The sequence below is a fragment of the Salvelinus alpinus genome, chromosome 18 (genome assembly GCF_045679555.1).
Source record: "Salvelinus alpinus chromosome 18, SLU_Salpinus.1, whole genome shotgun sequence".
In the NCBI taxonomy this organism is placed as follows: Eukaryota; Metazoa; Chordata; class Actinopteri; order Salmoniformes; family Salmonidae; genus Salvelinus; species Salvelinus alpinus.
In genome coordinates, this window is record NC_092103.1 from 11,057,735 (window position 1) to 11,346,092 (window position 288,358).

The window sequence follows — 288,358 nt, forward strand, 5'->3', positions numbered from 1 at the left end:
CGGGCCTCTGGCAGTCTCTATGGGGGTGCCACAGGGTTCAATTCTTGGACCGACTCTCTTCTCTGTTTACATCAATGATGTCGCTCTTGCTGCTGGTGATTCTCTGATCCACCTCTACGCAGACGACACTATTCTGTATACTTCTGGCCCTTCTTTTGACACTGTGTTAACAACCCTCCAGGTGAGCTTCAATGCCATACAACTCTCCTTCCGTGGCCTCCAACTGCTCTTAAATACAAGTAAAACCAAATGCATGCTCTTCAACCGATCACTGCCTGCTCCTGCCCGCCTGTCCAACATCACTACTTTGGACGGCTCTGACTTAGAATATGTGGACACCTACAAATACCTAGGTGTCTGGTTAGACTGTAAACTCTCCTTCCAGACTCACATCAAACATCTCCAATCCAAAGTCAAATCTAGAATTGGCTTCCTATTCCGCAACAAAGCATCCTTTACTCATGCTGCCAAACATACCCTTGTAAAACTGACCATCCTACCAATCCTCGACTTCGGTGATGTCATTTACAAAATAGCCTCCAAAACCCTACTCAATAAATTGGATGCAGTCTATCACAGTGCCATCCGTTTTGTCACCAAAGCCCCATATACTACCCACCACTGCGACCTGTACACTCTCGTTGGCTGGCCCTCGCTTCATACTCGTCGCCAAACCCACTGGTTCCAGGTCATCTACAAGACCCTGCTAGGTAAAGTCCCCCCTTATCTCAGCTCGCTGGTCACCATAGCAGCACCTACCTGTAGCACGCGCTCCAGCAGGTATATCTCTCTAGTCACCCCCAAAACCAATTCTTCCTTTGGACGCCTCTCCTTCCAGTTCTCTGCTGCCAATGACTGGAACGAACTACAAAAATCTCTGAAACTGGAAACACCTATCTCCCTCACTAGCTTTAAGCACCAGCTGTCAGAGCAGCTCATAGATTACTGCACCTGTACATAACCCATCTACAATTTAGCCCAAACAACTACCTCTTTACCTACTGTATTTATTTATTAATTTATTTTGCTCCTTTGCACCCCATTATTTCTGTCTCTACTTTGCACTTTCTTCCACTGCAAACCAACCATTCCATTGTTTTTTTTTAGTTTTTATTTTACTTGCTGTGTTGTACTCACTTCGCCTCCATGGCCTTTTATATTTTTATTTATTTATACATATATTTGTTTGCCTTCACCTCCCTTATCTCACCTCACTTGCTCACATTGTATATAGACTTATTATTATTTATTTTTTTCACTGTATTATTGACTATATGTTTGTTTTACTCCATGTGTAACTATGTGTTGTTGTATGTGTCGAACTGCTTTGCTTTATCTTGGCCAGGTCGCAATTGTAAATGAGAACGTGTTCTCAATTTGCCTACCTGGTTAAATAAAGGTTAAATAAAAAAAATAAAAAAAATTTGCCCCCCCCCAAAGTTTTTTGGTCAAAAAGACACAAATCACCAGAAAAAAAAGACTAAAATCACCAGGAATTCAACTAAAAATGTATTTATTTTGGGAAATCTTTTCACCAAGTATTCCCATGAATAGAATATATATGTGATTGTGTCTCAATGTAATCAAGGTAGGAAACAACTGTTATTTTCAAATATAATACATTTTTGGGCTTAGTTGTAGTCAATTTGCAGCTTACAAATTAAATGATGTATGTTCCGGCCCCCGACCATCCGCTCCAACAAAAATCGTCCTGATCTCCTTTATCTGAAATTCATTTGAGTCAATTGGAGGTCATGGCTTTAGAAGCTTCTGATAGGCTAATTGACATCATTTGAGTCAATTGGAGGTGTACCTGTGGATGTATTTCAAGGCCAACCTTCAAACTCAGCGCCTCTTTGCTTGACATTATGGGAAAATCAAAAGAAATCAGCCAAGACCTCAGAATTTATTTGTAGAACTCCACAAGTCTGGTTCATCCTTGGGATCAATTTCAAAACACCTGAAGGTACCACGTTCATCTGTACAAACAAGAGTACGCAAGTATAAACACCATGGGACCACGCAGCTGTCATTCTGCTCAGGAAGGAGACGCGTTCTGTCTCCTAGAGATGAACGTACTTTGGTGCGAAAAGTGCAAATCAATCCCAGAACAACAGCAAAGGATCTTGTGAAGAGGCTGGAGGAAACAGGTACAAAAGTATCTATATCCACAGTAAATCGAGTCCTATATCGACATAACCTGAAAGGCCACTCAGCAAGGAAGAATCGACTGCTCCATTAACAAAGCAAGACTACGGTTTGCAACTGCACATGGGGACAAAGATCGTACTTTTTGGAGAAATGTCCTCTGGTCTGATGAAACAAAAATAGAACTGTTTGGCCATAATGACCATCGTTATGTTTGGAGGAAAAAGGGGGAGGCTTGCAAGCCGAAGAACACCATCCCAACCGTGAAGCATGGGAGTGGCAGCATCATGTTGTGGGTGTGCTTTGCTGCAGGAGGGACTGGTGCACTTCACAAAATAGATGGCATCATAAGGGAGGAAAATTATGTGGATATATTGAAGCAATATCTCAAGACATCAGTCAGGAAGTTAAAGCTTGGTCGCAAATGGGTCTTCCAAATGGACATTGACCCCAAGCATACTTCCAAAGTTGTGGCAATATGGCTTAAGGACAACAAAGTCAAGGTATTGGAGTGGCCATCACAAAGCCCTGACCTCAAACCTATAGAACATTTGTGGTTAGAACTGAAAAAGTGTGTGCGAGCAAGGAGGCCTAGAAACCTGACTCAGTTACACCAGCTCTGTCAGGAGGAATGGGCCAAAATTCACCCAACTTGTTGTGGGAAGCTTGTGGAAGGCTACCCTAAATGTTTGACCCAAGTTAAACAATTTAATGGCAATGCTACCAAATACTAATTGAGTGTATGTAAACTTCTGACCCACTGGGAATGTGATGAACTAAAAGCTGAAATAAATCATTCTCTTTACTATTATTCTGACACTGACACATTCTTATAATAAAGTGGTGATCCTAACTGACCTAAGACAGGGAATTTTTACTTGGATTAAATGTCAGGAATTGTGAAAACTGAGTTTAAATGTATTTGGCTAAGGTGTATGTAAACTTCCGACTTCAACTGTAGATTGTGTATAGGCTTGTCTCCCACATGAATCTTCTCTTTGTGCCAGATTGGGTTCAAATGCCTTCTGTTTCTTTTTTTCTGTATTTATTTATCTGTATATGTTTATGTATGTATGTATGTATGTATGTATGTATGTATGTATGTATGTATGTATGTATGTATGTATGTATGCATGTATGCATGTATGCATGTATGCATGTATGTATGTATGTATGTATGTATGTATGTATGTATGTATGTATGTATGTATGCATGTATGCATGTATGTATGTATGCATGTATGTATGTATGTATGTATGTATGTATGTATGTGTATATATACAGTGGGTATGTATGTATGTATGTATGTATGTATGTATGTATGTATGTATGTATGTATGTATGTATGTATGTATGTATGTATGTATGTATGTATGTATGTATGTATGTATGTATGTATGTATATTATTTTACTGCTCTAGGGATATAATTATTGTTTGGATAACCTTATTTACTATTATGTATAGATTTTTACCTTACATTTTTTCACTCTTCATGCAATTCGCACTGCAGAGAACACCGGAATAAGAATTATCATGTCTATTATGTGTCAATTAATCCCATAAGGGATGGGTTGCCAATTGGCGATTTGACACAAACATTTTTTTTAAATTATGAATTCATTAATTTCATACACACACACACACACACACACACACACACACACACACACACACACACACACACACACACACACACACACACACACACACACACTATCACATGCATGTACTCATTCACACATGCTATGTAGACCAAAAGTCACAATTCCTGATCAGGTGTGAGATGTGATTTATTTTTTCTCTCTCCTGTTCTCCCTCTTCTTTCTCCTCCTCTCTTATTCTAACATATAAATAGCCTTTATTTATTACAGTAATATGTATGGCTCATTCTGAGTGAGCTGGGGTAGCACACAGTGATATATTCAGCACCGTGATATACACACACGGTGACACTGTGCACACAGAGATATACAGAGCCACTGTCACACTGACTGGTGTAAATTCACTCTAATCCTTGTGACCTCTTTACCGTGTCCTTTAGAATAGATCAATCCCTGACTTTCTCTTTGTGGCTGTCTCTCTCTTTCTCTCTCTCGTTCTCTCACTTTCTCTCTCTTTCTCTTTCTTTATCTCTGTCTCACTCACTCACTCATTCACTCACACAGACACACACAACCTAAGGCTTAATGTCTCAGCTTTTACTTTTCATTCTGCAAAACAAGCTCTCTGCTCTCTTCTTTATCCTCTCCTCCCTTTCTTTCCTCGCTTCCTCTCCTCCGCTATTCAAAGTCACTGAGCCACCTCCAGCCAAGTCATTATAATATACTATACACACATTTACCAAAGATTGCTTTTATCTCAGCTGAAAATGGCTTCTGCGAGACAGAGGAATGTGTGTGTGTGTGAGTGTGTGTGTACAGCGGCCACAGCTCGACAACGCCATCCCACAGAATCCAATTTGTGAAGTCAATGAGGGGTGTGACACATAATGTATACTAATTCAGCGCCAGGCAAGGCACTGTAGGGTTCAGGCATCCGTCATGTACATATCATGCATATGTTAATGTCTCCTGCATACCAGACAACAGGAATGAACCAAACATGCATGTAGCTACTGTATGAGGTTCACTCTCGCTAATGATCTCTTGTACATGCATGTTCTCACAGCTTGAATATGAATGGGTCGTTCTTGAGTGCGTCCCTTGCCTTTGCAACCAACACTTTTTAAAATGACAAATGGCTACACGTCATATATGTTTTTCTTTATATTGAACTGTTTATCAATGATTAAAAATAATTCAAATAATTTATACTGCAACACTTTATGTTTATGCATGGTTTAAAGTACGTAGGGTATGCACATTGGCTTGTCCCAGTAGTGATGTGTAGAGTTGTAGTGACATGTTTTGGGGATTTCTTTGAATGCTAGAAAGTGAACAAATGTATTTAAAATATTGTATGGATCAATAAAAACAAAGAAGGATATTAAAATACCTATTTTTTAATAATGAATCCTATCACTTTAGTAAATTATTTTAAAGGATTGATGACCTTTCGCATTTGTGGCACCAATTTCAGAAAAATCCTAATTTACCTAAAATGTCTCATTGGTCTTACCATAATTGGTGTTACTAGTCCTACTGGTGGCAAAATGTTATCATATTGGTAAAACATGTTTAAAGTCATTAAGCTACCATATTAGTTGATTTGGAATGGAAAGATGTACCAGATACATTTATTATTATTTTTATCTACAAAAATGAAGGTCATTGTTTTTCAAAAGGCCCAAATGCCACCAGAATTCAAGAACGAACCAAATATCTGTTTCTCGCCCTCTTATACACGTAAACGTTGGCTCGTGCTTCATGCACACGCACACACACAAGGATGAAGGGTGGAGAGAGAGGAACAGATTGAGAGAGAGGGAGAGGGAGAGAAGTAGTGACCGAGGGAAAAGACAGTGAAAACGAGAGAGAGTGAGAAGTTCTACAGTATAAAGAAAGAGAGAGTGATCGTTTAAGACCATTGTGTACTGTACAGGTCCAGATGGGGAATAAAACATGCATGAGTCACCTGCAGCCAGAAATAATTACACTCATTTAGCAGAGGCATTTATAGGCTGCATCTGACCCAGTCACCAGCCAACAACCACACACACAAACGCACACTTTGCATGCCAATGAACTCACAAGACTGACACAATGACCCACCGGCAAACCTTGAGTAAAGCCAAAGTGTCTATGTACCCTGATGACTCAACACTATACACGTCAGCTACTACAGCGAGTGAAATCCCTGCAACGCTTAACAAAGAGCTGCAGTCAGTTTTAGAATGGGTGGCTAGAAATAAGCTAGTCCTAAATATATATAAAAAAAACTGTAAGCATTGTATTTGGAACAAATCATTCGCCAAACCCTGAATCTCATCTAAAACTTGAAATTAATATTGTGGCAATTGAGGAAGTTGAGGAGACTGAACTGCTTGGTGTAACCCTGGATTGTAAACTGAAATGGTCAAGACATATTGATGCAACGGTAGCTAAGATGGAGAGAGGTCTGTCAGTGATAAAGCGCCACTCTGCTTTCTTGACACACAATCAACCGAACAAGTCCTCCAGGTTTTATTACACCTGGACTACTGCCCAGTTATATGGTCAAGTGCCATAAAGAAGGACATAGGCAAATTACAGTTGGCCCAGAACAGAGCAGCACGGCTGGCCCTTAAGTCCCATCTCTCCTGGCTGAAAGTAGCAAAGAGATTGACTGCGTCACTACTTGTCTTTGTGAGAGGGATTAAACGGGTTGAAAGCGCCGAACTGTCTGTTCCAACAGCTAATATACAGGTCGGACGCCTGTACATACCCCACTAGACATGACACCACTGTGTGTTTTTCCAGAACATACTCTGGGAAACACACAGTGCTACATAGAGCCATGACTACATGAAACTCGTTTCCACATCAAGTAACTCAAGCGAGCAGTAAAATCAGATCTCAGAAACAGGTAAAGCAACACCTCAAGGCACAACGCGGACTGTGAAGAGACACGCACACACACTGTAACACACACACTCTACACACACACACACACACACACACACATTGTAATATTATAATATTATATATGTAAATAATAATGTAATAATGTCTTGTATGGTGTATTGTTTTATTTATGATGTAGGCTGCTGTTTTATTGGGTTGTAATAGTTTTATTCCTGTTTGAACCCCAGGAAGAGTAGCGGCTGTCTTAGCAGAAGGATCCTTAAAAATACTCTACTTAACAAAAATATAAACACAGCATGTAAAGTGCTGGTTCCATGTTTTATGAGCTGAAATAAAAGAGCCTCGAAATGTTCGTTAAAATTTTGTGCACGAATTTCTTCACATCCCTGTTGGTGAGCATTTCTCCTTTTCCAAGATAATCCATCCGCATCCACAGTTGTGGCATATCAAGTAGCTGATTAAACAGCATGATCATTACACAGGTGCACCTTGTGCTGGGGACAATTAAAGGCCACTCTAAAATGTGTAGTTTTGTCACACAACACAACGCCATAGATGTCTCAAGTTTTGAGGGAGCGTGCAAATGGCATGCTGACTGCAGGAATGTCCACCAGAGTTGTTGCCAGATAATTGAATGTTTATTTCTCTACCATAAGTTGCCTCTAACGTCGTTTTAGAAAATTTGCCAGTACCGCAGACCACGTGTAACCATGCCAGACCAGGACCTCCACATCCGGCTTCTTCACCTGCGGGATTGTCTGAGACCAGCCACCTGGGCAGCTGATGAAACAGGAGTATTTCTGTCTGTAATAAAGCCTTTTGTGGGGAAAAACGAATTATGTTTAGCTGGGCCAGGTTTCTCAGTGTGTGGGCCTGGCTCCCAAGTGGGTGGGCCTATGCCCTTCCAGGCCAACCCATTACCTCGCCCCTGCCAGTCATGTGAAATCCATAGATTAGGGCCTAATTAATTTATTTCAATTGACTGATTTCCTTATATGAACTGTAACTCAGTAAAATCATTGCAATTGTTACATGTGGCATTTATAGTTTTGTTCAGTTTAAATACTAAAGGCCCTAAAACGCCCCTCTTGCTGCCTGCTTATTAAATCTGCCTGCCTAGGCAACTCTTACCCTGTACCACATAGAGAGGGAAGGAGAGAGAGAGAGAGAGAGAGCGAGAGAGGCAGCGATGCAGAGATAGGCGCTGTAGCATTGTGACTAATAAAAGCTTTTTCAAAATCTCTCTCTCGTTCTCTCTCCCACTCACTCCCTCCGTCCCTCTAACAAAATCTCTCTCTCGTTCTCTCTCCCACTCACTCCCTCCGTCCCTCTAACAAAATCTCTGGGTGTTGATGGATGTGTTCTGTAAGAGTCCATTTCTTCACAGCCATAACTGACTTCTACTTGCTGCCATCTTGATGTAATACATGTATCACTAGCCACTTTAAACAATGCCACTTTTATATGTTTACATACCCTACATTACTCATCTCATATGTATATACTGTACTCTATACCATCTACTGCATCTTGCCTATGCCGTTCTGTACCATCACTCATTCATGTATCTTTATGTACATATTCTTCATTCCTTTACACTTGTGTGTATACATTCCTTTACACTTGTGTGTTGTTGTGAAATTGTTAGGTTAGATTACTCGTTGGTTATTGCTGCATTGTCGGAACTAGAAGCACAAGCATTTCGCTACACTCGCATTAACATCTGCTAACCATGTGTATGTGACAAATAACATTTGATTTGATTTGATTTGGCCCAGCCAATTAAAGGAAAACTCCACCCAAAAACTATGTTTTGGTAATTGTTTCATTAGTCCCAAAAGGTTTCGCTTGTCAGCAATCCCGTTTTTATATATTGCAAAATGCATCAAAGGGGGACGATTGCTGTATTTTGAAAGTTACATATCTTGAAAACTTGATTGCTGAAAAGCAAAACCTTTTGGGAGTAAGAACCAGGGAGAGACAGAAACCAGCAGGACTGCAGAACTAAAGGGTCTGAGTAGAGTGCCCCCCCCCCCCCCCCCCCCCCCCCGGTCTATAACTCTTCTTCATACGAATATCCGCCGGTCGAGAGGAACAAAATGTATTGATGACATCCATCATGAGAATAGAACAATCCCAGAAGAACAGATGTAGTATTGACTAAATGATAAGTCTCCATTTTGGCCCTGTCACTGCCTTTGTAGGCCTACTGGATGTTCGTTTCCTATAAAGCACTGGTGTTGTAACCTGGGTCCGTGTGGGATTTAGATTACTCCTCTGATTATTATTGCCTTTGACAATATGCAGAGAGTCATCTGTAGATCGTCCGTCCCTCGCTAACCTTTAGAAGCAGCTTTAGAAACCCACGTAAATATCACTATAGGACTTCCTAACATCAACATCGAGTGTGAACCATAAGGACACAACAACATGAACAGGATTGTGTACGTACGATTCTGCCAGTCCGCCATTTCCTCTCAAATGTCATTGTGTGGGTGGGGAATGAGAAAAGGTGAACACACTCACACACACTCAGTGTTAAAAATGTATGGGGTTACTCCTGTGCTGGCTGTACGTGTCTGTGTGGTCTTCCTCAGAGACGTGGCAGTAAACACACGCACCACCCCACACACGCGCACGCACACACACGCACACGCACACGCACACACACACACACACACACACACACACACACACACACACACACACACACACACACACACACACACACACACACACACACACACACACACACACACACACACACACACACACACACACACACACACACACACACACACACACACACACACACACACACACACACACACACAGACACAGACACAGACACACACAGACACACACACAGACACAGACACACACAGACACACACACACACACACACACACACACACACACACACACACACACACACACACACACACACACACACACACACACACACACACACACACACACACACACACACACACACACACACACACAGCGTCCTCAGAGAGGTGGCATTGACAAACCTCCAGACGGTAATTGGGTCATTATGAGTCCCTGGGATGGTATTGATCGTGTGTTTTAGGCCCTAGACACCACGGTTCATACTGTAGCCATGGCCAGTATGTTGTGTGTGTGGACACTCTTGATGCTGTTTTTGTAATTGAGGTGTGTTGTTTGGTGCATCTCAGCCTATTTCAAGACAAGACCCCTCTTTGTCCTCATTTAGCACCACTTCACCACTTAGAGCAGCCGCATTGCCAAAAATATGGGGGAAAGACCGGAGAAAAGAGAGGAGAGGAAGCTAATCACAACCTTGGCTTCAATCCAAATCAAAGATGGCGGATGGGTGCTGGGTTTCCATGACAACCGCGCTGCCTGCCCCAGCCAGCGATTACATTTCGGGGGGTTAGCTGAGCTGAGCCTGGGCCCGAACGGGACCAGAATAGATGAACACAGAGTGAACAGCACGTCAGACACCTTTTCACCTACAGAGTGGATCCCTCGGGAGTCTGAAGACTGAGAGGTTGTGCTGTGGCAACACATACAGTACATATGGAAGACAATAGCACATTGATTTTCTCTAAGATCATCGGTATCCACATGAAGTAGCATATTGTGGCAATTTCTCCAACAGGATTTATATGAACGTCTACAATATACCTGGTAACATACTGTTGCTTTTGTCACCAGAAAACTCTCCATGGTACATACCTCCGGTAGCCTTTCTGTATTCAAAAAAAAAAGTTGAATCATTTAAAAACACTGGCAGTTAGCAATATCTTAAAGCTGTCCTCTCACAACCCTTCCCTCGCCAAGCTGTCATTTAGAATAAAAGCCAGAACATTCTCTGTGTCCTGTAAACTTAACTTTAACAGGTCTCTTCCTTCCACTTAAAAGTATAAATCATTTAGAAGGGGAAACGTTCATGCCAACTGTGGAGTCTATCTGGTTCAAAGACATTTGTTCAGTCAGAGAGGAGTTGGAAAATGGCTGCTGCACCACACGAAGGGGATATTCCTTATATTTTCTCAATCGAGATCCTCAGTAGAATAAAATCCATCTCTCCTCCCTATCTGTAATATCCATATTGGGTAGTGGTGTCAGGGTGGATCACAGATGTTAATTCCTACTAGCACACTGCCCTTGGCTCTTTTCACTGTGTCAGTCTTTTGCCATCTTATCAACCGTGGATCTCCGTGTATGGTGAATTCGGAATAAGTGGGACACTTTTTGCATTTTTCGTCTTCTGTAACCTCTTTCAACATCTATCCAACATATTAGCTCAACACATGATACATTTCTGAAAACCTTAAATATGTTTCCTAATCCCCAAAAATTATAAAAAATGTATCATATTCATAGGAGGCATGACACATCCATTTCTGTACACTGAGTCAAAACCATATTTTCAGTTTGAATTTGGTAGACTGGGACAGCAGGTTAGATAAACAGGGACAGCATTATTACAGTCCTAATTGTACCCAGTGACAATTCAATTCAAAGTTGTGGGATTAGGAAACATCTGAGGATTTCAGAAATGTATCACCTGCCGGGCTAATATGTTGGATAGATGTCTGAAGAGGTTACAGAAGACGGAAATGCAAAAAGTGTCCCACTTTTTCTGAATTCACTCAAATAACAGTACTAATAACAGTCCTACAATAAATAATGAACACAAGAACCAGAGACCTGTATAACCTAAGTACAGGATGTCTTTCCTCCATTGGAAAATCCTATAGGACTGTCCCAATATAGCTACTCCATGCCGTCCTACTTTAGCTAGCTATGGTTGGTAAAGCGAGACAACAACAAAAAATGACTGAATTTCAACATTTCAATATTTTGATGCACCGGCACATAGTATGCACATTTACATCAGAATTTGTCACAGTGAATTATTTTTGAGAGTTTTATAACCTTATACGCTTTGCGAGGTGAGCTTCCTGTCTGAAGCTTGCTCTGCCCCCCTCTATGATGTTACACCAATGAATTGTTGTGATTTTGTGGTTTCTCTGCAAGAGCTTTGTAACAATAGTTTTGATTTTCTCTTGTCAGAACAAGATATAAACGTGTCAGGATTAAGCTGTCCCAGTTTATATTACGTCCCACTCTTTTCCGAATTTACCCTACATGTAAAATCAAATCAAATTTGATTTGTCACAAGCGCCAAATACATCAGGTGTAGACCTTACAGTGAAATGCTTACTTACAAGCCCTTAACCAACAATGCTTTAAGAAGCTTTAAGAAAAAAAAGTGTTAAGTAAAAAATTGAAAATAAAAAGTAACAAATAATTAAACAGCAGCACTAAAATAACAATAGCGAGGCTATATACAAGGGGTATCAGTAGAGCGTCAATGTGCGGGGGCACCGGTTAGCCGAGGTAATTGAGGTAATACAGTATGTACATGTAGGTAGAGTTAAAGTGACTATGCATAGATAATAAACAGAGAGTAGCAGCAGCGTAAAAGAGGGGTCTGGGTAGCCCTTTAATTAGCTGTTCAGGAGTCTTATGGCTTGGGGGTAGAAGCTGTTGAGAAGCCTTTTGGACCTAGACTTTGCGCTCCGGTACCGCTTGCCGTGCGGTAGCAGAGAGAACAGTCTATGACTAGGGTGGCTGAAGTCTTTGACAATTTTCAGGGCCTTCCTCTGACACCGCCTGGTATAGAGGTCCTGGATGTCAGGAAGCTTGGCCCCAGTGATGTACTGGGCCGTACGCACTACACTCTGTAGTGCCTTGCGGTCGGAGGCCGAGCAGTTGCCATATCAGGCAGTGCAGCTGTAGAACCTTTTGAGGATCTAAGGACCCATGCCAAATCTTTTCAGTCTCCTGAGGGGGAATAGGCTTTGTCGTGCCCTCTTCATGACTGTCTTAGTGTGTTTGGACCATGATAGTTTGTTGGTGATGTGGACACCGAGGAACTTGAAGCTCTCAACCTGCTCCACTGCAGCCCCGTCGATGAGAATGGGGGCGTGCTCGGCCCTCCTTTTCCTGTAGTCCACAATCATCTCCTTTGTCTTGATTACGTTGAGGGAGAGGTTGTTGTCCTGGAACCACACAGCCAGGTCTCTGACCTCCTCCCTATAGGCTGTCTTGTCGTTGTTGGTGATCAGGCCTACCACTGTTGTGTCATCGGCAAACTTGATGATGGTGTTGGAGTCGTGCCTGGCCATGCAGTCATTAGTGAACAGGGAGTACAGGAGGGGATTGAGCACACACCCTTGTGGGGCCCCTGTGTTAAGGGTCAGCATGGCGGAGGTGATGTTGCCTACCCTTACCACCTGAGGTCAGCCCGTCAGGAAGTCCAGAATCCAGTTGCAGAGTGAGGTGTTTAGTCCCAGGGTCCTTAGCTTATTGATGAGCTTTGAGGGCACTATGGTGTTGAACACTGAGCTGTAGTCAATGAATAGCATTCTCACATAGGTGTTCCTTTTGTCCAGGTGGGAAAGGGCAGTGTTGAGTGCAATAGAGATTGCGTCATCTGTGGATCTGTTGGGGAGGTATGCAATTTGGAGTGGGTCTAGGGTTTCTGGGATAATGGTGTTGATGTGAGCCATGACCAGCCTTTCAAAGCACTTCATGGCTACAGACGTGAGTGCTACTGGTCAGTAGTCATTTTGGGCAGGTTACGTTAGTGTTCTTGGGCACAGGGACTATGGTGGTCTGCTTGAAACATGCTGGTATTACATATGGGCGAGATTCCCTGAATTTCCATACAAACAGCGCATAATTAGAATTCTATTTCTCTGGATTCTATACAGCTGGGAAGAGATGGGTGGATTCATAGAATTAGGGTGGTCAGGGTAGATTGGTATTCTGTTCTCTTTCCTCTGCTGAGGAGATGAATGGGGGGACGGCTGTATGACAGGAGATAGATGGATCTCATTTAATATCTGTGCAAATTCACAGCGGACTGGGCAAGAGTTAGACAGATGGGGTAGGCAGAGAAGGCAGAAGGGAGGGAATACGGGAGAGAGAGAGACAGAGAGACACTGAAAATAAACTTTAGTTAAAATAGCTTGTCTATAGCCTACCTGAGGAAAGGAGGGTTTTCTGTTGTGCAACCGTATCTAGTCTAGCGTTGTCTGGAATTGAACATTTCAGTGCCAACTGACAAACCATTGGCAGCAGATTGAAAACCCTGATCACTTGGCGCACAATTAAATTCAACTGTTTTCTCACCATATGGTGATGCGTATACATCTGTGGTCAGCACTTTTTCAGTTGGCATAAAGGCCCCTCTCTAGTGTAGAAAACCTTTGAGGAGCTATGTGCATGTCTGTGTGCATGTCTGTATGTGTGCGTGAGTGTGTGCATGGGGGGAATGAGTGCATCAGTGTTGTTCAGTCAGTGTGGCTAGGAGCATCCTCTATAGGTCATGCACTGCAACTGCAGGAAGCCAGTAGCACCCTATGGTTGAGTGGCCTTCTTCAATTCCTGGTCCTGCTGAGAGGAGAGGAGCTGGTTGGTTATTAATTACAGTAGGCAGGCATCTTTAATCTGGGTATAGGTGATTCATGGGTGACTCTTTTCTGACTCCGAGGACAAGGCCCTGAGAAGCCCATCAGCCATAAATAAATCCACACACCTCAAAGAAAGAGACAGACAGGACAAGGGTTAAAGGCTCTCTGTGTCTGGTCATACTTTGAAGATCATCTTTTAACATGAAGTGCAGGCGTATCATTTTTTCCATCAACACATTGGTCTCTATAACTCTGTTGCGTAACTGCTAACCTCCCATAGACCTCATTTGAATGTGCTGTTGTCTCTCTTTTCCCATATCATTATTTAATTCATGTATTTTCCTACCCGGTGCAATAGTTTGTAGTTCAGTGTGTTTTTTTAAAATCATGACTTGTCTTAGTAGTGTAACTTTGTTTGAGTCCTGATTCTTATACTGCCCACAGAGCTGTGGGACGTGTGCGACGTTGTTTATGCGAGGCTTCTCCCAGTGTTGTGTAGGTTTGTGGCGACCAACAGCACTTGAAAAGAGAATTAATTATTCCTCTGTGACGATCTGCGCTTTGATTTCTTCTTAATCGGTCTGACGTTTGCTGTGCTGAAGTTTCCTAACACAACAACACATACATTTTTCATAAAGGCAGATCATGCGAATGCTGTTTGGAGTAAGATGGTGGTGACATGTATTTTTGCGCTGAATACACCATGCATATTTCATCAAGAAATCAAGTCTTCTCCCCAGCAGCTTTGTCGACGCATGTTCTCAGAGGATCCAGGAGAGATCAAGAAATGTTCTCCCACTGTAAGATGTGAGAATGTGAGCTTGCTCATCTGAGGGGACCATTTGCTACAGCACAGTATACCTTGGCCTATTTGTTATGTAGGCCTACTGCGTCGCAAGAAAGAGAGGAAAGTAGTGTTTCACATGAGAGAAGTATCCTTTAGTTTAACAGTCCCTAGACCACTAGGCCAGCGATGTCAAAAGGTCAAATCTGAAACCTGGTTGGAAACCCTTCATAGGCTGACTGAACACAATATAATTTCTTCATCCTACTTATACTTTCATAAGCTGTTTGTGGTGGTATAGAATGATTTTTTTATAATTACTTTAATAAATGTTCCTGTATCTATTAAATGTTGATTCATGTGGCAATATCTCTGAATTAAAAAGCATATCTAATAATAATAGCATTCACACTACTGACCCGCATCGTTTCATTCCTCCTCTTTTCCCTGTCATCCACAGCAGGTTGTCCCCATCACACCATTGATTTCTATTGTGACAGCTCTGTGCTCCACTGACAGAGAATCAGATGGATTCTGAGCGCGGCCCCACGTGACAATCTGAATGGCACCCCCGTTTGGTGAAATATACATTTTCAAATAAAATTGACAAAGAAATGTAATCTGGGTTCAGGGGACGTCTCACGCTCGTCAGAGGAGAAAATGAATTGCTACCCTCATGTTGACGGTGTGTGACAGATCTTGAAGAGTTCAGATAATTATCATGAAACCATGAAGCGGCCATACTGAAATAAATGACAAGAAGCAGCTTGGCAGACCGAGCGTGATGAACACAGGAGCACACTGGATGAAAGATAAAGGATGTTTGCGAAAGTATTCACCCCCCTTTGCATTTGTCCTATTTTGTTGCCTTACAACCTGGAATTAAAAAATATTTTTAGGGGGTTTGTATCATTTGATTTACACAACATGCCTACCACTTTGAAGATGCCAAATATTTTTTGTGAATTGTGAAACAAACAAGAAATAACACAAAAAACTGAAATTTTGAGCGTGCATAACTATTCACCCCCCAAAGTCAATACTTTGTAGAGCCACCTTTTGCACCAATTACAGCTGCAAGTCTCTTGGGGTATGTCTCTATAAGCTTGGCACATCTAGCCACTGGGATTTTTGCCCATTCTTCAAGGCAAAACTGCTCCAGCTCCTTCAAGTTGGATGGGTTCCGCTTGTGTACAGCAACCTTTAAGTCATACTACAGATTCTCAATTGGATTGAGGTCTGGGATTTGACTAGGCCATTCCAAGACATTTAAATGTTTCCCCTTAAACTTGAGTGTTGCTTTAGCAGACCACCATAGTCACTGTGCCCAGACCACAAAGGCAAACTGCCTACCAGACGAGCTAAATCACTTCTATGCTCGCTTCGAGGCAAGCAACACTGAGGCATGCATGAGAGCATCAGCTGTTCCAGACGACTGTGTGATCACGCTCTCCGTAGCTGACGTGAGTAAGACCTTTAAACAGGTCAATATACACAAGGCTGCGGGTCCAGACGGATTACCAGGACGTGTGCTCCATGCATGAGCTGACCAACTGGCAGGTGTCTTCACTGACATTTTCAACATGTCCCTGATTGAGTCTGTAATACCAACATGCTTCAAGCAGACCACCATAGTCCCTGTGCCCAAGAACACAAAGACAACCTGCCTAAATGACTACAGACCCGTAGCACTCACGTCCGTAGCCATGAAGTGCTTTGAAAGGCTGGTCATGGCTCACATCAACACCATCATCCCAGAAACCCTAGACCCACTCCAATTTGCATACCGCCCAAACAGATCCACAGATGATGCAATCTCTATTGCACTCCACACTGCCATTTCCCACCTGGACAAAAGGAACACCTATGTGAGAATGCTATTCATTGACTACAGCTCAGCGTTCAACACCATAGCACCCTCAAAGCTCATCACTAAGCTAAGGAACCTGGGACTAAACACCTCCCTCTGCAACTGGATCCTGGACTTCCTGACTTGCCGCCCCCAGGTGGTGAGGGTAGGTAGCAACACATCTGCCACGCTGATCCTCAACACTGGAGCTCCCCAGGGGTGCGTGCTCAGTCCCCTCCTGTACTCCCTGTTCACCCACGACTGCATGGCCAGGCATGACTCCAACACCATCATTAAGTTTGCAGACGACACAACAGTGGTAGGCCTGATCTGGTAGGCCTGATCATCGACAACTACGAGACAGCCTATAGGGAGGAGGTCAGAGACCTGGCCGGGTGGTGCCAGAATAACAACCTATCCCTCAACGTAACCAAGACTAAGGAGATGATTGTGGACTACAGGAAAAGGAGCACCGAGCACGTCCCCATTCTCATCGACGGGGCTGTAGTGGAGCAGGTTGAGAGCTTCAAATTCCTTGGTGTCCACATCAACAACAAACTAGAATTGTCCAAACACACCAAGACAGTCGTGAAGAGGGCACGACAAAGCCTATTCCCCCTCAAGAAACTAAAAAGATTTGGCATGGGTCCTGAGATCCTCAAAAGGTTCTACAGCTGCAACATCGAGAGCATCCTGACCGGTTGCATCACTGCCTGGTACGGCAATTGCTCGGCCTCCGACTGCAAGGCACTTCAGAGGGTAGTGCCTATGGCCCAGTACATCACTGGGGCAAAGCTGCCTGCCATCCAGGACCTCTACACCAGGCGGTGTCAGAGGAAGGCCCTAAAAATTGTCAAAGACCCCAGCCACCCCAGTCATAGACTGTTCTCTCTACTACCGCATGGCAAGCGGTACCGGAGTGCCAAGTCTAGGACAAAAAGGCTTCTCAACAGTTTTTACCCCCAAGCCATAAGACCAGATGGATACTCAGACTATTTGTATTGTGTTCCCCCCCCCAACCCCTCTTTTACGCTACTGCTACTCTCTGTTCATCATATATGCATAGTCACTTTAACCATACCTGCATGTACATACTACTTCAATCAGCCTGACTAACCGGTGTCTGTATATAGCGTTGCTACTCTTATTTTCAAATGTCTTTTTACTGTTGTTTTATTTCTTTACTTATCTTCACACACACACACGCACACACACACACACATACCTTTTTCGCACTATTGGTTAGAGCCTGTAAGTAAGCATGTTGTATTCGGCGCAGGTGACAAATAAACTTTGATTTGATGATGCTGTCGAGTTCCAGCTAGCTCCGCGTGCGTACCCACCCTTCCACCAGGATAATGTCTCCACAGCCCCCTCCACCTCCGACTGTTCCTGACGATCTTGGAACAGAGGAGCCAGCCCAGGTTAGCCTAGAATCCTACCAGGTTTCATGTCCAAAAACGGTATTTTAATAGCAACTAGTTCATAGAAAGAGAGTGGCTGGAATACTCTGTTATTGTAGATGCAGTATTTTGTTTCTCATGTCAAAAGTTCTGTGTTGGGTCCAATGTTAACGCAGACAAGGCTTTCACTCAAGCTGGGTATAGTGTGATATAAGCAGAATTCAATATACAGTGCATTCGAAAAGTATTCAGAACCCTTGACTTTTTCCACATTTTGTTACGTTACAGCCTTTTTCTAAAATGTAGGAAATAAATATGTTTCTTCATCAATCTACACACATTACCCCATAATGACAAAGCAAAAACAGGTTTTAAGAAATTTTTTGAAAATGTATTAAAAATAAAAGAAACATAAATACCTTCTTTACATACAGTATCAGTCAAAAGAGTGGACACACCTACTCATTCCAGGGTTTTTCTTTGTTTTTACTATTTTCTGCATTGTAGAATAATAATGAAGACAAAAAAAAAGAACTATGAATTAACAGATATGGAATCATGTAGTCACCAGAAAAGTGTTAAACAAATCTAAATATATGTTATATTTGAGATTCTTCAAAGTAGCCACCCTTTGCCATGATGACAGCTTTGCACACTCTTGGCATTCTCTCAACCCACTTTATGAGGTAGTCACCTGGAATGAATTTCAATTTGATTTGTAATGCTGTGCCTTGTTAAAAGTTCATTTATGGAATTTCTTTCCTTCTTAATTCTTAATTTGAACCAATCAGTTGTGTTGTGACAAGGTAGGTGTGGTATACAGAAGATAGTCCTATTTGGTAAAAGACCAAGTCCATATTATGGCAAGAACAGCACAAATAAGCAAAGAGAAACGACAGTCCATCTTTACTTTAAGACATGTAGGTCAGTCAATATGGAACATTTCAAGAACTTTGAAAGTTTCTTCAAGTGCAGTCGCAAAATGCGTCAAGCTCTATGATGAAACTGGCTCTCATGAGGACCGCCACAGGAAAGGAAGACCCAGAGTTACCTCTGCTGCAGAGGATAAGTTCATTAGAGTTAATTGCACCTCAGAAATTGCAGTCAAAATAAATGTTTCACAGAGTTCAAGTAACAGACACATCTTAACATCAACCATTCAGAGGAGACTGTGCGAATCAGGCCTTCATGGTCGAATTGCTGCAAAGAAACCACTACTAAAGGATGCCAATAAGAAGAAGAGACTTGCTTGGGCTAAGAAACACGAGCAATGGACATTAGACCAGTGGAAATCTGTCCTTTAGTCTGATGAGTCCAAATTTGAGATTTTTGGTTCCAACCGCTGTGTCTTTTAACTTCTCTAGGGTAGGGGGCAGCATTCGGAATTTTGGATGAAAAGCATGCCCAAATTAAACTGCCTGCTTCTCGGGCCCAGAAGATATGATATGCGTATAACTGGTAGATTTGGATAGAAAACACTCTAAAGTTTCCAAAACTGTTAAAATAGTGTCTGTGAGTATAACAGAACTGATTTGGCAGGCAAAAACCTGAGACAAATCTATTTGGGAAGTAGTTTTTTTTGTTGGTGTTGTAGTTTTCTATTCAATGCCATTACAGTATCCATTGACTTAGTACTCAACTTGCAGTTCCTATGCCTTCCACTAGATGTCAACAGTCTTTAGAAATTGTTTCAGGCTTGTATTCTGAAAAATTAGGACGTAAGAGCAGTCTGAATGAGTGGACCCTGGAGTGTCACAGAGCTTTTCATGCGCGCGACTGAGAGAGTGCCTTTCTTGTTTACCTTTTATATTGACTACGTTATTGTCCGGTTGAAATATTATCGATTATTTAGGCTAAAAACAACCTGAGGATTGAATATAAACATCGTTTGACATGTTTCTATGAACTTTACGGATACAATTTGGATTTTTTGTCTGCCTGTTTTGACTGCGTTTGAGCCTGTGGATTACTGAAGAAAACGCGCGTTTTTGGATATAAAGAGACTTTATCGAACAAAAGGAACATTTATTGAGTAAATGAATGTCTGCTGAGTGCAACCATATGAAGATCATCAAAGGTAAGGGATTCATTGTATCTCTATTTCTGACTTGTGGAACTCTTCCGCATTGGCTGGTTACTGTTTGTAATGATTTGTCTGCTGGGCTATGTTCTCAAATAATCGTAAGGTATGCTTTCGCCGTAAAGCATTTTTTAGATCTGACACCGTGGGCGGATTCACAAGAAGTTCATCTTTAAACCTATGTAAAATATGTTTTGTTTTCTGAATTTTTATAATGAGTATTTCTGTATTTGAATTTGGTGCCCAGCAGTTTCACTGGCTGTTGAAGAGGTGGGACGCTAACGTCTCACGTACCCAAGAGAGGTTTTAACCAGCATTGCTACCACAGAATTCTGCAGCGATACGCCATCCCATCTGGTTTGCGCTTAGTGGGACTATCATTTATTTTTCAACAGGACAATGACCCAACACACCTCTAGGCTCTGTAAGGGCTATTTGAACAAGAAGGAGAGTGATGGAGTGCTGCATCAGATGACCTGGCCTCCACAATCACCCGACCTCAACCCAATTGAGATGGTTTGGGATGAGTTGGTCGCAGAGTGAAGGAAAAGCAGCCAACAAGTGCTCAGCATATGTGGGAACTCCTTCAAGACTGTTGGAAATGGCATTCCAGGTGAAGTTGGTTGAGAGAATGCCAAGAGTATGCAAAGCTGTCATCAAGGCAAAGGGTGGCTACTTTGAAGAATCTAAAATCAGAAATATATTTGGATTAATTTGACACTTGTTTGGTTACTAGATGATTCCATATGTGTTATTTCATAGCTTTGATGTCTTCACTATTATTCCACAATGTAGAACCCTTGAATGAGTAGGTGTGTCCAAACTTTTGACTGGTACTGTAAGTATGCAGACCCTTTGCTAGGAGACTCGAAATTGAGCTCAGGTGCATCCTGTTTCCACAGCCTTATTCTTGAAACCAAGATTGAACTCTTTGGCCAGAATGCTAAGCGTCACATCTGGAGAAAACCTGGCACCATCCCTACGGTTAAGCATGGTGGTAGCAGCATAATGCTGTGGGGATGTTTTTCAGCGGCAGGGACTGGGAGACTAGTCAGCATCGAGGGAAAGATGAATGGCGCAAATTACAGAGGGACCCTTGATGAAAACCTGCTCCAGAGCGCTTAGGACCTCAGACTGGTGTGAAGATTCACCTTCCAATAAGACAACGACCCTAAGCCCACAGGCAAGACAATGCAGGAGTGGCTTCGGGACAAGTCTCTGAATGTCCTTGAGATGGCCCAGCCAGAGCCTGGACTTGAACCCGATCGAACATCTCTGGCCTGAAAATAGCTGTGCAGCGACGCTCCCCATCCAACCTGACAGAGCTTGAGAGGATCTGCAGAGAAGAATGGGAGAAACTCCCCAAATAAAGGTGTGCCAAGCTTGTAGCATCATACCCAAGAGGACTCGAGGCTGTAATCGCTGCCAAAGGTGCTTCAACAAAGTACTGAGTAAAGGGTCTGAATACTTATGTAAATGTTTAACAATTTAATCAATTTTAGAATAAGGCTGTAACGTAACAAAATGTGGAAAAAGTCAAGGGGTCTGACTAATATCCGAATGTAATTCCAATGCACAAACCCAAATGATGTATTGCTACATATCGGTATGTTTCATCATAGAAACATCGCTTTGTGCATGTCATGTAGAAACGGGAAAGGGCCATCCCCAAACTGTTGCCACAAAGTTGGAAGCTCAGAATCATCTAGAATGTCATTGTATGCTGTTACGTTAATATTTCCTTTCACTAGAACTAATGGGCCTAGCCCGAACCATGAAAAACATCCCCAGACCATTATTTATCCTCCACCAAACTTTACAGTTGACATTATGCATTGGGCCAGGTAGCGTTCTCCAGGCATCCGCTAAACTCAGATTCGTCCGTCGGACTGCCAGATGGTGAAGTGTGATTCATCACTCCAGAGAATGCATTTCCACTGCTCCAGAGTCCAATGGCGGCGAGCTTTACACCACTCCAGCCGAAGCTTGGCATTGCGCATGGTGATCTTAGGCTTGTGTGTTTCTGGTCGGCCATGTTAACCCATTTCATGAAGCTCCCGACAAACAATTATTGTGCTGACATTACTACTGAGTTCCAAACTGCCTCTGGAAGCGAGTGTTGCAACCGAGGACCGACTAAATATCCCAGAAATGGTCCATGTGCAAAAAAGCTTATCCCTCTCAAATGTTGTGCACACATTTGTTTACATCCCTGTTAGTGACCATTTCTCCTTTGCCAAGAGAATCCATCCACCTAACAGGTGGAATATCAAGAAGCTGATTAAACAGCATGATCATTACACAGGTGCACCTTATGCTGGGGACAATAAAAGGCCACTCTAAAATGAGCGGTTTTGTCACACAACACAATGCCACAGATGTCTCAAGTTTTGAGGGATTGTGCAATTGGCATGCTGACTGCAGGAATGTCCATCAGAGCTGTTGCCGTAGAATTAAATGTTAATTTCTTTACCAAAAGCTGCCTCCAACGTTGTTTTAGAGAATTTGTCAGTACGTCCAACCGGCCTCACAACCGCATACGTGTATGCAGGTAGCCTAGTGGTTAGAGCATTGGACTAGTAACCGCTCGAATCCCCGAGCTGACAAGGTAAAAATCTGTTGTTCTGCCCCTGAACAAGGCAGTTAACCCACTGTTCTAAGGCCGTCATTGAAAATAAGAATTTGTTCTTAACTGACTTGCCTAGTTAAATAAAGGTACAATTTAAAATGCACGGCCCAATTTATCAAGGATCTGTACACAATTCCTGGAAGCTCAAAATGTCCTAGTCCTTCCATGGCCTGCATACTCACCAGACATGTCACCCGTTGAGCACGTTTGGGATGCTCTGGATCGATGTGTACAACAGTGTGTTCCAGGTCCCACCAATATCCAGCAACTTCGCACAGCCATTGAAGAGGAGTGGGACAACATTTCACAGGCCACAATCAACAGCCTGATCGTCTCTATGCGAAGGAAATGTGTCGCGCTGCATAAGGCAAATGGTGGTCACACCAGATACTGACTGGTTTTCTGATCCACGCCCCTACCTTTTTTTTTTAGGTATCTGTGACCAAGAGATGCATATCTGTATTCCCAGTCATGTGAAATCCATAGATTAGGGCCTAATGAATTTATTTCAATTGGCTGATTTCCTCATATGAACTGTAACTCAGTAAGATCTTTGAAATTGTCACATGTTGCGTTCATATTTTTGTTCAGTGTAGATTGTGTCATGCCTTTATCGATCTGATATTTTGTTTACGTGGCTTACCTGGTAGCGCTGTTTTGTTCTGTTCACATTCATTTGTTTGCATTCACAGTTGTGTCAGTATTCTAAGTCATATTGCTATTAAGTATTTTTTTCCCCATGCATGAATAACTAGGCTACTACTTTCAGCATTCAGTTTGCATTATTTTGGTAAGACAGCTGTTTGTACAGATGCATTCACATAGGCTGTTTGTAATAGGTGAATTATCCTATCTATCTTGTAGCCTATATTCATTACCAAAACGGTCTTGCTTTAGTGTGTAGGCCACTGTCCATTCTGCTGATACAGCATAACAGAGACAGGCTACAGATTTCATGCCAACCTGTCACTTCAAAAGCACTCAATCAGTGGTCTCAGAATCTCGACATTTGACCGTTATGTTTATTGTGGTATAGCGTGATATAAGCATAATTCAATATAATTCCAATGCAAGAACCCCCCCCAGAATTGTACCCCCTCACCGATTTCAACAGCCCCCTTAGTCACTTTATCCTGGCGCCGGGGTCTGTCTGGCTATATTGGATTTCTGTTCCATTCCTGTCTTGAGAGCTAGTTTAGATAATGTAGCTTCTGTTTGAGGTCATGTATTGGATCATTATAGAGCTCAAGGAGATCATCTAAAATGTAGTTGACGTCAGGCATGCCGATCCCGAGCTAACTTGAATGATTCTCATTTCTCTACTGACTATGTTCAAAATAAGGAGAGCACCATAACCATAGACAGGCTCTCTGGCTGACACGACTAGGCCTCATAGTCATTATGAGGCAAAGGAGCATCTGCTTATTGTCATTATAAAGAGTTAAAATTGCATTTGCCGTAAATTTGAGGAAAATGTAACGAGCGTCTTCTCGTCTTCACAACCGTAAACAGTCCCTCGGACTGACACAACTAGGCCTCACGCGGTCGTTAGGAAGCCAAGGATCATCTGCTTATTATCGTTGTAAAGAGTTTGACTTAAAATATGTCTTCATTGCCATTAACATGACGAAATCATGACGAGCGTGAAAATAATTCAAGAAATAGGGAAGTGTCGTCTGCCAAACCCAATTTATAGACATATGTTTGGATGGACAGGGAGAAGAAGCATACATCAATCTCAGGCTATAAGGTCATTCATGGATTGAATAGGCAATATGTTATTGTCCTTAATGACTAGTAAACGTAGTCAAGAGTATCAGTATAACGACAATATCAAACCATGTTAAAGACTGGATTTGATAATGATAGCTCCAATCTGAAAAATACTGTAGAAAATAAAATGTATTTCTGCCACTCCTATAGTATCCCCTTTAGATTGGATTCTCCTGGACCTTTAGATTTCACACAGGCCTCAGGAAGGACAGCCTATGAAAACATAATGAGAAAACATCATAGTGGTGGGAGAAGCTATCTTAGAATGCACTTCAAAGTCATGCACCCTGTCCCGAGAGGTCTCCTCACCCGTTTCCCCTTTCATCCGCCTCCTCCTTTTCTCCTCCCCTCCTCCTCCCTCTCACATTTCACCCTTATTCCTCCTTTTTCCATCCTCTTTATGCCTTGGGGAGCGTTCTAATAGACTCCTAACCCTAAACTTAGCTTCATGTCCACACCCCAGCTCAACCCTAACCCTTGCCAAAACCCTAGCCCTAGCTTCATGTCAACACCCCAACACAACCCTAGCAAAAACCCTTACCCTAAACTTTGCCCAAGGCAAGACATGAATACTGAAAACATACAGTACCACTCAAAAGTTTGGGCACACATACTCATTCAAGGGTTTTTCTTTATTTTTACTATTTTCTACATTGTAGTGTAGTCATCAATAGTGAAGTCATCAAAACTATGAAATAACACATATGGAATCATGTAGTAACCAAATAATTGTTAAATAAATCCAAATAAATGTTATGTTTCAGATTCTCTCTTGGCATTCGCTCATCCAGCTTCATGAGGAAGGCTTTTCCAACAGTCTCGAAATTTTTCCCACATATGCTGAGCACTTGTTGGCTGCTTTTCTTTCACTCTGCGGTCCAACTCATCTCAAACTATTTTAATTGGGTTGAGGTCGGGTGATTTTGGAGGCATCATCTGATGCAGCACTCCATCACTCTCCTTAGTAAAATATCCCTTACACAGCCTGAAGGTGTGTTTTGGGTCATTGTCCTGTTGAAAGATAATCCGTTCACCTACTCTGCGTCTCACAAAGACACAGCGGTTGGAACCAAAAATCTCAAATTTGGACTCATCAGACCAAAAGGCAGATTTCCACCGGTCTAATGTCTATTGCTTGTGTTTCTTGACCCAAGCAAGTCTCTTCTTCTTATTGGTGTCATTTAGTAGTGGTTTCTTTGCAGCAATTCGACCACGAAGGCCTGATTCACGCAGTCTCCTCTGAATGGTTGATGTTGAGATGTGTCTGTTACTTGAACTCTGTGAAACATTTATTTGGCTGCAATTTCTGAGGTGCAGTTAACTCTAATGAACTTATCCTCTGCAGCAGAGGTAATTCTGGGTCTTCCTTTCCTGTGGCGGTCCTCATTACAGTTTCATCATAGCACTTGATGGTTTTTGTGACTGCACTTGAAAAACTCTAAAAGTTGTTGACATTTTCTGTATTGACTGACCTACATGTCTTAAAGTAATGATGGACTGTCATTTCTCTTTGCTTATTTGTGCTGTTCTTGCCATAATACGGACTTGGTCTTTTACCAAATAGGGCTATCTTCTGTATACCACCCCTACCTTGTCACAACACAACTGATTGGCTCAAACACATTAAGCAAAGAAATTCCGCAAATTAACTTTTAACAAGGCACACCTGTTAATTGAAATGCATTCCAGATGACTACCTCATGAAGCTGATTGAGAGAATGTCAAGAGTGTGCAAAGCTGTCATCAAGGCAAAGGGTGGCTACTTTGAAGAATCTAAAATAAATATTTTGATTTGTTTACCACTTTTTTTGGTTACTACATGATTCTATATGTGTTATTTCATAGTTTTGATATCTTCACTATTATTCTACAATGTAGAAAATAGCAAAAATAAAGAAAAACCCTGGAATTAGTAGGTGTGTCCAAACTTTTTACTGGTACTGTATATATACCAATTTAGAACCTCAGATTACTAACCATTATCGACCATCTATCCTGAAAATGTGACTCTACACAGTGTAAATTGTTTGGTTGAAAATACATTTCCTATTAAAAAGATGGATGCGTATAGGATGTGTGGGGATATAGAGGATATGTAGCCTAGATTTAAGAGTACATGAGATAACGACATGCATAAAAAAATATCTTTAATGACATGTATAACAAAGGGAGGAGAGGAGGGATAGAGTGATATAAAATAGAGGAGAGATGGCTCTAACAGCCAGTGTATCCCTAGGGGGGATGTTGCAGCTCCAGTGAACAGGACTAAGGGCCCATCTCTGCCAGAAACCATTAGACACAGAATCTGTTCCCCTGCCTCTGCTCCCCACATATAACTACAATTACCAAAATGGACATTCCCATTGTAATCAAGGTTATGTGGTGTGTACGTACATACATTCTAGTTATTCTATTTCTATGGCTCCCACTGTCCACTAAGAAAAAACAGAACACTGGTCGAAATGCTCCTCCCTCCTGACTTTTCTATCCAGCTCAGATCTTTATTTTTATTTTTTATTTCACCTTTATTTAACCAGGTAGGCTAGTTGAGAACAAGTTGTCATTTGCAACTGCGACCTGGCCAAGATAAAGCATAGCAATTCGAAACATACAACAACACAGAGTTACACATGGAATAAATGAAACATAGTCAATAATACAGTAGAACAAAAGAAAACAAAAAGTATAAACACTGGAATGGTAGATGTGCAGAAGATGAATGTGCAAGTAGAGATACTGGGGTGTAAAGGAGCAAGATAAATAAATAAATACTGTATGGGGATGAGGTAGGTAGATAGATGGGCTGTTTACAGATGGGCTATGTACAGGTGCAGTGATCTGTGAGCTGCTCTGACAGCTGGTGGTTAAAGCTAGTGAGGGAGATATGAGTCTCCAGCTTCAGAGATTTTTGCAGTTCGTTCAGTCATTGGCAGCAGAGAACTGGAAGGAAAGACGACCAAAGGAGGAATTGGCTTTGGGGGTGACCAGGGAGATATACCTGCTGGAGCGCGTGCTACGAGTGGGTGCTGCTATGGTGACCAGGGAGCTGAGATAAGGCGGGGCTTTACCTAGCAGAGACTTGTAGATAACCTGTAGCCAGTGGGTTTTGGCGACGAGTATGAAGCGAGGGCCAACCAACGAGAGCGTACAGGTCGCAATGGTGGGTAGTGTATGGGGCTTTGGTGACAAAACGGATGGCACTGTGATAGACTGCATCCAGTTTGTTGAGTAGAGTGTTGGAGGCTATTTTATAGATGACATCACCGAAGTCGAGGATCGGTAGGATGGTCAGTTTTACGAGGGTATGTTTGGCAGCATGAGTGAAGGATGCTATGTTGCGATATAGGAAGCCAATTCTAGATTTAATTTTGGATTGGAGATGCTTAATGTGAGTCTGGAAGGAGAGTTTACAGTCTAACCAGACACCTAGGTATTTGTAGTTGTCCACGTACTCTAAGTCAGAGCCGTCCAGAGTAGTGATGCTGGAGGGGCGAGCAGGTGCGGGCAGTGATCGGTTGAATAGCATGCATTTAGTTTTACTTGCGTTTAAGAGCAGTTGGAGGCCAAGGAAGGAGAGTTGTATGGCATTGAAGCTCGTCTGGAAGTTAAATAACACAGTGTCCAAAGAGGGGCCAGAAGTATACAGAATGGTGTCGTCTGCGTAGAGGTGTACCAGAGAATCACCAGCAGCAAGAGCAACATCATTGATGTATACAGAGAAGAGAGTCGGCCCGAGGATTGAACCCTGTGGTACCCCCATAGAGACATAGATCTACAGTGACATGGATGTCTGGCATGTCACAGCACACACACAGAGAATGAGGAAGCCATTCTCGGGTCATCTTGGTGCTAGTTAGCTGTATGTCCAGACAGTGGAATGGTACGTATGCCAGGCCTCTCTACAGTAGCAACCAGGTTGAAAAGCAGGCTCTAAGGAAACTAACAATGAGGTATCATTAGTGCTACGCAGGCCTGATATGCCTTAATTTAGATGGGCATTCTGGGAGAGAAAGCATTGCTGACACTTGTGAGAGAGAGTACACACTCATTCCTGGCTGCACAGTGGAAATGGCTATTGTCACTTGTGTACATTTCATATACATGCCAGAGTTATTGACCATACATTTACATCATTTAGCAGATGCTCTTATTCAGAGCAATTTACAGTAGTGAATGCATACATTTTTTGTACAGGTCCCCCATGGGAATCAAACCCACAATGTTGCTGTCAGAAGCACCATGCTCTACCAACAGAGCCACTTGGGACCTGACTTAGACTAAGACATGACTGCAGCCCTGGATGGAGCCTGAGAGCAAGGCAGTTAACCCACTGTTCCTAGGCCGTCATTGAAAATAAAAATGTGTTCTTTAACTGACCTGCCTAGTTAAATAAAGGTACAATAAAAAAAGAAAGAGCGAGGCTATTACAGCCTGAGAGTGAGGCTTGTGCTATTCGAGTAGAGAGGAGGCTGGTTGAGGGGGAATTGAGCAATCCCCAAATCCTTCTCAGACCCCCTTCAAGGGATCTCCATATGCACTGTCTGCTTGCATCACGAATGATCCATGACTGCAAAATAGAGACTTCCAGCGATCCCTCCCTGCAGTACATGAAATATTGGTATGTAAAATAATGTGAATGATCTCCAAATTACCTATGCATGGCAGGTTGCTGTGGGCTGATGGGTTTACAGCTTACAGATGGGCTTACAGTCCGACTGACGAATCAGCTTGGGGAACAGTGATGATAATGTAATGAATATGACTTGGTGCCAATGGTGTATTTGTTAAGTACTTCCTTTGATCATAAGGAAATTCATGTCCATTTATGATATTGTACACCCACACTCTTTCTCCCCACACACACACACACACATCCCTCCTATAAACACACAAAGAACAATCATCAAACACCATTAAGCTGTACTATGTCCTCATTAATCCTATGGGATCCAAAGCAAACAGACAGAAAGTAGTCCCTCACTGCTGACAGCGAGGGACGTGGTTGCTGGGGAAACAGATAGGCCAGACAACGTTCGCCGACACCTTGGGGAATGGACGGGCCCTCTGGACTGATGGGCAGAGGGAGTGAGAGAGGCAGGGTTTGTGTGTGTGTGTATTTAAGAGAGAGAGAGAGTGAGAGACAGAGAGAGGGAGGCAGCTTAATTCATCTTTTGGAAAGGATGGTGGTTCTGTCCGTGTAGAAGTGACAGCTGCCGCTCAGGGCTGGTTATAGGAGGGACTGTGTTACTGCTGCTAGCTTCCCTAACAGATGTCTTATTTATATACACTGCTCAAAAAAATAAAGGGAACACTTAAACAACACAATGTAACTCCAAGTCAATCACACTTCTGTGAAATCAAACTGTCCACTTAGGAAGCAACACTGATTGACAATAAATTTCACATGCTGTTGTGCAAATGGAATAGACAAAAGGTGGAAATTATAGGCAATTAGCAAGACACCCCCAAAAAAGGAGTGATTCTGCAGGTGGTGACCACAGACCACTTCTCAGTTCCTATGCTTCCTGGCTGATGTTTTGGTCACTTTTGAATGCTGGCGGTGCTCTCACTCTAGTGGTAGCATGAGACGGAGTCTACAACCCACACAAGTGGCTCAGGTAGTGCAGTTCATCCAGGATGGCACATCAATGCGAGCTGTGGCAAAAAGGTTTGCTGTGTCTGTCAGCGTAGTGTCCAGAGCATGGAGGCGCTACCAGGAGACAGGCCAGTACATCAGGAGACGTGGAGGAGGCCGTAGGAGGGCAACAACCCAGCAGCAGGACCGCTACCTCCGCCTTTGAGCAGGAGGAGCACTGCAAAATGACCTCCAGCAGGCCACAAATGTGCATGTGTCTGCTCAAACGGTCAGAAACAGACTCCATGAGGGTGGTATGAGGGCCCGACGTCCACAGGTGGGGGTTGTGCTTACAGCCCAGCACCGTGCATGACGTTTGGCATTTGCCAGAGAACACCAAGATTGGCAAATTTGCCACTGGCGCCCTGTGCTCTTCACAGATGAAAGCAGGTTCACACTGAGCACATGTGACAGAGTCTGGAGACGCCGTGGAGAACGTTCTGCTGCCTGCAACATCCTCCAGCATGACCGGTTTGGCGGTGGGTCAGTCATGGTGTGGGGTGGCATTTCTTTGTGGGGCCGCACAGCCCTCCATGTGCTCGCCAGAGGTAGCCTGACTGCCATTAGGTACCGAGATGAGATCCTCAGACCCCTTGTGAGACCATATGCTGACACATGCACATTTGTGGCCTGCTGGAGGTCATTTTGCAGGGCTCTGGCAGTGCACCTCCTTGCACAAAGGCGGAGGTAGCGGTCCTGCTGCTGGGTTGTTGCCCTCCTACGGCCTCCTCCACGTCTCCTGATGTACTGGCCTGTCTCCTGGTAGCGCCTCCATGCTCTGGACACTACGCTGACAGACACAGCAAACCTTTTTGCCACAGCTCGCATTGATGTGCCATCCTGGATGAACTGCACTACCTGAGCCACTTGTGTGGGTTGTAGACTCCGTCTCATGCTACCACTAGAGTGAGAGCACCGCCAGCATTCAAAAGTGACCAAAACATCAGCCAGGAAGCATAGGAACTGAGAAGTTGTCTGTGGTCACCACCTGCAGAATCACTCCTTTTTTGGGGGTGTCTTGCTAATTGCCTATAATTTCCACCTTTTGTCTATTCCATTTGCACAACAGCATGTGAAATTTATTGTCAATCAGTGTTGCTTCCTAAGTGGACAGTTTGATTTCATAGAAGTGTGATTGACTTGGAGTTACATTGTGTTGTTTAAGTGTTCCCTTTATTTTTTTGAGCAGTGTATATAAAATATATTGTCACATACACCAGATAAATGCGTTTTTTACAGGGTCAGGAGCAAATTAGGGTTAAGTGCCTTGCTCAAGCGTACATACTGTAGACAGATGTTTCATCTTGTTGGCTCAGGTATTTAAACCAGACCCATTCAGTTACTGTCCCAACACTCTAACCGCTAGGCTACATGCCACCGGGAGTCACTGTAAATGCACCATCATCATCCACAGAGTGACTAACAGTGTGTTGGGTTGTGACTGTTTGACCTACATTAATGAGTGGTATTAGATTTACAACAGCACAAAACTAACCAGAAACTCACCAAACTATAGTTTTCTTCAGGAACAACATGTGAAATACAAGTAATGGACCTGTTTATATACTTTCAAAATGCATCCCTCTGTTCTCACTTTCTGGGCAGAATCTCCCAATCAGATACAATGTGAGAATAGGATGTATTTGTAAAGTATTGAAACATGGCCCGGAGAGAGATGGCCCCTAGATGGCCCTCTGCTGCTGTGATGTGGTCCAACGTGGGAATGACATGATCTGACTGCACCTGCTCACAAAACCCTGCACATACTTTATAGTGGCCACATTCAACTTTCTAATTTTGTTGATCTTAACTTGATGAAAATAAGTAGAGGTAATTATCCATTCCAATAGTCAATGTGAAAAGAGTTTAACTTTCTGTAGAAAACAACTTGATCTAGAAAAAAATAGCTGTTTTTACGAAAATGTTGACTAGCCTGCGGAGCCGCTAGAGGCCGCTATGGATCTCCACTATCGTCAGGGCTTAAATTGCCCTGCCGGTAACATTCTCATGTCCCCCGACGACCGGTTCGTAATAAAACATCCTCCATTCAGGCTGCAAAGGCATCAGTTTCCTCCTTAACTAGCTTTATGGCGTGCCGTCTGAAAAAAACGGGGGAAATATGCATACTGTAAAACAATTTTCCACTACCATGTTAGAGTGGCTAATGCTATTTCCTAATGCCACTTCCTGACGTTGCGCTCCATGTTTAGCCAGGGGTAAACAACCGGCTGCTGTAACCTGATTGGCTGGAAGCGGTGTGCAACATCCGGAAGTTGTCTGAAAATCCGAGAATGTCGGTGGAAAATTGTTTTATTAAAACAGTACGCATATATTCCCTGTTTTATTTTCGGCGGCACGCCATTAAAGCTAGATATGGAGGACACCGATGTCTTTGCAGCCTGAATGGAGGATGTGTTTGTACAGACCGGTCGAATGTATTACCAGCTGGGCACATTATGCCCAGATGATAGTGGAGATTCATTGCGCCCACTATAGCGGCCGACCAGGCTACTTAATGACATAGTTGTGGTAGTTTTTTTGCTTACGCTACAATGTGATTCTTTGTAGCCCCTCATACGGAGAAACAATGGTGCATTCTGAGACCATGTGTGTAATGATGACTGCATCACTGATTGAGATGCAGACACATTGTTCCTTCCATGCAGCTATTGCGAGGCACACAATATGGATCTAAAATACATATTTTCCAGACATTGACGTTAGATTAATTGTAGGTTCTGAATGAAAGGTGAAAAGACATAATTTACAGATGGTGAAAATACGTCTTGTTTTGGTAATTGATTCTATGGCCAAATTTCAACTGCACATACATTCTCAATGAACTAAGCATTATGTCACACTAATATTTTTTTTATACATTTAATATAGGAAAGAGGAGTCAAGTAAGATTGCAAAATATAATATTTATTATTGCTGTTATCTGTCACATACACTTATGTTAGCTTTTTCAAAAGCTTCAAAACTGGCAGCGATGATGTTCAAAGTAGTCCAACCTACAGAATAAACCAACAGACCACGTCAACAACAATAATGTTCTCAGTAATGGTTACAGAAATGTCACAAGTTTGAACAGCAAAGTACGTTACAGTTCAGTACAGTAGAGCACAGTAAAGTACGGTACAGGACAGTAGAGTTTTATTCACTAGAGTAGAGTACAGTAGTGTACATTACTGTAAAGTTTAATTCAGTAGAGTACAGTAGAGTTTAATTCAGTACAGTACAGTATAGTTTAATTCAGTAGAGTACAGTTTAGTTCAGTAGAGTACATTATACTGTACTGAACTATACTTTTCTTTACTGTACTCTACTGCATTGTGCTGTACTATACTCTATTTTTCTTTACTGGACTGTAATGTACTCTGCTGTGCTCTACTGTACTGTGATGACTAGCCTGGGCAGCCGGCTAGCCTGTACTGTGTTGTCCAAACTTGTGAAACATAGATGTCTATGATTGGTTCCGGTCTGGACCAAGAATCAACATCCATGGATGTTGAAATCAAGGCCGGTCCGGACCGCACCAAAAAAAGACGTTGTGTCGGTCCGTGCTTAGTGGGTCTTCTGGATTTGGTTTTCAGAACAATAAAGTGCAGGTGAACACAAGAGGAGATTAAAGGCCGAGTGCAGTAAAAATTATGTTTCCTGTGTTTTATATCATATTGTACAACAGCTGATGAAACGAACACTGTAACAGTGTGAACATGTTTTATCAATGCCCTTTCCTGATAGTTGCTGGTTGAAAATACAATCTACAATCTTGATGGTTAAAAATACAATTTTCTAATCAGCAGGTTTGCATGGGCGGGAGTTTCGGCTTTCTATGGTGACATCACCAGGTGTTAAATTGGTTAATAGACCAATACAAAGATAGTTCTAAACCTCTCTGCCAATAACAGTTAGTTGTCAGTTTTCCCCTCCCAACTCAGACTACACCCAGCCAGTCTTAGCAAAATCCTTGCTTAGAAATAGTTTTTTGCTAAAAAGCAATTTTTGCCCATTTTAATGGAAATCTATTACAGTAAGGTACTTAATTATTACCTAGAAATAATTTGATATAAATTTTTTTTTTTAACGGCTGCATTGGGCCTTTAACATTTAAATCAAAACAGAGCATTTAACCATGTGTTAACCTTTTTTTTATTTACTTAAAATGTATGAATTATCATATTTATGAATGCATATAATAATTATTCGAATTATAAACATTTATAATAAAACATGTTATACTTATCGACTATTACTCAATCATTGGTTATAAATCGTGAATTAAACGCATTTATAGAATTAGTCCCGATAAGCCTCTTATTTTGCAATGAACACATTTAAGCGTGCTGCTTTTTCACCCAAATAAAGGCACATCAACAGAAAATCCCATAAATATAGCAATTGTAGCTAGTTAGACAACTCGCCTCTTGGATGCGTCTCCACTCAGATGGAGCAGGGTAGTCTTTGCGCATGCGCACTGCTTCCCTCTATCCTCCTGACCTCCTCCCGGTTTCTCTTTTCTGCGGCGCGACTTGGTCCCCCTCCAATTAAACAAATACACACCCCATACTACAGACATACACACACATACTACACACATGAGGGATGGCCGTCGCTGTCTTCGGAAAGATCCTCATCGGCATTTACGTGGAAATCAAACGGAGTGATGGTAAGACAGAGAGATATCTCTCTCTCCTCGTCCGCTAGCTAGCTAGATAAAGATGCATTTTTCATTGAGGCGCTGTCGTGTTAGCTACATCATCTTTGTTGCTTCAAGGCAGCGCCTAGCCAGTCAGGCAGGGTGCTGAGTTGGATACCTAGCCTAGCAATGGCATAGAGATCTGTGCTCGGTACTAGACCCATTCTCATCCTACTGTCATGGTCCCTGTCTGACATAGCGGCGGTCAATCAAATCGGTTTTTATTACCTTGAATGACGTAGCTATAGCCAGCTAGTTGTAGCCTTTACTCAATTACTGGGTGAAGCTACCCGGCGGCTAACAGTGATTGATGATTTATATTGGCAGGGATGCATCCACCTGTGCGGTTATAGGCCGTGCTGGCTGCCTGGTAATGATACTGGATTCAGCCGTATATATCGTTTAGGGAACTGTCTTAATGGGAATAGTCACAGAAGACCGGTCAGCTCTGAACCAGAATCTGGGTTTACAGGAGACGTTGAATATGGCGATTCTCCTTTAAGCCTAGCCCTTGATCATAGCTCTGAGTTACATTATGTTACACGTACTACAGTGCCTTCAGAAAGTATTCATACTCCTTAATTCTTCCACATTTTGAAGCGTTACAAAGTGGGATTAAAATTGATTTAATTAAGATTTTTTTGTCAACAATCTACACAGAATACTCTGTAATGTCAAAGTGTAATAAAAATTCGAACATATGAAAACAATTAAACACTAATATATCTTGATTAGATAAGTATTCAACCCCCTGAGTCAATCAATATATGTTAGAATCACAATTACAGCTGTGAGTCTTTCTGGGTAAATCCACACCTGGATTGTGCAACATTTGCCCATTATTCTTTTCAAAATTCTTCAAGCTCTGTCTAATTGGTTGTTGATCATTGCTAGACAACCATTTTCAGTTCTTAGATTTTCAGGCCATAGATTTTTAAGCTGATTTAAGTGAAGACTAACTCTGCCACTCAGGAACATTCACTGTCTTCATGGTAAGAATCTCCCAGTGTCTGGTGGAAAGCAGACAACCAGGTTTTCCTCTAGGATTTTCCCTGTGCTTAGCTCCATTCTGTTTCTTTTTTATCCTGAAAAACTCAGTCCTTAACAATTTCAAGCTTACCCATAACATGATGCAGCCACCACTATGCTTGAAAATATGGAGAGTGGTACTCAGTAATGTGTTGTATTGGATTTGCCCAAAGTATAACACTTTGTCTTCAGGACAAATAGTGTATTGCTTTGCCACATTTCCTGCAGTATTACTTTGGTGCTTTGTTGCAAACAGGATGCATGTTTTGGAATATTTTTATTCTGTACAGGGTTCCTTCTTTTCGCTCTGTCAATTAGGTTATTATTGTTGAGTAACTACAATGTTGTTCATCCGTTATCAGTTTTCCCCTATTTCCTGTCATGTGTAATTGCGGGCTATTCTTTGGGTGCTGAAATCCATAGTTTTTGATAAAAACGTCATTTTATGTGACATCGGAAGGCCAGTCCTCCCGCACTAGTCGCCGCTCAACCCCATCGTAAATCGCTGAGTTTTAGTCAGCTAGCCACTGACTGACAATAGCCTAATAGCTACTTCTTTACATAGTAGTCCTTGCTAGTCTAAAGTGAATAGTGTTCAGTTGCTATTTTTTACATTCTCGTCTGCTCTACCTACAGGGAAGGACTAGCAAAAGACACACGCTTAGTGATTCTGCAGCAATGAACCTGTCTTGTTTGATTTAATTAAATGATCTGCTCAACCAACTGTTTGACTGTATTTTTGTTATGTTTGTACTAATTTGGGCTCACCCATAAAAGAAGGGCTATAGCTATTTAGAATGACACATGACACATGACACTAGAAACATTATGGAAACAAACCATTTTGCACGTACAGTAACATAACGAAAGGCCTTGAAGCAGTCAAATGTTGCCATGCATGTGAAGCTTTTTTAAATGTCAACCAATCAGATCCAGGGTTATTGGCACATCTGTTACTGAAGGCCTCTGCCCATACTGGCCGATTTTGGCTGGTCTCGTCGCCATCCTCTTTGGTCAGTGTGATCTAGTGTGTCGTGGTCATTGGCTGAATTTCCAATAGCCAGAGTGTATGACTGTATGAGTCTACAACTGTTTTCTCCCATCTATGGCAGCCAGGACAAATCCATCATGTCACGTGGTCACAAATCCATCATGTCATGGTTCTCTAACCTGTAGGAGTCTACACTGAAGCTGGTATATGTTTATAACATGTTTCTTGCAGGTCGAATCCACCAGGCAATGGTCACATCACTGAATGAAGACAACGAGAGTGTCACGGTGGAATGGATAGAGAATGGAGATACGAAAGGGAAAGAGGTACTATGTGTGTGTGTGTGTGTGTGTTATGTGTGTTAATCAGTCATGTCTGACCCCATATCAGCTTGTACCAGATGGAGCGTTGAAAGTTTTAGGACACCAAGCAAATCCGCTTGACTACGGATGCCTTTAAGTAGTTTGTGTGTGTGTTTGTTTGTTTGTGCGTGCCCCGCTTTCGGATTACACGTTTTATCATGGTAGCCTATTTCACTTCTTAAATGTCACTGGTAAATTGTTAATCAATCTCACTGCACATGTGTGCCATTCTTGTCTTTTCCTGAGTTAAGAGATTACTTTATTATTCCATACGAGACGTTCATTTGTCTTGTTTTTTTTCACCCAACCCCTCCGATATACACTGAGTGGACAAAACATTAGGAACACCTGCACTTTTTTTTTTACATAAACTGACCAGGTGTCACCTGTTAAATCCACTTCAATCAGTGTAGATGAAGGGGAGGAGACAGGTCAAATAAGTATTTTTAAGCCTTGAGACAATTGAGACATGGGTTGTGTATGTGTGCCATTCAGAGGGTGAATGACACACCTTTGAACGGGGTATGGTAGAAGGTGCCAGGCGCATTGTTTGAGTGTGGGAAGAACTGCAACGCTGCTGGGTTTTTCACATTCAACAGTTTCCTGTGTGTATCAAGAATGGTCCACCACCCAAATGACACCCAGCCAAATTGACAGAACTGTGGGAAGCATTGGAGTCAACAACACCTTGTAGAGTCCATGCCCCGACGAATTGAGGCTGTTCTGAGGGCAAAAGGGGATGTAACTCAATATTAGGAAGGTGTTCTTCATGTTTTGTACACTCAGTGTGTATATACATACACACATTAGGTTGGAGAGGCTGGAACAGAGTTTTAACATGTACGTTGCACCCTCTTTCCATGCAGATTGACCTGGAGAGCATATTTGCTCTGAACCCAGATGTGGCCCCTGAAGAGGAGGCAGTACAGAGTCCTGAGACCCCCCCTCCTGCCACCTCTATTGCCTCTGCTGCCAAACAAATCAAGCCACCCAAGGTCATTCTCTTATAGTGTACTGTGCTGTGGCCAAAAGCCATACGTCTGTACAGTATACTTTAATCATGGGAAAGTGTTAGCTATTTTCATGTGTCCCATTTGTTTCTTTACGTTCATATGGTATTACTTTGTCTCTTGTAGAACCGACGGACAATAGCACCCCCCAAGACTGAAACCCCAGCAAGAGAAAACAGAGGCAAGACAGCTTCAACAGAACTTTGATCTCCAAGTCTCCTCACGTTCCTGAGCAAAGACGAGACTTTTGAAGTCTGTCAACGCGAGACTACGTCGGTGTCCCAAATGGCACCCTATTCCCTTTATGGTGCACTGCATTTCAACAGGGCCCATAGGGCTCTGGTCAACTGCAGTGCACTATACAGGGAATAGGGTGCCATTTTGGGTGTACACTTGGTTTAACCAGGCTGCTACATAACATCCTACTGACCCACTGTACCATGAGAGTAATAGATCTCTATTTCTGTTTCAATAGACGCAACAGGTGTGCCATCTGTGAATATGTGGTGAAAATACCCGTCAGGCACTGTGATATCTGGAGGGAGAGAGACAGAGAGATCAATAGAGAGATAAAGAGAGACGAGAGAGGAAGTGCGAGACCTTGGTATCTGTAGCAACCGTCTAAATGATATCTGTAGCAACAGTCTAAAATAGATAAATACACAGATGGACAGGAGAGAGAGGGTCTGGGGAGAGATAGCATATTAATGTCAAGATCATTTACTGACAATCACCTGAGGATGACAGATATGGGACTGTCATTACTCCTATTCTGAATTTAAAAAGCCATCAATAAGAAGATGAGATGCCCAAAGACAATATGTCATGTACTAAATGTAAATGTACTAAGCAAAATGTACATGCATGACTAAAATGTCCTGTATGTTGTGTCTTTCCAGCTGCAGCAGTGGGGACTACGCGGGCCAGACCCAGTCAGATACAGCACCAGCAGAGCCAACCAGAACCACCCCCACCTGCAGCACTCACAGCCCTACAGACACAGCAAATGACACTACAACAGCAGCAGAACGGTAATACACACAAACACACTGCAGCTTTGTATCGCTAAATAGTCCTGGTTATTGTTAAATACATTTGCCAACTAGTCGTTTTTTGTTTTTTGTGTAAATCTCCGATTGGAGCTGTGATGAGATGTGATGTTGAGTCTGGTGGGTTATGATGATGGGACACATGACCAGTGATCTAATGCTCCCAGGCAGACAGACACAGATAGGCCTATTAGTCCAGCTGTACTGCTGAGAGAATACAGAGGCAGCCAGAGAATAGCTCTTTCACTGAGCTGAGCTGCGCTCTATTCCGGCTGGGGGGGGGTTTATTATGAGCTTATTGAATGTGTTGCTTAGCGCTCATGGTTTTATCCTTTTGTTGCCTTGTGTATTTGCCTCTGAAGAGCTTTGAAGTATATTGAAAAAGGGACAGTAGAAATGAAAATGGACCACTATTATACAGTTATGCTGGATTCTTTTTGATAATTGTGTTTTCCTACCCTGTACGGGTTCAGCGCGGCGGAAATCCAACTGTGTGAAGGAGGTGGAGAAACTGCAGGAGAAACGAGAGAGAAGGCGGCTGCAACAACAGGAGCTGAGAGAGAAGAAGGCACAGGTAGGGTCACAGTTTGCTCACCCACAACCGCCCGACTACTGAATATGTGATATAGTATAAATCTGATGCCTACACCCAACCCTAACCCGCTAATATAGAAAATGCCTATAGGCTACAGTCAGCAGAGACGGTGGAACAATCTTTTGACATGGGGCGAAGGATTTTCTTTTGCCTGATTTACAGTGCCTTGCAAAAGTATTCATCCCCTTTGGCATTTTTCCTATTTTGTTGCATTACAAACTGTAATTTAAATGGATTTTTATTTGGATTTCATGTAATTGACATACAAAAAATGGTCCAAATTGGTGAAGTGAAATTAAACAATTATACAAAAGAAAAACGGAAAAGTGGTGCGTGCATATGTATTCACCCCCTTTGCTATGAAGCCCCTAAATAAGATCTGGTGCAACCAATTACCTTCAAAAGTCACATAATTAGTTAAATAAAGTCCACCTGTGTGCAATCTAAGTGTCATATGATCTGTCACATGATCTCAGTATATATACGCCTGTTCTGAAAGGCCCCAGAGTCTGCAACACCACCAAGCAAGCGGCACCACCAAGCAAGCGGCACCATGAAGACCAAGGAGCTCTCCAAACAGGTCAGGGACAAAGTTGTGGAGAAGTACAGATCAGGGTTGGGTTATAAAAAAGATCAGAAACTTTGAACATCCCACGGAGCACCATTAAATCCATTATTCAAAAATGGAAAGAATATGGCACCACAACAAACCTGCCAAGGGAGGGCCGCCCACCAAAACTCACGGACCAGGCAAGGAGGGTATTAATCAGAGAGGCAACAAAGAGACCAAAGATAACCCCGAAGGAGCTGCAAAGCTCCACAGCGGAGATTGGAGTATCTGTCCATAGGACCACTTTAAGCCGTACACTCCACAGAGCTGGGCATTACGGAAGAGTGGCCAGAAAAAAGCCATTGCTTAAAGAGAAAAATAAGTAAACGCATTTGGTGTTCTCCAAAAGGCACGAGGGAGACTCCCGAAACACATGGAAGAAGGTACTCTGGTCAGATGAGACTAAAATTGAGCTTTTTGACCATCAAGGAAAACGCAATGTCTAGCACAAACCCAACACCTCTCATCACCCCGAGAGCACCATCCCCACAGTGAAGCATGGTGGTGGCAGCATCATGCTGTGGGGATGTTTTTCATTGGCAGGGACTGGGAAACTGGTCAGAATTGAAGGACCGATGGATGGCGCTAAATACAGGGAAATTCTTGAGGGAAACCTGTTTCAGTCTTCCAAAGATTTGAGACTGGTGATGGAGGTTCACCTTCCAGCAGGACAATGACCCTAAGCATACGGCTAAAGCAACACTCGAGTGGATTAAGGGGAAACATTTGAATGGCCTAGTCAAATCCCAGACCTCAATCCAATTGAGAATCTGTGGTATGACTTAAAGATTGCTGTACACCAGCGGAACCCATCCAACTTGAAGGAGCTGGAGCAGTTTTGCCTTGAAGAATGGGCAAAAATCCCAGTGGCTAGATGTGCCAAGCTTATAGAGACGTACCCCAAGAGACTTGCAGCAGTAATTGCTGCAAAAAATGGCTCTACAAAGTATTGCTTTTGAGGGGTTGAGTAGTTATGCATGCTGAAGTTTTCAGTTTTTTTGTGTTATTTCTTGTTTGTTTCACAATAAAAAATATTTTGCATCTTCAAAACGGTAGGCATGTTGTGTAAATCAAATGATCAACCTCCCCAACAACCTCTATTTTAATTCCAGGTTGTAAGGCAACAAAATAGGAAAAATGCCAAGGGGGGTGAATACTTTTGCAAGCCACTGTAGGTACACTACATGACCAAAGGTATGTGGACATCTGGTCGTCGAACATCTCATTCCAGAATCATGGGCATTCATATGGAGTTGGACCCCCTTTGCTGCTATGACAGCCTCCACTCTTCTTGGAAGGCTTTCCACTAGATATTGGAACATTGCTGCTGCAACTTACTGAGTTCGGGCACTGATTTTGGGCGATTAGGCCTGGCTCGCAGTCGGCATTCCAATTAATCCCATAGGTTGTTGATGTCAGGGTTCTGTGCAGGCCAGTCAAGTTCTTCCACACCGACAAACCATTTCTGTATGGATCTCGCTTCGTGCACGGGGGCTGAGGAAAGGGCCTTCCCCAAACTGTTGCCACAAAGTTGGAAGCACAGAATCGTCTAGAACGTCATTGTATGCTATAGCGTTAAGATTTTCCTTCACTGGAACTAAGGGGGCCTAGCCCAAACCATGAAAAACAGCCCCAGACCATTATTCCTCATCCACCAAACTTTACAGTTGGCACTATGCATTGGGGCAGGTAGCGTTCTCCTGCCATCCGACAAACCCAGATCCATCCGTCGGACTGCCAGATGGTGAAGCGTGATTCATCACTCCAGAGAACACGTTTCCACTGTGGCAAGCTTTACACCACTCCAGCCGATGCTTGCCATTGCGGATGGTGATCTTAGGCTTGTGTGCGGCCATGGAAACCATTTCATGAACCTCCCGACGAACAGTTCTTGTGCTGACGTTGCTTCCAGAGGCAGTTTGGAACTCAGTAGTGAGTGTTGCAACCGAGGACAGACAATTTTTACGCGCTTCAGCACTTGTCGGTCCCGTTCTGTGAGCTTGTGTGGCCTTCCAATTTGCGGCTCAGTCGTTGTTGCTCCTGGACATTTCCACTTCACAATAACAGCACTCACAGTTGACCAGGGCAGAGATTTGACGAACTGACTTGTTAGATAGCTGTCATCCTATGACGGTGCCACGTTGAAAGTCTCTGAGCTTTTCAGGAAGGCCATTCTACTGCCAATGTTTGTCTATGGAGATTGCATGGCTGTGTGCTCGATTTTATACACCTGTCAGCAACAGGTGTGGCTGAAATAGCCGAATCCACTCATTTGAAGGGGTTTTGTAAATAGTGTGTATGTTTCTGCTTATAATTTCCTACATTTTGGTAGACTATTTGTTAGTTAACTTGTCTATAATTAGATACATGCAGATTCTCTTCTGTCCTTATATGTTGCCCTAGAAGACTAAATAAACCCTTGCTCACCAGAATAAGATCATACATCGATAGAATGAATGCTTCAATCTAGTTGACATCGGTAACATTTTCTCTGTCGTTTCGGCTTCTTTCGTGGAGCAAAGACGTTTAGGTCATTTCCAAATGACTTCATGTTTCTGATAAGATTTCAGTTTGGCTCGGATGCATATTTTATGCGGTTGAAATACAATCGGCTTATGTTATGCTAATAAAGATAGCACCTCTACAGACGGTATCTAACTGCACATTTGCATTCTCTCACGATGCTGAAAGAAATAAATCACGTAAATAAATCAGAAATAAATCATCTTCTGTTCCCGAGTCAGAATGTGGCCTACATTTGGTGTATCCTTTTACTGCAAGAAATGCTTGATTCTGAAGGAGTTCATATTAAGGCTATGTGAGAGGTTATAGACCTACAGTCAGTGTCCAGATTTCACTTTCCATTTAACCCATCTGAACAGAAGGCTAAGTTCCCTTGACGTGCCATAGGCCCATTTTGAACTCCCCGTCTTGTGACTACGGCGCCTCACAATCATCACTGCTATCATCCTCTTTTACCACATCACCAAATCTTTCCCAAACATGACTTTTCTGGCCCTCCCTTCTCTTTATTTTCAACTCTCCATTTCGTAGCTTTTCTCTTATTGAATTAAAGTCCTACAGTGTCCTTTCTCCTCCGTAGATGACGTTATCTTTTTCTGTGTGTTCCCAAAAGCATTTGGCTTTTGGAGTGTAGGCTATTTGGCGCGTGTACAGTTAGGCCCTAAAGCTTAGGCTTACTCGCTAATACCAGATAGCTTAAAATAATGAAAGAAAATCCTCAATGTAGCTTATAGGTATAAATTGCACCATTTATGGATTTTTTTATTCATTGTTTTTTCTTTATTCAACCCGCCTTTCCTCCACACAATATATCCGCGGGGACTGCGGTAACCCACGCATCATTAACACACACACACACACACACACACTGTTGACTGTGCCGTTCTCTCCCAGGAGGTAGATGTCACTGTGCCTAACTATGAGATCATGTGTATGATCAGAGACTTCAGAGCCAGTCTGGACTACAGGCCTCTAACCACCGCTGATCTGGTACGTTTATATCTATATCTGTCTGCTAAACTGGTTAGGCGCAGGTCTATTTTCATAGAGTGGTGACACGTCTTCATTGGCCACTAACGAAATCCCGTCTTGTATGACATTGTTTCAACTTTCAGATCGATGAGGAGCACAGGATATGTGTGTGCGTACGAGCACGGCCCCTCAATAAAAAAGGTACAAATTTCATAAATCGAACGCAGGCACACCAACTTTCGGGTTACAATGGTATTTTACATGCAGAGGTTTAGCAGCAGCATAAGCATCGCACTCCTCACACATTCGCATGGACACATGGTTTATGTTTCAAAATGTTGCAGTGGGTTATTCAGAACTCTCCCCCCCCCCCCCCCCCTCCAGAGTTGACTATGAAGGACCTGGATGTGATTACCATCCCCAGTAAAGACGTGGTGATGGTCCATGAACCCAAGCAGAAGGTGGACCTGACCAGGTACCTGGAGAACCAGACCTTCCGCTTCGATTATGCCTTTGACGACGGCGCCGACAATGACATGGTCTACCGGTAAGTTTCCCTTCTCAACTCCCAAGCGGTAATAGCGTCTGGTGCGGAGGTACGTTTTTTCAAGAACACAAATGATCACGTGTACTGGGACGAATTCTAACTGGAGATGTGTGTCTGTGTGTCAAAACTCCCGTTGACATAACACGGGTTTTATTTGAAAGTGTGAGTTCAACGTATAATATTGTCATTTAGAGTATCTTTACTGTGATTTGGGTGAACTATCTTTTCAAGTCAACCGTTCATTCCCCCCTGTACCCAGGTTCACCGCCCGACCACTGGTGGAGACCATCTTTGAGAGGGGAATGGCCACCTGCTTCGCCTACGGACAGACCGGAAGTGGGAAAACGCATGTGAGTGGCACCGATGATGATCACTTCCCGCGCGTGTCGGCTAACACTTGAACGCTAACTTGATAATGCTGTATGCTAGCAAGCGCTTTCTAGGCTTTCTTTTTTTGGGGGGCACATTGCCTTCGTTTTGGGAGATAAGCTCACTTCTTTCCCTTTCAGACTATGGGAGGAGACTTCTCTGGGAAGAACCAGGACTGTTCTAAAGGGATCTACGCACTGGCTGGTACGAACACTACACAATGTCTCTCTCTTTAGTTTAAAACGTGCTCTTTCTGCGTATTTGCGTGAAGCTGTGTCTCTTCAGTGAAGCCCTTTCTCTCTTTGCAGCGAGAGACGTGTTTCTCATGCTGAAGAAGCCAAACTACAAGAAGTTGGACCTCAATGTCTATGCCACCTTCTTTGAGATCTACAGTGGGAAGGCAAGTGGAGTCACCACAATACATGCATCTTCAAACCCCCTATATTGAACCGTAAAGCCTGGAGGGTGGCTGTGTCAACTGTGTTTTATATGATCGTGTTTGTGGTTGTGGTTCTGTACGTGTTTGACCTGCTGAACCGTAAAGCCAAACTGCGTGTGCTGAAGGACGGTTGTGGTTGTGTTAACCTGGCCGTATGGTTGTGTTGCGCTTCTCTAGGTGTTTGACCTGCTGAACCGGAAAGCCAAGCTGAGGGTTCTGGAGGATGGGAAGCAGCAGGTGCAGGTGGTGGGGCTGCAGGAGAGAGACGTCAAATGTACTGAAGACGTCCTCAAACTCATAGAGGTTGGAAACAGCTGCAGGTAAAACCACAGAGGGCGAGTAGGAGGGGTGGAGTGGGATGGTTTAATTGACTGGCGTTAACTTATTGTAAAGATCTGATATTCCTGCCAGTCATTTCCTGCTGCTTACTCTCCCTCCCTCCCCCTCTCTATCATCTCTCGCTCCTCCTCCTCTTCCACCCTCCATCTCTCCCTCTCTCCCAGGACGTCAGGTCAGACCTCGGCCAACGCCCACTCGTCTCGTAGCCACGCTGTGTTCCAGATCATTCTGAGGCGGCGAGGGAAGATGCACGGCAAGTTCTCGCTGATCGACCTGGCGGGGAACGAGAGGGGGGCCGACACGTCCAGCGCTGACCGCCAGACTCGCCTGGAGGGGGCCGAGATCAACAAGAGCCTGCTGGCGCTCAAGGAGTGTATCAGAGCCCTGGGTCGGAACAAGCCCCACACCCCGTTCAGAGCCAGCAAGCTGACCCAGGTTCTCAGAGACTCCTTCATCGGGGAGAATTCCAGGACCTGCATGGTGAGATAATACTGTACATACATCTCCTTTAAAGTGACGATCAGCAGTTGAAACAATAACAATGGCGTTTTCACTGCCCCGTTTCCTAAAAAGCTGAGGGTTGGGGCTGGAGAAATGTAACCACTCTCAAATTCATAGACAGATCTACGGATGCAAGGACTGACCATCCATGATATCAAAATGAGAGTTTTAACCATGTTTTGAGGTTATACAGTGTTTGTTTACATGTACTTTGTTTAGAGTAAAACAAGCTTATATTTTGGGTTCTGATGGGGTACTAAACTCGTGAAGTTATATTATTCATAATTATATATATAATTCATTTATAAGTCCAAAAAATGGATGTAGCTACAGCAGATTGTCCCTTCAACACTTCCTGGTCTTCACAACTGCCTGGTTCGATGTTTATTTATTAAGCACCAACGATTATGATGATTTTCTAACGATGTAGTAACTGTTATTTCCCCCCACAGATTGCCACTATATCTCCTGGAATGGCTTCCTGTGAAAACACTCTAAACACTCTGAGATACGCCAACAGGTGAGACCACGCTAACTGACTGTCTACATCTCACCAACGACTAATTACTAAGACTGTTGGTTGATATGGGAGAAGTTTAATTCAAGTCTCTATCTCGTCTCACTCCCTCTTCTTGATACGAGACAAATCATTTACCCTCTAATGTATGATCAGACCTTATCCTGACTGGATCTTCTCCGTCTATTTTTGTGTGTCTCTCTCCCCCTCTCCAGAGTGAAGGAGTTTGGGATCAGCCCATCAGACATCCCCTTCTCCCAGCAGCAGGGTGGTGGAGGGGGGAGTCGTGCTGAGCTCTCCCCCACTAATACCTACGAGTACGATGACTTTCCCACCTCTCCCACCAGGTCTCTCCTCTCTCCTCTCAATCTCTTACCTACCGTACTTACTTCATCTTCTTCGTTCCTATGTTTGTGATCTCCACTAGCTCACATACAAACCCATCCTCTCATTTGACTCTCGTGAGAGGTTACTCCTAACCGCAGATCTAGGATCAGATGAACTGTAACCTTATAATAACTATAAGGCCTGTCAGGCCATAAAGAAAATATCGCTCTGATCCTGGACCAGTGGTTAGGGGTAACTTTTACCTACTCCTTTATTTTTTACTCCTAAGTACCCCTTTCCATTGACTTAAGTGTTGCTAATGTCTGGTTACCATAAAAGTAAGGGATGGCTACAAACCTGCATGGCCTCGGGTTTTTCAGCTTGTTTCAGTTTTTTATTTTATTTATATAATTTATTTAACCTGCACTGATGTAATTTATTTAAAGGTTCCGAACAGTCATTCTGATTCCCATGTAAAATATCCTTTTGAGTGACTAAACTATCACCCATAATATTTGTTGTGAATAGAAATGCTTCAAATTGTAGAACATGTTATTTTTTTCTCATGGCTAACTACCAGGAAGTTTGAAAAGACAGGCTAAGTGGACGGGGAGCTAATATTCATGAGCTCGCCTTGACTGACAGCTCTTTGAAACACCTGTCAAGCAACTTGGATGCAGTGAGCAGTTTAGCAGTAAAATCATCTCAAGAAAATTTGGTGATACACAAAGCAGCTCAAACAACATTGAATTTGCATCAATTGATTTAAACATTGCATCAATGATTTTTATACATCTCCTGTTCGGCATGTATCTTGTGATATGGTTCACAGCAGCACTGACGGATGTGTTAAAATGACAACTGAGCCAGAGTTTTGAACGACCCCCCTTTTGTTCCATGCTGGCTGAATACCTAGCTAGCCAGTAACTAGCTAATACCAGACATATATAAGTATCTTTGCCATAGATTAATAGGGTAAACTTTTAATTATGTTTGCTGACAACCTACAGATTTTGACACCAGTTGAGTAGCTATCTAGCTATATAAATCACACCCCTCTTAAGATACGCCTTCTCCGATGTTGGTTACAAGGCGGTACTTATTTAAATTAGATAAGAGAATATCGTGTTACCATTGGTGTATTAAAATGAGAGTTAGGGTGATGTCACCCTAAACCCTTATTAATCCCGCCTCCTGAATACAAGTGTTTGACACATGGGAGGGGGCCAGTAACTTTATGATCAAACTTTATCAATGTAGAAGCAACAGTCATTTTTCACAGTTTGATCTGATTTTATTCAAATATCATGCATTTCATGAAAAACATGATTTTGACTGTTCATGACCTTTAACCTTCAGTTTGTCATTGCTGAATTGTCGCATATATGTTTAACTCTTTCATACATTAATTTCAGAAGCAGTTTTTTTGTTTTTCATGTTTTTCTTTCATAGCTTGTCCTTCACACTCCTGCCTAAGAATGTCTCCATTCGTTCCCATTGGTTCATTGACTGTTTTAAACAATCAAAAAGTCAGATCATGTGGTCAGGGAAAACGACTAATGTGTGTGCTTGCGTATGTGTGTGCGTACATGTGTGTTCTTGCGTGCCTGTGTGTCTGTGTGTGGTGTTTGTGTGCATCAACAGGGTGAAGGAGCTGACTGTGGACCCAGGGGTGATGATGGAGGGGCGGGGAGGACACAGCATCACCCAGCTAGAGGTCCTGGAGGCTCAGTGGGGGGTCGGCAGCTCTCCTCAGAGGGATGACCTCAAACTGCTCTGTGAACAAAACGTAAGAAAACACACACATACACACCCACACACCTACTGTCCAGTTACCCCTGTACAGTGCCCTCCACTAATATTGGCACCCTTGGCAAATATGAGCAAAACGGGCTGTGAAAAAAATGTCTTTGCTGTTTATCCTCTTGGTCTTTCATTCAAAATATTCACAAAAATCGAACCTTTAAATATTTTTCTCCGAAACATATGTGCCACAATTATTGGCACCCCTAGAAATTCTTATGAGTAAAATCTAATTTAAGTATATTCCCTTTCAAATTTTACGTTTTTAAATTCACCTGAGTGATTAGGAACACTTAAGTGGTAAGCTATGACTTCCTGTTTCACTGGGGTATAAATATGAGGTGACACACAGGCCAAGTTCCCATAGTCATCCATCACTATGGGAAAGACCCGAGAATACAGTAATGATGTGCGACAAAAGGTTGTTTAGCTGCACAAATCAGGAAATGGCTATAAGAAAATAGCTTAACGGTTGAAACTGCCCATTTCCACTATTATGGCAATAATTAAGATGATTAAAGCAGCTGGAGATGCTAACAATCTGCCTGGAAGAGGACGTGTGTCTATATTTACCTCACGCACGGTGAGGAGGATGGTTTAAGTGGCCAAAAAAAACTCCAAGCATCACAGCTGGAGAATTTTTTGCTCATATTTACCAAGGGTATATTAGTGGAGGGCACTGTATATACTGGCTTATACACTGATTTATTGTCAAATAATACTTCAGAGTATTAGAATGAGTTGATAGTACAATATAACATTTATTTTCTCCGTTCTCTTTTTTCTCTCTATCTCACCCCCCCCTCTCTCTCCCCTCCCTCTGTTGGCGTCTCTCTCTCCCCTCCTCCTCTCCAGGAAGAGGAGGTGTCCCCCCAGCTCTTTACCTTTCATGAGGCTGTGTCTCAGCTGGTGGAGATGGAAGACCAGGTGCTGGAAGACCACCGAGCTGTGTTTCAGGTACACACACATATAGTTCACAGTAGGGCTGCACAATGAATCGAATTGCCATCGAAATCGCAATTTTAACATGTGCAAAATCCATATTGCAAGGGATCCATATTGCATGGAATATTTTGAACCGCCATTCAGCCGCGTAATGTCTGTTTTTATAGTTTATTCCGTTTGTTGTCTCCTTTCTGCTCTTGTGGCTGCTTCCCACATACAACAAGCCTTGCAACATGTCACTCGATCAGCACAGTTCCTTCTCCTCGCTGTTAGATTCACTATACGTTTTCATGCTGTTTTGTTAGGTCAAATGCAGTCAGATTGTTCCAAACAAGAACGATGCTTCTTTACACTTTGCTTCTTAATAAACTCAGCAAAAAAAGAAACGTCCTCTCACTGTCAACTGCGTTTATTTTCAGCTAACTTAACATGTGCAAATATTTGTATGAACATAACAAGATTCAACAACTGAGACATAAACTGAACAAGTTCCACAGACATGTGACTAACAGAAATGGAATAATGTGTCCCTGAACAAAGGTGGGGTCAAAATCAAAAGTAACAGTCAGTATCTGGTGTGGCCACCAGCTGCATTAAGTACTGCAGTGCATATCCTCCTCATGGACTGCACCAGATTTGCCCGTTCTTGCTGTGAGATGTTACCCCACTCTTCCACCAAGGCACCTGCAAGTTCCCGGACATTTCTGGGGGGAATGGCCCAGCCCTCACCCTCCGATCCAACAGGTCCCAGACGTGCTCAATGGGATTGAGATCCGGGCTCTTCGCTGGCCATGGCAGAACACTGACATTCCTGTCTTGCAGGAAATCACGCACAGAACGAGCAGTATGGCTGGTGGCATAGTCATGCTGGAGGGTCATGTCAGGATGAGCCTGCAGGAAGGGTACCACATGAGGGAGGAGGATGTCTTCCCTGTAACGCACAGCGTTGAGATTGCCTGCAATGACAACAAGCTCAGTCTGAAGATGCTGTGACACTCCGCCCCAGACCATGACGGACCCTCCACCTCCAAATCGATCCCGCTCCAGAGTACAGGCCTCTGTGTAACGCTCATTCCTTCGATAAACGCGAATCCGACCATCACCCCTGGTGAGACAAAACCGCGACTCGTCAGTGAAGAGCACTTTTTGCCAGTCCTGTCTGGTCCAGCGACGCTGGGTTTGTGCCCATAGGCGACGTTGTTTCTGGTGAGGACCTGCCTTACAACAGGCCTACAAGCCCTCAGTCCAGCCTCTCTCAGCCTATTGCGGACAGTCTGAGCGCTGATGGAGGGATTGTGCGTTCCTGGTGTAACTCGGGCAGTTGTTGTTGCCATCCTGTACCTGTCCCGCAGGTGTGATGTTCGGATGTGCCGATTCTGTGCAGGTGTTGTTACACGTGGTCTGTCACTGCGAGGAAGATCAGCTGTCCGTCCTGTCTCCCTGTAGCGCTTTCTTAAGCGTCTCACAGTACGGACATTGCAATTTATTGCCCTGGCCACATCTGCAGTCTTCATGCCTCCTTGCAGCATGCCTAAGGCACATTCACGCAGATGAGTAGGGACCCTGGGCATCTTTCTTTTGGTGTTTTTCAGAGTCAGTAGAAATGCCTCTTTAGTGTCCTAAGTTTTCATAACTGTGACCTTAATTGCCATTCGTCTGTAAGCTGTTAGTGTCTTAACGACCGTTCCACAGGTGCATGTTCATTATGGTTCGTTGAACAAGCATGGGAAACAGTGTTTAAACCCTTTACAATGAAGATCTGTGAAGTTATTTGGATTTTCACGAATTATCTTTGAAAGACAGGGTCCTGAAAAGGGGACGTTTCTTTTTTTGATGAGTTTATAAATTAGTTCAGAGTAGGCATTTCATTCTCTGTGTGTGTTCCTGTCTATGTCCGGTGCAGGAGTCTATCCGCTGGCTGGAGGATGAGAAGGTTCTGTTGGAGATGACAGAGGAAGTGGACTACGACGTAGACTCCTACGCTACGCAGCTAGAACAGATCCTGGATCAGAAGATAGACATCCTCATTGAGCTTAGAGGTAATATGGGGTTCTAATAACCGATTCTAGATCAGAACTAAGCAATCATTAAATGAATTGTGATTCATGTCATGTTATTTGGAAGTAAGAAACAAGAAAAACAATTTCATAGCATATGTTACTGATTATATCTAAGCCTCTACCTTCTCTTCTTTTCCATCCTCCCTCCTTTCCTCCTTTCCTCCCCTCTCTCTCCCCCCTCCTTTCCTCCCCTCTCTCCCCCCTCCTTTTCTTCCCTCCTTTCCTCTCCTCCCATCTTTCTTCCCTTCTCTCTTTCCCTCTCCCTTCCTCTCTCAGACAAAGTGAAGGGTTTCCGTTCTACGCTCCAGGATGAGGAGCAGGCGAGCAAACAGATCAACCCCAAGAGGCCTCGCGCTCTTTAGACACACACATTCCAACACACACGTGTACGTACACACGTCACTAATCTCAACACTTAACTGGAACCCTCTGACATTAAGGCTACTTGAGACTGTCATAAGCATGACATAACTGATGTCCTTAGCCATGGTCCCTAAAAGATGGCCGGGGCCCATTGCGGTACTGGGTTGTGGATTGGGTTGTGGATATCTAAATATGGGTTGTGGCCTAAAGCATTGTTTCATTTGTCCAGAGAGGCATATTGACATTTAAAGGCATTAAAGAAATAGGGGTCACAGCACAAAACATTTGGAAACAACTGTTCTACAAGCAAATTATTTAGACATTTGTTTAGACCTAAATAAGATCCATGCTATGATGTATTTTATGATTGAAGGATCATGAGGTGTTGCCCTATTCTCTATGTACAGGCTCTCATTGCTGCTTGTAAATATCCTCCATCCATCCATTTATCCATCTGTTAAACCGAGGGCAGATTCTCTCTTCTTTCCATGTATGTACATAGATACATTACCCATGTGGTGAAACAACTATTGACCGATTTTCATTTAAACAAAGAAAAGGGGGAAGGATTTCTTTTATGCACCTTTTTATAAGACAAACTGTAAGATATGATCGATTTTACCTTCAGCCAATTTTAAGAATCAAAACAACGTATTTATTTAGTAACTTAACTACCGTATTCAATCATGCTCCTGGAGAGTTTTAGTGTGTGCAGGCTTTCTTTCCAGCCCAGCACTAACACACCTGACTCAACAAATCAACAATACCGTGATCAGCTGAATTAGATGTGTTAGTGCTAGGTTGGGGCAAAAGCCTGCACACACTGTATTCAACTCTACAGGGACAAGAGCAGCAAACACTGATTTAGTAGGAAATACATTTCTGACCACCTGTTCTGATCATGTAGCTTATATAGGTTGAGGAAGTGATCATGTGTTGGTCTGGGAGACAACCAGATGCATGCATGCACAAACCAGCTGTGATTGTACTTTATACCATGGAGTTGTTGAATACTCGTTTCTGTTTGGCTTGAAGGGCATTCTAGAGCGTGCATTATTTCCCTATAACACACGGTAGAATTCAATGGCTATAGTTCATTCTTATGTGTTCTATGTTTGAACTGCTTTTGAAAGCAAAAGTCGAATTGAAAACATTATTGGCATTGTTGAATTGGATTTTCATAATAGCAAGCTAGAAATGATGGTTTGGTTAGCTAAACTAGCGAGTTTGTTTGGTTACCAAGGCAACTACTGTAGCTATGTAGTAAACTTGCTAGCTACTTCAGTGGATGTTGAACAAATTTCTAAAAGCAAATTAACACATTTCTATCGGCAAATGTGTTAAATTATAACCATTGTATGAAAGGGATAATTAACTCGGGCTCTAAGCGTTCTCTGGAAAATAATGCAACTCCATGGAAGGTCATAGAACGCATAGCCCCTTGTTGATTATCCCTTACATAAACCAGCTGCACCCTCGTGTGTCTACTGTACATAAATGCACTACTCTTTACGACCTTCTCCAACAGTGTTTTCCCAACCATTTCTTTAGGCAAGGCGTGCCACCCTTCACATCTAAAAAGACTGGTTGAAATGTTCAGTGGCTTCAACCTTCTGATGTTGTTTTTGAGGGACATTGTGCCTCTCCTAAGGATATTGGGGAAACACTGTCTTACAAATGCTTCTAATGACTAGCTTGTATAAAACTGCTGTATGTGTTACTAGCTAGGATAAATATTTATATGTACCAACCTGCCTCTTAACAAGCCCAGTCGCATCTGTCCGTTCTGTTTACAAGGCAATCAATGTGCTATTAACTGAAGAAATACCCTCGTACTATGAATCTTGTAAAAAAGTCTCTCTTTTCTCCCCCCATCCCATTTTAAAGTTGTTTATAAAAGGGAATATGGAGGTACAGATGTATAGTGATGAAAAGGACTGAGTTTGGACCTAGCTGCTGCAGTGTAACTAGAACTTGACTACGGTACCTTATGATAATTGATGTGTGCATCAGATGTAACTGCCTGGCTTAAAGAATAAAGAACCACCTGACTGACCCTTCTGCTGTATGAGTTCTGACAATAATTATTCAGACGTTGACATCCTTACAGACCACAATCTCCAGTCACAACAATTGTATGTATTTTTTGGGGTGGTAGGCTAACTTTATTCTAACATATACAGTGCCTATAGAATGTCTACACCTTGGAACTTTTTTCACATTTTGGTGCTTTACAAAGTGGGATTGAAATATATTTAATTGCATTTTTTTTTGTCATTGATCTACACTCCATAATACTCCATAATGTCAGTGACATTTTTTAAAACAGTTTTACAAATTAAATAACTAAAATATAGTTGTTGCATAAGTATTCACCCCCTTTGTTTAGGCAAGCCTAAATTAGTTCAGAAGTAAAATAACAACTCACATAAGTTATATGGTCTCACTCTGTAAAATAATAGGGGTTGACATGATTTCTGAATGACTACCCCTTCATCTGTCCCCCATACATAAACTCTGCAAAAAAAAGAAACGTCCTCTCACTGTCAACTGCATTTATTTTCAGCAAATTTAACGTGTAAATATTTGTATGAACATAAGATTCAACAACTGAGACAAACTGAACAAGTTCCACAGACATGTTACTAACAGAAACTGAATAATGTGTCCCTGAACAAAGGGACGTTTCTTTTTTTGCTGAGTTTACAATATAAACTCAGAAAAAAAAGAAACGTCCCTTTTTCAGGACCCTGTCTTTCAAAGATAATTCAGAAAAATCCAAATAACTTCACAGATCTTCATTGTAAAGGGTTTAAACACCAAAAGAAAGATGCCCAGGGTCCCTGATCATCTGCGTGAATGTGCCTTAGGCATGCTGCAAGGAGGCATGAAGACTGCAGAATTGGCCAGGGCAATAAATTGCAATGTCCGTACTGTGAGACGCCTAAGAAAGCGCTACAGGGAGACAGGACGGACAGCTGATCGTCCTCGCAGGCCTGTCGTAGGCCTGTTGTAAAGCAAGTCCTCACCAGAAACAATGTCGTCTATGGGCACAAACCCAGCGTTGCTGGACCAGACAGGACTGGCAAAAAGTGCTCTTCACTGACGAGTAGCGGTTTTGTCTCACCAGGGGTGATGGTCGGATTCGCGTTTTTCATCGAAGGAATGAGCGTTACACAGAGGCCTGTACTCTGGAACGGGATCGATTTGGAGGTGGAGGGTCCATCATGGTCTGGGGCAGTGTGTCACAGCATCATCGGACGGAGCGTGTTGTCATTGCAGGCAATCTCAATGATGTGTGTTACAGGGAAGACATCCTCCTCCCTCATGTGGTACCCTTCCTGCAGACTCATCCTGACATGACCCTCCAGCATGACAATGCCACCAGCCATACCGCTCGTTCTGTGTGTGATTTCCTGCAAGACAGGAATGTCAGTGTTCTGCCATGGCCAGCGAAGAGCCCAGATCTCAATCTCATTGAGCACGTCTGGGACCTGTTAGATTGGAGGGTGAGGGCTAGGGCCATTCCCCCCAGAAAAGTACGGGAACTTGCAGGTGCCTTGGTGGAAGAGTGGGGTAACATCTCACAGCAAAAACTGGCAAATCTGGTGCAGTACATGAGGAGGAGATGCACTGCAGTACTTAATGCAGCTGGTGGCCACACCAGATACTGACTGTTACTTTTGATTTTGACCCACCCTATGTTCAGGGACACATTATTCCATTGATTTTAGTCACATGTCTGTGGAACTTGTTCAGTTTATGTCTCAGTTGTTGAATGTTGTTATGTTCATACAAATATTTACACGTTAAGTTTGCTGAAAATAACGCAGTTGACTGTGAGAGAACGTTTCTTTTTTTGCTGTTTGTGTGTCATGACAGTGTTATGCCAAGTTGTCAGCTGTTACGACATACACTGCTCAAAAAAATAAAGGGAACACTTAAACAACACAATGTAACTCCAAGTCAATCACACTTCTATGAAATCAAACTGTCCACTTAGGAAGCAACACTGATTGACAATAAATTTCACATGCTGTTGTGCAAATGGAATAGACAAAAGGTGGAAATTATAGGCAATTAGCAAGACACCCCCAAAAAAGGAGTGATTCTGCAGGTGGTGACCACAGACCACTTCTCAGTTCCTATGCTTCCTGGCTGATGTTTTGGTCACTTTTGAATGCTGGCGGTGCTCTCACTCCAGTGGTAGCATGAGACGGAGTCTACAACCCACACAAGTGGCTCAGGTAGTGCAGTTCATCCAGGATGGCACATCAATGCGAGCTGTGGCAAAAAGGTTTGCTGTGTCTGTCAGCGTAGTGTCCAGAGCATGGAGGCGCTACCAGGAGACAGGCTAGTACATCAGGAGACGTGGAGGAGGCCGTAGGAGGGCAACAACCCAGCAGCAGGACCGCTACCTCCGCCTTTGTGCAAGGAGGTGCACTGCCAGAGCCCTGCAAAATGACCTCTAGCAGGCCACAAATGTGCATGTGTCAGCATATGGTCTCACAAGGGGTCTGAGGATCTCATCTCGGTACCTAATGGCAGTCAGGCTACCTCTGGCGAGCACATGGAGGGCTGTGCGGCCCCACAAAGAAATGCCACCCCACACCATGACTGACCCACCGCCAAACCGGTCATGCTGGAGGATGTTGCAGGCAGCAGAACGTTCTCCACTGCGTCTCCAGACTCTGTCACGTCTGTCACATGTGCTCATGTGCTCAGTGTGAACCTGCTTTCATCTGTGAAGAGCACAGGGCGCCAGTGGCGAATTTGCCAATCTTGGTGTTCTCTGGCAAATGCCAAACGTCCTGCACGGTGCTGGGCTGTAAGCACAACCCCCACCTGTGGACGTCGGGCCCTCATACCACCCTCATGGAGTCTGTTTCTGACCGTTTGAGCAGACACATGCACATTTGTGGCCTGCTGGAGGTCATTTTGCAGGGCTCTGGCAGTGCACCTCCTTGCACAAAGGCGGAGGTAGCGGTCCTGCTGCTGGGTTGTTGCCCTCCTACGGCCTCCTCCACGTCTCCTGATGTACTGGCCTGTCTCCTGGTAGCGCCTCCATGCTCTGGACACTACGCTGACAGACACAGCAAACCTTTTTGCCACAGCTCGCATTGATGTGCCATCCTGGATGAACTGCACTACCTGAGCCACTTGTGTGGGTTGTAGACTCCGTCTCATGCTACCACTAGAGTGAGAGCACCGCCAGCATTCAAAAGTGACCAAAACATCAGCCAGGAAGCATAGGAACTGAGAAGTTGTCTGTGGTCACCACCTGCAGAATCACTCCTTTTTTGGGGGTGTCTTGCTAATTGCCTATAATTTCCACCTTTTGTCTATTCCATTTGCACGACAGCATGTGAAATTTATTGTCAATCAGTGTTGCTTCCTAAGTGGACAGTTTGATTTCTCAGAAGTGTGATTGACTTGGAGTTACATTGTGTTGTTTAAGTGTTCCCTTTATTTTTTTGACCAGTGTATTATGACATGGTTATAACCATGGGTGGGATGCGCCAACATGGTTTAAATTAATCTAGGATTGGAGCTAATCTAGGTTTATAATTAATCAGATGTGTTGCACCACTTAATTTTAAATCTGGATCAGTAAATCTATGATTAACGGTTTAAAACTATGATTAGTGACATGTTACTAATCAATATATGAGGTATTTCGTGAGTTGAAACGAAGTAGCTAGCCTACTTGACAAATGAGGCCACAAAGTTGCTGTTCCTTGATAAAATAATAACAATGTAATGTTAGAACTACTGCAACTCCATCGTGAAAGGTTCTCATGGGTTGGCTGATTTGAAATCAAATCCGTTATTTGCCAGTACTATACTAGACAGAAAACTAATTAGTTAGCTAACGTTAGCTACTGTAGCTACCTAGTTTATAAACTAAGATAGCTCACATACAATATTATGTATTATTGGCATTACTTAAAGTTATTTAGACATGTATTATTTGTCCGCTAGCCACCTGATCATGGCACGTCAAAGAAGTTCGGAGCTGATGGAGGAATTTAGTAACGTACTGGAGGATAAAAAGACAGACAACACCACTGTCAAAAAGAAGGAAGACACCTGTGCCATTTTATGCGACAAATGTAATGGATCGACACGGATTAAAGAGAAGAGGGACCCAAATCGAATAAAAGTGTGCTGGAAAAAACGTACAAGCGAAAGCCAAAAAGGATGCTGCAGATGAGAGGCGGGGGCTATTTCAGACCGGAGCCGGAGGGGGGCCTCCGTCCAAGGGAATTGATCCTACAGTATGACCCATAAAATATGCGAGATGATTCCCCAGCAGTTTGCCCCTATCCATAACCCCTATGATGACGAAGGACAACTTGACTCACCGATATTTAGTAAGCATAAATAACAGGTAAATATCAATGTCTATAATGCAAGTTAAAACGAACGTTAGTGCTACTTCACTACAATGTTACCGTTATCAGGCCCCTTACAGCATGTTGCATAACATTATCATTCGTACCAAGGCTGGGCATATCATAAACCCCAATTCAATTGTTGTACAAAATGGACACGTAAATAGCCTACTAATAATGAGTTAAAACTCAACAGGATTCAACCCGTCTCTAATTATTCTCTGAGGAACTCGTTCTGGTCTCTCCACAGTAGATATGCTACCATTTTATCAGTTAAACCACCTAAAGTGTCCGTTTAGAATTTATCTTTAATCTAAGTTTATATTTTTTAATTCACTGAGTGTCACGTTCTGACCATAGTTCTTGTGTGTTTTGCTTGTTTTAGTGTTGGTCAGGACGTGAGCTGGGTGGGCATTTATGTTGTGTGTCTAGTTTGTCTGTTTCTATGTTTGGTCTAATATGGTTCTCAATCAGAGGCAGGTGTTTTGTGTTGTCTCTGATTGGGAATCATATTTAGGTGGCTTGTTTTGTGTTGGGGTTTGTGGGTGGTTGTTTCCTGTCTTTGTGTTTTCTCTGCACCAGATAGGGCTGTATCGGTTTGCCACATTTGTTATTTTGTATTGTTGTAAGTGTTCACAGTTTCGTTTTATTAAACATGTTGAGCACTGGCTACGCTGCGTGTTGGTCCGATCCCTGCTACACCTTCTCTTCTCGTGAAGAGGAGGAAGGCTGCCGTTACAGAACCTCCCACCAAACTCGGACCAAGCAGCGTAGTAACAGGCAGCAGCGACAGCAGCAGCGAGTTCAGGAATGGACATGGGAGGATGAGCTGGACGGTAAAGGACCCTGGGCAGAGCCAGAGGAATGTCGCCGCCCCAAAGCAGAGCTGGAGGCAGCAAAAGCAGAGAGGCGGCATTATGAGGCGCTAGCAAGGCAGAGCGGCTGGAAGCCCGAGAGGCTCCCCCAAAAAATTCTTGGGGGGGAGGCTAAAGGGGAGTCTAGCTGGGTCAAGTAGGAGACTTGAGCCAACTCCCCCTGCTTACCGTAAGGAGCCAAGGATGGAACCAGAGCCGGTGAGGGCGGTATTGGAGGTGAGCGAAGTAGAGACTGTGAAGGATCTAATGGGGAAATTGGAGGAGAGAGAAATGAGGGATTTGCTGGTTTGGTGCATGAGGCACGACATCCGCCCAACGGAGCGTGTCGGGGATTTGATGTCACCTGAGTCAGCTCTCCATACTCGTCCTGAGGTGCGGGCTAGCCGTCTGGTGAAGACTGTGCCAGCCTCACGCACCAGGCCTCCTGTGCGCCTCCCTAGCCCTCCACGTCCTGTGCCAGCTCAGCGCACCAGCTCTTTAGTGGCAGCCCCATGCACCAGCTCTCCGGTGCCGGCGCCACGTACCAGGCCTCCAGTTCCAGCACCCCGCACTCGCCTTGAGGTGCGTGCCCTCAGCCCAGTACCATCGGTGCCAACACCACGCACCAGGCTTCCAGTGCGTCTCCAGAGCCCTGTTCCTCCTCAACGCACTCTCCTTGTGGTGCGTGTCTCCAGCCCGGTACCTCCAGCTCCGGCACCACGCACCAAACCACCTGTGCGTCTCCAGAGCCCTGTACGCACTGTTCCTTCTCCCCGCACTCGCCCTGAGGTGCGTGCCCTCAGCCCGGTACCACCAGTGCCGGTACCACGCACTAGGCTTATAGTGCGCCTCGAGAGTCCAGTGTGCCCTGTTCCTGCTCCCCGCACTAGCCTTGAGGTGCGTGTCTACAAACCGGTACCACCAGTTCCGGCACCACGCACCAGGCCTACTGTGCGCCTCAGCAGGTCAGAGTCGGCCGCCTGCCCAGCGCCGTCTGAGCCGCCCGCCTGCCCAGCGCCGTCAGAGCCGCCCGCCTGCCCAGCGCCGTCAGAGCCGCCCGTCTGTCCCGAGCCGTCAGGGCCGCCCGTCTGTCCCGAGCCGTCAGGGCCGCCCGTCTGTCCCGAGCCGTCAGGGCCGCCCGTCTGTCCCGAGCCGTCAGGGCCGCCCGTCTGTCCCGAGCCGTCAGGGCCGCCCGTCTGTCCCGAGCCGTCAGGGCCCCCCAGTCATGAGCTGCCCCCTCTGTCCGGAGCTACCTCTCTGTCCGGAGCTACCTCTCTGTCCGGAGCTACCTCTCTGTCCGGAGCTACCTCTCTGTCCTGAGCTACCTCTCTGTCCTGAGCTACCTCTCTGAGCTACCTCTCTGTCCTGAGCTACCTCTCTGTCCTGAGCTACCTCTCTGTCCTGAGCTACCTCTCTGTCCTGAGCTACCTCTCTGTCCTGAGCTACCTCTCGGTTCGGAGCTGTCTCCTCAGTCTGATGGGGCCCTTTGTGAGGGTTCCTAGGCCAAGGTCGGCGGCGAGGGTCGCCACTCAAAGGACGCTAAGGAGGGGGACAAAGACAATGGTGGAGTGGTGTCCTCGTCCAGCGCCGGAGCCGCCACCGCGGACAGATGCCCACCCAGACCCTCCCCTAGAGTTGTAGGGGGTGCGTTCGGAGTCCGCACCTCAGGAGGGGGGGTACTGTCACGTTCTGACCATAGTTCTTGTGTGTTTTGCTTGTTTTAGTGTTGGTCAGGACGTGAGCTGGGTGGGCATTCTGTTGTGCGTCTAGTTTGTCTGTTTCTATGTTTGGCCTAATATGGTTCTCAATCAGAGGCAGGTGTTTTGTGTTGTCTCTGATTCGGAATCATATTTAGGTGGCTTGTTTTGTGTTGGGGTTTGTGGGTGGTTGTTTCCTGTCTTTGTGTTTTCTCTGCACCAGATAGGGCTGTATCGGTTTGCCACATTTGTTATTTTGTATTGTTGTAAGTGTTCACAGTTTCGTTTTATTAAACATGTTGAGCACTGGCTAGCTGCGTGTTGGTCCGATCCCTGCTACACCTTCTCTTCTCGTGAAGAGGAGGAAGGCTGCCGTTACACTGAGCAACAGGCTTAAAATTGTTCTAGGTTTAAAGTGAAACTAAATTTATATTAGAGGAAGGATTTAATTTAACTAGATTTAATTTAAAACTAGGTTTAAAATTTGGTGCAACAAGATGAATAGATACACCTTGATTTAACTTAGTTTAAGAGTTAATGTATGTTGGTGCAACCCAAAGGTACTTAGGTGGCAAGTAAAGTGTTACCCGTTTTTCAAGCTTTGCATCCCATATGCAACAATAATTGTCATTACAGAAATGTTTATGGAAGTACGTCATACTAACACTTTGCAAAATAATGTTTTAAATGTAAAATAAACACAAGTCATATATATATATTGTTTGCATATTGTATTGTTGTAAGTGTTACATTGTAGATAAACAACAAAAACACAGACGTACTGAAAATTGATCAAGGCTTTATTTATTAGAATGTCTTGCTTTGTTTGCTTTCTAACTTTTCAAAAGCTTCTCTTCAGATTTATAGCTCATTCCTACCTACAGTATGTACATATAGACCTATAGATTATGCCAGTAGCTGAAAAAATCTGAAAAAAGTATCATTGTATTTTATTTTCTCAATCCCCTGGGTGGAAATAAGAAATATTGACTTTGTGACTCATAACTTCAACCCAGAAGGTGTCTAAACAATGTATTTATCTTAGGCAGCCGTTTGGCTGCAGATACAAGGCCGGGATTCAATCGAATCAGCGGTAGATCTGCGTTATATCTCGCTTGACATTTAAACGTAATTTCCAATTGAGGTGACATATGCAGCAAAATATGCAGCGATGACCGTGAATGTGTTATACTCTCTATGAGCGCAGGAACATTGCCTTTAATGTGCATAACCAATTAAATGTGATCGGACTGAATATAGGCCTTGAAGATGTAACAGAGACACTGCTAGCTAGTTTAGCCTACTCAAACACCCCGCTCAAACAGAGGGATGCTATGTTAGCTAGCTGGGTATGACTATCCAACACACCACTGGAACTCTTTCAAGTCAAGGTAAGATTTTGATTTTACTCATTTATTGGATGTAACTGCTAAACTGCGTACTGACTGTGCACTGTAACGTTACTGCATGATTGTAGCGGGTTTACTAACACGTTAGTTATATTAGCTATGTTGACTATGACATTACTTTAGCTAATATGGTGACACCGATGTAGGCAGTGTGTAGCGTTTATCATATGGTTTGGCTTGGAAAGGTTCTCGCCTGGTCTTCTACAGCTGATGTGTTGTGCATTGAAGTCCACAAGCGAAGGGAAAAGGTGAGAGGAGGAGAGCGCATAGATGCGAGAAGGAATACAACGTGGCTGCTATGAAAGTGAACTGTGTTTACGCGATTCACCTCTTATCATATTGCTGAGTCTGGAGCCCTGGATGCTTTTTTTGACTGAAGAGAGGCACTCCTCCTCTGCCTTTTTTCTTTGAATAGATAGATTTTTAATAGCCTGGATGTTTTTAAAGCTGTCATAATCTGTCATGGTATTGGGGTGCAGTAGATCCCTGCTGCTACGAATGTATAAACATTCCCCTGCATCATTGTCCTTATTCTTCATATTGGCCTTTTTCTTTCTCATACTTTTGTCCACGTTATTGACACGGTGAATATTTTCTCCACAGTGTCAGTAGTTTTCTGATAATGTCATATTGGGGTTGAGAACCTTTACAAACCTGGGTGTCTTGATACCTTTCTTGGCTGCTTCAATATGTTCTTTCTCAAAATGTCCCTCAATGGCACAAGGCAGATTGTTCACAAAAGTATCTTTGTCCCTGACTCAAACTCCCCAAATTTGCCCATGCCGCGGTAATCCGGGACCCACACCAAAATGTATGGTGCCAGTTGTGCGGCTGTTCATACAGTCTGCCACAAAACGAACAACTTCATCAGTAAACTTTGGAATTTTCTCCTCTTCTGTTCCTTTATCTGTGTTGATAAATGCGTTATAATCAGGGCAGGGCTCTATAAAGTTCAATGCATCGGACTCTGTTACATTCAGGACAAAGTCAGATTTGTAACTGTGAGCATCATGATGTCGGTGAAAAGAGTATGGATTGCATAGCCTGAACTCATTCATTTCTCTTTTGAATGATCAAGTTTGCTTGATGAAACATCATCCCATATTTCAATAGGTGCTGTATTTAAAAAAAGCACCATTAACGTTTTTCTTATGTACAGGATATTTTGACATTCAGGGTCTATCTTAAGCTCTCCCAGAGCCCATTGTTTCACATGATATTTAGTCCAGTCACTGATCCCATCTGGCAGTTCAAGATGACAAGCAGGCATTTCTTCCTCTTCAATCTAAGAAAAAATATTGTCTGGTGTGACTAAATTCAATGTTAGGTGTTAAATTCCTTGGTATTTTCTTTTTCAATTGGGACTGATCTGAAAATAACATGACAGCCTCTGTTGAGGGATACATACCTCTGATGCACTCTATTTGGTCATGTTGAAATTCCTTCACTTCTGATCATTGAGTGTCTTTACCTAGTTGTCAAACTGATGGAAATGAGATGTGCTGAAGAACAGAGATATTGCAGAGTTAGTTTCTTTATAATTCACTTTTTATACAGAGTAGCAGCACAGCTGCAGGAACACTATTGTTTTCATAGGTATTACTTTACATAAATGTTGCTCTTAATAACATTACTATACACTGGATAACAGTATAAACATGTTGTTACATATTAATTATTAATTCAATAATTAATTAAAAGTGTTTGTTATTACATTCTTAGAAAAAAAAGTGCTCTCTGGAACCTAAAAGGGTTCTTCCCCTGTCCATAGGAGAACCCTTTGAAGAACCTTTTTAGTTCCAGGTCAGACCCTTTCCACAGAGGGCTCTATAATGGGACCCAAAAGGGTTCTTTATGGAACCAAAAAGGGTTCTCCATGGAACTAAAAAGGGTTCTCCTATGGGGACAGCCGAAGAACCCTTTTGGAACCCTATTTTCTAAGAGTGTACTGGAACACAGACTGATCTTTACCTTATTCCACATTATGATTTAAAATCAAATGTTATTTGTCACATGCACCGAACACAACATGTGTAGACATTATCGTGAAATGCTTACTTACGAGCCCTTAACCAACAGTGCAGAGTTAAACAAACAAACAAAAAGTTGCTAAATAAACTAAAGGAAAAATAGTAACACAATAAAATAACAATAACGATGCTATATACAAGAGATACCGGTACGGAGTCACTGTGCAGGGGTACGGGTTAGTCGAGGTAATATGTACATGTAGGTAGGGGTAAAGTGACTTATGCATAGATAATAAACAGAGTAGCAGCAGCGTATGTGAAGAGTGTGAAGGAATGTGAATGTACGTGTGTGTGTGTGTCGTAAATATTTGTGTGTGTGTGTATGTGTGTGTTAGACTATCAGTGTAGTATGTGAGAGTGTGTGATTAGAGTCCAGTGAGTGTACATCGAGATTGTGCAAGACTCAGTACAAAACATAAGAATAAATAATAATAAAATAAAGGGGTCAATGTAAATATTCAGGGTAGCAATTTTATTAACTGTTCAGCAGTATTATGACTTGGGGGTAGAAGCTGTTAAGGAGCCTTTTGGTCCCAGACTTGGCGATTCAGTACCGCTTCCATGTGGTAGCAGAGAAAACAGTTTATGACTTGGGTGGCTGGAGTCTTTGACCATTTTTAGGGCCTCCCTCTGACACCTGCTGGTATTGAGGTCCTGGATGGCAGGAAGCTTGACCCCAGTGATGTACTGAGCAGTACGCACTACCCTCTGTAGCGCCTTGCAGCCGGATGCCGAGCAGTTGCTATACCAAGCGGTGATGCTACCAGTCAGGATGCTCTCGATGGTGCAGCAGTAGAACCTTTTGAGGATCTGAGGACATGCCAAATATTTTCAGCCTCCTAAGGGGGACTAGGCTTTGTATAGCCCTCTTCACGACTGTCTTGGTGTGTTTGGTACATGATAAGTCCTTAGTAATGTGGACACCAAGGAACTTGAAGCTCTCGACCCGCTCAACTACAGTCCCGTCGATATGAATGGAGGCATGCTTGGCCCTCCTTTTCCTGTAGTTCACGATCATCTCCTTTGTATTGCCCACGTTGATGGAGAGGTTGTTGTCCTGGCAGTGGTTCTGACCTCCTCCCTATAGGCGGTCTCATCGTAGTCGGTGATCAGGCCTACCACCCATCGTGTCATCTGCAAACAATGATTGTGTTGGAGTTGTGCATGACCACGCAGTCGTGGGTGAACAGGGAGTACTGAAGGGGACTAAACACACGCCCCTGAGGGGACCTGTGTTGAGGATCAGCGTGGCGGATGTGTTGTTGCCTACCTTCACCACCTGGGGGCGACCCATCAGGATGTCCAGGATCCAGTTGCAGTAGATGTTCAGTCCCAGAGTCCTTAGCTAAGTGATGATCTTGGAGGGCACTATGGTGTTGAACGCTGAACTGTAGTTAATGAACAGCATTCTCATGTAGGTGTTCCTTTTGTCCAATGGGAAAGGAATAGTGCAAAAGAGATTGTGTCATTTGTGGATCTGTTGGGGCGGTATGCAAATTGGAGTGGGTCCAGGGTTCCTTGGATGATGGTGTTGATGTGAGCCATGGCCAGCTTTTCAAAGCATTTCATGGCTACAGATGTGATTGCTACGGGGTGGGAGTCATTTAGGCCTCGAAGCGAGCATAGAAGGCATTTAGCTCATCTGGTAAGCTCGTGTCACTGGGCAGCTCGCGGATGGGTTTCCCTTTGTAATCCATAATAGTTTGCAAGCCCCGCCACATCCGACGAGCATCATTGTCATCCTGTATTTTGACGCTTTGCCTGTTTGATGTTTGGAGCTGAGGGCGTAGCAGGATTTCTGTGTCGTTTATTCAAATTTTTAACCTTGATCTTTGAACTTTATTAACCCTTAAATTAAATAAAGGATTATTTCAATGTCATTATCTTTTCAGAGTTTGTACACTTAACATTTTCCAATATTAAATTGAAATAGTAGGTTCAAAGTCAAACTAATAATCTGTCATATAATCTGATGATATAGTATTTATCTCCTTGAATAAAAACACTTACCTATCAAGAAAATATTGCAGACTTTAGTAGCGAGCTTTCACGGTTGCATGAATAATTCACTTGACTGTCATCTAGAAACAATTAAATAGGTATTACCAAACGACTTATATAGGAGAGATGCGGAAGAAAACTTAAGAGACAGATCACAATCGAAGGGCGGTGTCATTTGCGATGATGACCATATTGTTATTTGGAGGACCTATGGAAGGTGTGTGTTTGTTCACATCTAGGCCCCTATTTAATCAAATCCGGTTTATACACTTAATTTTTGTCAAGCATGTTAAACATTGTTGTTCAATGTGAGCAAAGCATTCAACTCTTAACTGCCTAGATGTTACAGGTTATAAAGTGGTTCTACAAAAGGACTACAATAATCCCATTCAATTTTACCCAATTTCATCATATAATCTACTATTGCCATGTAATTTAAAACGTATTGAAAACACAAAGTACAAGTGCAGATATGTTATTGTCCAATTGTATTTATTCCACAGTACAGACAATAATACATTGAGCTCTCACCCAGGAAGGGTAAAATGACCTATGATCCAGAGCGAAAGAGAGAGAGAGATGGAACAGTGAGGGAACTACAGTGCCTTCAGAAAGTATTCACACCCTTTGACTTTTTCCACATTTTGTTGTGTTACAACCTGAATTTAAAATTGATTAAATTGAGATGTTTTGGCGCTGGCCTGCACACAATACCCCATAATATCAAAGTGGAATGATGTTTTTCAAATTTTTTACAAATTCATAAAAAATGTAAAGCTGAAATGTCTTGAGTCAATAAGTATTTAAAACCTTTGTTATGGCAAGCCTAAATAAGTTCAGGAGTAAACATTTGCTTAACAAGTCACCCTGTGTGCAATAATAGTCTTTAACATGATTGTTGAATGACTACCTCATCTCTGTACCTCACACATTCAATTATCTGTAAAGTCAAGCAGTGAATTTCAAACACAGGTTCAACCACAAAGACCAGGGAGGTTTTCCAATGTCTCTCAAAGAAAGGCACCTATTGGTAGATGGGAGAAAAATAAACCGACATTGAACATTCCTTTGAGCATGGTGAAGTTATTAACTATACTTTGGATGGTGTATCAATACACCCAGTCACTACAAAGATACAGGTGTCCTTCCTAACTCAGTTGCCGGAGAGAAAGGAAACCACTCAGGGAGCCAATGGTGACTTTAAAAAAGTTTGAGTTTAACGGCTATGATAGGAGACAACTGAGGATGAATCAACAACATTGTAGTTACTCCACAATACTTACCTAATTGACAGAGTGAAAAGAAGGAAGCCTGTACAGAATAAGGCACTAAAGTAATAATGCAAAAAATGTAGCAAAGCAATTCACTTTTTGTCCTGAATACAAAGTGTTATGTTTAGGGAAAATCCAATACATTACTGAGTACCACTCTCCATATTTTTAAGCATAGTGGTGGCTGCATCATGTTATGGTTATGCTTGTAATCATTAAGGACTGGGGAGTTTTTCAGGATAAAAAATGTATGGAATGGAGCTGAGCACCGGCAAAATCCTAGAGGAAAACCTGGTTCAGTCTGCTTTCCAACAGACACGGGGAAATTAATTCACCTTTCAGTAAGACAATAACCTAAAACACAAGGCCAAATCTACACTCGAGTTGCTTACCAAGAAGACAGTGAATGTTCCTGAGCGGCTGAGTTACAGTTGGACTTAAAGCTACTTGAAAATCTTATGGCAAGACCTGAAAATGGTGGTCGAGCAACGATCAACAACCAATTTGACAGTGCTTAAAGAATAAATGGGCAAATGTTGCACAATCCAGGTGTGTAAATCTCTTAGAGACTTAACCAGCATGACTGTAATCACTGGCAAAGATGATTCAAACATGTATTGACTCAGGGGGTTGAATACTTATGTAATTTAGATATATTAGTGTTTTCTTTCACTTTGACAGAGTATTTTGTGTAGATCGTTGACAAAAAAAATGACATTTAAATCAATTTTAATACCACTTTGTAACACAACAACATTTTGAAAAGGTCAAAAGGAACTGTTCATACATATCTAAACATTGTACCCACTCCTTGTTTTGAAAACTAAACTTGGTATCAAAACTACCCAAAGAAGCAATTCTGATGTTGGTGGTGTTTTGAATAAGAGTGCCACATCAATTACATAAGTATACTTCCTACAGACTTCTTTAATAATGCCTATTTGAAATCCAGACCTGCTACAAAATACAAAGGGAAATGGGTGAGATTGTAAGAGGTACAGAACACTATTTAATTTATGTACATGCCTTCAAATTCAAATATTAATTCTATGATTATGCACTTATGTCAAATAAACTGCATATACTCAAAATGTACTTAAATTATTGCCACCTCGAACAATATATGTTACCATATATATATATATATGGTATATATATACACATACACACACACAGTGCATTTGGAAAGTATTCAGACCCCTTGACTTTTTTCACATTTTGTTACGTTACAGCCAAAAATGGATAGAATTTAATTTAAAAAATCCTCAATCTACACACAATACCCCATAATGAGAAAGCGAAAATAGGTTTTTAGATTTTTTTGCAAATTTATGAAAAAAAACAAACATAAATACCTTTGCTATGAGACTTGAAATTGAGCTCAGGTGCATCCTGTTTCCATTGATCACCCTTGATGTTTCTACAACTTGATTGGAGTCCAACTGTGGTAAATTGAATTGATTGGACATTATTTTGAAAGGCACACACCTGTTTATATAAGGTCCCACAGTTGAAAGTGCATGTCAGAGCAAAAACTAAGGCATGAGGTCAAACTAATTGTCCGAGACAGGATTGGGTCAAAGGGAAGGGTACCAAACAGTTTCTGCAGCATTGAAGGTCCCCAAGAACAAAGAGGCCTCCATCATTCTTAAATGGAAGAAGTTTGGAAGCACCAAGACTCTTCCTTGAGCTGGCTGCCCAGGCAAACTGAGCAATCGGGGGAGAAGGGCCTTGGTCAGGGAGGTGACCAAGAACCCGATGGTCACTCTGACAGAGCTCCAGAGTTCCTCTGTGGAGATGGGAGAACCTTCCAGAAGGACAACCATCTCTGCAGCACTCCACAAATCAGGCCTTTATGGTAGAGTGGCCAGACGGAAGCCACTCCTCAGTAAAAGGCACAAGACAGCCCGCTTGGAATTTGCCAAAAGGCACCTAAAGACTCTCAGACCATGAGAAACAAGATTCTCTGGTCTGATTAAACCAAGAATGAACTCTTTGGCTTGAATGCGGCAGGGTATCCTAGTGGTTAGAGCGTTGGACTAGTAACCGAAAGGTTGCAAGTTCAAATCCCTGAGCTGACAAGGTACAAATCTGTCGTTCTGTCCCTGAACAAGGCAGTTAACCCACTGTTCCTAGGTCGTCATTGAAAATAAGAATTTGTTCTTAACTGACTTGCCTAGTTAAATAAAGGTTAAAAAATAAAATTTAAAAAAGAGACACGTCTGGAGAAAACCAGGCACCGCTCATTACCTGGTCAATACCATCCCTAAGGTTAATTAAGCATGGTGGTGGCAGCATGATGCTGTGGGGATGTTTTTCAGCGGCAGGGACTGGGAGGCTAGTCAGGATCGAGGGAAAGATGAACGTAGCAAAGTACAGAGAGATCTTTGATTAAAACCTACTCCAGAGCGCTCAGTAACACAGCCAAGTCAACGCAGGAGTGGCTTTGGGACAAGTCTCTGATGTCCTTGAGTGGCCCAGACTTGAACCCGATCAAACATCTCTGGAGAGATCTGAAAATAGCTGTGCAGTGACACGCCCCATCCAACCTGACAGAGCTTAAGAGGATCTCCAGAGAAGAATGGGAGAAACTCCCCAAATACAGGTGTGTGAAGCTTCATACCCAATGAAGACTCAAGCTGTTATCGCTCTCAAAAGGTGCTTCAACAAAGTACTGAGTAAAGGGTCTGAATACTTTTGTACATTTTATATTTCCGTTTTTTAAAAATGTTAATACATTTGCAACAATTTCTATTGTGTGTAGATTGATTTTAGATCATTTTTAGAACAAGGCTGTAACGTAACAAAATATGGAAAAAGTACTTCCCGAATGCGCTGTATATGTATATTTACAGTGCTATGATAATCATAACTGCATTGTACTAATACAAAACATTCCCAATCTGTTCATGGAAATAATCAAGTAAAGCTTGTATACATTTTATATTACTAATGCTTGAGTAAATGACATATATTTTATGTATACTGTATGTAGCTAAATATATTGGTCCCACTTTACAGTATATGAACAAAATGTTCAGAAATCTATGTATTTACATGGCAGCTACATAAGCAGGTACAGTGTTAATTACACCGTGGGTACACATTGTCAGCCTGAAATGCATTCTGTTTGTGCAATACACTCGTTGCCACATCCATGAGAAGGAGTGGAGGAGTGGAACGTTAGCACAGAACCGACTGAACACATTGTTATATAGTTCTCGTTATTCCTGTTTATACTCCTAGTCGGTATTAGATAGAACGTCGCGGCCCCGTCCGCCTAGGGGGAAAACAATCCAACCATCACCTTGGTTACGCCATTGGCTCACAGCAAAAACGTAACCTTTTTCAAACACAATTTTGTCTTTGTCTACTTGTTTTAGTCAATTACAAAACTACATTTAAGAAAATTACAGCATGCCTAAAGATTACTTTTCAACATTGAATGCTCCCAAGTATTTTCACAACTTAGAAAAGTGTAATATTGTAGGGCTTCCCTCATGCCCCTTTTCATAACAGCACTAACAGCCAGACGAGTAGTGTGCTAGCTAGCTAGATACCGACTGGAACATTAAGCTAGCCAAGACCAACAACACAAACAAACGGACGATACAGCTATAAGTAGTGAGTGGAGTTACAAACGGACTATACTAAATGTCTTACCTGTGATTAAATGTTTTCCGTTTGTTTATGTTGTTGGTCTTGGCTAGCTTAATGTTCCGGTCGGTAGCTAGCTAGCACTCAGTCATCGCCTCCTAGCACCGTCATGAAAAGGCGCGTGAGGGAAGCCTTACAATATTACGTATTTCTAAGTAGAAAATGCTCGGGAGCAGGCGATGTTGAAAAGCAATCTATAGGCATGTTGTACTTTTCTCAAATGTAGTTTTGTAATTGACTTAAACAAGCAGACAACAAGAATGTAATACTATTTAATACCGACTGGGACTTATCCATGGCGTTGTTGAATACTTGTTTCTGATTGGCTTGAAGGTCATTCTAGAGCATGCATTATTTCCCTATAACACAGGGTATATCAGCACGGTAGAATTCAATGGCTATAGTTAATTCTTACATGCTCTATGTTTGAGCTGCTTTTCAAAGCTAAAGTCGAATTAAAAACATTATTGGCATTGTTGAATTACATTTTCATAATAGCAAGCTAGCACTGATGGTTTGATCTAGGGTTTGGTTAGCTAAACTAGCAAGTCTGTTTGTTTACCAAGGCAACTGTTGTAGCTATCTAGTAAACAAATGAACACATTCTCAGTGGCAAATGTGTTCCAATTATAGCCATGGTATAAAAAGGATAATCAACTCGGGCCTCTATGCGTTCTCTGGAAATATCTTCAATATTTTCCATAGAACGCATAGCCCTTTGTTGATTATTTATCCTTTACATATCTACAAGGCATTGAACTATAATAACTCTTCAGTCACACACGTGGCCCCATAAAGTAGAAAACATGTTCTGTACTGAGTGTAAAACTGGCATCTAATAGTACAGTACATGCAAGACTGCTACTAAAGTGGCAATAATTCTAATATTCTCGAATACATTTACATTTCAAGACATGCTATAAGGGTTAGTGGTTAACATAATTGATATATAACTACTGTATACAATATTGATGGCTAACCCAGTCTGAATTATTTTGAACACCACATATTACAGGTCAAATAAAAGGTTCATTGACATATTCACAATCAAACATTTCTTCATTCTGAAGGGGGAAAAAATCTGCCTTCACAGAAGATAGGAAGCAATACAGTATTTTGTCAAGGCTTTGTAAAATGGTCCGGTTTGAAAAATAGTTTTGTTTTCACTATAAAATAATTTAACCTTTAACAGTTAACCTTTGTAAAGGGACAGCAGAAGTGTGAAGGGGTGGGAGAGTGGATGTTGTTAATGTTGTCTATACTCGTGCATGTTCGATAGATTGTCTCTGTCTGTGCCTTGTTGTGGTTATGCTACCCTGCGACTGAAACAATAATATTGGCAAAGAAAATACACACCTTCCACTGACTGTTGGTTCTCGTCATAAACAAAACGCTACATATTCAGATATTGTTCACCTGAAAGATCCATAATAGAAATTAAACTCATGTTGCGTAAATAAATACCTCTCAACCATTATATTCCTACATATACAGTATCATTTTTACAGTATCTACACAGACAGACAGACAGACAGACATATCCATGGATCATGTACAGTCTGGGCTCTCCAAGCCTGTAGCAGGAGGACATTCAGCTCATCATCACCAGACCACAGGCCAGAGGGGAAACAGTATGGCTGTATCCAATACCTTCCCTAGTGCCTTCCAGATAGTCACCTACAGCTCTAGTCTACATCCTTCATTAAAGTCGTAGTTCACTGAAAGATCAAAGTTTGTACGACTTGGTCAAACCTCAAAAGTGACCTTATGCAGCTGGATCTACACAACCAATGGTGTGGGACAGAGACTTGACGTTACAACCTTTTTTTAATAGGTCTGATCAATGTCTGACAAAAAAAAAATTGATTTTGAAGTGAACTATTGCTTTAACTAACAATCATCACCTATGCTACTGCGCTTGAGTGGTGTCATAACAGGTTGCAATAAATACACGTTGGCAATAGTAGCATGTCCCTAGAATCAAAACAATATGCTAGAGCTTCCAAGCTCTCAAGTTATAAGTAACAACCATAACCACATCCTATACAGCTAGCCATTATGTCCCTTAGATGTGGACAATATATTGGATTCAAAAAGATCTACAAATCAGATGTAATCTGATTGACATTGTTAAAATACAGTATAGAACACGTGCCTTTTCAGCTAAAGCCACGCCGTCATGCTCTCAATGGCAAGCCCCGACTCTTCTCACAATACAAAGAAACGGTGGGATACAGCCTGGTACATTAGCTTCCCACAACCAACAACTGTTTCGTTTTTTGGCACGTTATTTTACATTATTCAGTAATCCTGACATTGAATAAATGTACACGAGTGTGCATACTACTGCAGCACATATACCCTGCAATAATGAATCGTTTTTATGTCATGCACTACAAAAAGGTAACAATATGTAGCGACATGAGACGGTAACACGATTCTCCAACATAAACTAGTGCAAAAAACAACAACGAGGTTGAACAGGTTGAGATACTACAGCCGCTAGAGAGAGAGATTGTTGGCTTTGGGTGATTAGTAATGGGGATATAATTGAATACAATGATAATACCTTAACCACACAGTAGGTGCCAGGTATTAGATAACAGGTAGTATGAGAGTTAGGTGTTCATCTACAATTCTCTGTACAGGTTGCCATAGCTTTAGTGAAAGCATTAGTAACCCTTTATTTTATAGTCCGATACCAGCTGGTATTTGCTAAGGAATAACATTGTATATTCTCTGGTACTTCAGATAATGAATCACAATTGGAAACAACTTGGTATCAGATGGTGGTTATTATTAGGTAAAAAACAGGTAAAAAAGAAAACAGGATAGGGAAACCGTGAAATAAAGTGGAATCAACGCATGTCTTCCTGCCTCTGAGGAGGTCTGGCCATCCTGTCTGCTCTCAGAACGTTACAACCCTTCTTCCTGTGACCTCATCGCCTGTTCTTGTCTGTTTGTTAGGAATCAGGAAAAGTCCCGCTTCTGTCCTTTGAATAGTGAGGGTTCGCTGAAAAGCTTAAATCACTGTGAAAAGCCTAGATCACTTTCAGTATTCCAGACCGAAATGTAGTAATGTCCAATGAATAGCATTCATCACATCCCTCAAGGAGGAAAGAGCTCTGAGCATCATAGGGAAGTCCACTGGAGTGTCACTGAATGGTGTGTAATGACAGAGGTTGATAGCTAAGAGGCGCCGCAGGATGAACTGAATGAATACCAACAGCATCATGCTTTTGGAAAACAGAGAAAGACACTGCTCCCCCACTGGTGTCTCAGAGGTATTGCAAGCAGATGGTCTGGTAAAGGGATTGCTGCTGTGTTCTGTTTGTTCAGCGTTTAAAAAGTGTCACTAATGTCTACTGTTATGACAAGCCTTGTCTAGCTCAGTCCTGGGATCCTTCAGAGTCTGACTTTATAAATGTGTCATTGGGGTTTAAGGCCTGGGATGGCCCACAGGCCATACTGAAAGACGTGGTACAGTACAGTAGCTACTCTGTTACGGAGTGAAAAGGACTGGAGCTGAGCTAAGGTCAACGGTAGAAATCACTGTGTAGTACCACACTGATAAAAGTAGAGAAATGGCCCAGGAATAGACTAGAGGAAATTGTCCATCTCATCCATAACCTTTCCCCTCCCTCCCTTTTGTCTTGCATCTCTCTCTGTATCCACCCTCTTTCCTTCCAACCCTCTTCCTCTTGCTTCTCCTCTTCCCTCTCTCTTTCAATAGGGTAGTGGTGCTTCTCTTGGCAGTGTGAGGGGACTCGTTTCTTATTGCCAGACACAGCGGTGTTAGAGGGAAGGAAGGAAGGAGGTGTATCTCAGCGGATAGAGGGATAAAAACAGATGAAGTTGTTGACTTGTTGCCATGGCTACAGACTGACCCCCCCCTGACCTCCAGATCACCATTTGAGTCTTATTTTTGTGGCTCCAATGTCCGGGCCTGTCCTGAGCTGGGCTGTTTGTATGTGTGTGAATTCCCATTGTCCTCTAGGTAGAGAGAGTACATTCAACCATTACTCAGACAAGGGTAGGCACTCCAGGCCCTCAGGGGGTGACGATTAAGGCTTACGATCGTTTGTTTTTAGTTTTAATTTGTTTTATTTTCCAGTTATTTTCTTTTAGTGGCCAAGGTAGGTTATATAAAAGTCTTGACTGTGAGACTCTAATGCTACAGTAGAAATGTCATTTGATTCTTTACAGCAAAGTCAGAGCACCTCCCATCTTTCTGGCTTTACTTTTCACTCAAACAATCTCTTCTCTCTCTATTCCTTTCATATCCATTTCCCAATAGACCCTGCTTCTTCCTCTTGCTCACCCTCTTTGCCCTTTTCCTTCCCTCTCCTTTCACCTCCTCCCTCTCACTTTCCGCCCCTCAGTAAACCTTATCCTTCTTTCATCCCATCCTTTCTCTAACTCTCTCTTAAACATACTTCTTCCATGTTTCTCTCAGGGCCAGTCCAAAGATCATAGTGCTCCAGGTAGAGTCAGGCAGGGTCCCCTCCCCCCTGTAGCCCAGTCTGGTGAGTCCTATTTTGGGCTGAGTAATCCTCCTGACCCCTCCTTGGTGCTCCCGGTGCGGCCCCAACACCCAGCTGCTATACTCATACTCCTCTGGGTCCCCGCTCCTGCTCTCTCCCTCTCCACCTCGCATTGGCTCAGCGTGCGTTCCGTGCGCCCTGGTTGGCCAGGGGAGCTAGAGCCCGCCCCCCCAGTTGAGTTGATGGAGCGCAGGATGTGGTTGCGCTTGCGGAGGTAGTCCCCCCCGGCGGCGCCCAGTCCGAAGCTTCCCTTACGGAGAACAATACGGGCGCTGGCGGTCTTGGCAGGACGAGACCTCTGACTGTACTCCAGCTGGGACAGATGGGACGCATAGCCGTCTGGGATGAACTGACAAAGAGGAGGGAGAGATCGAGAGAGGGGGAAAGAGGAAAAAGAGAGGGGGTAGGAATGGAGACGAGATCAGCTCATCCCCTCATCTACTAAACTATCCATCTATAGGAACGCATTTGCGCATTCTATCTATTTATGAGTTGAAGTTGGAAGTTAAGCATTTCAACACTTTAATTGATAACTTGTTGTTGGCGACAGTGCACTTTCTACCAGCTAGTTTGGTACCTGACACTGGCTGGACATCTTCTTGGTGGGCCGTCCCACTATGTAGATGTGTGATGGGGGCAGGCCTAAGGAGGAGTACACTGTGATATCCTTAGTAGAGCCGTACGCGGCAAATATCTTCATATGGGCCTGCACACACATACACAGAGGAATGGACTGTTAGAAACAGTATTGTTGTTACACTATATATATATATATATACACAAAAGTATGCGGACACCCCTCGGTGACTCAACGTGGCACCGTCATAGGATGGCACCTTTCCAACATGTCAGTTTGTCAAATTTATGCCCTGCTGCACCGGTCAACTAAGTGCTGTTATTGTGAAGTGGAGCAACAATGGCAACAATGGCTCAGCCGCGAAGTGGTAGGTCACAGCTTGAACAAATCGTCTGCGTAGCGCGTACAAATCGTCTGTCCTCGGTTGCAACACTCATTACCGAGATCTGAACTGCCTCTGGAAGCAACGTCAGCACAAGAACTGTTCGCCGGGAGCTTCATGAAATGGGTTTCCATGGCTGAGCAGCCGCACACAAGCCTAAGATCACCATGCGCAATGCCAAGCTTCGGGTGGAGTGGTGTAAAGCTCGCCGCCACTGGACTCTAGAGCAGTGAAACACGTTCTCTGGAGTGATGAATCACGCTTCACCATCTGGCAGTCCGACGGACAAATCTGGGTTTGGCAGATGCCAGGAGAACACTACCTGCCCAATGCATAGTGGCAATTGTAAAGTTTGGTGGAGGAGGAATAATGGTCTGGGGCTGTTTTTCATGGTTCAGGCTCCTTAGTTCCAGTGAAGGGAAATCTTAACGCTACAGTATACAATGACATTCTAGACGATTCTGTGCTTCCAACTTTGTGGCAACAGTTTGGGAATGCCGCCATGCACGAAGCGAGGTCCATCCAGAAATGGTTTGTCGAGATCGGTGTGGAAGAACTTGACTGGCCTGCACAGAGCCCTGACTTCAACCCCATCGAACACCCTTGGGATGAATTTGGTATGCCGACTGCAAGCCAGGCCTAAGTGCCCAACATCAGTGCCCGACCTCACTAATGCTCTTGTGGCTGAATGGAAGCAAGTTCCGCAGAAATGTTCCAACATCTAGTGGAAAACCTTCCCAGAACAGTGGAGGCTGTTATAGCATAAAAGGGGGATCCAACTCCATATTAATGCCCCTGATTTTAGAATGAAATGTTCGACGAGCTATGTAGTGTATTTTGACAGTAGAAACCTAACTTAAAAACCCTAAGTCCCCTTACCCCAACCCACCCTGAACAACACACTTACCCTACCACAACCCAAGCCATACCCTAACCCCTACACCCTCATCTCTACCCCCCCTGCCCCTCTTACCTCACAGATGAGGGACTTGAGGAAGTTGGCCTTGTGTCTGAGGGGGTCGTGGACCAGGCCATCACAGAAGGACACTATTCCATGAGGGAAGTTATGTTGAGACAGCCAGGCCACCACACGCTGCTTCTGCATGTCTGGACGACCCGTCACATACACTATCAGATAGCCCAGGTCCTGCCAGTGTCTGAAGGGAGAGAGAGAGAGTAAGAACAGGCTGTGGGTGAACAGGTGACACCCCAAAGAGTCTGGTGTATTATCTATTAAGTTATTCATTTGCTGATTCACAACTTGTATGCCACATTAGCTAGTGTTACTCCTGTTCAGGAATATAACAGTACATCAAATACAAATCAAGATAGAATAAGACCCATCGTGTTCCTACCTGACCACGTCCACAGCTCCAGCCCTGACCTTGGGGTCGCTGCCCATGATGGACACGCTGGCAGCAAACGAGCCGTCGATACTGAACACTACAAAGTCTGTTCCCCGCGGCAACACCGTCAGGTAGCTGTCCGCAAATGTATGGTCACCCCTGAGAGAGGGAGGAGAAACGGGGGGAGGGGAGGGAGAATGTGTGGCAAAGGGGAACACGTAATTCAACGCTTGTTCTCCTACTCAAAAACACCCCGAAAACAAGCTAATCAGATATTTAAAAGGGTTTCAACCCATAACCTACCTGACGACCAGTTTGACAGGATAAACTCCAATGCCCAGCCTTTTGCTCTCTGGGATGACATAAGAGATGCGTCCGCTGCTATTGGTCAGCTCAGTGTCAAAGTACACCCACTCTCCTGAGGGGGGCTGGGTCATGATGTGGATGTCAATCTGGGAGACAACAAGAGGCGGTTACAGATAACAGTATCAGAACACGTCGGTATATTATATAAAATAATGACTGACTTGCCCATGTGTTTCATTGACAAACTAAACATTATGCTCAAATATTGAGTTGCATGCAAGTATCTCTCAGTTGCAGAACTGAAGTTTGTTCCACAAGACAAGTTGGCGTCAATGAGTATGGCTTTACCTTCTCTCCAGTGAGGGTGACCATGTCCAGAGGGCCATACATGAAGCGTCCCATCACCAGCTGTGTTCCGTCCTCAGAGAACACAGCATCGTTCACGCGGTGGTTGGCCGTCACGTTCTACACACACACAGACGTTTACTGCGGTCAGTACTTCTGCAACTTGCCGACAGAAAGCCTAAAAAAGGGGGTTAGGAAGTGGTCTGTCCTCACCCTGATCTTGACGTGGGTCCTCTTGCGGATCCACTTCTCTCTGGGTTTAGAGGGCTTGAACTCGGTCACCTCTTTACCGTCCAGCTCCAGAACACTCGAGTTCTCATGCCTCATCACCTGGAGGAACAGACAGGAATGATTACATGGCCATTCACCAGCCCAATAGGAGGCTATGCCTTTATATTTGGCTACTAATATTCATATGCTCTTACCTCTCGGAGTAGGAAGGAGGCATTGTGAGTGTACTTCCAATATGATGTGTGGAAGAGGTCTATGAACATTCATAAGCATTCACATGGCATTCATAAGCAGTCATACCTGTCTGAGTAGGAAGGAGACGACGTCAGTGGACTCCCAGTACGACGCATGGAAGAGGTGAGGCAGGGCTACAGTGGGGAAGGCTGTGAGGGCATCAGGACAGTACAAGGCAAAGTCCATCCGCTTACTGCCCCACCACCGAGATGCAACTGAAGAGAGGGAGCAGAGAGAGAGACAGAAAGAGAGAGAGAAGTCTGACACATAATCACAGTAGGGAAAAGACGACAGGGTTGTAAAAGACGTCGATGTGTATTTCTGGTCAATGACAGTTCCAGACAAAAAGGGGTTCCACAGTAGAGGGAAGTGTGCTCATCCAGAGATTTACAGTCCAGGGGAGAGGCTCTATAGTACAGACGGAAAGTCACAGGTCCACACTGGAGTAGAATGGAGTTTCAGGGGCAGATTGAACTAGAGCAGAGGGACAGTTTTGATTTGAGGGACATACACAAGATCAGTGATTCCCAAATGGTGGTCCCTCTTTTCTATCCCGGCTAAAGACTGGGTCCTTGATTGAGGACATTGGCATAACTCCTGTTTGGGAAGCACTGCAGTACATATAGGGTACAATCTGTAGAGGAGAAGAGAAGGGAGAGAAGCTGTAGTACTGCAGTGGTTCAGCTGTAGCTTGAAGGAGACCAACGACAAGGCACACAGATGGGAGTAGTCCTGGGGGGGGGGGGGTCACACAGGATTCAAACCACAGTACCCAGACTACCTTGCTCTACGTTCATCAGCGTGTCTGGCGACGGGGGGTCAGAGTTCGTGTCGGTGATGTCAGACGGCAAGTCTGAGGAGACATCAGAGGCAGTGACGTCAGCGGTGACGTCATCGTCACCCTGGTCTGAGTCGGTGCGTCCGAGAGAGAGGAAGGGTCGGATCTTCTTCCTGGCCCGCGGAGAGGGGCTTCTCGAGGGGAGTTTAGGAAGCGCTAGCTGGGAAAGGAGACCCAGCTTCTTAGACGGGCTGCTTTGGCATTTAGTAGCTACGGAGGAATCAAGGGTTGAAGAACGACAAAACAGTGTGTGAAAAATGTCCGAGAATGTATGTTGTCATCTCCCTGAGCCACAGACACTGCTGTTAAATGCAAAAAAGACAGATAAATCAAACAGTATAAAGTCCAGTACTGACTGTTGGCGATGTTAGAGGCGGTGTATGAGTCGGCCATGCCTGACACCTGGCTGGCGATGCTGGCCTCGCTGGACCTACGGAGGCCCCTGGGGTGGGGGGGTCCGGTCAGCGGGGAGGACGGGTACTGGCTGTCCACAAACACACCACAGTGGGAGTGGAGCACGTCAGCTATGGAAGGAGGGAGACACGGGAGAGAAAGTGTGTGTGTGACAGAGAGAGCGAGAGGGAGGAGGGAGAGAGAAGTGGATTGATCAAACAATCAATTTAATTGTATTTGTATAAAACTTTTTTACAAATACAAATGAAATGCAGAGAGAGAGAAAGTCAGACAGACAGACAGACAAACAGAGAGCGGACAGGGCAGCAGACAGACAGACAGAGACAGAGAAAGGGTACACACTGTCGTTGAGCTGTGCGGCCTGTTGGGGCCAGTTGAGTACAGGGACGGGGATGGAAGTCTCACTGACGCCCCCCTCCTGGTAACGCAGGGGTACTGACAGGGGTACTGACTCCAACAGGAGCTGGGGGTTACTCTGCATCGTCTCCACTGGGGGGCGAACAGGGGAGGGAGAGAGATGGGAAGGGGGGGGAAAGAGAGGTGGGGAGGACGAAGACGGAGAGATGTGGAGAGGGGGGAGGAACATGTGGGGGAGAGAGATAGGAAGGGAGGAGGCAGGAGAGACACGGGGGGAGACAGAGAGGCAGAAATAAAACGGACGTAACTACAGAACAGACGTGGACTAACTGACATACAACAGTACAGCACGTTATAACTGCTAAGATGGACAGACGTAACCCATAGTACATTATACCTGATAATACCTGCACACAGGTATCGCACTATGAGAGCCGATGGACATGTGGACAAAGCACACAGCGAATTGAGTGCTTCCTTTTGGAGGAGAGATATCCCAGAGACATAAAGGAATAGTTTGTGGGCGTGCATGTGTATCTAGCCTCACCCAGCAGAGCCGAGTGTCCGTCCCCCAGAGGGAAGCGTTGGTAACGGGGGACACAGAAGGGGGGCAGCTGGTGAAACCTCTTCTCTAGGAGGGGCTCCAGGCGGGAGGCAGAGGGGTCCGCAGGATGAAACAGGTTATACACCTGCTGACAAGCTGGACGCAACGCTGAGACTGGAGAGAGAGAGAGAGACAGAGAAAGAGGACAAGAGATGAAAAGAGAACACGGTTATTTACATATAGGAACAGCTATCGGAGTCCCTTCCAAAGCTCACATATTGAAAACCATTGGACCAAACTATGGAGGATACTATGAACAACTTCCATCAAAGATTCTGGTCTCGAGGGTCCAGAAGTGACACAGGCAACTGCTGACGAACACGTCTCTGGAACTCTCTAGAGCTCCATGGAACCCCTGAAGACTCCATGTCACAACCCCCTCTGTTTCCTCTGCTGCCTCTCAGCTCTTTTTTCTAAACCTCCTGTTTATCTCCTGTCTCATCATCTTAGTTCTTCGTTTACTTTGGAACATGTGCCTCGAATGTCATCCCTTGAATGTCACAGCCAATGGACTTCTCTGGCGTCAGAGATCTAAAACATGACTTCTAACCTCTGAACTATGATGTTAACTCACTAAGGGATGTCCTGTCAGAGCCTGACCCCCACAGCTGCAGGAAAAGACACTCACCGCACAGACGCCGATTAGCTTAGATTACAGCTTCTCACTAAATGTGAGACTTTCTGTACACATACAGTAAATACAATTCTGAAAAGTGGCAACTTTGCTTATAGTCTATTTCTGCTTTAGCCAACTCCTTAAAAGGCCAACTCCATGCATGGCAAAGACTGTTGGCTGCAGTCGGAATATAGCCTATAGTCTACAGTATATAGTTTGGTATAGTCTACTGGCTACTGATATCAATCTCTGATGAAGGTGTTCCTCACCATCTATAGACGGCACAACAGTCTTCCTCAGCGCCAGCACCAGCCCCAGAGGAGAACCAAAGAGGAAGAAGTCTGCCACCTCGAAGTCCAGCCTCCCGAGCGCCCCCCCTCCCTCTAGCATGGTACTGCTGCTGGAGCGCCTCGAACCCGGGTCTGTTCTCAACACACTGCTGTGGAGACTGGAGAAACCGAGGGAGAGGGAGGGAGAGAGAGGGAAGGAAGGGGGGGTGACAAAAGAGAGGGGGAAGAGTCAGCCGACGGGTGTAAACAATAAAAAAAAGTTACATGGGCAAAGTGAACATTTGATAACAATGACGGTCATTGTCGCTATACTGTGTGTGTCTGTGTGTCTCTGTCTGTGTGTCTCTGTCTGTGTGTCTGTGTGTCTCTGTCTGTGTGTCTCTGTCTGTGTGTCTCTGTCTGTGTGTCTCTGTCTGTGTGTCTCTGTCTGTGTGTCTCTGTCTGTGTGTGTGTCTGTGTGTCTCTGTCTGTGTGTGTCTCTGTCTGTGTGTGTCTCTGTCTGTGTGTGTCTGTCTGTCTGTCTGTCTGTCTGTCTGTCTGTCTGTGTCTGTCTGTCTGTCTGTCTGTCTGTCTGTCTGTCTGTCTGTCTGTCTGTCTCTGTCTGTGTGTCTCTGTCTGTCTGTCTGTCTGTCTGTGTGTCTGTCTGTGTCTGTCTGTCTGTGTGTCTGTCTGTCTGTGTGTGTCTGTCTGTGTCTGTCTGTCTGTGTCTGTCTGTGTCTGTGTGTCTGTCTGTGTCTGTGTGTCTGTCTGTCTGTCTGTCTGTGTCTGTCTGTCTGTCTGTGTCTGTCTGTCTGTGTCTGTCTGTCTGTGTCTGTCTGTCTGTGTCTGTCTGTCTGTCTGTCTGTCTGTCTGTCTGTCTGTCTGTCTGTCTGTCTGTCTGTCTGTGTGTGTGTCTGTTTGTGTGTGTGTCTGTTTGTGTGTGTCTGTCTGTGTGTGTCTGTCTGTCTGTCTGTCTGTCTGTCTGTCTGTCTGTCTGTCTGTCTGTCTGTCTGTCTGTCTGTCTGTCTGTCTGTGTCTGTCTGTCTGTCTGTCTGTCTGTCTGTCTGTCTGTCTGTCTGTCTGTCTGTGTCTGTCTGTCTGTCTGTCTGTCTGTCTGTCTGTCTGTCTGTGTCTGACCTGGACAGGAAGGCCTGGTGCTGTTTGATGGTGTCTAGTTCGTAGGTGGAGGAGTCACTGCGTTTGCGTGGCAGCATTGTCTTGGGGTCGTCGGGCCCTAAGCTGCGAGGGATGTCGATGTTACTGCGACTAAGATGGCGACTGCCCTCCAGAGACGGAGAAGACGGAGAGGACGGAGAGACACTGTTTATTACGATGCCTGGGGAGAGGAGGTCTGTGTCCTGGAGAGATGGAGGGCAAGGCGGGGGCAGGAGAGAGACAGGGGGGGGGGCAAAGATAGTTAGTAGCAGTCCGATTTACAGCACAGATAAAGGAGGGAATTCGGGTGCAATTTAAAGGACTAGAGGAAGGTACCTGTACGCTGACAGTGCTGCCTCGTCTGCTGCTGCTCTGGCTCTCTGAGACGGTGACGTTACTGCAGCACAGAGCATCAAACCCTAGGATACCACCTACACAGTCCCCGATCACACACACCTACAGGAGGAGAGAACGCCTTTAAGTTCAACATATAGAAAATAATCAGCAATAGCTGTCAGAAACATCCGGAACCTCGAAACTTTGACTCCTGTCCTCTGCACTGACCTGTCCGGAGAAGGATGTCCCTTCCAAGGACCTTAAGAAGTCCCCATACACCTGATTGGCTCGTTGGATGACGGTAGCCACGGCATCCTGGTACTGGGGAGCGGAGGTGGCCAATAGAGGCAGTGCAGCTAGAGGGATGTGGTCCTGACTGTTGGAGAGGCAGCCCTCGTCATAACTATAAGGACTGAGACTGGTCAGGAGAGATAGAAGGTTAGAGTATGTGTGTGTGTGTGTATGTGTATGTGTATGTGTGCATGCGTGCGTGTGCATGTGTGTGTACTCACTTGGACACCAGGGAAAAGGCGTCGGCACAAACCGCGGGGCAAGGAACCATGCGGATGGCGATGCGTCCTAGGGCTGCTGGGTAATGGACCCTCATCACTGTCTCAAACGCTCCGGTCAGAGTGTTGACGTCCGCCTGCTTACTATTTGGCTCACCTGGGAGTAATTATGAGTAAATAGTCATACAATATTGTTACATTGTCTTTCCAAGAACAAACAAAGTGAGATGACTGTAAGTGTTTACTGTAACAGTTTGTGTTGGGATATTGCATACCTGCTCCAGTGTCTAGGATGTTACCCCCGTGAAGCACCAGGAGGAGAACGTGGATCTTTGAGGGCGCCAGACACTGCTGAGACGACCCATCCTACGGGAGGAGGAGGAGAGAGGGCGGACGTTGATTAGTTACCAATACACAGTGGCTGTGAAGGGGTGAAATCATGGAAATGAAGTAGAATAGAAAAAGAGACAGTTCCAATTGGAGTTCTATCAGAACTGAAACATATTTTCACAGCCTACAGTAACACAACACCCTACTAAAGGCTACAACACCACCTCTGAACCACAGTGCACTGTGGGGCTGGGGCTAGGGGGTCAGACTTACAGCTGGTCGTCTGCGGGACCTGACAGTGGAGCGACGTCTCGGTTTACTAGAGACGTGACGCTGGACACAGAGAGGATAACACACTGAGATGCTGCCTGTGTGTGTGTGTGTGTGTGTGTGTGTGTGTGTGTGTGTGTGTGTGTGTGTGTGTGTGTGTGTGTCAGAGAGACGTGCTGCTGCACACAAAGAGCAACAACAAACACTGATATAGTATTTACGCGTGATCTACTATCCCCGATAGACGTTACTCTCTGATGTTCTCCCTCCCCCTCTGGCTGTCGTTAGTACCAGATGGGATCAAAGCATTCTCAAACTGACACACAACTTCAATAAGCCAACTGTTACAGTACTGGTTTGACTGCAAACATTGCTGTTAATATATTGTTAAGAAATGATGAAGCTATAGTTAGTAACCCTCAGTGAGAACTCATGTTGTTTACTAGGCTACTCTCATACATTCTTCATACTGCTATTTGTTGATTTGGATCCCCATTAGCTTTTGCAGAAGCAGCAGCTACTCTTCCTGGGGTCTAGATGAGGTGTTGGAAGCATACCTCAAGAAGTCTCTCGTCACTACTGGTCGCGGCATACTCTTCACCCGACTGATACAGGCTCTCTGTAAACACACACACACACAATTATTTTTCATTAAACAAATTAACTTCCTGATATAAGACATGAAGATCTGAAATCTTAATGACGAACGGAGCTTGTGCGTGTGTACAGTATGTGTTTTGATTTAGATTTTACTGGGATCCCCATTAGCCGATGCCAAAGGCGACAGCTAGTCTTCCTGGGGTCCGACACATAACAAAAAAGATATTATAGACAAAAATACTTTACAATTGACATACATTTAAAAATATTAACATAGACATTACAGACTTACACACATACATTACTACATATATATATATGCCTTAATTAGGTGTGTGTGTGTGTGTGTGTGTGTGTGTGTGTGTGTGTGTGTGTGTGTGTGTGTGTGTGTGTGTGTGTGTGTGTGTGTGTGTTGTCCTACCCTGGCCCTCGTCCATCTCTGTAGTGTCCATCTTGTCCATTAGGTCGTTGGAACTCCACTTGGTCATCTCCTTGGCATGTAACAGCATCTCCTCATCCCCAGAGAAGTCCTCTGAGGAGACAGACATCAGTAACAGTTGATGTTGTAATAACATGTAATAACAGTCATAGAACCCCAGTAAGTAACAGCTGATGAAGTAACTGTAATAGCGGTCTGGAAATAAAATGTCATAGCAAACCGTGAGCGTCAAAGAACTCGTCGTCCGTGCTGTCCTCGGAGTCACGAGCGATACTCTGCATCCGCCACTCTGAGATGTTCTGGTGGACGGGGCTTCCTGTGTGGACAGGAAAAAGGAAATAGAGTGAGGCCACTATTTTCTCATGCTCTGGGTTGATTTGAGACTTGGTAATTATTGAACAGAGAAATGCATCGCCCCACTCACCTCCTCTCTTCGAGGATCTATTAGACGACTTGGACGAAGTTGACCACTGCTTGGTGAGCTCTCCATGCGTCTGTAACGCATCTCCCAGCCCTGTCCGTCCTCCCTCCACCTCTCCCCCCTCCCCCAGGGCCTTCACTCCCTCCTGGTCCTGGTTGGGGGTGGCAGGGGTCCCGTTAGTCACTTCCGCCCCCTCCTCGGTGTCACTGAGACTGTACTGGGCCATCGTCCTGGCCAGGGCTAGCTGGGTCTCCAGCTCCAGCTGTCTGATGTCCTCTATGGTCAGACCGTACCACTCATCTTGCCAGCACCACGCCTGCCGGTGGGCACGCACCATCACCTTACGCAGGCCTGGGGAGGAGAAGGAGGGGAGAGGGAAGAGCAGGAGATTAATAACATTATCACAGCGATCTCGCTCTCAATTCCAATCAATATAATTATTTTCCTTTCTCTCAATACCCATCAATCGTGCATACATTCATTAGAAATAAACTAATGAACCTGTCAGTCATAATGTACTGAACAAAGCACCACACAGCAGCAGCAACACAGAGCAGTCGCACACACAACGCACACATACTAGAAACACAGTTACAACACACACACACACACACACACCTAGCAGGTGATTCAACATTCAACTCAGCCGTAACACGAGAGGATTAAATGAGCTGTGTGTAAAAATGAAGAGAGTGTATATGAACAAACAGCAGTAGGTCAGTGTGTGTTAGTGATGCGCGGGTTGGCTCATAACCTGCAGTCCCTGCGGTTATATCCATGGAGCGGGCAGGTTTAGGTTCATTAAATATTATGTGGATGAACAGCGGGTGGGTGGTGAATAAAGAGAAAAAAAACGCATACCAAAACATCTATAATAATTACTGTGCAATTCATATTTATAGGCTACATTGAGTTTTTTCTTTCATTATTTTTTAAAATCGGGCATTAGTGCGTAGGCCTTTTCATAAAAGCATGCGGAAGGTGTGATTTATTGTTTGACTTTGTCTATTGTTTGAAATGTGTTGTTTCAGAAAAACATTAGGCTCCTGTTCAATAGGCCTAAATATTCAAATGAGGTAAGACGGAGCTGATTCGTGGACTACAGGAAACGGAGGGCCGAGCACGTCCCCATTCACATTGACGGGGCTGTAGTGGAGCGGGTAGATAGCTTCAAATTCCTCGGTGTCCACGTCATTAGGGACCCATCATGGCCCAAGCACACCAACACAGTAGTGAAGATGGCACGACAACGCCTCAAGAGGCTGAAAAGATCTGAAAAGATTCTCAAAAAGTTATACAGTTGCACCACTGAGAGCATCTGTTGGCATCACCACTTGGTATCACAACTGCTTGGCTACAGACAGTAATGCGTACGGCCCAGTACATCACTGGGGCCGATCTCCCTGCCATCCAGGACCTCTATACCAGGTGGTGTCAGCGGAAGGCCCTAAAAATTGTCAAAGACTCCAGCCACCCAAGTCTCTGCTGCCATACGGCCAGTGGTACCGGAGCACCAAGTCTGGGACCAAAAGGCTCCTGAACAGCTTCTACCCCCAAGCCATAAGACTGCTGAACAGTTAATCAAATGGCTACCCTGAATATTTGCATTGACACCCTTTTTATTTGCACTGACTCTCTAGCACCAGCTCTATGCACACTCACTGGACTCTACCCACAACCTCACACATACTACACTGACACTCCAACACACACAAACACTACATACGCTAACACACACCAAACACATGCATATTGACGCCACACACACATAGACACACTTTAACACTCTTCACACACGCTGCTGTTACTCTGCTTATTATCGCCTAGTCCCTTTTACCTCTACCTACATGTACATTTTACCTCAATTTCCTCAACTACCTCGTACCCCTGCACAATTACTCAGTACCGGTACTCCTAATATATAGTCTCAATATTGTTACTTCGTGTTACCATTTACTTTTTAACTCTGCATTGTTGAGGAAGGGCTCGTAAGTAAGCATTTCACAGACCAGTCTACACCTGTTGTATTCGATGCATGTGATAAATACAATTTGATTTGATTTGAATAAATGTGGAAGAAAAACGTAATTGTTCAATAAACGTTGAAGGGGGGGGGGGAAACGGAACTGTACAGCACATTTTCTATATTTTCGGGTTAGGTTTGATGCTGGCCTCAGATTTTCCTTTTATCACATATAGTCGGGCGGTTACGGATGGGTTATCGGGGGAGAAGGGCCTTGTTCAGGGAGGTGACCAAGAACCCGATGGTCACTTGGACAGAGCTCCAGAGTTCCTCTGTGGAGATGGCAGAACCTTCCAGAAGGACAACCATCTCTGCAGCACTCCACCAATCAGGCCTTTATGGTAGAGTGGTCAGACGGAATCCACTCCTCAGTAAAAGGTACATGACAGCCCGCTTGGAGTTTGCCATGCTGTGGGGATGTTTTTCAGTGGCAGGGACTGGGAGACTAGTCAGGATCGAGGGAAAGATGAACGGAGCAAAGTACAGAGAGATCCATGATAAAATCCTTCTCCAGAGTGATCAGGACCTCAGACTGGGGTGAAGGTTCACCTTCCAACAGGACAACGACCCTAAGCACACAGCCAAGACAAATCAAAGTTTATTTTTCACATGCGCTGAATACAACAGGTGAAATGCTTACTTGCAGGCTCTAACCAATAGTGCAAAAAATAATCTCTGAATGTCCTTGAGTGGCCCAGCCAGAGCCCGGACTTGAACCCAATCGAACATCTCTGGAGAGACCTGAAAACAGCTGTGCAGCAAAGCTACCCATCCAACCTGACAGAGCTTGAGAGGATCTGCAGAGATAAATGGGAGAAACTCCCCAAATGCAGGTGTGCCAAGCTTGTAGCGTCATACCCAAGACTCAAGGCTGAAATCACTGCCAAAGGTGCTTCAACAAAGTACAGAGTAAAGGGTCTGAATACTTATGTAAATGTGATTTCATTTATATATATACAGTGGGGAGAACAAGTATTTGATACACTGCCGATTTTACAGGTTTTCCTACTTACAAAGCATGTAGAGGTCTGTAATTTTTATCATAGGTACACTTCAACTGTGAGAGACGGAATCTAAAACAAAAATCCAGAAAATTACATTGTATGATTTTTAAGTAATTCATTTGCATTTTATTGCATGACGTAAGTATTTGATCACCTACCAACCAGTAAGAATTCCGGCTCTCACAGACCTGTTAGTTTTTCTTTAAGAAGCCCTCCTGTTCTCCACTCATTACCTGTATTAACTGCACCTGTTTGAACTCGTTACCAGTATAAAAGACACCTGTCCACACACTCAATCAAACAGACTCCAACCTCTCCACAATGGCCATGACCAGAGAGCTGTGTAAGGACATCAGGGATAGAATTGTAGACCTGCACAAGGCTGGGATGGGCTACAGGACAATAGGCAAGCAGCTTGGTGAGAAGGCAACAACTGTTGGCGCAATTATTAGAAAATGGAAGAAGTTCAAGATGACGGTCAATCACCCTCGGTCTGGGGCTCCATGCAAGATCTCACCTCGTGGGGCATCAATGATCATGAGGAAGGTGAGGGATCAGCCCAGAACTACACGGCAGGACCTGGTCAATGACCTGAAGAGAGCTGGGACCACAGTCTCAAAGAAAACCATTAGTAACACACTACGCCGTCATGGATTAAAATCCTGCAGCGCACGCAAGGTCCCCCTGCTCAAGCCAGCGCATGTCCAGGCCCGTCTGAAGTTTGCCAATGACCATCTGGATGATCCAGAGGAGGAATGGGAGAAGGTCATGTGGTCTGATGAGACAAAAATAGAGCTTTTTGGTCTAAACTCCACTCACCGTGTTTGGAGGAAGAAGAAGGATGAGTACAACCCCAAGAACACCATCCCAACCGTGAAGCATGGAGGTGGAAACATCATTCTTTGGGGATGCTTTTCTGCAAAGGGGACAGGACGACTGCACTGTATTGAGGAGAGGATGGATGGGGTCATGTATCGCGAGATCTTGGCCAACAACCTCCTTCCCTCAGTAAGAGCATTGAAGATGGGTCATGGCTGGGTCTTCCAGCATGACAACGACCCAAAACACACAACCAGGGCAACTAAGGAGTGGCTCCGTAAGAAGCATCTCAAGGTCCTGGAGTGGCCTAGCCAGTCTCCAGACCTGAACCCAATAGAAAATCTTTGGAGGGAGCTGAAAGTCCGTATTGCCCAGCGACAGCCCCGAAACCTGAAGGATCTGGAGATGATCTGTAGGGAGGAGTGGGCCAAAATCCCTGCTGCAGTGTGTGCAAACCTAGTCAAGAACTACAGGAAACGTATGATCTCTGTAATTGCAAACAAAGGTTTCTGTACCAAATATTAAGTTCTGCTTTTCTGATGTATCAAATACTTATGTCATGCAATAAAATGCAAATTAATTACTTAAAAATCATACAATGTGATTTTCTGGATTTTTGTTTTAGATTCCGTCTCTCATAGTTGAAGTGTACCTATGATAAAAATTACAGACCTCTACATGCTTTGTAAGTAGGAAAACCTGCAAAATCGGCAGTGTATCAAATACTTGTTCTCCCCACTGTATATATATATATATATATATATATATATATATATATATATATATATATATATATATATATATATATATATATATATATATATATATATATATACACACTACTGTTCAAAAGTTTGGGGTCACTTAGAAATGTCCTTGTTTTTGAAAGACAGCAAATTTCTTGTCCATTAAAATAACATCAAATTAACCCGCAAAACACCAGTCTCAACATCAACAGTGAAGAGGAGACTCCGGGATGCTGGCGTTCTAGGCAGAGTTCCTCTGTCCAGTGTCTGTGTTCTTTTGCCCATGTTAATCTTTTCTTTTTATTGGCCAGTCTGAGATATGGCTTTTTCTTTGCAACTCTGCCTAGAAGGCCAGCATCCCAGAGTCGCCTCTTCACTGTTGACGTTGAGACTGGTGTTTTGAGGGTACTATTTAATGAAGCAGCCAGTTGAGGACTTGTGAGGCGTCTGTTTCTCAAACTAGACACTCTAATGTACTTGTCCTCTTGCTCAGTTGTGCACCCGGGCCTCCCACTCCTCTTTCTATTCTGGTTAGAGCCAGTTTGCGCTGTTCTGTGAAGGGAGTAGTACACAGTGTTGTACGAGATCTTCATTTTCTTGGCAAGTTCTCGCATGGAATAGCCTTCTTTTCTCAGAACAAGAATAGACTGACGAGTTTCAGAAGAAAGGTCTTCGTTTCTGGCCATTTTGAACCCACAAACACTGATGCTCCAGATACTCAACTAGTCAACTAGAAGGCCAGTTTTATTGCTTCTTTAAATCAGAACAGTTTTCTGCTGTGCTAACATAATTACAAAAGGGTTTTCTAATGATCAATTAGCCTTTTAAAATTATAAACTTGGATTAGCTAACACAACGTGCCATTGGAACACAGGAGTGATGGTTGCTGATAATGGGCCTCTGTAGATACTCCATAAAAAAAATCTGCTGTTTTCAGCTACAATAGTCATTTACAACATTATCAATGTCTACTCTGATCAATTTGATGATATTTTAAAAATGGACAAAAAAATAGCCTTTCTTTCAAAACATGGACATTTAAAAATGACCCCAAACTTTTGAACGGTAGTGTATATATAATGACAGATTTCTTGAGTTATCTTATTAATTCTGACTTCTGAATTCTGAGGAAATACTGGCTACGGCATTTATAAATTGGACAAATAGTACTATTTACGTTTTTTTTTGCATTTTTCAAGCGAATGGCTTTTAAAGGAGAATACAAGCACACTCCTTCGGTTCGGCTAGCCGAGTTTGGCTGGTGTGGCTAGTCGCCAGCATAACATCGAACTGAAGCACGCTGACTCCTTAAGCAGTAGTAAATCACTGTCATGATGCAGACTGATGAGCTGACAGAAGAACACAGGCAGGAAATTAATCCTGCTGCCTTTCTTATCTTCTCTCTCTCTCACTCCTTCTCCCTGTTTTTCTTTTCATCATTCTTCCTTTATTACCACCATGGTTCTCTATACCTCTCCCTCCAACTGTTACTCACTCTCTTATTCACTAAATCAAATCAAATGTTATTGGTCACATACATGTGTTTAGCAGATGTTATTGCGGGTGTAGCGAAATGCTTGTGTTTCTAGCTCCAACAGTGCAGTAATATCTAACAAGTTACCTCTAACAATTTCACAACATATACCCAACGCAAATCGAAGTAAAGGAATAGAATTAAGAATATATAAATATACGGACGAGCAATGTCAGAGCGGCATAGACTAAGATACTGTACAGTAGAATAGTATAGAATACAGTATATATATGAGATAAGTAATGCAAGATATGTAAACGTTATTAAAGTTACATTATTAAAGTGACTAGTGTTCCATTTATGAAAGTGGCCAGTGATTTCAAGTCTGTGTATAAAGGCGGCAGCCTCTCTGCGCTAGTGATGGCTATTTAACAGTCGGATGGCCTTGAGATAGAAGCTGTTTATCAGTGTCTCGGTCCCAGCTTTGATGCACCTGTACTGACCCTGCCTTCTGGATGATAGCGGGGTAAACAGGCAGTGGCTCGGGTGGTTGTCCTTGATGATCTTTTTGGCCTTCCTGTAACATTGGGTGCTGTAGGTGTCCTGGAGGGCAGGTAGTTTGCCCACGGTGATGCGTTGGGTAGACCGCACTACTCTCTGGAGAGCCCTGTGGTTGTGGGCGGTGCAGTTGCCGTACCAAGCGGTGATACATCCCGACAGGATGCTCTCAATTGTGCATCTGTAAAAGTTTGTGAGGGTTTTAGGTGTCAAGGCAACTTTCTTCAGCCTCGTGAGGTTGAAGAGGCGTTGTTGTGCCTTCTTCACCACACTGTCTATGTGGGTGGAACAATTTCAGTTTATCAGTGATGTGTACACCGCGGAACTTGAAACGTTCCACCTTCTCCACTGCGGTGTTGTCGATGTGGATAGGGGGGTGCTCCCTCGGCTGTTTCCTGAAGTCCGAGATCATCTCCTTTGTTTTGTTGACAAATACATAAAACTGAATACTGCAAAGTTTCCTAAGAACTAGAAGCGAGGCAGCCCTCTCTGTCCGCACCATCTTTCTCTCATTCTCATTCCTACTCTCCGTCTTTTTCTCATATTTTCTCTCCCTTCCCCAGCCACACATCTCTCCAGGTCTGAAACTTGACCAACGCAATGACTGACAAACATCCCACCGCCTTCCCTGACAATCCCAGCCACAGTGATCGATTGACAGGCCAAACTGTTAAGAATGTGGCCAGGATAACATGACAATGAGGAAAATGGGAGGAATAATATTGCCAATAATAATTAGAATGTTGTACTTGTTAGATAAGTAAAATCATTGTTAAATTGCACATTAAGTTTTCCTTTTCTTTTTGTCACAAATAATGGACTGAATGAAAACATTTTAACAACGTGATTTAACCGATTGATGTTTGGAAAATAGATAACAAAAATGATGTTAAATGCCTGTAAACAGCTTGGGGAGAAAAAATGTCACAGATTAAATTATGTAATATAGGCCTACTGATTATTTCTCAGTATACTTGTGAGCTACTCATTGACAGCCCGTGAGCTACCGGCCATGCATTTTTCCACCATAGCTGGATCCATCATAAATGTTTGCACTACACAATAAACTTTTATGAGAACAGTCAGCCCTCGAATGCTATCTACCTAACGTTAGCTAGCAAATCACTGTTGAAACAAGCTAGCTAACGTGAGCTATAGCAGTCATTTTAGCTGGCCAGGTAATATTGAAAGCTAGCTAGCTACATAATATCAAACCTGTCGTCTGGTTTGCTTGATTAGCTAGCCAACTAATAGCCAATGCCATGGCAAGCAAGGTAGTATTTTAGCTAGCTAGCTAACGTTAGCAAGCTAAATACATGGCTCTGAGTCTGGCTGGAACTGGCAAAGTATGGGGTAACGTTAGTTGCACCATGGTACGGGTGAATTAAATAATTTTGCTAGCAACCTATCTAGCAACATTAGCGAAACCAGCTGCAGTAAAATATTGTCCACCTAGCAACATGACATCTAATTTCTGGAGGCAGTGGAAACGCATTTTAAGCTAGCCCACCAAGGCTAGCCCAACCTGCACGCGCCACTCAAATAAAATAACGATACGCTGAGTGCATCGGACATGAAACAACTATACAAATTTAAACAGCACATAAAAATTGCAGAGGTGGAAAAAGTACCCAAATGTTATACTTAAGTAAAAGTAAAGATACCTTCATTGAAAATGAATCAAGTAAAAGTCTAAAGTTTAAAATATACTTAACACAATTATTTTTTAAATATTTTTTAATATTTAAGGAATGCCAGGGGCACACTCCAACACTCACACATAATTTACAAACAAAGCATGTGTGTTTAGTGAGTCTGTCAGATCAGAAGCAGTAGGGATGACCAGGGATGTTCGGTTGATAAGTGCGTGAATTTGACAAATTTCCTGTCCTGCTAAGAATTCAAAATGTAACGAGTACTTTTGGGTGTCAAGGAAAATGTATGGAGTAAAAAATACAATATTTTCTAACGGAATGTAGTGAAGTAAAAGTAGTCAAAAATATAAATAGTAAAGTAAAGTACTTAAGTACTTTACACCACTGCAAAATAGATAAACAGTGTTATTTTGCAGGTGTCTATTCATTTTAAACACCAGTGGTGTAACTAGTGCTTTCTAACTGCACTGAACCAACACAGTGGCATGCAGGAGAAAAACCAAACTTTTGAGTGGTCAAAACCATTCACCTTGAGGCGACAGGGGAGGGGGTGCAAAATGCAATCTGTTCATTATTATATCATATAGAAATGGACACATTTATCTTAATACAGACTAGCTCAAAACATCACTAATTATTTAAATTTGAAATTACCCGAATGGATTGTGATAACTTTCGGGCAAAAAAAGTACATTTACACCCTTATTTTGAAAGTGGGGGTACAGCTGCTCTGTTTGTGCCATTACTCAGGCACCTATGTGCACACGCACACACACACACACACACACACACACACACACACACACACACACACACACACACACACACAGTACCTACCAACATCGTGAATGAAGCGTTCTATCTTGGACTGCATTCCCCAGTATCTGAACTCCACCTTGCAGAGCTTGTAGGCACACATGACCGTGTTCTGGGTCGGGTTCTGGTTGATGAGTTCGATCCAGTCGTCAGTCAGTGGTCCTCGCTTGGTTTTCTCTGATAAGTACAGCTTAGGGTCCTCCTCAACCAGGTACTCATGGGGTGCAATGTAGTCCTTCACAATGTCAATGGGGTCTGGAGGAAGAACACAAACACAGTCAGTACACAGACCAAAATGAGCCATGTAGTGAATTATGAGACGATTACTTATTGACATTCCTTGACTATGTCTAATTTTGGAGTGAATGAGGGCAGAGGGAACCAGAATAGAACTGAGAAAAGGAGGAACAATAGTACTGCTGGCTAGAAGCCACTAGAGGTCTCCACTGCTCTGCTCTACGACCTGAGTGTGTTGCTACGTGTGTGTGTTGTGTGTGCGCTTGCGTGCTTGAGTGTCTGTGTCAGAGAGATGTGCTGCAGCACACAAAGAGCGGCAACAAACACTGATCTACTATCCCCATACACATTACTCTGTGTGTGTGTGTGTGTGTGTGTGTGTGTGTGTGTGTGTGTGTGTGTGTGTGTGTGTGTGTGTGTGTGTGTGTGTGTGTGTGTGTGTGTGTGGTTATGTAATCGTCCCCCGCAGAGTCAGTCTGGGCCAGACAACACACCTATCACACACTGCACTGTGGGAGTGGCGCTGCAGTATTAAGCCAGCCAGCAGCTCACACTCACACACACTAGCAGCAGCATAGGACGGAACACACGCTGTCTGCATCTTAAAGACCACAGTGTGTGTGAAACAGCGATTTGCTGACTGCTCTCTGAAATCCATGAAGACCAGACAGACAGACTGAGAACAGTAGGCTTGAGAAGGCGTGTAGGCTTGTTTGTGTGTGTGTGTGTGTGTGTGTGTGTGTGTGTGTGTGTGTGTGTGTGTGTGTGTGTGTGTGTGTGTGTGTGTGTGTGTGCCATACCTATAGTCCTTGTTCTTTTTTCTGCTGATGACAGATTGAAGCACTCTTGGGTCCCTGTGTCAGGTTTATAATACGTCTCAATGTCTATGGAGAACTTCTCTACAAATGGACAGGTATACCTGGAGAGAGAGAGAGGAAGGGGAGAGAGAGAGAGAATGAGAGAGAGTGGGGGAGCGGGAGAGAGAGAGTGGGATGCGTGAGGTGGAAAGAGGGGAGAAGGGGGGAGGAAGCTTTAGGAGAATGTCACTTTTACATCTTGTATTTGTATAGGCGTGTAAGGTAGGGGTCTAGGGTAGAGATGCACAACTCCGGGCCTCAGGGACACACATTTGTGTGTGTGTAATGATGTAAGTGTGTGTACATATAGTGGCAAGAAAAAGTATGTGAACCCTTTGGAAATACCTAGATTTCTGCATAAATTGGTCATAAAATTTGATCTGTAGCAAACTGGCTCAAATTAAGATCCTACATCTGTATGTGTGTGTTGTCTCTCACCGTGTGCGTGTGTATGGGTAGGCGTTCCAGGACTCCTCTTCCACGCGTAGAGCAGCCTGAGGCAGGATGGAGCAGAACCACGAGGGGATGTGTTTCCCGATGTGGTACACCTTGTGTGTGTACTGTCCCGACCCGCCTGGACCATCCTCATACGGCTTGTTCTCTAGGATCTCCACCCCACTGCCCTCACCACAACTCTCCTCTCGGCTCTTCTTCTGCAAGAGGAGTGGAAAGAAGAAGAACGGAGGAGTCAGGGCCTGCTTTTCAGTGGAACTGGTTGCAGCGTACACACATGCATACACACACACACACAAGACTTCATCCTCGTCTCAAAGCTGAATGAATTCTAATCATAATGATGACCAAAGTGGTGAGTTAGGAGAAAAATGGCTGCCACGTCAAAATATTCCCCTCCCCCAAATAAAACCTCTCCCTGTCACTCCTCCTGACTCCAGTCCCTTTTTCCTTCCTCCCTCCTGCTCTCTCTCCTCCTCTTCCTCTCCTGGCAGTCTGGTGGTGTATTAGCTTTCATCTTTCCTCATAGAGGAGGAAGAGGAGAGAGGGAGAGAGAGAGAGAGAGAGAAAGCGAGTAAGAGAGAGAGAGACAGAGAGAAAAATAAGAGTCAGATGGAGAGGAGAGAGAGGAGAGAGAAAGAGAGACAGAATGAATGAGGGAGGGAGTTCTAGTCAGTTGCTGCACTGTACGGACTGCTACTGCAGTAATCAATACGCTGCATATTGACTATCATGCAACTTTCCCTTCCCGACTAGCACTGTTACATGTCTCAGCTGCTACCAGTGTGTGTGTGTGTGTGTGTGTGTGTGTGTGTGTGTGTGTGTGCGCATGCTTGCATGCGACTGTCTGTTTATGTGTGTGTGAAGAGATTGCTCCTCTCAATTCCTAAGGCACTCCTACACCCCCTGTGGAAAAGGGTCCTACATGGAACCAAAAAGGGTTCTTCAAAGGGTTCTCCTATGGGGACAGCCGAAAAAACATTTTAGGTTCTAGATAGCACCCTTTTTTCTAAGAGTGTACTGTCTACCCTGGCACTGGTAGACTAGGAGACAGATGTCAGACCCCGTAAGTTAGCCAGTGTTTTATTCTACTCATGTGGGGAGGTACACAGTAACACACCACTCGGACTTAGATACGGTCTCTGAGACCACAAGTTTGTGTCTGAAATGGCACCCTATTCCCTATAGTGCACTACTTTCAATGGACCCTGGTCAAAAGTAGTGCACTAAATAGGGAATAGGGTGCCATTTGGGCCAGAACCAGGTCTGAAGAAGCATCAGACCTAACAGGGCATAATACGGCAGTCAAGCTGGGAAACTGTAGCAGATTGATCTCACAGGGTCTGGTTAATCCAACAGAAGCTAGGTCACCCATCACACCAGCAGAATTCCCATTATTCCAACGTAGCCTCCAGGCCTCACTAAGGCTGTTTCCTAAATGGAGCCCTATGCGCCCTGGTCAGAAGTAGTGCTCTATATAGGGAATAGGATGCCATTTGGGACGCACCCTCTCTCGCCTTCTGTAGATGTGAGATGGGGTTTTAGGGAGTGGTGAGGAGTGAAGGTCATAAGAGGCGGTGGAACAGCTCGGAAATTGCAGTCATTTAGTATGTAATCTAATATAGGAGCAGAACTGAGGGCCTTACATTACCCTCCCCTCCCCTCTGAAGGCCTCTACCACAGGGAATGGAGTAATTGTTGCTTAATATGAGTGGAAACTCTCCATAATATGAGTGGAAGCTCAGAGAGTGTCTGGTTAGGGACTCAGTCAGTGTACTGCGCAGCAGTGGTTCCCAACCCTGGTCCTCAAGTACCCCCCAAAAGTACCCATTTTATTGTAACCCTGGACAAGCACACCTGATTCAACTTGTCAACTAATCATCAACTCCTCAATGAGTTGAATGTGGTGTGTATGTCCAGGGCTACACCAAATATGTGTGCTGTTGAGAGTACTGGAAGACCAGGGTCTGGAAACAGATTTGGTGCAAAGACTCTAATAAGGAAATGTGACATTAGTTTTGATACAGCCCCAAGGGAGAAATCTAATGCTGGATCACACACGCACACACAGGCACGTGGCTGTGTGTGCTCACACTGCGGGAGCAGCAGACCAGCACTTCATTACAGCGCTGACAGGTCACATCACGCCAGCCCTGACACACACAAACACACCCGACCAAACACACATGCATGCACAGAGTCCATGGTTGAGCTGCCCATCATCAATTGTGTTCCCCCACAGCAGAAGGGAGAGAGAGGGAGAGAGATATGGAGAGAGAGAGGGAGATATCTGTGCCTGAGAATTGTTGCCTCGAGGGCAGAACAGAAGGCGTCAGTTAGAGAAAGAAAGGAAGTAAGAGAGTGTCTAGGTGGGGATCATCTCAATGGTCTAAAGTGATTTCCTCTCCAGAAATTCAAATACTATTTAGGGTATTTCAATTACTTTCAAAGACATTTCAAATTAAGAATATTTTTTATTTTAAAATACAACTAGTTTACTTTTTTTTTTTTACTTTGTCTTATAATACCTTTGTATTTTTTTACTATTGGAATATATTACTCATTGTATATCATGTCTGCTTTAAGTCTGGCTTTGGGGTGGGGCTCTATTAGAGCATGGAGGAGGGGTTGGGGTGGGTTTGATTTGGTAGGGGATCCGTGTGTGTTCTGCCCTCTACCTGTTCTGTCTGTTATCTGTGTTCGAGCCGATTTGGACATATTTGTATAAAAGACAGAACATACAGAGCTCCATGTACATTTGTGTAAATATATGAATGTATATGATGAAATATTAGGTACGTACCTTTATGATTTATATTTACCTGATTGAGATGTATTCATTTGTTGTTAGTGTAACTTAGTTTTTGCCCCCCCCCCCCTTGCCCATTCATTGTACTGTGGTAAGTGTGTTAGGATAAAGGCAGGAAGTTGGGCCTTCGGGGGGGGGAGGAGTCCTAGCTAGACGCGGGAGTGGTATAGTTTTTTGACCATACAGACATACAAACAGGTCATATTATGTATTTTCCATGTCAATATATTTCACAGCGGTTTAGATGGTACACTGATTCTCTACACTAAATTAGGCAAACTATTAGAATTTTAGCAACCAGGAAATGGCAGAGCGTTTTGTGCACCTTTAAAAGTTTGACTAGATTAGATTTAGTCCTATTCTTTAACACCGATTTTTGGTTGAGATGGAGACATGAATCCAACATAGGAAATATTCATTTGTAGACAAACTAGAAATGGAATTGTGTTTGGTTGTCAGCACAACAAAATATCAACCTTTGAAGGAGATGTATCTTCTACTTGGATGGTTAGTGCTATCAGGGAGCCTTGGGACGTCCCTACCCTAAACCCAAACCCCTACCCTAACCTTAATCCCAACCTTAAGCCATTTTTCCCCCCGTTATTATTTTCCGCTAACCCTACCACCCCTCCCCTAATTGAAACCAACACTTATGCTTCTACTTCCAGCGTATACATACAATATACATTTTACAAACAGTAGATTTTACAATAATTCTCTTTTGTTCGTTTTTAGTCCCATCCTTCAGCTACCCTCAACCCCTCCCATCTGTCTCTGAAGAACATCTATTTCTATTTGCCATACAACTGTGATGTGATGTTTCAACCTTAACCATTTTCAATTTCAACTTCAATGGGGAACGTCAAAGTTGGGACGTCCCAAGGATTCTGGATAACATGGAACCTGCTTGCATAGTTCCATCTGTTCCTCTGGCTTTAATTCCAGTTTGTCTACAAATTAATCATTGATATTTTGGATTCACGTCTCCATCTCAATCCACAATCTAATCAAATCAATCTTTAAAAGCACTTTACATGTTAATATTTGGTTGCATTGACAACCAAACACAGTTCAATATCACTTTAGCAATACAGTAAATAGCTTATTAACATGTCAACAAGTTACAAATTCTATGTTGGTTTCATGTCTCCAACTAAACCAAAAATAAAAGTTAAAGAATAGGATTAAGCCAGTGGGTCAGATGAAATTATCCAAGAATTAGACATTCTTTAAATGTTATTTGGTTGCGTTGTCAACCAAACACAATTCAATAATACTTTTGTTATACAAAAAATAGCCTAAAGTTATGGCTCTTACAAATTAATGTAACACTATATATTGAACTTTAAAATTAGTAACATTTCTCGCCAGCCGTGATTTGGGGCAGCTCCATATTAAGACATGTGACAGTTCCTAGTGCAAAAACAATGTCCTATCCCGGGGCTTGAGTAAATGGCATTACTAAGTTGCTCCCGAATGTACTACGCCAGGACATGGAAATCGATTCTATCGTAGTCCATGTGGGTTTTAATGACATTATGAAGGCAGCTCTGAACAGTTGAAACTGGATTTTAAAGAGCTGATTGATTGATTCCCTGCTAGACACTAATAAAAGACTCATCATATCTGGCCCTGTGCCCTCTCTGAATCGTGGCATTGAACGCTTTAGCAGGACTCTCTCTCTTCACAACTGGCTAAGTGATTATTGCAGTTCAATGGGTGTAACTTTTGTTGACAATTCCAATACCTTTTGGAAACAAAACATGTTTTATAAGGAGGATGGGATCCACCCGAATAATTTGGGTTCCTGGATCATTTCACAGCATTATAAGGCTGCATTGAGACAATGACTTATCAATGACCCAAGCCCAGCTCAGTTAATCCCTACCATTGTGTCACTGAGTTGTCATAATGCTTAGGCAAATGTACATTATACCAGGGGTGTTGGTAGACACAATGTAAGTAACCTAATTTATGTCCCTCTGACTGCCCTGAATGCCTCTGCTGATGCTACCGCTATTGTATGCAGTAATCACGTGCCTACAGACCAGCGGTATGCTGCTAGCACTGAGGCGGTGTGCCCTAGCAGGAAGTCCACTGTGTGCAGCTCACCCTGCACTAACATAAATAACATGAGCATGTCTACTTCTGCTAAGCTTCCCAGTAAAGCAATGAAATTAAGCAAGCATCCCAGAAAAGTGCTAGAAATAGCCCACAGTAAAATATGTAGCTCAATAAACAAGGTTCATGAAATGAATAACTTGCTTGTTATTAACAGATGCCATTTATATTCTGACTATCTCTGAAACTCACTTAGATAATACCTTTAATGATACAGTGGTAGCAATACATGGTTATAACATCTACAGAAAAGACAGAAATGCCAATGGTGGAGGTGTTGCTGTTTATATTCAGTACCACATTCCTGTAAAGATTAGAGAGGATCTCATGTTAAATACTGTTGAAGTCATATGGCTACAGGTTCATCTGCCTCACCTAAAGCCCATTCTTGTAAGGAAGCTGCTATAGCCACCAAGTGCTAACAGTTGGTGTCTCGATAACATGTGTGAAATGCTTGATAATGTATATGTGATATCAACAGAGGTATATTTTCTGGGTGATTTTAAATATTGACTGGCTTTCATCAAGCTGCTCACATCAGTAAATCTACCAGGGTAGTTACAAACAGCACAGGAATGAAATCATCAACACGTATTGATCACATCTTCACTAACGTTACAGAAATGAGCTTGAAAGCAGTGTCCCATTCCATCGGATGCAGTGATCACAATATATCTAGGAAAACCAAAGTGTATAAGAGGTCATACAATAAGTTTTGTAATGATTCCTATGTTGTTGATGTAAATATTTTGTTGTTCTGTGGTGTGTAATGAGGAGCAACCAGATGCTGCACTTGACACACTTATGAAATTGCTTATTCCAGTTACTAATAAGCATGCACCAATTATGAAAATGACTGTAAAACATTTTTTATCCCAGTGGATTGATGAGGAATTGAAAAATTGTATGGTTGAGAGGGATGAGGCAAAAGGAATGGCAAATAAGTCTAGCTGCACAACCGATTGGCAAATGTACTGCAAATTGAAAAATCATGTGACTAAACTGAATAAAAAGAAGAACAAACTATACTATGAAACAAAGATAAATTATATGAAGAATTGCAATAAAAAAAGCTCTAGAGCACCTTAAATTACATTTTGTGCAAAAAGGCAAACTCAGCACCATCATTCACTGACTCAGATGGCTCATGATCACAAAACCCACTGATATTGCCAATTACTCTAATGATTTTTTTAATTGGCAAGAATTTAGGCATAACATGCCAGCAACAAACGCTGACACTACACATCCAAGTATAACTTATCAAATAATGAAAGACAAGCATTGTAATTTAGAATTCTGTAAAGTGAGTGTGGAAGAGGTGAAATAATTATTGTTGTCGATCAACAATGACAAGCCACCAGGGTCTGACAACTTGGATGGAAAATTACTGAGAATAATAGCGGATGATATTGCCACTCCTATTTGCCATATCTTACATATCTTGTGATATCTTCAGGCTTGTGTGCCCTCAAGCCTGAAGGGAAGCAAAAGTCATTCCGCTACCTAAGAATAGTAAAGCCCCCTTTACTGGCTCAAATAGCCGACCAATCAGCCTGTTACCAACCCTTAGTAAACCGTTTGGAGTAACCCTAGATTGTAAACTGTCATGGTCAAAACATGTCGATACAACAGTAGCTAAGATGGGGAGAAGTCTGTCCATAATAAAACGCTACTCTGCCTTCTCAACAACACTATCAACAAGTCTGGTCCTACAGGCCCTAGTTTTGTCACACCTGGACTACTGTTCAGTCGTGTGGTCAGGTGCTACAAAGAGAAAATTACAACTGGCTCAGAACAGGGCAGCACGGCTGGCCCTTAAATGTACACGGAGAGCTAACATTAATGATATGAATGTCAATCTCTCATGGCTCAAAAAACTTGTTTTTGTAAGAAGTGTCGACAAGCTGAATGCACCGAGCTGTCTGTTTAAACTACTAGCACACAGCACAGACACCCCATGCATACCCCACAAGACATGCGGCCAGAGGTCTCTTCACAATCCCCAAGTCCAGAACAGACTATGGGTGGTGCACAGTACTACATAGAGCCATAACTACATGGAACTATATTCCACATCAAGTAACTAATGCAAGCAGTAGAATCAGATTTGGAAAAAAATGATAAAAATACACCTTATGGAACAGCGGGGACTGTAAAGAGACACACACACACACACACACGGATACAGACACACACATACGCAGACTGTCGCTAGCACACGCAATCTACATACACGTATATTGTAATATTGTTGTATAGTGGTATCACTCATTTTGTATTGTAGATATGTAGTGGTGTAACAATATTATATGATACACTGTTTTATCTTTTGTTTTATGTGTGATCCAAGTGCCTTAATGTGTTTGGAACCCAGGAAGAGTAGCTGCTGCCTTGGCAGCATCTAATTGGGATTCTTAATACAAATACATCCATGGCCACATTTTGATGTTAGCCCGATGTAACTATCAATGTATTTTTATGTAATCATAGAAAGTGTGCATGTTCAAAATAGCATGCAAAGGTCACAGGTCTGTGGAGATCTTCACAATTGCCATAAAAATGTGAGCACACTCTTGAACAGTATTGATCATTGCACTGTACTTTGAATGAATGTAATCTCAACTGCAATCCGGTTCATTTAGTTGTGCTATTAGATGAAGCACAGTGATAACACATTAAGTTGTTGCATAAATATTTGACATTGTAGTCCCATTGGAATTTGGTTGTATTTTTAGATGGTTGAAAGCATAGTGATAACCCATTAGGAATTCAACAAACTTCTGTCTTTTTGAGTGGGTGAATAGAGGTTGAAATCTCATTGATCAACGTCTCAACCAAATATGAACAAAATGTTCACGTTGAAATGACGTGATGTACCCAGTGGGGAGTGTCTTCTAAATGACTAAAATGTCAATGTTAAAAAAATACTCAAATGAACAGAACATTTGTATTTAAATAACAATTCATTAAATATGCATGTATTTGAACCCAGGTCTGTTCCTTTCCTCATCTCCTCTTTGAAAACGTGACATACAGTGGGGAGAACAAGTATTTGATACACTGCCGATTTTGCAGGTTTTCCTACTTACAAAGCATGTAGAGGTCTGTCATTTTTATCATAGGTACACTTCAACTGTGAGAGACGGAATCTAAAACAAAAATCCAGAAAATCACATTGTATGATTTTTAAGTAATTAATTTGCATTTTATTGCATGACATAAGTATTTGATCACCTACCAACCAGTAAGAATTCCGGCTCTCACAGACCTGTTAGTTTTTCTTTAAGAAGCCCTCCTGTTCTCCACTCATTACCTGTATTAACTGCACCTGTTTGAACTCGTTACCTGTATAAAAGACACCTGTCCACACACTCAATCAAACAGACTCCAACCTCTCCACAATGGCCAAGACCAGAGAGCTGTGTAAGGACATCAGGGATAAATTGTAGACCTGTACAAGGCTGGGATGGGCTACAGGACAATAGGCAAGCAGCTTGGTGAGAAGGCAACAACTGTTGGCACAATTATTAGAAAATGGAAGAAGTTCAAGATGACGGTCAATCACCCTCGGTCTGGGGCTCCATGCAAGATCTCACCTTGTGGGGCATCAATGATCATGAGGAATGTGAGGGATCAGCCCAGAACTACACGGCAGGACCTGGTCAATGACCTGAAGAGAGCTGGGACCACAGTCTCAAAGAAAACCATTAGTAACACACTACGCCGTCATGGATTAAAATCCTGCAGCGCACGCAAGGTCCCCCTGCTCAAGCCAGCGCATGTCCAGGCCCGTCTGAAGTTTGCCAATGACCATCTGGATGATCCAGAGGAGGAATGGGAGAAGGTCATGTGGTCTGATGAGACAAAAATAGAGCTTTTTGGTCTAAACTCCACTCACCGTGTTTGGAGGAAGAAGAAGGATGAGTACAACCCCAAGAACACCATCCCAACCGTGAAGCATGGAGGTGGAAACATCATTCTTTGGGGATGCTTTTCTGCAAAGGGGACAGGACAACTGCACCGTATTGAGGAGAGGATGGATGGGGCCATGTATCGCGAGATCTTGACCAACAACCTCCTTCCCTCAGTAAGAGCATTGAAGATGGGTCGTGGCTGGGTCTTCCAGCATGACAACGACCCGAAACACACAGCCAGGGCAACTAAGGAGTGGCTCCGTAAGAAGCATCTCAAGGTCCTGGAGTGGCCTAGCCAGTCTCCAGACCTGAACCCAATAGAAAATCTTTGGAGGGAGCCGAAAGTCCGTATTGCCCAGCGACAGCCCCGAAACCTGAAGGATCTGGAGAAGGTCTGTATGGAGGAGTGGGCCAAAATCCCTGCTGCAGTGTGTGCAAACCTGGTCAAGAACTACAGGAAACGTATGATCTCTGTAATTGCAAACTAAGGTTTCTGTACCAAATATTAAGTTCTGCTTTTCTGATGTATCAAATACTTATGTCATGCAATAAAATGCCAATTAATTACTTAAAAATCATACAATGTGATTTTCTGGATTTTTGTTTTAGATTCCTTCTCTCACAGTTGAAGTGTACCTATGATAAAAATTACAGACCTCTAAATGCTTTGTAAGTAGGAAAACCTGCAAAATCGTCAGTGTATCAAATACTTGTTCTCCCCACTGTAGGTGGGGAAAAGCGACATGTTAGGAAGCCTACTAGGAATCTGCTTTCACTTGTCCAGTGGTTTGACATTGACAGCAGTGCAGAGGGAGAAAAGGAGGTGAGGAAGCCACTTTAAACTACTGAGATGCCCAAAGTACTTCCGTCTATGACATGGTGCTGGCAAGGGTGAAGGACAGAGAAGTGTTGAACGTGAGAAAAACAATGTAATGGACAGAAAAGTGTGAAAAGAGTGTTTCCAGGAATCTGCCTGAAGATTGAAAGTTTTGTGCTGAGAGGAACAGTAAAGCCCAGGCACCAAGGACATATAGATAAGAAGTTAAAAAAAGAAGAAAGAAAAGACAAAAGAAAATGTCCCGGGAGCCAAAAGAGAGTTCCTTGGTTACAGTATCTGAGCCTGAAGACATGCATGGAGGGACAGGGAGGGTCAGCCCGGGAAAGATAGAAAGAGAGAAATATGGAGAGAAATGAGTGTGAGTAATGGTGGCATGCTGTGCTGGGCTGGAAGCTGAGAGGGCAGCGGAGACCGAGAGTACCACAGGAATAGTAATGTCTTGGCTTTGCTGAGGTCTGATTTCTGCTGGGCCCCAGTTACCGCTGAATATTTTATATGATACCGCAAGGTTAGCAAAAAGACACACAAACACACACACACAAAGTTAGCATGAAACAGGTCCTCAAGGTCTACACTGCAGAGTCAGTCTCTTCCAGCCATACAAATGCTTACTTCAGCCCAAGGAAACCAGGTGTGTGTCGACCTAGTATGTGACCAATAAGTGACCGTAATGTATCAATACGTACCAATTATATACATCATATGAAGCACAGTCCACATTACAGCTCTCCAGTCTTTCAATGGACATACTGAATAGGACCACCATAAGGTGGCTCTCCATCCTACTGTCTGTTGTCCTCTTTTCTCCCTGTGTTTAGTCTCTAATTTGGCACACCCACATACATACATACACACACACCACACACACTCCAATCGAGGAGATAACCAAATCACACTGGTGTAAAGTACTTAAGTAGTACTTTCAAGTATTTTTACTTAAGTAGTTTTTTGGGGTATCTTTACTTTACTATTTATATTTTTTTTTACTTTACTACATTCCTAAAGAAAAGTATGTACTTTTTACTCCATACATTTTCCCTGACACCCAAAAGTACTTGTTACATTTTGAATGCTTAGCAGGAAAGGAAAATATTCTAATTCACACATGTATCAAAAACATCTCTGGTCATCCCTACTGCCTGTGAACTGGCAGACTCACTAAAGACATGCTTCGTTTCTAAATGATGTCTGAGTGTTGGAGCATCCCCTGGCTATCCGTAAATATAAAAAAACAAGAAAATGGTGCTGTCTGTTTGCTTAATATAAGGAATTTGAAATTATACTTTTACTTTTGATACTTAAGTATATTTGAGTAATTACATTTACTTTTGGTACTTAAGTGTATTTAAAACCAAATATTTTTTTCTCAAGTAGGATTTTATTGGGTGAATCACTTTTACTTAAGTCATTTTCTATTAAGGCATCTTTACTTTTACTCAAGTATGACAATTGGGTACTTTTTCCACCACTGCAAAATCAGCAGTGTAACATTGTCATGGAAACACTGGCTGCATCATTTTGACTTTTCTTTCTCCATTTCCCTCCATCTCAATTTCTGCCTCTCTCTTTCTTTTTTGTCTCTTTCCATCAGTCTCTGCCCGTTCCTCTGTAAGTCTCCCTCTTTCCGTTTCCCTTCCGTGCCCCCTTTATCTGCTTCCCCCAATCACCTTCCCTCTCTCTGTCTTTTATTCTCATTGCAAACAAATGACGGCAGCCACTGCCACGCTGCTGCTGATGTCACTGGTTACCATGGCTACCAACCGCTCAGCTGTGACGCTGCCCCAGAGGAGAGATGTGGGTAAGGTTTACAACGTTTACATTAACATTAAAACAGGCAGCACATGGAGCTTCATCAAGTGTTGGTCTAGCAGACTGTATTCCGTCAGGGGTCACCAGGTGACCTAATCACCCATAATCCTCTAGGATAATGTCCTGAAGTCACATCACTGGTTGGCTGCGACTGTCCTAGGAAAGATCTGCTCTTCAAAAGTAGCTACTGTACCGTGGGTTCGTATCCCCGAAACCAACGTGCTAATATTTTCCTCCTCTAGAGAGAGAAGAGAGACTGTACGCAAAACATTGGAGACAAGCATATGGAGAGCCAGCTGGCCTTAGAAAGCTCACATTAAACTGGTGACCTGAACCATGAACACAACCAGACACCATGTTACACACACACACAAACACACACACATGCGCAAGCAAGAACACACACAGCTCACCTCACCACCTAACACCTGATCTAGGGTCAGTAGGGCTTCTGGGTCACAGCAACAATATGATGACTCTCTGACCTAGACCACTGTTTTAGGACGATGTTATATTCTGTAAATGCTACGTGATGTGCTATATGTTGTATTCTGCATGCAGTGTGTTAGCCATGCTATGCTAGGTATTGTATCCTGATTGACGCATGTTAGCCATGCAATACTATGCTACATGATACAGTTGAAGTCGGAAGTTTACATACACTTAGGTTGGAGTCATTAAAACTTGTTTTTCAACCACTCCACAAATTTCTTGATAACAAACTATAGTTTTGTCTAGTCGGTTAGGACATCTACTTTGTGCATGACAAGTAATTTTTCCAACAATTGTTTAGACAGATTATTTCACTTATAATTCACTGTATCACAATTACAGTGGGTCAGAAGTTTACATACACTATGTTGACTGTGCCTTTAAACAGCTTGGAAAATTCCAGAAAATGATGTCATGGCTTTAGAAGCTTCTGATAGGCTAATTGACATCATTTGACTCAATTGGAGGTGTACCTGTGGATGTATTTCAAGGCCTACCTTCAAACTCAGTGCTTCTTTGCTTGACATCATGGGAAAATCAAAAGAAATCAGCCAAGACCTCAGAAAAAAAAGTGAAGCACGGGGGTGGCAGCATCATGTTGTGGGGGTGCTTTGCTGCAGGAGGGACTGGTGCACTTCACAAAATAGATGGCATCATGAGGTAGGAACTTATGTGGATATATTGAAGCATCAGTCAGGAAGTTAAAGCTTGGTCGCAAATGGGTCTTCCAAATGGAAGACCCATTTGGAAGACCCAAGCATACTTCCAAAGTTGTGTCAAAATGGCTTAAGGACAACAAAGTCAAGGTATTGGAGTGGCCATCACAACGCCCTGACCTCAATCCTATAGAAAATTTGTGGGCAGAACTGAAAAAGCGTGTGCGAGCAAGAAGGCCTATAAACCTGACTCAGTTACACCAGCTATGTCAGGAGGAATGGGCCAAAATTCACCCAACTTATTGTGGGAAGCTTGTGGAAGGCTACCCGAAACGTTTGACCCAAGTTAAACAATTTAAAGGCAATGCTACCAAATACTGATTGAGTGTATGTAAACTTCTGACCCACTGGGAATGTGATGAAAGAAATAAAAGCTGAACTAAATCCTTCTCTCTACTATTATTCTGACATTTCACGTTCCTAAAATAAAAGTGGTGATCCTATCTGACCTAAAAAAGATAATTTTGACTAGGATTTAATGTCAGGAATTGTGAAAAACGAAGTTTAAATGCATTTGGCTAAGGTGAATGTAAACTTCCGACTTCAACTGTATATGTATTCTGTGTGCTGTATTTTCTATGCTAGCCAGCAACCACCCACCTGGATCATGTAGAGCTGGGCAATGCGGTACTCCTCCACGCTCATGGGCATGGGGATCCGGTACTCCTTGATCAACATGGTGGCTGGTGGGTGGGGGTAACGGGGGGGGGCGGAGAGTCGTTTCAACGAGCCGCTCTACCCAAGCAGCAGCAGCATCAAACAGCCTCGATGGAAAGCATCATGGTTCAGACCTGTAGGAGGAGAGAAAAGAGTTACACTGGGTGAGAGGAAACCTTATAATACTTGATTTGGTCAAGTCTATGTGGTGAGAACTATCAGTAGTCTCAGAAAATGTCTGTGTGATGACACACACACGCGCGCGCAAGGGTAAGAAGAGAATACTTGACACTGAATGACATAATCACATATAAATCCTTAATCCAATCAAGACAACACTTCCTCTCCACATCTTGTGTGTGTATGTCCTCAGTCACCATTCAGCCCTGGATCAGATATATCAAAACATTTACCTACTAATCAAATATTTATATATTTTTTATAAGTCCACATTATATCCAATGTTCCAGCCACTTCCCAGTAACGTCCAAACTAAATGCCAAAAGTTATTCCTAAAAGTCAATGTCCCTATCACTGTAGAGGTGCAGTAACAGCAGTCTGCTAACAATGCAATTCCACAAATCGGCAAGTCCCAGGCATCAACATCCAATCAATGTCCAAGTAATGACAAAACAAAATATAAACAACGTTTCCTTCAGTAGAGGTCTGCTCAAGCCTCCCAAAATACAAGGCAGCATGGCAAAACACACAGACAGACAGGGACGAGTTAAGGGAGTCACATGACTGAGGTGGCTTAGTGTAAGGCAGATTAAACACACAGCACCACACTTTGTTACACAACTCTGTCTAATAGGAGAGGAGAGAGAGAATGGAGGGAGGGAATAAGAGGGAGGGAGAGAGGGGAAAAGGGTAGAGTGAGAAAGAGGGGTTGGAAGGCTGCTCGAGGGGGAGAGCATGAGAGAGAGGGGGAGAGCATGAGAGAGAGAGAGAGAGAGAGAGAGAGAGAGAGGGGCATAATCACTCCAGCCCAACAGATTAATAGATTGATAGAGACAGAGGCTAGTGGAGTGTCACAGGGAAGCCAGAGGGGACGCAGAGGCAGAGAGAGCGAGATTAACAGGTGGTCTTGGATTAAGATTGGGTTAGAGCATACTGGACACTAACAATGTGATACAGTATGTCAATGGCTTAAAGTTATTGCTGCCCAAATAATGCACCAATCTACGTCATTGACGTAACAGGATTCCCCCTCCCAAAGATTGCTACATGTCATTGGCTTGAAACCATTCCACACTAACGTCATTGGCTTAAAATGATTCCCATTATAGTTAACTACATTAATGTGAGCTGCTGTTCTAACGGAGGTTTAATTTGATAAAAACATGTAGCGCACACACACACACACACAAACTCTGACCACAGCAGAAAAGTATTAGTCATATTATAACCAAGTGTCTCTTTGAAGTTTCACCATCTCCTCTATATGAGAGCACTGAAAATACTGAATGTATTGTATTTGCACTGCGGAAGGGTATTGTATTTGCACTGCGGTAGGGTAATGTATTTGCACTGCGGTAGGGTATTGTATTTGCACTGCAGTAGGGTAATGTATTTGCACTGCGGTAGGGTAATGTATTTGCACTGCGGTAGGGTATTGTATTTGCACTGCAGTAGGGTAATGTATTTGCACTGCGGTAGGGTAATGTATTTGCACTGCGGTAGGGTATTGTATTTGCACTGCGGTAGGGTAATGTGTTTGCACTGCGGTAGGGTAATGTGTTTGCACTGCGGTAGGGTATTGTATTTGCACTACGGTAGGGTATTGTATTTGCACTGCAGTAGGGTATCGTATTTGCACTGCAGTAGGGTATCGTATTTGCACTGCAGTAGGGTAATGTATTTGCACTGCGGTAGGGTATTGTATTTGCACTGCAGTAGGGTATTGTATTTGCACTGCAGTAGGGTATTGTATTTGCACTGCAGTAGGGTATCGTATTTGCACTGCAGTAGGGTAATGTATTTGCACTGCGGTAGGGTATTGTATTTGCACTGCAGTAGGGTAATGTATTTGCACCGCGGTAGGGTAATTTATTTGCACCGCAGTAGGGTATTGTATTTGCACTGCGGTAGGGTAATGTGTTTGCACTACGGTAGGGTAATGTATTTGCACTGCGGTAGGGTATTGTATTTGCACTGCGGTAGGGTATCGTATTTGCACTGCGGTAGGGTATTGTATTTGCACTGCGGTAGGGTATTGTATTTGCACTGCGGTAGGGTATCGTATTTGCACTGCAGTAGGGTAATGTATTTGCACTGCAGTAGGGTATCGTATTTGCACTGCGGTAGGGTATCGTATTTGCACTGCGGTAGGGTATTGTATTTGCACTATAGGTATTGTATTGCTGGACCAGAGACAGGACAAGCCAAGCGGTGATGTATTGTATTCAGTCTTCAGTAATATGCTGGAGCACTTAGGCTGGACACAAACACATTAAAACTGCTAGGGTCTGCCTTGGCTGTGAGCAGGCCACTTCCAATACATCTTATACCACAGCCAGTGTGTGTGTGTTTGCGCAGTCGTGTGTGTGTCCCTGCGTGTGTGTGCCGATGTGCATGTGTGTGTGTATTGTTTTGGGGTCTGTTCCGGACCAATTCCATCCTTCATGCCAACCAATGCAGGAGGGATTTTATTGTCCGCTGGTGAGGTAGCCTAATGCTTTTCTCCTCAGCGTCCGTCTGTCATATCCTCTCCCTATGGGGTCTGAGGTGGCTGAGCTCCAGAATGGTGATTACTTTGGGGGATGTCCACTGCTGGGTCCAGCTGAGATTGTTGCAGTGCTGCCCAGTCTGAAAACTAAAACCTTATCCTAGGGGACTCACTGGGAGTTAGGTTTTCACACTGGGGCAAGCCATATCAGCTCAATGTACTGGACATCTCATAGATATTTTACTCAGTAAATGTGTCTAATATAATACACTGCTCAAAAAAATAAAGGGAACACTTAAACAACACAATGTAACTCCAAGTCAATCACACTTCTATGAAATCAAACTGTCCACTTAGGAAGCAACACTGATTGACAATAAATTTCACATGCTGTTGTGCACATGGAATAGACAAAAGGTGGAAATTATAGGCAATTAGCAAGACACCCCCAAAAAAGGAGTGATTCTGCAGGTGGTGACCACAGACCACTTCTCAGTTCCTATGCGTCCTGGCTGATGTTTTGGTCACTTTTGAATGCTGGCGGTGCTCTCACTCTAGTGGTAGCATGAGACGGAGTCTAGAACCCACACAAGTGGCTCAGGTAGTGCAGTTCATCCAGGATGGCACATCAATGCGAACTGTGGCAAAAAGGTTTGCTGTGTCTGTCAGCGTAGTGTCCAGAGCATGGAGGCGCTACCAGGAGACAGGCCAGTACATCAGGAGACATGGAGGAGGCCGTAGGAGGGCAACAACCCAGCAGCAGGACCGCTACCTCCGCCTTTGTGCAAGGAGGTGCACTGCCAGAGCCCTGCAAAATGACCTCCAGCAGGCCACAAATGTGCATGTGTCTGCTCAAACGGTCAGAAACAGACTCCATGAGGGTGGTATGAGGGCCCGACGTCCACAGGTGGGGGTTGTGCTTACAGCCCAGCACCGTGCAGGACGTTTGGCATTTGCCAGAGAACACCAAGATTGGCAAATTCGCCACTGGCGCCCTGTGCTCTTCACAGATGAAAGCAGGTTCACACTGAGCACATGAGCACATGTGACAGACGTGACAGAGTCTGGAGACGCAGTGGAGAATGTTCTGCTGCCTGCAACATCCTCCAGCATGACCGGTTTGGCGGTGGGTCAGTCATGGTGTGGGGTGGCATTTCTTTGTGGGGCCGCACAGCCCTCCATGTGCTCGCCAGAGGTAGCCTGACTGCCATTAGGTACCGAGATGAGATCCTCAGACCCCTTGTGAGACCATATGCTGACACATGCACATTTGTGGCCTGCTGGAGGTCATTTTGCAGGGCTCTGGCAGTGCTCCTCCTTGCACAAAGGCGGAGGTAGCGGTCCTGCTGCTGGGTTGTTGCCCTCCTACGGCCTCCTCCACGTCTCCTGATGTACTGGCCTGTCTCCTGGTAGCGCCTCCATGCTCTGGACACTACGCTGACAGACACAGCAAACCTTTTTGCCACAGCTCGCATTGATGTGCCATCCTGGATGAACTGCACTACCTGAGCCACTTGTGTGGGTTCTAGACTCCGTCTCATGCTACCACTAGAGTGAGAGCACTACCAGCATTCAAAAGTGACCAAAACATCAGCCAGGAAGCATAGGAACTGAGAAGTGGTCTGTGGTCACCACCTGCAGAATCACTCCTTTTTTGGGGGTGTCTTGCTAATTGCCTATAATTTCCACCTTTTGTCTATTCCATTTGCACAACAGCATGTGAAATTTATTGTCAATCAGTGTTGCTTCCTAAGTGGACAGTTTGATTTCATAGAAGTGTGATTGACTTGGAGTTACATTGTGTTGTTTAAGTGTTCCCTTTATTTTTTTGAGCAGTGTATATTAGAATGACTCTTGTGAAGTCAAAACACCATTTCACAAGGCCATGGGTCTATTATTCTGTCCTGTGGAATCTTGCTAGGATGGTAGTACTGTCGGTCGCAGAATCATACTACCATAATAAACTATATACTGTGTATATATATATATACAGTTGAAGTCGAAAGTTTACATACACTTGGGTTGGAGTCATTAAAACTCATTTTTCAACCACTCCACAAATTTCTTGTTAACAAACTATAGTTTTGGCAAGTCGGTTAGGACATCTACTTTGTGGATGACAAGTTAGTTATTTTTCCAACAACTATTTACAGAGAGATTATTTCACTTATAATTCACCTTATCACAATTCCAATGGGTCAGAAGTTTACATACACTAAGTTGACTGTGCCTTTAAACAGCTTGGAAAATTCCAGAAAATGATGTCATGGCTTTAGAAGCTTCTGATAGGCTAATTGACATAATTTGACTAAATTGGAGGTGTACCTGTGGATGTATTTCAAGGCCTACCTTCAAACTCAGTGCCTCTTTGCTTGACATCATGGGAAAATCAAAAGAAATCAGCCAAGACCTCAGAAAAAAAAGTGAAGCACGGGGGTGGCAGCATCATGTTGTGGGGGTGCTTTGCTGCAGGAGGGACTGATGCACTTCACAAAATAGATGGCATCATGAGGTAGGAACTTATGTGGATATATTGAAGCATCAGTCAGGAAGTTAAAGCTTTTGTTTTTGTAGACCTCCACAAGTCTGGTTCATCCTTGGGAGCAATTTCAAAACACCTGAAGGTACCACGCTCATCTGTACAAACAATAGTATGCAAGTATAAACACCATGGGACCACGCAGCCGTCATACCGCTCAGGAAGGAGACTCGTTCTGTCTCCTAGAGATGAACGTACTTTGGTGCGAAAAGTGCAAATAATTTCCAGAACAACAGCAAAGGACCTTATGAAGATGCTGGAGGAAACGGGTAAAAAAGTATCTATATCCACAGTAAAATGAGTCATATACCGACATAAGCTGAAAGGCCGCTCAACAAAGAAGAAGCCACTGCTCCAAAACCGCCATAAAAAAGCCAGACTACGGTTTGCAACTTTACATGGGGACAAAGATTGTACTTTTTGGAGAAATGTCCTCTGGTCTGATGAAACAAAAATAGAACTGTTTGGCCATAATGACCATCGTTATGTTTGGAGGAAAAAGGGGGGATGCTTGCAAGCCGAAGAACACCATCCCAACCGTGAAGCACGGGGGTGGCAGCATCATGTTGTGGGGGTGCTTTGCTGCAGGAGGGGCAGATGCACTTCACAAAATAGATGGCATCATGAGGTAGGAAAATTATGTGGATATATTGAAGCAACATCGCAAGACATCAGTCAGGAAGTTAAAGCTTGGTCGCAAATGGGTCTTCCAAATGGACAATGACCCCAAGCATACTTCCAAAGTTCTGTCAAAATGGCTTAAGGACAATAAACTCAAGGTATTGGAGTGGCCATCACAAAGTCCTGACCTCAATCCCATAGCAAATTTGTGGTTAGAATTGAAAAAGTGTGTGCGAGCAAGGGGGCCTACAAAAATATACCTGACTCAGGTACACCAGCTCTGTCAGGAGGAATGGGCCAAAATTCACCCAACTTATTGTGGGAAGCTTGTGGAAGGCTACCCGAAACATTTGACCCAAGTTAAACAATTCAAAGGCAATGCTACCAAATACTAATTGAGTGCATGTAAACTTCTGACCCACTGGGAATGTGATGAAAGAAATAAAAGCTGAAATAAATCATTATTCTGACATTTCACATTCTTAAAATAAAGTGGTGATCCTAACTGACCTAAAACAGGGAATTTTTACTAGGATTGAATGTCAGGAATTGTGAAAAACTGAGTTTAAATGTATTTGGCTAAGGTGTATGTAAACTTCCGACTTCAACTGTATAAACTCAGCAAAAAAAGAAACGCCCCTTTTTCAGGACCCAAATAACTTCACAGATCTTCATTGTAAAGGGTTTAAACACTGTTTCCCAAGCTTGTTCAATGAACCATAAACAATTAATGAACATGCACCTGTGGAACAGTCGTTAAGACACTAACAGCTTACAGATGGTAGGCAATTAAGGTCACAGTTATGAAAACTTAGTACACTAAATCAAATCATCAAATCAAATTTATTTATAAAGCCCTTCGTACATCAGCTGATATCTCAAAGTGCTGTACAGAAACCCAGCCTAAAACCCCTAACAGCAAGCAATGCAGGTGTAGAAGCACGGTGGCTAGGAAAAACTCCCTAGAAAGGCCAAAACCTAGGAAGAAACCTAGAGAGGAACCAGGCTATAAGGGATGGCTAGTCCTCTTCTGGCTGTGCCAGGTGGAGATTATAACAGAACATGGCCAAGATGTTCAAATGTTCATAAATGACCAGCATGGTCAAATAATAATAATCACAGTAGTTGTCGAGGGTGCAGCATGCCAGCACCTCAGGAGTAAATGTCAGTTAGCTTTTCATAAAGAGGCCTTTCTACTGACTCTGGGAAAAAAACTAAAGAAAGATGCCCAGGGTCCCTGCTCATCTGCGTGAACGTGCCTTAGGCATGCTGCAAGGAGGCATGAGGACTGCAGATGTGGCCAGGGCAATAAATTGCAATGTCCGTACTGTGAGACACCTAAGACAGTGCTACAGGGAGACAGGACGGACAGCTGATCGTCCCCGCAGTGGCAGATCACGTGTAACAATACCTGCACAGGATCGGTATGTCCGAACATCACACACAGCAGGACAGGTACAGGTGAAACTGAAAATCTCGTACAACGCTGTGTACTACTCCATTCACAGAACAGCACAAAGTGGCTCTAACCAGAATAGAAGGAGGAGTGGGAGGCCCGGTGCACAACTGAGCAAAAGGACAAGTACATTAGTGTTTGAGAAACAGACGCCTCACAAGTCCTCAACTGGCAGCTTCATTAAATAGTACCCGCAAAACACCAGTCTCAATGTCAACAGTGAAGAGGCGACTCCGGGATGCTGGCCTTCTAGGCAGAGTTACAAAGAAAAAGCTATATCTCAGACTGGCCAATAAAAGGAAAATATTAAGAAGGGCAAAAGAACACAGACACTGGACAGAGGAACTCTGCATAGAAGGCCAGCATCCCAGAGTCTCCTCTTCACTGTTGATGTTGAGACTGGTGTTTTGCGGGTAGTGTTTAATGAAGCTGCCAGTTTTCTCCCCAATTTTGTGGTATCCAATTGGTAGTTACAGTCTTGTCTCGTACGGACTCAGGAGAGGCGAAGATCGAGATCCGTGCGTCCTCCGAAACACAACCCAACCAAGCCGCACTGCTTCTTGACACAATGCCTACTGAACCCGGAAGCCAGCCGCACCAATGTGCCGGAGGAAACACTGTACACCTGGCAACCGTGTCAGCGTGCACTGTCCCTGGCCAACCACAGGAGTCGCTAGTGCGCGAGGGGACAAGGACATCCCTGCCGGCCAAACCCTCCCCTAACCCGGCAACGCTGGGCCAATTGTGCGCCGCCCCATGGGTCTCCCGGTCGCGGCCGGCTGCGACAGAGCCTGGAATCGAACACAGAATCTCTAGTGGCACAGCTAGCACTGCAATGCCTTAGACCACTGCGCCACTCGGGAGGCTTTGGGGAAAATCTATTTAATCCATTTTAGAATAAGGCTGTAACGTAACAAAATGTGGAAAAAGTGAAGGGGTCTGAAAACTTTCCGAATGCACCATACATTAATTAATCTTCAATCTTTGTATTCTGTGAATATGGACAAAATCTATCATTACCTAAAAAAATGTCATCTTTGACTGCAATATCTCTGCCCAGAATGTCAGATCCTCACAAGGTAAAGTGCGTATTGTTCAGAAGTGCCTTTCTGAATAGAGGGGATCTACACTGTCTGAGAAAGATATTTGGTCGCTAATGCCCATGTTTGACATGTTTTTTTCTTTGTATATGCATGACTTAAAGCATAATATTTATGACAAAAGTAACATGTTTATTCTATACTCTAAGTACGTATGCATGATTCATTAGTCAGTTTATATTGATATGTTTAGTACATTTGGTTAAAATCTGTGACTGTCCTTTTTGGCTGCTTGTACATTTTACCTCTTAAAAATTACATTCCAGTTTTAATATCTCTGGCCCAGAAAGTCAGATTTTTACTAGATAAAGTTCTGGTTCAGTGGGGTCTCCTACAGTTTTCTCAGGGGTTCTATGTCATAATAGACTAGTCCTTGGTGGTGCTACAGACCACAACTGTAGCAGAAAACATTTTTATCCATTCTGTATTTTTGCATATCTTAAAGCATTATAACAAAGTAACTATGAAGTAACTATGAATTCCTCCATTCTACAGTGTAAGTGTTTGTTTGATATTCCACTAAGATTTTGTTGAGAATTTCAGGATATTTGACAAAATAATCTATTACGGTTTCGATTATGCCCATTGAAAACCCATTGCAAATTGCCTTTAAAAAAATAAAAAGGAATCCAGCCTAACTTTGTGTATTACACATCATTGTTTGATCTAGCATGGATAACAGCCTGTAACAAGCCAAAAAAATGTAAACTCGTGTGAACCCCTAATAATAATTTCAGTGATGGCTCCCACCACATCACAAGCCTCCATTCCACTGAAACGCATCGCTGCTGCCCCTGAAGCCAGCCAGCCAGACAGACATGCCAGACTTTTATCAATGTTTAACAGCATGTGATCAATACAGGCTTCAGTGGCAGGATCACCAACAACAACAACAGGATCACCAACAACAACAACAGGATCAACAACAACACAACTCCGGCAGCACACAGTACACACATTCAGGCTCAACACAATCAGGCTCAGCTAAAACGTACAGTAGCTAACCTAAAGCAGACGTTCAGCCTCCACGTACAGCCTCACAAGTCGAGGTTCCAGCATGAAGAATGAATGTGATAATATGGTGAATGGCAACGCACTACGACTAGTACGCCACACACTCCACTTGTTTCCCCCTAAACCAGCTATACTCCAGGGCTGCATGTATCAACAGTCTATAGTGGCATCCTCTCCTCCAGTCCTTTCCTCAGTCTGCATCTGACATAAAAGAACACACACAGACATTGACACGCACCAAACCAAAAACCGGTAAAACTGATACAGAAGAGCAGTCTCAGAACAATACGTTTTACCTTTTAGAAGCAGGAAGACAGCTCGACAGCTTGTCATAACCAACAGATCCAATCAAGTGACTGAAGGGCCATCTCATCTCCCGCACTCAGCTCCATCAGCCAAACAGCCTTACATACTGACGTCCCTACAGTAGCACCATCCCCGACTGGACTTAGTCTGGTAAGCCTACGTTGTTGTTATTGTCTCTGCTGTTGTTGTGTTGGTCTGTGGTCTCGTCAGCTGTGATGTGGCTAACGCAGCAGGACAGGAGCGCTTGGTGTGAAACCAGACATCAGAGGAGGAAAAAAAACAGAAGACATCGATTCGCTCTCTCTCTCTTCCCCTTTTCCCCTTCCACACTTTATTATTTTTTATTTCCACCCCGTCTCCACCTCCTCTGGAGCTAGGAAGCCCAGTTACCATGGAGATGCATGAGGCTGTGATGTGATTGGTCAGTGTTGTTATGATGCATCGAGTCTGAGGGATGGCCCACTGGTTATTCAGTGCGACTGCACTCCTTCATTCCTCAAACTCTCGCACACACTTACACTTCTTCCTGTCTCTCCTCTCTCTCTTTTCCTCTCACAATCGATCCTCTCTCTCTCGCTCTCTCACACGATCATCATCGCTCTTCCTCATTCATCCTCTCTTCCCTTGTGAATGTCTACCTCTCGCCTGCTCTCCATATGTCTCCTGCTATCTCTTGGTAATGGTATTCATAGGACTAGGCATGTGTGTTGTCAGCTGATCTAAACAGATTCAAGTCCTTTACTTTTCTTTACACACTCACACAACACAGAGTATGAATTCCTCAAAAACAGAGGTACACTGTCCAGCATCTCAAAAACCGAGGTCAGTTTTGAATAGGGTAAAGGCATGTGAACATACTGTAGCCTAAGTAGAAAGTACCCCTTTGATCAGTGGACACAGAGAAAAATGACTTCACACATGCCGGGTGTCATAAACCATGCACATGGAATATTCTGCTTCCCTGGCCTGGTGTTGAATTGCATAATTTGAATGAGCCTGCCTTGAATCACCACGTGTCTTTCACTTTGACTACCAAATCTCTGAACCATGCATTACTTTTCACATTACCCATCAATAACCCCCCAGTGATCTCACTCTATATATTGTAAATGCTCATAGGCCTTAGTATGCCATCATTGAAAATAATAATTTGTTCTTAAACTGACTTGCCTAGTTAAATAAAGGTTAAATCAAATAACATTTTTAGTTTTTTGGTAGCATTGCCTTTAAATTGTTTAACTTGGGTCAAACGTTTTGTGTAGCCTTCCACAAGCTTCCCACAATAAGTTGGGTGAATTTTGGCCCATTCCTCCTGACAGAGTTGGTGTACCTGAGTCTGGTTTGTTTGCCTTGCTCGCACACACTTTTTCAGTTCTGCCCACAAACCATCTATAGGATTGAGGTCAGGGCTTTGTGATGGCCACTCCAATACCTTGACTTTGTTGTTCTTAAGCCATTTTGACACAACTTTGGAAGTATGCTTGGGGTCATTGTCCATTTGGAAGACCCATTTGCGACCAAGCTTTAACTTCCTGACCGATGTCTTGCGATGTTGCTTCAAAATATCCACAATTTTCCTTCTTGATGATGCCATCTATTTTGTGAAGTGCACCAGTCCCTCCTGCAGCAAAGCACCCCCACAACATGATGCTGCCACCCCCGTGCTTCACGGTTGGGATGGTGTTCTTCAGCTTGCAAGCCTCCCCCTTTTTCCTCCAAACATAACGATGGTCTTTATGGCCAAACAGTTCTATTTTTGTTTCATCAGACCAGAGGACATTTCTCCAAAAAGTACTATCTTTGTCCCCATGTGAAGTTGCAAACCGTAGTCTGGCTTTTTTATGGCGGTTTTGGAGCAGTGGCTTCTTCTTTGTTGAGCGGCCTTTCAGCTTATGTCGATATAGGACTCATTTTACTGTGGATAGATACTTTTTTACCCGTTTCCTCCAGCATCTTCATAAGGTCCTTTGCTGTTGTTCTGGAAATGATTTGCACTTTTCGCACCAAAGTACGTTCATCTCTAGGAGACAGAACGCGGCTCCTTCCTGAGCGGTATGACGGCTGCGTGGTCCCATGGTGTTTATACTTGCATACTATTGTTTGTACAGATGAGCGTGGTACCTTCAGGTGTTTTGAAATTGCTCCCAAGGATGAACCAGACTTGTGGAGGTCTACAAAAACAAACGCTTTAACTTCCTGACTGATGCTTCAATATATCCACATAAGTTCCTACCTCATGATGCCATCTATTTTGTGAAGTGCACCAGTCCCTCCTGCAGCAAAGCACCCCCACAACATGATGCTGCCACCCCCGTGCTTCACTTTTTTTCTGAGGTCTTGGCTGATTTCTTTTGATTTTCCCATGATGTCAAGCAAAGAGGCACTGAGTTTGAAGGTAGGCCTTGAAATACATCCACAGGTACACCTCCAATTGAGTCAAATGATGTCAATTAGCCTATCAGAAGCTTCTAAAGCCATGACATCATTTTCTGGAATTTTCCAAGCTGTTTAAAGGCACAGTCAACTTAGTGAATGTAAACTTCTGACCCACTGGAATTGTGATACAGTTAATTATAAGTGAAATAATCTGTGTGTATACAATTGTTGGGAAAATTACTTGTGTCATGCACAAAGTAGATGTCCTAACTGACTTGCCAAAACTAGAGTTCGTTAACAAGAAATTTGTGGAGTGGTTGAAAAACGAGTTTTAATGACTCGACCATATGTGTATGTAAACTTCCGACTTCAACTGTAAATGCTAGAATTCACACGTGTCAATCTATCACGTTTGAATGCGTCCATCTGTTACTTGCCTGACATGTCAAGGAGGGCTTGACAGATGAGTGGGCTAAATCACAACCAGATCTGGCAACCTGGCTAGAAAGGAAGGAGTACATTAGAGATTGTAGAAGTGATTTCTCATTCATAGCAGCAGCCAACCGTAGTCACAGTCTCTCTCTAACAGTCTCTCTCTCTCTCTCTCTCTCTCTCTCACAGTCTCTCTCTCTCTCTCACAGTCTCTCTCTCTCCCCTTGCTGACAGGTCTCCACCCAGCACACACAACCACAGTCTATCCAGCCATCGGCAAAGGCTGGTTAACCCAATCAGCCAGCCAGCTTGGACAGTCTACTGTAATATCCAGAGCTCAGGTCCAGATCACAGAGGCTGTGATGTTCTCGGCCTGTCTCTGTCACCTTGTGACATACCTATGAATCACTCTGCACTTGCACTACTCTCCCAATGCAATGTCACCACCATCCGCTTGTTGACAAGGCAAAGGTTTAAAGGTTCTCAATAAAGGAATCTGTGGATAATCATACAACCATTATGTTGAGTAAACAGATAGTGGACACATACCAATAACTATAATGTAATCTACTTGCTTAGGCACCTTAGTCAGCTGCCACCGTTGAAAACATGCCAGGAAGAAGACAGTTGACAAGGGAACTAGTAGACAGTGGGCTGCGGTTCTCTTGTACACAGTTAGTTACAAACACTGAAACCTAAAGGCACAAAGAGTAGTTCTGAAACATGTCACATCTACATGATCTCAATCTCTTTTGACAAAATCTGGTATCAGCTCTGCCCAGATGCTAAAGACACCTTCCTCTTTCTCAGTTTTGCAACACCCATGTTGAGGCTAAAGACGTAATGTAGTATAGAGATCTTCCTTCCTTCTCTGTTTAGTAGAGAGAGGAGTCCAAATAAAAACAGTCCAACTAGAATAAAATAGAACAGCTTCATTTACCATTTCCTTCTCACGCACAGACAACCAGGAAATGGATCCCAATTCGGCATACAATTCCACAACAGTCCTCTCTCCTCTAGGAATTCTACCTTTTCCTCTCTGCCTGGCCTGAGTAATGAGCCTGGACCCACATAGCTCTGATGTCATCGTCATACAAGCCCAACGTCACTATATCAGAGAGGGTGGGGTGGGGAGACACAGGGAGGTGAATGAGAAGGAACGTGCCCCTGGCGTGCGGTGTGTGTGTGTGTGTGTGTGTGAGTAACTGTATGTGTGAGGAGGGGTGGGAATAGATGATGAGTGAAGGCAGTCTATTTTTAGCTCAGGAGGGGAGGGGGTTCAGTTGTGACGCGACATGCTCTGATGCGTCTGATCTCTCTCCTCCACTCTCTCCCTCTCCCTTCCTCTCCACCGTTTATTTGAATGAGGCAATAAATCACTCTCTCTCTGGGAGGAGGGGAGCTGAGATAATCGTCAGACGCTCACTGTTCATCCAACCATCCGTTTGCCTCCCTTCATCCCTCTCTCCCTCCCTGCCTGCTATTGCTCAGAGCTATTAAAAACGCTCCATTTGGGTCTCTGGTGGAGAGAGAGTCAGAAGTCAGCATTCGATTTCCCACCCTGACGCAGTTTTTCATATCACCTCCGTTGCTGGAGCGGGATTGGAAAAGCTTCTATTTCTTGGTGGCTAGGGGGGAAGTGGTAGGTATTGTGCAAACACACACAGTAACACACAAAGTGTGTTGTGATAGTGTTGTATTAGAACAGACTGTGTCAGTAGGCACATTGATGGCCAGTCAAACATATCAGCCATGATCACGGACTTTCTCATCTCCTGCCAGGCTGCCGCTCTAGTCTGGTCTATCACCTATTTACTGGGAAATATGCTTTCATCAACAAAGATGGGTGATTTCATCAACACCCTTCTCTCTACTGAACTCCTCTGGCTCGTCACATCTTTGCTTCTGAAATCGTTTATGGAAACTAAATGCAAATATTTGGAGCTGGTGGGAGTCAATCAATCAATCAAATGTATTTATAAAGCCCTTTTTACATCAGCTGATGTCACCAAGTGCTATACAGAAACCCAGCCTAAAGCCCAGAGTGTGGGGGTGTGAAGAGACTGCCACAGGATCTCTGTCTGTGTTGTATATATTCTATAATCCCAACATGAAGACAAGAAGATGATGCAATCAATTCTGGACCAAATGACTTAGTCTGTATGTAGCCCCACCAGACAGACTTTTAAACATTCAACCTTTTAACAGAGTTAGACTAGGTGTTGTGTCAAGCTACCGAAGAGAACTAGTACATGGCTTACAGTCCTGAAGTTAGCCAGTTTCTCCTGTCTACCATATAAGGGCATTCAGAGACCTCTCACTTTCTTCTGAATTTCGGAACTGCTGTGTGTTTCTGACAGTTTTTAAACCGCGGCCATTTAAGGAACTTTAATAAGCACAAACACTAGAAACATCGGAGGTAAATTACTGTTGTGTTTGTATGGTAGAAAGTGGAGAAAGAAAGTGCGTGGCGTATTCATGCTAGCTGAACTGTACTGAGCAACCCCCTCACACCGTCCTAGATGCCATACTGGTTCTCTGTTAACCAAGTTGTCATGAGAGAAAGAGAGAGAGAGAGCAGTGGGGGGACAGGGGTGGAGGAGAGAGAGAGGGAGGAGAGAGTTTGTGTGTATATGTGAGAAAAATAAATGGAGAGAGAAAGAGCGATAGAAAAAGAGAGCGAAATGAAGGCAGAGAGAGAGGAATCAACCACAGAGAGTGGGAGCAACGCATGCACGCGCGCACGCACGCACTCTATTAGCATTACTGTCTGGCCAGGGTCCAATGCTCTGAGCCTGGGTAATATACAACCTGGCCTGGCCGTAGCGTATGTGTGGATGTGGGTGTGTGTGGCTGATGAAGCTTCTACTAAGACCAACGGCCCGTATCCTATTAAAGCGAGCATTAATAACAACAGACAGGGAGAGAGTGTAGGCCGTGCGCGGTCACACACACACACACACACACTGCTACAGATACCACCACACATAGGCCTACACATCTTCTCACACACACACACACACACAGACACACACAAAGGGAGAGGACAGGGGAAGATGATACCTGGACTAACTTTTAACTAACGGACAGACGCTTCAACTGGGTATCCGGTATAAGAGTGTTCGATAGAAGGCTGTACATATGTGTGCAGGTGTGCGTGTGGTTTGGTTTTACTATCCTTGTTAGGACCAGGAGGCTATTTTAGGCTTAGGGATTAGGGTTATAATTAAGGTTAAGGGTTAGGTTAAGGGTAGGCCTAGGGGAAATAGGATTTTGATTTGGAATAAATGTGTTGGGCCCCACAAGGATAGTAAAACATATGTGTGTGTGTGGACGTGTGTGCGGGGGGGGGGGGGGGGTTGGTTCTCTTGTGGGGACCTAAAATCCCCCAAAGTCCCCACAAGGGTAGTAAAAGGACAAAGGCTATTTTAAACTTAGTGGTTAGGTTTAGGATTAGTGGTTAATGTTATGGTAAGGGTTAGGGGTTAGGGAAAATAGGATTTTTAATGGAAATTAATTTTAGGTGCCCATAAGGATAGAAGTACATAACGTGTGTGTGTGTGTGTGTGTGTGTGTGTGTGTGTGTGTGTGTGTGCATGCAGTCTGTGTGTGCGTGCGTGCGTGAATGTTTGATGAGGGTGTGACACGCCTGGCTGGTTTTGAACAAAGTGAAAAGATTGGTAATTAGAGTGAGTGCTCAACAGAAGGTAGGCAACACACACACACACACACAGGTAGGTAATGAGAACGAGGGCTTTAGATGCGACCTACAGTTAATGTTACACTCCCATAACCTGCAAAATGGAGGCCAGGCAAGCATCAGAAAAACACAAAGGGTTCCTTAGTCATACCCTCACAATGATATGTAAGCCAGTAACAGCATTGTATTATTACAGACACATTATTCAGTACTCCAAAATGGCTGCATGATTGACACACAGGACCTCCCGAGTGGCGCAGTGGTCTAAGGCACTGCATCGCAGTGCTAGCTATGCCACTAGAGTTTCTGGGTTCGAGTCCAGGCTCTGTCGCGGCCGACCTATGGAGCGGCACACAATTGGCCCAGCGTCGTCTGGGTTAGGGGAGGGTTTGGCCGGCAGGGATGTCCTTGTCCCATCGCGCACTAGCGACTCCTGTGGCGGGCCGGGCGCAGTGCATGCTGACCAGGTCGCCAGGTGTACAGTGTTTCCTCCGGCACATTGGTGCGGCTGGCTTCCGGGTTAAGTAGGCATTGTGTCAAGAAGCAGAGCGGCTTGGTTGGGTTGTGTTTTGTAGGACACACGGCTCTCAACCTTCGCCTCTCCCGTGTCCGTACGGGAGTTGCAGCGATGAGACAAGACTGTAACTACCAATTGGATACCACGAAATTGGGGAGAAAAAGGGGTAAAAGAATGAAGAAATTGACACACAGAAACATCATGCTCCTGACTAGAGAAACGCTCAATGGGTGTAACTTTTGTTGACAATTTCGATACCTTTTGGAAACAAAACACTTTTTATAAGGAGGATGGGATCCACCCGAATCATTTGGGTTCCTGGATCATTTCACAGCATTATAAGGCTACGTTAAGACAATGACGTATCAATGACCCAAGCCCAGCTCAGTTAATCCCTACCATTGTGTTGCTGAGTCATCATAATGCTTAGCAAATGTACATTATACCAGGGGTGTTGGTAGACACAATGTAAGTAACCTAATTTATGTCCCTCTGACTGCCCTGAATGCCTCTGCTGATGCTACAGCTATGTATGCAGCAATCACGTGTCTATGAACCAGATTTATAATGTTAGCACTGAGGTGGTGTGCCCTAGTAGGAAGTCCACTGTGTGCAGCTCACCTTGCACTAACATGAGAATATCTACTTCTGCTAAGCTTCCCAGTAAAGCAATGAAAACAAGCAAGCATCCCAGAAAAGTGCTAAGAATAGCCTATGTTAACATATGTAGCTTAAGAAACAAGGTTCATGAAATTAATAACTTGCTAGTAACAGATGACATCCATTATCTGACGATCTCTGAAAATAATGTAGATAATACCTTTGATGATACAGCGGTAGCAATACATGGTTATAACATTTACAGAAAATACAGAAATGCCAGTGGTGGAGGTGTTGCTGTTTATATTCAGAACCACATTCCTGTAAAGATTAGAGATGATCTCATGTTAACAAAGAGCTGCAGTTAGTTTCAGAATGGGTGGCAAGGAATAAATTACTCCTAAATATTTCAAAAACTAAAAGCATTGTATTTGGGACATCAACTAAATCTTGTAATAAATAATGTGGAACTTGATCAAGTTGAGCTGACTAAACTGCTTGGAGTAACCCTGGATTGTAAACTGTCATGGTCAAAACATATTGATACAACAGTAGCTAAGATGGGGTGAAGTCTGTCCATAATAAAGCGCTGCTCTACCTTCTTACCAGCACTATCAACAAGGCAGGTCCTACAGGCTCTAGTTTTGTCACACCTGGACTACTGTTTAGTCGTGTGCTCAGGTGCCACAAAGTGGGACTGGGGAAAATTGACTCAGAACAGGGCAGCACGGCTGGCCCTTGGATATACACAGAGCAGACATTAATAATATGCATGTCAATCTCTGTTGGCTCAAAGTAGAGGCGAGATTGACTTCATCCGTATTTGTGAGTGGTATTGACATGTTGAAAGCACTGAGCTGTCTGTTTAAACGACTAGCACACAGCTCAGACACCCATGCATACCCCACAAGACATGCCACCAGAGGTCTCTTCACAGTCCCCAAGTCCAGAACAGACAATGGGAGGTGCACAGTACTACATAGAGTCATGACTACATGAAACTCTATTCCACATCAAGTAGCTGATGCAAGTGTAGAATCAGATTTACAAGACATAAAAATACACATTATGGAGCAGCGGGGACTGTGAAGCAACACAAACATAGGCACAGACACATGCATACACACACATGATAACATTCGCACTATACACACACATACACATGGATTTTGTGTTGTAGATATGTGGTAGCAGCTAATGGGGATTCATAATAAATAAATAATACATTTTTTTAAACGCTCTGGCGTGAAGTTTCCCCTAGACATAAAAAAGGACGTCAATTTGGGTGGCGCATGCGGTGGTAAAACAGTTTCAGGATGTTGCCAATGCCATCTTACTGAAAACGAGGCATTTTGGAGATGAGACATGTGGTAAGCCAGTAATCTGGTTGTGACGTAAAAGACAGGCGTACTTCAGTAATAATACCATTTATTTTATCTTCTCCAAAATAGTTCCCAGGAATAGCAGTTGTCAGAGTAGAATGTTTTTTTTTTTTTTTTTTTACATAGTCTCTCCTGATGACAAAACTATTAAAGCTTCTGTCATATACTTTTTTCCCATTCTAACCCATTTTGAATCAGGAAATGAGAGCCTAAAAGAAAGACATTTGTGGGGGGGATATATGGAGAGAGAAATACAGAGGGTCTGATTAACAAATAGGTATATTTGTGGCACTTGGTAGGACAATGACGTGCTTTGACTAAGAGGAGAGGGTGTATTTTCGCAGTGTTAAGCCACAAATGTATGTTACTCACATACAAAACACTCATGGGGTAGTGTAAATAGGGAACCAATGACTATTGAGTAAGTACACCGTTATATGAAACCTAGTTACGAAAGGGCAGCCCTGCATCATATCATAAGACATTCAAACACACCGATCCATTCTCCCACAAACACACGCACACCCCACTCGTGTCTCCATAACTAGCGCTGTCATTGATGACTCGACTATACAATAAAAATTACTTACTTTTGGTTGACTATGCAATAAAAAAAAATCTTGCCCATAAAAAAATCTATATAGTGATGGCTCCACTAGAGAGCGGCTCTGTAATAAAACAACCTAATGAGTGAGACTTAGAACCAGACAAGCTGAATGGAATAGTCATTCATTGGCTGGGAAGCCATGTTCAATGGTCTGGAATCCCTGTGTTTACCCTGCTATAAATAGCCTCTTGGTGGGGATGACATGGCATCCTGTGACAGCTTCTCTCTCTCGCTCTCCTCCCCCTCTGGCCTGGCTGCAGCAGTGGAGCTCCTGCTGCTGCTGCTGATGGAGTCCACAGCCTTATCGAAAGAGGGGAGGGATGGCAAGAGGGAGGGGGAGAGGGAGAAGAAAGGCGGCAATCAATAGTATGACTCATTGTTTCTGCGCTGGCTGCTTCCTAACAGTATTCATAATACAAACCTAATTATTCGGCCTTGATAATCACACACAGCAGAGCTCTCTGTTCATCCAGACTCCTCATACATAATGCCAGTCATTCTGTCTGAGAGGAAGGAAAAGGGCCATTCCATAGAGCAGGAAGGCATTTCTATGTATTGAAATAGGCCTGGGTTAACTGTACTTGGGTGTGTTAGGTGAAGCGGGGTGTAGAGGGAACTGGAGCGGAGAGGCGCCAGGTTCCCTTGAGCCCAAGATACAAATGAACACACACCCCTCAGGGCTGAAACGGGCAGTGTTCTCCTATGGGACGGCTGCTCCCCACTGTCTATAGAGTGATTACCTTCAAAAGGGGAAATCTGCAGTTGCTACATTCATTTTCGATTGATAGATTCATGATATGTACCCATTGGTTCTTGAAGAATATAACTTACAAATGCCTATCATTTTGATATCATGGATGGTCAGCCCTTGCACACATAGCTCTGTCTGTGAATTTGAGAGTGGTTAGATTTGTCCTGCCCCATCTTTACAGAAACATTGGTGGGGAGAACGCATTGACTATTATTGACTCAACTGCGGATTGCCCCATTAAACTCCCAGAGGAACCAGGCCCCTGATCAATGTTCCCTCAAATGTTTGGGAGCACTGAGTAAATTTCAGGTCTGCTGAGCGCAAATTCTGTGCAACTTCCAGCGCATGTTCACTGTGAACACTGAGGCTGTACCCGCTTTAAGTTACAGTTTTAACAGTGGCCAAGTAGGCTACTGTGGCTATTTGATCATAATGTAGGCCTACTTGAGTGACCTATCATAAAAAACAATGGAGAAAATGCATCCCATAACATTTTATCATGGAAATAGCTGTTCTATCATTCAGCCTACAGTAGCAGCCAATGTGTGGTGTTCAATATAGACCTACATCCACCTTTCCTTCAGACAAGGAGGTGACTAAAAATGTTTGTGTTTGATGCAAGAAACCACTTTACAAAATAAAATGCATTATTATTCCCATACCATTATTACAGAGAAACAGACAAATTATACTACCATCTCTGCCTATTGGCTACTTAACTTATTCAAGCCAGTTTCAAAATACTGCCCCTTTAAGACAAAAAAATACTCTTTACCTGACTAGCTTCTCAAAGATGTCTAGAAATGTACACGTTTTGTGCTCTTGTAGGAAGCGATCACTCCCCCATTGCTGACTACAAATGATCTATAACTGGGATAATAACTCACTAACTAGCAAAGGATATTAACAAAACGTGCACAAGTGGCTTTATGCAGCTCTTTCTTTGATCTCAAAACAATCACATCTACTCATGACCACTGCTGTAAACACAGTCCAGTTGAAAGTAAACAGCACAGATCCATATATGGCAATGTTCCACTTGCATATAGGCCTACTGCAGCTCTGATTGGTCTGTGAAGAGTATGGGCTGAGTCTTGCTTGTCAATGCAACAGAATCCTACTTGAAATATTGCGTTGATTCGAGGGAAACGTTAACTAACAGGGAAAACTCTAGAAAGTTGAGTGAAGCTGTGCGGCAGTCTCCGGGCTACAGCGCCCAGCTTAGAGGGAACATTGCCCCTGACACACAGCTACTGTGTACCCTGCACACACACACACAACACTAACAGGATAAAAATAGGCTAATACACACACAGTCCCTCCTAAGAACGGTAACAGACATACGCTGATGCACGCACGCAGGCGCACAAATCTAACAACCCAATATTGTGTGACCTATAAGAAGTAGGTGGGGTAGAAAGGTGGGTCCCCACTGTCTATGCAGAAAAAGCTTGGTGTGTCCCTGTGTGATCTAGTGATGTATTTGGTCATATGGTGAGAGATCTGGTCCTGCTGTGATGTGTGTACATCATAGAGATAGATAGAGGACTTTAGTGCCCAAAACCCTGCTTCAGAATGGGCAGCGCCGTTGATGATTTTCAACATTTTGAAGTAGTCAACTGGATGGGACTTCCTACGGGTTAAGGAAGGACCACATAATTCCATCTAGGTCATCAGGAGGGATCAGTTAATGAATTATACTCTTGAGCAAATCTTCCATAACTGCAGGTGGCAGTAAATCATCAACCATGGCTTTATACCTGTTCAAACAACACACTCCAGGTGGCAGTATGCACCCTTTCAGTTTGTTTACCAACTCATAGAAGTAGTGGAAGAAGAAAATGTACTACTTCAATTTGGAGATGGTCTCAATGGCGCTGCCCAACCAGACGCCGTAATGGGACAGATACAATGTTGCGTCCTCTAACTATCTCTATGGTGTACATTCAGTTCCTCATTGAAAGCAGTGACCACATCAAAAGATAAATAACACATTGTCATGGCTTTTTTGGAGAAATGCACTGTTTATGCAACAGAGACTAAGGATAAAGCAGTTAAGCTGCCCTGATATATAAAAAAAAAAAACTATTACTGCACAGGCATGCACATACAATAAGCCTCTAACAGAATACCTTGTTATAGCTGACCATGAGTGTTATCAAAGTTGCTTTAGTATGAAGATATGTAGAAACTGCTTCGCCAATGGAAATCTTCAGGTTAATTGCCTAACATCAGTTCTCTGATATTATGAGTGAGATATATCATATGCGGGGGATTCGCTAAGGATCGCCTACTCTCGGAATTAGCCATCAAAAGCGTCTGTCGGAGACAGACAGGTAGAGTGGCAAATTAGGGGAGACCCTCACCTTCCTTAAAAAGAGCCACTCTCCCGCCCTCTGGTTATTCTCAAGCATGGTTCACTTCCTCACGCTCTTGCGAGCAGGGGAATGAGGTGAGATATATCACTCATAATATCAGAGAACCAAGGTTATGCAAATATCTCAGATGTGGGGATATGGCCAACTCCCATAATGCAAAACATGCTCTCCAAAGCCAGGGTGGTCCCAACATCAGCAACCCTCGGAGTTCCTGAAACTAAGGGAGTACGCACTGAGGAGGAGACTGGGCGTAAGGGACGTGCCCCCCCCCCCCCCCTAGAGATGACACAACAGTGAAGGATAAACTATCACTATCTGGGCCTTGGCAGCTCGAGAAAAACGTCTAAAGGACCTTAACAACGATTAACCTTCTCTCTGTCCCCAAAAAATCATGCAAGGAGCATTGGACCATTGAAAACAGAGTAGGAAGGAACAATCTGTTTACGCCTCGATCACACCGACAGCGTCATTGCATTTTGGTACACCAGAAGTCCATTCATTTCAAATGGAGCGCTGTGTGCGCCTTCCAGCACTGCGTTGCAGAGGTAGTTGCAGTGCGTTCTGTGTGGTGCATATGTTGGATTTATCGAAAGTATGCGTCAAACTGAATGCGTAGATGACTGGACAGAAATGGTAGCAGAAGGTGAATGTTGAACTTTGTTGCGCACATATCCAGATGATGCTGCGTGACATTTTGCGCATTGACGCTGTGGGTGTGATCAAGGCGTAATGTCATTCCACTTCTCCAAGAAAAACGCAACAACTGTTAAACAGAGAGAGTGCATAAGTGGCTGGCAGTCCTTTCCAGGAGTCGCAGGCCTGTCTCTTTCCTCTCATCGAGGTGGCTCGAAGATGAGGGGAAGGCCCTATTCCCTTGCTCCGTGTAGACAGAAGAGGGAAGGGTAGACAACATAGGAGAGAAAGAATACATCACCACCACATTTTTCCTGGATGTGTCAGCTCTTCCACCCCAAACGGCGTGGTCACCGCTTTTGGGATGCGGTCTCCTAGGGCCCTCACAGGGTCGTTGATTCTACCAGGTTGCAGCAAGTCAGTCTGGATAGTTGCGGGAAGCGGACTCTCTCAGGACAGTCACTGACTCACCCAATGATAAAGACAGGGATATGGGCGATACTCTCCGCTAGTGCCAATAAGATAGGCCATAGGCCTAGACTACTGTTGAGTTGAGAGTTCTGATAACTAAAGACAGATTAGATTTTTTTCTTTGTCTTTTCTCCTTTGTGTTTTTCCCGCGACTGTATTTTGGAATATTGCGATAGGCCTAGGACTATTTCAGATGTGTTTCACTGACATTCCGCGCCTCAACAATCAGCTAGGCCAGGGACAGGCAAAAATCTGAACTCATCATCAGGGGCCGCAGTGGCTCCCGTTTTTAGTTTTCACATACAAACTGTATATGTCCGAACTCAGAATAAAATATGCTGCACAAAGCTAACATGGTAGAACATGTATTTTGATTGGCGATCACGTAAATTGATTTGATGTGTCCATGTAAAAAAGATGATTAGGGAAATTGTTCTTCTTGCAAAGCATGTAAACCCGACATGGGTGAAAACGCAATCAAATTAAAGCTGACAGTCTGCACTTTAACCTCATAGTCATTGTATCATTTTACATCCAAAGTGCAGGAGTACAGAGCCAAAACAACAACTGTGTCACTGTCCCAACACTTTTGGAGTTCACTGTATTTCAAATACATGTGAGAGAAATACTGCCCATCTCTGTTGATATACACTGAGTGTACAAAACATTAGGAACATCTTCCTAATATTGAGTTACATCCCCTTTTGCCCTCAGAACAGCCTCAATTCGTCAGGGCATGGACTCTAGGTGTCGAAAGCGTTCCACAGTGATGCTGGCCCTTTGAGACTCCGATGCTTCCCAAAGTTGTGTCAAGTTGGCTGGATGTCCTTTGGATGGTCGACCATTCTTGACAGACACGGGAAACTGTTGAGCGTGAAAAACCCAGCAGCGTGGCAGTTCTTGACACACTCAAACCGGGGCGCCTGGCACCTACTACCATACCCCGTAAAAAGGCACTTAAATATTTTGTCTTGCTCATTCACCCTCTGAATGGTACACATACACAATCCATGTCTCAACTGTCTCAAGGCTTAAAAATCCTTCGTTAACCTGTCTCCTCCCCTTCATCTACACTGATTGAAGTGGATTTAACAGGTGACATTAATAAGGGATCATAGCTTTCACCTGGATTCACCCGGTTGGTCTTTGTCACGGAAAGAGCAGGTGTTCCTAATGTTTTGTACACTCAGTTTTCTTTTTCCTTCTTAATTTTAGCTACCCCTAACCCTTTTCCTATCAGGCGGTGTGAAAGGAAGGCACCGAAAACCGTTAAAGACTCCAGCCATAGAATGTTCTCTATGTTTCCCCACGGCAAGTGGTACCGGTGCATCAAGTCTGACACCAACAGGCTCCTGAACAGCTTCTATTCCCAAGACATAATACTGCTAAATAGCTAACAAAATGGCTACACGGACTATCTGAGTTGACCCTTGTATTTTATTTTTGCAGTCTCTATGCACAATCACAGGACTCTACACACTCACGCACACCGACACTCCAATACACTTGATTTACTCACACACACATAACATGTACACACATTTATACTGACGCTACACACATGCGCACACACACACTCACATACACTACATTACCAAAAGTATGTGGACACTTGCTCGTCAAACATCTCATTCCAAAATGATGGGCATTAATATGGGGTTGGTTCCCCCCTTTGCTGCAATAACAGCCTTCACTCTTCTGGGAAGGCTTTCCACTAGATGTTGGAACATTGCTGCGGGGCCTTGCTTCCATTCAGCCACAAGAGCATTAGTGAGGTCGGCCACTGATGTTGGGCGATTAGGCCTGGCTCGCAGTCAGTGTTCCAATTAATCCCAAAGGTGTTCGATGGGGTTGAGGTCAGGGCTCTGTTTAGGCCAGTCAAGTTCTTCCACACCGATCTCAACAAACCATTTCTGTATGGACTTCGCTTTGTGCACGAGGGTATTGTCATGTTGAAACAGGAAAGGACCTTCCCCAAACAAAGTTGGAAGCACAAAATCGTCTAGAATGTCATTGTATGCCATAGCGTTAAGATTTCCCTTCACTGGAACTAAGAGGCCTAGCCTGAACCATGAAAAACAGCCCCAGACTATTATTTATCCTCCACCAACCTTTACAGTTGGCACTATGCATTGGGGGAGGTAGCGTTCTCCTGGCATCTGCCAAACCCAGATTTGTCCGTCGGACTGCCAGATGGTGAAGCGTGATTCATCACTCCAGAGAACACGTTTCCCTTGCTCCAGAGTCAAATGGCGGCAAGCTTTACACCAGTCCAGCCGACGCTTGGCATTGCGCATGGTGATCTTAGGCTTGTGTGCAGCTGCTCGGCCATGGAAACCCATTTCATGAAGCTCCCGACGAACAGTTATTATGCTGACGTTGCTTCCAGAGGCAGTTTGGAACTCGGTCGTGAGTGTTGCAACTGAGGACAGGCGAACGCTACGCGCTTCAGCACTCGGCGGTCCCGTTCCGTGAGCTTGTGTGGCCTCCACTTCGCAGTTGAGCCGCTGTTGCTTCTAGACGTTTCCACTTCACAATAACAGTTGACCTGCGCAGCTCTAGCAGGGCAGAAATTTGACGAACTGACTTGTTGAAAAGGTGGCATCCTATGATGATGCCACATTGAAAGTCACTGAGCTCTTCAGTAAGGCCATTATACTGCCAATGATTGTCCATGGAGATTGCATGGCTGTGTATCCCTTGCACATTGTAAATATGGTATTGAAACTGACCCTGTATATAGTATGCTTACTTACTTCTCATGTTCTTATTTCTTATTTTTATTTATTGTGTTATTGTTCTACCTTGTTATTTGTAGTACTACATTGATATTGATTACTGCATTGTTAGGTTTAGAGCTTGCAAGAAACTCATTTCACTGTAGGCCTACTTGTGCATGTGACATTAAAACTTAACTTTAACCTAATTCACCTAACCTGCTGTGTAAATTATACTAAACCTGCTACAAAAAGTCAATTCTGACAAAAGCTGGATCTCTGCTAGCCATGACCCCTATAACTCTGATTAAGGATAAAAATTGCTCAGAAAATCGGCGTAGGCTTACTTCGATTATGACCGTACGCTAATTATGATAAACAGAGTAAAGTGTTTACATGACTAATGTCATAACCGGCCTACTGCCATAATCAGTTTAATATCGAATTATTATTTCAAAGTTTAAATCATGCTCTCTGGTGTAGTAATTAAATGTTTTCTGTAGACAGGAGCAATTATATAATTTGAGTATTCAATTCAATGTACTTTTAAGTAGCCTAATGGACGCGCCTCCTACACTTTTTGCTATTGTTTCAAGTCAAATGTCAGCACCCACCCACCCAGCCAGTGAAGGTAACAATGTAAACCGGTTTCCTAGCAACATCTGTCGCTACCTGGCCATTTTTCATCCTCACCATTCCATGCCTTACTGTTCGAGCGGCTGTACTCAACCAAACACCAAATCAAGATTATAAGAACACTCACCTGCAATATGATAAAAATTCGTTACTGCAAATCTCCCAACGCGCTGTTGGATTTCCTGGAATTTGTCAAAATACACGCAACACGGTCTATTGGCTATGAAATTGCTTTACTATAACCAATGACACCTACATCAAATGACAGGCTACCCCAGCAAATGTGCAAATAATTCTGCATCTATCCACGTCTTTTCCTCCAATAGCGGCAGTGCTGTCAATTCATCGAGTGTCCTGTCGGTTCACTGTCTTGCCTGATCACGACTCGCATCGAAAAGAGGAACACAATTATATATCCCCAAGACCTATCTGCATCATGTTCGGTTGACATAGCCTATTTGTCCGGGCAATTCTAGTCTGAATGCCGCGAATAAAGCCAGGTTACCTAGCTACATTCTTCAACGGACATCGCGATGCTTTCATGACATTCCACTTATTTGGATGTACACCTGCTGTTTCCCCTTTGAGAATAAAGCTGACAGCGAATGTTCCTTCTGTCTCTCTGTGCTTTTCAGTGACAGCTAAAACATCGGACTCGAAACATTCTCCTTCTGGAAAATTACGTAACAAATGACCAGTTGTGGTCGTAGAATACAGGTTATGTTCCTTGTCCATCCACATCATATGCCACTGACTTCATATCTGTCCTGTAGTAGGCTAGACAGAAAGCGCCCCACAGTGGCTATATACTGTAATCGCAGACCTGGACTGTGCCTCTACGACGTACAGTGTGCAATTAAGTATATTGTATAATCAAAGATTATGGATATACTGACAAAATACATGTCTCTCCGCCCTAACAATGGGAGTCGTTGTCCACAAAGCGACACAGTGGGATGTCTAGCTCCCGCCTATCCGTTCTCTGGTGGATACATCTCATTATTTAAAAATGAGATGGAAGGTTGTTGACGTCAAGCGCCTGTATTCAATGGAGTGCGATGCTATGCTACTAGCCTCATGCCATGAATAGGCTTTGCATAGCCATTTCGAGAAAACTCCAGTATAAAGTGTTTTTATCAAAGTTGCCGGGATGTCACTTTTCCTACTTATATCAGTACACTCTTAACAACTTAAGCATTACGAAACTTCTAAATAAGCCAATCACTTTTTGTTGTTGACCAAATTAGACTCTCTCATTGACCTCCATGGTGGGCCCCAAAAAATAAACACCTGCTGGAGGTAGACAGATTTTCCGCCGACTTGGGCCTCCATCTTCCTCTCTGAAAGAAACCCTGGATTGACCATTGAGAGGCTTTAAGGCCAGCGGTAGGACATATTGGCACTCCACAGTAGGATCAGTCCGCCATAGGAATGAATGGAATTCGTGCTTCTACACCTGCATTGCTTGCTGTTTGGGGTTTTAGGCTGGGATTCTGTACAGCACTTTGAGGTATCAGCTGATGTAAGAAGGACTTTATAAATACATTTGATTTGAATTCTACATTATTTCAATGAAATGTTTCAAGGACAAATTTACAATTTTTTTTGTTGTTGTTGTAGTGGGGACAGCAACATTAATAACTTCTAAAAACGATACTTTCGGGAAAATGTTTTTAATATTTGTATGTTTAGCTCACATAATATAATTGAAAGTATGCATCAATGTGTCTGTAATAGAGTAAACGTAGCAGAAAGGAATGTAGACACTAATAAAAAACATTTATATAGCTTCCACCGGTGAGGGAGGCTTGGTGGCTACAACACAGCACCACCTATCAGTCATCTAGACTAAGAGTGAAATGCCTACTTACGGCCCTTCCCAACAATGCAGAGAGAAAACAAATTATAAATAATATAAAAATTTAAGAATAAGACTAGGAATACATACAAAATGAGTAACAATAATTTCGCTATATACACGGGGTACCAGTACCTAGTCGATGTGCAGGTGTAACAGTATAGCTTCCTTCCCTCTCCTCGCCCCTACCTGGGCTCGAACCAGGGACCCTCTGCACACATCATCATCTGACACCCACGATGCATCGTTAAGCCGCGGCCCTTGCAGAGCAAGGGGAACAACTACTTCAGGTCTCAGAGCGAGTGACGTTACCGATTGAAATGCTATAAGCGCGCACCACCGCTAACTAGCTAGCCATTTCACATCGGTTACACAGGGGTACGAGGTAATTGAGGTAGATATGCATATACAGTGCATTTGGAAAGTATTCAGACCCCTTCCCTTTTTCCACTTTTTGTTACATTACAGCCTTATTCTAAAATGTATAACATTATACACTACATGACCAAAGGTATGTGGACACTTGCTCATCGAACATCTCATTACAAAATTATGGGCATTAATATGGAGTTGGTCCCCTTTTTGCTGCTATAACAGCCTCCATTGATCATCCTTGAGATGTTTCTTGATTGGAGTCCATCTGTGGTAAATTCAATTGATTGGACATAATTTGGAAAGGCACACACCTGTCTATATAAGGTCCCACAGTTGACAGTGCATGTCAGAGAAAATACCAAGCCATGAGGTCGCAGGAATTGCCCGTAGAGCTCCGAGACAGGATTGTGTCGAGGCACAGATCTAGGGAAGGGTACCAAAAAATATCTTGAGCATTGAAGGTCCCCAAGAACACAGTGGCCTTCATCATTCTTCAATGGAAGAAGTTTGGAACCACCAAGACTCTTCCTAGAGCTGGCCGCCCGGCCAAACTGAGCAATCGGGGGAGAAGGGCCTTGGTCAGGGAGGTGACCAAGAACCCGATGGTCACTCTGACAGAGCTCCAGAGTTCCTCTGTGGAGATGGGAGAACCTTCCAGAAGGACAACCATCTCTGCAGCACTCCACCAATCAGGCCTTTATGGTAGTGGCCACCCAGCTAGACTCAGACTCGACCCGGAAATCAAAATGAATGACTGCCCAGAATTAGCCCAAGTACATCGGGCCGTTTCCGTCTACCGGAATTCAACCGACTTTGCCGGAATTTTACCAGAATCCCCCCAGAAGCGGCCCGGTGCAAATTTTTATAAATGTATACAAAATTACCAGATTTAGTCATTTTAAATATTACTATTACACATACAAATTATACCCATCCACAAAAAAAGAAATTGTGTCGGAGGAAACACCGTACACTGGTGACCATGTCAGCGTGCATGCACCTGGCCTGCACAGGAGTCGCGATGGGACAAGGACATCCCGGCTGGGCCAAACCCTCCACTAACTCGGACGACGCTCATGGGTCTCTCCCTCCACTAACCCATGTGCGTCGCCTCATGGGTCTCCAGGTCGCGGCCGGCCTGGGTCTCGAACCAGCATCTGAAGCAACGCAGTTTGCACTGCTATGCAGTGTCTTAGACCGCTGCGCCACTCGGGAGGCTCTATCCAGTTTTTAATGCTTATCAATTGCCTTGAACAAAGTACTAAAATACTAAAATTAAAATACTACTTAAACAGGACTCTTAAAGAATGTAATTTAAATGTTAATTGTATTTTTTGATCACAGAAACAATGAGGAAATATGGAAAAATAATGTTAATTATATAAAGCAGCCCGTTCAGTCATCTGCCAGAGTAGCCACAATCGGCCAGAGCCCCAAGTAATACATTTGGGCCAGATAACTCACACCGGAATTGGCCTGAGGGCAATCCCCGCATCCTAGCCATAAGTAATAGTGCCGAAGGCGGCCCAGACTCGAGCCACATGACGTCGGCCAAGTCTGACTTTCAGCAGGAATCGGCCCAGATCCACTGTGCTAGCTGGGCAGATGGAAGCCACTCCTCAGTAAAAGGCACAAGACAGCTTGCTTGGATGGTCTCTCAGACCATTAGAAATAAGATTCTCTGGTCTGGTGAAACCAAGATTGAACTCTTTGGCCTGAATGCCAAGCGTCTCGTGTCGTGGAATATTCTAATCAAGTGAGAGACTGTCATTTCTTCAAACAATCATCTTTATTCAATATCGATTAATTATTGCAATAATGAGGCTGGTCGACCTCACACCCATGGGTGTTGGACCGAGTAACCCAACCTTTATACAAATGCAAAGTACAAAATATAGCTGACACTAAAAATGCTTAGTCCTGATTGGTTCCAACCATCCCATGCAGATTGGGGCATCATAAACCATTCTAGGTTAATCCGGTCGTTATCTGCATAGGGTTGTTGTCATAACTAAACCAGGATGGGGTTTCCAGATGCAAGGATGATTTTCAGACAGTCAGGGATTGTTCTACTCCGAAGCTATCCCTAGTAAAACACATTATTGTCTATGTAATGCAGTCTTTAACTCATTTGTCAGCTCAAGCCATCTCTGGTGCCAATACGCCAAGATTAGCTGCAGGGATCTAGAGCGACCATAAAAACACAGACATTAGTAGTACAGAAATGTCTTACTGTTAATTAAATATGAATTGTTAACCATTAATATCAAATAAATTAGGTAAATACATAATCTTTCCCTCACACACGTCTGGAGCAAACCTGGCACCATGCGTACGGTGAAGCATGGTGGCAGCATCATGCTATGTGGATGTTTTTCAGTGGCAGGGACTGGGAGACTAGTCAGGATCGAGGGAAAGATGATCAGAGCAAAGTACAGAGATCCTTGATGAAAACCTGTTCCAGAGTTTTTATTTTGTCATTATGGGTTAATGTGTGTAGATTGATTTAGGGGAGGAAAAAAAAGTATTTAATCCATTTTAGAATAAGGCTGCAATATAACAAAATGTGGAAAAAGTCAAGGGATCTGAATACTTTCTGAATGCACGGTATATAGTCTTGATAACCCACAGAGACCCAGGTGTTGTAATAATGTAAGCGTTATTTATTGAAAGAACAACAGTACATTTTAGTTCCAGTGAAGTTCATGTCAAGTCATTCATTGCCAACTGCAAAAAAAACTACATGGCCAAAAAAACAGAAACAGTGCAAATACTGTATAAATTCCATGCATTACAATAAGACGTTGCTTCAAGCAATGTCCATTTGTGTGTAATATTTCAAATGTGTGCTGGTTTCAATTTTTGCAGGAGGTCCATAGTATACTAGGAAGAGAGGGGGGTTAGGTACTGATGGAATCCTTCCCTTCACAACAGAATTAACACAAAATAATGTTCAAAGGAGATAAAATATATAAAAATGGAAAAAGGCAAGCAACTTCAAATTTCCTAAAATAAAAGGTTTTTGTAAAAGATTTTCAAGTAATGATGGAACTGGGAAAAACAATGGCTTGGGCAAACTTTTTTTTTTTATTGAACGTTGTAGGCTATCAAGATTATTATATTTTTAATGCACCAGGAATAAACATTGTAATGAACACAACAATTAAATGTAATAAATACAATTTTATGCAGTGTACGAGGAATAAAAACATATCAAAACGATGCATAAAAATGTAGACCTAGACGGAGATGGCAGTGGTACATTCCAGATGGGTAAATGTCTCTGCTGGATATTAGGATGTTCTGACATTCATATTTATATTGATCCATAGATGGCTGATAAAAATTTTATTAATTTAATTAAAATAAAAATAAAAATCGACATAATTTACCTGAATATGGCAAGTAAAGCATATATTATTTCGCTTTCAATAACGTCTAAAAAAGTAAACGACTTTACAAATCTGTGCATTTCTAAAAATATACTCCGCAAAATTGTGAGCTCTTCCAAACATGTAGAAAAATATCCCAGAGTTATATGTGTAAAAAAGACTGTGGGTCATGTACAAATGATCTGTGATACAGAGTTAAGAGCAGGTTGACCTTTATTGTCATGAGTTTTGCCTCAGAGGCAGAACTGAACGGTTTCCGCTAGATAGGCCAGCTGCAAAGTCAAATTTGGCTAAATAATAAAAAAGTATGAAAACAAAAATGTGCTTTTTGGTCTTCATTTTAAAAATGTTCAACTTCATAATCATCATCTCCAGCACCACCCCAACATCAACATATGTGAAAATGGTGCATTTCTATGTTTTGTATTAAAAAAAGAGGAAGATACGTGTTTCCAATGACATCAACCAATTAGTAGACAATTGGTAGGCAACGCCTACTCACAATTGGTTAAAATCCCACGATGCACACCGATGTCATCATCGGAAACACTTATCTTCCTCTATATTTTTTACTACAAAACATAGAAACGCATACATTTCACATATGTTGATGTTGGGGTGGTGCAGATGATGAATACGAAGTTGAAAAATGTTGAAATGTCCCTTTAACGTTAGGCATTAGGGTGAGCAGTATGGTTAAGGTTTTAAATCAGACTTTATGACATTGTGGCTGTGCCAGCTAGTGTGACCACTGCAGAGCTGCTCGAGTACATGAGTCATCTCAATAAATGCCAACCTGCGAGTTAAGAGAGAACAATCAGGGTTCTTTATCCAACTACATCACAGAAAACGGTGATATTTATTCATCTATAACTAGGAACAGGAGTTTTTCCTGACCATGCAATCTGACCAGGAAAAGCCCTAGACCCTACCTATGACGTCATCTAATAAAAACATTGCTATATGTTGGCAGAGGAGCGTAGAACGTGGAACCTCTTCAGGGTCATGCGGATGGAACCCAGGTCACGGTTTACGCTCTCTAGACGGTTCTCTAAGGCCACCTGGGGAGTAGGGGAACAGTAATTTAGCTGGAATAGCATAAACATCCACACATACTGTACACAAAGATCTTGGCTTTAAAGTTATATCCCATCTATACTATTCAATTACCTCACACGAGTCCATTTCATCAAACAAACATGTTCATGACAACAAAAAGATGACATTTAGTCTAGGGATGCACGATCTAAATCGGTAAGCATATCGGAATCAGCCGATATTAGCTAAAAATGCCAACATCGGCATCATGTCTAGTTTAACGCCGATGTGCAAAACCGAAGTCAAAGCGCATACCTACATAATATACAGTTGAAGTCGGAAGTTTACATACACCTTAGCCAAATACATTTAAACTCAGTTCTATTTTTGTTTTATCAGACCAGAGGACAATTCTCCAAAAAGTACAATCTTTGTCCCCATGTGCAGTTGCAAACCGTAGTCTGGCTTTTTTATGGCGGTTTTGGAGCAGTGGCTTCTTCCTTGCTGAGCAGCCTTTCAGGTTATGTCGATATAGGACTCGTTTTACTGTGGATATAGATACTTCCGTACCCGTTTCCTCCAGCTACTTCACAAGGTCCTTTGCTGTTGTTCTGGGATTGATTTGCACTTTTCGCACCAAAGTACGTTCATCTCTAGAAGACAGAACGTGTCTCCTTCCTGAGTGGTATGATGGCTGCGTGGTCCCACGGGGTTTATACTTGCGTACTATTGTTTGTACAGATGAACGTGGTACCTTCAGGCATTTGGAAATTGCTCCCAAGGATGAACCAGACTTGCGGAGGTCTACAATTTTTTTTCTGAGGTCTTGGCTGATTTCTTTTGATTTTCCCATGATGTAAAGCAAAGAGGCACTGAGTTTGAAGGTAGGCCTTGAAATACATCCACAGGTACACCTCCAATTGACTCAAATGATGTCTATCAGAAGCCATGACATCATTTTCTGGAATTTTCCAAGCTGTTTAAAGGCACAGTCAACTTAGTGTATGTAAACAATTGTTGGAAAAATTACTTGTGTCATACAGAAAGTAGATGTCCTAACCAACTTGCCAAAACTATTGTTTGTTAACAAGGAATTTGTGGAGTGGTTGAAAAACGAGTTAATGACTCCAACCTAAGTGTATGTAAACTTCCGACTTCAATTGTAGGTAGATGACGTAATGACGACACAAAAAATACAGCGCTACACAGAACAAAAGCAGAAAAATACTAAGCGCGCACTTCTAACAGCTAAACAAGTTCAAGTCGAGCAGTCATTTGAAAGAGTAAGTAAAATTTCAGCGAGACAACTCAAAAGGCAAAATCCATTAACACCAAGATAATGGAATTCATTGCCCTTGACAATCAACCGTTCTCTGTCATGGATGATGTTGGCTTTCGCTGACTGATCGAGCACCTCGAGCCCCGGTACACACTACCAAGTAGGCGCTATTTTTCAGATGTTGCCCTACCGGAGTTACACAGTATTGTTGAAACGCACATCTATGAGCTACTTCTATTAGCTTCACGACTGACATTTGGACCAGCGACGTCAGCCCCATGAACATGCTGAGTCTGACAGCACGGTGGGCCGACAAGGATTTCATACTGAGGAAAGCCGTATTGCATGCTCAAGAATGTGCTGGTTCTCATACCGCTGCTGCCATTTCAATGGCATTTGAAAACATCTAGGAAACATGAGCACACTCCTAGCTCCATTCTAACAACTGACTTGAGAAATAAGCTCATCAACTGCGTCTGCAGCAGACGTGATACCCTCTGTCATGGCATTGAAACGCTTGCTCAACAAAACTGCCGACAGACAGTGGGGTTAACTTGGAAAAGTACTCTACTAGAGGCTGTGAACAAGCTATTTCGGTGGCATTCTCTCTGAGCCTCTTTACTGTGTCGCCACCATGCTCGATGCTAGGTACAAGGACCGCTACTTCGTTAACAGGCATTCTCTCTGAGCCTCTTTACTGTGTCGCCACCATGCTCGTTGCTAGGTACAAGGACCGCTACTTCGTTAACAGGCATTCTCTCTGAGCCTCTTTACTGTGTCGCCACCATGCTCGATGCTAGGTACAAGGACCGCTACTTCGATGCAGACTAGAAACAGAGTTTACGTGAAATGTTAGACACAGGTGAACAAGATGGAAACGGACACAGTGACAGTGCGCACAGAGGAAGAGGACCCACGACAGAAGAGGCCACGGACAGACAGAGCTGAAACTTCTCTGCTTGACATGTATGATAAAATCCTGGTTGAGACTGAACAACTGAACAATGAAACAGCACAGCAAGTAAGTGAAAGAAATAGGTTTTGATTATGTTTTACTGGTAATGGGGACATACGTAAATGCCAACAAAATAACTTTTTTGTCAGCGTTTCAACTATTTAACTGTACTAAAACTGTACTTAAACTAACTGTACTTAAAAGGCCGCTAAAATGTTAAATATCTGTATCGTTTTCTTTTGGCTTATCGGAATCGGCCAAAAGTTTAATATCAGTGCACTAATTTAGACCCAATCACGCCTCACTAATATGTAATGAGGCCTTGCATGGTTTGGTGCGTGTGACTGTGACCTTACCTCATCTAACCTGGTCTGCAGGCTCACCCTCCCACCAGATCCAGGCATCCGGCTCAACGCTGACTCAATCTGCACAAAACACACCAAAATGAATTAATTACATAAATAAATAAATATATAAACTAACCAACAATTTCACAGCACTCAGATTAATCAGATGAACCAAGCAGGCAGGCCACGCTGCGGTGTGTGTGTTGCCCTAGGCAGAGGCGGGAGTATACTTAAGGCTGCTGAAGGGTAAAGGGCCGGAGAAAGGAGTTAGCACCCCTCAGTCATAACAGAGCAGGAGAGGCAGGACAGGACTGGAAAGGACAGTAGGACAGGAAAGAAGGGAGGGATATATGAACCCAGCTATAAATAGACATTGAGAGAGGAGTGGTTGGAAAAATCATAAAGCCAGGTAATACTGTAGAACAGATCCAATAGAGATTAGTGAGGTGCGATGTCAAAGGACTGCCTCTGTCATTGATAGATATACGCCATCAATAAAATAGGACTACATCAGACTACAGCTCAGCATTCAACACCATAGTACCCTCCAAGCTCATCATTAAGCTTGCGGCCCTGGGTCTGAACCCCGCCCTTTGCAACAGGGTCCTGGACTTCCTGACGGGCCGCCCCCAGGTGGTGAAGGTAGGAAACAACACCTCCACTACGCTGATCCTCAACACAGGTGCCCCACAAGGGTGCGTGCTCAGTCCCCTCCTGTACTCCCTGTTCACCCATGGCCACGGCGCCACGCACGCCTCCAACTCAACCATCAAGTTTGCAGACGTCACAACAGTGGTAGGCCTGATCACCAACAATGACGAGACAACCAACAGGAAGGAGGTGAGGGCCCAGGCAGAGGGGTGCCAGGAAAATAACCTCTCACTCAAGCTCAACAAAACCCAGGAGCTGATCGTGGACTTCAGAGGGAGCACGCACCCATCCACATCAACAGGGAGCTTGTGGAGAAGTGGAGAAGATGAAAAGCTTCAAGTTCCTCGGTGTACACGTCACTGACAATCTGAAATGGTCCACCCACAACAGGAGGCTGAATAAATTTGGCTTGGCCCCTAAGACCCTCAAACTTTTAGAGATGCACCATTGAGAGCATCCTGTCAGGCTGTATCACCGCCTGGTACGGCAACTACAACGCACGCAACCGCAGGGCTCTTCAGAGGATGTGCGGTCTGCCCAACACATCAAAGGGTACACTGCCCTCCAGGATATCTACAGCACCCGATGTCACAGGAAAGCCAAAAATATAATCCAGGACATCGCCTGTTCACCCTGTGATCATCCAAAAGGAGAGGTCAGTACAGGTGCATCAAAGCTGAGACCAAGAGATAGAAGCTGTTTTGCAATCTCAAGGCCATCAGACTGTTAAATAGCCATCACTAGCCGGCCTCCTACTCATTTCATTTGTACATACCGTATTCTAGACAAATCAATCCTATTCAACTATTGCTGTAAATATACACTATACTATCCAAAAGATATACTAAATATTCTATCCACATACTCTCCATACATTCCATCACACACACACATATATATACATATATACAGTACCAGTCAAAAGTTTGGACACACCTACTCATTCCAGGGTTTTTCTTTATTTACACTATTTTCTACATTGTAGAATAATAGTGAAGACATCAAAACTATGAAATAACACATGTGGAATCATGTAGTAACCAAAAAAGTGTTAAACAAATCAAAATCAATATTTTATATTTGAGATTCTTCAAAGTAGCCACCCTTTGCCTTGATGACAGCTTTGCAATTAGCGTCATACCCAAGAAGGCTGTAATCGCTGCCAAAGGTGTTCCAACAAAGTACTGAGTAAAGGGTCTGAATACTTATACGTTTTTTAAGTTTCAGGGTTTTTTTCAATATAAATTTGAAATCAACCATTTCTAAAAACCTGTATTTGCTATGTCATTATGAGGTATTGTGTGTATATTGATGAGTGAAAAATACAATTTAATACATTTTAGAATAAGGCTGTAACATAACAAAATGTGGAAGAAGTCAAGGGGTCTGAATACTTTCCGAATGCACTATATTTATACTCTGGACCGACATTGATTGTCCTAATATTATATATTTCTTAATTCCATAGTTGTACTTTTAAATTTGTATATATTGTTGTGAATTGTTAGATATAACTGCACCGTTGGAGCTAGGAACACAATCATTTCGCTACACCCGCAGGGTGGCAGGTAGCCTAGTGGTTAGAGCTTTGGGCCAGTAACTGAAAGATTGCTGGATCAAATCCCTGTCGTTCTGCCCCTGTGCAAGGCAGTTAACCTATGGTTCCCCGGGCACCGAAGACGTGGATGTTGATTACGGCAGCACCCCGCACCTCTGATTCAGAGGTGTTGGGTTAAATGGGGAAGACACATTTCAGTTGAATGCATTCAGTTGTACAACTGACCCTTTCCCCCAATAACGGCATGCTAAATGTGTGTATGCAACCAATAAAATATGATTTGATTTAAAGCAGTGCAATAAAAGCCCCAACTCAACTCTTAGCCCCAGTCCCTTAACTCCCAGTAGGTTTGAAAGGGTTTGGATGGATATCAGCTATATGCTAATAATGCTCTGGTAGACCAATTCCATTACTTATGGTCATGCAATCTTTACAGATGTCTCTGGGTAGGGATGGGGGTTTAGGTAGGGGTAAAAGCCATTTTGTGCTTGGTCATGCCGCGTGTGAGCGGCATGTCCCCGTCATAGTCTATTGTGAGGGTCTAGATTAATAACAAGAGCCTTGTAACAGTCTGTCTCACCTGTTGTTTCTCCATAGTGAGCTCGTCAAACAGCCTCTCAGCGTCGGCCAGGGAGTGGAGACTGTTCTGTAGGTCTGTCCCGGGGTCCTGGAGGTCTGAGCCTGACCCCCCAGCCCCCTGCTCCTCCCAGCCCAGCCCACACACCCCCTTCTGGGGCTCAATACTGCCCGATGACTCAACTGAACCACCAGATGACCGCTGGGTGGCTGGAGGAGAGAGAGAGAGAGAGAAAGAGGGTAGTAGTGTCTACAGTGCCTTGCAAAACTATTCACCCCCCTTGGCATTTTTCCTATTTTGTTGCATTACAACCTGTAATTTAAATGGATTTTTATTTGGATTAGTGAAGTGAAATTGAAAAATTACTTGTTTAGAAAATTCAAAAAAATTCACAAAAAAAAGACAAGTGGTGTGTGCATATGTTTTCACCCCCTTTGCTATGAAGCCCTTAAATAAGATCTGGTGCAACCAATTCCCTTCAGAAGTCACATAATTAGTTAAATAAAGTCCACCTGTGTACAATCTAAGTGTCACATGATCTGTCACATGATCTCAGTAGATATATGCCTGTTCTGAAAGGCCCCAGAGTCTGCAACACCACTAAGCAAGGGGCACCACCAAGCAAGCAGCACCATGAAGACCAAGGAGCTCTCCAAACAGGTCAGGGACAAAGTTGTGGAGAAGTACAGATCAGGGTTGGGTTATAAAAAAGATCAGAAACGTTGAACATCCCACGGAGCACCATTAAATTCATTATTCAAAAGTTTTAAGAAAATGGCACCACAACAAACCTGCCAATAGGGCCACCCACCAAAACATACAGACCAGGCAAGGAGGGCATTAATCAGAGAGGCAAGAAAGAGACCAAAGATAACCCTGAAGGAGCTGCAAAGCTCCACAGCGGAGATTGGAGTATCTGTCCATAGAACCACTTTAAGCCGTACACTCCACAGAGTTGGGCTTTACAGAAAAGAGTAGACAGGAAAAAGCCATTGCTTAAAGAAAAAAATAAGCAAACACTTTTGGTGTTCGCCAATAGGCATGAGGGAGACTCCCCAAACATATGGAAGAAGGTACTCTGGTCAGATGAGACTAAAATTGAGCTTTTTGGCCATCAAGGAAAACGCTATGTCTGGCGCAAACCCAACACCTCATCACCCTGTGAACACCATCCCCACAGTGAAGCATGGTGGTGGCAGCATCATGCTGTGTGTTTTTCATCGGCAGGGACTGGGAAACTGGTCAGAATTGAAGGAATGATGGATGGCGCTAAATACAGGGAAATTCTTGAGGTAAACCTGTTTCAGTCTTCAAGAGACTGGAGGTTCACCTTCCAGCAGGACAATGAGCATAAGCATACTGCTAAAACAACATTGAGTGGATTAAGGGGAAACCTTTAAATTAGAGGTCGGCCGATAAATTAGGGCCGATTTTAAGTTTTCATAACAATCGGTAATCGGCATTTTTGGACGCCGATTATGGCCGATTACATTGCACTCCACGAGGAGGCTGACCACCTGTTACGCCAGTGCAGCAAAGAGCCAAGGTAAGTTGCTAGCTAGCATTAAACGTATCTTATAAAAAACAATCAATCTTAACATAATCACTAGTTAACTACACATGGTTGATGATATTACTAGTTTAACTAGCTTGTCCTGCATTGCAAATAATCAAATGTGGTGCCTGTTAATTTATCATCAAATCACAGTCTACTTCACCAAACGGTTGATTATTTAACAAACGCATTCGCGAAAAAAGCACTGTAGTTGCACCAATGTACCTAACCATAAACATCAATGCCTTTCTTAAAATCAATACACAAGCATATTTTTTCAAAACCTGCATATTTATTTAAAAGAAATTCATGTTAGCAGGCAATATTAACTAGGGAAATTGTGTCACTTCTCTGGCGTTCTATGCAAGCAGAGTCAGGGTATATGCAGCAGTTTGGGCCACATGGCTCGTTGCGAACTGTTTGAAGACCATTTCTTCCGAACAAAGACCGTAATTAATTTGCCAGAATTTTACATAATTATGACATAACATTGAAGGTTGTGCAATGTAACAGCAATATTTAGACTTATGGATGCCACCCGTTCGATAAAATACAGAACGGTTCCGTATTTCACTGAAAGAATAAACGTTTTGTTTTCGAAATGATAGTTTCCAGATTTGACCATATTAATGACCTAAGGCTCGTATTTCTGTGTGTTTATTATATTATAATTAAGTCTATGATTTGATATTTGATAGAGCAGTCTAACTGAGCGGTGGTAGGCAGCAACAGGCTCGTAAGCATTCATTCAAACAGCAGCTCTTAGCAATGCTGGGATGCACAGCGCTGTTCATGACTTCAAGCCTATCAATTCCCGAGATTAGGCTGGCAATACTATAGTGTCTATAAGAACATCCAATAGTCAAAGGTATATGAAACACAAATGGTAGAGAGAGAAATAGTCCTATAATTCCTATAATAACTACAACCTAAAACTTCTTAACTGGGAATATTGAAGACTCATGTTAACAGGAACCACCAGCTTTCATATGTTCTCGTGTTCTGAGGAAGGAACTTAAACATTAGCTTTTTTTACATGGCACATATTGCACTTTTACTTTCTTCTCCAACACTGTTTTTGCATTATTTAAACCAAATTGAACATGTTTCATTATTTATTTGAGAATAAATTGATTTTTATTTATGTATTATATTAAGTTAAAATAAGTGTTCATTCGTTTTTTTTGTAATTGCCATTATTACAAATATATATATATATATATATAATAATAATAATAATAAAAAATAAATAATAATTGGCTGATTAATCGGTATCGGCTTTTTTTGGTCCTCCAATAATCAGTATCGGTGTTGAAAAATCATAATCAGTCTACCTCTAATTTAAATGTCTTGGAATGGCCTAGTCAAAGCCCAGACCTCAATCCAATTGAGAATCTGTGGTATGACTTAAAGATTGCTGTACACTAGCGGAACCCATCCAACTTGAAGGAGCTGGAGCAGTTTTGCCTTGAAGAATGGGCAAAAATCCCAGTGGCTAGATGTGCCAAGCTTATAGAGACGTACCCCAAGAGACTTACAGCTGTAATTGCTGCAAAAGGTGGCTCTACAAAGTATTGACTTTGGGGGGTGAATAGTTATGCACGCTCAAGTTATTTGTTTGTTTAACAAAAAAATATATTTTGCATCTTCAAAGTGGTAGGCATGTTGTGTAAATCAAATGTTACAACCCCCCCAAAAATCTATTCTAATTCCAGGTCGTAAAGCAACAAAATAGGAAAAATGCCAATGGGGGTGAATACTTTCGCAAGCCACTGTATTCCACTGAACACACTAACCAGGTGTCAGGGGTGTAAAACAACGTTGTTTCTGTTACCTTCTGAAAACAGTCTCTTCCTGGGGCTGGAGTTGTGGAAGGAGTGGAGTCTCTGGTCTGACGCCACGTCAAACCTGAAACGGACAATCACAAACCTGAACTCCGAGGCTAAAACATAAACTACGGTAGGGAAAATGCGTCAGGAATAATGAGACACAATAGCTGGAGAAGACACACCTGTAATGAACAGGATGAAAACAAATCAAGGCTGCACAGATTCAGCTAAGGACCGGTCCTGTCGTCCAGGGGTACTTAACCCGTACCTGTTGTGTAGCTGCTGTTGTCGTGGGTTGCCAAAGGCAGTGGAGTAGTTCTCTGTAGGACAGCGTTTGGGGCTGGATTTAGCCGACTGAGGCGTCATCAGGGTCTCTCTCTTAGCTAGAACAACAGAACACTAGATGAGTTCAATAACCCTACACAATGAACTACACAAGGAAATAGCAGTGAAAATGACATGACGCACTGGGTGTGGTAGGGGGGAAGGTGGCCCTCTGGGCGCGGGGGGGCAGAGAGGAGGACCTGTGGCCTTCTGGAGACAGACTTCTCTGGGCTCTCAGCAGACACACTCCCCTGAATGTCCCAGACGCAGCCCTTCCAGGAGAAGCCACACCCTGGGGAGGTCCATCCCTGCCTCCATTCAGACAGACCATGCCTCTTTCAGATCCGGCCGCACCACTCTCATGTCCAGTCCCGCCCCTGTCCTCCATAGCTTTGCCCCTGTCCTGTGTTGGTGGCTCTCTGTGGTTTCTCTCTACGAAGCCAACAGTTGGCCTCCGGCTGCCCAGCCCTGCAACACAGACAGATACATAGAGACAGCTAGTTAATAATAATCGTGTCCCTTTCGGGGAAATCTGTCTTGCATCTCAACAAATACCACCACAGCACAGCATTATCACATAAGTTAAAGTATATAGCTCAAAAACAGACTAACATGAGTAAACGTATTGACAGATACACATGCATTCAGAGTGAACCTCATTGAAAGACAGGAACGGTCAAAAGACTTCAGAGTAGACTAGAGAATCAAACACGTCTTCCAGATTTTAGAGAACTATCCAAACGGCTGATGCTAGGGGAAAATACAACCTCCAACTTTGTGACTGGAGCCAATGACTGAGTTATGCTACACTGTTCTAGCACCGTGCTGAGGACGGAGTGAAGAGAATGAGTTAGTGAGTGTGCGGAGGGCCTACTGTGGGATGAGGAGTGTGTCTTACTGGAGGCCAGTGAGAGTGAGTCAGTGGTACTGTGGCTGGTCTTACAGGGGGCCTGGTCCTCAGTGGTTCTGGTCTCATCCAGCTCTATCAGGGCCCTCATCAGTGGAGTCAGAGGCCCCCGAGCCTCCCTCACAACCTCACCCCGGTCCTGCTCACGCTCTGGAGGGGACAAACACCTACAGGACAAAACAGGACACGGGTGAGTTAAACTGGTCCGATTTTTAATCTGGGTTAAATCAAGGGGGAAAGGGGATTAAAAGGAGGTATTCCAAAGTTAACACTGCAACCATACCTCCTGTTGCCAGTGTGGTCTGTAAAGTGGCCCGAGCTGCCTGATTGGTCAGTTTGAGGGCAAGGGGACATCCTGTAACTCTGCGATTGGTCAGTTTGAGGACAGGGAGACTTCCTGGTGCTGTGTGATTGGTCGGTTTGAGAGCAAGGAGAAATTCTATAGGTGGATTCTGGTTGCCAAGGGTGTTTGCTGGGCGAAAGCAACAGGTCCGGATGGTGGTACAGACTGGAGAGGGATAACAGTAACAACAGCTACAGTCAGACAAACAGACAGACAGGAGAGGGTTAACAACAGTAACAACAGCTAGAGAGTCAGACAGAGAGACAGGAGAGGGTTAAAAAATAATAACAGCTACAGGTCAGACCTGCTTTGGGACCTAACGGAAGCACAACATGTATGCATACGTGGAGGAGAGGAGACTGTACCCAGCTCCAGAAGGCTGTGTGTGGTTGTGGACAGCCTGGCGACTCCTGGCCTGGTTCTCATGCTCCAGCTGATTCACCTGGCTCTCCAGCTTACAGATCACCCTGAGGAGGAGGGCCACAGACAGATACAGGAAAGAGTGTGTGGGTGATAGAGACATGTCAAATACAGGATCTCCACCGGTGCTGGGACAAGACACACTGATAAAGAAAGAAAAGCTGGCACACGATACATCTATTCTTTGTTTGCCAAAATAGATAGTCACACCAAAAGAGAATAACTCTTCTCTCAGTCAAAAGGGATTCTTCAATCTGTCACTCTTGGCCCGTATCCACAAAACATCAGCGAAAACGTCCTAGGAATCATGTTAAAACCTGTTTTAAGACGACAACAAAAACTCCCAGCTCAGAGGTTTTAGGATCATTTTAAGACTGTCACACAGCGGTATTGTCTGTAGATGGCTGTGCAAAAAAAATCTATTAAATCCTTTTAGAGCTCAGGCTGTAACAACAAAATGTGGAATTAAGTCAAGGGGTACGAATACTTTCTGAAGGCACTGTAGGTAATTCAATAATCAAAAGAAAAACATGTTTATTTATTAGCCTCGTGGTTCTAAGAATTTAGGCATGTCATATAAAATAGGGTACATGTGAAATCATTTTGAAAAGCGTAAGAGATACTGTTGCCTGTAGGTCTACACTATTTATGGAGTGATCATATAAAAAATATCAAAACATTTGAACAACTCCAAAGCAATTGCTTGTGGCACAGGAACCACTGACTCACTGCATTTCTCTATTGTTAAAACCCTTTCTGGTAACTTAACAGGTTGAGACAGCTCATGAGCTCTCCCAAATGTCCGTCGACTAGGTGGAACTGGAACTTAAGACTAAAGAGGCTTCATGCATAGCTTTTATTTTGACCCATAAGAGTAGGAGTGAAGTCTCTATTCTCAGCACTTACGACACATTTTCTACTCTGATGCGCATTGTGGATACGGCCTTGCTTCTCCTTTTGACCATCTTTGCTGTTTGAGAGGATGGCTACGGGCTGCTGGTGGGAGATGGGTAGGAGGCTTGACCAAATCTGTACATTCAATTGTATTTTCCTTTCTTTTATTTATCATGGGCTGGAGCTCCTTGTGTGGTGTTGATTGTGTTTGTTGTGTCTGTCCTGTTTGTGGATGTTCTTTTTTTCTCTTGTGTGACAATTCTAAATATAAACCACCCCCAAAAAATGTGGTCACTCTGGTAACACTGGAGGTGTCAAAAACACTTAACTGATGTCCGATATGGACAAATTACGTAACTCTGAAAGTAATTGAAATACCCCAATTAGTATTTGAACCCCAGGTCTGATCATGACAAAGACATTTCGAAGTAAATATTTTGATATTTTCTCTAGTTGAATATTGGAATGTATTTGGAAATACACTTGGAAAGTATTGGCATCTATTTGAAAATACTCAAATACACAGACGCTTGTATTTGAAAATACTTTCAATAGAACTAGATTTGAGACCACGTTATTTGAAAATACTCAAATAGGGCTAGTTATGATTTATCTAGCATATCTATCTTGTAGATGTTGGTTTTCAGGTCTTGGTGTTGGATGCTTGAAGTTACCTTTTTAGTTCAGAAACCTGCTCGTTGGCATCAAACAGCTTGTTCTCTGTAGACACCAAGTTGTCCTGTTGATAGAGAACAAAAGGTTAGAACCAGTACCAGTACAACGTGTCACCTGTTAATCTTGAGGTGGAATAACACCGAAAAGGAGAATAGATTACACTAATAGAATAGTTCCGTTACCTTAACTCCCTCGTGGTCTTTCTTCAGAGAGTCATACTCTCCCAGAAGCTAGGGAGACAAAAACACACAACCCCTGAGTCATCATGACCACACACACACACACACCGGAGTGTGTCTATTAAACCTTTGAGCTACAGCCAAATAGCCTATTACAAGGTCCTTTGCACACATCAGCGGGTACTGAAAGAGCTTCTCAAATAAGAGACTTGTGTAAGAGACGTAGAGGTACTGTTCTCCAGATGTTCTGTAGGACATCTCCCAAACTACAACACCTAGAAAGTAGTCCAGAGATTTCAGTTGGTTTACTTAGCTAGTCGGGTATAACGTCAGAACTCACGTCCTGCAGCATCTTGTACTCCCGCTCCCTCCTGGCCTCCTTCTCTTGTGTTTCTCTGCAGGCGTTCTCCAAGGCCTCCTCTAGCTGCCGGACCCGGGTCCTGAGGCGGCCGGCCGAGGAGTCCTTCTCCCTGCCTGACTGCCTGCTTTCGTCCAATCGCTGCTGCAGGGACGTTGCCGTGGAGCAGGCTGTGTCGTAGCGCTCTGGCCAGTCAGCCTGAAAGAGACAGCAGAGCTTGTCACACACACACACACACACACACACACACACACACACACACACACACACACACACACACACACACACACACCTCTAAGGGTATAACAGTATCCTACCAGTTGTTTCTCTAGGATGGTGTTCTTGTTCTCCAGCTCCTGGATACGGCTGCTTGCTTCAGACAGAGCTTGCTCTAGCTGAGCACACCTGGTAATACAACAACCACGACTTAGATCTCACACACACACACCAACCTTCCCCCAAACACACCCACCCACACTCTCCACCACTACCTCTGTCTGAGTGTGTGGTTGCTCTGCTCCAGGTCATGAGGCAAGTCTCTCAGGTCCAGTTTGTCCCGGAGGACTTTGATCTCTGCCTCGTAGTAAGCCTTCAGATCAGCTACATGACGAGTGTGTTTCTCCCTCTGCTTCTCTCTCAGCCTGGAGAAAGAGGGGAGAATAGAAAGAAGGGAAAAGAGGAGGAATGGGAGGAGAAAGGAGATTAGTAGTACTCAGTATGTATCAATTACCTTAAGTTATTCTACTACTAGTTCCTCTGATTTATGCCCTAAATAATATTAGTGTGGCCCCAGAGGCGTCATGCCCATAGGGGGCACAGGGGCCCCTCTGATTTGCCCAGAAAAAAAAAGCGAAAAAAAAATAAAGGGTTTAATTTGTTGATTCTCTGTAATACTACAGTGGTCTACAGTAATACTGTATTATATAGCAATTTTATGAAGTTGGCTTTAACTAGCCCAGATAGGTCCCCAATCTCATCACTAGCTGCCAATAAGCCATTTCAGGCAATCAAGTTAGAGTAGCTAGCTTGTCTAACTATCTTAGCTAGCATGCCTGCTGGCAAGGTTGGTAGACTTTAGAAAAGTGAGCAATTACTAAATGTACTGAATAAGACTCACATTCCTTTCAATCTTTTACCCAGATTTTAGTCATAAAAAATAACCACCAGTCAGGATACACACAGCTCAAGAAGTATGCTTAGATATGCAGAAAAATAAACATTTTTTTACGTAGAATTAAGTATAATTATGGCTCTAGATTGCAGAACAAAAATTGTTTCAAGTGTATGAAAAATGCAACTTGTCGACCTTCCAGCTATCCTCAGGGACTTTGTGCCCCTCAGATGTGGACTGCATGACGCCCCTGTGTGACCCAATATATAAAAACATAACCAGCCCTCTGCCACTCACAGAGAGACAATCACAGGGTCTTCCAGTGACGCCGCTTTCTCCATACGAGGGCCGCTCTGGGAGAGTGTGTGTGAGTGCGTCTGCCTCCCAGACACAGCCAGTTGCTTCAGGGTGCTGGTGTGTGTGTGACTCCCCTCCTCCTCGCTGGCCTGAGTGACTAAGGCCTTGCGTTGCTGGCTGCTGGGGAGCATCAAGGGCTTGGAGGTAGAGGGGGGCGACGGGGACGGTTTTATCCGAGCAGAGGCCACTCTGGCTAGGGTAGGTGCGACGGCGGAGAGGCTGGAGGCGTTGGAGGCGCAGTCTGTGTCCCCGGGGTTGGTACTGCCCTCAGCCATGCTGTCTGGGCTGACGGGGGTGTCAACACGGGGGTAGAGCTGCGGCTGGGTGGGGTAGGAGGGGCTGCTGAAGTGGGAGGGCGAGGTGAAGCCGGAGGTTCGATCTGATTGACGGAGCTGAATAGTGGGATCTAGAGTTAACACCTAGAACAAAGTGAAGGGTTAGAGCGGGTGTCTGTGTGTGTTAGGCGATATATTGTTTATATTGTATACCGGGGTATTTTGAGATACCGACAGTCTGATTTTCAATACTGTGGGTTGGGGACACCCCCGCCTCGTGGGGGCTGCCAGGGCGCGTGCTACGCCACTGCTTATAACTGTAAGTTAAGTATAACTATAAGAAATGTAAGATATGTCAAATAAATGATCTCCAGCTCAGGGCTCCAGCTATGAATTTGGTTTGCTAACTTGCTAGATGTCAAGATCAAGCTTCTTGGGTACAGAAGAGACATTCAAATCTACTCCTGGATCAAGATCCCTGTTTACTAAATTGTTTTGTGAAACAAAAAAACTAAAATAATTATACAACTCTTGAAAAAAATGTAAAAGAGACCACTGCAAAATGATCAGTTTCTCTGGTTTTACTATTTATAGGTATGTGTTTGGGTAAAATTAACATTTTAGTTTTTTTCTATAAACTACTGACAACATTTCTCCCAAATTCCAAATAAAAACATTGTCATTTAGAGCATTTATTTGCATAAAATGACAACTGGTCAAAATAACTAAAAAGATCCTCACCTCGAATAATGCAAAGAAAATAAGTTCATATTTATTTTTAGACGACACAATACTAATGTTTTAACTTAGGAAGAGTTCAGAAATCAATATTTGGTGGAATAACCCTGCTTTTCAATCACAGCTTTCATGCGTCTTGGCATGCTCTCCACCAGTCTTTCACATTGATGTTGGGTGACTTTATGCCACTCCTGGTGCAAAAATGCAAGCAGCTCGGCTTTGTGAAAGATGATGAATTTAAGCAAAATTCCAGGACTTAACTTCCCATGGACAATTTCCCATGACAGGGTCTTGAGCTGCTGGTCCTCCATCCACACCTTGATTGACCTGGCTGTGTGGCATGGAGCATTGTCCTACTGGAGAAAACAATCCTCAGAGTTGGGGAACATTGTCAGAGCAGAAGGAAGCAGGTTTTCTTCCAGGACAACCTTGTACGTGGCTTGATTCATGCGTCCTTCACAAAGACAAATCTGCCCCCATTCCAGCCTTGCTGAAGCACCCCCAGATCATCACCGATCCTCCACCAAATGTCACAGTGGGTGTGAGACCTGGAGAGGCCTACAAGCCAGTGTCTCGCACCCACTGTGAATTTTTTTTTCTTCCAGAAATTGTCCATGGAAAGTTAAGTCCTTGAATTTTACTTAAATTCATTTAAAAAAAAGTTAGCTTATAACAGTGAACCTTTTTGTGGGATACACATAAGGCTATTCTAGGTCTTGTGGTATATTTTGGTTAAACTATCCCCAATTCAATGGAATTGCAAACCTCTGCATGCACAGTGCATTCTTCCATCACATGTACACTCAAGATACATACTTATTATTATTTTTTAATTGGAAGCACAAAACCATTTAGGCAACAGGGATCTTGATCCAGGAGGGGCTTGAATGTCTCTGCTGTAACCAAGAAGCTCAATTCTTTTTTAAGTAGCACCCCTTGTGTGCACTTCCGGTAATACAGTATACCCCGGTATGGTACAGAAAAGGTATGAACATCTGGATACCGCCCAACCTTAGTGTGTGTGTGTGTGTGTGTGTGTGTGTGTGTGTGTGTGTGTGTGTGTGTGTGTGTGTGTGTATACCTGTGGTGATGTGGGGCTGCAGGTGAGAGAGCGGTCCCAGTCGGTGTGTTTAGACTCAGTAGTTCTCTGCTTGCTGTGGTAGATCTCTCTGAGAGACAGCTTCTGGTCCTCTGGAGAGGTCTGCGAGACACAGAGGGAGACGCACAACAAACTAATACAATGGTGGGAGGCGGTGTCATTTGTTTTTATTTACTTGGGATTGAGGACTGAAAATGTGTGGGATTTCCCTAATGCAGAAGAGACTAACTTTTTCAGCACAATGAAAACAAACACTGTATTTTAGGTGGAACAAGTTTGGGTTGTCCTTTTGTCCTTCACCTACCAGACTGATAGAGGCCTCCTGCAGCAGGAGGTAGGCTCCACTGTCGAAGCTGTCAGGTAGGGGGCGGTAGAGCTCACTCACATCCATGCGCCAGTACGTCAGACCTGAAGGACAAGAAGCAGACACGTATCACTACATTATAACAACCTTAATACTGCTTTATAACTACGTTACTAAAAGCACTTAGCATTATTGCTTTGACCGCATTTCAGAACTGCTGCTCAAGCAAAGGCAACAGTGATATTCAACAAGGTGACAAGAGCGCGCAGCATGTAGGCCAAAGTTTGGAGCGGATACAAAGAGGCCTGTGTGTGTGTGTGTGTGTGGTTACCTGAGGCTTCAGACATGAGGCTGTCACTTCTCCTCAGAGGGAAGGAGTTGGTGAAGGTAGCAGCCAACCCATGCTGAAAACAGAGAGAAGAGAGATGAACATAGGAGAGAGAATGAGACCCAAAGCTAACTCGTCTTTTACTGTTTCCTTTTCAAAATGCTTCCCCACAAGGAATCCTGTTTCAACTGACTGTGACGCATATAAAGCAGGGCAGACACAGTGACACACAGACAAAATACAAGGTCATATAACAAAATGCCAGCGCATTATACTGACTCTAGTAATCCAAATAGTTTTACATCATTTTATCCAGCTACTATAAATTCAAACAAAACCGGGTGCGTCGGCTGGAGTTAGGTGTACCTTGTCCTGGAGGTCAGTGTTCTCCAGGGGGCTGTCTCTAGGGCTCTGCCTGGGGATGGGTTGCTGCTCCTGGGAGGAAGAGGTCTGAGGGACGCTCTGGCCTGGGAATGGGGCCTGGAGGGGTGGGGGGGAAGCCAGGGGAGGTTGGGCCTGCCCCGCCGTGCTCTTCTTGGGTTTGCTGCGTCTCTGTCTTTGAGCCCAGGAGGTCAGCGGTTGGCTGGAGGTTCTCTGCTGCTCAGGTGGACTAGGATTGTCTCTAGAAGCCACCTCATTGGCCGAAGCACTCCTCTGCTGACCCTCCTGGCCAATCAGAATGGTCTCTGTGTAGTCCTGGAGGTGAAGGGACCAACCAGACTCCTCTTTCCCCCGCCCTCTCTCCTCTACTCCCCCCAGAGTCTTTGTCCCATAGAGCCCTGACCCCCAGGCCGACAGGGTCCCATACCCACTGCTCAGCACCGTCCCTGCCCCCTCAGCCCACCTCTCTCTTGGGGTGACCGGCCCTGGCCGAGTGGATGTGGGTAGAGGGAAGGTGGAGCTCAGAAGGGGTTGGGGGACAGAGAGGGAGGTGGGGGGAGCAGAGAGAGGCGAGTTCCCATTGGGAAGGTCCGTGGAGGGTGAGGGGTGTAAGGTGGCAACAGCAGGGGAAGAGGAGTAGTCTGGGTGTGTCTGTGTGACAGTAGACAGCGTAGATTGGTAATCGTGATGCGTCTGTGTGTTGGTGGTAGCAGTAGGGGTATATGGGTAATTGTTGTGGGTCTGTGTGCTGGTCTGGCGGTTCTGGAGCTGAACCAAGGCTTTGATCTCATCCTGAATCAGCTGGAGGAGGAAAATAACCACAGTGTAAACAGGCATCAGAACATGCATCTTCATGGATTCTAGAACAGGCCACGTAAAGTTCAGAGCTGTATTTGGCAATAGTCAAATCAAATTTTATTGGTCACATACACATATTTAGCGGATGTTATTGCGGGTGTAGCAAAATGCTTGTGTTCCTAGCTCCAACAGTCCAGTAGTATCTAACAATTTACAACAATACACACCAATCTAAAAGTAAACGAATGGAATTAAGAAATACATAAATATTAGATTGAGCAATGTCGAAGTGGCATTGACTAAAATACAGTAAAATAGAATACAGTATATAAATAGGAGATGAGTAAAGCAGTTGGTAAACATTGAAGTGACAAGTGTTCCATTATTAAAGTGGCCAGCGATTCCAAGTCTATATATACAGGGCAGCAGCCTCCAAGGTGCAGTATTGCGTAACCGGGTGGAAGCCGGCTAGTGATCGCTATTTAACAGTCTGATGGCCATGAGATAGAAGCTGTTTTTCAGTTTCTCGGTCCCAGATTTGATGCATCTGTATTGACCTCGCCTTCTTGATGATAGCCGGGTAAACAGGTCGTGGCTCGGGTGGTTGATGTCCTTGATGATCTTTTTGGCCTTCCTGTGTCATCGGGTGCTGTAGGTGTGCTGGAGGGGGCAAATTTCTTCAGCCTCGTGAGGTTGAAGAGGCACGTCAGGAAGTCCAGGACCCAGTTGCACAGGGCGGGGTTCAGACCCAGTGCTGCAAGCTTAATGATAGAGGTTACTTGGAGGTTACTATGGTGTTGAATGCTGAGCTATAGTCAATGAACAGCATTCTTACACTGGTATTCCTCTTGTCCAGATGGGATAGGGCAGTGTGCAGTGCGATGGCGATTGCATCGTCTGTGGATTTATTGGGGCGGTAAGCAAATTGAAGTTGGTCTAGGGTGTCAGGTAAGGTAGAAGTTAAATGATCCTTAACTAGCCTCTCAAAGCACTTCATGATGACAGTAGTGAGTGCTACGGGCGATAGTCATTTAGTTCAGTCACCTTTGCCTTCTTGGGTACAGGACCAATGGTGGACATCTTGAAGCAAGTGGGGACAGCAGACTGGGATAGCGAGAGATTGAGTATGTCCGTAAACACTCCAGCCAGCTGGTCTGCGCATGCTCGAAGGACGCGCCTAGGGATGCCGTCTGGGCTAGCAGCCCTGCGAGGGTTAACACGCTTAAATGTTTTACTCACGTCGGCCACGGAGAAGGAAAGCCCACAGTCCTTGGTAGCGGGCCGTGTTGGTGGCACTGTGTTATCCTCAAAGCGGGTGAAGAAGGTGTTTAGCTTGTCTGGAAGCAAGACGTCAGTGTCCACAACATGGCTGGTTTTCCGTTTGTAGTCCGTGATTGTCTGTAGACCCTGGCACATACTTCTCGTGTCTGAGCCGTTGAATTGCGACTCCTTTGTCTCTGTACTGACGTTTTGCCTGTTTGCCTTACGGAGGGAATAACTACACTGTTTGTATTCGGCCATATTACCAGTCACCTTGCCATGGTTAAATGTGGTGGTTCGCACTTTCAGTTTTGCGCGAATGCTGCCATCTATCCACGGTTTCTGGTTTGGGTAGGTTTTAATAGTCACAGTGGGTAAAACATCTCCTATACACTTCCTGATGAACTCAGTCACCGCATCCGTGTATTCGTCGATGTTATTCTCAGAGGCTACCGGAACAGATCCCAGTCCACGTGATCAAAACAATCTTGAAGCATGGATTCCGATTGGTCAGACCGTCGTTGAATAGACCTTAGCACGGGTACTTCCTGTTTGAGTTGCTGCCTATATGAAGGGAGGAGCAAAATGGAGTCGTGATCAGATTTATCGAAACAAGGACGGGGGAGGGTCTTGTAGGCATTTCGAAAAGTTGAGTAGCAGTGGTCCAATGTTTCTCCAGAGCGAGTACTACAGTCAATGTGTTGGTAGAACTATGGTTGCATTTTCCTCAACTTTTCTTCGTTAAAATCCCCAGCTACAATAAATGCAGCCTCAGGATATGTGGTTTCCAGTTTGCATAAAGTCCAGTGTAATTCTGAGGGTCGTCATAGTATCAGCTTGAGGGGGAATATACTCAGCTGTGACTATAACCAAAGAGAATTCTCTTTGGAGATAATACAGTCGGCATTTGATTGTGAGGTACTCTAGGTCAGCTGAACAAAAGGACTTGAGTTTCTGTATGTTATCACAATCACACCATGAGCAGTTAATCGTGAAACATACACCCCCGCCTTTCTTCTTCCCAGAGAGTTCTTTATTCCCGTCTGCGCGATGTACTGAGAACCCAGCTGGCTGTATGGACGGGGACAGTATATTCCGAGACAGCCAGAGTATGTTACAATGCCTGATGTCTCTCTGGAAGGAGATCCTTGCCCTGAGCTCATCTACTTTATTGTCCAGAGACTGAACATTAGCAAGTAATATACTCAGAAGCGGTGGATGGTGTGCACACCTGAGTCGGACTAGAAGTCCACTCCGAATACCTCTTCTCCGCCGGCGGTGTTTTGGAGCAGCCTCTGGAATAAGTTAAATTGCTCTGGGGACCCAATTCGAGAAAGTCGTATTCCTGGTCATAATGTTGGCGAGTTACCACCGCTCTGATATACAAAAGTTATTTCCGGGCTGTATGTAATAACAACAACAAAAAAACTAAATACTGCAAAGTTTCTTAGCAGCTAGAAGTAGAGCTGCCATACCTGTCGGTGCCATCTACTGTGAAAATCACACACACTCAAATAGTACTACAAACCTGTATTTGGCACTGGTACTGTTCTTGCTGAGCCAGGATCTGCTCTTGGTACTGTTTCTCTACTAGCTGGAACAGATGCAGCCATCGACCCTGTTGAACAAAGACACGTACACATCTTCAAAATTAGGTCTGTACAGTACCATCCAGAAAGCATTGGAAAATATTTCCTCTTAAAGTTATGGGCACATTTCCAGTGTGAATATGAATATGGCAAATAGTCAAATGTTCTGATTGGAGGGAAGAAGTGTGACAGCTGTGAGTTAGGCTCGCATAAGGGGTCTGTGTGTGTGTGTGTGTGGGGGGGGGGGGGTGCATCCGGAAGCAGCTGTGCTCCAGTTATGATGTGAGAAAAGTGAATTAGTTGTACTATGCCATGCACCCAGGGAGATGAGGTGGGGGGGGGGGTATGCACCTGATATTACAGTCCGTAAGAAACTCACTGATTACCTTTTAGAGACTCAGTTATTTGCACATTTTCAAACACAGGTTAAATGTTAATCTTTTCTGGGCACAATAACAGACTTGGGTATGGGTTGCATCTCAAAAGTAATCGAGCCTGTGTTTTCAGATCAGGAAAACTGTATGAGAGGAGAGGGCAGGAGGTCATTAAGACAATTGGGAAAGATCCCTGAGCTGGGACGCAGGCATTTTGCTGACATCGTTCATTACGACAAGTAGCCTATACAAGTGAAATGTGAAGTTTGAAATTAAATAAGTTTGTTAATATTGGTGATTGTTCATGGAACAATGGCTACAACAATCAAACTAGACATAGTAGTTTATAGGGTAATACAACTAAACAAAGTGGTGCACAATGTTATAAACTTATCATTCGATTTATTGTCATCAGATCAGTTCAGGCAATTTATCACAATATGGATTTTTGTCCATATCGCCCAGCTCTAGATCCCTGTATTTAAAGCTGGGGAATACAGTACTCTCTCTTCAGTGTGTTTTCTTCTGTGAGATGAGGTGGCACTGCTGCCAGCATCACAGTTGTCTATTCCCCACAAATCATGTCCTGTCTGAAGAGATCAGCTGGAGTTGTGTGATGTGTGCAGTCTAGGGACCAAGTGTGTGTGTGCTGTCAGCTGAGATCCACAGGGACACCAGAAGCGACAGAGGAGGGATGAGACTGCCCAACGTGCTGCAGGAGAATAATGACCACACCAGCTAACCCCAGTATCACCCTTTGCAGGGAGAAGTTTAGAGAACACACACAATCACACTTCTCTGACATACTAACTGCCACAAACATTTAACTATCAGTGGCTGTATTACTACTTGGCAGTCCTTCCACACTAAATATATGGTATCCTATATATTGGTTTATCTGTTGTCCATCCTACCCTTGCAGTTACACAAGAGCACAGACACTTTCCTACCTCACAGTCCTTCCACATCTCCGGGTCAGTCTCCCCACTACTCTGGATCTCTTGGACCAGGGCTCTGAGGGTCTCCAGGGAGGAGGGGTTGATGAAGGGGAGACTCTTGCCAGGCCCAAAGGCCTCCTCCGTACTCAGACACAGGCTCCTGGGGAACACAGTACACAGGAGTCAGGAAAAGGGACTATGTTGGATTACTCAATGTAGCACACTTAATTCAAAACCTCCTACTACACTGCCACCTCCAGTCAGAGTTCACAGTCTCCACACACCTGATCTTGTGGGGGAGGCTGCATGCTGGTGTGATGTCTTCAGCTCTCCCATCTACGGTTCCCCCTGCAGTCTTGGAGTTGGCGTTGGGTTCCTCCGTCCCGGACAGCCCCAACCCAAGTCCAAGTCCCAGGCCAGAGGCTGCTGAGGTGCCCTCTGAGGACTCGCTTTCCTTGCCCCCTTCCCCGGCATGGCAGTGGCTCAGGGCCCCCAGGCTGGACACATCCTCAGAGATACTGTCATCTGTGGACATGCTTATGGGCCCGCAACCTGGGGGAGAGTCTGATACCTACAAGAGAGATAGAGGGGGACAATCAATGAGTGGAACGAGGGAAACAGGTCTCCCTTAACCTACAGGCTGATTGGGTTGGGGGGGTTAATACTTGCAGGAGATCGAGGGGAAAGGTCTGAAGTTACGTATGACAAACACATTTTTCAGGGTGAACAGTCCCTTTAAACTCCAGAGTACAGACATTGACCAGGACTGTGATGCGAGATGAAATAAAAGCAGGTGGCTAGGCCCTTTGGTGATGGTGACCGTAATCAAACTTTCACTTTAACTGGGGCAGTTTCATTCAAATAGTAACTTGCATACACTTGCTGGATAAGATTAGAGCAGAAGCCTTGCAAGATATACCTGACAGGGGCATTAACCAGCAGTAAACATATGAGATCGTCAAGCAGACGTATCTAGCTACATTGTAAGCTAAATATGACTACATGGATATCGTAGCTAGTCTCCTTCTGCTTGTTAGTACAGTATTAATCTAGCTATTGATTGACTGGCCAGTTGTTCGCTGGCTGTATCCTGCTGGCTAGCTAGCGAACGTTGGTTAACCATGCTAACTGACAGGTTTGCAAGCATCAACGTTTACGGTTAGCTAGCTAAGAGTAATGTTACATCTTGAAAATGATTGAAACTAGCGCCTTCGTTAGGCTCAATAAGTACACACTCGATTCATAGTTAATATGTAAAGTAGATGAATAAGATTTTTAATAAAGCTCGCTTTAACTTACCAGTTAACTTGTAACGTAACTTCACCCATATTTTACCTTCAACAATACTAGCCAGCTAGCTAGTCTACTGCAGCTAACGCTAGCTAGCTAGCAGTGCTGCAGCATAACGTTCAACGGCAAAACATTACGCAATGTCTAATTGGCCGAATGAAATCGAAAACGAGTTATCTGATTGGCTGTCTCTCTCATTCAGCCATTATAATTTGCTGTGATGCACAGTGCAGTGTACATGATTGGTAGAACTTGTAGGAAATGATTCATTCGCTGCAGGGGTAGAGCAATTCAATTTAACACGCGGGAGACAAAATTGTTGTTACAACCTAACAATATGCGATTGCTAAATTGTTATCTGCAATCAGGTTTGGGTAGGTTACTTTCTAAATGTAATTCGTTACAGTTACTAGTTAGTTACCTGTCCAAATGTTAATCAGTAACGTGATTTTGAGATTATCCAAATTTGTGAAATCGGTATGTTACTAGATCCAACAGTGCAGTAGAATATCACATAAACACAATACAAATACACAAATAATCTACAAATGAGAGAACGAGTCCAATTAACAATCCAAATATAAATACGTGGTGTGTACAGACAGTATATAATTTGGAAAGAAAATGGTATGTACAGTAGTAGCTGTATTAGCTATTTCGAGAATACAATATATACATACACAACAGGGAGGGTGTGAGAGAGAGAGAGACATCCACATAAAGAGACGCACGTGCAATTATTGAACATTTTCTTGTCGTGAGGAAAATCTACAACATGGCGTCACAATCACAACACAATCATAACGATTGGGATCTATTTCACGCTGGGAAGATTTTTACATGACATGTACCCTGCACGTTCAGACTAATGCCCCATTTGTAAGTCATTGAACGTCACCGCATAGGCTATTTTATGTACTGCTGTTTCCCCTCCCCTTGATTTAGCTAGCTAGCATAATTAGCTGTCAGTTGGTCTAGATAGCTTGCTCTCAGAGGTGTGCAGTTTTAACTTGCTTGTATAGATAAATAAACGAATATAAAAGCTAGGTTTTAGCCAAAGTATAAACAACTGTTTCACATCTCCACTTTGACATTGTTCCAAGATGTTACAGGGCAGAGGAACTGGCAAGTAGCCAGCTAGTGATGGCTGTTCAACAGTCTGAATGCCTGGAGATAGAAACTGTTTATGTCGTCTCTCAGTCCCAGCTCTGATGCACCTGTACCGTCTCTGTCTGCTAGATGGTAGCAGAGTGAACAGACAGTGGCTCAGGGCCTTGCCAAATTTCTTCAGCCACCCGAGGTTGAAGTGGTGCTGTTGCGCCTTCTTCACCACGGTGTCGGTGTGGGACCATTTCAGGTCATCAGTGATGTGCATGCCAAGGAACTTTAAGCTTTTGACCTTCTCCACTGTGCCTGTTGATGTGGATGGGGGCGTGCTCCCTCTTCTGTCCCTGTTGTCCACGATCAACTCCTTTTCGTTTTTTAGGTTGAGTGAGAGGTTATTTTCCTGGCACCAGTCCGCCAGCGTTATAACCTCCCAGTAGGCTGTCTTATCGTTGTTGTTGGTAAACAGGCTGTCATCAGCAAACTTGAAAATTTAGATGGTGTTGTGCGTAGCCACGCATTCATGGGTGAACAGGGAGTACAGGAGAGGGCTGATCATCAAATCAAATTTATTTATATAGCCCTTTGTACATCAGCTGATATCTCAAAGTGCTGTACAGAAACCCAGCCTAAAACCCCAAACAGCAAGCAATGCAGGTGTAGAAGCACGGTGGCTAGGAAAAACTCCCTAGAAAGGCCAAAACCTAGGAAGAAACCTAGAGAGGAACCAGGCTATGAGGGGTGATGGACCCATCATACAGCCCTGGGTCACCTTCTTGTTGAGGGTCAGTGTGATGGATGTGTTGTTTCCTACTCTCACCACCTGGGTTTGGCCTTCAGGAAATCTAGGACCCAGTTGCACAGGGAGCAAGCATTCTCACATAGGTATTCCTCTTGTCAAGGTGTGATACGGTGGTGTGCAGTGCAACAGCGATTGCGTCGTCCGTGGATCTGTTGGTAAGGTATGCAAATTGTAGTGGGTCTTTGGTGTTGGGCAAGGTGGAGGTAATATGGTCCTTGACTACCCTCTCAAAGCACTTTATGATGACAGAGGTGAGTGCTACGGGGCGATAGTCATTTAGTTCCGATACCTTAGCTTGCTTGGGTACAGGAAAAATGGTGGACATTTTGAAGCAAGTAGGGACAACAGACTGGGATAGGGAGAGGTTGAATATGTTCGTAAACACCCCAGACAGCTGGTCTGCACATGCCAAAAGGCCCAATGCAGCTGTTTTTCTATCATTTCTGGGTAACAATTAAGTACATAACTGTAATAGATGTATTAAAATTGACAAAAATAACTTTTTTTAGCAAAAAACTATTTCTCAAGCAAGAATTTTGTTGACACTGTCTGGGAGTGGTCTGAGTGGGGAGGGAAAAACAGAAAAGTTGTTATTGGTTTAGGTTTGGAACTCTCTTTGTTATTTGTCGATAAACCAATTTACTGCACGGTGATGTCACCGTGGAAAGCCGAAACTCCCGCCCATGCAAACCTGCTGATTACAAGGTCCTGTGTAGATTGTATTTCCCTGTATTATCAGGAAATAACACAGATCAATTTTCACACTTTTACAGTGTTAGTTTCATCAGCTGTTCTACAATATCATATATAACACAAGAAAAAATATTTTTAAAGAGGCATTAGAAGACAAAAAGGATCCATCTAACGCATTTAGTGTGTCATCATAGTGGTCTCTGACTTGTGGTCATAGAATTGCTTAGATGGAACAAACTTAAACTTCTCCTTTTTTCAATGATAAATTGAATGTCATTGAGAAAACGGAAAGGTGTCAATGTATTTTTTTTTTTTACAAACATCCTTTCTGAAATTAAAGTATTCCAATAAGTAATCATCTAGTTTTTCAAAAGTATCTAATGTGATTACAATATTTTTGCTGGTAATGTAACTGATTGGTTAGTAAAAAATAAAATATCAGATTACATGTAATCAGTTACTCCCCAACATAGTCTGCGATTGTAACATTGATAGCTACTGAATGTGTCTTACCTAGTTAAATCCCGTATTTATGGTAAATACTCAAATGTCTCTCGGACCCATTATCCTAGACTACATCATGTATTTGTTCGTCACCAGTTCAAATAGTGCTTGTTTTAGTCTTGCTGTACGGGTTACGCAATGTTCAAGGAATGAATCACTGTAGATAAGACTAAATCAGTGGGTCTGCTGTACTGCTATTGCCCAGATATCTCCATCATATTCCCTCTTTTCAACCAAGACTAGCTTTAACCTTACACGGACTGTCTACTATCTCAATATTGACCTTCTAATCTATTCAACTGGGGACATAGAACCTTACCTCTCAGGAGAAAAATATGGATTATGAGACCACTTGGATTATTTTAACACATTTTCACATTAATTTCAAAACAATGACATTTGTATTGAAAATACATTTTATTACACTGAGTAATAAATACATACAAAGATGCAAGTGTAACAGAGGTCAGTGTGCTGCTAACAGCTTAGCTTCCTCCACTGTCCGACTGCCCCATACTGGGCTAGAACCAGTGATCCTCTGCTTCTCAACGCACGTGACCGCCCTCCTTGTAAACGTGCAAACCGATTATTGAGCCATACTAAAAGGTACACCTTGGATGGCTCCATCGGCGACAATTCCAACTAGCTGTGGAGTGAGTTTACGGTATGTTCTTAACTCCTACATAAGAGCATATATCATTAATATCAAAAAAAGAACCTCAACATGAATGAACCAACGTATTTGGCACTTTTCTGTCCTTCACTTGTTCACCCGTGTGTTAAAAGGGTCTGGAATTCAGACCAAAGTCTATCAAAAAGAGTTAATCTCCTAAATCTAACCCTGTACAAACCATGCAATGTCGACAATTAAACAAAGGCCATGGTTGACCTGTACATTTGCATGCAAAAATCACTATTTGTTATAAATATGAAGACGGGAAAATGTGACCCCAAAAAGGGGCATGAAGAAAAAACAAATCCTTCTAATTCTGAATTCTATTCTGGTGTCCCCTCTCCCTCCCTTTCTCAAATCTTAACCTTTCAGAAACATTTTCTTGACCTTTTTAACCATCCCTTGATTTGAATTTGTATTCCTATTTTTAGAGGATGTGCCATGCAGTAGTCTTTTACATGGTGAGTGAGAGTGTTGGGTGTTGGTTCTTCTGCAGGAGAGGGTAATATTTCTGTAGCTAGGACCTGGCATTTCTCTCAGTCTCTGCCAAGCACTCCCGCACCAGTCCCCTGGCATGGATGATACCTTTGGGGAAGAGGACACACCAAAATGAACAGTCAATCACTGACTGATAACTCTCTAACCAAGTTAGGAATAGGAAGAGGACTATTGTATAGTCTAGAATATGCAGTTTGTTTCAACACACAATATAAGTATTGTATTAGTACAGAGGTTTCCACATTACCTCGTTTTAGTCTCTCCATGGCGCTCTTGCTGCCGGCGTAGGTGGGCCGGATCTCCTTCCCCAGCTCCTCGATGATGGCCAGCAGCTCTGAATACTTACTCTGGGGCAACTGGCTGCCGCTGGATCCCTGCACACAGGGACAGGAGAGAGACAGATTACCAAAGGAGATACAATTAATTTGTAACAATTTATTTCTAATAACATGGCAATTTTATTTCCTGCATTGTAGAAGTAGCAGACGCAATGTGGGTGTCTTTCGGTCTGTGAATTCCTGTACCTGTGAGAAGCCCAAGGAGGGCGGTGCGTAAACGTCATTCACCAGCGGCCTGTAGGACTGCAAAGTGGCCAAGTTGGCTGCAGACGGAGACTGGATGTTTCCAACTGTTGGGAGACAAATACAAACACATCTAGGGTCAAATATATTACAGTTAAGCAGATAGTATAAAACAGGAGGAAAATAAGTTAATACAAATTCTACATATTGCATGTTCACATCGCCAACAATGCCCACAGTTGTAGTGGGCATGTTCTTCCCAATGCAATAAGCGTTGTCAAACACTAGATGTCCTCGAAGGGTCATAAAATAATACCCTAGCAGATCAATCAACAGCTCCGCGAGAGAATATCATGGAGGAAGCGGAAAAGGGCTGACTTAAGAAGCCAAAGTGATACATTTGTGTCACAATGTAACGATACCCTCCAGGACAGAATAGGACACAGAACGGGGATTATTTTTCGAAACATAAGGAATTTCACACCTCTGTCCTTGTTTAGACGATGCATATGAGGATGGGGCTTTTTTTACATTAGTAATAATGGCGGATATGAATTAGCCTAGCTCTCAGGATCTGACCCTATATATATAACTGGACAAAAACTACAGTCTTTCTGCAGGTATTCTCCGAAACCCCGGTTTTAACACTCGATTTAGCGGTTGGATGGTTGGATTTTAACCGATATTTTTCTCTTACCCTGGTTCCCGGAAGTTCCTGGAATGTGCTGGTGGACATTGGGTTTGTAAGACATTCCCAGAGACATAGTAAATTAAAGAAATAAATTTGACCCGAAATTCGGTGAAGCGTCTGTCTCTCACTTTTTGTTTACAGCAACGGCACCCGGCAAATATGGCCGTCACTTTATATTGACACCCACAATGCACATATTCTATCACCACAATAGTCAATTTGGGATAATCTGACCTAAAATGCTTCAAACAGATTTAAGTACATTTTAAAATATTCCTACATTTTATATTTAAAATTACATTAATAATTCACGTTGGCTCCCCCCCCCCTTTCCTCTTTTTATTGAAATGCACAGTGAATCCTCCAGCTACACAGAACACATGAGCAACTTTGTTGCCATATCTCTGGACCACGTGGAACTTACATTTTAGTCGAATTTCAAGCGTAATGGACCATGCAACTATTTCATGAACTTGAACATTTATTAATTTTTCTCAATTCCATTACTCCGGAAAACGAAATAGTCAAAAGTTTTAAACAATATAATTTGCCTATAAAAGCTCCTACAACATGTGATACTAGTGTGTGTAAAGTCTCGCCTATAAAGACCCAACCAGTTAAACTGATCCTCAGATGGTGACTCACGCAACAGTATTGCTTTTGCTCGGCAACACTTATTTATGCCTTTACTAGACTATGGGGATATTTTATATATGAATGCTTCCGCTCAGTGTTTGAGATCAATTGACACTCTTTACCATGGCACTTTGAGATTTATTTTAAACTTCAAAACCCTTACGCACCACTGCACTTTGTATACCAGGGTTGGCTGGCCTTCTCTAGTCACTCGTAGGCTCAGTCACTGGTATACTTTTATTTACAAAGCCATTTTGGGTTTACTACCTTTTAATTTGGGCATTTTTATTGTTCAGAAATGTGGTGGGTACTCTCTTCGTTCGCTGGACTTTATCCTGCTAACTGTTCCAAATGTCCGAACTGAATTTGGTAAAAGGGCTTTTATGTAGTCTGCGCCATCGTCTTAGAACACCTTACAAAATACTTTTAAACTGGAAGAACTTGTCCCGATTGGTGTTTTTAAATCACTGATGAAGGATTTTGAGGCTGATTCCCTGACCTGTCAATGGTTTTTAATTTGCTGTTTTTGATTTTGTTATACTCTTGTGAATTCAATGGTTTTTACTAGATTACTTGCAGTTTTTCATGTTGTCTGTCTAATTTTTGTAATGACTTGGTGCTGCCCATCGTGGCCAGGACGCTCTTGAAAAAGAGATTTTAAATCTCAATGAGCCCTTCCTGGTTAAATAAATAAACTTACTGGTAGTAGACCACCACAGCAGAACGGAAGAGGATATGAAACAGAAAACAAACTACATTTAAGATAACCCGTCTGTCTGGGGAATGCATCCATTGTTCACACTTTCCCCTCCCAGAATATCCCTCTGCTCTAATTATTAACAGCAGAAATCTCCACTACAAGGCATGTGCACTGGAAGCCCTTCTGAACTTTCTCCCGTCCAAGCTGTTATTTGGCCCGTGCTGATACGATGTAACGCCTCTCCAATTCGAGATGACGCGGTCAGTCTCTTGACCATTGGTGGGCCGGCAGTGGACACGTTCTATGCCCCAATCATAATTTTCAGTGTCATTATCCATAGGAAGTTGTGGAAAAGTACAGACCCAAGTGATGGCCTGAGCTCTAAACACAAAAAAGTAGTGGGGACATCATTGGCACAGAGTGATGATGCTTTAACAAACATGTCTTAGGCATTTATAATATGCTCCTTTCATTAATAGCTCTAAATCTTGTTATGACTACAGAGTACATACAGTGCATAATAAAAAGTTGAACAATAAGTATATACAAATATATATCAGGAATAAAAAATAAAAAAGTGAAACTGGATTCAAACTTTCTCCTTGGATTTATTGGTCATATGCAAGAGGTAGAAATCTTGCACTCAGTTAAATCATTTAATACAGATTATTTGTACAAATCAGTCCGAAGTGCAACTCGTGCAAGGATGAAACACTGTCCCAAGTGTTTAACAAACGACTATAAGCAAAAAACATCTTTCCAGATATGACAATATACACATTGGTATACCAAAAGGAGTATCCTAAACTCAACAGGCTGACCGTCATAACTTCTTACAGCACTCTAAACCAAGAAAAGCTTTTAGAAAGTCTTCAGCCCCCCCTGTGAATCATGTCTCAAGTGATGGAAAACTGAAATCAGATGTAAAATTAACAGAGGTCAAGCAGTAATGTTGCTGACTGGGGGAGAACGGAGGTTAGATTCCAGTTCAGAATCAGTGAGGGAACAAGTGCCCAACCCCCAAAACCCAATGCCGCTGACCCCTAGGTACTTCATGGATATCTAAAGGATCAGATAGATATGAGTGAATATGCCAATGAGATCCACCTCATCCTCCAAGGTGCTATCGTTACCACATTGGATACACCTATCCAATCTACACCAGCACATACAGAAGGTAGAAGCGGTCGGTTTGGAATTCAGCAACAAACTCTTTCTTGAATACTAACTTTTACTGTAGCAGTATTAAACAGCTTGTATCGACAAACAAGATCTATGACCTTCCAAGTACAGTTGTATAATACCACTCCAGGATTGTTATCTGCTGTAGTTTGCCGTAGAGTTTGATAGTACAAGATGTTGAATCTGATGCCACATTAAAACAACCCGTTCCTGAAAATCTTTTGAATGCAGAGGAATTAATTTAGGAAAATAAACAGGTATTTTAAACCATGCAGTCACAGTACTTAATAGTCAAGCTGTAAAAACAACTGCAGGTTTATGGGATACACTTTTGTTAGTCAATGAAATTACACCCCATTAGCTATATGGTGCACAACGTACAGGTAGTGCGCCATCTAGGGAATAGGGTGGCATTTTCGATTCATCGACAGTGAGAGTAGTTGTCATGCCTGAGACTTGAGTCATGAGTAATTACTCAAATGAGGCAAGAAAGCAGTTGGTGTGCGTAGTCATGCATCTCAGGTAGACAGATTAGAAAATGTCAGTTTGCTTAAAAAAAAAAAAAAGGGTCACTGTAAAGCTTAACGAACCCCTGAGCACTGACCTGTCACCAGTAGAAAACAAAAACCTAGGTGACGCCCACCCCAGCTTTCAGTACAGAAGGCAGTGGTAGGAACAAGTCACCAACAGAAAGCACAGGGCACGTTTACAGAGCTTAGAGGGGGAGGAAAGAAAACAGAAAAACAGTCAGGCGTTATAATTATGCCTCTCTTCTCCACTGACATGCGTCCTCTCCCCCCTTTATCACCACAGCCTCTCCTAAATCTTCAGCTCTGAATCTCAGAGGAATAATAGTAGTCAAGCCAACTCCGAGCGAGACAGTCTCTTCTTTGGACATAAACCCTGAAATCTTAACACTGCCACCGCGGTTAAGCTACAGGGAGAACCACAACTCAGCGCTCGCAGCACCTCAGGAGGAACGGAGAAGGAGCTAGGGAGAATGGGGGGGGGTGCTGCTGCTGTCGTGCCACAGTGCGGAGGTGGAGATCCAGATAGAAATATAGTTGTATCCCATCAGGTCGGGTTAAGAACCCAGGGCTTAGAGGCAGAGATGGGGTCGGAGCCCATCAGGTCGGACTGGGTGATGAACCCATGCTATGTGTTGTGTACGTGGCTGAGGCTCTGAGGGTGCAGCTGCTGCCACTTCTGCTGCTGCTGAACAGCCAGTTGCTGAGACTGGTCAGATGACGACAGGATGTTGGTCAGAGGAGAGACGCAGTTCGCTGGAATGATCAGGCCTGGACACAAGAGACGGAAAGAGATAGGAAATAACCACATTTGCTAGCGTCCACGTAGTCCAACCTCATTTTAACAACTGTTCATTTAAAATGTCACTTGTTGGGGAGGAGAGGGAGCAGCTTCTACTTTGGTAGAATACTCCTCCGGTAAAATACATTAAAGGGAACAATTTCAAAAGCGCAAAAGAAAATATTCTGCCCAAAACTCTTCAAAGACTTCCAGCATCAACTTACCCACGATCCTCTGCCCGTCCTCTGTCCTGAGGCGGACGATTTGCATCTTAACATTGGTTCCGCTGACGGAGGCCAGGACCCCCTCCACCTTGGTCCACACGCTGAGCACAGAGCCACACAGCACGTAGTACGTCCTGCAGCGCAGACCCACCTCACACTGCAGACCCACTGACGCCTTCTTACAGTTACCACGCCTGGAGGGAGGAGACAGGGTTTATAAACACACGATTCACCTCTTTCCTGACTAGTTCATACAACTATACTAGCAAAGCGCAAGACCGGATAGTGAACTTGATGACTCCGCCAAAACCACCACTACAACTTCAGTCATTGGAGAAACAGCACCTACCAGTATGCATGAGCGCAGATCTCAGCTGAAGACTTGTACTGGTCAATCCAGTGCTGTTTGGCATCATCTGAGAGAACCTTTTTACACTTCTTCTTGATGTCAGCGTAGGCTTCCAGTTTAAGCTGTTTTCCCGTGTTAGGTCTATAGACCAGGAACAGCCTCTTCTTACTGTTCACCTCCTGCACCAAGATGGCCGTCTTCTTGTTGTTCCTTATCTAGGAATCAGCAAAATACAGCAGTGTTACAACTAGAGTTTTTTTGTTTTACAATGTTCTTAGATACATTTTATGGCACAAAAAATATATACAAACGTAAGCAAGGTTTGAAATGATTGTGCTTTAGTCAAATATTATATACGTTTGGGCTTCTTGTGTCCAATTCAGTCTACAATTTGTATTTCTTTTTTGTAATTCTTAACCCCTTTTTTCTCTCCAATTTCGTGATTACGATCTTGTCTCATCGCTGCAACTCCCCAACATGCTCGGGAAAGGCGAAGGTCGAGTCATGCGTCCTCCGAAACATGACCTGCCAAGCTGCGCTTCTTAACACCCGCTCGCTTAACCCAGAAGCACCAATGTGTCGGAGGAAACACCGTTCACCTGACGACCGATGTCAGCCTGCAGGCGCTCGGCATGCCACAAGGAGTCGCTAGAGCACAATGAGCCAAGTAAAGCCCCCCCCCCGGCCAAACCCTCGCCTAACCCGGACGACGCTGGGCCAATTGGTGCGCCGCCCTATGGGACTTGCGGTCACAGCCGGTTGTGTGGGATCGGATCCTAGGCTGTAGTGACGCCGCAACACTGCGATGCAGTGCCTTAGACTGCTGAGGCACTCAGGAAGCCCTACACATTTCGAATTACGTTCCGGCCACCTGACCAGCAGTTCAAGAAAAAAATTAATCTTCCCGTGGCTGAATCTAGTTGATGATCCCCGATGTAAGAGTTTGCCAAACTCAGTTGAGAAGACATGAAAAAGTCTTGTTGGTCTTTTGGTACCTGTACATAAAAGCCATCATCTGGTCCACTCTGCTCGGCCCAGGCGTGGGTGGCATCCTCCCAGGACATGCCTCTCTCCACACTCACCTGACAGACAACAGAGACAGTATTTACAACATGGAAAATGGCTACCAGTCCATTGGAGATGTAAGATAAGAATTCCAGGTTAAACCAGTTTCTGTTGTCGCCTAGTGGGAAAAACAACGGCCAGTCGTACCGTGTAGAGCTCCACATGTCCTGAGGTGGAGTAACCTGGGGTCAGGAACTTCTTGGCTTCAATCTTCTTCACCTTCTCATCCCCAGAACCCAGGTCTACAAGACAAGATAAACACCGTTCTAATCAGTTGTATAATACTGCAGGTGTCATTCCCAGTATAGTCCCCCATTCCCAGTATAGTCCCCCATTCCCAGTATAGTCCCTCATTCCCAGTATAGTCCCTCATTCCCAGTATAGTCCCTCATTCCCAGTATAGTCCCTCATTCCCAGTATAGTCCCTCATTCCCAGTATAGTCCCTCATTCCCAGTATAGTCCCTCATTCCCAGTATAGTCCCTCATTCCCAGTATAGTCCCTCATTCCCAGTATAGTCCCTCATTCATCTGATTTAACAGAAGAAGAAAAAAAAGTTCCTCTCCAGTCTTACCCAGTATGCCCATGTCGTAGCGTCCGTTCTTCTTGGCGTTCTGTATGACAGCTGCCAGAGTGTCAGAGAAGTACTGGAACAGAGCGTTCTGCTCCTGCACTGCCATCCCTAGGATACGGTTCAGGAACTTCCCTATGTTATTGTAGTCTGGGAAGGAGAGGAAAAGTGTTTTGTACAGCAAGAACCGTACAATCTTAGACTTCCTATTGTAATCTGACAAGGCTTAAAGTTCGAGCCAGTCTCACCTTTGTCCAGAGACAGAATCCCTGATCGGTCCTCCACATTGATCAGACCCACTCCGATCAACCCATGACGGATCTCTGCCAGAGAACAGGATGAAGACCAGATCACGTCAGATGAAAGTAAGACCACAGCCACACACCAGATAGGTTAACTCAGTTTTTGGGCTGAGTCATTCAAGTGTGGATAATAGACACTATGAAAGAATCCCCAGTATCAAGCAGGAGAATGCAATTTCCCCTGGCTCAAAATAGGGATGGGCAATTCCACAATAGCAGAATGATGCCGAGACTCCGCATCAAGGACTACCTTCAACAATTTCCACTGGAAAAACGTACAAAAAGAAATGCACTTTAAGTAGTGTTGTCACGATACCAACGTTTTACTATTGATATGATACCAGGCCAAGTATCACGATACCGAGTAGTATCACGATCCCACGGACACGTGTTCCCATTTTGTCAACGTTATGTGCATTTGCCACACAAAAATCTTGTCACTGATATTCACACAATACAACACATATTGAATTAACGTCACACTGTATAATAGAATACTGCAAAGAATCGCTGATTTGCTCATATTTGCAAAGGCCTACCTGTGATTTGTCTGGAAGATTATACATAACGATCTGCATGTCATTGTGGCAATAAGGGGAAAACACTGCATGAACCCTTCTTTACTCTTCAGTTAACAGACACACTCAGTCTCCCTCTCTCCCACAAACACACTGCTCTCGCCCAAATGTCAAGTCACCAAAACAGAATTTAAGGCGTACCAGAAATACACAGAACAAAAATAAAAACGCAACAATTTCAAAGATTTTAGTGAGTTACAGCGCATATTCGGAGAATCAGTTAATTGAAATAAATTCATTAGGCCCTAATCTATGGATTTCACATGACTGGGAATACAGATATGCATCTGTTGCTCACAGATACATAAAAGTAGTGGCGTGGATCAGAAAAATCAGTCAGTATCTGGTGTGACCACCATTTGCCTCATGCAGCACAACATTTCCTTCACATAGTTGATTAGGGTGTTGATTGTGGCCTATGGAATGTTGTCCCACTCTTCAATAGCTGTGCGAAGTTGCTGGATACTGGTGGAAACTGGAACACGCAGTCATAGACATTGATCCAGAGCATCCAAAACATGCTCAACGGGTGACATATTTGGTGAGCATGCAGGCCATGGAAGAACTGGGACATTTCCAGCTTCCAGGAATTGTGTACAGATCCTTTGCGACATGGAGCTGTGCATTGTGGCAATATGGTGATTGCAACAGAACGACAATGGGCCTCAGGATCTCGTCATGGTATCTCCGTGCATTCAAATTGCCATCAATAAAATGCAATTGTGTTCATTGTCTGTACTTATGCCTTGCCCCATGGTGGCAGTGGGGCTCTCTGTTCACAACGTTGACGTCAGCAAATCACTCACCCAGACAACGCAGTACATGCCGTCTGCCATCTGCCCGGTATAGTTGAAACTGGGACTCATCCTTAAAGAGCACAAACTGGAGAAGGTGAGCATTTTCCCTCTGAAGTCGGTTACAACGCCGAACTGCAGTCAGACGACGAGCACGCAGATGAGCTTCCCTGATTTGGTTTGACAGTTTTTGCATACATTTTTTTCGGTTGTGCAAACTGACAGTTTCATCATCTGTCCGGGTGGCTGGTCTTAGAAAATCCAGCAGGTGAAGAAGCCAGATGTGGAGCTCCTGGGCTGGCGTGGTTACACGTGATCTACAGTTGAGGCCGGTTGGACGCACTGCCAAATTCTCTAAAACGACACAGCTTTACTATAAAGTTGTAAGCATGTCTGTCGCGAACCTGTGCTCTATTTTTCCTCTCGGTCACTCAGGCTGCGTGACAGCAAACTTGCAAAGCATACTCAGACTGGCCTATGCGATTGGTTATACCAGGTGATGAAATTATACAAATGTATCAACTTTGATCACTCTGCGCGCTGCACCAATCTATCAAATGCACGTATCCCCCACCCGCCATCACGGCCAAATTACAGTACCAGTCAAAAGTTCGGACACACCTACTCATTCAAGGGTTTTTCTATATTTGACTATTTTCTACATTGTAGAATAATAGAGAAGACATCAAAACTTTGAAATAACACATGGAATACGGAAGCGCAAACCAGAAGGGATGGCATATCGCTGCAGAATGCTGTGGTAGCCATACTGGTTAAGTGTGCCTTGAATTCTAAATAAATCAGACTGTGTCACCAGCATAGCACCTCCAGAGCATCATACCTCCTCCATGCTTCACGGTGGGAAACACACATGCGGAGATCATCCGTTCACCTTCTCTGGGTCTCACAAAGACATGGCGGTTAGAACCAAAAATCTCAAATTTGGACTCATCAGACCAAAGGCCAGATTTACACTGGTCTAATGTCCAGTGTTCGTGTTTCTTAGCATCCTTTAGTAGTGGTTTCTTTGCAGCAATTCAACCATGAAGGCCTGATTCACAGTCTCCTCTGAACAGTTGATGTTGAGATGTGTCTTGTTACTTGAACTCTGAAGCATTTATTTGGGTTGCAATCTGAGATGCAGTTTACTCCAATGAACTCATCCTCTGCAGCAGAGGTAACTCTGGGTCTTCCTTTCTTGTGGCGGTCCTCATGAGAGCCAGTTTCATCATAGAGCTTGATGCTTTTTGCGACTGCACTTGAAAAACTTGAAAAGTTATTAACATTTCCGGATTGACTGACCTGTCTTAAAGTAATGATGGACTGTCGTTTCTCATTGCTTATTTGAGCTGTTCTTGCCATAATATGGACTTGGTCTTTTACCAAATAGGGCTATCTTCTGTTTACCACCCCTACCTTGTCACAACAACTGATTGGCTCAAACGCATTAAGAAGGAAAGAAATTCCACAAATGTAACTTTTAACAAGGCACACCTGTTAATTTAAATGCATTCCAGGTAACTACCTCATGAAGCTGGTTGAGAGAATGCCAAGAGTGTGCAAAGCTGTCATCAAGGCAAAGGGTGGCTACTTTGAAGAACCTGAAGTTTAAAATATAAAGTTTGTTGAACACTTCTTTGGTTACTACATGATTTCATGTGTTATTTCATAGTTTTGTGCGGACGAAGAGAAACAGGTGAGCGATGGCTGGTAGGGGATGTGGCTGGTAGGGGATATGGCTGGCTCATTACACGGGAGATGTGCATGAACTTGAAATACATTATTGGACTTGCGCATGCATACAAGAGACTGGATGTTGTTGCTTAAAATGTATAAACAAAAAAACTGGACTACATAAACCTTATATAACCGGCGCTAGCCGGTTCTTTAGATCAGTAGGGCTGAAAAATGTGGTAGTATCATATGAAACGGTACTACGGTATTCTAGAATGATGTTATCATAACGTTTTGGTACCGTGATATGGCATCTATAGACAAAGGTCTCAATGCAATATTTTCCAGACTAGGTAGCTATTGTCCAATAAACATTCACGTGGGCGTGTTCTGGCAAATAAATGCATATAAAACAGTCAAGAATATTCGTATTGTAACAAAACTTGGTAAACATGTTGCACACACTGTCAAGACTACATATGCAAGAACATTCATATCGACCAGAGTGGCGCTATAACGGGCACATGTTTATGTCTCGTGATCTGTTTGACTCAGAATGATGAAATTTGGCACACATGCTCAGGGATAAGAGTCTAGCTAACCCACGCAATCTCAGACAACATTGGCCTGAATTTGACTAAAACTTGGGTGAATGACACGTCTTGCCATAGAGATTCTTCAATTACAATTTTTTTGTGATTGCCCCAAGGCTGCATCATTAGTGGGGGACAGCATTTTTACTGTTGCCTTGTTTAACTTGCCAATTATTGGGTTTTGTTTGGTATACATCTTAAAGTTAACATCTGAGTCTTAGCATCATTCTGTTACCAAGGAATTGCCCGGACATAAATCCTATGACTGGACAGATCTTGAAATACAGACACACCTTTGTAGAAATCCCCTTCGAAGTCCGAAGGAGGATTCACTAACGGAGAGTCCAGGTTGACAATAGACTTCATCACGATCTCCAGTGCATTTCTGCCATACTGTGGAGTGGAGCAGAAAGTTAGAAACTGAACCCTACACACACACACACAGCGTGTTCCTATGTGGTGTATCTACTTACTTTGTTGTCGAAGTTGAACCTGCTGAGATCTCTTGTCTCTGTTGCTCTTCTGTCTCCATGCGTGAGGGCACCCTGTGGAATACACAGATCACATGTAGCATCAGCAGCCAAACATGGGGGATAATGTCCATATTTTCAACTAGTCAGCTCAATTGAACCACTGACAGGACAGGTTCTTACCAGGCTCTCCAGTCTCTTGGCCACAATGGAGGCAAACCTCTGTTCCCCAGCCAGCTCAGAGATGAGGAACACGTACTCTGGAGCCGTCACCTGGTTAGACCTGTGGGTCCTCCCTGAGAGAGAGGGAACGAGATGTCAGACAATGGTAGCATTGAGCAGAACACACATTGCATTATTCTAAATACCTACATACCTACTATTCCCATAGTAACAGAGTGGAAACCCTCAGAGACATGCCAGGTAAATTAAGTAAAATAAGCCACATTATTGAGAGACAAGTAAATCCCACAAGATTAGAGTGAAGACAGATTTTATTTCTATAGCATTTTTCACAAAAGTCTCAGTGCTTCAGATTGTATGGGAGTAATGAAACCACAGCCAGAGAAATATTTCTCACCAAACTGCTGTATGGCTCTGTCTGCACTCCAGGGCAGCTCCAGGGTCATGTGGACCCTCCTCCTCTGGTTCTTCACCCGCCGGTCAGCCTGCAGGGAGATACCGGAGCTAGCCGCCTCCGAGATGATGGCTATGTTCTGGAGAGGGAGGAGAACAAGGTTAGGAATGGTTCTGTGCTATGGTTTGTGAACAATATATTCAACTGATGCTATATATTTGTGACTCAAACAAGGAGACTGAGCAACAACCTACATTTCTCAAGTCATTGTGCTTGTACCCCTCGCCTAAGACAGAATTATGGTGTATTACTTTTCCCTCCTCCCATGTCCTTCTCTCAGGTAGCCTAGCATATAGAGAAGTTGGCTCGGGGCTTTACCTCTCATAGCAGTACGGCATCCCTGGAGCAAATTAGGGTTAAGTGCCTTGCCCAAGGGCACAGAGATCATTCACCAGTAATTGAAAGGTCAATGGTAAAAAAAAAAACAGAGCAAACAAGGTATATAAAAAGAAAATCTGCCAATGTGCCCTTGAGCAAGGCACTTAACTCTAATTTGCTACAGGGGCACCATACTACTATGGCTGACCCTGTAAAACACCACATTTCACTGCACCTACACGGTGTGTGACAATTAAACATTTGTTTCTCCCATTTCTCTCCCAGTCCTCCCTTACTTTCTCTCCGTCCATGAACCTCTGTTTCTCTGTGAGGTTGAGGATCTCCACAGGAACATCCAATTCAGAGCGTGACTCGTAAGAGATGCTGCCGTCGTCGTTACTGACCACCCGACCTTTACGGCCTGTCATCTGGAATACGGCAGAGACAATGTGGGAACAAAACAAAAAGGATAAAAAGAAACGTAAAGATAGTGAAAAAGGTCCAAATGTTGCTACCTACATTCTGGTTAGCGTTGTGAAGCATAAACAAAATAAACATGGAACACGTTGACACACACCAAAAGCTGGGACTCAGATCTTGAGGATGTATTATTTGCCTCCCTGTGACCTACTGTTATTCATCACCAGCCCCAAGCGTCAACATTTCTATTTTACACAACGTTTACACCAAACATCTTACAAGGTAAGCTTCTATTTGGACTGTGTTGGAGCTAATGCTACATGGGGCATATCAAATTAATCCTTACTAGCCTATTGCCAATGTCATCTGATGATGTAGGACTTAAATGGCAACATCGAGTGACCATCTTCGCGCATCAAAAATATGACGTCGCCTGCTTACGCGCTGTAGGCATCTATTACACAGGGGACTGGCTACTATGGCACCTTGACAGTCTTGTAGCCAATGATAAACTTTCCAGGGATATTCCGTTGACCTGGGTGGGACAAAGCAAGGCCTAGAACCTTTTACGCGCAATGCAAACTATTGCTACCTGGCTCAGAGACGAGACGCACCCAGGACACTACATTGTAAACAGATTTCATCTCTTTAGCATACTGGATCCACTTTAAGACTTTTTATAGCCAATTTATTTTTTAGAAGTCGTCTGCTTTTTGTGCTTTGTATTTAGTTTACATAGGCCCATGTAACAAGTAATTTCAATGTTAGACAACTACTTTGGAATTATATATTTTTCATATTAGTTCACTGTCTGCTGTTCTAACTTCAATCCTTGTAACTTGAGGCCACTTAACTCATGGCCATTTGTGGTTCTCAACTCTGCCTTGGTCTCCAAAGTGTTACTGTTTGCATTGTGTGTGTGCTTCACACCTATGTGAGTCGCTTGGGGTTTGGTGTTTTAGTTTAAAGTAGTCGTTTCACAAATTTAGTCAACTGTAATTCTGTGTGTCTTACAACAATACATCCCTTTATTTTATTCACCACAGAGCAGAGGATTTGGATGATAACGTTTGGGAGCCACCCCTTCACAGCAAGCGCCCCCGCCTGTCAAAGTCTTCACCCCCCCACTGCCATGTCAATCACTCTGTCTGATGGTTCTACATTCACTTTTCATAGACCTCTTGAAAAAGGAAATCGAATGAATGGTGCCACAAGCCCCTAACAGAATCGATTTCCCAAAGACCAAGGTAAACGACATGACAAAGACAGCGGAGAGGGGGACCATACGTTGGATCAACACTAACAAACTGCTTTTTGTGAAATGGAAGGACACTAGGGAATTAACCATGCTCACCACACAGCATAAGGCATTCAATAACGACCCTCAAGGAGGGTGAAAATTGCCAATGGGGCACGGGTGAGGACGAATGTCCCTATTCCTGTGAAGGACTACAATGCCAGCATGGGGGGTGTCAACCTATCTGATGCTCTGATGTAGGCTACTACCAGGTCCTCTAAGACCAGAAAGTGGGTTAAGACTTTTTTTTAACCACAAGAGCGTACAAAGCTGTCATGAAGGCAAAGGCTGGCTACTTTGAAGAATCTAAAATATATTTTGATTTGTTTTACACTTTTTTGGTTAATACATGATTAAATGCGTGTTATTTCATAGTTGACGTCTTCACTATTTTTCCACAACGTAGAAAATAGTACAAATAAAGAAAAACCCTTGAATGAGTAGGTGTGTCTTAACTTTTGGTGTTGTTGTTGGTGTTGGTGTTGTAGAAATTACATTGTTTATAGTGAACAATAACGTTTAGGCACATCCAGTGTGCAAAAACAGTGCAATTACCATAGTCGGACACTTTGGAGAGGTTGAAAGGACACTTGAATGTAACCTGGATACCCCATAACACCACCACGTTTGAATGAGGTTGATACGGTAGAGATTGTGTTTTTATACTAAAATAGCATTTAGGGATTGCAAACGTGTAATAGCACTGGAGTTATCTAATTTACAGACATATGCCACTTTGGAGAGGTTTAGGGACACTTGGAAATGTCCCGTGACCACACCTGACTTACTAAAACATCTGCCCATATCTAGTTAGGTTTATCAATCCCATTTTTTCCCCCTGCAATTGTTCACATGTTGTGGAAGCCATCTGATGTGTATCCAGCTCTAGTCATCAATAATTCACACACAAAGATGAAATATAAAGTTGTGTGTGCTTCATCTTGTGTATTTGAACTATGTAACTCCTATCTTCTGATCATTTACTCAATCTCCCAGATGTCTTCCTTCCAAATACACCATGTTTTTGCATGTCAGAATCATGTAATTACACAGGAATAGCAGTTACTTTTGGGTATGTCTATTTAGGCGGAAATCTACATTTTGCCATTACATCTAAGAGGTTAACCCGTTACCTCAGCCACATTGTCCGGTCCTCCCAGCTCGTCTATGAGTTCATCCAGAGTGTTGGGGGGTAGATCCTGAGCCAGCTTCTCCAGCTGGTCCAACAGATCTCTCTTCATCTGCTGAGCATCTTCCACAGCATCCTGACTGGTCATACAGCTGTCATCTGCCTCTACCTTGGCTGATGGAGGGATTAGAGGGAGAGAAGGTAAAAATTACTTTAAAAAAAAAAAAGTGTTGAATATCTTCATCTGCTCATCCTGACTGGTTATACAACCCTAACTCATGCTTTAGAAAATACATAGATGGCAAAAGGGGATTTGCACAGCAGTTCGACACGACACTCACCTATGGCAGGTGTGCTGGAGGTCTTGACTATGGGGGTGGTGAAAGCAGGCCTGATGGAGCCCAGACCAGAGGCTAACAAGGCACTGTGGATAGAGTCTGGGTCAATGCTCTTCTTCTTCTTTGTCTTTTTTTTATTCATCTTCTCCTTGCCTTTCTTCGCCTCTTTCCTCTTTCCAGACAGCCAGGGGTCTAAAAGAGGCAGAAAGTATAAGACAATGTTCGGTAGTAATCAAAAGTCTTAAATATCATCAATCTCCCTTGCTCACCATCCTCCTCATCCTCGCTGGAATCATCCTTGAAGGGGTTGAAGTCATCATCATCTTCTCCCGAGCTGACCGACTTGAAGCTGTCGTCACTCTCCGCATCATCCTTATCAGACTCCTCCGATTCGCTGTCGTCAGAGCTGCTCCCCGACAGACCACCAGACTTTCTCTTCCGCTTCTCTGGTTTCTTTATCTCAGCACCTGCTGGGAGAGAGGGAACATTACCAATTGGTAAACAGCCAAAACACTTAGTCTCCCACAATAAGGCCTTTTTAAAGATTCACTTCTCATATGTGGAACAGTAAGCCAGAACATTACATAAAACACCTAGGATGAGTCACAGGTTCAATGCAAAAACACAGTGTTGGAGAAAAGTAAAAGTGCAATATGTGCCATGTAAAAAAGCTAACGTTTAAGTTCCTTGCTCAGAACATGAGAACATATGAAAGCTGGTGATTCCTTTTAACATGAGTCTTCAATATTCCCAGTTAATAAGTTTTAGGTTGTAGTTATTATAGGAATTATAGGACTATTTATTTCTATTTCATATACTTTTGACTATTGGATGTTCTTATAGACACTATAGTATTGCCAGCCTAATCTCGGGAGTTGATAGGCTTGAAGTCATAAACAGTGCAATGCTTGAAGCACAGTGAAGACCTGCTGGCAAACGCAGGAAAGTGCTGTTTGAATGAATGCTTACGAGCATGCTGCTGCCTACCACCGCTCAATCAAATCAGACTTAATTATAATAAACACACAGAAAGAGCCGTAGGTCATTAATATGGTCAAATCCGGAAACTATCATTTCGAAAACAAAACGTTTATTCTTTCAGTGAAATACGGAACCGTTCTGTATTTTATCGAACGGGTGGCATCCATAAGTCTAAATATTGCTGTTACATTGCACAACCTTCAATGTTATGTCATAATTATGTAAAATTCTGGCAAATTAATTACGGTCTTTGTTAGGAAGAAATGGTCTTCACACAGTTCGCAACGAGCCAGGCGGCCCAAACTGCTGCATATACCCTGACTCTGTTGCACAGAACGCAAGAGAAGTGACACAACTTCCCTAGTTAAAAGAAATTCATGTTAACAGGCAATAGTAACTAAATATGCAGGTAAAAAAAAAATTTTACTTATGTATTGATTTTCAGAAAGGCATTGATGTTTATGGTTAGGTTCATTGGTGCAACGACAGTGCTTCTTTCACGAATGCGCTTGTTAAATCACCCGTTTGGCGAAGTAGGCTGTAACCCTGGCTCCTTGCTGCACTCGCGTAACAGGTGGCTCAGCCTGCGACGCAGTCTCCATGTGGAGTGCAATGTAATTGGCGTAATTGGCGCCTACAGCCAGACGAGAGTTGACTTGGGCGGTAGCTTAGGCTAGTTTTATACCGGTAAAACGAGTTTTTCAACAGCGCATTTCATAAAAATAACCTAGCGAATTACATTGGTTGTCACTTAACAAATAAACCCTTATAATGCACAAGCCATTTTACAAACATTTGAATGCTGAAGGTGACACGCAGATGTGCCAGATCTGGAATAGGCCTACCTCTCGTTGGACAGCGCACAATTGCGCACAGTTTGACAAGGCTACTGGTGTTGTTCGGCATGCAAAATTACTTGTAGATCAATCACTGTCGACCTAATTCCAGTGCCTTCAATTTTTAAATGGTTCACATTTAGATTTTGTCGTCACTGGCCTACACAGAATAACCCATAATGTCGAAGTGGAATCACGTTTTTGGAAATGTTTACTCATAAAAATATGTAAATCTGAAATGTCTTGAGTCAATAAGTATTCAACCCCTTTATTATGGCAAGCCTAAAGAAGTTCAGGAGTAAAAATGTGCTTCACAAGTCACATGGACTCAGTGTCTGCATTAATAGTGTTTAACAGGATTTTTGAATGACCTTCTCTGTACCCCACACATATAATTATCTTTAAGGTCCCTCAGTCGAGCAGTGAATTCAAACAGATTCAACCACAAAGACCAGGGAGGTTTTCCAATGCCTCACAGAGAAGGGCACCTATTGGTAGATAAAAAAAACAAACAGACATTGGATATCCAGATTTTCAAGCAGTGGTGGCTGAATCATGTTATGGGTATGCTTGTAATCGTTAGGGACTGGGGAGCTTTTCCAGGATAATTTTTTTTTAACGAAATGGAGCTAAGCACAGGCAAAATCGTAGAGGAAACCTGGTTCAGTCTGCTTTCCACCAGACACTAGGCGATGATTTCACCTTCAGCAGGACAATAACCTAAAACAAACCTACACTGCAGTTGCTTACCAAGAAGACATTCAAAGTTCCTGAGTACCCGAGATACAGTTGACTTAAATCTACAGCAAGACCTGAAAATTTGACAGAGCTTGAAGAATTTTTACAAATCTTTTTTTAAATTATTATTATTTTTTTTTTATGGGCAAATGCTGCACAATCCAGGTGAGGTATTGACTCAAGGGGGTGTGTATACTTACCTAAATTAGACATTTGTGCATTTCATTTAATAGATCTGCAAAAAAAATCTAAAAACATGTTTTCACTTAGTCATTATGGGCTATTGTGAATAGACGGATAAGAAGGCATTTTGAATTCAGGCTGTAACAAAATGTGGATTTAGTCAAGGGGAATGAATACTTTCTGAAGGCATGGTACAAATTTTGTTAAATCGATTCAAACGTTACGAATCGCAGGTTTCGGTCCCGCGGACCAATGCACTCATATCTTAAACATTTGAAACCAGGACCAATGAGTATCGGTGAATCATTACAACCCTACTGCCTGCCCTCCAGTACCTTTCCTCTTCTTGCCCTTTTGCTCTGCGGCGGCCTCGCTGGGCGATGGCGTCTTCTTGGCCGACAGGTCGATGCCCAGCAGACTGAACAGCTTTTGTCTGTCTGGAGCAGGGAAGTGCTTCTCTATCAAGGACTGCAGAACACCTCTGGGAGGGGAGAGGGCAAACACCTTGTTAGAGATAGTATTAGCATACAGCTAGCTAGCATTATAGCTGTACAATATTAGTCAGAGTTGAGTATTGATAACTGGTCGTGCGATTTGCTCGCAACATTGAGGCGCCATCAGTCGATACTTGTAAAAATGTCAAATCCAAAAACGCTTTCATGTACCTCTTTGGCCTGTACAACTGCACTCCTTCCGTGGGTGAATAAAATGATGACATTTTATTGAATACAACCGACTTTTCCTTAATTTGTGTTGCTCAACTGGAGACGTAGCGGCCTTGACGTACTACGTAATCTGAGATTCAATTGACACAAGCACATTCGTGCTGAGTGAGCATCACAAATGAGGAAAAGGTCTGTGGTTGTATTCGATAAAAGTTTATTTAAAAGTATGAATTTCAGCACCGCAGTTAAGCAAACAGTTACAAGTAAGCGTTATCAGAATAGACATTTGTGCAAGTATCGACTGATGGTGACATAATGTTGCTGCTAGGAAATCATGCAACCAGTTATCAATACCAGCTATAATGATACCACTGGGAAAAAATGCCTTTAAGTCAAACATAACCCCGTTATACACAGTAAAATTGGGGTAACTCTCCATCTGGAGGACTAGGCCACTGTGTGCAGGCTTTTGATCCAGCACTGCTCAAACACACCGAGTCAGCTTAACAAGGTCATGTTGAGCAGTTGATTTGTAGAATCTGGTGTGTTTGAGTGGATTTGGAACAAAAGTCTACACACCTTGTAGCTCTCCTGGCGGTATTATGAGATAAGCTAATGTAATAATCTTACAACCAAATAGTCTAATAAAATAATTCCCTCATTCAGTGAATCGGGTATCAAAGAGCTATACTTCAAAAAGGTTGGAGGGCTCTAGACTGACCTTTTCCAGCACAAAGTAAGACATGAAAGAAGTTAGTTATTTCATCTAACATGTTCAGGGAATGTATAATGGCACACACACATTTGGATAACTCACTAACATCTTGAAAGCACACCTCCAGTATTATTTAATATTTATTTTTGTTTAACGGAAACACTGCAGTCCTCTCCGTTCGCAAAAAAAGACTCCTAAAAGCATTTAAATCAGATTAATTCATTTAAGACGTTAAGGACCAGCGGACTCCCTGCCTGGGTGAAAACTTACTTTGCGGTGGAAACAAAGTCGTTCAGCTCTCCTCCTCCTTCCTCCAAGGCCTCCAGTGTTCTGGCCTCTCCTGTCGACTGAAGACCAATCACGACACACTGCAGAGAGACACAGGCTCTAGTCACACAGTCTGGGTTCACAGAAAAACATACGGGAGAACACCAGTCACCTCCTCTCAAACCAACCACAATACACTAAAACCAATATGCATGTGGCAGTATTCCTAAACTTCTGAAATCCGATGTAAAAAATAAATTAAAAGATTCCTGCAATGACACAATCTCGTCTTTTTATCTTCTGAAACATCCCACCCACCTTTCCGTTTTTGACCTCCTCCCTGGCAAGCTGCACCACCCTGCGGACCTTGGAGGCGATGCAGAGGTACTTGAAGAACCTCTGGTGGGCTGACCAGAACTGACCCCACATGGACTTCTTCATCCGCTGCTCTGCCTCCATCAGGTTAGCAGCCGCCTGGAACTTCTCCCGCGCAGCCACCCACTGAAAGACAGGACAGGGTTAAAACACAGAGTTTCTGTAACTGAAAAGATCCCAGGGAAAATGGTTAAGGTTAGGATTAGGTCAAGGCTCCTTACCAGGCGTACAGACTTGTTGTACATCTTGATGTAGTGTGTTGTCAAGGGAACCTCCTCAATCTTGAACGTGACGCCTGTGAAGCTCAGCTGCCTGGCAATGTACATCCCCCTCAGCTTCATATCCATGGCAACTATCTCCATGGCACCAACACCTCTGAGGAAAAGTGAATGCAAGGGAGGAAAAGGTTTATTTGGAATAGATATTTATTCAAGTGGAAAGTAATTTGTGATACGCTAGACACCATATCAGTAGACACTATATCAGTAGACATAGACAAGGGGAGGTATAACAAGACTTCACCAGGAGAAGTTTATCTACAAAACAGATGTATAACTTCAAGATCACTTGCTGCCTCCATTCTGTGGCCGTTTTTAAACCACAAATACTCTGCACCACTATGACGAGTTACTAGTGTGTCCGTCTCCCTCACCTGCGCTCCACAGCCTGGATAAAGTTGCTGAACTCTCTGAAAGGTGTCCCCTCTCCCCAGATTCCCAGCCGGTTCATGTACGCCATGTTACGGGGCTCAGACGCACCTGAAAATAATTAATCAAATAATGATAAAAGGCCACACACACAGATGGAGAACACTTCTGTTCATTTAGGTTATCATATCTTGTACTATATTTCCCACCATATAGGAGCTACACAACAGATGGTTCAGATAGAATAATGACTCTGCTCATCATTTGAAGCATGAACACGCCAGCAACCTCCTCTCTAGGTGGTTAGTATCTTACCAGTGGCGCTAGCGTACACCACCCGTGCCTTGGGCAGTTTGTTCTGCAGCTCCAGGACCGCCAGTCCAGTCTTGGTGGGTTTGGATGACCCGATGGGACAGACATTTTTGGCTTTGTGACACTCGTCATACACAATCTAAAAGGGGCTTGGGTTAAGGAAAAGTGTTATCGTCACTAAACATTTGACACTTCCACCTACCAGTTACTACAACTCCTACTTCTAAGGGCAGTTACAGATTACAAACTCAGTATACATTTGGACAAGTTGTGTTAAGGGCAATTATGTTTTCTATGATTTGTTTTTACAGTAGTCATCTGTTGGTCAATGAAAGGATACGACTCCGTCGAAGTCCTCTCCACACCAGTGGAGCAGCTGTTTGAAGCGGGTCTTGTACTTCCCTCCAGACTGGCTCTCTCCGATCAGAGAGGAGTACGTAGCGAAGATCACCCCCTTCTTCACACTGCCGTTGTGTTTGGACGAGATCTTACCATACTTAAACTGGGACAGACAAAATAGGATCGGTTTTGAGTGAAGGCGAACAACACCTTGACATGCATGTGAACACGTCATTTTGGAAGGCAGATATGAAAAGCATATCCAGTGTGAAGGATCCTCTTCAATTTATTACCATGTAAGAAAAATGCATGGAGAAGCACATCTGCACACAGCGGGCAACCTCTTACCTTGTTTAGTGAATGGACCTGAATGTTCTTGGCTCCTATGTCTTTCAGATCCCTCTCCGCATCATACTTCAGGTCATTAGAAACACTGAACCTGTGAAGATGGAATAGCTTTTAAGAAATGGGTGTGTGTGAATGTGTGTGTAATTTCATCTTGTTTCATTGATGGGATGTATCAGGTAACCCTAGTTATAGTTTTACCAGAGTGACCTCTTTCTGCCGAGGAGGTAGTTCTCGTAGATGATCCCAGCGATGGTCCGGCCCTTGCCTACTCCGGCCCCGTCTCCTATCAGATAGGACGCTCGGTCGCCGTTAGGGAGGAATGTCTCATGTTGCTATGGAGACAAGAAACATTTCGGTATGTAAATGCTCATCTACACTAGTACATAAAGCAGTGCCAAGCTGTAGTAGGGTCTTTATCTGGCCAAGTGAGCAGCGGCGTAAATGTGTAGGCTCTTTACCTGGGCAGCGTATGTGATGGCCTCCAGCTGCAGGGCAGACAGCCAGCCGCGGTCAACAGTCTCCTCTGGTATGGACATTCTGTACCAAACGTTTGGAGGCTTCACACTGGACAGGGAGCTGGTCTCCACCACTGGGTCTGGGTGACGCAGCCCGATCCGCACTGGAACCATCAATCAACAAATCAGCCAACTGACCAATCAAATCTTTGTTTTCCATTAAGCCCTCTGCTCCCTCAAAGCAAACACTTAGTGTGTACCTCTGCATGGGCTCCACCCATCTTTCATCGGTCAATATTATTTGACTCTGATAAATATTAAGCCTCGTTCACACCTCACGATTCAAACCTCAAAATCAGGTTTGTTTTTTAAATCCATTTTGGAATACTGACTGTCCAAATAGCAAGTGACCACATCGGATGTGTGCTTGCTCAGACTGTAGTAATTTTTTGACCTGGCTATGCTAGTTTCCATGGTAATGGTGGGTCTGTGTGCAGAGGCGTAGGCTGATTGGTGGTGCTCGTGCTCCCTCAATCCATCAGAAGTTGTTGTATAGCAAGCTAAGGTGACAACAATGGAAGTCTCTGATTTGCGTTGAATCTTTGACATCATAGTGTAAGAACACTTACAGCCTCAAAGGATAAACAAGATTATTTTTGGCTAGCCACAGCAGTCACCTAAGCTAGCTAGACGTTTAGTTTGCTAGCACATTCACTAATTTGCTGGTAAACAATTAAGTTAATTAGCTACCACGTATACTTGTCAAACACTCAGAGTAGCTACCAAACAACAAGATATGCCAAATAACAGACAAAAAAATCACGTGAGGGGAAATTAAATTTGACCATTCAGACAAGTTCCATGGACAGGAATCAGATCTGTCTCCAATTTTAAACCACCTACAAAGGTGGCTTGAAATATCTGATTCAATGCGATTTTTGGCTGTTCAGGTTACAGGAAAAATATCAGATTCAAAAACAGATATGCCCCCAAAAAAGTTTGAGTCCCTTCAAACTGCCAGTGTGAACAAGGCTTAACAGCTTCAGTAAATGTGAAAGGAAACTAAATAGTTGTGAGTACTCTGCCAGTAAAGCTTACATTTCATGGGCATGTACTCAGCGTATGTCTCAGCATGACCCAACTCTTCATCCTCCTCTTCCTCAGCCTCCTCCTCCATTCCTGGGAGTTTCTACACAAAGACATGATCACTCGTTACTAAGCTGTCTGAAGCATTTCACAGAAACTCAGCAGGCTATTGAATTAAATTCTCAGAAGGCTTTGTTGAATCCTAAAGAAAATAGTAATTATTAGGGAATCATTGTGTTGTTGCCGTTTATCGATAAGGGGGCTTCCACACCAAATTGGTTAGGAGCTTTTTTATTTTTAATTCCCAAACTCCGGTGCTTTTTCCACCTTAGTTTGGACTGGTATGAACACTACCCGCGGCCGTGAGCAAACTAAACAGAGCACAGTGGTTCGCTCAAAAAGCGTGGTCTTGGTCCGATTCCATTAGTACCATGGTACAGTTCTCTGCAGGTGAGAACGCAGTCCGGACCAAACACAGGAAAAGAAACAGAGGAGTATTATTGGTTGTTTGACTGCGAGCATTTGATGAAACGCGCGCAGTACCATAACTTGATATCTCTGAAACATTCTGTGAGTAGCAGGGCATTTCTGAGGGCATCTCGGGGAGACGGGGGTTTATACCGGGGATGTAGGCTACTGAAGGCTACTGAATATAGCCTATTCGTATCGCAGTTACAGCGCCGTTTCCTCCCACATGTTGGAAGACCAAAGCGAAAGTAATATGAAGTTTGGGGACACGTGCAAGTTACACCTATTGACAATCATAGACGGATTTAAAGCGAGCATTCTTCTCCAATAAACAAACGACTTGCATGAACACATGGTTTTGTTAAGGCATTTTAGCTCGTTAGACATTTGGCAATGTGAAACCAACTCGAACAAATGAGGAGAAAAAAATACAATGTAACAAATAATTGAACTCTGATTCAAACTATAGCTCAGAACTGGGTGAGAAAACTCCTTGAGACTACTAGTGTCTGTCATTGAACAGGGGGAATGGGTTTTACTACGACGTTCGCCTTTTTGGTTAAGAGTCAGCGATTGGACGAGACCACTCACTAGTGTAGGTGAGAAGCTCCGCCCTTTCATGTCGTCGTTCACCCAGATCCGAGCAACATCTTTACTTGACACCTCCTTCTTTATCCCGTTGTTCAGTTCCGCTGTGAGAAGAGGTACAGAAAGAATACAGAAATCATTAGTGGAAGTAGAGACACGTCTACTAACCACGTCCATTAGAAACAAAGACTTTCAGACACGCAGGCATGATTCACTTTAACTGAACAGCCCTTGCGCACGGTCACTTCTAAAGACACCAGACTGCTTTCAGTTTCACATACACTATAGAAGTCTAAACCAACCACATACAACTGAAATCAAGTGGTTGAAAGTGCTTTGAAGGTGTGAAAACTGGACCCGTTTATAACAACCCTTTTCGACGCTGTTACACGGTAACACTAGACTCAAACGATGCCTGATCTTGATCCTGTCCATACCTGGTTTATTGATCATCTTTGTCGAGACCAGTATAATTTCTGCAGGGATGAAAGCATTGAACACTGATTGAGCATGGACATGTTTGGTACACATTAATGATCCTGTGAGTGAAGTTAACAATCTGTACAGGGAAGGGGTTTGAAATGGCTGTTAAATCCTGATCAGCGCTTTCCAAACTTAAAGAGCAACAACTTGACAAAAACCGATACGGATAGGAAAGACATGAATGGATTGCACCCTGGGGCTCAAAATAACATGGCCTGAAAATGTCTTTCGGCCAATGCGGTTGAACGTTCCGAGAGTGCCACTTTTCCATCCATAGCCATTGCTAAGTAATAAAAATAACGCTTATGAGTAGTGCTGTTCGCATCTGATATAGTTTTAAAACCTATGAAAATGTCCAGTGAAAGCAGATATGCAGTTAGCTGACACTAATATACAGTAAAGACTTGGAACACACATTATCCCAAATGCTAATCAGTAAAAACGGCTGAAATTCACTGCTCCGTTTTGCTTTGTTTAAAGCCGGTCATTTCACAGGGAAATGTCGGAGCATTGTTACGTCACCAACATTTCAAGAATAAAGTTCTATGGGAGCTAACATGGCGACTCGTCTAAAACCTGGCCTAACTCTCAATATACACTGCTCAAAAAAATAAAGGGAACACTAAAATAACACATCCTAGATCTGAATGAATGAAATATTCTTATTAAATACTTTTTTCTTTACATAGTTGAATGTGCTGACAACAAAATCACACAAAAATGATCAATGGAAATCAAATTTATCAACCCATGGAGGTCTGGATTTGGAGTCACACTCCAAATTAAAGTGGAAAACCACACTACAGGCTGATCCAACTTTGATGTAATGTCCTTAAAACAAGTCAAAATGAGGCTCAATAGTGTGTGTGGCCTCCACGTGCCTGTATGACCTCCCTACAACGCCTGGGCATGCTCCTGATGAGGTGGCGGATGGTCTCCTGAGGGATCTCCTTCCAGACCTGGACTAAAGCATCCACCAACTCCTGGACAGTCTGTGGTGCAACGTGGCGTTGGTGGATGGAGCGAGACATGATGTCCCAGATGTGCTCAATTGGATTCAGGTCTGGGGAACAGGCGGGCCAGTCCATAGCATCAATGCCTTCCTCTTGCAGGAACTGCTGACACACTCCAGCCACATGAGGTCTAGCATTGTCTTGCATTAGGAGGAACCCAGGGCCAACCGCACCAGCATATGGTCTCACAAGGGGTCTGAGGATCTCATCTCGGTACCTAATGGCAGTCAGGCTACCTCTGGCGAGTACATGGAGGGCTGTGCGGCCCCCCAAAGAAATGCCACCCCACACCATGACTGACCCACCGCCAAACCGGTCATGCTGGAGGATGTTGCAGGAAGCAGAACGTTCTCCACGGCGTCTCCAGACTCTGTCACGTCTGTCACATGTGCTCAGTGTGAACCCGCTTTCATCTGTGAAGAGCACAGGGCGCCAGTGGCGAATTTGCCAATCTTGGTGTTCTCTGGCAAATGCCAAACGTCCTGCACGGTGTTGGGCTGTAAGCACAACCCCCACCTGTGGACGTCGGGCCCTCATACCACCCTCATGGAGTCTGTTTCTGACCGTTTGAGCAGACACATGCACATTTGTGGCCTGCTGGAGGTCATTTTGCAGGGCTCTGGCAGTGCTCCACCTGCTCCTCCTTGCACAAAGGCGGAGGTAGCGGTCCTGCTGCTGGGTTGTTGCCCTCCTACGGCCTCCTCCACGTCTCCTGATGTACTGGCCTGTCTCCTGGTAGCACCTCCATGCTCTGGACACTACGCTGACAGACACAGCAAACCTTCTTGCCACAGCTCGCATTGATGTGCCATCCTGGATGAGCTGCACTACCTGAGCCACTTGTGTGGGTTGTAGACTCCGTCTCATGCTACCACTAGAGTGAAAGCACCGCCAGCATTCAAAAGTGACCAAAACATCAGCCAGGAAGCATAGGAACTGAGAAGTGGTCTGTGGTCACCACCTGCAGAACCACTCCTTTATTGGGGGTGTCTTGCTAATTGCCTATAATTTCCACCTTTTGTCTATTCCATTTGCACAACAGCATGTGAAATTTATTGTCAATCAGTGTTGCTTCCTAAGTGGACAGTTTGATTTCACAGAAGTGTGATTGACTTTGAGTTACATTGTGTTGTTTAAGTGTTCCCTTTATTTTTTTGAGCAGTGTATATGGCTCTGGCCTCTAACCCAAGATTTGCACCTGTAAATATGAGCAGTTTTTCCCTCCACAGGGTCACCTCTGATATTAGAAAATGGTACAGAATAGGTGAGAGACAAAAGGTAGTGACATCAAGTGTTCATGTTCTCTCAGACACCAAAAGACGACTGGGAAAAGAAAATAACCTATTTTGGAGTCATTGGAACCCAGACAGGGTTCTATGAGTACCATGACTCACTGGTGCCTGTGGCTGTTGCCGTGGCGACCGGCTGGGCGATGTCTGGCGGTGGCTTGAGCCTCATGAGTTCCACCAGACTACTGCTCTTCATGGTGCTGCCGGTCCTCAACAGGTCCTTTAGCTGGATCTGACACAGAAGGAAATATACATGTTATTACAAGGAAGGCGCTAACTCAAGTTTTCCCTCTTTTTTTGTTACTATTTTGCAGATGGCAGCATAGGAACTGAAAGGAATCTTTGCCCTCGTGACACCTACTAAAATCAGAACGTAAATTAACACTTGTTTATTTCATATTTTCAGCTGCATTTTTGTTCCCAATGCCACTCCCCGGGTAAAAGTGTTTCCTCCACTGACCTGCTCTCTGTTGGAAGGAACCACTGTGGAGACTGGGGAGGGGAGAGCAGTGGAGTAGGTAAGTGTGGAAGAGGATCCCCGCAGGGCTGAGGGAGCTGTATGGACCACCTTAGTGACTGTGATGGTGTGTCTGGCCGTGCCTCCAGTTGAGGGCTTGGTCACAACAATTGTTCCCAGTGATGGCAACTGATTCAGTTGATTTAAGACAAATGTGGTGGTTGAGGGCTGAGGCTTGTGCTGGTGGACCAGTGAGGAGGAACAGGGAGGAGAGGTTGAGATGTTACCACACAGAAATTATACTGCAGTACAACACGCTAGATATTCCAATTCATTATACAACTGGGTAAAGTAGTTTAACACAAGGCATATGTTTTTTATGAAATGTGTAGACGCAGCACAAATATTCTGTGTCCTTTTTAAGTGGAAACAAACAGGATAAAAAAAATGTTCAAACGGTTGACTAACTAGGTTTCTTGGTAAAAGCACACTTTAACCCATATTTTGTTGAAGAGAGTTCCTACCCTGATTGAGACTGCAGGTGTGGGTGGAGCCATTGCCTCCATCCCTGAGCCCACACCCAGGGCACTGATGGAGATGGACTGGAGGAGAGAAACAAGACTCACATCAGCACCCGAGAACACTAAACATCTGAAGCAGCAGCACACAGGCTGACCTTCCTTTTTTTTTGTACAATGAGCGTGTGTGCGTTGAAAAATGAAGGCGCACAAAGGAATATATTTGAGACTACAGGCCATTTTCTTTGTAGTAATGGCGCAAGCGTGACAGTCATGAATCGGCACTCGGTGTATTCTCCATGGCACTCAGGGGCTGCGGTACATTGCGAAAATGATCTGGGCGATTTTTTCCCCTAGGTGCTCCTAACTTAAAATTCCAGGTGGCACAGCCAACTATTTAGGCGTATACACAAGTAAAACGGTCGCACTGTAGAGCCCTGCCCAGGCTGTCCTTTAGTTATGTATTTATGCATATCAGAGAAGAGAATGCCACTACTGAGATGCTGGGAGGTCACTAAACTACTGAACTATATTAGTTAAATGCTTTTCCATTCATTAAACTCAAATGATGCAGAAGAGCTAGAAGCCACTTTGGACTATTGGGAAGATGCCTCCCTGTGTTTCACTTACCTGTGGGGTGGGAGAGGGAAGAGCAGCATCCTGAGGGTCAAAGTCGAACAGGTCGTTAGGGCAGATTCCGCTCTCGCTCAGGGCTGCCAAGAGCAAATCCTGTCCAGGATCCATCATCTGCAAAACAAATTGGCAAGTGACATCAGCAGGAGCCGAATAGGAAAACAGACAATTGTTGGCAACACGTCACAATCCACTGTTAGTGATCTAACCAAAATTGTTTGTGTCTGTAGTTAACTGTATTTTTCAACACTACTTGGTCTGTTATGTCATACAGTCTGACAGCTTTTATTTAACAGTAAGCTGTCTAACACACCCTGATACATCACACAATTTCACACCAACAAATACAAGCATAAGAGCTCAAAGATAATTAAAAACTACACAATGAATAAAAAAAAAATGGCAGACCATGTGGCAGACATGTGACCACTGAGTGACTGTTTACCTTGATAATCTAACAGTTCATCCAACCATCAGACCAGATATCTTCACTCAGCTGAGCAACAATAAAGTATGATGTTGGTTGCTGCTGTAAGTAATTAAAAAAAAACTTCCCACCCAGAGCAGATGATGGCAACAGAATGTTGACTGGCATGTGGCACCGGTCAGGAAGCGTCAAGGATGTTAAGAAATGTTCGACAGTGGGTCCCAATTCTTAAAACAAATCAGTCAAGGTAGACTGCAAGAATATTCAGCAGTTACACACTTAAATACAAGGTGTACATCCAGGTGTGTGATATTGAGAACTTGTCTGGTTACAATGTGACCCGGACTCTGGCACGTGTTTGCATTTGACTTGCTCCCTACTCCGTGGTCTCAATTTCCTGGAGTGACGTCGTTGTTCGCAAGACTAGCTAACAGTAGCTAACTAATGTCAAATCTAACATGTTCTATAGATGCTTGCTAGTTAGATCAGGCTAAGACATTTAGAAGGTTAATGTGGCTTGTACACATACATAGCTAGGAAACCACACACCCTCTAAAGTCAATAACACTGCAGTATATTAGCTAGCTAACCTTAGCTACTTGAAACTCAACTGACCATTAGCTAGCTAACGTTAACTTGGCTGAGCTGTCCACTGATTTGATAAATCAAGTTACTAACTAAGGTATCAATTTACATAGATATTCAACTGTTATTTGTGTGAAGAACAACCTTACTATTCACGGGACAGCGGCGTAAACAAGTCCCATTCACCTTGGCATTTAAGCTAGTTAGCTTGCTGGATAACTTAACTATGTAGCTATGCCATTAGCTACTACATTATAACGTTACTACAACTGGCTAACCCCTACTGCCCGTTATGAATTTGACTGCACTAAGAAAACAATGTACTAAAATACAGCCCAAATAACACATTACCTAACTAACATTATTACCCATAGTAAGGTAATTATATCTACAGTAAAAGTTAATGTACAAAAGGTATTTAGCTAACGTTACTGTAGTTAGCTTTAAGTTATCTGGCTAGTTAGCTAATAGCGTACTAAGCCGTGTTGGTGTTATGCTCTGTCACGCCGTTAGCTAACAGCTAACGTTGCCGTTGCCGCGTTAGTTGCAATGGGAAGAGGACAATAAAATACAATTTCACGAAAACAACATGTCACAGCCTCACTATAAACACTTCACCGTGATCCTGGGGAAATCACCAACCATTTACAAATATTTGTGCCAGGCAACAACACTCACTTGGCAGTCAACGGGTGTTCAGTTTATCGCGGCGGTTACAGGGGCTGTTACCCTCTTCGCTCCGCTGTTTTCTAACCACCTTTCGCCATCTTTACCAAACGACCAGAGTCGCGTATTGGTCACGTGACGTTTAGCCCGAGAGCTGGAATTTTCAGGCGCGAATTCCTAGCACTCCGTCGATAAAAAATGATATCCAAGTGGTCGCGGGGCGTCCGTTGGCGATCAGCAATCGATAAAGAAAAGAATGTTGGCATTTCAAGCATCATTTTAAACCTTACAGATTCCAGAAACAGAGTGCTAAACCCTCGTCACGTGACCGCGTGAGTCTTTGAAGGAAGTGACGTCCAGTCGACGTTTCCTCATTATGCAAAATAGGTCATTGGGAACCCCCATTTTGGTAAGGTCAGGGTAAAACATTTGCTACGTTATCAGAGGTCTGTGTGTCATGATTTCATGATTTCAAATCATGACGGCGTTAAGGTCTAATCCTTTGTGCTGCATGTTTATATATTGCATAAATCAATCAATCGTAACCCAGTCTAGATCATAGAGACCCAAAAAGCAAGTAACAGTACAGAGGCAAGGAAAATCTCCCTGGAAAGTAGAAACCTTGAGAATGACCACTCAGATGGTGACTTCCCCAGCTGCATTACTTCATGCTCTTAATAGCATCAATAATAAACAGAAAATATATATGATGTATAATAAAATAGCATTTTACACAATCATTCAATGTTATACCGTGCAGTGTCAAAAATATTGTAAAAATAATACAGAGAAACTATGAGGAAGACATACATTTTTGCAAAATCATGAGGTCTAAATAGAAAGGCAGTGTGAAAAGTTTGTTGACAAAATATAAAACAGCCACAAACAAAACATGACACACCAATACCAAAGTACAGAGAGAGAGTTTAGACTGTTTTTCAATTTGTTGTTTACTCAGATTCTGTAAAATACTTATTTTCACAAGGTAATTCTTTAATGAGGATGATGATAATGATTCATGTTGATTAATTAACTCCCCAAAACAATGTTAGACAGCGCCGCCTGCTGGCTTTCCTTTAGAACTACCGTCCCTTTAAATGTTACATGGCTCCCTCCCTTGAATGAGTTACATTAAAACATGGCGGAGGGGAGGAACTGTGGAAACTGCATGGGCTGAAGAATTTCAAAGGAAAACATACAAAAGTGACCTTTGTGGAGACGAAGGAGAGTGTACGAAGGCAGAGGAGAGGTGGGATGACTGTTGTATGACGCTGGGGAATATACGGGGAGACACGGCTTCTGGATATTGTTTTATTGCAACAGAAGAGTGGACCCGAAGCCTTTTTCGCATAAATACAAAAAACAAAACAATCCAGAAATGAACGGGGTAAGTTGGCTGTAACAATTCGTCAAATGTGTACTTTGTTATTTTACAAAAAAATTGGTTACATTAATTTAGGACAATAGAGGGGAGTGGACTGTTATTTCTATGCTAGTTAGGTATTTGTTTAACGTTACTTGATCAATGTCCAACATTGTTGCATGATGTTAGCTAGCATGGTTAGCTAGCTAACTATTCGTTATTCTCCCTACTCCAGCTAGCTACTCCTATCGGTTGAATAAGCGAACGGTCGAAATAAAAAGTTAGTCGATTTTAGTGGGCGAGGCATTTGTAACTAAAATATACAGCCACGTTTGCATGTTCTCGAAAACAACATGTTTATCACAAATAATGTGATGAGTGAAGCGATTGAGCTAACAACTAGGAGGCCCGTATGTTGTGCGGGTGTGTTTAGTCATAGTTAGCCAAATTATGTTGCTGGCTGGCGTCACTGCTAGTGTATTGACACAGGTCTCCTCTTTTTCATAAGACCAGGTCAGGTGACTGCCAGACATTACTCAACAGTTGTTATGGTCGAATGTCCTCGACATTTCCTTGTGGAAAATGAATTTCAATGTTATGTTATTTACGTTGTTGATGTCTCCACACACACAGCAACAACAAATGATTGATGGTTTCCACCTCTTCCTTTGACAGGACATGGTACTAAACAGCCACTCCATCACTCTCCTGGGCCACAGCAAGTCCAAATCACCTGTCCATGATGAGATGACCATCAAACTCATTCAGGAGGGAAAGTACGCTGGATGCTGCTCTATACAGAATGAAACACAGAGGCAAGGGGATGGTATGTAGTGTATAGTAGCCTATTCATTGAACTACAGCAGTGCATGTCCTGTTCTTTCTATTTGCCTCTTTCCTGCAAGTCTACACATTTTGCCATCGTGTGGAGAGAAATGTTTGCAGTTTTTAATATGATATCTGAGTGAGAGTGACTAACAAAATCAATGGGGCCCTGTGGGTGGTAATTTGACCATGATTAGGCATTGCATGCCGCCAGTTGCCCATTCCTGGCCTAGATCAATGTGTATAGACATTATATGGCTTAGTGAATACTGAGTGAAATGTGTGTTTACATGAAACCTAAAACATGGCTGCATGATGAGGTTGGCTTCATCATGGTCCATCACTTCACCTCCCATTCAAAAATAACATTCTCATCACATCTAAGGAGGAGTTGTGGGTTTAGTCTGTGGCATCTCAATAGTCTAAAGTTACTTCTTCGTCTTGTTTCCTCAGTTTTTGATAGCCCATTTTACATGAAATGTACAAAAGCAATATGAACGAGATGAAGCCATTGACATGAACGCTGTTATATCCTCATCTGACTTCCTCTTTGCTTGCCCCACCCAGCAGCCAGGAGACTGAACTCTGAGGCGGCATGCGTCCTGAAGCTGGCAGACATGGAAGAGAGCCACAGCCAGTGGCCCTGCAGGACAGATGAGAACCAGCACCAGTCCTCCCAGCAGCTTCTCCACTTCTCCCCAGTCTCCTGCCTCCGTTCCCCAGCTGATGTCTCCTCCCCTCCTGCCCCCAGTAACAACACCACCCACACCCTACTCGCCAACAACACCGTTGCTCACCTCGCCAACCAGAGGGACATCCGACGCAAGGCCAAAGGGAAGAAGTCAGCACTAAGAATGTAAGCTCTCACTGGATGTCACATAAAATCACATTTTGTCGGGTGTTTTCATAGCTAAAAAACACTTGTCACAATAGCTTGGGACTGTCAAATGCATGCACTAAACTGGAGCATGTGAATAATTATGTTAAAAGGGTGTATTATAATTGGGATTGGTGAACTGCAGAGTTTGTGCATCTCCCATGTGCACATATTAGGAGTGAACTGAACTTGAGGTAGTGGTGGCTTTTTGTGCGAATTGTTATTTAAATCAAAATACTACTCATTATAGAGTAAGCGGTAAAGCTTCATATGACACCAATTTTTTCCCCTTTTGTTTCATCACAAAACCAGAGAGCAACCTCTGTCTGGTGAAGTGCACAAAGCATATTGCATGTAACAAACAGTTTACATGGTCAAGCAAGTTAATGTTTCTGACATTATCGGACCACTGAACAGCTATTGACTTAGAGCCAAGGAGAGTTACCGCAAGTCGCAAAGAAAACAGGAGCTGCCTCCACTATTCCAGCACCATTTCAACATCAAATCACCTATGCTTAGTTCAATACAGTGACGCCTAAAAGATAGCAAAAACAATTTAGTCTAATCAACATAAAATTTTATATGATGTGGCTGTCCATGCTTCTGATTTCTTGTGCAAATAGAAAAAACGTGTTGACTCACGCCAATGCCATCCTCCTCGTTCATGTTGATGAAACGGTCTATCACTTTGTCATACAATTACACAATTTAATTTTTTGTTGTCGTAGGTAACCTGGCTAAAATGCTTGCTCGCTAGCCTAGCTTCCTTTCATGGGCAACATTAGCTAGTTAACATTAGCCTTCTACATCTAGCTACATATTGAACTTCTATCCTCTCAGGCCAGGGGTAGGGCTGTGGCGGTCACAATTTCATCAGCCGGTGATTGTCAAGCAAATAACTGTCGTTCTCACGGTAATTGACAGGTAATTAACATAAACACAACATTAGCATCTCCTGGCTTTCACACATAGTCTACAAGCCATTTTAAAAGTCTAATAAATCCATGTAATATATTCTACACATCACAATAAACATTATTTATTTTAGACGGGTCCAAAGAAGCATGATATGAAGAAAATGTAGTCTATTTCAGAAGAAAATAATAGCATGCTCTTGAGTTGTCCTGATCTGGCTATGCCATATGGCTGTGGGCTACACTAGTTCATTTAGCAGACAAGATTTGCATAAAATTCCGTGGCATTATTTTCTAATATGAAATAAACAAAGCTGAATAAAATATAAATATTTTCTCCAAACGATTTGAGGGAGTTCTGCGGCTATTCTGTGAGCAGTTAACAAATAAATAGTTACTCGTATATGGTTAATTTTGAGTTATTAATGTAACTTGAGTTGTTTTACAAAAGTTGGGCTGTATGTTTTGATTTTTAATACATTGTAAGGCTGCATGATGAGACTCTAATGATGATTTGAAAAAAGTCTCTTGAAAGGCTTGAGCTCTGCTTTGCTTTTTGCGCAGGCTGTACACACCATCAGTCTCTCATTCACAATTTGACAAGCACTTGATAATGAATTTCACGGCGGCATAATGCACCCTAAAAAAATCCATGCTTTTGCGGCCCGGGGTGCTGCGTTGTGCCCTTCTCCCTGAGTGTACAGCGCAATCCGAAGCGCCTCTTACTCACAGGGCTCTCCGTCACGTGATCGGGTCTTTCTCACAGGCTACAAGTCAGACACGTCGGGGACGCAACTACGTGCGTCCTTATCCAATTCCGAGGTGCATATTGAAGATATTGGAAGAACTGTCCACATTTACTTTTAGTCAGCCAACAAGATGAGTAGGCTTAACGAACAGCAAAAGCACTAGCCTATGTCAATCTACTATCCCCCATAGTACAAAAGTCGACCTATTCTGTGTGAGAAATAAATATTCCAAACATAGTCTGGGACAGTTGTGGGATGCTATAGGTCCCACATTAATACAACCACTAGCATCAAAAAACACTTCTTCTTTTTAATGCAATGTGGCTGTCGCAACAGATCAGAACGTTTACCTTAAAATGTTGATAAACTATTAGGCTATTTCTTCACATTATAAGCCCAGCAATGCGCACATGGTAGTATGCTATAAGCGCAAATGTTCCATTAGCGGAATACACCATTAACAAAAGTGACCGCAAATGCATGTAATGCTTTTATTATAAAGGTGTATTTTTATGGTGAATATTATCTTCCCCAAACTTGAAACTAATGCGCTCTACACCCCTTGTAAAGCAGATTAATGTACTTCATTTTAAGAAGTTATTTGTCCACTTAAGTTGTGATACAAACCTTACTAAAACATATAGGCCTATGGGCTAGGCTACCTGAGGTGTGTGTCTATGATTCAAAAAAGGCATTGTTTCTTATGCTGGGTATTATTCACAAGTGATAATATATAGTTTACAAGTGATAGGATAATATTGTCACCCATCAGACTATTCTTGATTTAATCTTGTCTTTACATATACTAAATAATATGTGTGACATTGTTTTGATTTAAAGTGGACCATTATCATGCACCTGTATCGAAACAAGGGCAGTGGGAAAGAATACATGTAATCTATGCACTTAAATAGCGAATGGAGGATGCTTTTCCCCGTGTTTTATTTTCATGCCAGCCAGGTAGGCTATACTCCTGTTGTAAATATAAGCAATGTGCTTAATATTAGTGAAGTTGAAAAATAAATATAGTAGACCTAGCCTATAGAAAGCTGATGGGATCCTCGTCTTTTTATTAGTGGCCATCACTCAGTTTTCTCCCGCAATTGCATAGTATATAGAAATGTTGCGCAACATGAGCTCATGGGCTCTCATGAAGTGTTTGATTAGATTTTTAAATACATTTGCATTGTCAGAGTGATTAGCGAGACAATGGAGTGCTCAGTACCAGACAGTTGGCCATTAGTAGCCTACAAACTTGCTATCAGAGCTTGGAGAAGCCTACTGTGACTAAACAGTTATGTGGGATTTGACTGCCTTCATGACTCGTGACCTCTGGTGTGGCAGTAATACGGTCACCGCAACAGCCCTAGCCAGGGGCACAAGGTATAAGTTGATGGTTTGATCAGAATCGCCATTATAATCATTGGCCAGTATTGTAGAGTCAAGTAGAGCCACAAGTCCAAATCCCTATCTCCATCCATGGCTAATTTAGGAAAGGGACAATTTTTGCTAGTTAGCCACCGGAGGACAACACAACGAGATGCATTAACGCAAGTTGTTTCTGTAAGTGACGTATGCTCTCAATGTGATTTGATAGGAGTGACGCCAAATCCAAAGTGGCTTCCCTTGATACTTTTTTTTTTTAATTTATTTTTTTGGGTGCGCCAGGACTATTCAAAGTTGAGCTCGCTCAGTTTAGTTCAGCACTGATTGGCTATTATTTTATACTTTTACATTTTGTTTTATCAAGGGATGTCAAGTGCTCGCGGGCTTTCTTTGCATTCAACGCTACTGGCGGCAACAATGTCACTCTTTTTGACCAGAAAGCATCAGATGGCCTAAACAGAGGGGTGCTGTTTCGCTCGCTCGGATGCTTTCTCTGGTGAGATGCATTCAGCCTCTTGTGAATTGAAGGAAAATATGAAACACAAAATATTTTATTTAATCTTTTTGGGGGGGATGCCTGGCTTCCCTTGGCAGCCATGAATATATGGCACTGTTGGCAACAGTTGGAGATTTACTGAAGGAGAAACAGGGTAGCATTCAGATACCGATGGACTAGAGGCCTTACTGTCTAAAACAGGGGTGTCAAACGCATTTTCCCCCAGGGGCATTTTCCCCCTCGTCTTCAACGAGGTCTGGAGGGCTGCTCGGAAGATATATTATATTTCCTCACTGTCAAAATGTGCAAAGAATTGTCCTCTATCCATCGTTTAAAAAAAAAAAAATACATTCTATGCTCCCTGACTGTCTAGCTTTAATTTCTGTGATTTACTAGCGAGCTGGATAGTCACTGTATGAATGTAGGTCCATTATCAGTTCTACACAGTTTTGATTTGGTTTTAGGAATCTCTCACACACACAAGTATGTGGACACTCCTTCAGATTAGTGGATTCGGCTCTTTCAGCCACACCCGTTGCTGACGGGTGTATAAAATTGAGCACACAGCCATGCAATCTCCATAGACAAACCTTGGTAGTAGAATGCTTTACTGAAGAGCTCAGTGACGTTCAATGTGGCACTGTCATAGGATGCCACCTTTCCAACAAGTCAGTTTGTAAAATGTCTGCCCCACTAGAGCTGCCCCGGTCAACTGTTCTACTATTGTGAAGTGGAAATGTCTAGGAGCAACACCTGCTCAGTCACAAAGTGGTAGGCCACACAAGCTCACAGAGCAGGACCGGCAAGTGCTGAAGGGCGTAGCGCATACAAATCATCTGTTTTTCATGGTCGGGCTAGGCCCCTTAGTTCCAGCGAAGGGAAAACTAAACACTACAGCATACAATGACATTCTAGGCGAGTCTGTGCTTCCAACTTTGGGGAAGGCCCTTACCTGTTTCAGCATGACAATGCCCCTGTGCACAAAGCCAGTTCCATACAGAAATGGTTTGTCAAGATTGGTGTCCACATACGTGTATTTAATTTATTTAATAATTAGAGCTGACCCTGTTTGGTCAATGGTCGACCAACAACCTAAGATTTTTGTTTTGTTTTGTAAAGCGGTCACATTTTGTTAGGTTACAGCCTTATTCTAAAATGTATTAAATTGTTTCTCCCCTTTACTCAGTACTTTGTTGAAGCACCTTTGGCAGTGATTACAGCCTCGACTTCTTGGGTATGACGCTACAACCTTGCCACACCTGTATTTGGAGTTTCTCTCATTCCTCTCTGCAGATCCTCTCAACCTCTGTCAGGTTGGATGGGGAGTGTTGCTGTACAGCTATTTTCAGGTCTCTCCAAAGATGTTCGATCCGGCTCAAGATGTTCGATCCGGCTCAAGTCCGGGCCATCTCAAGGACATTCAGAGACTTGTCCCGAAGACACTCCCGAAGACACTCCTGCATTGTCTTAGCTGTGTGCTTAGGGTCATTGTCCTGTTGGAAGGTGAATCTTCGCACCAGTCTGTGGTCCTGAGCGCTCTGGAGCAGGTTTCCATGAAGGATCTCTCTGATCTTTGCTCCATTCATCTTTGAAAAACATCCCCACAGCATGATTCTGCCACCACCATGCTTCACTTTAGGGATGGTGTCAGGTTTCCTCCATACGTGACGCTTGGCATTCAGGCCAAAGAGTTCAATCTTTGTTTCATCAGACCAGAGAATCTTGTTTCTCAGTGTCTGAGAGTGTTTAGGTGCCTTTTGGCAAACTCCAAGCGGGCTGTCATGTGCATTTTTACTGAGGAGTGGCTTCCGTCTGGGCACTCTACCGTAAAGGCCTGATTGGTGGAGTGCTGCAGAGATTGTAGGTTGTTATCCTTCTGGAAGGTTCTCCCATCTCCACAGAGGAACTCTGGAGCTCTGTCAGTGACCATCGGGTTCTTGGTCACCTCCCTAACCAAGACCCTTCTCTCCGTATTGCTCAGTTTGGCTGGGTAGCCAAACTGTTCTTGGGGACCTCAATGCTGCAGAAATGTTTTGGTACCCTTCCCCAGATCTGTGCCTCAATACAATTCTGTCTCTGAGCTATACGGACAATTCTTTTGACCTCATGGCTTGTTTTTTGCTCTGACATGCACTGTCTACTGTGGGATCTTATATAGACAGATGTGTGCCTTTTCCAAATCATGTCCAATCAATTATATTTACCACAGGTGGCCTCCATTCAAGTTGTAGAAACATCTCAAGGACGATCAATGGAAACAGGATGCACTTGAGCTCCATTTCGAGTCTCATAGCAAAGAGTCTGAATACTTATGTAAACATTTCTAAAAACCTGTTTTTGCTTTGTCATTATTGTGTAGATCACTGAGGATGTTTGTTAAAAATACATTTTTTTATTTTTAGAATAAGGCTATAATGTAACAAAATGTGGAAATAGTCAAGGGGTCTGAATACTTTCCGAATGCACTGAAATATATGTTTATGGCACACGAGACACCAGTCTGATTCACACCTTTATCAGTGGACTTATCCATCGTGGATGCAGCGGGGATGGCACACCAGTAGTACATTTTCTGTTACTTCCCATAATTTGTCAAATACAATGTTTGGTTATGTTAATGCATTCAATATATTATGATTAGTCTTACCGTTCTCATTGTCGGAGTTTGTGGAACGCACAACCTAGCTAGCTACACTTATGAGGAACAAGTTTTGGTTTATTTCATTCCATTTACGAGTTCTCAATTCATTCAATGTATTTTATTTGTAGCACTCCGGTAAATGTTGAGTAAGGACGCGCACCAGATTATGCATAGCAGTAGGCCTAGGCTGCCTGGCCTGCGCGTAAATGTAGGCCTATAAATGTGCCCATTTGGGGATCTGATTAGTATTTATGATTCTTAACTCACCACCAATGTGGAGCTTATCAAAGTCATTTTACCTTCACCTCAAACAGCAAGTAAAAAGTGTTTTAATTTTTTTTATTTTTTACAATCATTGAAAATGACTTCCTCAACGTAGCCTTTAAAAAATAAAACGTCTCGGTAACGTCTCGGTGTGAAAAGGGAAAAATTTTCATAAAAATAGGCTTACCTGATTTATTTCTCATCCCTTGCGCAAATAGTCTACAGGTATGTCTGTCTGGAGTTCACTGGCGCGGGAAACTTTAGGGCCCAGAATATTTTATACAATGTTGCAGGTTTGCTAACACGAGCTTCAGAACGCACCCAAGTTAATATACTCAGCAAAAAAAGAAACGTCCTGTCACTGTCAACTGTGTTTATTTTCAGCAAACTTAACATGTAAATATTTGTATGAACATAAGATTCAACAACTGAGACATAAACTGAACAAGTTCCACAGACATGAACAAAGGGCGGGTCAAAATCAAAAGTAACAATCAGTATTGGGTGTGGCCACCAGCTGCATTAAGTACTGCAGTGCATATCCTCCTCATGGACTGCACCAGATTTGCCCGTTCTTGCTGTGAGATGTTACCCCACTCTTCCACCAAGGCACCTGCAAGTTCCCGGACATTTCTGGGGGGAATGGCCCTAGCCCTCACCCTCCGATCCAACAGGTCCCAGACGTGCTCAATGGGATTGAGATCCGGGCTCTTCGCTGGCAATGACAGAACACTGACATTCCTGTCTTGCAGGAAATCACGCACAGAACGAGCAGTATGGCTGGTGGCATTGTCATGCTGGAGGGTCATGTCAGGATGAGCCTGCAGGAAGGGAACCACATGAGGGAGGAGGATGTCTTCCCTGTAAAGCACAGCGTTGAGATTGCCTGCAATGACAACAAGCTCAGTCCGATGATGCTGTGACACTCCGCCCCAGACCATGACGGACCCTCCACCTCCAAATCAATCCCGCTCCAGAGTACAGGCCTCGGTGTAACGCTCATTCCTTCGACGATAAACGTAAATCCGACCATCACCCCCGGTGAGACAAAATCGCAGCTCGTCAGTGAAGAGCACTTTTTGCCAGTCCTGTCTGGTCCAGCGACAGCGGGTTTGTGCCATTAGGCGACGTTGTTGCCGGTGATGTCTGCTGAGGACCTGCCTTACAACAGGCCTACAAGCTCTGTCCAGCCTCTCTCAGCCTATTGCGGACAGTCTGAGCACTGGTGGAGGGATTGTGCGTTCCTGGTGTAACTCGTGCAGTTGTTGTTGCCATACTGTACCTGTCCCGCAGGTATGATGTTCATATCTACTGATCCTGTCCAGGTGTTGTTACACGTGGTCTGCCACTGCGAGTACGATCAGCTGTCCGTCCTGTCTCCCTGTAGCGCTGTCTTAGGCGTCTCGCAGTACGGACATTGACATTTATTGCCCTGGCCACATCTGCAGTCCTCATGCCTCCTTGCAGCATGCCTAAGGCACGTTCACGCAGATGAGCAGGGAGCCTGGGCATCTTTCTTTTGGTGTTTTTCAGAGTCTGTAGAAAGGCCTCTTTAGTGTCCTAAGTTTTCGTAACTGTGACCTTAAATGCCTACAGTCTGTAAGCTGTTAGTGTCTTAACGATGGCTCCACAGGTGCATGTTCATTGAACAAGCATGGGGAAACAGTGTTTAAACCCTTTACATTGAAGATCTGTGACGTAAATCCAAATCTCTTTGAAAGACAGGGTCCTGAAAAAGGTCTGTTTTTCTTTTTTTGCTGAGTTTAGTTAATACAATGTTTTAAAGTTCCTTGCAGACAGGCCTAGTGTAGCCAATGCGATATATAGGATATTTATTTTGATAATGTTATTTTCTACCTACAGGATGCAATGGTTTTTATTTGTTGGCTTTATGTAGGTTGTTTTTACAAAAATGGCAATACAAGTTACTTTTAGAATTTTGATTTTGAAATATGACTTTATTATAAATGAAATTGTTCCACAAATGTGCATATGAAAATCATAACTGGCACGCAGATTGGTAGAAATAGTAAGATAAATTGGCACTCCAAATGGAAAAGGTTGCCGACCCCTGGTGTAGCCTATTACCTACCGGCAAATTCAGGAGCGTAACAGCCGAATCTGCCAAGGCCAGCAGCAGCGGGGAGGAAGAGGGTCAGGATTTTTTTATTTAAATGTTTCTCCTCCTGGTTAAGCGGTCTTGGTTTCTGGATCCCTCTTGAGTCATTTGTTTGTCTTCATTATGTAATCTGTGTGCTTAAAGCATCAAACAAGCTCAGTAGCCGACATATATAAAATACAGGTTTTTAAAATGTCATAACTTCTAAAGAACAGACCACTGTAGGTCGGGGACAGATATAATTGATGTACCACAAAGGGCTGCAATGTCTGTTTCTGTTGGACACTTTGCTTGTTTGTTCACTTTGATAAGAACATGGTTCATATGTGCCCGTATATGTAAAAAAAATGGTGGTGTTTTTTAATGCTAGTTCATACATTTCCTTAACAGAGCAGAGAGCAGGAATTCCCAAAACCGCAAAGTAACAGACTACTATCCCATAAGGAGAAGCTCCAGGAAAAGCAAAGCAGAGTTGAAGGTGAGAGCAAAGTGCATTTATTACCTTGTAATATTAAAGCATTGACCACTTCCACGCTGTTATATACCAAAGATTAAGCCGTGTACTGTGCAGATTATTGAAAGATGAACAGACCTAGTGTGAAATGAGGGCCATGTGTGGAATGGGTGCAACTCAATATTAGGAAGGTGTTCCTAATGTTTGGTTTACCCAGTGTATATCCCCTGTCTGATTCCCAGTTCATCCAGTAGATCAGGGTTTCCCAAACTCGGTCCTGGGGCCCCCCCTGGGTGCACGTTTTGGTTTTTGCGCTACACAGCTGGTTTAAATAACCAACTCATCAAGCTTTGATTGTTTGATTCAGCTGTGTAGTGCTAGGGCAAAAGCCAAAACGTGCACCTGGGGGGGGGACCAGGACCGAATTTGGGAAACCCTGCACTAGATGGTGCCACTTGAAACCAGTTGCGTTTGGGTAGTGAGTGACTTTGCCAAAATTGCTGAACTTTTTTTGTTTGCAATAAAGCTGGACCAAATCTGAACCAATCGTAGAGGTCTGTTTCACAAGTTTGGCCAGTACAGTAGAGCAGGGGTTCCCAAACCTTTTCACTCGGGGGGCCTGCTTCCTGCATTATCCCACGCTCCCATGCACGCGCCATATATATTTATATGGGCTCAAGCACTGTTCATGACAAACTATTCACACCCTTTTTGTTGGTGGAGAGAATTTTGCAAGTTTTGAAGCTTATTTCCTGCAATTCTGTAAAATGTTCCATGTCTAATGTGTATTAATGTGATATTTGAGTGACAAATTACAACTATCTATGGGCTAAAAAAACCTTAATGATAAAATATATATATATATATATAATAATAAAAACATTAGCTGACATGTTCTAGTTGATCTGGACATTTCTGACAAGTTCTAATATAGAGCTGGGACGATAAACCAGAAATGACAGACACTGACATTGCCTTCCTCTTACTGAAGCATTTTGCTTACGTTAGTGATTTTGCTACACAACGTTCCTGTAGATTTGTCCAAAAACCATTATTTGGTCAACATTAATGGCCTATGCCTTACGTTGATTCCTGCTATGTAAGTGTCTGCCTGTCCCTGTTTTGCTGTTGGCTACTGACTCAATCCCTCTGCACACGGAGGAGGGAGCGATGCGTTCTGAGAAGCACCGTTGCTTAAAATACTATTGCGACAAAGACAGTTTCAAAGCAACTACTGTTCTAGTTACACAGAGGAGAGTCACAGCTTTCTGTGAGTGTGTGTATATAACGTATTTCTCACCACTTAATATTGAGTTCATGGCACCAGTTTACAACTGGAGTCGGCTATGTAGTATGGTTTTGAAGTGCCTACGGAGCCGAGTGGAGCGTGCCATTTTCACTTAATAGGCTTACATCTAGTGGCCTAGCACCGGACCGTTTTTGTACGACGTTAGATTACATTTACTGGCTATCTATCAACAATATCATATTCAGAGTTAGCAATCTAGCTAAGTGTTTTGAGTTCCCACTTCCTCAAGTGGTAAATAAATGCAATAAGCCTAAATGCCAATATGCACAAATTCTCTTAAGAGCCCAAAATAAATCTGATTGTATTTGGATAGGTTACACATCAAAATACAATCATGCATTTCCTGTGTGTGTGTATATACACTGCTCAAAAAAATAAAGGGAACACTTAAACAACACAATGTAACTCCAAGTCAATCACACTTCTGTGAAATCAAACTGTCCACTTAGGAAGCAACACTGATTGACAATAAATTTCACATGCTGTTGTGCAAATGGAATAGACAAAAGGTGGAAATTTATAGGCAATTAGCAAGACAGCCTAAGTGCTCCAATAAAGGAGTGGTTCTGCAGGTGGTGACCACAGACCACTTCTCAGTTCCTATGCTTCCTGGCTGATGTTTTGGTCACTTTTGAATGCTGGCGGTGCTTTCACTCTAGTGGTAGCATGAGACGGAGTCTACAACCCACACAAGTGGCTCAGGTAGTGCAGCTCATCCAGGACGGCACATCAATGCGAGCTGTGGCAAGAAGGTTTGCTGTGTCTGTCAGCGTAGTGTCCAGAGCATGGAGGCGCTACCAGGAGACAGGCCAGTACATCAGGAGACGTGGAGGAGGCCGTAGGAGGGCAACAACCCAGCAGCAGGACCGCTACCTCCGCCTTTGTGCAAGGAGGAGCACTGCCAGAGCCCTGCAAAATGACCTCCAGCAGGCCACAAATGTGCATGTGTCTGCTCAAACGGTCAGAAACAGACTCCATGAGGGTGGTATGAGGGTCCGACGTCCACAGGTGGGGGTTGTGCTTACAGCCCAACACCGTGCAGGACGTTTGGCATTTGCCAGAGAACACCAAGATTGGCAAATTCGCCACTGGCGCCCTGTGCTCTTCACAGATGAAAGCAGGTTCACACTGAGCACATGTGACAGAGTCTGGAGACGCCGTGGAGAACGTTCTGCTGCCTGCAACATCCTCCAGCATGACCGGTTTGGCGGTGGGTCAGTCATGGTGTGGGGTGGCATTTCTTTGGGGGGGCCGCACAGCCCTCCATGTGCTCGCCAGAGGTAGCCTGACTGCCATTAGGTACCGAGATGAGATCCTCAGACCCCTTGTGAGACCATATGCTGGTGCGGTTGGCCCTGGGTTCCTCCTAATGCAAGACAATGCTAGACCTCATGTGGCTGGAGTGTGTCAGCAGTTCCTGCAAGAGGAAGGCATTGATGCTATGGACTGGCCCGCCCGTTCCCCAGACCTGAATCCAATTGAGCACATCTGGGACATCATGTCTCGCTCCATCCACCAACGCCACGTTGCACCACACACTGTCCAGGAGTTGGCGGATGCTTTAGTCCAGGTCTGGGAGGAGATCCCTCAGGAGACCATCCGCCACCTCATCAGGAGCATGCCCAGGCGTTGTAGGGAGGTCATACAGGCACGTGGAGGCCACACACACTACTGAGCCTCATTTTGACTTGTTTTAAGGACATTACATCAAAGTTGGATCAGCCTGTAGTATGGTTTTCAACTTTAATTTTGAGTGTGACTCCAAATCCAGACCTCCATGGGTTGATAAATTTGATTTCCATTGTTAATTTGTGTGTGATTTTGTCAGCACATTCAACTATGTAAAGAAAAAAGTATTTAATAAGAATATTTAATTCATTCAGATATAGGATGTGTTATTTTAGTGTTCCCTTTATTTTTTTGAGCAGTGTGTGTATGTATATATGTGTGTGTATGTGTGTATATATATATATATATATATATATATATATTTTTTTTTTTTTATCGTAGGCTACCATCTGTCTTACTTGGCACTGGAAGTAATTGTCTAGGGCCCTGCCACTAATGTAAAGTAGCTGTCCATTTAAAAATATATATATATTGTCGTATTTGTTGTTATCGAGCAAAATGGTTACATTTTATCACTGCCTTTGTCCATATCCCCCAGCTCTAGCACCTCCCCGGAAAAAATATTTATTGGAAGTTATCAACTTTTTTTTCTTTCTTCAATTTATGGATTTTTGTCCATATGGCCCAGGTAGTGTAGTTCAGTGTTCAGAAAAGTAGAGTACAGTGCACATGAGTTGAGTACATTATACTGAACTATACTCTAATTTACTGAACTGTACTGAGCTCTACTATGTTGTACATTGTTGTCCAAACTTGTGAAACATAGATGTCTATGATTGATTCAGATTTGGTCTGGACCAACCAAAATTGGTCTTGTTTGGTGATTATGCATTTCTGTGTAGTACAGATCAGGGACCTATGATGAAATTCTGTTACCGGGTGTAAATCCACTTCACTTAATGCAGTTAAATAACCAAAATATATGTTTTTCAAAGTTGAGGCGTCATGTCATAGCGGACACCCCATTATTTCTGTAGACATCTTTGAATCTTAATTTGGAGCAGATATTTAATTGTTTTAAACTGAGGGAGAGATTGGTAACAGAATTTAGGTAAACTTTGCATCTGCACAGTTCTTCTAGTAAATGTGTTTTTGTAAAATGTTCAGTGGAAATTGTTAAAAGTAGTCCTTGTGCATAGAGTTGTATGATTTTGTTAAACTTTTTAAATCAATGGTTTTAGTTTGGCCATACATTTTAAGTGAAAAACTGGCGGGATTGTCCCAATACAGTATGGGGAGCACAGAGATACTGTTAACTGGTTCTCTGGCTGACTGCTATTGCCTGAGCAGAGCTTAGATGAGATGATGACTTTAAGGAATGAAAAATAATGGTCATCAAATAAGTACTAAGTCGTATACATGACTGAAATATTTCATATCAATAGAAAAAGAGGAAGTAACTTACCCAATGTGGACCTGACAGTGTTCATCATTTTTGGCTTTAGAATTTCCATTTAAAAAGCTCAAATCATTTTAATGTCATTTCATAATGCATTTAAGGTTTTCAAAAATATTATCGAACGGAAATCAAAAACGGGGATCTTTTTTTATAACCGAAACTGAACCAACCTCCAAGCACTAATCGCTCAGCACTAGTAACTTTGCAGTGTAACTTTTTATTTAGAAAGGACAAAGGTTGATAACATGTGAGATTAGCTATAATGCCATTAGCAACTGTGAATAAGGACTTGTTCCTTCAAATATGTGGAGCCAAATTTTACATTTCTTATTAAATGTCCTCTATGCTTGGATTCTCTTACAGTGTGAACAAAAGAAACACATCGATGATCTGATCATAAATGGGATCGAGGAAGGAATGGAGGTACACTCATTGATCACAGCGCTTAGCCAATCTGACTGGGAGGCCCTGTATTTGAAAACCTTGTTGCTATGTTCATACTGACATATCATGAAATGCATCTCACAGTTTTCAGAGGAAAATAGCGTGTGATACTAAGTTCATTTTATTATTTCAATAGACTATATTGTATTCCATGAGTGAAAATACAGTGCATTTGGAAAATATTCAGACCCCTTCATCTTTTCCAAATGTTTGTTACGTTACAGCCTTGTTCTAAAATTGATTAAATCATTGTTTTTCCTCAATCTTCACACAATGCCACATAATGCCAAAGCGAAAAGTTTTTTTTGTATTAAATTGCAGATGTATTCAGACCCTTTGCTATGAGACTCTAAATTTAGCTCAAGTGCATCCTGTTTCCATTGATCATCCTTGATGTTTCTACAACTTGATTTACCACAGTCCACCTGTGGTAAATTCAATTGATTGGACATGATTAAGAAAGGCACACACCTGTCTCTAAGGTCCCACAGTTGACAGTGCATGTCAGAGCAAAAGCCAAGCCATGAGGTCGAAGGAATTGTCCATAGAGCTCCGAGACAAGATTGTGTTGAGGCACAGATCTGGGGAAGGGTACCAGAAAATGTCTGCAATTGGGGGAGAAGGGCCTTGGTCAGGGAGGTGATCAAGAACTTGATGGGCACTCTGACAGAGCTCAAGAGTTCCTCTGTGGAGATGGGAGAACCTTCCAGAAGGACAACCATCTCTGCAGCACTCCACCAATCAGGCCTTTATAGTAGAGTGGCCAGACGGAAGCCACTCCTTAGTAAAAGTCACATGACAGCCTGCTTGGGTAAAGAACTCTCAGACCATGAGAAACAAGATTCTCTGGTCTGACGAAACCAAGATTGAGCTGTTTGGTCTGAATGCCAAATGTCACATCTGGAGGAAAGCTGGCACCATCCCTACGGTGAAGCGTGGTGGCAGCATCATGCTGTGGGGAGGTTTTTCAGTGGCAGGTACTGGGAGACTAGTCAGGATTGAGGGAATGATCAACGGAACAAAGTACAAAGAGATCCTTGATGAAAACCTGCTCCAGAGCGCTCAGGACCTCAGACTGGGGCGAAGGTTCACCTTCCAGCAGGACAACGACCCTAAGCACAGCAAAGACAATGCAGGAGTGGTCTCTGAATGTCCTTGAGTTGCCCAGCCAGAACTGAGACTTGAACCCGATCGAAACATCTCTGGAGAGATCTGAAAATAGCTGTGCAGCGACACTCCCCATCCAACCTGACAGAGCTTAAGAGGATCTGCAGAGAAGAATGGGAGAAACTCCCCAAATACAGGTGTGCCAAGCTTGTAGCGTCATACCCAAGAAGACTCTTGGCTGTAATTTCTGCCGAAGGTGCTTCAACAAAGTACTGCGCAAAGGGTATGAATACCTATGTAAATGTGGTGATTTTTATAAATTTGCCAAAATTTTTAAACCCGTTTTTGCTTTGTCATTATGGGATATTGTGTGTAGATTAGGGGGGGGGGACAATTAAATCCATTTTAGAATACGTCTAACGTAACAAAATGTGGAAAAAGTCAAGGGGTCTGAATACTTTCTGAATGCACTGTATATTTATTCCCCAAATGGTACAGGTGCAGCATATAGAGGGGAAGGGTCGAGGAGTGTTTGCCACCCAGTGTTTTGATAAGGGCCAGTATGTAGTGGAGTACCATGGCGACCTGCTGCAGATCACTGACGCCAAAACGAGGGAGGCCGAGTACGCTCTTAACCCTGCCACCGGCTGCTACATGTACTACTTTCAGTATCTCTGCAAAACATACTGGTATGTCAAACCATTCTCTCTTTTATGTGTGTGGCATCTCTGGTATAGCCGCAAAACTATTTCAGCATTCTCACTGTTGGCTGCTCACTAATGCAGTATTTGTTTTAGTTTCATCATGTAATAACTTTTCAACCATAACTAACTTTTGTTAGATTAACCTAATATCAGTGGGGGTTTTTTCTCAACTGCTTCTCCCTCTAGTGTGGACGCCACGAAAGAAACGGGTCGCATGGGCCGTCTGATCAACCACAGTAAGAACGGCAACTGTCAAACCAAACTCCATGACATCAACGGGATGCCTCACCTCATCCTAGTGGCATCGCGAGACGTCGATGAGGGCGAGGAGCTGCTCTACGACTATGGCGACCGCAGCAAAGCTTCCATCGCAGCCCACCCCTGGCTCAAACATTGATGGAGACATGATCCAGCTCAAAGAAAAGGGAAAATGCTAACAACACCTTGGTTTCTTAATAGATCGTTTTTTAAATGTAAAAATTGCCTTAGCAACAGAATGTGTCATCACATATTTTTTTTGTTTTCTGAAAGGGAGGGGGTAGTTTGTTCTTAGTGGGGAGGGAGTTTTTGAAGAGAGTGGGTTAGGTTACAGTGACGTAAACACACATTTAGATTGAGGTACACCTAAATGTCTGGCGACATCAATACTTTTAATATATTTATCAGTCTATATGAAACATGCTAGTTTTTTCCAGCACATTTCTTTTTGTATATTTTGTATTACCGGTAGACCAGTGCTTCCACGGCATGCAGGTTGTAGTTCAGTGTTCTGCATTTTTATACAAAGTTTTTCTTAATTGGTTGTATGGTAGTTAGTTGCTAAGCAATAATTATATTTATGGTACCAGAACCCTTCTGGTTGATGCAGAAAGCAGAACTATTAGATGCAAACTTACGAGCCGTCTTTAAAAGGTTCCAAAAACTGGAATAGGATTCCAACCATTGAAACTCACACTTTGTTTGAAATGTCAATCTTATGCTAAGTTATGTATAGTTGTAGAGTTGTTTTATGAACTTGAACAAATCTGTACCTCTAACACACAAAGCTGTCAATGTCCACAAACAAATGCTCCATGAGGAAGTATTTAAATATGTATGCTGGGGTGGAGGCATCATTGAATAAACAGGTTTTATGCAAATTATACCCCAGCTTGCTTTTGTCATGACTTCGGAGCTCTTCTTTTTGCATTTAAACACCTTGCTGATTACAAAGCTGAATTTGAGGATAATGGATTGATGATTTGTATAACTACTGTTCAGAGGGCATCAGATCCCCTCTAATATTTAATATGTTGATTGCATGAGGTTGGTTTAGTGAGACGCATTTCCAAACGGAACGTTCTAAATTAAACATTTCCCATGCGGACTCTTTTTAGTGATGTTTGTTTGGAATCTGATCCCGACTTGCAGCAGAAAGGCAGAAGCGAAGTGAGAGGACCATCTCAGCAAAAATCTGTCTTCTCCAGCAGGTGGCGCTGTTTCGTCTCCTTCGTTCAGCAAGCGAGGAGTGTTTGTATGGATGTCAATGAGTGTCGAATTTGGTCAAACAAAATGGAATGGCTTATTTGCTACATTTAGTTAATTTGATTGAATAAAAGTTTCTTAATGCTTAGGTTGTTTTGAGCATACTTATATGTAGGACACGTGACATCCCGGCAACTTTGTGAAAAAACATGGAGTTGTCTCGAGATTGCTATGCATATTCATGACATGAGGCTTGTAGTAAAGCGTCTCTCCATTGAATACAGGCGGTTGACGTCGACAATATCAATAACTCACATATCAGTTTGCAAACAATGTAAAAGAAAAACAATTGAGTTAAAGCAATTTTTTTTGCTTGAGTAGGCAGCTCCAAAATGAAGGTGTTTCAGCCTAGCTCAGTGCTTTATGTGGTGGAGGGCAGCCAGTGGAAAATACAGAGCATAGGGGTTGGTAATGTTCTCTAGTTGCTGTGGCTCAGTGTTCTGTCACTCATGGGGACACTGTCACCACCAAATCTAAGGGTAGAGCTCAAAAATTCAAGCCCCTTGGGTGCTGCCATAGTTACATTAGAAGTGCCCATCCAAGAAGGCTCAAGGTCATTGGCCACAGATAAAATGACATCAAATCACATTCTATCTACAGTAGCTTTAATTAGACCGATCATGACATCATACTTTCAAAATCTTAGCTAGCAGTCATCATGAATCAAGTCAACAATCTACTGGCAAATCCTTTTTAATCCTTGTCATATGAATAGAAATAATTAAGAGAAATTATAGATAAAACGTATCGGTGCTCATCGGCCATTGGACATAAACATTACACAAGTTGAAATTCACAAATTCAACAATGAGTGGTTTGGAAGGAATCAGTGGCTAACTGCAAGCATTGCAGAGCAATCACTAGCCTACTTATTCAGTGGTGTGGTCCCATGTCTGGGTTTAAGGGTCTCTTTTCCAAGCTTAAAAGGGTAAACATTCAACGTTGGCCATCCTGTCAATCCAGCATGACTTCTGCCACACTGGAAACTCGGAACTGGGGGATCTGACTTTAGTGAGTTCAAGACAACTGGAAACTCTGGAAGAAATTTGCTCCGACTGAGAAAATATTTTTGAATTTTTCCAACTCGGAATTGTAAATCGGGAACTTGGACCTGAATATCACTGACGTCATGATTCGACCTTGTATTTTTTTCAGAGTTCCCAGTTGTCTTGAAAACACCATAAATCTAGAGAATTCCGGACTTTGATGACATTTGCCCACAAAGGAACGCCGCGCCACCTTCCTGTTCAAGTGAGCACAGCACAACAAGATGACTCCAAAAATGTATTGTATGCTGCGGCATAAATGATGTAATATGCCAGGGAGATAGTATTACTTTCTTAGCTACAGTAACATACGTGTATGTTGTGAAGTAAGCTGTTAGTAGCCCATGTGCCTCACCCTAATAATTTGGTCCCTTTTCCCCTCATAATTTTGCCAACTGTTCTGACTTGATGGTGCACATGTAGCCTATAACCTGTTTTAGAGAAACGTAATCATTGAATATTGTAAGAGCTACATCCGTCCTAGCTCGCTCATGAATGTCTTAATCAAAATTATGGATTGCCTCTTGTCCGCTCCTCGTCCCCTTATACCATAGTTTTGTACATCTCAATTGTCAGTAGAAAACACATTTGTTTAAGCAAGTCAGCCATGTCAGCTATGCATTTTTTAAAGGCAGTAAATGAGGCTGAACGAACGGTTTCGCTGCCAGAAAAGGCTCCGCTGATAGCCAGGTGTAGCAGTGGTAAGGTGTTGGGACTGCTGTTGGGACAGTTTTATGTAGGCCCTAACAGTTTGTGGGCACCGTTTGTCACCGTTATAGTGCAATTCATGTATTGTTTAGTGTTGTTTTTTGGCATAACAACCCCAAGAAATTCAGTTTGCCCCACCAAGATTTACATCCTAAAATCGCCACTTTCAGCGTGACGCTTTGTGGATGACTCCCAATGTTAGGGCGGAGAGACAAGTATCTTGTTAGTACATCCATAATTTTTGCTTGCAGCAATGACTCGTGAGTAATGACCATGGCCCACCTCAAAATAACCTGTATCTCTAACAAATATAAATTGTCAGATACGTGATTACATTCTGTGAACTTTATTTATGAGCTGTTTTTTAAATATATTTTTTTACTAACACTTTGTTTCTGCCACCACATTGCTTAGTGTCAGGGAAAGTAATGAATGACTGGAGTCCAGTGGCAAAAGTCTACAACCGTCACCCTCGCAAGGCGGGCAGCATCGATGGCACCGACGTGGACTCGCATGACCAGGCCGTCTGGAGGGTCTTGGTCACCCGCTACAAACCCAACAAAGCCTTGGTGTGTGTTAAGATATTTTATCAAGGTTTAAGATAAATGATTAAATAATTCTACCCAGAAACTTAACCATTAGGATTAGAGGTTATGTAGTATGTATGGGGGGAGAAAGGAATGTCTGTGTGTGCCTAAGGAAAACTAAGTGGATCATTAACCTATGTAAGGGAAGACAGCAAGAGCCACTCTAGGTTTTCCACATCTGGGGGGGGGGGGGGGGGGGACTGGAACTGTCAGCTAAGTGGTAATAAACTGTGGTGAGACTTCAGGAGATAATCCAGATATTGTGTGTAAGGTATGTGCGTTAGTGTGTTGGAATGGACTTTTGGTCAGCTTTGTCCTTGTCGGAGAAGAGGGACATTTAGAAAGCTATGACGCTGTGTGTGATATATAACCTAATGTACATGGATTTTTGAGTAGAGATCTCTCGAGAATAAACGCTATTGATTAATTTGGTGGCTGGTTTTTGTCTATTTTATGCAAATAAGGATCTTACAAATTCTTAGAAACGGACAGAGTGTTTGCTTTGTTATAATTAAATTGGTTAACGAACATTTAGGAAACAAATTCCTTTAACAGTGTGGGACCTGCTCTGTTCATGGCCTGCTTGAAACCTCAAACAACAGAGGACTGAATTAAGTGTTCTTAAGCTGAATTAAGTGTTCTCCAAATACGGGGATATCCGCCGGCTGCGCCTGGTGAGGGACAGAGTGACTAGGATTAGCAGTAGGCTTCGAGGGGACTCCTACCATAGATACACCTACAGCTCATCCCTTGGCAGTAGTACTGTAGATTACATTATCACAAACCTCAACCCAGAGTCTCTCAGAGTGTTCACAGTCAGCCCACTGACACCCCTATCAGATCACAGCAAAATCACAGCCTACTTGAACAGAGCAATACTCAATCATGAGGCATCAAAGCTGAACAAACTGCATACTATTAAGAAACGCTATAGACGGAAGGAAAGTAGTTTAGAAACATACCAACAACAAATCCAATCCCTTTTAAACAACTTCCTGGACAAAACATTTCACTGCAATAGCAAAGGTGTAAACTTTCTATTTGACCTTTCAACTTTTACATACACTTAGGTTGGAGTCATTAAAACGAGTTTTTCAACCACTCCACAAATTTCTTGTTAACAAACAATAGTTTTGGCTAGTCGGTTAGGACATCTACTTTGTGCATGACAAGTAATTCTTCCAACAATTGTTTACAGACAGATTATTTCACTTATAATTCACTGTATCACAATTCCAGTGGGTCAGAAGTTTACATACACTAAGTTGACTGTGTCTTTAAACAGCTTGGAAAATTACAGAAAATGATGTCATGGCTTTAGAAGCTTCTGATAGGCTAATTGACATACTTTGAGTCAATTGGAGGTGTACCTGTGGATGTATTTCAAGGACTACCTTCAAACTCAGTGCCTCTTTGCTTTACATCATGGGAAAATCAAAAGAAATCAGCCAAGACCTCAGAAATTGTAGACCTCCACAAGTCTTTAAGCATCAGCTACCAGAGCAGCTTACAGATCATTGCACCTGTACATAGCCCATCTGTAAATAGCCCATCCAACTACCTCATCCCCATATTGTTATTTTTTAAATGTTCTCCTTTGCACCCCAGTATATCTACTTGCACATTCATCTTCTGCACATCTACCACTCCAGTGTTTATTTGCTAAATTGTAATTATTTCGCCACTACGGCCTATTTATTTCCTTACCTCCCTAATCTTACTTCATTTGCACACACTGTTTATAGACTTTTCTATTGTATTATTGACTGTACGTTTGTTTATTCTATGTGTAACTCTGGGTTGTTGTTTGTGTTGCACTGCTTTGCTTTATCTTGGCCAGGTCGCAGTTGTAAATGAGAACTTGTTCTCAACTGCTTATCTGGTTAAATAAAGGTGAAATTTTAGAAAACAGCCTGGTTCATCCTTGGGAGCAATTTCCACATACCTGAAGGTACCATGTTCATCTGTACAAACAATAGTACGCAAGTATAAACACCATGGGACCACGCAGCCGTCATACCGCTCAGGAAGGAGACGCATTCTGTCTCCTAGAGATGAACGTACTTTGGTGCGAAAAGTGCAAATCAATCCCAGAACAACAGCAAACAACCTTGTGAAGATGCTGGAGGAAACAGGTACAAAAGTATCTACAGTAAAACGAGTCCTATATCTACATAACCTGAAAGGCCGCTCAGCAAGGAAGAAGCCACTGCTCCAAAACCACCATAAAAAAGCCAGACTACGGTTTGAAACTGCAAATGGGGACAAAGATGGTACTTTTTGGAGAAATGTCCTCTGGTCTGATGAAACAAAAATATAACTATTTGGCCATAATGACCATGATTATGTTTGGAGGAAAAAGGGAGAGGCTTGCAAGCCGAAGAACACCATCCCAACCCTGAAGCACGGGGGTGGTAGCGCTTTGCTGCAGGAGGGACTGGTGCACTTCACAAAATAGATGGCATCATGAGGATGGAACTTATGTGGATATATTGAAGCAAGATCTCAAGACATAAGTCAGGAAGTTAAAGCTTGGTCGCAAATGGGTCTTCCAAATGGACAATGACCAAAAGCATACTTCCAAAGTTGTGGCAAAATGGCTTAAGGACAACAAAGTCAAAGTATTGGAGTGGCCATCACAAAGCCCTGACCTCAATCCTATAGAACTGGGTAGAACTGAAAAGAGTGTGCGAGCAAGGAGGCCTACAAACCTAACTCAGCTACACCAGCTCTGTAAGGAGAAATGGGCCAAAGTTCACCCAACTTATTGTGGGAAGCTTGTGGAAGGCTATCCGAAACGTTTGACCCAAGTTTAACAATTCAAAGGCAATGCTACCAAATACTAATTGAGCGTATGTAAACTACTGACCCACTGGGAATGTGATGAAAGAAATAAAAGTTGAAATAAATCATTCTCTCTACTATTATTCTGATATTTCACATTCTTAAAATAAAGTGATGATCCTAACTGACCTAAGACAGGGAATTTTTACTTGGATTAAATGTCAGGAATTGTGAAAAACTGAGTTCAAATGTATTTGTCTAAGGTGTATGTAAACTTCCGACTTCAACTGTACCTATCCAAAATGAAGACGTATGGATAAACCACTTCTCAAATCTGTTCAGCTCTATAACAAAGAACAAACAGCTAAAACACAGACATGATTAACTACAAATATTAGAATCAGCTATTGACGATTACCAGAACCCACTAGATTCTCCAATTACGTTCAATGAACTACAGGACAAAATACAAACCCTCCAACCCAAAAAGGCCTGTGGTGTTGATGGTATGCTAAATGAAAACATACAGACCACAAATTCCAATGAGAGAGGGATGCAGCTTGAGCCCCACCCTCTTCAACATATATATCAATGAATTGGCGAGGGCACTAGAATAGTCTGCATCACCTGACCTCACCCTACTGGACTCGGAAATCAAATGTCTACTGTTTGCAGATGATCTGGTGCTTCTCTCCCCAACCAAGGAGGACCAACAGCAGCACCTAGATCTTCTACACAGATTCTGTCAGACTTGGGCCCTGACTGTGAATCTCAGTAAGACAAAAAATAATGGTGTTCCAAAAAAGGTCCAGTAGCCAGGACAACAAATAAAATGATATCTAGACACTGTTGCCCTAGAGCACACAAAGAACTAAACATCAACACCACGGGTAACTTCCACAAGGCTGTGAACGATTTCAGAGACATGGCAAGAAGGGCCTTCTATGCGATCCAAAGGAACATAAAACTCAACATCCCAATTAGGATCTGGCTTAAAGTACTTCAATCGGTTATAGAACCCATTGCCCTCTATGGTTGTGAGGCCTGGGTTCCACTCACCAACCAACAATTCACAAAACGGGAAAAACACCCAATTGAGACTCTGCATGCAGAATTCTGCAAAAAAATACTTTGTGTACAACGCAAAACCCCAAACAATGCATGCAGAGCAGAATTAAGACTATACCCACTAGTTATCAAAGTCCAGAAAAAAGCTGTTAAATTCTACAACCAAATCAGATCAAATTGATTTATATAGCCCTTCTTACATCAGCTGATATATCAAAGTGCTGTACAGAAACCCAGCCAAAAACCCCAAACAGCAAGCAATGCAGGTGTAGAATCACACTGGCTAGGAAAAACTCCCTAGAAAGGCCAAAACCTAGGAAGAAACCTAGAGAGGAACCAGGCTATGAGGGGTGGCCAGTCCTCTTCTGGCTGTGCCGGGTGGAGATTATAATAGAACATGGCCAAGATGTTAAAATGTTCATAAATGACCAGCATGGTCAAATAATAGTAATCACAGTGAACAGGTCAGGGTTCCATAGCCACAGGCAGAACAGTTGAAACTGGAGCAGCAGCATGGCCAGGTGGACTGGGGACAACAAGGAGTCATCGTGCCAGGTAGTCCTGAGGCATGGTCCTAGGGCTCAGGTCCTCCGAGAGAGAGAAAGAAAGAAAGAAAGAAAGAAAGAAAGAAAGAAAGAGAGAATTAGAGAGAGCATACTTAAATTCACACAGGACACCGGATAAGACAGGAGAAATACTCCAGATATAACAGACTGACTAGCCCCTGACACATAAACTACTGCAGCATAAATACTGGAGGGTGAGACAGGAGGGGTCAGGAGACACTGTGGCCCCATCCGATGATACCCCCGGACAGGGCCAAACAGGCAGGATATAACCCCACCCACTTTGCCAAAGCACAGCCCCCACACCACTAGAGGGATATCTTCAACCACCAACTTACCATCCTGAGACAAGGCTGAGTATAGCCCACAAAGATCTCCGACACAGCACAACCCAAGGGGGGGGGGCCGCCAACCCAGACAGGAAGACCACGTCAGTGACTCAACCCACTCAAGTGACGCACCCCACCTAGGAACGGCATGGAAGAGCACCAGTAAGCCAGTGACTCAGCCCCTGTAATAGGGTTAGAGGCAGAGAATCCCATTGGAGAGAGGGGAACCGGCCAGGCAGAGACAGCAAGGGCGGTTCGTTGCTCCAGTGCCTTTCCGTTCACCTTCACACTCCTGGGCCAGACTACACTCAATCATAGGACCTACTAAAGAGATTAGTCTTCAATAAAGACTTAAAGGTTGAGACAGAGTCTGCGTCTGTCACATGGGTAGGCAGACCATTCCATAAAAATTGAGCTCTATAGGAGAAAGCCCTGCCTCCAGCTGTTTGCTTAGAAATTCTAGGGACAATTAGGAGGCCTGCGTCGACAACCACCTAAAAGTAAGCGATGCCTACACATTTCACCATACAGCCCTCACATACAGAGAGATGCTGGTTCAGGGGCTCTGTTAACTAACACAAACAGACCCCACAGAGCCCCAGGACAGCAACACAATTAGACCGACCCAAATTATGCGAAAGCAAAAGAAAACTATTTGACACACTAGAAATAATCAACCAATAAATAGAGAACATTGGAATGCTATCTGTCCCTAAACAGAGAGTAGACACTGTGGCAGAATACCTGACCACTGTGACTTACCCAAAATTAAGAAAATCCTTGACAATGTACAGACTCAGTGAGCGTAACCTTGCTATAGAGAGAGGCCGCCATAGGCAGACCTGGCTCTCGAGAGAAGACAGGATGTGTGTCCACTGCCCACAAAATGAGTTGGAATCTGAGCTCACTTCCTAACCTCCTGCCAAATGTGTGACCACACTAGAGATGCATATTTCCCACAGATCACACAGACCCACAAAGAATTAGAAAATTGCTAAAACACTGTACATAGCTGATAATATAACATTTTAAATGTATTTATCTGTTTTAAACCTTTTTTGAGTCCAATATTTACGGTTAAATTCTAATATTATTTTGTTGATTTGACGAGAGAGAGGGAGTCGACGGGAGAGAGGGATGACAGGAGAAAAGTACAGAGAAAGAAGATGAGACTTAATGGACCCCCAATGGTCCTTCTGACATCTCTGGACTCCATCTCTGGAATCTAAAAGGATCACAGGTGGAGCTAGTGATAAAAAAAAGGGTTGACTAGATTGGTCTTTGCCATCACAACAAATTCTCCACTGCACCCTTCTGCTTGCCTGGCAAAAAGGGTCTGAATGTGGCAAGTGTCCATTGGGCGTTCCCTGACAACGGCCCTTCTTTCTTCTCATTTTAGTCCCGCAAAGTACCCCGTACAGTAGGTGGCGTAAATACACCTTATTAATTGTAGTCTGCCAATAAAACTCAAAGAAAAAAAACGCCATATCTGTTTCAGAGCCTTTGAAAGTCTTTGTGCTAAGCACATCCACTACCTGACACACATGGATTAAAATCCTGCAGCGCACGCAAGGTCCCCCTGCTCAAGCCAGCGCATGTCCAGGCCCATCTGAAGTTTGCCAATGACCATCTGGATGATCCAGAGGAGGAATGGGAGAAGGTCATGTGGTCTGATGAGACAAAAATAGAGCTTTTTGGTCTAAACTCCACTCGCCTTGTTTGGAGGAAGAAGAAGGATGAGTACAACCCCAAGAACACCATCCCAACCGTGAAGCATGGAGGTGGAAACATCATTCTTTGGGGATGCTTTTCTGCAAAGGGGACAGGACGACTGCACCGTATTGAGGGGAGGATGGATGGGGCCATGTATCGCGAGATCTTGGCCAACAACCTCCTTCCCTCAGTAAGAGCATTGAAGATGGGTCGTGGCTGGGTCTTCCAGCATGACAACGACCCGAAACACACAGCCAGGGCAACTAAGGAGTGGCTCCGTAAGAAGCATCTCAAGGTCCTGGAGTGGCCTAGCCAGTCTCCAGACCTGAACCCAATAGAAAATCTTTCGAGGGAGCTAAAAGTCTGTATTGCCCAGCGACAGCCCCAAAACCTGAAGGATCTGGAGAAGGTCTGTATGGAGGAGTGGGCCAAAATCCCTGCTGCAGTGTGTGCAAACCTGGTCAAGAACTACAGGAAACGTATGATCTCTGTAATTGCAAACAAAGGTTTCTGTACCAAATATTAAGTTATGCTTTTCTGATGTATCAAATACTTATGTCATGCAATAAAATGCAAATTAATTACTTAAAAATCATACAATGTGATTTTCTGGATTCACAGTTGAAGTGTACCTATGATAAAAAATTACAGACCTCTACATGCTTTGTAAGTAGGAAAACCTGCAAAATCGGCAGTGTATCAAATACTTGTTCTCCCCACTGTATATGCAGGCCTCAACCACTACCCTGAGAGCACTTGATTCAGTATATAATGCGGCCCTCAGATTCAGTCAGAGCAGGAAACTCATTGCTTTTCCTGCTCTTCCAAGACCACGCCTCACTGCAGCAGGTCCAGGATAGGCAGGCTGAGCTGATACTCATCTTGCAGGATCAGAGAAAGTCACGCAAGGAGGACTGGGAAGGCTATATGAGTTACAGGATGTCTTAGACATTTTGCAGAACCTGGGGAGAGCTATCATAAACTGTACTCTGTATCAACTTCTGCCTACAATTGTATTACTTAAAGATAATTTTGTGTTTCCTTGCCATGACTAATGTATGTTTGATAATTATATAGACCTTATCATCTGTTTGATTTTTTATTAGTTTGACTAGTGCAATTTACGACCTGCGTTATAAACACAACAAAGTCCACCTTCTTCACTATTAATGGGTCAGGATCCTTCTCCTGCATGGCATCCACTACCATCTCATCTCTACTCACTCCTTCTGCTATTTTCACTGCCTCCACATACAGTGCATTCGGAAAGTATTCAGACCCCTTGACTTTTTCCACATTTTGTTACGTTACAGCCTTTTTCTAAAATGGATTAAAAACATTTTTCCTGATCAATCTAAACACAATACCCCATACTGACAAAGTGAGACATTTTTTGAAAATGTATAAAAAAGCTTATTTACATAAGTATTCAGACCCTTTGCTATGAGACTTGAAATTGAGCTCAGGTGCCTCCTGTTTCCATTGATCATCCTTGAGAGGTTTCTACAACTTGATTGGAGTCCACCTGTGGTAAATTCTATTGATTGGACATGATTAGGAAAGGCACACACCTGTCTATATAAGGTCCCACAGTTGACAGTGCATGTCAGAGCAAAAACCAAGCCATGAGGTCGAAGGAATTGTCTGTAAAGCTCTGAGACAGGATTTTGTCGAGGCACAGATTTGAGGAAGGGTACCAAAACATTTCTACATAATTGAAGGTCCCCAAGAACACAGTGGCCCCCATCATTCTTAAATGGGAGAAGTTTGGAACCACCAAGACTCTTCCTATAGCTTGCTACCCGGCCAAACAGGGCAATCGGGGGAGAAGGGCCTTGCTCAGGGAGGTGACCAAGAACCCGATTGTCACTCTGACAGCGCTCCAGAGTTCCTCTGTGGAGATGGGAGAACCTTCCAGAAGAACAACCATCTCTGCAGCACTCCACCAATCAGGCCTTTGAGGTAGAGTGGCCAGACGGAAGACACTCCTTAAAAGGCACATGACAGCCCACTTGGAGTTTGCCAAAAGGAACCTAAAGAACTCTCTGGTCTGATGAAACCAAGATTGACCTCTTTAGTCTGAATACCAATTGTCACATCTGGAGGACACCTGGCACCCTTCCTACGGTGAAGCATGGTGGTGTCAGCATCATGCTGTGGGGATGTTTTTCAGCAGCAGGGACTGGGAGACTGGTCAGGATCGAGGCAAAGATGAATGGAGCAAAGTCCCGAGAGATCCTTGATGAAAACCTGCTCCAGAGCACTCAGGACCTCAGCCTGAGGTGAAGGTTCACCTTCCAAAAGGACAACAACCTTAAGCACGCAGCCAAGACAACGCAGGAGTGGCTTCAGGACAAGTCTCTGAATGTCCTTGAGTGGCCCAGCCAGAGCCCGGACTTGAACCCGATGAAGCATATGTGGAGAGACCTGAAAAAAGGAAGGACCCGTGCTAAGACCTGTTCAACGCTGGTCTGACCAATCGGAATCCATGCTTCAAGATTGTATTGATCACACGACCTGGGATATGTTCCGGGTAGCCTCTGAGAATAACCACTGCATTTAACCATGGCAAGGTGACTGGGAATATGACCGGAAACAAACAGTGTAGTTATTCCCTCCATAAGGCAATCAAACAGACAAAACGTCAGTACAGAGACAAAGTGGAGTCGCAATTCAACGGCTCCGACACGAGACGTATGTGGAAGGGTCTACAGACAATCACGGACTACAAAGGGAAAACCAGTTACGTCATGGACCCCGGACAAGCTAAACCCCTTCTTCGTCCACTTTGAGGATAACACAGTGCCACCGCCGCAGCCCGCTACCAAGGACTGTGGGCTCTCCTCCATGGCCAACGTAAGACATTAAAGCGTGTTAACCCTCGCAAGGCTGCCGGCCCAGACAGCATTCCTAGCCACATCCTCAGAGCATGCGCAGACCAGCTGACTGGAGTGTTTACGGACATATTAAATTTCTCCCTATCCCAGTCTGCTGTCCCCACTTGCTTCCACCATTGTTCCTGTACCCAAGAAAGCAAAGGTAACTGAACTAAATGACTATCGCCCCATAGCACTCACTTCTGTCATCATGAAGTGCTTTGAGAGACTAGTCAAGGATAATATCACCTCTACCTTACATGCCACCCTAGACCCACTTCAACTTGCTTACCGCCCAAATAGATCCACAGACGATGCCATCACCATCGCTCTGCCCATTGCCCTATCCCATCTGGACAAGAAGAATATCTATATAAGAATGCTGTTCATTGACTATAGCTCAGCATTCAACACCATAGTGCCCTCAAGCTCATCATTAAGTTTGGGGCCCTGGGTTGAGACCCAGTGCAACTGGGTCCTGGACTTCCTGACGGGTCGCCTCCAGGTGGTGAAGGTAGGAAACAACACCTCCACTTCGCTGACGGCCATCATAGCGCTTGATGATTTTTGCAACTGCACTTGAAGAAACATTCAAAGTTCTTGAAATTTTCCAGATTGATTGCCCTTCATGTCTTAAAGTAATGATGGACTGTCGTTTCTCTTTGCTTATTTGAGCTGTTCTTTCCATAATATGGACTTGGTCTTTTACCAAATAGGGCTATCTTCTGTATACCACCCCTACCTTGTCACAACACAATGGATTGGCTCAAACGCATTAAGAAGGAAATAAATTCCACAAATTAACTTTTAACAAGGCACACCTGTTCATTTAAATGCATTCCAGGTGACTACCTCATGAAGCTGGTTGAGAGATTGCCAAGAGTGTTCACAGCTGTCATTAAGGCAAAGGGTGGCTACTTTGAAGAATCTCAAATTTAAAGTATATTTAGATTTGTTTAACAATTTTTTGGTTACTACATGATTCCGTATGTGTTATTTCATAGTTGTGATGTCTTCACTAATATTCTACAATGTAGTAAATATTAAAATAAAGAAAAACCCTTGAATGAGTGTGTCCAAACTTTTGACTGGTACTGTACATTTTGTAAAATACTGGTTAGCATTGATGCAATGGATAAAGTTTATTTTTAATTTTTTAGAAATGATGTTTTTGACTCTATGTGTTTCTGAAGAAAGTTGACATGAAACATTCTGGGGATCACAATGTTTATTGACAGGGCATATTTGAATAAAAGGCAACAAGCTGTATCAAAACAACGAGACATTCATCATATCTGGAATCCTTACAATAGAAATCTACCACCAGGTGTGAAGGGGGTCCATGAAGTTTGTATATGATGACACATCTGCCCATCTTCAGATAACAATACTGTATTATTTATTTCCCTTTATGTGTAAATTATGTTGTAGATGTTGCCACCAGCAGACAAGATATAATTTCCCTTGACTATTAATCCTTTTTGTCACAATAAGCGTTGCCCTATTTTTGCACTTTCATTTTGTCTCTGGCATTCTAAAATAAATGATTTAACAGTTCTTCAGTCATAAGAATAGTGTCAATGTTCTCATAGTCAGGCTGAAGCATCATGTCTGATTGACGGAGTCAGAACTACTCCTCAGGATCCAAAAGCTCCCTCGTCCACACTGACCATTTTGCTTCTCACAAACCATCTTGCAGCCATAGCACAGAGTTTGGCAAACTACTCTCCATGTTTGAACCAAATATTCCACAACAACATTGTAAATTTGCATCTAAATTGAGTGTTGTTTGTCTTGTCTTGTCACATTTGGTTCCAACATGGCGCCCATTCACATTTTATATATCAAACAGTTTACTTTTGCTTCATATGTACACCACTTGGCTAGTCCTGAAGGCACCATAAAATGACAGAAAACAAAAAAGCAGCAGCAAGTAGCATCTGGTTAAATTAATTCAAAACAAAAATACTCTTTCCATAAGACATTGTAAAACTATAACTTTATGTGCTTAATTCACCATTTGAAAAATATAAAACCTCAAATTTGGGAATTTTATTCTAAAAAGGCTTCCCAAACTTCTAACAACAGTATGTATTTGGCAGAGCATGTTGCTGGGGAAGCAAAATAGTTGTATTGAGAATAGTTACCAACCATCTAGTTTGATCATGCAGTCAAGGAATAGGCAGGATGTTCCAGATGTGAAATTCAAAAATCCCAACTCAAAACCCAGTAACACGTATTATTTTATGTACAATGCCAATCTGTTAAATAAAAAAGCCACCACATACTGCATGTTCACACACCTTTTAGCCAGTGCTGGTGAGAGGGGCCTAGCCACAGCGCCCCCTAGCTGCCTCTGAGGACATGACTGGTCGAGCTCAAGGTCAAGGGGGTATGATGATTAATCAGCGTCTGCTACATCTCGGTCTGTATTCGGTTTCTTTACTGGACATAACTCTCCTCCTCTCTCTCTAAAACCTGTGACTCGTGATTATCTTTCTGTTGTTTCTGACGTGGTTCCTCCATCTCGCTCTCCTCTGACCTGTCAACCATACTTTATGTACTTTCCACAAGCCTACCAAGCCTGACTCTTGTCTCTCTCTTACACCTACTGTGTCTCTGTCCGTTCAAACATAAAGGGAACCGCTCTGTGCATCTGTCAATTTTCCTGGGTTTCACTTTTGGATAAATAAAGGCTTTAGGGATTTTTTTCTTTCTTCAGAAGTCAAACGGAATCTGTTCCTCTTCACCCTCAACTCTCTCTGTCCTGTCACTTAGAAGCAGCAATGTCATAAAATCCCACTATACTGCAGCAGGCACAGTAATGTTGCTGGAATAGTGGAGGCAGCTCCTGTTTTCTTTACGACTTGCGGTAACTCTCCGTGGTTCTAAATCAATAGTTGTTTAGTGGTCCGAAACTGTCGGAAAACATTTAACTTGCTTGACCATGCTGTTAGGTCATGTAACGGTTTGTTATGTGCGATATGCTTTGTGGACTTCACTGGACAGAAGTTGCTCTCCGGTTTTGTGATGAAACAAATGTGTGGTTGAATTTATTCTGCCACTGTGTCTTATTGTCTCGGCCTTTAGGCCTATATATCACGGTCGCAAGGCACATGAACGAACAGGTTATAGAGCAAACAACGCAATTATCACAACGCATAGGTTGTAGTATGGGAGGGGGGGGGTATGTCTTGGCTTCTGCAGTGATTTTACCCATGCAGCGCTACTGCACACTAACCACAGTCCCAAGGCAAGGCGTTCACTGACAAAGGAAGTTAGGAAACACTATTCTAGATGCTGGGCGAATGACTGAATTACTCTGTGACTCATAGCTGATGTGCTGTACTGTGAAGTGAGCTGACCATTACGATGCTTTCAGGGACAGTTCAAAATGTATTGCCCCCCCCCCCGCAGAAAATGTACTCAAAAAGGATGATTACCACCATAAATAACAATAACTGTAGCAACCCTGTGTTTATAAACATGAATATCGACTTCAGCATGTTTTGTGGCACAGTCGATGCCACGTAGGGCTACGGGCCAGAAGCTCATCACTCTTCTTGCCTGACTCATTACACTACGATCAGAGCCGGCTGCAGACAATGATCAGCTAGGGGGGAATCAGATTTTCAACATTTTGATGCTATATTTCTAATTATATCAAACGTATGCAACAAATGTTAGACTAACAAGTTTCTTTGCCAATGCACCGCACACAACCAATAAGAAACAAATAACTGCACACCGATTACCGACTTTGAGCGTTTTCAACACCAAAATCAAATAGAGTATGTAAATCTCGACAAACTGAAAATACATCCCTTCCTACTCAGTGTCGATCGCTTGGCTTGACAATCTCCGAATGTCATGAACATTTTTGGTGCTTTGTAACAGATCGAATGTCCGTTGCAGTTTGGATGCTGGAATTATATTCGAGTGGATGAACATGCGCAGGTAGCCTACAGGAGACCTTTGAAGTAAACTAATCAGATTAAAACATTGTTGACTGGTTGTGGTTATGCCACATATAAAAGGTAATACATTTTAAAAGTTAAATGACAAATATTTAGCCTATATTGAAGCGTTAGGATCGAGGAATAGCCGATCAGATCGGAAAGGAGGCAGAACGCGCTTTAAACTTCCCCGAATAAGTCCTGCTGGGAGAATGACGATCGGCAACAGACAGCGCATCAGTATCAGAAGTAAAAATACAGCCAGACTGCCCTGTACTGTGCCTTTGTAGACCTTATAATCATTGCATTGTGGTGTTGTAGGCTAGTCTTGGTAGAATCATGTATTGTCCCCAAGCCCATACAAATGTAATTAACTAAATAATGGATTTATTTGATGCGAGACAGCGAATAAAAATATATTCATAATAAAAAATGAAATAAAAGTTGTACCCCTTTTATTAATACAAAAAAAACTTTGCACAAGACCTAGCGGCCTCACCAAGAGATTTTAGCCTCTTTGTATTCCCAATTTTGACACCAAGGAAGTGAAACCCGGTCACTGGCGTCAAAGGCAAACACCATATGCATCGTGCCAATAGGGTTAACCCACTTGGTATTAATTGTATCATGGCTCATACAGCGAGGATTGTGACAGTATAATGGTTTTGGAATGACAGTCACAGGGACCAGGGTTTGAGTCCCAGTCAGGGTACCCCCCTAATCCACAATATCGGTTTCAGGTGTTGGAGAACACCATTGAAAGCATGTCCCAGCTAAGTTTTACTCACAGTACATTTGTGTTAGGCTAGCGGTGTTTCTGTCAGGTTTCTGTACGGCACATGTGATGATATCATTCTGCCAGGTAGGTCTACTTTTGCAGTCAACATTTAATTGGAAGGTTTTGGGGGGGAAACGTTGTAAATGACTGTTTCAGCATTGTAAATGACTGTTTCAGCATGCACCGTGGATGTTATAGTCTTCCCATTAGAAGTGTGTAATTCAGGCTGACTACTAGCATCTATTGAGTTGCAACGTCCCATAAATTGAATGTCCAAATCAACTTAAAGTATCAACAAAGAGTTTTGCATCGACACAATTCGAAAGGACGGCTACAGCTAAATTGTTTTTATTATTTGCGATTCTCAAATTATTATTTCGATTCCCATGATTCGATTCACCACAATTTAACCCCAACTACTACTGTACAATTTTTATTTCCCCTTTATTTAACCAGGTAGGCCAGTTGAGAACAAGTTCTCATTTACAACTGCGACCTGGCGAAGCACATCGTTCAGTTGGTAAAAAATAATCATTTAAAAGAATCGATTCATTTGAATTAAATTCATCACTATTTTATTAAACATTTTACTATTTTTAGAACTGTGAAGAGGGGAATCAGTTATATAGTAGATAAAATGTGTTTGGCCTAAACAAGATGAATAGGAGAAGCTTTTTGAGCTGCATATATCATGTCTTGACTGTTCTTTCCTGCGCAATGATGCCCCTGGCCTCTCTACTGCCTATCAGCTATTCGTTTTTGTTCTTGTGGATTTATATTGAAAATCGGTGCAGATTTGAATGATTTTATGTGTGGTATGCTTGCCAGTTAACTTATTGCAGATCCACCTACCATTATTGTCACTATGTATAGAGGGCAGGATAGAGTTGACTGTTTAGTAATCATGCAGAAAAGCGTAGTGCATAAGGGAAGTACCAAAACACCTTGATAGGGGAGGCGCAAGCAGATTAGGAAATGTGACTATATGGAAGACATTATATAGTCAATCCTGCAAAATGGGGAATGTAAACCAGGGAAAAAATACACCACCCTCCCCTGTGCCCAATAAAAAAATTACACAACCCTCCCCAAAGCAAAAAAATATGTTTGACAACCCTCCCCTATTTTGGACCAACTCCCCACCGCAGTAAATTTCGAACTGTCCCTTAAGTGCTGCTGCAGCTCACATGGTGGGCATGGGCGGGGCATTACAGTGAGATGGTTCTGAGTGACCTCATCATAAAGCGCTGTCCAATCACTACGTCACGTTCTCCTGGTAAGACGTTGCACGCATCAACCAATGGTTGCGTGCCACGTCATTGACTATTTCATCGCCTGACAGATTGCTATAACATGTGATGTAGTAGCTGATACTTAAAATACCTATCCATGCGTTGTAAGATCTGGCAGGCGTCAACAACGCCTGGTCAGAGGAACGTGCCCTATATGTGCTGCAAAGCCTCCTGGGCCTGTTCGGTGTACACCTCATCCTTTCCCGCCCACGAGCTGAAGCTGTCTTCAAACTGTGCATTCCGCTGGGAGTTCCGCCTCTTGTCGCGAGAGAAGAAGCTAAACCTGAGAGAGGAGAGGAAGCGAGGATGGAAAAGTACAGAGAAAAGAGAGACAAAAAAGTGGACTTCACTACCCAGCGTCATTGTTGCCCTATGTCCTCCAGACATATTCTTTAGTCTCTCATGACTTTAGAGTTCTGTGGTTATAACTGTTAAAATACAGAGAACTGAGATGCATTTCTACACAGTGAGTTCTGAGATAAGACAAAGTGCATCATGGTTAGAGTTATATGCACAAAGCAACAGAAGCAGAGGAAAAGCAATAGTTAGAAAAAATCTGTTAGTGAATCGAAAACGGGACAGGAAGTGAATACACACCCTATTCTGACTGGCTGATTTAAATGATCTACCATCTTTCCATTGGACAGTGATTTAGATAGCCCCACAGTCAGCCAATCAGAATACAAACATCTACAGCTAATGAGAGGGTCCATGCAGGTACGATAACCAGGGCCCAGAGTTTTTACTGGTCAGATCACAAAGTCAGGAAAAACTCCTGGCCCCACCAATACGACATACAGGGGGAAGAAGGTGTTAGCTAAGACAGTGAGTGACACAGAGGCCAACCAATGACGGGGGGTCGTACAAGGGATATGAGATGTCTGATTGGCTGTAAAGTGGGGTCATCTGAAATCAACCCAGCTGCCACCATCGGCATTATGGCTGTGAAGATCCTGTCAAACAGAGGTACACACACACACACACACACACACACACACACACACACACACACACACACACACACACACACACACACACACACACACACACACGCCCACACACGCACACAAACACACACACACATTCACAGAAAGACAAGCGAAGATAGAGAGAGAGGGAGAGGGAAGAGAGGGACCACATCAAACACAGCCCATTTGATGCATTTCCTTCCGCTGTGAGATACGTTACTGGTGTGTTGCCAGCTGGTGGATACTCTAAACCACACCCAGTTTGGTGTAGATCAGAATCCAGCGTATCTGCGGGTGTGTGGTACGTACAGGCGTTTGATTCCTGACTCGGGCTGTGCGTTGGGCCGGGGCCGTGCCCTCAGCTGTTCGGGGGAAGGGGAAGGAGTAGGGGTGCCGGTCTCGTCCTCCGCCTCTTCACTGGAGAGAGAGGAAGAACAGTCATCACTCCACCATCATCATTGTCAATATTGTTGACTCCAGTATTGTTAACTTTTAACTTCTTAAGTTTAACCTGACAACTTGTGTTAATCTCATCTGATTGATTGTTAAAAAATTTAAAAACATGTTCTGTTTGTATGGTGAAAATAAATAGGGCTGCCTTTTGTAGTAGGCGATCTCCTCCTGCAGCATGAACACTTTGGACTTGAGCTCGTTTCTCTCGTGCAGAACGTCTCTCAGCTCCTGCAGTGTGAACCGGGGCCTGTTGGGATCCTTCTGGTCCAGGCCTCCCCCCTCCTCATCACATAGCGCCTCCTAGTGAGGTACAGCCACATTACACCATGGGACGAAGGAAGAAAGGAAAGGAAGGAATAGAGGACAGGCAGGAAGGAGGGATACCTTGGTAAAGTGTTGGAACAGAGCAGGTGTGTCCTCATCACACATCGCCTCCTAGTGGCACAGGAAGAGAACTGTAGGTCAGACACTGGGCCCTGTTCCAATACTTAAGAAATGCACCCTTCTCTCCTTCCTTCCTTCATTCCCTACAGCCAGAAGTGCACCTCAGGTTGAGATACTTCAGACTAACTCACTGCATGCAACCAACAGAGGTCAGTCATGCAGAAAACAGTCATAAGCCACTCTGTAGCAAATGACATGTGAAAAAAGAGGCTCTAAGGACAGTCATGCTATAACCGTTACAGGCTGAGCTTGTGTTCCGAGGTTCTCTTGGTACAAACTACATACTCTGCTATGACGTGTGTTGCAGGGACTAGTCCATGTGCTGTTACAGGGGTGTCAGAGCAGTCTATGTTTAGAGGTGAGAGCTGCAGTGGTACGGTCTGGCCCAGTGGGTGTAGGGACAGTTGGTTCTCACACGCACACACACACACACAGTCTGACATAGTTGGCACAGGGATACTTAACTCACACATGCTCTGTGCCGTCAAAATCAACAGTTAGGGTGCTCACACTGGGGTAGTAGAACTGCAGGCAGGAGGACGCACACACACTCCCACATACACACTGTGCACGTTTATAACACACCCCGACACACACGCCGACTATACGCATACTCCAACACATACCGTATGCGTACACAAAACCTCACTCTTCCTCTCAAACACACACCCATGTGGTAAAGTTAGGGAAAAGGGTTCACTGACTCAAGGTTGGCTGAATCAAAAACACAGCCCTTGAAATGCAATCAAACTTCCCAACCCCACACGCGTACAGGTGAATGAGGCAGCATCTCAACTCTGTGCTCTAGCGATAGCAGCATCAATAGAACACTGTTTAAGGGGACAGTGTGTGGTGCAAAGGTTAGAGGTCACGGCAAACACACCATTCTGGGGGCGGCTAGCTAGCTAGCACAACGGTGTTACCCATAGCAACACTGCCTCTTCCTCTACATCCTCATCATCGTCATCCAGGGACGGGAGGCGCGGGGCCGGATCGTACCCCCCCAACATCAGCTCAGGGTGGTAGTGTCTGTCTGGTTCTGGCCAGCCCACACCCTGAGCCCCCACCTCTGAGGAGCAGGGGCTACCAGGCTGTGAGGGGGAGACATTTTTTGTATTGTACCTTTATCGAGGGTTAGTCATTGTAAAAGAAAAGTGACAACATAAATGTTGCTGCAGAGTACTGTGGGTGATATGTGTTCCACTTTCTGTACGAAGACTGTGAAAAATCTGTTTTTCATTTGGCTACCAGTAAACCAGTTTGGTGTGCATGTGACTACAAAGGTCATTGCCAGGTCAATTTTAGCTGTCCTGAATTGTCTGGCTGCCTTTCTGTCTCTCTCTACATGTCTCTGGCTTGCATGCTGGTTGGCTGGCTAGCTGGCTGTGGAGGGGTAGAGAGCGGGGCTATTTCCGTCCTGCCCCCCTTCCCTCCACCTCCCACCCCTCATATGATAGCCAGGTCATGTTTTCCAAGGAGGCAGAGACTCCGGCTCTACAGGCTGTCAGTCAGACTGCTATAAACTGACTCAGGCTGCAAAGATTCTCTCATAGATGTGGAAAGAAAAGACAGGGTTATAATGTAGCACATAGGGCTGCTGGGGGCAAGTCTACCTGTAATAACTGTGTAGTTACCTGTGCAGGTGAGCCTTAACTGTGTAGCTGCCAGTGTGCCTGGCTGGTTCTGCCGACCTGAGCAGGTGTTGTTATTACCTGTGTGAGGGAGGGGGGCTGGGGAGATGTTGTTATTACCTGTGTGAGGGAGGGGGGCTGGGGAGATGTTGTTATTACCTGTGTGAGGGGGGGGGTTGGGGAGATGTTATTACCTGTGTGAGGGAGGGGGGCTGGGGAGATGTTATTACCTGTGTGAGGGAGGGGGCTGGGGAGATGTTATTACCTGTGTGAGGGAGGGGGCTGGGGAGATGTTATTACCTGTGTGAGGGAGGGGGCTGGGGAGATGTTATTACCTGTGTGAGGGAGGGGGGCTGGGTAGATGTTATTACCTGTGTGAGGGAGGGGGGCTGTGGAGATGTTGTTATTACCTGTGTGAGGGAGGGGGGCTGGGGAGATGTTGTTATTACCTGTGTGAGGGAGGGGGGCTGGGGAGATGTTGTTATTACCTGTGTGAGGGAGGGGGCTGGGGAGATGTTGTTATTACCTGTGTGAGGGAGGGGGGCTGGGGAGATGTTGTTATTACCTGTGTGAGGGAGGGGGGCTGGGGAGATGTTGTTATTACCTGTGTGAGGGAGGGGGGCTGGGGAGATGTTGTTATTACCTGTGTGAGGGAGGGGGGCTGGGGAGATGTTGTTATTACCTGTGTGAGGGAGGGGGGCTGGGGAGATGTTGTTATTACCTGTGTGAGGGAGGGGGGCTGGGGAGATGTTGTTATTACCTGTGTGAGGGAGGGGGGCTGGGGAGATGTTGTTATTACCTGTGTGAGGGAGGGGGGCTGGGGAGATGTTGTTATTACCTGTGTGAGGGAGGGGGGCTGGGGAGATGTTGTTATTACCTGTGTGAGGGAGGGGGCTGGGGAGATGTTGTTATTACCTGTGTGAGGGAGGGGGGCTGGGGAGATGTTGTTATTACCTGTGTGAGGGAGGGGGGCTGGGGAGATGTTGTTATTACCTGTGTGAGGGAGGGGGCTGTGGAGATGTTGTTATTACCTGTGTGAGGGAGGGGGGCTGGGGAGATGTTGTTATTACCTGTGTGAGGGAGGGGGCTGGGGAGATGTTGTTATTACCTGTGTGAGGGAGGGGGGCTGGGGAGATGTTGTTATTACCTGTGTGAGGGAAGGGGGCTGTGGAGATGTTGTTATTACCTGTGTGAGGGAGGGGGCTGGGGAGGTGTTGTTATTACCTGTGTGAGGGAAGGGGGCTGGGGAGATGTTGTTATTACCTGTGTGAGGGAGGGGGGCTGGGGAGATGTTGTTATTACCTGTGTGAGGGAGGGGGGCTGGGGAGGTGTTGTTATTACCTGTGTGAGGGAGGGGGCTGGGGAGGTGTTGTTATTACCTGTGTGAGGGAGGGGGCTGGGGAGGTGTTGTTATTACCTGTGTGAGGGAGGGGGCTGGGGAGGTGTTGTTATTACCTGTGTGAGGGAGGGGGGCTGGGGAGATGTTGTTATTACCTGTGTGAGGGAGGGGGGCTGGGGAGGTGTTGTTATTACCTGTGTGAGGGAGGGGGGCTGGGGAGATGTTGTTATTACCTGTGTGAGGGAGGGGGGCTGTGGAGATGTTGTTATTACCTGTGTGAGGGAGGTGGGCTGGGGAGATGTTGTCATTACCTGTGTGAGGGAGGGGGGCTGTGGAGATGTTGTTATTACCTGTGTGAGGGAGGGGGGCTGTGGAGATGTTGTTATTACCTGTGTGAGGGAGGGGGCTGGGGAGGTGTTGTTATTACCTGTGTGAGGGAGGGGGGCTGGGGAGGTGTTGTTATTACCTGTGTGAGGGAGGGGGGCTGGGGAGATGTTGTTAGTACCTGTGTGAGGGAGGGGGGCTGGGGAGGTGTTGTTATTACCTGTGTGAGGGAGGGGGGCTGTGGAGATGTTGTTATTACCTGTGTGAGGGAGGGGGGCTGTGGAGATGTTGTTATTACCTGTGTGAGGGAGGGGGGCTGGGGAGGTGTTGTTATTACCTGTGTGAGGGAGGGGGGCTGGGGAGATGTTGTTATTACCTGTGTGAGGGAGGGGGGCTGGGGAGGTGTTGTTATTACCTGTGTGAGGGAGGGGGGCTGGGGAGGTGTTGTTATTACCTGTGTGAGGGAGGGGGGCTGGGGAGGTGTTGTTATTATCTGTGTGAGGGAGGGGGGCTGGGGAGATGTTGTTGTTACCTGTGTGAGGGAGGGGGGCTGGGGAAATGTTGTCATTACCTGTGTGAGGGAGGGGGACTGGGGAGGTGTTGTTATTACCTGTGCGGGGGAGGGGGGCTGGGGAGGAGGCTCCTCTAGACCCTGAGGCGTGTCTCCTTGCAGGCGCTCCCTTAAACGTGTCACTTCCTGCCGAAGTGCTCCCATTTCCTGTACTCGTGCCTGAGCTCCCGCCTCCAGTTCCACCTTAAGATACAAATATAATAATACACTGAACAAAAATATAAACGCAACATGTAAAGTGTTGGTTCCATGTTAAAAATGAGCTGAAATAAAAGACACCATACATTTTCCATATGCACAAAAAGCTTATTTCTCTCAAATTTTGTGCACAAATATGTTTACATCCCTGTTAGTGAGCATTTCTCCTTTGCCAAGATAATCCATCCACCTGACAGGTGTGGCATATCAAGAATCTGATTACACAGGTGCATCTTGTGCTGGGGACAATAAAAGGCCACTCTAAAATGCACAGAGTGTGCAATTGGCATGCTGACTGCAGGAATGTCCACCAGAGCTGTTGCAAGAGAACTGAATGTTAATTTCTCTACCATAAGCCGCTACCAACGTCATTTTAGAGGATTTGGCAGTACGTCCAACCGGTCTCACAACCGCAGACCACGTGTAACCACGCCAGCCCTCCACTTCCGCCTTCTTCACCTGCGGGATCATCTGAGACCAGCCACCTGGACAGCTGATGAAACTGAGGAGTATTTCTGTCTGTAATAAAGACCTTTTGTGGGAAAAAACTAATTTTGATTGGCTGGGCCTGGCTCCCCAGTGGTTGGGGATGGCTCCTATGCTCTCCCAGGCCCACCCATGGCTGCACCCCTTCCCAGTCATGTGAAATCCATAGATTAGGGCCTAACATGCTGACTAGACCGGACACGCACGTGCGTCCTGGTGCTCCATCGCTCGCATGTGGATTCTGTCCATCCACATCAGGACACAAAGATTGAAATATCAAAACGAACTCTGAACCAACTATATTAATTTGCGGACAGGTCGAAACACATGAAACATTCAAGGCAATTTAGCTAGCTAGCTTGCTGTTGCTAGCTTATTTGTCCTGAGATATAAACATTGGGTTGTTATTTTACCTGAAATGCACAAGGTCCTCTACTCCGACAATTAATCCACACATAAAAGGGTAAACCTAGTTAGTTCTAGTAATCTCTCCACCTTCAGTCTTCTTCATCTTCGGACTTTATATGGCGGTTGGCAACCAACTTTAAGGTGCATTACCACCACCAACTGGACTGGAGTGTGGACCTCAGTTCATCTTTCAATCACCCATGTGGGTATTGTCACGACTTCCGCCGAAGTTGGTCCCTCTCCTTGTTCGGGCGGCATTCGGTGGTCGAAGTCACCGACCTTCTAGCCATCGCTGATCCACTTTTCATTTTCCATTGGTTTTGTCTTGTCTTCCATCACTCCTGGTTCCTATTCAATCAATTACATGTTGTGTATTTAACCCTCTGTTCTCCCCCCTTGTCCTTGTCCGTAATTGTTTTCTTGTAGTGCTTGTGCACGGTATGCTGGTATTACCGGGTTTTGTTTGACCCATTTATTTGTATTGTGGATGGTGGTTTACGGATATTAAACGACACCGTTGTAAATCAGTTTTCGCTCTCCTGCGCCTGACTTCTCTGCCGCCAGTACGCACCTCACTACAGGTATATGCTCCTAAAAACCAATGAGGAGATGGGAGAGGCGGGACTTGCAGCTCGTCAAGCGTCAAAAATATAACCAAGTTCTATTTTAGCGCCTGGCTACGCAGACGCTCAATGACGCGGGCGAGCACGTTATTTCAGTTGACTGATTTCCTTAAATGAACTTGTGGAAATTGTTGCATGTTGCATTTATATTCTTGTTCAGTATACATTGTTGAAGTACTTCTGAACTATTTTGTTTTGCAAATACTGCGGGTAATAAAATATGCATTACACATCCTAAGGCGCCGAACCTTCTGCTCGATGAGGGCTTTCCCCTGAGCTTCCACCACGGAGATCTTGTGGCGCAGGTCATGGTTGATCTTCATCAGACGAGACTGCTGCTGCTGGAGCTAGAGAGGTGAAGGGATGGAGGGGAAGGGAGACGCAGGGAGGGAGATGGATGGATGGGGTGGAGGTAAAGAGGGGGTAGAGACAAGAAGAGATGGTGGTAGAGTGAGCCGGAGAGAGAGTTAGGAGACAGGCGGAATAGAGAGGAACGTGGGACGATGTGACAGAGGGAAACAGAGAAAAAGAGAGGGTCAGGTCATTGATCCATCAAATCCATACACTTTAATAAATAAACAGATTCCCCCATAGCCTACAAGCAGTCCCTGACCCCTAACCCAGTCTCCCCTTGACACTGATCTACGGTCAGTTTTGTGTTCTACCTCCTAATGGTTAAGGTTGGGATTGGGGAAGGGTTAGCTGATCTTAGGTCTGTGCAAAGGGACATGTTCTACCCCAAGCAAGCACCCATCCTGCTGTCCTTACTGCCTCAACGTCCTCGTTCCTGAGCGTGAGCTCGCGGTCTTTGGCTCGGATCTCGTCTCTCTGCTTGTCCACCACCTCCTTCAGCTTCTTCATCACCTGACGCTCCCGCTCCGACATACCTGGCAACGCAACAGAGAAAACATGGCAGAGTAGAGAGGGTTAACTCAGTATGGATGAACAATATAAATACCTGGCAGCCAAGACACAGGAGAAAGGATCCAACTTAGAACAACATGAATACTCTGTGTGAGTATATGTGTATTATTTGTACACCTTTTGTACTGCACTAGAGAATAAATCAAGTGATTATGAGCACAGCAACCGAGTTCCTGTCTGTAAGCATGACTAGCTAGGTTTAAAATAGCAAACAGGCACACATACGTACTTGATATCTCTGACACAGAAACGGCGTACCCGTGGCTGACGCACAGCCCTGAATATCAGCAATGGAGGAAGCCAGACTTTAAAACCTCAGTCAGGACTGAGCAGGTGGAGAGGGGACTTAGTGGGGACTTATGTGTGTGTGATGTGTGATTATGTAGTGTGTGTGTGTGTGTGTGTCTAGCATAGGGATGGGCATGAGTAATCGACTCAAGTACTCGAACGGACGTCAAAACTCGATCTTTAACCAAAGATCTACTTTTTTCAAATACTGTAAAAGTATTTGGTGGAATGTGCTTTGTGGCTGTGTCACGTTCCTGACCTATTTCTGTTAGTTTGTTGTATGTGTTAGTTGGTCAGGACGTGAGTTTGGGTGGGCATTCTATGTTGTCTGTTTCTATGTTGGTTTAAGGGTTGCCTGGTATGGCTCTCAATTAGAGGCAGGTGTTTGGTGTTCCTCTAATTGAGAGTCATATTTAGGTAGGTTGTTTCACAGTGTTCGTTGTGGGTGGTTGTCTCCTGTGTCTGTATGTATGTATGTTCGTGCCACACGGGACTGTAGCGTTTGTTTGTAGTCGTGTACCTGTTCGTGAGTTCTGCGTTTTATGTAAGTTCGCATGTCCAGGTTTGTCTACTCCGTTTTCTTGTTTTGTTAGTTTATAGTCAAGTTCGTGTTTTCGTCTTTTCTGTAAATAAATATGTCATCACAACCCGCTGCGCCTTGGTTCAATCACTACTCCTCCTCTTCGGTTGAAGAGGAGGAGGACTACCGTTACAGAACCACCCACCAAATAACCAGAACCAAGCAGCGGTGTAACGGGAGGAACGGACAGCGCACGAAGCAGGATTTATGGTCTTGGGAGGAGATCATGGAAGGAAAAGGACCATGGGCTAAAGTGGAGGTGAATCGCCGCCCATGGGAACAGCTGGAGGCCGCTCGGAGAGCGGAGGAAACGGGAGAGAGGAACCGGCATTATGAGGGGACGCGCCTAGCACGGAAGCCCGAAAAGCCCGAGAGTCAGACCCAAAAATTTCTTGGGAGGGGGAACACGAGGAGTGTGGCAAAGCCGGGTAGGATACCTGAGCCAACTCCCCGTGCTTACCGTGGAGTGAGAGGGCGTCGTACTGGTCAGACACCGTGTTATGCGGTAAAGCGCACGGTGTCCCCAGTACGCGGGCTTAGCCCAGTGCGGGCTATTCCACCTTGCCGCACTGGGAGGGCTAGGTTGGGCATCGAGCCGGATGTCATGAAGCCGGCCCAACGCATCTGGCCACCAGTGCGTCTCCTCGGGCTGGCATACATGGCACCAGCCTTACAGATGGTGTCCCCGGTTCGCCAGCATAGCCCAGTGCGGGCTATTCCACCTCGCCGCACTGGCAGGGCTACGGGCACCATTCAACCGGGTAGGGTTGGGCAGGCTCGGTGCTCAAGAGCACGTGTCCTCCTTCACGGTCCGGTATACCCGGTGCCACCTCCAAGTACCAGTCCACCGGTGGCAGCCCCCCGCACCAGGCTGTCTCTCCGGGTTCTCTCTCCAGCTGCTCCCACCTGTCCAGCGCTGTCAGAGCTTTCCTCCTCTCCAGCGCAGCCAGTGCCTATACCACGCACCAGGCTGTCTCTCCGTCTCCTCCCTACAGGTCTGCCAGTCTGCCCAGAACTGCCCGTCTGTCCTGAGCTGTCAAAGCTGCCCGTCTGTCCCGAGCGGTCAGAGCTGGCTGTCTACCCAACGCCGCATGAACTGCCCGTCTGGACTGAGCCTGCAGAGCCGTCGTCCAGCCAGGACCAGCCAGAGCCGTCCAGCCAGGACCAGCCAGAGCCGTCCAGCCAGGACCAGCCAGAGCCGTCCAGCCAGGACCAGCCAGAGCCGTCCAGCCAGGACCAGCCAGAGCCGTCCAGCCAGGACCAGCCAGAGCCGTCCAACCAGGACCTGCCAGAGCCGTCCAGCCAGGACCTGCCAGAGCCCCTCAGCCAGGACCTGCCAGAGCCCCTCAGCCAGGACCTGCCAGAGCCCCTCAGCCAGGACCTGCCAGTCCCTCAGCCAGGACCTGCCAGAGTCCCTCAGCCAGGACCTGCCAGAGTCCCTCAGCCAGGACCTGCCAGAGTCCCTCAGCCCGGACCTGCCAGAGTCCCTCAGCCCGGACCTGCCAGAGTCCCTCAGCCCGGACCTGCCAGAGTCCCTCAGCCCGGACCTGCCAGAGTCCCTCAGCCCGGACCTGCCAGAGTCCCTCAGCCCGGACCTGCCAGAGTCCCTCAGCCCGGACCTGCCAGAGTCCCTCAGCCCGGACCTGCCAGAGTCCCTCAGCCCGGACCTGCCAGAGTCCCTCAGCCCGGACCTGCCGCCCCTTATCCCGGAGCTGCCGCCCCTTATCCCGGAGCTGCTGCCCCTTATCCCGATGCTGCCCCTTCATTTAGGTGGGTTTAGTTGGAGGGTGGTCATTGGGAGGGGGATACAGAAGCGGGGAGTGACTATGGTGGTGTGGGGACAGCGTCCGGAGCCTGAGCCACCACCGTGGTCAGATGCCCACCCAGACCCTCCCCTAGACTTTGTGCTGGTGCGCCCGGAGTTCGCACCTTAAGGGGGGGGTTATGTCACGTTCCTGACCTATTTCTGTTAGTTTGTTGTATGTGTTAGTTGGTCAGGACGTGAGTTTGGGTGGGCATTCTATGTTGTCTGTTTCTATGTTGGTTTAAGGGTTGCCTGGTATGGCTCTCAATTAGAGGCAGGTGTTTGGTGTTCCTCTAATTGAGAGTCATATTTAGGTAGGTTGTTTCACAGTGTTCGTTGTGGGTGGTTGTCTCCTGTGTCTGTATGTATGTTCGTGCCACACGGGACTGTAGCGTTTGTTTGTAGTCGTGTACCTGTTCGTGAGTTCTGCGTTTTATGTAAGTTCGCATGTCCAGGTTTGTCTACTCCGTTTTCTTGTTTTGTTAGTTTATAGTCAAGTTCGTGTTTTCGTCTTTTCTGTAAATAAATATGTCATCACAACCCGCTGCGCCTTGGTTCAATCACTACTCCTCCTCTTCGGTTGAAGAGGAGGAGGACTACCGTTACAGGCTGCCTGAACGGGTATCCTCCCAAAAATGTTGTCTTGATGACAACGTTAATTTGCCTTGACTCTAGTGTTCCATTTGTGCTAGTGGATTTGTAGGGTACAACGAAAACCAAGCCAAGCATCCCACAGTTCTTCTCCCTAAATTCCCTATCCCCTCCGTGTCTTACTCACTCAATTGTGTCCAACTACTATCTCTACACGTGCGAGAGTGCACACAAAATCCCGTTAAGCCTACACAATTAAATGCCTATAAAACTCTACAGTGCCTTCAGAAAGTATTCACACTCCTTGACTTTTTCCACATTTTGTGGTGTTACAGCCTGAATTTAAAATGAATTAAATCAAGATTTTTGGTCACTGGCCTATACACAATACCCAATAATGTCAGTGGAACTATGTTTTTCTATAAAAAAATATTTACAAATGAGAAGCTGAAATGTCTTGAGTCAATAAGTATTCAACCCCTTTGTTATGGCAAGCCTAAAAAAGTTCAGCAGTAAAAATTTGCTTAACAAGTCACATATGTGGCATGGACTAACTCTGTGTGCAATAATAGTGTTTTACATAATTTTTTGAATTACTACCTCATCTCTGTACCCTACACATACTGTAAGGTCCCTCAGTCGAGCAGTGAATTTCAAACACAGATTCAACCACAAAGACCAGGGAGGTTTTCCAATGCCTCGCAAAGAAAGGAACCCATTGGTAAATGGGGGAAAAATAAGCAGACATTGAACATCCTTTTGAGCATGGTGAAGTTATTATTTCAATTTGGATGGTGTATCACTACACCCAGTCACTACAAAGATACAGGTGTCCTTCCTAACTCAGTTGCCAGAGAGGAAGGAAACCACTCAGGGATTTCACCATTTGGCCACTGTTGACTTTAAAACAGTTACAGAGTTTAATGGCTGTGATAGGAGAACAGGATGGATCAACAACACTGTAGTTACTCCACAATATTAACCTAATTGACAGAGTGAAAAGAAGGAATCCTGTACAGAAAAAAATATTCCAAAAACATGCTGCCTGTTTGCAACAAGGCACTAAAATAATACTGCAAAAAATGTGGGAAAGCAAATAACTTTTTGTCCTGAATACAAAGTGTTATGTCTGGGGCAAATCCAATACAACACATTACTGAGTACCACTCTCCATATTTTCAAGCATAGTGGTGGCTGCATCATGTTAAGGACTGGGTAGTTTTTCAGGATAATAAAATAAACGTAATGGAGCTAAACACAGGTAAAATCCTAGAGGAAAACCTGGTTCAGTCTGCTTTCCACCAGACACTGGGAGATGAATTCACCTTTCAGCAAGACAACAACGTAAAACACAACGCCAAATCTACACTGGAGTTGCTTACCAAGAAGAGAGTGAATGTTCCTAAGTGGCCGGGTTACAGTCTTGACTTAAATCTGCTTGAAAATCTGTGGCAAGACCTGAAAATGGTTGTCTAGCAATGATCAACAACCAATTTGACAGAGCTTGAAGAATTTTGAAAAGAATTAAGGGCAAATGTTGCACAATCCAGGTGTGGAAAGCTCTTCGAGGCTTACCCAGAAAGACTCACAGGTGTAATCGCTGCCAAAGGTGATTCTAACATGCATTGACTCAGGGGGTTGAATACTTATCTAATCAAGATACAGTATATTAGTGTTTTATTTTTCATTATTTTTTCCCCCTTCCACTTTGACAATACAGAGTTGTAACACAACAACATTTGGAAAAGGCCAAGGGGTGTGAACACTTTCCGAAAGCACTGTAACTGATGGGATACACAAGCTACATTCCTTGCCAAATGACAACAGTTTTACCACAAATTCAAAATTGAGTTTTTGATTGAAGTAGGAAAATATGTGTTCCAGCAACGAGCTGCAGTTTTGGAATAATTGCGTCCTGTCTATTTTCCGCTTAGGCTACTTTGCAAACTGCTAGTGCCATTTAGAATTGGTTCGCCTGGGCCCTAGGCTATAACCCCCCTAAACATAGACAGGCTCCACACTGAAAATATGATAAAGAAAAATAACGTATTTTTATCAAAATCATTAAGCCTATAGGCCTACTCACCAAATAGATGTCATGGCCTTAATTCATCACCATGCAGGGTTCAATGTGGACAGGCAGAATAAACTAAATCTAACGTCTATAGAGAGAAAAAAAACACTGATTATGTTTTGTAACCCAGAAGAATGTCTATCAACGCGCCAAATTGAGCCCCCTTTCAAATGATCCCTCTTTGAGAATAACTGTTCCAGACCTGAAATGCGCATCACTATGGCTAACCCTGTAAAACACATTTCACTGCACCTATCCGGTGTATGTGTCAATAAAACATCAGAATCATCAGCACTTTGCACAGGCAACATTTTTTCATTCGGAAAAAGATTTTGTTATATTTAAGTTAATGTTTTTTTAACGATAAAATAGGTGTGTCTTGACTGTGATAAGGGCTTGGGAAATAAGTGGCTTGTCTGCTAAATTAACAAAACAAGGCTTTGCCATTGCACAGTCATAGGCTTCTACAAGCAAGTGCCACTGCTGAGTTTACTACTTTTTTAAAGACTGTTTATTTTTTTACCTTTATTTAACTAGGCAAGTCAGTTAAGAACAAATTCTTATTTTCAATGACGGCCTAGAAACAGTGGGTTAACTGCCTTGTTCAGGGGCAGAACGACAGATTACTACCCTGTTTGCCCCAAACATAACACTTTGTATGCAGGACAAAACTTTTGCAGTATTACTTTAGTGCCTTGTTGCAAACAGGCTGCATGTTTTGGGATATGTTTATTCTGTACAGGCTTCCGCCTTTTCCCTCTGTCAAATAGGTTAGTATTGTGGAGTAACTACAATGTTGTTGATCCATCCTCAGTTTTCTCCTATCACAGCCATTAAACTCTGTAACTGTTTTAAAGTCACCATTGGCCTCATGGTGAAATCCCAGAGCGGTTTCCTTCCTCTCTGGCAAATGATTTAGGAAGGATGTCTGTATCTTTGTAGTGACTGAGTGTATTGATACACCATCCAAAGTGTAATTAATATACCATGCTCAAAGGGATGTCTGTTTTTTGGGGGGACCCATCTACCAATAGTCCCTTCTTTGCAAATCATTGGAAAACCTCCCTGGTCTTTGTGGTTGAATCTGTGTTTGATATTCACTGCTCGACTGAGGGACCTTACAGCTAATTATATGTGCGGGGTACAGAGATGAGATAGTTATTCAAAAATCATGTTAAACACTATTATTGCACACAGAGTGAGCCCATACAACTTAACATGTTAGGCACATTTTTACTTCTGAATTTATTTAGGCTTGCCATAACAAAGGCAAAACAAATACTTATTGACTCAAGACATTTCAGCTTTTCATTTGTAATAAACATTTTATCTATTTGTTTAAAACATTTTGAAAACATAATTCCACTTTGACATTATGGGGTATTGTATGTACAGTGGGGAGAACAAGTATTTGATACACTGCCGATTTTGCAGGTTTTCCTACTTACAAAGCATGTAGAGGTCTGTCATTTTTATCATAGGTACACTTCAACTGTGAGAGACGGAATCTAAAACAAAAATCCAGAAAATCACATTGTATGATTTTTAAGTAATTAATTTGCATTTTATTGCATGACATAAGTATTTGATCACCTACCAACCAGTAAGAATTCCGGCTCTCACAGACCTGTTAGTTTTTCTTTAAGAAGCCCTCCTGTTCTCCACTCATTACCTGTATTAACTGCACCTGTTTGAACTCGTTACCTGTATAAAAGACACCTGTCCACACACTCAATCAAACAGACTCCAACCTCTCCACAATGGCCAAGACCAGAGAGCTGTGTAAGGACATCAGGGATAAATTGTAGACCTGTACAAGGCTGGGATGGGCTACAGGACAATAGCCAAGCAGCTTGGTGAGAAGGCAACAACTGTTGGCACAATTATTAGAAAATGGAAGAAGTTCAAGATGACGGTCAATCACCCTCGGTCTGGGGCTCCATGCAAGATCTCACCTCGTGGGGCATCAATGATCATGAGGAATGTGAGGGATCAGCCCAGAACTACACGGCAGGACCTGGTCAATGACCTGAAGAGAGCTGGGACCACAGTCTCAAAGAAAACCATTAGTAACACACTACGCCGTCATGGATTAAAATCCTGCAGCGCACGCAAGGTCCCCCTGCTCAAGCCAGCGCATGTCCAGGCCCGTCTGAAGTTTGCCAATGACCATCTGGATGATCCAGAGGAGGAATGGGAGAAGGTCATGTGGTCTGATGAGACAAAAATAGAGCTTTTTGCTCTAAACTCCACTCGCCGTGTTTGGAGGAATAGAAGGATGAGTACAACCCCAAGAACACCATCCCAACCGTGAAGCATGGAGGTGGAAACATCATTCTTTGGGGATGCTTTTCTGCAAAGGGGACAGGACGACTGCACCGTATTGAGGGGAGGATGGATGGGGCCATGTATCGCGAGATCTTGACCAACAACCTCCTTCCCTCAGTAAGAGCATTGAAGATGGGTCGTGGCTGGGTCTTCCAGCATGACAACGACCCGAAACACACAGCCAGGGCAACTAAGGAGTGGCTCCGTAAGAAGCATCTCAAGGTCCTGGAGTGGCCTAGCCAGTCTCCAGACCTGAACCCAATAGAAAATCTTTGGAGGGAGCCGAAAGTCCGTATTGCCCAGCGACAGCCCCGAAACCTGAAGGATCTGGAGAAGGTCTGTATGGAGGAGTGGGCCAAAATCCCTGCTGCAGTGTGTGCAAACCTGGTCAAGAACTACAGGAAACGTATGATCTCTGTAATTGCAAACTAAGGTTTCTGTACCAAATATTAAGTTCTGCTTTTCTGATGTATCAAATACTTATGTCATGCAATAAAATGCAAATTAATTACTTAAAAATCATACAATGTGATTTTCTGGATTTTTGTTTTAGATTCCTTCTCTCACAGTTGAAGTGTACCTATGATAAAAATTACAGACCTCTACATGCTTTGTAAGTAGGAAAACCTGCAAAATTGTCAGTGTATCAAATACTTGTTCTCCCCACTGTAGGCCAGTGACATAAAAAATCTCAATTGAATTCATTTTAAATTCAGGCTGTTACACAACAAAATGTTGAAAATGTCAAGGGGTGTGAATACTTCCTGAAGGCAATGTAAATATATGGGGCAATTTAGCATTTAGGATTGGTTATCGGTAATGGCTATGATAAATGAGACATTGTTTCGTACTGTTGGCATATAGATAAATGCGCAAATATTTGTTTTGTAGTGCAGGCCTTTTGTTCTAAACATGACATTTTCTTCTATTGGAGTACTCGAGTACTCAATGATAAATCATGCGAGTCCTAAACAGTCAGAAAATGTCAAATGTCTTTCCCTAGTCTAGCAGGTGTACGAAACACTGAGCGTGGTCTGTCTCTGTGCTCATTCTCATGTGTGTCTGTGTGCAGGGGGACTGTAGCCCCTCTGTGACATCACGACAGAGCCACTCATGCAGTGATGAGCCTGGCTCAGCCTCAAACACAGAGAAGGCCTCCTTTGTGTGTGTGTGTGTGTGTGTGTGTGTGTGTGTGTGTGTGTGTGTGTGTGTGTGTGTGTGTGTGTGTGTGTGTGTGTGTGTGTGTGTGTGTGTTGAGAGAGCGCGAGCAAAAGAGAGAGAGAGAGAGAGAGAGAGAGAGAGAGAGAGAGAGAGAGAGAGAGAGAGAGAGAGAGAGAGAGAGAGAGAGAGAGAGAGAGAGACATTGTGTGCGTGTATGGGTTGAGACTGTAGGGTGTAGAGTAAAGGGTTTAGGATTCAGGGTTTAGTACCTTCGTGCCTCTGCAGGTCCTCTTCACTCATGGGGTCTTTGATGGACATGTTAGTAAGGAGTGTTTTGTTCTCTTCCTGAAGCTGAGCGATCTGAGACAACAGGTCCTGGGCCTCCCCTCTCCATACATCCTCTACCAGCTCCAGCTCCTACGCACACACACACACACACACACACACGAGGTACACACAAACACACAGAGTTAATAACAAACACACACTCCATACATCTTGTCTGCACGCACACACTCCAAACACAGACTCCTCTCCATTCATGTCTGCTCACAGCCCCGCAACAAACACATCCTTAAAATGTGGGGTTTCCACCATATTGCTTTAACCAATTCAGCGCTCTCTGGTCAATGGTTTGAAAGCACACAAGGAAAATAAGCCATTTGGGCTAATATTAGGACGTGGCCACAGACATACCACTGAGCCATAATTTGTTTGAGTAATCACACTCTTAGAAAAAAGGGTTCCAAAAGGGTTCTTCGGCTGTCCCCATAGGAGAACCCTTTTTGGATCCAGGTAGAACCCTTTGGGTTCCATGTAGAACCCTTTCCACAGAACCAAAAAGGGTTCATCAAAGGATTCTCCTATATAGGGACAGCCGAATAACCCTTTTAGGTTCTAGATAGCACCTTTTTTCCTACAACATGTGCATTGATAAGCTATACAAAAGCCATCCGTTTTGTTTTCAACCTGAACTTTTACAGTGGCTTTCTCCTGTCTGTCAATGAATGTCTTCATCCTCGTGCCGTTTAAAGACAGTTGGTCTCATAGACTATACTCTGGCTTTACTGTCAGCTTTACTGTTGTTTGCATAGCCGACACACTAAAAACAAATGGTTCTATATAGTTCCAAATAAGGGTTAATTGGCTTATAACTATAGCAGAACCCTTTTTGCTGCTATATGGAACCTTTGAATGTTCTATAAATAACTATTCTCATAAGGTTCTAAATGGAATCTGTATGGTGCTATAAAGAACCCTTTCCTAAGGTCCTATAAAGAACCATTAAAAAACCTCTATATAGCACCAATATAGGGTTCCGCTATGCTTACAACCCTTTTTGGGGCTATATAGAACCCTTATAAATGGTTCTTTAAAGAACCTTTATGGAGAATGGTTCTATAAAGAATCTTTCTAAATCTCAAAGGATCCTTGTAGAACCATCCAGGGATTTTCATTCTTGTTTAATGGCCATGTTAAATTGTAAAAATGCCTTCGATGTTATTATTGTGTTCATTAACAAGTTGAATCAGGTGTGGTATCTCTGGAACAGCTGGGGGTCCCTGAGGAGGGAATTGAGAACTACGGACGTATTTGTCAACCGTTCTTAATTGACACAAGGCCATACGTGAGTCTTTCACAAGATACTGTCACTGGCCATGGTCACATATACACCATATATACAGCATATATACACCATATATACAGCAGTATGTGGACACCCCTTCAAATTAGTGGATTCGGCTATTCCAATCACACGCGTTGCTGACAGGTGTATAAAATCGAATGCGCAGCAGTGCAATCTCCATAGACAAACATTGGCAGTAGAATGGCCTTACTGAAGAGCTCAGTGACTTTCAAAGTTATAGGGTGCCACCTTTCCAACAAGTCAGTTCATCAAATGTCTGCCCTGCTAGAGCTGCCCCGGTCAACTGTAAGTGCTGTTATTGTGAAGTGGAAACGTCTAGGAGCAACGACGCCTCAGCCGCAAAGTGGTAGGCCACACGAGCTCACAGACAGGGACCCCCGAGTGCTGAAGCGCTTAGTTAGTTTCACACATCCCCATGTGCTACAATCGCGTAACACAACAGATTAGATCAACTGAAATGACACTCTCGTGCACAAAACGAGCTGTGAACAATGCACGACCTAAAATATTCTAATGAGCCACAGCCACTACATTTTAATTATCAATAAAAGAGGAAATAACCCTTTTTTAAACTGCAAAGAACCATTGAAGGGCTCAAAGGGTTATTTGGGTCAGTATGGTTCCACATAGAACTATCACCCTTCCCAAAGAATGCTTAAGGAACCCACATTTTTCTCTGGCCTACTTAACTTTCTACTGAACATTTCCAAAGCATTTATTTGAAGTTTAAATTTAAACATATCATCCTAAGCATTTCCAGGGGCCATAACTCTACCTACATGTACATATTACCTCAACTAACAAGTGCCCCCGCACATTGACTCTGTATCGGTACCCCCCTGTATATAGTCTCGCTATTGTTATTTTACTGCTGCTCTTTAATTATTTGTTATTTTATTTAATTTTTCTTATCTGTATTTTTTAAAACTGCATAGTTGGTTAGGGGCTCTGTAAGTAAGCATTTCACTGTAAGGCCTACACCTGTTGTATTCGGCGCATGTGACTAATAAAGTTTGATTTGAAGTAATAAAGATGGCTCTCTTGCCTAAGTAACATTTATGTCGTGACACACTTCATTTGAGTCAGGAGACACATCTCAGTCAACCAATGACAGGCCAGTTTAACTCCCACCATGTCACTGTCATGAGACCAGCAACGACATTTGTATTTTTAGTGCACCTACTCTGACTGTCGCAGAGGGACATGATTAGGGTAGAGAGATATGCCTTCATGTAAACACGTTGTAGACCTACTATGCACAGTAATGCACCAGTCAAGTGAAGACTTGTGTTGTGACCCTATATATTTTGTAAGAGGATATTTCTATCCCCAAAACATCCTAAGTGACTTCCTGCGACATAGCACGGGTATAGCAGCGATACAAAGAGGCAGGCCTAATTGTAACAATATAGCCTATCCTCAGTCAATGAAGTGTCATTCACCTCAGAGTCCAATTTTATTTGGGCACATCAGTTAGATTTTCTAAATGCCTAGTACACTTTCCAAAGTTATTGTTAAAATAATCTCATTGCATTCTTTTCATGATGGCATGGCAAATGAGTTGTCTTCTCTTAAACTTTTCTATGTTTGTTACCAGTATTGTCATATCTTCACCATACATTATTTGGCCTACTGTTATATTTTATGTTTGGTTACAACTTGGCATATTATTAATCTTATCATGTATAAACTAATTATGACCTTCTTATGTTTCTTCTCTTTCTCCAGCCGGTCCATCCGGTCCAGCCGTAGTTTGTCCAGTTCCAGCCTCAACTCCTCTGTCTCCGGGCTGATGCTGTTCCTACTGACCATCACCTCCAGGATCTCCAGTACCCGCACCACTTTTGGCATGAGCCTGGACAGCGCCTCGCATCCATACTGATCAATGATCCGCTCAAACTCCTGGCCCACCACCGCGGCTATGTCATACACGTCCATAACCGTTAGATCGGCCACATTCTTCTCCAACGCTGACCCAAACTCTTCCATGGCTGACTGGGTGGGTGGGTTTGTATTCTGACTGTCCCCCGCTCTGGCAGTTTTCCGCAGTCTGTCCCTGCTTTACCGGGCTATTATATTTCCTTCGACACAACAAACTTCCTCCCCTTGGAAAAAGTATTTACTTTTGGTTGTTCTGCAGGTTCTGTGTGTATCGTATCCACTTCAATAAGTACAGATGCGTAGCGATTGGGGTTTTCTACTCGCGTCGGACATCTTGTCAGCGATTTTTGATCAATTTGATAAAATCACCCGCTTTCCCATTGCGGTCCTGCCTACACTGTCGTTCTCTCCCGATTATGTGGTCAGATTGCAGTTTGTAATGCGCATGTCAGGAATATCAATCGGTTGAGGTCGCCGCTAGGGTGAATTTGAAAAATAAATAAAAACATGACATCTCAGTATGAATGGTGTGAGAAGAAGATATTCAGTTGTGATATGAATTGTTCTGACAGATTTAGTGCACGTCTATGGTAATTGAAGAACCTACAGTTAAACAGTCTATGATCCGAAGTAATGAGGGGAAAAGGACTAGACATCACATAGGCATCCTAATTAAGACCACAATATTAGAAATCAGATCAGTGTAATGCCTGGATTGTGTTTATTATACAAAGGATAACATTGACTGTGTGAAGCCACACTGAACTGCAGTATACTGTCAAATAAAAAGGCACAATATAATATAAACATTATCTTTAAACCAAAGCCATATAGATGTAGGATTTTAATTTGATCACCCTGTTGCAGGACAAATTTCCTGCAATACGGGACATTTAAAACGTGTAGTATATTTGAGGTTTAAAAAGGCTTCTGAAGTTTGTAATTTCCACTGAAAAATGTCAGACTTGATTTTCCCGTACGAAAAATGTATCAACCCCTAAAAAAATATCCATTAATTACAATCCACATAACAATTTATATTTCCTGTTGCTGCAACATTATTTTCCTGCTGTAGCAAACTGGATCAAATTAAGATCCTACATCTGTAATAGTCAATCAAATACATACATTGGTTTTATATGTAAACATACAATTCAATTAGGCTATAAGGCCTAAGACATTCACAGATGAAACTTTAAAATACAGACTGACAAACATACAGAAAATTAGGTTAACAACGCTTGTTTTCTTTAATTGAGTGAGTTATGTGGGAGAAGGAGGAGGAGGAGGAAGTAGAGAGGAGGGGATTGAGAAAAAAGAGGAGAGAGGGAAACAAACACCAAGGTGCAATGGGAGGGGTTATGACATGGCTGTACACTGGAACAAAGTGTTTAGTTTCCTCATGAAGCTCAAAGCAGCCAGCTTAGTTGCACAAAGGCTCTGGTCTGGTTGAGTTTCCTTACACCTAAAAACAACATACTCAGGTAAGTGGAAAGACAGAATGACCTGGGTAGGTGAAACTCTTAAATTAAATAGAATAAATGCAATGAGCTTTTCCAGTTTTAATGTTACCATTGAGGGATAGTTTAGTTGATTTGGTCATAAATCAGTTTGTGAAGATATAGCTCACCACTACATTTGATATTAGTGCATACTTGAATACTGCATGAGAATGTATAACTTGAGGCAATATAATTTGTTGAAGAAGGCGGTGACCCGTTCCTGTAGGTTCATGCTCTACAACATTCACAGAGTACGACCCTGCCTCACACAGGAAGCGGCACAGGTCCTAATCCAGGCACTTGTCATCTCCCGTCTGGATTACTGCAACTCGCTGTTGGCTGGGCTCCCTGCCTGTGCCATTAAACCCCTACAACTCATCCAGAACGCCGCAGCCCGTCTGGTGTTCAACCTCCCCAAGTTCTCTCACGTCACCCCGCTCCTCTGCTCTCTCCACTGGCTTCCAGTTGAAGCTCGCATCCGCTACAAGACCATGGTGCTTGCCTACGGAGCTGTGAGGGGAACGGCACCTCCGTACCTTCAGGCTCTGATCAGGCCCTACACCCAAACAAGGGCACTGCGTTCATCCACCTCTGGCCTGCTCGCCTCCCTACCTCTGAGGAAGTACAGTTCCCGCTCAGCCCAGTCAAAACTGTTCACTGCTCTGGCACCCCAATGGTGGAACAAACTCCCTCACGACGCCAGGTCAGCGGAGTCAATCACCACCTTCCGGAGACACCTGAAACCCCACCTCTTTAAGGAATACCTAGGATAGGATAAAGTAATCCTTCTAACCCCCCCCCCCCCCTTAAAAGAGTTAGATGCACTATTGTAAAGTGGTTGTTCCACTGGATATCATAAGGTGAATGCACCAATTTGTAAGTCGCTCTGGATAAGAGCGTCTGCTAAATGACTTAAATGTAATGTAAATGAAGTACAGTACTTCAAGTACTTAGTGTGTAGATATTATTTGCTCTGTAAACTGGAATACCAAGTGTCCACATACTGTAGGTTTTTACTGTAAAAAAAAATCCAATTAGATAACATTTCTAGAATTTATCATAGTCTATAAGATATGCACATTGGCGCTGTTACTGTTGCATTGGAGGAGAAGTTTGAGGCCCTAAAGTACTGTCTGGTGGCATGCACCTCTCTTCCTGCAGCCCATATGAAAAAATACTATAGTATACTATATAAAGTGTAGTATATACTATAGCAATTACTGTAGTTAATTTTTGCAGATATTACTGTATTATTTACTATAGTGTTTTTGTTTAATTATATTTGACAATCTACTGGACAAATACTAAAAGAGCAAATGTTCCATAACCTGTAGGCAGGTAGAACTGGAGTGTGAATGGGTAGTCCAGTGCTTCTGCTTTTTCTATAACCTGTGGGGAGCACAATATGGTCTATACTTGGCATGGAGGTTTCTCACTCCTGGGTGGCACAAATTAAGATATGGGGGAGGAGAATGGATGTAGTATATGCAAATTAAATACTTCAGCATTACTATAGTTAAAAAACTGTTGTGTTTTTGCGTACATTACTGTAGTATTAACTAGTGTTTATTTGCGCATAATACTGAGGTATTTACTATAGCACTACATAATCTAAGGATATTACCCTGTCGTACCCAATTGACGCCCCTGCTCGCCTTGTGATGATAACGACACTGAGCCTTTTTCTAAAATGTTTTATGGACATTGGAGAACACATTGGGAGGGATCTTAGACCATTCCTCCATACAGAATCTTTCCAGATCCTTGATGTCCTTCATCTGCACTTATGGACTGGCCTCTTCAATTCAAACCACAGGTTTTCAATGGGGTTCAAGTCCGGAGACTGAGATGGCCATTGAAAATATTGATTTTGTGCTCAATTAACCATTTCTTTGTGGATTTGATGTGTGCTTGGGGCTATTAGAAAAGGTTGTGGTCATCCGCACATCCTTAAAAAACATTGGTGCTGAGCTAATAAAGAATATCAGTAAAGAACAAAAAGGCCTGAACACTCTTTAAGCTCCCAATTCACTGCTTTATTGAATAACTATGTTTTGATCCGAAACTGATCTCCGTCAGGTCAAACAAAAAAAACGGAGTGCTCACTTCCCAAAATATACACATTTCACCTAGCATGAGCATTACGCAGATGACGCATGGTGGGTGTGGAAACAATTCAATTCACCTTTGTGCATAAAATCATAACTAATCACAGAAATACATATGGTCAGAAAGGATTATTTATATACAAATGGGTCCAAGTTAAAACCTATAGGCAACAGTAAAAAAAAAAAGATGATGTTGGAAACTGCTGGGATACCTGCCCATATGGCTGTAGATATAATACCAGAGACCTTTTCAAAAACAACTTGCGTATCTCTAATCATTTGATATCAATGAGATGGGCACATGAGGTAGTTACAGAATCGAATATATATGTTTATATGGATCGAAACGTAGTCAATAAAACGGTGAATTGGGAGTTTAAAGAGTGTGCGGGCCTTCTTGTTCTTTGCTTGGGGTTATGGTCTTGCTGGAAGATTCACTTTCGGCCAAGGTTCAGCCTCCTGGCAAACATGTTTTTGGCCAATTTTGTCCTGGTACTTGGTAAAGTTCATGATTCTGTTGACCTTAACAAGGGCCCCAGGCCCAGTGGAAGCAAAATAGCCCCATAACATCAACGACTCATTATCATATTTTACAGTAGGAAGTAGGTATTTCCTGCATATGCATTGTTCTTTTGAAGGCCAAACCCACCATTAGTGTGTGGCCAAAGAGCTCTATTTTCATGTAATCTGATCATAGCACTGCCTGGAGTTTGTTTAAAGGCATTGGCACTTGGATTGGAACCAGTGCTATGGTCATATGGCATGAAAATAAAGGTATTTGGCCACGCACACCAGCGGTGTTTGACCTTGAAAGAACAATGCAGAAAATACCTAATCCCAACTGTAAAATATGGTGGTGGATCTTTGATGTTATGGGGCTACTTTGCTTCCACTGGTCCTGGGGCCCTTGTTAAGGTCAACGGCATCATGACATTTAGTGGATATTTTAGCTAAAAACCTGGTGACCTCAGCCAGGAAGCTGAACTTGGCCACAAGTGGATCTTCCAGCCAGAGCCCGGCCTTAGCATTTTGGGGGCGCTAAGCGAGATTCGGTTGGGGGGGGGGGGTCAAAACAATTGAGTGGCCCCCTTCTGGACAGAGTTTTAAAGTTAATTTCCTGCAATTCTACACATTTTGCCATGGGGCGGAAAGAAAATGTTGCAATTTTATAAAAAATGTCATGCATTTCTACTAATTTTGCCATGGGGCATAGAGAAAATATTTGCAGTTTTACAGCTAAAATCCATGACCTATGCCATGTTAATATGATATACGAGTGAGAATTACTAATAAAATCAATGAGGGCGTCCTGAAGGTCATGGACAAAAAAAGAGGCCACTAAAATGTGTATTTTTGTCACACAACACAATGCCACAGATGTCTTAAGTTTTGAGGGAGTGTGCAATTGGCATGCTGACTGCAGGAATGTCCACCAGAGTTGTTGCCAGATAATTTAATGTTAATTTCTCTACCATATGCTGCCTCCAACATCATTTTAGAGAAGTTTATCCTGCAATAAATGTAGTTCAATTGGTAACATACATGTTTGTCTTCTTCAAATGCCTCTTAAGGGGAAAGTAATCTAAAAGTAACTGAATGTAATCAGATTACGTTACTGAGTTTGGGTAATCCAAAAGTTACATTACTGATTACAGTTTTGGACAGGTAACTAGTAACTGTAACGGATTACATTTAGAAAGTAACCTACACAATTGCATTTTATCGATGGCAATTTGAATGCAGAGATACCGTGACGAGATAGTGAGGCCCATTTTCGTGCCATTCATCTTCCACTATCACCTCGTTTCAGCATGATAATGCACGGCCCCATGTCGCAAGGATCTGTTAAAAATTCCTGGAAGCTGAAAATGTCCCAGTTCTTCCATGGCTTGCATACTCACCAGACATGTCACCCACTAAGCATGTTTGGGATACTTTGGATCGTTTACGACAGCGTTTCCAGTTTCCGCCAATATCCAGCAACTTTGCGCAGCCATTGAAGAGGAGTGGGACAACATTTCACAGGACACAATCAACAGCCTGATCAACTCTATGCAAAGGATATGGGGCTCCCGAGTGGTTCAGTGGTCTAAGACGCTGCATCTCAGTGCAAGAGGCATCACTGCAGTACTTGGTTCAAATTCAGGCTTCATCACATCTGGTCGTGATTGGGAGTCCCATAGGGCGGTGCTCAATTGGCCTGGGGTAGGCCGTCATTGTAAATAAGAATTTGTTCTTAACGGACTTGCCTAGTTAAATAAAAAAATGTGTTGCCCTGCATGAGGCAAATGGTGGTCACACCAGATACTGACTGGTTTCATGATCCACGCACCTCCCTTTAAAATAAAAAGGCCAGCATCCCGGAGTCACCTCTTCACTGTTGAGACTGGTGTTTTGCGGGTACTATTTAACGAAGCTGCCAGTTGAGGACTTGTGAGGCGTCTGTTTCTCAAACTAGACATTCTAATGTACTTGTCCTCTTGCTCAGTTGGGCACCGGGGCCTCCCACTCCTCTTTCTATTTTGGTTAGAGCCAGTTTGCGCTGTTCTGTGAAGGGAGTAGTACACAGCGTTGTACGAGATTTTCAGTTTCTTGGCGATTTTTTGCATGGAATAGCCTTAACTTCTCAGAACAAGAATAGACTGACGAGTTTCAGAAGAAAGGTCTTTGTTTCTGGACATTTTGAGCCTGTAATCAAACCCACAAATGCTGATGCTCCAGATATTCAACTAGTCTAAAGAATATATATATATACACAAACACACATACACATATATAAATATATATACATATACACACACATACACATATATATATACACACATACACACACATATATATTGTCTATTGCTTCCAGCAAGACAATAACCCCAGGCCCACATCAAAATCCACAAAGACATAGGTAATTGAGCACAAAATCAACATTTTGCAATGGCCATCTCAGTCTCCGGACTTGAATCCCATTGAAAAGCTGTGGTTTGAATTGAAGAGGGCAGTCCATAAGAGCAGATGAAGGACATCAAGGATCTGGACAGATTCTGTCTGGATGAATGGTCTAAGATCCCTCCCACAGTGTTCTCCAATGGCCATAAAACATTTTAGAAATAAGGCTCAGTGTCATTATCCTCGCAAGGGAAGGGTGCCAGAGTATTGAAAACGGGATCCAATAAGTGTGACTCCTATCTTTATTCGATTTCTGTTTTTAATATTTGTTATTTCTCTGAGCAACTGTATTCGTATAGCATAATATAATGTTCTATTTCTTTGAGCATACAATATACAGTACAGTAGCTCAGTATTTTTTGCTCATCTTTATCACGAGACGCAATAATTCAATCATTCCGGACCCCACTGTATGTTGTTGTATTTTTCAAAGTGCAGGTACATTCCCACCGTGCATACTGCATACGTCTATACCTAACATACTGTAATGAATAACCAGTACATTACATTCATCACCTCACTGTACGTAACACTACGTAAACACTGTATTCAGTACAGTATATACACATTGCTCAGAGGGTAACTCGGACGGGAAACAAGTGACACGGCGAAACACGAGAAGAGGAGGAGAGCAAAGATAGAATCTTCCAGACTACTCAGGAATATCTGACCTGTCCATCAGTGTTTCTGGAAAAGCAGGGATTCTCCTCAGGGAGGTGACGGTGAGGGGGAAGACTGACTGGACGTTAGGAGTGGCCACAGAGTCCATCAACAGGAAGGGCAATGTGCTACTAAACCCTGAGAATGGATACTGGGAAACATGGCTGAGAGACTGGAGCAAATACAAAGCTCTTGGTGACTTTCCTGTTCCTCTCTCTTTGACCCACAGACCCTCGAAGGTCGGGGTATACATAGACTACGAACAAGGCCGGGTGTGGTTTTGTGACCTGGTAGCTCGACGCCATATCTACTTTTACATGGGCTGCAACTTTGCTGACACGCTCTATCCATACTTCAGCCCAGGGGTCAATCCCAGTTGCAAAAAAAGCGCCATTGGTCATCTCTCCTGTCAATCACAACAACTAAATCTACACTTCAGGACAAATGGAAAGGTATATATTAATTTAAAACGTCTGTTTATCTCAATACATGTTACAAATATCAAAAACGATGTAAAGTAAGTATACTCACATACGAGATACTATGTAAAGACGAATAGGCGGCTGTACGTTGATTGGTTGTTTACCATGTTGCATATTCAAGTATTTTTAAGGCATTTGGACAAAGCATTGGGATGTTGGTTTAGACACAATTCTTCCTACAAGCACTGCAGTGGTCAGTAAGAGATGACTGCTTTTTCAAATAGAAAGATAATACACACTCTTAAAAGAAGTAATAATGTTAGTATTAATAATCATATTATTAACCGTTATTTACCCAGATGTTTTTTTGTAATCAAATAGTGTATCAAGACATTAAGAAATATTAAATATTACAATAAAGTTGCTATCTTGAAAAGGGTTGTTCTTCAATCACTGCACCTGAGTAAACTGAGTAAACTGCATATACAGTAGTTCACATGACAAGGTACGCAGACAGGTAGAATCTTCTCATTCTGGATTTAGGATTTTAACATTCCGGATTCTGGATTCCTCTGTTCCAGCCTCACCTCTTCGGAACTGCAACAGAGGAAAAACAGATCACCAATGACATCACAATTCCGTATCCTTATGGGAAGTCAACCTGGCTCCAATACAATCACTTCTATCCTTAGGCCCTAGGCCCTTGTTCTGTTCGTATACCTATAACCTTAATGACTGTGGCGAGGATGATCAATACGACAGCAGGTAATAATGATTCTTACCTTACTAAACAAGGTTCCTGTTTTCTGGAAGATGGAAGGTTTCTTTGAAGTGTGGGTTGGCTTGGCGAGTTCTACTAAGTTATTTGGAAGGGGAAGGGACTCGGGCTGGGACAGAGGCTGGGAGAGAGGCTGGGACAGTGGCTGGGACAGTGGCTGGGACAGAGGCTGGGACAGAGGCGCGGACAGTGGCTGGGACAGTGGCTGGGACAGAGGCTGGGACAGAGGCGCGGACAGTGGCTGGGACAGTGGCTGGGACAGAGGCGCGGACAGAGGCTGGGACAGAGGCTGGGACAGAGGCGCGGACAGAGGCGGGGGTTGGGAGAAGGGATTGGTGTTTACATACGGCTGGCTTTGAGAGTATGTTTGGGGATGTGAGTAGGATTGGGTTTGAGAATACGATTGAGGTGGTAAGTAAGACTGGGTTTGGGATGATGAGTAAGATTGAGGTGGTAAGTAAGACTGGGTTTGAGATGATGAGTAGGATTGGGGTGGTGAGTAGGATTGCGTTGCAGGCTGTGAGTAGGATTCAGGTTCAGAGTAAGGCTTTGTTTGTGAATAGGGTTGAGTGTGTGAGTAGGACTTGGGTGGTGAGTAGGACTGAGCTGACAGTTGTGAGTCGGGTTGTGTCTGTGAGAAGGGCTGTGTGTTTAGGTAGGGCTGGGGCAGCAGGGTGGAGGGTGGTAAGAGGGTTGGAGGGGGAGGGGGTGGGAAGCTGTCTCCCCCGTCGTCCCCGTCTCCCCCCTCCACCTCCCCCCCGTGGGGTGTACCAGTCCCAGACAGCTGGTAGTGTTTCTTCCTCAGCTCTCCCAGACGAACTCTCTCCTGTTCCAGCTGATTCTCCAGCTCCAACAACTTCACCTACAGCACCGAGAATAGAGAAGAGGACATTCACCTACACACACAACCAGTTGGTCACATGGAATAATATGTCCCTGGCCCCACACACACACACACACACACACAAAACATACACAAACAGCTATAAGTGGCTGTAGGCAGAGTAGGCAGAGCAGTCAAAGCTGCTGCAATGACATACCTGAGACTCAATCTCTTGAGTCTTCACTTTGATCAGGGAGATGCCTGAGAAGTCCATGGGTTCTGGAGAGAAGCAAGGACAAGGACTCAGAACTCAGGGGTACAATAAACCCAAACCTTTATACAACATTTATTTTATACAATCCTCCTTCCCATAGCTGCGGGAAGTAGTTTGGGGGTGGGGGTGCTGCAGAAAAAACGATGCCCCTACTGAAGACGTCTATATCTGTCCACTAATACAGGACTAGTAGACGCTCTTATCCACAGCTGCAGTTGAAGTCAGAAGTTTACATACACTTAGGTTGAAGTCATTAAATCTCATTTTTCAACCACTCCACAAATTTATTGTTGACAAACTATAGTTTTGGCAAATCATTTAGGACATCTACTTTGTGCATGACACAAGTAATTTTTCCAACAATTGTTTACAGACAGATTATTTCACTGTATCACAATTCCAGTGGGTCAGAAGTTTACATACACTAAGTTGACTGTGCCTTTAAACAGCTTGGAAAATTACAGAAATTGATGTCATGGCTTTAGAAGCTTCTGATAGGCTAATTGACATCATTTGAGTCAATTGCAGGTGTACTTGTGGATGAATTGTAGACCTTTACAAGTCTGGTTCATCCTTGGGAGCAATTTCCACATGCCTGAAGGTACCACGTTCATCTGTACAAACAATAGTACGCAAGTATAAACACCATGGGACCACGCAGCCGTCATACCGCTCAGGAAGAAGACACGTTCTGTCTCCTAGAGATTAATGTACTTTTGTGCGAAAAGTGCAAATCAATCCCAGAACAGCAGCAAAGGACCTTGTAAAGATGCTGGATGATATAGGTACAAAAGTATCTATATCCACAGTAAAACGAATCCTATATCGACTTAACCTGAAAGGCCACTCAGCAAGGAAGAAGCCACTGCTCCAAAACCGCCATAAAAAAGCCAGACTACGGTTTGCAACTGCACATTGGGACAAAGGTCGTACTTTTTGGAGAAATGTCCTGTGGTCTGATGAAACAAAATAGAACTGCTTCGCCATAATGACCGTCGTTATGTTTGGAGGAAAAAGGGGGAGGCTTGCAAGCCGAAGAACACCATCCCAACCGTGATGCAGGAGGGACTGGTGCACTTCACAAAATAGATGGCATCATGAGGGAGGAAAATTATGTGGATATATTGAAGCAACATCTCAAGACATCAGTCAGGAAGTTAAAGCTTGGTCGCAAATGGGTCTTCCAAATGGACAATGACCCCAAGCATACTTCCAAAGTTGTGGCAAAATGGTTTAAGGACAACAAAGTCAAGGTATTGGAGTGGCCATCACAAAGCCCTGACCTCAATTCTATAGAAACATTTTGGGCAGAACTGAAAAAGCATATGCGAGCAAGGAGGCCTACAAACCTGACTCAGTTACACCAGCTCTGTCAGGAGGAATGGGCCAAAATTCACCTAACTTATTGTTGGAAGCTTGTGGAAGGCTACCTGAAACATTTGACCCAAGTTAAACAATTTAAAGGCAATGCTATGTAAACTTCTGACCCACTGGGAATGTGATGAAAGAAATAAAAGCTGAAATAAATCATTCTCTCTACTATTATTCTGACATTTCACATTCTTAAAATAAAGTGGTGATCCTAACTGCCCTAAAACAGGGAATTTTTACTAGGATTAAATGTCAGGAATTGTGAAAAACTGAGTTGAAATGTGGCTAAGGTGTATGTAAACTTCTGACTTTACTTACAGTAGGGAGTGCATATATTTTCATACTGGTCCCCTGTGGGAATCGAACCCACAACCCTAGCATTGCAAGCACCATGCTCTACCAACTGAGCCACATCATCATATCATCACAAACCACTTGATGTCTCAGTATACTCAATTACTGTATTGTACTTTTTTTTTCTTCATGGTGATGAAAAGTCTACAGGTACAACCCTAGATGACCAGCCTATGTACAATAAAATAATGTACATTGACATTAAGTGGTTTGTAAGGATGGTAAATTAATACTGCACAAAAAAAGTGGTTGTTTTCCATGTTATTTAATAAATATTTAACTTGAAGTGGGTGCTTTGTGTCTTTGCCCATAACTTTGCACATTTGGATGTAAATGTTTGAGGACAGGGTTTTGTACTTTCTGGATTCCATTAGAATGACATCACAGAGAAAGGATCAGGTCAACAACTCTTAATATTCCAACTATTGAATCCTGCAAGATACTGTTCTTAAATTATACAATTACCTTTTTTTGACAAAGTGGAGATGCTGAAAATGTTTTGCCAGTGCCTCAGACGTCTATATTGGTCTGCTAATACTAGTAAAGGCCCAGTGTACTACTTTTTTTATTGATATAGTCTCAGAAACCCGATCCTAGGCAACAGTGACTATGGTCTGATTTCAATTACTCTTTTGGCTTCTTCGATAAGAGAAAATAATTGTTCCCGGGTGGGTACTCTTCAGACAGACAACTGAATGTCACAATTCGAAACCAAAGTTTGCAAGGAAAATCTTTGCAGTGGCTTTAGGGAAGGTAGTTGATACAAACTAGACACGTGTGAAATGCCCTCAATACAATAACCGGCGTGATCTCCAGCTTGCTAGCTACTAGTTTGTATTTTAAGCGGATAAGGTAGTGACGTAGTTCCTCTTTGCTAAAAGAGTCTGTCGTTGATACCAGACCCTAGTCACGGTTGCCTAGGGTCGGGTTTTCGAGACTACCTTCCTCCTCTCCCTCTTTTCACCTCTCTCAGTGATCTGCCTCTGTCCGTGATTGGTGGAGGTCACCACTATGGCAGCCATGTCGTTGACGTGTCTCGAGGCCTGCTGCAGCGCCGACAGCTTCTTGCTGTTGCGGTCCGCCTTCACCTGTAGCCACGGCAACACAGGGGGAGACGAGGGGTCCAATGTCAAGTTAGCGAATATGAAGACGGAATCAGCTGTGTGTGTGTGTGTGTGTATATATGTGTTTTACTTTGGAGGCAGCGACCAGCTGGGCGGTACTAGCAGCGATCTCATGAGAACAGACGATGAGCTCCTCGTATTTACCCCCGCTAGTTACCACCTTGTCAGCCGAGTCTCTGCCAGCCGGGAGAGAGAGGAAACAAGATATTACTTTACCAAGACTGCTTTTGACTTCATCCCCCTGCAAGACTGTGCTCAGGTAGGTATGTTATTTTTCCATTTGTGTGGACAAAAAGGAGGGTTTTACACACACATATCTCAATTTAGGATTCAGCCCTATGACAGCGTGACTGGTATCACTGCTGTAACAACAATCTGCTGTATATAGTATACGTGTGTAATGTGTATATCAAGTCAGTACTTACAGCATCTGAGTGGCGCCCCAGCCCACTGACTTGGAGGCAGAGATGAGGCCTTCAGTCCAACAGGAGTTCTTAGCATAGAACTCCTTCACTGATGCTGCCCCCTGTGGAGAAAACATGTCACTGAGCCCAGAGCCCAATACAGATGTGCTCAACCTTTTGGAGGTCCACTATTTGACTATGTTGATAAGTATGGAAGTACAGCCTATTCTAAACACAAATGTAATATTTACAACTCACTCTGCCGCTTTCCACAATATCTTTCTGCAGGTCAGTGGCAGCTGTCACCAGCATGTGGATGGCCTTCATTAGGTCTGAACAGGAGCCAAGGATGCTGAGAGGGAGAGAGAGAAGAGGAGAGAAATTGAGAGGGAGACAGAAAAAGCATATTGACGCTGTAAACTTTAGTGATAGCTCCTCCAGCACATAACGTTAGTTAGTAAATCCAGAGTTATTGTTGAGTTAATCCACTGTGTACTGTTGTGTTCTGTGTTCCACTGTGTTCTGTGAGATACTATTGTGTTCTACTGTGTACCATTGTGTTCTGTGTTCTACTGGGTACTATTGTGTTCTGTGTTCTACTGTGTACTATTGTCTTCTGTGTACTATTGTGTTCTGTGTTCTACTGTGTACCACTGTGTTCTATGTTCTACTGTGTTTCGCTGACCTCTGGTTGACCTCCAGTTTGACCCCAGACGTGTCTCTCCTGGCCTGGTTCAGGATCTCCTGTTCACAGCATGGGTAGAAAAGACATGAGGATTGTCCTCAACAATGACATGCTCTGTGTGTGTGTGTGTGTGTGTGTGTGTGTGTGTGTGTGTGTGTGTGTGTGTGTGTGTGTGTGTGTGTGTGTGTGTGTGTGTGTGTGTGTGTGTGTGTGTGTGTGTGTGTGTGTGTGTGTGTGTGTGTGTGTGTGTGTGTGTGTGTGTGTGTGTGTGTGTGTGTGTGTGTCTGTGTGTGTGTGTGTGTGTGTCCATGTATGTTCTTACGTCCATGCGGAGTACAGCCTCCTCTATTGCAGTAGAGGTAGCAGTCATCTCTTTATCCACCATTTCCCCCAGCTCCTCTTTTAGAACATCCTCCCCTTGAAGACGCAGATCCTACACAGGAAGTACACTTCCATTACATCCTGTCCTATCCTGCATTGACACAAAATGGCTGCCAGTGCACTGACCACAGAACGTTGCTCTCAACAGGAATGCTTATTCCACTAGCTGCAGTTCTCCGCGTGTGATGACCCCCCGTACCTGTCCCATAGTGAGTATACGTCGCATTACATAGCGTATCGTAGTAGGGTCGGCTCTCTGTAATGTGGCTCTGGACTTGAGCTCGTGTAGGAACTGCAGACAGTGGGTGGAAGCTTCTCTACAACTGTCAGTCAGACCTAGAGGGAGAGAGAGAAAGGGATGAGTGTGTGTGTTTGTGAGCATGCGTGCGTGCAGTGTGCGTCTCTTACGGTCGGCCTGGTCAGTAGGAGCACTGTGTGCTGTAGCTCCTCCGTTGACGATGGTGTCAGAAGCCAGATGGGAGAACTGTGTCACAGCCCTCAGAAGACCACTGGCATCTGAGACAGACAGGACAGAGACAGGAGATTATATACACACACACACACACACACACACAAACACGCACGCCGTGCGCACACACAAGGTGGATACACACCGTCCATATTTCCCAGGTAGACCACGTGACTCTGCTGCATCTTGTCCAAAGAACCCAGGGTGATCTCAGCTCGGTTCACCAGGTAATCTGGAGAGCAGATGCAGCGTACGTGTATGGGGTCGTCCAGTTTGGACACAGCGTCCAGTATGATGCCTTCAGCCTCCACCACGGCACACTGGAGCAGACAGAACTGTTCCTCCTGCAGCTTCCTGGTCAGCTCACCCTCACGAGATGCCTGGAGTAACACACACACACACACCGGAAAGATTACAGGCTAACACACCTATACACGCACGCTCGTATGCACGCACAACTGCTTCACACACACAGCCCATACCTGTTGCTGTAGCTGTTGCCTCAGACTGGCCATCTCTCTGGATGTCCTGTCGTTGTCCTGCTCCAGAGAGCTGCGTTGGAGCTGTGCCTGCTGCCTTAAAGAGGACAGCTCAGCATCTTTCTCCCTCACAGAGCGCAGCAGCCCCTCTCTCTCGGTCTGGAGACCCATCAGGGCACTGTTCATCTGAGAACCAGTCTGGAAGGGGAGACGGATACATAAACATGTCTCTCAACCTTGTTTGTATCAAGGACCGACAAGTATTGGTCCTCCATTTGCCAGGTACCAGCAGACAGGTTCCTACCATCTCCTTGTTCTGCAGGGCATTGTTAGCGCGTGACACCTCCGCTCGACTCAGCTCCAGCTCTCGCTTCAGTCTGTCAATCTCCACTCTCTGCTCTGCGTTTATAGCCAGCTGTAATCTCACACACACACACACACACACACACACACACACACACACACACACACACACACACACACACACACACACACACACACACACACACACACACACACACACACACACACACACACACACACACACACACACACACGTCAATTCATCAGAATGTCCTCCAATGTCTTACTACGCAGCACAAGTTCGACTTCAAGTTCAAGTCTCGTGTGTCGACAGCCCATACCTGTTGCTGTAGCTGTTGCCTCAGGCTGGCTATCTCTCTGGCTGATCTGTCCCTGTCCTGCTCCATGGAGCTGTGATGGAGCTGAGCCTGCTGCTGTAGGGAGGACACTTCACCCTCTTTCTCCCTCAAACAGCGCAGCAGTTCCTCCCTCTCTCGCTGGAGACCCTGCAGAGCACCAGTCATTTGGGAACCAGCCTGGGGAAGCGGGAAGAGTTCTGATTGGTTCAAGAAGGACACACAAAATAATAAAGGGTAGTCTAGTTTGAGAGATGGAAAAACACTGTATCATGCTTCTACCTAAATAAGCCTACCATGTCGCTGTTGCCTACCATCTCTTTGTTGTCCAGGACACTGTGGACTTCACCTAACGCTGCTCTCTGGTCCAACAGCTCTCTGTTTAGCCGATCTATCTCCTGCTTCTGCTGCTCCAGCTACAAGACAGGACAGAGAAAACACACAGAGAAGTCAGGAAACACAAGGAAAAACATCCAACAGTTGTTAAACATTACAAGAGTAAGAATCATCCTGGAGAAATAAACCCTGAACCTGCTCCATATTTGCTACAAACTCTAGGGGTTAGAGGTCAGGGGTTAATGGTTAATGGTTATAGTACCTTGAGTCTATTCTCCTGTCGAAGGAGGTCCACCTCGCTGGCCAGCTGCTGTTTGGCCGTGGCCAATTCCTCCTGGTTCTGCTGGGTGCTGGACAAGAACCTGACTGTCTCTGCATTCTGAACACACGCACACAATATTGTGTCAGCTCACAAAAGACATAGAAATTCCCAGTGTGCAGTGTCTGTACCTTCTTCAGTAGATCAGCGTGGCTGGTGACCAGTTCAGCGTGTCGCTCTTTGAGCTGAGAAAAACGCAGCTCAGCTGCCTGGGCTCGACCTGTAGGGGGAGGACGGGGTTAACAGGTGTGTGTGTGTGTGTTTGTGTCCGTCCGTCCGTGTGCGTCTGTGTGTATACTCACCATCAGCTTCCTGGTATCCAGCCTGTACCCCTGGTAGGGCGGCGGTGGCCTGTCGTAAGGTCCCTACCTCCATGCGCAGGTGTTCATTGTCCACCAGAGCCATCTGCTTATGGGTTCTCTGGTCCTCCAGCTCTGCTTCCAGCCTGTTCACCTGAGACTTCAGCTGGGTCACACACCTCTGAGCCTAGGGAGAGGGGTGGGAGGAGGGGTCAAACACACACATGCATTCTTAGTCACACCTACACTTGCTCACAGACAGATAGACAGAGACACGCATGCAAGCAAACACACACACCTCTGTTTTGAAAAGCTGCAGCTCTGGTTTGATGACCTCCAGCTCCTTCCTCAGAGTCTCTGCCTCCGTCAGAGCTGGAGACGGAGATCTTCTGAGGGATACCAGAGGCAAACCAGAAACGGTTATTATTTCACATCAAAAATGTTGTCCGACAAGTGTTATGTTAGCTCAGGGAAAAGAGAAGATCTTTCATTTACCTTTGATCAAATCCAGCATCAGGAGCTCCCAGCTGACTTAACATGTTGTACGGTTGCTGTCGAACAAATGGATGCAGACAGTTATGATGCAATTGGTAATTATCATGTAAATAACAATACTAGGTTCAATAGCATAGTGCAAAATAAAGTAATGGGAGAGTGTCCAGTCGTACCTGTGGCATCTGGGGCGCTTGGCTGTAGTCTGGAGCCGCCTCGACTTCTTCATAAGGCTCCTCATTGGGCATCACCACCACCGGCCGCACGTACTCCGCCAGTGCAGAGGCACGTAGGAAGTTCGGAGGAGACTACAGGTGTTGCACACACACACACACACACACACACACACACACACACACACACACACACACACACACACACACACACACACACACACACACACACACACACACACACACACACACACACACACACACACACACACACACACACACACACACACACACACAAACAAGTGAACACAGAGATAGAAAATGAAAACAGGTATTGCTGGGAGTGACCAATTCCCCACAGACACAAACTACGTGTCTTACATCTGGCAGGTCAGGGATCTGAATAACTTTTTTGAAGAACTCCGTCTCTCTGGCTCGATCAAATAACTTAGTGAGGCTGGAAGACAACAGGGCAGAGGTCATTCAAACCATACGCCGTGCATACCGGTGCACACACACAAGACAGTCGGTAGTTGTGTAGGCAGACCTGTTGAACAGATCACGGAATCTCTCCCGGTGTCCGAGAAGAGAGTCAGCTGAAACACCTGGAACACAGAGCACGACCACATGTCTAACAGACGAGTACAGGTCAGATTTTGAAATCCAGAGGGCTACAGGCCTGGGTTTTTTGTGTATGTGCGTGTGACTGACAGCTGTGCAGTTTGAACAGCAGTTTGACAGAGAAGTGGTAGAGCCAGCTGCAGTCCAGTATAACAGGAATTAGAGGTCCCAGACGACACTGTCCGGCCGGAGTGGTGGACTTGCCTGCGTTGGCATCCAGCTGCCGCCAAACTGTTAGAAAGACACGGATGGTTATGGCTTCATTCAACTGAGCCAGCTGCAGTCCAGTATAACAGGAATTAGAGAATGAAAGCCTTAGCTAAAAGACCCACCTGTCTCTGACATTTTCAGAGCAGCGTCCAGGTAATCTAACAGCTCATGAGTCATATCAAATCTGTAGAAAAGAGAAGCCCTTACAGTGAACAGCTTAACAGAGATCACTGTTACCACCCGGAAATGTAGCTAACCTCAGACACAGCTCAACAAACCCTGATTTGGTGTTGAGAAAGACATTTGCACCCATAGTATCATAGGAGTTTTGGGGTACAGTATGGTGCTATTGACTCACATTTTGTTGACGTCAGTTCCTGCCTCTCTCTCCACCGTCTCATCTGCGGCCTCCAGGTTACCTGGAATAACCTTGTGCTGGGGAAGAAAGAATCCATGTACATACCAGAAAGGTTTGTCTGCAGGAGAAAGTGTTGACCCCACGAAAACTTTTGATGTTACATTTACTATTAGTTAACATAATAGCACCTCCCCCAGTACAGAGAAGGGAAATGCTATCACAAGGAATAAGGTGTATGCAATGCATGGGGTCTCACCTTCACATGGAACTCCATTTTGAGGGACAGGAACTTGGCCGAAAGGGCCACAATATGGCCGTACCTATCATGCAAGTTCCCCTGGAAATACATATGGTCAAAATCCATGGTCATCATTTTTATTTCTTATTTTACCTTTATTTAACTAGGCAAGTCAGTTAAGAACAAATTCTTATTTACAATGGCGGCCTAGGAACAGTGGGTTAACTGCCTTGTTCAGCGGCAAAACGACAGATTTTTACCTTGTCAGCTCGGGGATTCGATCTTGCAACCTTTCGGTTACTGGCCCAACGCTCTAACCACTAGGCTAACCTGCCGCCCCATAATACGTCCTACGTTTCAATGTCATCAACTCATAAAAAGATAGCGTCAACCTAGTACTCACCCAGAGTACGCCCATGTCTTTGACGTTCCTGCTGTATCTATGAGAGTCTCTCACAGCCTGAGGAACACACAGGGGAGAGGAGTCACTCACAGGACCTTACAGCAAGGAGAGACTCCAAAGATGTGACACTAGACGTACAGGGAAGTTTGGCAGGAAGAAGAGAAGGAAGAGATAGGAGAGGAGAAGAAGGGAGGAGAGATCTCATGAAGGAAGAGATACAAGAAACGCTATATGGGGGACAGGAATGGGATGACTAACGTTATGGTGTCCGTCCCGGAGGACTTTGTGCAGCATGTAGCAGAATTTCCAGCTGATGATGGCGTTGGAGGAGAGCGGCAGGTTGATGATGAACGACCAGAACGTCGTGGCTCCGCCCTCCTTATGGGTCCCCATGATGATGTCAGCACCGTCGTCAAGGAGGAACCAATGGTGTATATAAACACACCAGACAGACAGACACCCCCGCAAGACCAAGAAACTAACAAATGTTTATTACACCTCAAATCATGGGTGTGAATATGAATAGGCCAGGGAGGAATGGTAAATGATACATATTATCAAAACATGGTGGATGTACTTAGAGGTAGCCTCACGCACACATTTCTCCAGATGGTTGGAGTGTGTTTTAAGGGTGTGTCTAGGACATGTTTGGAAAGGATACTGCGTGCATATTTCTCCTTCAGCGGTGTCTCACTGGAGGTGATGCTTTTACTGATGCTGTGGAGCTGAGTGGAAGAAAGGAGAGGGGAGGAAAGGGGGGAGGACAGTGGGAGAGGAGAGAGGGAGAGAATCAGTCACCACCTGCCCATAGTACCCGTCAAAGGTTTGGACACACCTACTCATTCAAGGGTTTTTCTTGATTTGACTATTTTCTACATTGTAGAATAATAGTGAAGACATCAAAACTATGAATTAATACATATGGAATCGTGTACTGTAGTAACCCAAAAAGTTTTAAGTATTTTATATGGGAGATTCTTCAAAGTAGCCACCCTTTGCCTTGATGACTGGTCACGGGTGCACCTCAGCCACGCTCAAGGTACTAAACGATATCATAACCGCCATCGACAAAAGACAGTACTGTGCAGCCATCTTCATCGACCTGGCCAAGGCTTTCGACTCTGTCAATCACCGCATTCTTATCGGCAGACTAAACAGCCTTGGTTTCTCAAATGACTGCCTCGCCTGGTTCACCAACTACTTCTCAGATAGAGTTCAGTGTGTCAAATCGGAGGGCCTGTTGTCCGGACCTCTGGCAGTCTCTATGGGGGTACCACAGGGTTCAATTCTCGGGCTGACCCTTTTCTCTGTATATATCAATTATGTTGCTCTTGCTGCGGGTGATTCCTTGATCCACCTCTACGCAGACGACACCATTCTGTATACTTCTGGCCCTTCTTTGGACACTGTGTTAACAAACCTCCAAACGAGCTTCAATGCCATATACCACTCCTTCCGTGGCCTCCAACTGCTCTTAAATGCAAGTAAAACTAAATGCATGCTCTTCAACCGATCGCTGCCCGCACCCGCCCGCCCGACTAGCATCACTACTCTAGATGGTTCTGACTTAGAATATGTGGACAACTACAAATACCTAGGTGTCTGGTTAGACTGTAAACTCTCCTTCCAGACTCACGTTAAGCATCTCCAATCCAAAATTAAATCTAGAATCGACTTCTTATTTCACAAACAAAGCCTCCTTCACTCACACTGCCAAACATACCCTCGTAAAACTGACCATCCTACCGATCCTCGACTTCGGCGATATCATTTACAAAATAGCCTCCAACACTCTACTCAGCAAACTGGATGCAGTCTATCACAGTGCCATCTGTTTTGTCACAAAAGCCCCATATACCACCCACCACTGCGACCTGTATGCTCTCGTTGCCAGACCCACTGGCTCCACGTCATCTATAAGTCCTTGCTAGTTAACGCCCCGCCTTATCTCAGCTCACTGGTCACCATAACAACACCCACCCGTAGCACGGGCTCCAGCAGGTATATCTCACTGGTCATCCCCAAAGCCAACACCTCCTCTGGCCGCCTTTCCTTCCAGTTCTCTGCTGCCAATGACTGGAACGATTTGCAAAAATCGCTCATATCTCCCTCACTAACTTTAAGCATCAGCTATCAGAGCAGCTCACCGATCGCTGCAGCTGTACGCAGCCCATCTGTAAATAGCCCATCCAACTACCTACCTCATCCCCATATTGTTTTTATTTCCTTTTTTTTGCTCTTTTGCACACCAGTATTTCTACTTGCACATCATCATCTGCACATATATCACTCCAGTGTTAATTTGCTAAATTGTAATTACTTCGCTACTATGGCCTATTTATTGCCTTACCTCCTTACTCCATTTGCACACACTGTATATAGATGTTTCTATTGTTATTGACTGTACGTTTGTTTCTCCCATGTGTAACTCTGTGTTGTTGTTTTTTGTCGCACTGCTTTGCTTTATCTTGGCCAGGTCACAGTTGTAAATGAGAACTTGTTCTCAACTGACCTACCTGGTGAAATAAAATATTTTTTTAAATGACAGCTTTGCACACTCTTGGAATTCTCTCAACCAGCTTCATGAGGTAGTCAGATGGAATGTACTTCAATTAACAGGTGTGCCTTGTTAAAAGTTAAATTCCACAAATGTATTTCCTTCTTAATGCATTTGAGCCAATCAGTTGTGACAATGTAGGAGGGGTACACAGAAGATAGCCCTATTTGGTAAAAGACCAAGTCCATAATATGGCAAGAACAGCTCAAATAAGCTAAGAGAAATGACAGTCCATCATTACTTTAAGACATGAAGGTCAGTCAATACGGACAATTTCAATAACTTTGAACGTTTCTTCAAGTGCAGTCGCAAAAACCATCAAGCACTATGATGAAACTGGCTCTCATGAGGACCGCCACACCAAAGGAAGACCCAAAGTTACCTCTGCTGCAAAGGATAAGTTCATTAGAGTTAACTGCACCTCATATTGCAGCCCAAATAAATGTTCACAGAGTTCAAGTAACAGACATCTCAACATCAACTGTTCAGAGGATAGCCTTCGTGGTCGAATTGCTACAAAGAAACCACTACTAAAGGACACCAATAAGAAGAAGAGACTTGCTTGGGCCAAGAAACACGAGCAATGGACATTAGACCGGTGGAAATCTGTCCTTTGGTCTGATGAGTTCAAATGTAAGATTTTTGGTTCCAACCGCCATGTCTTTGTGCGACGCAGGGTAGGTGAACGGATGATATCTGTGGTGGTTCCCACCGTGAAGCATGGAGGAGGTGGTGTGATGGTGCTTTGCTGGTGACACTGTCTGTGATTTATTTAGAATTCAAGTCACACTTAACCATCATGGCTACCACAGCATTCTACAGCGATACGCCATCCCATCTGATTTGCGCTTAGTGGGACCCTCATTTTGTTTTTCAACAGGACAATGACCCAAAACACACCTCCAGGCTGTGTAAGGGCTATTTGACCAAGAAGGAGAGTGATGGAGTACTGCATCAGATGACCTGGCCTCCACATCACCCAACATCAACCTAATTGAGATGGTTTGGGATGAGTTGGACAGCAGAGTGAAGGAAAAGCAGCCAACAAGTGCTCAGCATATGTGGGAACTCCTTCAAGACCGTTGGAACAGCATTCCAGGTGAAGCTGGTTGAGAGAATGCCAAAAGTGTGCAAAGCTGTCATCAAGACAAAGGGTGGCTACTTTGAAGAATCTGAAATATAATGTATACTTTGATTTGTTTAACACTTTTTTGGTTCCTACACAATCCCATGTGTTATTTCATAATTTTGATGTCTTCACTATTATTCCACAATGTAGAAAATTGTAAAAATAAAGAAAAACCCTGGAATGAGTAGGTGTGTCCAAACTTTTGACCGGTACTGTACATCTTTGAGAACATTGGGACAATGAGAGACACAGCACATGATATTGATAGGCAGAACTCGAAGAATAGTTGTGTTCAAAGTGAGGCATGGCATGAGGAAATTGTCACCGTTGAAAAAAAATAAAAATGAACATACATCTAGTCAAAAATAAGTGCACTACATTGTTATAACTCCAACGTTTTCCCCAGTTCTTTCTTGAAGAAGTTGGACTTTAAAGATGTTTATAAAATATATCTGTTGTTGAAATGATATTCATGATACAGATGTTTCTGGAGTAAATTATATATCTTTATCCGACTAAATTTTACTCATTATAACAATTAATACTGAAATAAAAACAGAGATATGTGTATGTTGTCACAGAAATACATTATCCAAAAATATGTTCACACCCTAATCACCATACAACCTTGACACATAAACACAATCCTAAATAATCCTTGATTTAAAATAAATCTGTGAATGAGGGAGATTTTTAAAAATTCTAAAACAAAAAAGGTTGGATTTAAGTTTACCTGTAGTTTTCCAAACTGTTCTTTCTCCGCAGCCAATTGCTTCTCCGTTTTATTCTCGCTTTTGTTTTTCGGTTTACTCGAGCTCATTTTGCCGCTGTAATCCACTGGGATGAAATGACCCGACTAGTTGCTGTCCCAGCCACCCACACTAGCAGTTTGCCGATACCTGTCTGCTCTGGGTAGTCAATCTACAATGGGGATGGCACGTCAGAATCACGCGACGCGCAAACCGGTGTATCGAAACCTTCTCCGATTAGTGACAGAGTGAATGATAGTAGTAGCAAATTACAGGTGGAAATACTGTATTAATGAATGGACATTATTTATTCTCTAAATTATATGGTCGTTTATTTTTGCGCAACGCACTGTGCATTCCTGTGCGTAATCTTCATTCCATTACACGTATTTCTCCGATATTTTACGTGACAAAATTGTATATGTAAAAAAACAAAATCAAGAAGCAAGTATTAATCGTATTTTTCATTCATCATGTTATCAAAATGACATAATACCTGGAATTGAATGTGGTTATTAAAATGTTTACTGCAGTGGTAAATTTTTCTTAGTATTTGCATAGCCTGACTGAATATAAATTATTTTACATAAAAGTAATGAGTACAAAAACATTAACTACAAAATGTTGACATAAAAAATACAAAAACAATATGCTAATGAAGAAAGTGAGGTTCAGGTTTCTTTTCAATGCAACAGTGTCTCTTATCTCCTAAGTAATCAGTCATCCTATTGGAGCCATCCAGCAGGTTTGCAGGCAGTGAAACCGGAATGACAATAACCCAGAAGCACCATTCAACAGGTCTGAATGACTGGTTTCACATCTCACCTGCATATTACTAAATTGTTCCTAAATAGCTTATGACCAGGACTGCAAAGGGCAGGACATTGGACATATAACACTAAACATGTTTTAAAAGTTGTTAAAACAATAGTTTAAAAAGCTTAATGTATCATATAACATAACTTTTCACATAAAGAAATGTAAGTCCTTCTTTGGTTTCCTAAAAAAGCAGTTTAATTCATTCATTGGCTTGCTATCGCTGTGTCCCTGGTTCTGAATGGAGGAGATTTCACCTTTGACCACAAGTGTCACTTCCTGGATTGTGACCGATATAGGTTTGGGACTGGGGTCAAAGCCATACCAATGTGATTCCAGTCTCAATGGCTACAGTAGAAAACAGAGTAGTCTGCAGCCTCCATCATCACCCCTCCTAGACCTTCCAGGCCAGGTGTGTGAAGGTGTGTTTAGGTAGATGTCCTTCCCCTCTATAGCCCCCCAGGTTCCTCGTTCCTCTGGAAGGGCTGAGTGTTCCTGGGTGGAGTATCACCATCCAGCTGGGTGAAAACAGGAGAGATGGGATGAGCACTGTAAATCACTACCAGTTCACACCCTTAGGTTTCACCCCACACTTCCATAATATTATGGGATATCTTAATGGTAATAGGCCCAACAATATGAAATGATCTGTGGTATTTTCGTATTTTGGTCGGAATAATTATTGTATCTATAGTATAAAACACATGAAAGCACGTACCCGGCTTGTTTGACTGGGTCTTGTGGTGTAGGTGGAGCTCTGGTTGGGGTAGTGATCGGGATTGCTGTGATTATGTCTGTCACAGTTACGACTGTGGTTTCCATGGCTACTGTTGCCACTGTTTTGGCCGATGCTGAGGCTGATGATAGCGTCACAGTTAGAGGCCGGGCTCTGGGAGGGGCATAAAGGTTGTAGGGTTGTGCGTTCCAGGCTAGCCACCATCTGACGAGACTCAGCTAGCAGCCTTTGTAGATTATTGGTGGAGGAACGCTGGTCCTCCTGGGGGAATGGACAAAATATAAAGACGTTTAAACTTTAAGACTGAATCCTGGCCAATTACTTTTCTTTATCTCTACATTAGGAATTAATTATGAAGATCAGGAGTTTTTCCTCTCAGGTTATGTGGTCCACTCACATCGTCTAAAGCTGCAAAAAGGCCTCCCAGGTTGCCGTTGACAACACCTCGTTCATTGGCGGTTGTTGGAGAGGCGGAGTCATTCGCAAGACCGAGGCTCCTCCTACTCCGTGAGGAAGGGGAGGGGCTATCCAGGTACACACAGGTGAGATCACCTTGGCTGGGAAAGCAGTCAGTCAATCAATCAATCAATCAATACTTACTATCCATGAGACAGATTTGGGGTCAATATAAAAGAGTGTACCATTCTTCTCTGTATATTCTGTCCCTACCAGGTGTTACGAGGGCTGATGTCCACCAGCAATATGGAGGAGTCCTCTGCCTCTGGTCCTCCACTAAACACAGCTAGGAGCTCCATCCCTGCACCTGGCCCTGCCTCTGTCCCTGTCTCAGAGCTGCTTGCTTCAGACAGGCTAGGTTCACTCTGTTCCTGGCCTTCAGATGTACATCTACACCCACAGCTGCGTCCTGTCTGTCCGTCAACCATACTACCAAAGCCACAGCTCTGCCCTGCCTGTACTTCAGGCAAACTACCACAGCCACAACTAGCTGTCTTATAGGAGCTAGGTCCTGTCTGTCCCTCAACCATACTGCTACACCCACATTCAGGGGACTCAGTCCTCTCCACCAGGGAGCCGGCATTCGTACCGATTCCATCCTCACACAATGACTCCCTGCATTCTTTTCCTGATGTTCCCTGGTGGCTGTAGTTCGAGACTCCGTCGCCAGCTTTACCAGAAGTGTGACCCACATTCCCGCTGTTATTCTCGCCGAAATTCCCACTTACTCCACTCTGACTCCTGGTCCCCCTGCCTTCTTTTCTTGAAGCTCCCTGGCGGCTGTAGCTGGAGACTCCGTCGCAAATGCTAACTTGATCGGCAGTGCGGTTTAACGAACCCTCATTCCCACTAACTCCACTCTGACTCTGTATCCCTCTGCCTTCTCTCCTTTCGGATTTATGTTGGCTGCGGTAGCTAGCGATGCGGTCGCTCAGCGACAGTGTGGTGGTTCCAGCGGCTAGGCTACTACGGGTTGCCATGGTTTCCTTGCTAGCTCGCCCCCGTGTTTCCTGGCTGCTGTAGTTTGATTCATGTTCGGTGAGTTGTTGTTGCCTAAGAGACGTACCTTGGTTTCCTGAAACAGTGGACAGGTAGTCGCTGAAGTTGACGCTAGCTTGGCCTGGCGATCGAGTTCGACTAAGCGTTCCTGTGGCGGTGGCTATGCTAGGTGTCTCCATGGTTTCTCTACTCTCTCTACCTGCCATTGTTTCCTGGTGACTTGA

General features: G+C 43.7%; 9 protein-coding genes and 1 long non-coding RNA gene across 30 annotated transcripts in view; 3 read left to right on the forward strand and 7 right to left on the reverse strand.

Moving 5' to 3' along the window:
• Positions 1-34,760: 34,760 nt before the first annotated feature.
• Positions 34,761-54,390, forward strand: LOC139543698 (kinesin-like protein KIF2A). Its single transcript, XM_071350025.1, has 20 exons — positions 34,761-34,953; positions 37,235-37,329; positions 38,232-38,360; positions 38,502-38,556; positions 39,275-39,406; positions 39,898-39,998; positions 44,047-44,142; positions 44,268-44,325; positions 44,509-44,671; positions 44,931-45,021; positions 45,181-45,244; positions 45,349-45,440; positions 45,657-45,799; positions 45,983-46,298; positions 46,772-46,839; positions 47,052-47,183; positions 48,808-48,952; positions 49,822-49,923; positions 51,815-51,950; positions 52,248-54,390. Exons 1-20 carry the CDS (start codon positions 34,890-34,892, stop codon positions 52,331-52,333), a joined length of 2,268 nt encoding a protein of 755 aa, XP_071206126.1. The 5' UTR covers positions 34,761-34,889; the 3' UTR covers positions 52,334-54,390.
• A 7,669-nt stretch (positions 54,391-62,059) lies between these two features.
• Positions 62,060-138,425, reverse strand: LOC139543699 (membrane-associated phosphatidylinositol transfer protein 2-like). 8 transcript variants are annotated; one of them, XR_011668749.1, is made up of 30 exons: positions 137,804-138,425; positions 130,261-130,390; positions 110,716-110,906; positions 97,399-97,613; positions 96,904-97,022; positions 95,888-96,121; positions 86,775-87,122; positions 86,571-86,666; positions 86,333-86,443; positions 85,869-85,930; positions 84,987-85,077; positions 84,715-84,868; positions 84,431-84,620; positions 84,203-84,322; positions 83,849-84,069; positions 82,712-82,890; positions 81,770-81,940; positions 81,208-81,354; positions 80,808-80,975; positions 80,395-80,661; positions 79,680-79,828; positions 79,362-79,478; positions 79,152-79,268; positions 78,801-78,949; positions 78,507-78,656; positions 78,125-78,308; positions 76,770-76,898; positions 71,655-76,541; positions 64,098-64,191; positions 62,060-63,974 (listed from the first exon to the last, which is right to left on the reverse strand). XR_011668749.1 is itself a non-coding variant. In XM_071350026.1 (28 exons), the coding sequence occupies exons 3-28, from the start codon at positions 110,791-110,793 to the stop codon at positions 76,182-76,184; spliced, it is 4,326 nt and encodes a 1,441-aa protein (XP_071206127.1). In that variant the 5' UTR covers positions 110,794-110,906; positions 130,261-130,390; positions 137,804-138,425; the 3' UTR covers positions 67,191-76,181. The 8 variants fall into 8 exon arrangements, 7 of the variants coding, with proteins under 7 accessions (XP_071206127.1, XP_071206128.1, XP_071206131.1 ...); XM_071350026.1 differs by lacking the exons at positions 62,060-63,974; positions 64,098-64,191 and having other exon boundaries at positions 67,191-76,541; XM_071350027.1 differs by lacking the exons at positions 62,060-63,974; positions 64,098-64,191; positions 130,261-130,390 and having other exon boundaries at positions 67,191-76,541.
• A 4,126-nt stretch (positions 138,426-142,551) lies between these two features.
• LOC139543700 (M-phase phosphoprotein 9-like) lies at positions 142,552-168,182 on the reverse strand. Of its 4 annotated transcripts, none has more exons than XM_071350037.1 (23): positions 168,042-168,182; positions 167,027-167,313; positions 166,755-166,902; positions 165,370-165,459; positions 161,769-162,584; positions 161,406-161,478; positions 161,075-161,178; positions 160,753-160,872; positions 158,599-159,077; positions 157,682-157,831; positions 157,508-157,595; positions 157,173-157,388; positions 156,836-156,883; positions 156,653-156,717; positions 155,030-155,131; positions 154,605-154,829; positions 154,358-154,488; positions 153,559-153,882; positions 153,359-153,473; positions 153,096-153,169; positions 149,710-149,915; positions 146,930-146,998; positions 142,552-144,362 (listed from the first exon to the last, which is right to left on the reverse strand). In XM_071350037.1, the coding sequence occupies exons 2-23, from the start codon at positions 167,275-167,277 to the stop codon at positions 144,261-144,263; spliced, it is 3,996 nt and encodes a 1,331-aa protein (XP_071206138.1). In that variant the 5' UTR covers positions 167,278-167,313; positions 168,042-168,182; the 3' UTR covers positions 142,552-144,260. The 4 variants fall into 4 exon arrangements, with proteins under 4 accessions (XP_071206138.1, XP_071206137.1, XP_071206135.1 ...); XM_071350036.1 differs by having other exon boundaries at positions 155,009-155,131; XM_071350034.1 differs by having other exon boundaries at positions 154,313-154,488; positions 155,009-155,131.
• A 3,351-nt stretch (positions 168,183-171,533) lies between these two features.
• Positions 171,534-173,758, reverse strand: LOC139543702 (cyclin-dependent kinase 2-associated protein 1-like). The gene is made up of 4 exons (XM_071350038.1): positions 173,525-173,758; positions 172,831-172,934; positions 172,554-172,680; positions 171,534-172,393 (listed from the first exon to the last, which is right to left on the reverse strand). The coding sequence occupies exons 1-4, from the start codon at positions 173,589-173,591 to the stop codon at positions 172,326-172,328; spliced, it is 366 nt and encodes a 121-aa protein (XP_071206139.1). The 5' UTR covers positions 173,592-173,758; the 3' UTR covers positions 171,534-172,325.
• A 1,684-nt stretch (positions 173,759-175,442) lies between these two features.
• LOC139543703 (protein strawberry notch homolog 1-like) lies at positions 175,443-203,511 on the reverse strand. Of its 6 annotated transcripts, none has more exons than XM_071350040.1 (34): positions 203,189-203,511; positions 201,944-202,086; positions 201,496-201,612; positions 200,872-200,949; positions 200,351-200,587; positions 199,996-200,122; positions 197,543-197,581; positions 197,109-197,209; positions 196,062-196,152; positions 194,967-195,127; positions 194,707-194,840; positions 194,509-194,599; positions 194,162-194,323; positions 193,825-193,960; positions 193,515-193,620; positions 193,084-193,237; positions 192,806-192,988; positions 192,491-192,588; positions 191,176-191,321; positions 188,372-188,572; positions 188,106-188,294; positions 187,769-187,938; positions 185,215-185,346; positions 184,544-184,679; positions 184,147-184,259; positions 183,967-184,038; positions 183,787-183,886; positions 179,801-179,875; positions 179,556-179,702; positions 179,130-179,224; positions 178,913-178,999; positions 177,918-178,132; positions 177,569-177,762; positions 175,443-177,334 (listed from the first exon to the last, which is right to left on the reverse strand). In XM_071350040.1, the coding sequence occupies exons 3-34, from the start codon at positions 201,610-201,612 to the stop codon at positions 177,192-177,194; spliced, it is 4,230 nt and encodes a 1,409-aa protein (XP_071206141.1). In that variant the 5' UTR covers positions 201,944-202,086; positions 203,189-203,511; the 3' UTR covers positions 175,443-177,191. The 6 variants fall into 6 exon arrangements, with proteins under 6 accessions (XP_071206141.1, XP_071206142.1, XP_071206144.1 ...); XM_071350041.1 differs by having other exon boundaries at positions 201,944-202,177; XM_071350043.1 differs by lacking the exon at positions 201,944-202,086 and having other exon boundaries at positions 188,372-188,569.
• Positions 203,512-204,299: 788 nt separating this feature from the next.
• Positions 204,300-223,000, forward strand: LOC139543704 (N-lysine methyltransferase KMT5A-A-like). Of its 3 annotated transcripts, none has more exons than XM_071350046.1 (7): positions 204,300-204,563; positions 205,215-205,365; positions 205,932-206,220; positions 215,201-215,288; positions 219,965-220,024; positions 221,651-221,841; positions 222,043-223,000. In XM_071350046.1, the coding sequence occupies exons 1-7, from the start codon at positions 204,555-204,557 to the stop codon at positions 222,251-222,253; spliced, it is 999 nt and encodes a 332-aa protein (XP_071206147.1). In that variant the 5' UTR covers positions 204,300-204,554; the 3' UTR covers positions 222,254-223,000. The 3 variants fall into 3 exon arrangements, with proteins under 3 accessions (XP_071206147.1, XP_071206148.1, XP_071206149.1); XM_071350047.1 differs by having other exon boundaries at positions 205,935-206,220; XM_071350048.1 differs by lacking the exon at positions 219,965-220,024.
• A 13,270-nt stretch (positions 223,001-236,270) lies between these two features.
• rilpl1 (Rab interacting lysosomal protein-like 1) lies at positions 236,271-261,915 on the reverse strand. Of its 4 annotated transcripts, XM_071350052.1 has the most exons (11): positions 261,628-261,915; positions 258,548-258,695; positions 249,297-249,415; positions 248,777-248,875; positions 246,853-246,996; positions 243,872-244,039; positions 242,889-242,939; positions 242,650-242,804; positions 242,361-242,468; positions 241,949-242,036; positions 241,256-241,366 (listed from the first exon to the last, which is right to left on the reverse strand). In XM_071350052.1, the coding sequence occupies exons 1-11, from the start codon at positions 261,913-261,915 to the stop codon at positions 241,361-241,363; spliced, it is 1,374 nt and encodes a 457-aa protein (XP_071206153.1). In that variant the 3' UTR covers positions 241,256-241,360. The 4 variants fall into 4 exon arrangements, with proteins under 4 accessions (XP_071206152.1, XP_071206154.1, XP_071206155.1 ...); XM_071350051.1 differs by lacking the exon at positions 241,949-242,036 and having other exon boundaries at positions 236,271-241,366; XM_071350053.1 differs by lacking the exons at positions 241,949-242,036; positions 243,872-244,039 and having other exon boundaries at positions 236,271-241,366.
• Positions 249,366-262,325, forward strand: LOC139543709 (uncharacterized). Its single transcript, XR_011668750.1, has 2 exons — positions 249,366-249,542; positions 261,655-262,325. It is a non-coding gene; the product is annotated as an uncharacterized lncRNA (long non-coding RNA).
• A 7,154-nt stretch (positions 262,326-269,479) lies between these two features.
• Positions 269,480-285,444, reverse strand: LOC139543705 (huntingtin-interacting protein 1-related protein-like). The gene is made up of 32 exons (XM_071350049.1): positions 285,112-285,444; positions 281,354-281,417; positions 280,951-281,093; positions 280,693-280,749; positions 280,308-280,388; positions 280,052-280,128; positions 279,816-279,877; positions 279,574-279,714; positions 279,410-279,467; positions 279,244-279,319; positions 278,866-278,997; positions 278,693-278,748; positions 278,496-278,586; positions 278,201-278,384; positions 278,030-278,118; positions 277,842-277,958; positions 277,558-277,659; positions 277,229-277,423; positions 276,889-276,999; positions 276,588-276,782; positions 276,251-276,485; positions 276,045-276,152; positions 275,836-275,972; positions 275,578-275,688; positions 275,256-275,314; positions 274,829-274,922; positions 274,592-274,692; positions 274,237-274,342; positions 274,007-274,130; positions 271,261-271,322; positions 270,225-271,082; positions 269,480-270,039 (listed from the first exon to the last, which is right to left on the reverse strand). Exons 1-32 carry the CDS (start codon positions 285,196-285,198, stop codon positions 269,971-269,973), a joined length of 4,182 nt encoding a protein of 1,393 aa, XP_071206150.1. The 5' UTR covers positions 285,199-285,444; the 3' UTR covers positions 269,480-269,970.
• Positions 285,445-285,634: 190 nt separating this feature from the next.
• Positions 285,635-288,358, reverse strand: part of ccdc62 (coiled-coil domain containing 62) — a 9,651-nt gene continuing 6,927 nt past the window's right edge. Inside the window, exons 11-13 of the mRNA XM_071350050.1 lie at positions 287,077-287,236; positions 286,662-286,940; positions 285,635-286,461 (exon numbers count right to left, since the gene is read on the reverse strand). Of these exons, the coding sequence (XP_071206151.1) occupies positions 286,393-286,461; positions 286,662-286,940; positions 287,077-287,236 (508 nt within the window). The 3' untranslated portion in view covers positions 285,635-286,392. The remainder of the gene's footprint in view (positions 286,462-286,661; positions 286,941-287,076; positions 287,237-288,358) is intronic.

Bases quoted from the DNA above. Each gene is read 5' to 3' on its own strand.
- LOC139543703 (XM_071350039.1), bottom strand. From the start codon at position 201,612: ATGATGGATCCTGGACAGGATTTGCTCTTGGCAGCCCTGAGCGAGAGC. The intron at 194,324-194,508 runs GTAAGAGGTTGC...TGTCTGTCCCAG, and splicing joins AGGTCCATTCACTAAACAAG to TTTAAGTATGGTAAGATCTC. The intron at 184,039-184,146 runs GTAAGAACCTGT...TGTATTCCACAG, and splicing joins CCAAGAGACTGGAGAGCCTG to GGTGCCCTCACGCATGGAGA.
- LOC139543705 (XM_071350049.1), bottom strand. From the start codon at position 285,198: ATGAGCTCGAGTAAACCGAAAAACAAAAGCGAGAATAAAACGGAGAAG. The intron at 274,923-275,255 runs GTCAGCGAAACA...TCTCCCTCTCAG, and splicing joins AAACTGGAGGTCAACCAGAG to CATCCTTGGCTCCTGTTCAG. The intron at 271,323-274,006 runs GTGAAAAGAGGG...GCTTCTCTCCAG, and splicing joins GAGGCAGATCACTGAGAGAG to AACCCATGGACTTCTCAGGC.
- LOC139543704 (XM_071350046.1), top strand. The intron at 206,221-215,200 runs GTAAGCTCTCAC...TTTCCTTAACAG, and splicing joins AAGAAGTCAGCACTAAGAAT to AGCAGAGAGCAGGAATTCCC. The intron at 221,842-222,042 runs GTATGTCAAACC...TTCTCCCTCTAG, and splicing joins TATCTCTGCAAAACATACTG to TGTGGACGCCACGAAAGAAA.
- LOC139543702 (XM_071350038.1), bottom strand. From the start codon at position 173,591: ATGTCTCTGGGAATGTCTTACAAACCCAATGTCCACCAGCACATTCCA. The intron at 172,935-173,524 runs GTAAGAGAAAAA...GTCTCCCAACAG, and splicing joins AGGAACTTCCGGGAACCAGG to TTGGAAACATCCAGTCTCCG. The intron at 172,394-172,553 runs GTAATGTGGAAA...TCTTCCCCAAAG, and splicing joins CATGGAGAGACTAAAACGAG to GTATCATCCATGCCAGGGGA.
- rilpl1 (XM_071350051.1), bottom strand. From the start codon at position 261,915: ATGGAAGAGTTTGGGTCAGCGTTGGAGAAGAATGTGGCCGATCTAACG. The intron at 242,805-242,888 runs GTATCCCTCCTT...GTACCTCACTAG, and splicing joins TGTTCCAACACTTTACCAAG to GAGGCGCTATGTGATGAGGA. The intron at 241,367-242,360 runs GTACGTACCACA...CTCCTCTCTCAG, and splicing joins GAGTCAGGAATCAAACGCCT to GTTTAGCTTCTTCTCTCGCG.
- LOC139543699 (XM_071350027.1), bottom strand. From the start codon at position 110,793: ATGTTGATCAAGGAGTACCGGATCCCCATGCCCATGAGCGTGGAGGAG. The intron at 86,667-86,774 runs GTGAGTGGGGCG...CTGTCCACACAG, and splicing joins TAGATCCTCGAAGAGAGGAG to GAAGCCCCGTCCACCAGAAC. The intron at 81,355-81,769 runs GTGAGGCTAGAT...TTCGCCCCCCAG, and splicing joins CGGACACTCGGCTCTGCTGG to TGGAGACGATGCAGAGTAAC.
- LOC139543700 (XM_071350034.1), bottom strand. From the start codon at position 167,277: ATGTCCACAGATGACAGTATCTCTGAGGATGTGTCCAGCCTGGGGGCC. The intron at 162,585-165,369 runs GTTTGTAGTACT...TTCCTCCTCCAG, and splicing joins AGTACCAGTGCCAAATACAG to CTGATTCAGGATGAGATCAA. The intron at 160,873-161,074 runs GTAGGTGAAGGA...TGTGTCTCGCAG, and splicing joins AGGAGGCCTCTATCAGTCTG to ACCTCTCCAGAGGACCAGAA.
- LOC139543698 (XM_071350025.1), top strand. From the start codon at position 34,890: ATGGCCGTCGCTGTCTTCGGAAAGATCCTCATCGGCATTTACGTGGAA. The intron at 38,557-39,274 runs GCAAGACAGCTT...GTGTCTTTCCAG, and splicing joins CCCAGCAAGAGAAAACAGAG to CTGCAGCAGTGGGGACTACG. The intron at 39,999-44,046 runs GTAGGGTCACAG...GTTCTCTCCCAG, and splicing joins TGAGAGAGAAGAAGGCACAG to GAGGTAGATGTCACTGTGCC.